The sequence below is a fragment of the Hoplias malabaricus genome, chromosome 10 (assembly GCF_029633855.1).
Source record: "Hoplias malabaricus isolate fHopMal1 chromosome 10, fHopMal1.hap1, whole genome shotgun sequence".
Lineage (NCBI taxonomy): Eukaryota > Metazoa > Chordata > Actinopteri > Characiformes > Erythrinidae > Hoplias > Hoplias malabaricus.
This window is the reverse complement of record NC_089809.1, coordinates 23,707,214-23,972,352: the sequence shown is the minus strand read 5'-3', so window position 1 is coordinate 23,972,352 and position 265,139 is coordinate 23,707,214. Positions and strand designations below refer to the sequence as shown.

At 37.5% G+C, this 265,139-nt stretch overlaps 14 protein-coding genes and 1 pseudogene across 29 annotated transcripts; 9 read left to right on the top strand and 6 right to left on the bottom strand.

The window, feature by feature from the left end:
- The first annotated feature begins 29,095 nt into the window (after nucleotides 1–29,095).
- Nucleotides 29,096–67,898, top strand: ncalda (neurocalcin delta a). Of its 3 annotated transcripts, XM_066682847.1 has the most exons (5): nucleotides 29,096–29,476; nucleotides 43,557–43,624; nucleotides 61,038–61,435; nucleotides 63,913–64,018; nucleotides 64,817–67,898. In XM_066682847.1, the coding sequence occupies exons 3-5, from the start codon at nucleotides 61,058–61,060 to the stop codon at nucleotides 64,912–64,914; spliced, it is 582 nt and encodes a 193-aa protein (XP_066538944.1). In that variant the 5' UTR covers nucleotides 29,096–29,476; nucleotides 43,557–43,624; nucleotides 61,038–61,057; the 3' UTR covers nucleotides 64,915–67,898. The 3 variants fall into 3 exon arrangements, with proteins under 3 accessions (XP_066538944.1, XP_066538947.1, XP_066538945.1); XM_066682850.1 differs by lacking the exon at nucleotides 43,557–43,624; XM_066682848.1 differs by lacking the exons at nucleotides 29,096–29,476; nucleotides 43,557–43,624 and adding an exon at nucleotides 49,009–49,163.
- A 6,451-nt stretch (nucleotides 67,899–74,349) lies between these two features.
- On the top strand, nucleotides 74,350–84,632 carry grhl2a (grainyhead-like transcription factor 2a). The gene is made up of 16 exons (XM_066682895.1): nucleotides 74,350–74,656; nucleotides 75,880–76,066; nucleotides 76,586–76,641; nucleotides 77,224–77,566; nucleotides 77,860–77,918; nucleotides 78,056–78,212; nucleotides 78,499–78,610; nucleotides 79,845–79,939; nucleotides 81,099–81,257; nucleotides 81,833–81,920; nucleotides 82,163–82,308; nucleotides 82,518–82,555; nucleotides 82,803–82,891; nucleotides 83,363–83,448; nucleotides 83,540–83,604; nucleotides 83,967–84,632. The coding sequence occupies exons 1-16, from the start codon at nucleotides 74,640–74,642 to the stop codon at nucleotides 84,079–84,081; spliced, it is 1,812 nt and encodes a 603-aa protein (XP_066538992.1). The 5' UTR covers nucleotides 74,350–74,639; the 3' UTR covers nucleotides 84,082–84,632.
- A 150-nt stretch (nucleotides 84,633–84,782) lies between these two features.
- Nucleotides 84,783–92,573, top strand: LOC136708382 (coagulation factor IX-like). 4 transcript variants are annotated; one of them, XM_066682899.1, is made up of 9 exons: nucleotides 84,826–85,667; nucleotides 86,516–86,667; nucleotides 86,890–87,070; nucleotides 87,633–87,755; nucleotides 88,007–88,141; nucleotides 88,224–88,295; nucleotides 88,400–88,605; nucleotides 89,441–89,652; nucleotides 91,979–92,573. In XM_066682899.1, the coding sequence occupies exons 2-9, from the start codon at nucleotides 86,566–86,568 to the stop codon at nucleotides 92,349–92,351; spliced, it is 1,404 nt and encodes a 467-aa protein (XP_066538996.1). In that variant the 5' UTR covers nucleotides 84,826–85,667; nucleotides 86,516–86,565; the 3' UTR covers nucleotides 92,352–92,573. The 4 variants fall into 4 exon arrangements, with proteins under 4 accessions (XP_066538997.1, XP_066538996.1, XP_066538994.1 ...); XM_066682897.1 differs by having other exon boundaries at nucleotides 86,509–86,667; XM_066682898.1 differs by having other exon boundaries at nucleotides 86,472–86,667.
- Nucleotides 92,574–92,923: 350 nt separating this feature from the next.
- Nucleotides 92,924–99,975, top strand: LOC136708381 (complement C1r-B subcomponent-like; annotated as a pseudogene).
- An 84-nt stretch (nucleotides 99,976–100,059) lies between these two features.
- tapbpl (TAP binding protein like) lies at nucleotides 100,060–107,949 on the top strand. Of its 2 annotated transcripts, none has more exons than XM_066683521.1 (9): nucleotides 100,060–100,863; nucleotides 101,187–101,390; nucleotides 101,937–102,215; nucleotides 102,391–102,591; nucleotides 103,600–103,770; nucleotides 105,991–106,097; nucleotides 106,265–106,493; nucleotides 107,137–107,210; nucleotides 107,810–107,949. In XM_066683521.1, exons 1-8 carry the CDS (start codon nucleotides 100,818–100,820, stop codon nucleotides 107,208–107,210), a joined length of 1,311 nt encoding a protein of 436 aa, XP_066539618.1. In that variant the 5' UTR covers nucleotides 100,060–100,817; the 3' UTR covers nucleotides 107,810–107,949. The 2 variants fall into 2 exon arrangements, with proteins under 2 accessions (XP_066539618.1, XP_066539619.1); XM_066683522.1 differs by having other exon boundaries at nucleotides 100,061–100,863; nucleotides 103,603–103,770.
- An 84-nt stretch (nucleotides 107,950–108,033) lies between these two features.
- vamp1b (vesicle associated membrane protein 1b) lies at nucleotides 108,034–115,041 on the bottom strand. Of its 2 annotated transcripts, XM_066683523.1 has the most exons (5): nucleotides 114,537–115,041; nucleotides 113,519–113,666; nucleotides 112,556–112,714; nucleotides 110,377–110,428; nucleotides 108,034–109,681 (listed from the first exon to the last, which is right to left on the bottom strand). In XM_066683523.1, coding segments are annotated over exons 1-5 (378 nt in total). In that variant the 5' UTR covers nucleotides 114,539–115,041; the 3' UTR covers nucleotides 108,034–109,664. The 2 variants fall into 2 exon arrangements, with proteins under 2 accessions (XP_066539620.1, XP_066539621.1); XM_066683524.1 differs by lacking the exons at nucleotides 108,034–109,681; nucleotides 110,377–110,428 and adding an exon at nucleotides 111,241–112,188.
- A 2,329-nt stretch (nucleotides 115,042–117,370) lies between these two features.
- pip5k1ab (phosphatidylinositol-4-phosphate 5-kinase, type I, alpha, b) lies at nucleotides 117,371–141,110 on the bottom strand. 2 transcript variants are annotated; one of them, XM_066682804.1, is made up of 16 exons: nucleotides 141,035–141,110; nucleotides 133,403–133,437; nucleotides 132,328–132,408; nucleotides 131,307–131,437; nucleotides 130,791–130,908; nucleotides 130,482–130,634; nucleotides 129,236–129,535; nucleotides 124,267–124,493; nucleotides 123,867–123,950; nucleotides 123,502–123,550; nucleotides 123,265–123,346; nucleotides 122,988–123,155; nucleotides 122,790–122,898; nucleotides 122,616–122,678; nucleotides 121,933–122,020; nucleotides 117,371–121,838 (listed from the first exon to the last, which is right to left on the bottom strand). In XM_066682804.1, the coding sequence occupies exons 1-16, from the start codon at nucleotides 141,081–141,083 to the stop codon at nucleotides 121,836–121,838; spliced, it is 1,740 nt and encodes a 579-aa protein (XP_066538901.1). In that variant the 5' UTR covers nucleotides 141,084–141,110; the 3' UTR covers nucleotides 117,371–121,835. The 2 variants fall into 2 exon arrangements, with proteins under 2 accessions (XP_066538901.1, XP_066538902.1); XM_066682805.1 differs by lacking the exons at nucleotides 132,328–132,408; nucleotides 133,403–133,437; nucleotides 141,035–141,110 and adding an exon at nucleotides 132,167–132,299.
- A 1,485-nt stretch (nucleotides 141,111–142,595) lies between these two features.
- Nucleotides 142,596–149,494, bottom strand: ecm1b (extracellular matrix protein 1b). Of its 2 annotated transcripts, XM_066683215.1 has the most exons (9): nucleotides 149,362–149,494; nucleotides 148,952–149,008; nucleotides 148,268–148,345; nucleotides 147,588–147,865; nucleotides 147,051–147,262; nucleotides 146,358–146,616; nucleotides 145,648–145,871; nucleotides 143,640–143,730; nucleotides 142,598–143,103 (listed from the first exon to the last, which is right to left on the bottom strand). In XM_066683215.1, the coding sequence occupies exons 1-9, from the start codon at nucleotides 149,483–149,485 to the stop codon at nucleotides 142,981–142,983; spliced, it is 1,446 nt and encodes a 481-aa protein (XP_066539312.1). In that variant the 5' UTR covers nucleotides 149,486–149,494; the 3' UTR covers nucleotides 142,598–142,980. The 2 variants fall into 2 exon arrangements, with proteins under 2 accessions (XP_066539314.1, XP_066539312.1); XM_066683217.1 differs by lacking the exon at nucleotides 148,268–148,345 and having other exon boundaries at nucleotides 142,596–143,103.
- Nucleotides 149,495–157,699: 8,205 nt separating this feature from the next.
- rorc (RAR-related orphan receptor C) lies at nucleotides 157,700–191,136 on the bottom strand. 2 transcript variants are annotated; one of them, XM_066682824.1, is made up of 12 exons: nucleotides 190,716–191,136; nucleotides 182,110–182,139; nucleotides 164,929–165,014; nucleotides 164,594–164,735; nucleotides 163,124–163,459; nucleotides 161,880–161,999; nucleotides 161,602–161,723; nucleotides 161,292–161,424; nucleotides 160,951–161,058; nucleotides 160,305–160,415; nucleotides 160,087–160,196; nucleotides 157,700–159,799 (listed from the first exon to the last, which is right to left on the bottom strand). In XM_066682824.1, exons 1-12 carry the CDS (start codon nucleotides 190,774–190,776, stop codon nucleotides 159,635–159,637), a joined length of 1,524 nt encoding a protein of 507 aa, XP_066538921.1. In that variant the 5' UTR covers nucleotides 190,777–191,136; the 3' UTR covers nucleotides 157,700–159,634. The 2 variants fall into 2 exon arrangements, with proteins under 2 accessions (XP_066538921.1, XP_066538922.1); XM_066682825.1 differs by lacking the exons at nucleotides 182,110–182,139; nucleotides 190,716–191,136 and adding an exon at nucleotides 179,111–179,232.
- Nucleotides 191,137–199,053: 7,917 nt separating this feature from the next.
- On the bottom strand, nucleotides 199,054–205,358 carry them4 (thioesterase superfamily member 4). 3 transcript variants are annotated; one of them, XM_066682827.1, is made up of 6 exons: nucleotides 204,933–205,358; nucleotides 204,004–204,193; nucleotides 203,145–203,307; nucleotides 202,818–202,928; nucleotides 202,442–202,566; nucleotides 199,054–200,586 (listed from the first exon to the last, which is right to left on the bottom strand). In XM_066682827.1, the coding sequence occupies exons 1-6, from the start codon at nucleotides 205,071–205,073 to the stop codon at nucleotides 200,543–200,545; spliced, it is 774 nt and encodes a 257-aa protein (XP_066538924.1). In that variant the 5' UTR covers nucleotides 205,074–205,358; the 3' UTR covers nucleotides 199,054–200,542. The 3 variants fall into 3 exon arrangements, with proteins under 3 accessions (XP_066538924.1, XP_066538925.1, XP_066538923.1); XM_066682828.1 differs by having other exon boundaries at nucleotides 204,004–204,190; XM_066682826.1 differs by lacking the exon at nucleotides 199,054–200,586 and adding an exon at nucleotides 201,586–202,194.
- Nucleotides 205,359–206,256: 898 nt separating this feature from the next.
- Nucleotides 206,257–208,249, top strand: LOC136708069 (cilia- and flagella-associated protein 141-like). The gene is made up of 4 exons (XM_066682327.1): nucleotides 206,257–206,407; nucleotides 206,567–206,607; nucleotides 207,432–207,549; nucleotides 207,720–208,249. The coding sequence occupies exons 1-4, from the start codon at nucleotides 206,342–206,344 to the stop codon at nucleotides 207,819–207,821; spliced, it is 327 nt and encodes a 108-aa protein (XP_066538424.1). The 5' UTR covers nucleotides 206,257–206,341; the 3' UTR covers nucleotides 207,822–208,249.
- Nucleotides 208,250–214,907: 6,658 nt separating this feature from the next.
- On the bottom strand, nucleotides 214,908–224,031 carry si:dkey-87o1.2 (uncharacterized protein LOC796684 homolog). Of its 3 annotated transcripts, none has more exons than XM_066682923.1 (5): nucleotides 223,898–224,031; nucleotides 222,321–222,852; nucleotides 219,301–219,355; nucleotides 215,432–215,549; nucleotides 214,908–215,114 (listed from the first exon to the last, which is right to left on the bottom strand). In XM_066682923.1, the coding sequence occupies exons 2-5, from the start codon at nucleotides 222,615–222,617 to the stop codon at nucleotides 215,081–215,083; spliced, it is 504 nt and encodes a 167-aa protein (XP_066539020.1). In that variant the 5' UTR covers nucleotides 222,618–222,852; nucleotides 223,898–224,031; the 3' UTR covers nucleotides 214,908–215,080. The 3 variants fall into 3 exon arrangements, with proteins under 3 accessions (XP_066539020.1, XP_066539019.1, XP_066539018.1); XM_066682922.1 differs by lacking the exon at nucleotides 223,898–224,031 and adding an exon at nucleotides 223,597–223,704; XM_066682921.1 differs by lacking the exon at nucleotides 223,898–224,031 and having other exon boundaries at nucleotides 222,321–223,571.
- A 208-nt stretch (nucleotides 224,032–224,239) lies between these two features.
- Nucleotides 224,240–230,807, top strand: zgc:174935 (uncharacterized protein LOC796019 homolog). The gene is made up of 4 exons (XM_066682920.1): nucleotides 224,240–224,536; nucleotides 225,410–225,464; nucleotides 225,962–226,076; nucleotides 226,959–230,807. The coding sequence occupies exons 1-4, from the start codon at nucleotides 224,240–224,242 to the stop codon at nucleotides 227,053–227,055; spliced, it is 564 nt and encodes a 187-aa protein (XP_066539017.1). The 3' UTR covers nucleotides 227,056–230,807.
- Nucleotides 230,808–239,297: 8,490 nt separating this feature from the next.
- On the top strand, nucleotides 239,298–241,660 carry LOC136707992 (prostate-associated microseminoprotein-like). The gene is made up of 4 exons (XM_066682239.1): nucleotides 239,298–239,380; nucleotides 239,589–239,706; nucleotides 240,686–240,794; nucleotides 241,303–241,660. Exons 2-4 carry the CDS (start codon nucleotides 239,589–239,591, stop codon nucleotides 241,469–241,471), a joined length of 396 nt encoding a protein of 131 aa, XP_066538336.1. The 5' UTR covers nucleotides 239,298–239,380; the 3' UTR covers nucleotides 241,472–241,660.
- A 1,621-nt stretch (nucleotides 241,661–243,281) lies between these two features.
- si:dkey-17m8.1 (C-Jun-amino-terminal kinase-interacting protein 4) lies at nucleotides 243,282–263,533 on the top strand. 2 transcript variants are annotated; one of them, XM_066683509.1, is made up of 28 exons: nucleotides 243,282–243,407; nucleotides 244,493–244,924; nucleotides 245,322–245,516; nucleotides 249,600–249,720; nucleotides 249,979–250,049; nucleotides 250,154–250,221; nucleotides 250,669–250,741; nucleotides 250,884–251,050; nucleotides 252,221–252,489; nucleotides 252,873–252,930; nucleotides 253,251–253,403; nucleotides 253,896–253,938; nucleotides 255,207–255,331; nucleotides 255,494–255,547; nucleotides 255,628–255,768; nucleotides 256,800–256,926; nucleotides 257,022–257,105; nucleotides 257,688–257,735; nucleotides 258,214–258,355; nucleotides 258,780–258,822; nucleotides 258,948–259,028; nucleotides 259,119–259,186; nucleotides 259,301–259,449; nucleotides 259,565–259,736; nucleotides 260,540–260,653; nucleotides 260,767–260,862; nucleotides 260,971–261,063; nucleotides 262,084–263,533. In XM_066683509.1, exons 2-28 carry the CDS (start codon nucleotides 244,826–244,828, stop codon nucleotides 262,191–262,193), a joined length of 2,964 nt encoding a protein of 987 aa, XP_066539606.1. In that variant the 5' UTR covers nucleotides 243,282–243,407; nucleotides 244,493–244,825; the 3' UTR covers nucleotides 262,194–263,533. The 2 variants fall into 2 exon arrangements, with proteins under 2 accessions (XP_066539606.1, XP_066539607.1); XM_066683510.1 differs by lacking the exons at nucleotides 260,540–260,653; nucleotides 260,767–260,862; nucleotides 260,971–261,063; nucleotides 262,084–263,533 and having other exon boundaries at nucleotides 259,301–259,463; nucleotides 259,565–259,719.
- Nucleotides 263,534–265,139: the final 1,606 nt, after the last annotated feature.

The following is a 265,139-nucleotide window of genomic DNA, read 5'->3' as shown; positions in this document are numbered from 1 at the left end:
GCCTGGTGGACAGCTTTCCTCCAGACTGCAGCTCCTCCTCCTCTTGCACACAGCAGTGCACCTCCCAATAACCCCTCCCACCCCACCCTATTTCAGAGCCTTTTTTAAAAGTTGAACCAGAGGTGGATTTAGCTGAACCTAGGTGTAGTAGTATCCCTTTCAAAACATAGTTACAAATACGAAGCAAGCAAAATAATAAAACCTACAGAAAAATGAGGTTTGAAAATGTGAAATGTGAAAATTAACACAGGACACAACAGTGGTGAAAAGGCACCTCTTCTCCTCAGTTTGCCTAGCAGCCTCCTGCCCACTCAAGCATAGACCCATCAGCCCAACAATCCAGATTATTTATTTATTTCAATGTGCAGATAGTTATTAATTTATTTTCATATGCACTCTAGTTAGATTAAGTCTAATGTGGCTCCTTCAGTAACCCAGTGCTTTATTTGCACCATGTAAATCTCATCAGCCATTCAGGGCCATTCCTAATATGCTTAGACAGCTGAGAGTCATGTATTATTCATGAACTATGAAAATTTCTTCATATAACTGAATCCCTATTCTGGATGAGGTAATATGTGTTGTGGCAACAAGCAGGGTTCATCTGTATTCCAAAAAATAATGAGATTGCTTGTATGTGTTATGAAATGTAATCCATTATGATTAGAGAAACATCAAATCTCCCCAATTCGATGTATTATTCAATAGATTGGGGAGGGGTGCTTTGTAGCTTGTATAAAATCACTATTGTAGGCTGTGTGGTAAAATTTCATCTTTCAGAGTCACTGATTATTCAGCTATTGTTTATATTCCAGCAAGTGTAATGAGACTTTTAAAAAGGGTCTGAATGCCTTTGATGATATACAATTTAAAATGGTCACAATTTGGTTGGTGTGTTATAATATATATTAAAAAAATGTATTAAAAAAAAACAAACAAAAAAAAACAGGTAGAGCCGCAGTCACACAGCTTCAGGGACCTGGAGGTTGTGGGTTCAAGACGGTCTGTAAGGAGTTTGGTGTGTTCTCCCCATGTCCGCATGGGTATCCACTCACGGTCCAAAAACACAGGTTTGTAGGTCGATTGGCAACTCAAAAGTGTCCATATGTGTGAGTGTATCGCCCTGTGAAGGACTGGCACCCCAGGGTGTGTTTCTGCCTTGCGCCCAGTGATTCCGGGTAGGCTCTGGAACCACCGTGACCCTGAACTGGATAAGCGGTTTCAGATAATGAATGAATGAACTTCATTTTTCTTATATACGGTGACTAATTCTACACTATGACTTAAACTCACCTCAAATGTTTCTGATGCTCCGGTTTCTGTGACTTACACAAATTTTGATATCCTGATAATTTCGATAATTTTGATCATTTTGATTGTTTTCACATCTATATACTCCTAAGTATGAGATTCAGTGGGGAAGATTTGGCCTAATGCCACTTACAGAAATCAAACTTAGCCCGTGCACACACTCGTACTGTTCTGAGTGCTGTTATACAGTGTCATGCTGTGTGAATCAGAAGAGGAATGATTATACAAGACAACAGGAAGAGGACCTCAGAAAGAGGATTGAGGACGAGGAATAGGAGGATGAAAGAAAAGAAAAAAGTAAAAGAGAATGAAGAGAAGAGAAAAAACATAGGGATGATGACTGGATGCTGCAGTAATTGTTTGATTATACAGGTCTCTGCTCATTAATGAAGCTGTTTCTGCATTTGGGAACACGGCACGCCACTGAATTACCACCAGCACTCTCACGCTGAGACAACTGATCACTCATTAACACTGACTGAGCCCCACAAACAAGCTCAGAGTACAGTACTCCTAAAAAAATCTTCTTAAAAAGTCATTCTTGAGCGTTTCTATTGGTCCATGCATCATGGAATTTTCACACAATGAAGGATAGCTGCTTTGTTGAAAATGAGATTGAGAGTGAAAGAAACTACAAGAGTACAGCATGAAATCGGGAGAGAGGAGTAAGAAGAGTGAGACAGAAAGAAAGGAGAGGAGAAAGAGGAGAGAATAAGATAAGGAGGGCTATAGCAAGAGAAGGACGAGGGAGTGACAGAGACAGATGGATAATAAGAGGGCATGACTGTTGCAATGAGACAAAAGTTAATTAGAGTTGAAGACTGCGGCAGCGCCAGCCTGTTCTTTGTGTGACGTGCACCACTCCCTTTGAGCTCCTGTCCCTTTATTTACACCATAATACAGTGAGGGACATGAAGTGTGCAGCTGTATGGAGACAGAGAGAGAGAGATACATGTAGACCTAATCACCAGTAATCTTGCAAAATAAGTCTGTTTTATTCACTTATTTATATATGTTTTCTGTTCTTAGTTTTGTTTGCTATTTATAGTTAATTGCTTTGGCAACAGTATATCTCATTACATTCATGCCAATAACGCACCACTGAACTGAACTGAGAGACAGAATTGGAAGAGAGAGAGGGAGAAATGAGAGAGAAAGACATTGAAAGACAAAAGTGACATCAGCAGCACATTGCTGTATAAGGTATACTTTCTTATAGAGCGCATTTCAGTCAAAACCACATACCTCGACACACACACCGCTTTCATGTCCACTGTACAAGTGTACAACAGTGATCAGCATATTGTTTTAAAAGGCTTCAACACAGAGAGCACTCCTGAATTTTCCTTCAGAGATTATGAACCCTGTACTCCAGTGTAAAATCAGTCCAGGGTAACTGTAGAAAACGTACCCACACTCCATGGATGTGTTAGTACTTTCACTGTATTTGCCCAGAACTGCAGTCCGTTCTATAGAAAAGTCCAGATCAATGTTCATTTTCACAGTGCAAACACAATAGAGGAAAGCTACATTTAATCAATAAAATACACCACAATCCCCAGGGTCATTTTCTAAGGGCTTTTCTGTCCACTATAAACCCTTCCACACTGAAAGTGTCAGATATCGATTCCATCAATCAAACACATCATCTCCACACTAATAAAATAAGAGATACCAACACAATTATTATCTAAAAAATATCAACCGAAAGAGAGAACTGTAATATGTTTCATTTATATGCAATACATTTTTTTTATCAGCATAGACTTCTAGAGTTAAAGAAGTGATGAGTTATTCAAGGCTGAGAATTAGAATATGAAATGTTGGAGATCCTGTCTTTAGTTTTCACTAGACCTTGACTAGTTTAGTCTCAGGCATCTGTAGTTCTGTGGGAATCTGAAACAGTATTTATCCATCCATCCCCACCCCCACTATTTTTTCCATCCCTTCACTGAAAGCTTCTTTAGGAAATTAGTTTTTTAATTATGACGTCACTCTAAAGCATTTATATGTCTTTATTTGAAGAAAAGCAGTGTAATGCAGCGTTTAAGCTGTGTGTTTCTTGCAGGTGCAGTGGCCTGGTTGTGAAGCTGTTGTTGTGCAGTAAGTGCAGTGTTTAGCTCTGCTGATGTCTGAATTACCCCTCATGCAGCACACAGGTCTCAGGTGTGAGGTCCCGCTGTGCCAGTCTGGGACAGGTGTCCAAGAGGGCGCATTCGCGATAATTAAAAGGCCATATTCACAATTACCCCCCTCACCTGCTCTTTTCTAAGGGTCTATCATGTTGTGTGTGTGTGTGTGTGTGTGTGTGTGTGTGTGTGTGTGTGTGTGTGTGCGTGTGTGTGCGTGTGTGTGTGTGTGTGTCTGTGCGCATGTGTGTGTATGTGTCATCTGTCATTTGGTCATTACACACACACACACATACACACACACACAGACCAGCTTGAAAATAACAGAGAGATCCTGCAGATGCATGCTGGGAGCTTCATTACCCCTTAAAGAGAAGACAGGCGAAAGCTGAATGTGTTCTGTAGAGGACAATAACCACGATGCATTCAGGGGCTTGGGGGTCTGGACAGGGGCAAAACGAGAATTACAAGGTTGATGGGGAAATTTTTGTTCCGAAGTCAGCACATAATGCTGATTTTTTTTAATCAAATACACTTCTTGTTCGATTGGCTAAAGGAATGTCAGGCATTTTTTCTACATTCACATTTACATACACTGGCACATTATGCCTGATTCCCCAAGATCTGGGCACATTTTTAATTTATAATTATTGTTACACAAACTCTTAATAAAACACAAACTTTTTAAAAAAAATTAATAATCATCATGTCTATGTCTCTAACATCTCTATAAATTAAGCATGTTCTGTCACTGTCCACAAAAACATTAATTCTTTCATTCTTTTACCACTTATCCAGTTCAGGGTCGCAGTGGGTTTGGAGCCTACACAGAATCACTGGGTGCATGGCGAGACAGTAACACTTTATATTTTTACATTTTTTTTGAATGATTGAATGTTTAATAACTCTTGCACAATGATTAATGACATCTATGAATTCCTGTTAAATGTAAAAGTGCTGAAAGTAGCCGTCAATAAAACCTCTGCATGATATATACATTTCATTTACGGATTTTTGAGAATCAGTATTTCACCTGGTTCAAGGCATTACAACCCTCATCTAAATGATGGGATCACCACTCTTGGAGGATATTCTTTAATTGTTTTAGTTTTTGATTTTGTGGCATTAAGACACAATAAAAAGAGAAAGAAATATAATTGTTTTAGTCAGTCACAAGTAGAGGAATATGGAATCACTCAATTCGGAGGAAAATATTATGGACTCTCTCTGTAATTTTCAGTTCTAAAACAAACACCTGCATTAGATTAAATCTGCTAGTTAGGCTTTAGTTAAAAAAGAGTCCACTCACCTTGGAGAGCTGTGGCACACAGCAGACTGACAGGAATGTTGTAAAAGATGCTGGTGGTCCCCGGTCAGCTTTGACTAAAATCTGGACGAAGTACATACTAAATGGGAAGGTTGTAAAAGGGACGCATACTGGTACTTAACTTAAACTTAAAGCAATATAGTTTGAAGGCGGCACGGTGGCGCAGCAGGTAATGTCGCAGTCACACAGCTTCAGTAGCCTGGAGGTTGTGGGTTCGATTCCCGCTCCGGGTGACTGTCTGTGAGGAGTTGGTGTGTTCTCCCCGTGTCCGCGTGGGTTTCCTCCGGGTGCTCTGGTTTCCTCCCACAGTTCAAAAACACGATTGGCGACTCAAAAGTGTCCGTAGGTGTGTGTGAGTGAATGTGTGTGTTGCCCTGTGAAGGACTGACGCCCCCTCCAGGGTGTATTCCCGCCCTGCGCCGAATGATTCCAGGTAGGCTCTGGACCCACCGCGACCCTGAACTGATTAAGCGGTTACAGATAATGAATTAATATGGCTTGAAAACAGAAAATGCACAATAAAATAAATGAGAAACAGGAAACTGGAGTCCATGTCTGTGAATTGATCGAACTGTAAAATCCTGGCTAAAATAAATAGAATTTAAATGAAATGAAGGCCATCATTAACCCCTAAACAGAAAAGAACAAGGTTAAAGTGGGCTAACGAAGAGCAATCATGGACTGTGGGTGACTGGATGAAAGTGATCTTCAGTAATGAATTACAAATCTGCACTGGACAAGGTAATGATGCTGGAACTTTTGTATTATGCAATTTATGAAGATGACTGCCTGAAGATTGAGGATAAGGGCCTGCATGTCGCATGGGGATATGGCAGTCATTACATCTTCAATAAATGCCAATGTCTACATTGAAAAATGTAACACTTTCTATCAGTTGAAATGATGTTTGGTGATGATGACTTTTTTTTCAGGATGAAAATGCATCTTGCCATAAAGCAAAGGATGTGAAAGCTTTCCTTTATGAAAGACATATAATGTCAGTGGCATGACCTGAAAATTGTCCAGATCTAATCCAGTTGAAAATCTCTGGAGTAAACTGAAGAAAATGATCATCGACAAGGCTCCAACCTGCAAAACTGATCTGGCAACAGCAATAAGAGACAGATGGAGCTGGATTGATGAAGAATACTGTTTGTCATTAGTTAAGTCCATGCCTCAGAGAATTCAAGCTGTTAAAGCCAGAGGTGGTGCAACAAAGTACTAATGGTGCAGGGTTTGTCTCATAAGTCCATAACATTTTCCTCAGAATTGAGTGTCTACTTAATCTAAATATATATATATATATATATATATATATATATTGTGGCTGACTGCAACAATTATATTTATTTCTCTTCGTTTATATATATATATATATATATATATATATATATATATATATATATATATATATATATATATATATATATATATATATATATATATATATATATATATATATATATATATATATATATATATATATATATAGTTTATATATTATATATAGATTTTTAACAATTGAAAGAACATCCTCCAAGAGTGGTGATTCCATAATTTTTGCCAGGGGTTTTATATTGCAGTGTAGTTGTGGTGTTCTTTCTGTACTGTGGGCCTATTGAGGAGAGAGTTGTTCAAAGAGGTTCCTGTGGTCCAGCTGCAGCATTGTCTTCAGCTGTTTGCATAATAGAGATATTTTTATATGTGGGACTGATTGCATGAATTCATTTTCCAAGGACCACTTTCCATTAAGTGATCTGAAACTCTTTAGCCCACAAAGAGAATGCACTCCTGTGTGGATTAGTTTGTTATACACTATGTGCTTTGATTGTTGCAATTCCCTGTGTGTGTGTGTGTGTGTGTGTGTGTGTGTGTGTGTGTGTGTGTGTGTGTTTGCCTGTGAGTTATTCAGCAGCCTCTTCGCTAGTCCGCCACAGCGCTTGGCTAAAGCACCCCAGCATTAGCATAGCGTTTGATGTGAAGTTAGAAGACATTTAGGCGCTCCATGTTTAACAACTGTGTCAAGTGTTTGCCTTGTCTATTTACTTCAGTAACGACATCAAACACTACACAGCCACCGCAGCGCTTAGCGTTCGGGGCTCAGGAGCCCAGACAACACTGCTCAACAACAGAACTGAATTAGTGTGCACTACAGTTCACCATTACACCCTTTTAGACTGGGTTCAAATCAAGAGTACATCAGTTACTTCAGCCATAGCGTGTTTTTTTATGTTTTGTTTTGTTTTGTTTTAAATTTTCTCCCCAATTCATTCATTATATTCATTGCCAGTTCCACTTGTTAAAAAGGGCCTCACGCAGACATGCAAAGCTAACTACCACTTTTTCTCAAACTGTTGCTAACACAATGACACTGGACAGCTGAACTCACTTGGAGAATGCTAACTGCCAGTGCTAACTGTTATGTTAGCTAAGAAATTTAACTATCTTTGTGAGTGCACATGCATATAACATAAACTGAACAAGCAAGATAACATCACAGACTATTTACAGTTAATAGCACAAGAAAAATAAATAATAATATTAAAAAATAAACACCAGGGCTGATATCAGAGATCCACGTGTAAGGAGCCAATGAATAGTGAATGTGTACATATGTGAAAGACCTGAACAGCTTTAAATAAACTAATATTTCCTGTAAGTAAGAGAAGTGTGGTTCATATAGGCTTAAAACAAAAGAGCTTTGCAACTGATTAACAAATTTGTTCCACCTTTAATTCCTTATTTTATACCAAGTAATAGAAATCGGTTTGGAGATTTGTGTTAAAAGTAGTTGCTGGAGAGGCCTGTCTGATGTTGGTAAACAAGGCCATAGTCGATACAGCCACAGCAAAGTCAGAGCTGTATTTGTGTAACAATCAATGGTAATTCAGAAGCTAATTTTACAGGATTAGAAATGCATACTGACTGATTATCTCTCCTGTGATTGTAGGTGCAAAGCCATGTGTAAAAACAATCTTAAACTGGGCACTACACTGAACAGGGGGTGGAATAATGTCAACTCTTGTCTTTGTATCAGTTTATAAAAGGCCTGTAGCATTTTTAACTTAAATGGGGATTCCCTGCTCAGGTAAGCACATTACATTTTAGTCCTTGGCCAGATGCCTAATACCACACAGCCTAGAGCATAGACACAGAGCAAAATAACAGTCATGAGATACATACATTCTCACACTTTGTTTATCAGTTTTTAGCTTCTTCCCTCACTCCCTCCTTCCCTCTTGGGGGCAGATAAAAGAGTCATCGCATTTGTGGACAAGGCAAGCCTGATGAATTCAGGAGCAAAGGAGAAGGCGGAGGAGAGCAGAGGAGGAGCGAGGGAGATGGAAAGAAAAGAGAGAGAGTGAGATTAGAGAGGTGAAGAGGGAGAAAGAGCTCTCTGTGAGTGGAGAGATAAGAAAGAACTGAAGGAAAGAGGTGAACAGGAGCACTTGTCACAGCAGATGCAGGACCTGATTTGCTAGAAAAGGGAAAGAGAGAGAGAGAGAGAGAGAGAGAGAGAGAGAGAGAGAGAGAGAGAGAGAGAGAGAGAGAGAGAGAGAGAGAGGAATGGAATGGAATGGAATGGTCTGGAACATAATGTCCAAACTTACTGTACTCAGGGCTTAGGATATTTAGAAAAAATACAAAGAATGAAAGAGTGTGAATGTTTAGAACATTTTAGAGTAGAGAACAACAGTATGGATGGAGGAAAACATTCTAAAACGAGGTGAAAGGAGAACATTCTAGGTGAGTTTGGATGGAGAGCACATTGTAGAACTGCCTGAAGGGTGTTTTAGGGCAGTGTGAAATGCTGATAACCCTAAAAAACATTTTAGAGCAGTATAAAAGAGAACATTCTATACAGCAATGTGACAGAGGAGAGAACAGAAAGTCTAGAACAGAGAAAATTGTAGGTTATTGTGAATGGAGAGAACAATATAGTACAGTATAAATGGAGATGATGATCAAAAAATGAACTGTCAATAACATTCTAGAGCAAAAAGTATTCTGGAACAATGACAATAGCGTAGACCAGAGTGTGGAAGGAGAGCACATTGTAGAACTGTATGAATGGAGAGAATGTTTTAAAAAAGCGTGAAAGTTGAAAACATTGTGGAAGAGTTGAAATGTGGGAGAACACTTTAAATCACTGAAACTAAACTGAATGAGGGAATGAGGGAATCTATTCTAGAAAAGGTTCTCGAATAGGGAGTGCTAATTGTTGCTGGTGTTTATTTTGTATTTGTGATTTTTTGGTGTTTGTTCCTGTTATATAGTATTTGTTGATTTGTAAGGATTTGTTGATGTTTTTATGTTTGTCTGTGGTTGTTGATGTTTGCTGGTGTGTGTTGATGTTTGTTGATTGATATTTGTGTGTGTTGATATTTATTGCTGTTTGTTTGTTGATGGTAATTGGAGTATGGTGTTAACTGATACTTGTGTTTTTGTTAGTTGATGTTTGTGTTGTTTATAGTTTTTGATATTTGTTGATGCTAGTTAGTAGTTTTTAATCTTGTTTGTGATTTGTTTTGGTACTTGTAATAAATTGTGTTTAGTTTTTGTTAGTATTTGTTGATGTTGGTCAGGATTGATTTTGTTGTTGTTGATCTTGTTGGTGTTTGTTGGGATTTGTTGCTGTTGGTCAGGGTTGTTTTCATGGTATTGATCTTGTTAATGTTTACTGGTTGTTTGGTTTTAAAAAGTTGTTTCTCATTGGTTTTTATTAGGTGTTGAAGATTGTTGTGTTTGATATTTGTTGATTGTCTTGGTGATTGTTGATGTTTGTTGATATTTGTTAGTATTTATGAATGTTTCATACATTATGGGGCAACTGCTAACGTGTAATGTGGTTTTAATTGTGATGACACAAATCAAATCACAGTGACAATGAACCATGGCATACACTTAGAGAACAGATCTTATATAAAATATATAGATCTTATATAAGGGCACACATAAATGGCAACCAGTTAACAATTACACTCAGAGGCTCATAGTTTTGGGGCAGGTCTAATCTAGACCTGGTTTTCTGGTGTTGATTCTGACTCTCTAATGAAACCATGTTTACTACTAGACCTTTACTTTAAATCGTTATCATGTCCTGGGTCTATCCTGGGACTTCCTCCCTATCTGGTTTACCTCCCATGAGAGGCATCCATGCCTGAACCACCCAGACTGGCTCCTCTCAGCATGAGTTTTATTCTAATCTCCTCCTAGATCACTGAGCTCCTCCCCTGATCACAAAGAATATTACCAGCTACTTGCCAGAGAAAGCTCATTTAGGCCACTTCTATCTGTGATAATTTCCAGTAAAATGAGAGATTAGCTTTATGGCTCAGCTCCCTTTTACTGCTATGTCCAGTACAGAGACCACATTGCTGCAGATGCTGCATATAACCTATAGTACCTCTCACAGTTCCACTTCCCATAACTTGTGGACAACACCCTAAGTACTTGAACTCCACTTGCTGCAGGTTCTATCCCCGTACCCGGAGGGTGCATGCCATATTTTTTTCTGAGAACTAACCTGAGCTGGCCTGAGATTGGAGGAGTTAATGCAATATATGCAAAAGTCATAACATGTTCACACTAAATATGACAGCAAATCCTTAGATCTGACTGTAAAGCACTGTGAAGGTTCAAAGAGTTTTAACCTCTCAATGATTCACCCACAGCTTTCACTGAACACAGTGGAGTCCAGAGATGATAGTGTTCAAAATGGCATGATCTCAAATGCAGCTCCTGTCATGTCTGTTTAATGTACATGTCTACATATATACGTGTGTGTGTGTGTGTGTGTGTGTGTGTGTGTGTGCATGCGCACATGCTCACATTTAGTCTGACAAGCCATCAATGTGCTGAGGCAAGACAGCCGTGGCCTTTTGATACAAGCAGCAACAGAAAGGTCTTCCACTGGCAGTTGATATGTGTCAATCACTTCCAGGAGAGCTGCACTCTCTGTGCTCTGGACCACACACACACACACACACACACACACATACACACACTTACATACAAATACACACCCATGCATGCACACACACACACACACACACACACACACATGCACACACACACACACACACGTAGATAATGCTCCAAATATCAGGTGAGAGGAGAGAGTGCTGGCAGAAAGGAGATTGCCTGACCTTATTGTTTGCCTTCGTCTCTTCTTTGTTCTTCACAAATAAAGGTTTTTTAATAAACTGAAAGGTCCTGTGCAGTGGCTCGGGAGCTGGAGAAAGGAGGCAGTGAGGTATGGCACAATGTGGCAGCGCAGAAAGGAGCAGCTCATCAGAAAATAACAAAGGTGCAAGTTAAAGATAAGGCGGCTGTCAGAGATTAATCCTGACGCCTTGATTGTTTTCTTTAATACCAGTCTTGCCACGGCAAGCGATAAGTTTGCTGAGTAATTTAGTTTTTCTCTTTTTTGGGGGTGGGGGGTGGTTGAGGACTGGTGTGGAGAATAATATTCAGGTGGGCCTGGTAATTGATTTTCTCTTTTTCCTCCCTCTCGCTCACGCTTTTTGCGAAATAAAAAGAAAGGCAAAAGTGCTTTCGTTCCACTTTCTTTTTTCTGCTCCTCACTTTTTCCCCCTGCAGATTAATAAACTTGCTTTATTCAAGACTTTAAAGCAGGGTCTGTAAAAGCTTCTTTCTGTAGGCCTGTTAAGGTTTTATGTACCAATCCTAAATCAGGGGATGGCGGAACAGCTTGAGTTGAATTTGGGTGATGTACAATAGATTAATATGTTTAAGTTCAGTAATGAAAAGGCTGGGAAGAGTAGGAATTTTAGCTGCAGGAATGAAGCATGTAAATAAAGCCTTAAGTAACGTTGTATATGAAGGGGTTCCTATGCAGAGACTGTGTTGCTGCCTCTCTAGTACACTGAAAATCCCCTTCATATAAATCTCTACTTTAACATGATAATTAATTGCTGATTAATGATAGACATGAACGTAATTATCAAAATGCAAATACAGGGGTGTCCCAAGAGGGTCCTAAGCCAATGAGTAGACCAATGACCAATGTCATAGACTAATGAACCTCCTGGACACCATGAAATCCACAACATTTTTGTGGACTCTCTAAAAGAAACTTGTAGAACATGTTGTAGTGTTTTGGTATCTTTTAACCCTACTGAGTTTGGGGGGGTGGTCTAGTCTGACATATCCTACGGCATGTTCATTGACGATGACCAATAGGAGGACAGAGTGCTGTCTGGCATGCATATGTAGACACAGAGAAGAGAAAGAGGTTACCTGCAGCTGTCAGGTGGAAAAATGAAACTGAGGGAATGCTCTTGACATGTTAACACATCACCTCAAGTTCTCTTTACAGGAGTCTATTTTCTCCTCCTCAAACACACAGGAACGGGTCCACAATTGTGTTTTCACCTTCTTCTTTTTGGGACACACAGTGCTTTTATAGCCATGATTGACAGTTTCTTGTCCCGCCTCCCTGAGAAACTCTGAATTCACGCAATGATATGAATGATGGTCCGTGTCAAATGTGTAGTGTTGCCAGTGTAACGAACAATATGCGGCACGAATTTATAGCGCTAATTTGATATAATGAATGTTGTGAAAGACAAAAATATCATGTAGTCTGATACAGGCATAACTAGCAAAGCAACTCTGGTCTGTCAAAGGGTGACACTGTAGTGAATTGGTCAGTTATCTCGCTTCTGTTTGCTTTGCTGGAGAAAACAGCAACAGTGATTCTCATCCTTAGCTGCTTTAGCTTCCTAGCAAAATGTGGGATGGCACATTTTTAAAACTGTTTAACTTTTAATGCAAATAATCCCACATGCTGTACCTGTCACGCCTTCGTCCTGTCAGTCTGTTGTCCTCGCCATGTGCTTTATTCTTCTCGTTATCTGTCTCAGGTGCGTCTCGTCAGTGTCTTGTATTTAAGTCCCCTTCCTACACTTCCTGTTTGTTGGTCATTGTTCTATTGTTCTCTGTATCGTGTTTAGTCAGTTGTGTTATCCATCAGTCCGTCCCTCGTCCCTGACAGTACCGAAGCGGTGCTTTTTCGTATAAAGTTTGAATAGCATACATGTGTATGATGCACTTTATCTAGTTAGAGTATGCAGTAATGATCTAAATTGTTCATTTATATGCTGTAATATTGCAAGTGTATATTTCACACACTGGTAAGAATAACAGCCAGTCTGTAAGTGCATTAAGCAGATGACAGTAAGTGTGTTCGCCCTGCCTTTAAAGGAATTCTCCCATGCTCTGCAATAGTTCTAATCTCAAATTTTATATCCATAACATGGTTCTCTGATCTTTTACTAAGTACATCGGAATAATGGGAACATTGATGCAGGAATGCAATAACAACAGCAGCAGCACACTTTTTCATCATTGCTATGCCTAATAATTCAGACTAAACTTGCAGTCAGCTGTGTACCCACTGCAGTTTTGTATTAAGGAGCTCTTTTTTTTTTAACTGAATAGCAGTTATAGATGGCTGTGATTCGTAGAGAGCCTGTCAATCATAATGTTTCATTCTGCGAATTATTTCATTCAGATCTCCTACAGTGATCACTACTTTTGACTAAATATCTTTTCTGGCTGAATAATAAAGTGCATGGGTTTGGAAATTCTTAAAATTACTTACTTTTCATACAACAGAAACTACATGTATTTACATATATAATACAAAAAAGAAGCTTGTGTAAGTCTGGAATACTGTGTCCTTCACTGAGAAAGCTCTCTCTGCTGCGCTCTTAAACTCCACCTTTTCCTTCAGTATTTCAGCCTCTTCTACAATATGTACCTCTCTCTCACTCTCATTCTGGCTCTCTCTCGCTCTCTCGATCTATCTCTCATCCATTCTCCAATCTAACACAGAGACACTTCTGAAGATGGACACACTCCAGGGTTGTTTTACAATTACCGGGTAGCCTTAGCAACGAAGGTCATTACAATTAGCCCTCTGTTTAGCTTTTCCCAGTGAAAAGGACAGAATGTTGGTTTGGAGATTGTGTTGTGTAGCGTAATGCAATTGTGCTGCACTCGAGTGCCAGTGCTATAAGTGGGCCACATGCCCTATATAAAGACATTAAGATTAGCCGTGGGCAAATGGAAAAGACATCTTGGAGAGGGGGAAAATGTTCTCAAAATCAATATCAGACAGCATCTACTGGGCACTCATCAGCATCCTGTAGCTCAGTGTAGCTATCAGTGATGATGCAGTCCACTAAATGATACTTTCACATTTCTCCATAATGCACAGATAAATGAGTGTAGAATGTTTCTGTGTAAATATTTTCACAGCAATAATATAGGTGTTACCTGAAATATTGCCCCATGTTTGTAGACACAGGGTTTCTGTTATCCAGGGTGTTACTAGAGAGTCATTAGAAATATCATTGCAAAGCCACTCCAACCACTCCAGTATGCCAAAGGCACTGAACAGTAGTCCATCACTCCATAGAATGCAGTTCCACTACTCCTCAGTCCAGTGTCTGAGGGATAAACTACTCAACTCAAACAAAGACATGCAGTTTGAAATTCAAAATAAACATGTAAATATGTGTGAGAAAAGGCATAACAGAGGAATAATATTCACAAATAAAGCAAAACCCCTTTTAAAAAACTCTGTTAATTATACATGCCAACATTCATTTGACAAGAAATCCAACAAAAATCACATTTTACAGCAATTTGTATTTAAGGAATGCCACAGACTACTGCAGTGTTTCTGCTGTAACATCAGCATGTGTGTGTGTGTGTGTGTGTGTGTGTGTGTGTGAGTGTGTGTGTGTGTGTGTGTGTGTGTGTGTGAGAGAGAGAGAGAGAGAGAGAGTGAGAGAGAGAGAGAGAGAGAGAGAGAGAGAGAGGGTGAGCATGCATGCACATACCAGGTTTTACTCCCTTAAAAATATTTACTTCAGGAAAGGAAATCTGTATACACACATTGTGGGGATTTGGTTTCCTTGTAAATCATTCATTTTAGAGACAAATAGGTGAAGTTAGAAAGTTAGTTATGGTGAAGGTCAGAGTAAATCTCCATAAAAAGAATGTAAATCTATGTATTTCCTCACAATTCATGAAAACAGATGTGTATGTGCTTTTGCCTATGTAAGTGTTCTACAGATGTTCTAGGCAGTTTTGTTCTCCACTATTTATTTCCTGATTTCCGGGTTTCCAGTTCTTTACTCCTCGCTGTAGTGTGCTTGTGCACAGAGCAGATGGCAGGGGACTGAGGCTCTATTGCGGTAGAAAGGCGTTAAATTGCTTTAAGTAAATCGATATGGGGCAGAAACCAACAATTCCTCACACTGTATCAGTCCCTCACTGCAATTACCACATTGATTGGCCTGTTCTAATTGAAGGCCTCATTATTACAAGTTTATGCAATCACAGTAGCACAGTTCACCAAAAAACAATGAATTTTACAGAACTCTAATTTTACTCAGTCAAATCGGATCAGTCATTTATCACACACAGCTGAAATCACACAAGCAGAATAATTACTCTTTTGTATTTTTACCACTGCAACTTTCTGTGGCTGAAACTTTGTGAAATGAAAAATGGGAGAAAGAAAACGAGCAAAAGATGTAATTACTAAGAAGCACATTAGGCATTCTAAGGTATTCACAAACTAATGAAAGGCTTAAGTATTAGATTTAGATTAGGGTTTTAGAATATTAATAATATGTTGGTAAAATTGGTAAAAGCCAACTTAAATGCTAGACTAATAAAAATGAGTTTTTATACAGTGACGTACGACAATTCATTTGAAAAGTGTCTATCTACACAATATCCACATCAAAGTCTGTGCACTGGAGTTATAATCCTTTTTATTTATTCATTCGTACATTCTAACAGCTTGTTCAGAGTTTAGGTCCTGTAGATATATACACCTGTGATGCATTTGGCATGTGCTTGTATTCAAAGTGACTTGGAATTTTAATCATATTAAAAAGGAAAATAAATGTATGATTAAATTTGCCCTTGGACCCTTGTTGGTAAAGCATGGTGTTCCTGCCCAAGCTGGAACTCAAAATGTAGTCTGCTGTAATGGCAACAGTGTTGTCCATTACTCTATACCAGCCACTATATGTGGTCGTAAATACCAGTTTTCTGAAACAAATAAATCGCCATCTATAATAACATTGAATATATAACTGAACTGAACTAGGCATTGTATGGATGTTTTAGACTGATTATTAGGAAATTTGAGCATAGATTTGACTTCTAGCTATTTCCCTCCCACTTGCTCACTTTTCTTGGTTAAAAAAAAACAACATAATGTTGGATGGCCTTATATAATAAACATATTTTGATTAGCAGACCTTAAATTCAGCCATCATTTCTTTCAGTATTTGACAGTTGTAGTGTAGACTACTTATAATTTATAAATGAATACTATTTTAATTAGAAATATATAAATGTGTGTTCAAGGTCATGTTTGCTTCAGAGTCTATTTGGGATTGGCAAAATGTTTCATGACATTAAATATTTTTCAAAATAAACGTTTTTGAAGGATTTGTATTTTGCACTTTTTTGCACTATTTTGCACTTTTATGTTTCTATTTTCTACTCTATGTTATTTTTAAATGTTATTTATAAAATTTGATTTTGCCAGACACTTCATTATACAGTCTATATATTGCTGAAAAAAGGTGATTCATCTTAACATTTAACCTTATGCAGTTAAATGTTTATTTGTCTGGCACTTTACTATATGGACAGAAAATTACTCAACAATATACAGTAAGCAATCTTTCAGTCTGAAACAGCATCCTGAGGGAATTTTACAGCAATGTTTCTCAACTCTGGTCCTGAAGGCACTCTGCTCTGCACATTTATTGGTTTCCCTCTTACTAACACACCTTATTCAACTAATCGGTTAATGAACAAGTCTTTTCAGAGTTGCAGTGGGTGTGTTAAAGCAGGAAAACCACTAAAATATACAGGGAAGAGTTTCTTCAGGAACAGGGTTTTATAAACACTCTTGTACAGGGCCATAATTCTCATCCGTTACATGTAGATGCTGGATAACCACATAACCCTAGGTAAACTAACACAAGATGTGCATAACATGCATTTATGTCTGGTTATGGCTTCCATCTGTATTTCTTTTAAATAAGATATAGGGTAAAAATTAGAACAAATAACAACAATGAAATACAAATGCTTAAGAAACATAGTTAAAATAAGCTGAAATCTAGGCACAGAATGCCAGGTAAATTTAATTTTTTGTGTCCAGAATTAGGAATTTTGCTGAAAATGTGGAACTTTATTTTGAAAAAAAATATCTCCATAAATGACAGTAGTTCATATTAATCTCAAATAAAACATGCATATTTTATGAATGATCATTTAAACATTTATGAACATGCTATGAACTGTTTATGTAAGATGTTTCATGTAAAGATTGTGAGACTTCATCCTTCAAAAGAAGTGTTACTGGTTGATTTTTCTTTTTTTTACTTGGGGAGAACACCCAGATGACTCCTCAGACACAAAGACCCAAAATGGATATTAGTATTATTAATTTTTTTTATAATATGATTTCTTTAATGATTGAAACTATCCACACAATAATTATTTTGTTTCAGTGAAAAAAAAAAGGCTTTTTATGTGTGTGCTAGTATTAAGAGAGTTCCAAGGAACAGAGACACGATTATAGATTAAAATAAAAGTACTGAAATCTTGTGGACGCATTATTGCTTTTTGGCTTTTTAACGCCTTTGGCATTAGCCAGGACTACAGCCTACTCCCCACTTCCATGCACTAATATTCAGCACCTTCTACTCATTAGTACTCACAAACTCCTTCTAACCACTATGGACTGCCCATTTGCTTTCTGCTCACCCACAGTCCTCACTAAACACTGCCTATAGTGCTGTGTCCACTAAACATTAGAGTTGAAAAAATTATTGTTTTTTATGGGAATCAAATGAAAGGGATATGTCTGCAGATGAGTTACATACATACACTGCCATTTTTTTCTCCATCCATTTGACTTCAAATTGGCCCATCCCCACTATGGCATACCCCCACCAATAATAAGGGCACCAGACACATTAATTAGGCCCTCTATTTAGATAAATGTCTGCAAGCGAATGTGAGGCTCTTATTAATATTTCATACAAAAATAATTAAATTCAATTTATCATTTGGGGAAAATGGCACATCTACATTATTGTGTGGTGCTTCCTCTTCCTTTTTTTCCTTTTGTTTTTTCTGTCCCATCTACCATTTCACTCTTTCTTTCCATCCCTTTCTTTCATTTTTCCTGTGCTCCAGGTCTCTTGTTTAGTTCTAACACCACTCCCCTCTACCACTGCTTGCCTCAATCTGGCATCCAGAGAGAAAGCTCTGGAAATGACTGATAATTAAAGAGCTGACAGCTTTTGTGCTGCTTGTGTGCACGTACGTGTGTGTGTGTGTGTGTGTGTGTTGCATGGCCTGGCCCAGCTCGTATGGTAGCTGCTGTCAGCAGACACAACCCAATGTGACATTTTACTTGTCACTATCAGAGCAGATAACCTGAACCAGCTTGTACACACACCAGCATCACTACATGCTCTGTCTCCTAAATCCTACTTCAAAATAAAACTACATTCCCAACAGAAAAAAAATCCATATCTAATTAAATCAAAACATATTTTATTTAGGCAATACATGTCATAATTCACCTTCTCGTGAGTTTAAATTATATTAGATTCTATATTATTATTTAAAGTTTTACTTGTAAGTGAATGTGCCTGGAGAAAGTGCCTTATTGCACTGGCAGGTCATTTAGTCTGTTTCAAGTATCGTTTCTTGAATCACTAGATCGCTGTCTGTCTATTATATCAGTAGAGATAATGAAAACTGAGAAATTTCACAATGATAAATATATATCAATTTAAGATTTTTTTTTTGCAGTGCTTTCATTTTGAAATACAATCCAACAGTTCTTTGTGTCTGAATTCACATTATAAATTCAGCTTCATAATGATGATGAAGCATATGTCTTCCCCTACAGATTTGTCAGTTTGATAACTACATGTGTGTATTTTGCCTGCTTCTATTATAGTTTTATCAGCCTATTTATGCTGATGCACATTTAAAATAATGCAAGTACAACAAAACTGGATAATATTTAAATAATTAATATCAGACATTACTGATCCTGGAGTAAATCACAGATTTTCTAGGAAACCGAAGTTAATGAACGTTACAGTATACTGCATTTAATCCAACAGTTTATTACAGAAATCCAGATATATTTTATCTGCAAATCAGCCTCCATTACAGACCCAAGTTCAGAAGCTAAAGCTATCATATGCCAATTTGATATCCGAGTTTGCATGCATACAGGGCACAGCTTCCTCCAACTCTGTCAGACACATCATTAAAGAATTAGTCTTTTCTTCCATCAGAATAATTATTCCATTGTCAGGGAAGCATGTGTGATTTAACTCAACTGATCAGTTCTTATCTAGAATTAGTGTTTCATCAGGTCTCCCTGCAGGTCTCCCTAGTGCGGTCCCAGGACCGGATCGGGAGACTTGTGGATTACACTATGCACATAGAGTCTACAGTGAACTGTTTAGAGTGGAAAATAAGGACTAATCTTGAATTTAGAGCAGAGCTTCAGCAGTAAAGCAACTATATTATATTATGCCAAAAAAGTAGAAGTACATTTGAATGTTTAAAGAACCATACAAAATTATGTTTATTTAAAAATATATATGCAATGAGATAATCATTTTACAAAAACGTAAACTTTAAAAGACCATAATATAAATATTCTAGAAAAAAACTTTAAATTGTTTGAGAATATGTCAGGGATCAATGTCAGGGCTTTTTAAACTTCTAAAACGTAAATCAGACTTATGTGTTCAGACAAGGTTCTTTAGGAGCCCCAATGTGGTTTCTCTATAGATTTTTTTTAATTATTATTACGGAATATAGTTTTTTTTAAAAAGTGAATGAGAGATGTGTAGAATTAATCCTATGTAAAGTGTATGATGCTGAATGTAGTGTGTATATTTGTTATTTGTGAATGGGGTTGCTGTGTCCTGATGTGAAACGCCTGGCTGCTGCAGTGCTTGGCTACGGTATTCAGCATCTCTCTCTCTCTCCCTCCGCCTGTTTGGACCTTTCTTTGGCTCTGTGCCTAGTGAGTGTAATTTGGATGAGTGCTGCTCGCTTGCCTTTGGGCTCATTAACAACAATATAAACAGTAATTACAGTGATCGCCTAATTAATTCATTAAAAAAGGAGGGAAAAGGAAAAAAATGCTGTCTGCTTAAGAAGTGCCAGCAAATCTTTTTCCAAGATAACAATTGTAACCCTGTTGATGAAATTAGCAATTACATGCACCAAAAATACAATTCTAATAATTAAAACACTATTTCATTTCTGCATAATTCCGTTTTCTCCCCCATATTCTCCCCTTCTATTGTTGAGGGACCTTCCTTTTTTGGAACCTCCCCCATGTGAGTAATTATTCATTTTCTGATCTACTTTTATCAACTGCAAAATGAAAATCTTTTTTTTCTATATAAGTGCTTTTGTTTGGGGGCTGTTTGTGCAAGTTCCAGTTTAGGGGTGAGGACTACACTGCTCTGGTTTAAATGCCCATGTCATTCTCATCTCTTCATTATTAGTCTTAATTAGTTTAACCAGCTTAATTAGTCAGTGGTGGCACATTAAAAATGATTAACATCCAATGTTAAAGGCTCAATTCAGTATAGACAGGAGTGAGGATCGACCAACTGAATTTCCTCGATTAATCTTATTCATATATGATGCCTTCAAACAAAACTGATGAACAAAGGAAGAGTGAAGAACAGAGAAATAAGAATAAAACAGAAGAATTTGGACATTATACATTAGAAACAGAATGAGGCTCAGTTTCCCTTTAAATGTTTAAAGTAGCTTTATTTAACAGGATCGTAGGTTCATTGGTATTTTGCATATTAAATTTACAGGTCAAGGAATCTATGCAAAGCCAGCTCATACAAATCAAAAATATTTTTTTTTTCTAATAAAATTTAAAAATATATTGTTTTATTGAAAAACTATAAAATAACTGGCAGTTTAAAATCCACTATCCATATATCTGCAGTATAACAAATAACACCGTACAAACTGTAAACACTCCCTGACTCACTCACAGTTTGCAATGTCTTGATTGAAAATCAAAGCATCAATGTTCTTTTCTATTTAATGAATAACCTCAGAACAGTTTTTTCCTCTGTGTTAAAGTAGTGTTTTGTGGGAGTTGGGAATTCTTTCTCTTTATCAGTGTATATTTATCCGTAACATCCTCTAATCACAGCAGTATTTTCAGTTACTTACTTCCTCCTGCTGCTCTTTCACTGAGGATAATGGGGGCTGATCCTGGATCAGTTTTAAAGACAAACAGCTGAGTGTGTTCTAAGCACACTTTCCAGGGAGAAGTTCAAGTGAGCTGCTGGGTCACACACACACACACAGAGAGAGAGAGAGAGAGAGAGAGAGAGAGAGAGAGAGAGAGAGAGAGAGAGAGAGAGAGAGAGAGAGAGAGAGAGAGAGAGAGAGAGAGAGAGAGAGAGAGAGAGAGAGAGAGAGAACCATGCCAGCTGACTGAGCGCCAGCCATGGAAACTTCCCACAATTAACACAAATTACTGACAGTCTGCCAGCTATCAGTGGCTGGCATCAGCCTCAAGACTGGCAGCCAGGCAGAGTGTGTGTGTGTGTGGGTGGGTGTGTGTATGTGTGTGTGTGTGTGTGTGTGTGTGGGTGGGTGTGGGTGTGTTTGTGTGTGTGTGTGTGTACATCAATAACACATTAACACTAGTTAATGCATGTGCCTGTGCATGCACCTGTGAGTAACTATGTAAATATTTATCAATTGATTGGATCATTTGTCATTCATTGATTAACTGGTACACTGCAGTTTGGGAAATAACACGTCATAATTAAAGCCTTTTTCACAAAGAAACACCAGCCCCAGTTCAAACTCAGCTTTCTCAAACTCTCTCACAGCTTATCAAAATGTCCTTTGATTGTGGTAATAGTTTAACCTCAGGTTCTTTAAATATTAAGTGTACAACTAAGTTTTAAAGCATTTTTTGTGTGTGTGAAATATGTAATAGTAATTAAACATACAAACATTCTCTTGCTCTTTTGTCATTTTATTGTAGTTGTTGCATAATTTTGTAAAGTGAACATTTTCATTTTAGTTTTTTTAAAACGTAAACAAATGTTAAAATATAAATATGCTGTGTTCACAATCACTAACATCAAAATCACCATCTTTAAATTGTCTAAACCAAAACACGTACCAAAATGCATACAGTAGTATTTCCAAGAACAGGACAAATAAATTCACATTTTGAAGCACATTTTGTCCTTGTTGGAACAAATGTACTGACGAATAAATTATTCTCGCTTGCCATTTTCAAACTACTTAACTTTTATGTTATATTTTTCCCACTACACAATAGTTAGCATGATTTTTTTATTTAAATGAATTTTACATTGCAATTACAAAACAGTAGTATTTTATTTGTACATCTAATAACTACAAACAACACTTTCTCTCATATGGGAAAGCCTTAACAACATTCACGTGGTTCCTGTCTCAGTTTTATAACATTGACTTTACTAAAGAAATTTATCAGGCCCTTTTATAGAAGCATAATTATCAAGAATCAACACTCAGAATCTAAGCTGTTAAAACTATCACTAATTAACTACTGTGTTGATTGGTTTAGATATCAAATTTTATTCTTATTAAAAGACTTCATTAAGGGATGTCCTTGTGCAAAGTAACTTTCTAATAAACGGTTCAGCTGAACTATAAACAATATAAAAAGCTTAGATACATCATACAAAGCTTTTTTTTTCATTCATTCGTTGTCTGTAACTGTCTTATCCAGTTCATAGGGCAATACACACACATCGCCAATCCACCTACTAACATGTGTTTTTTGGACCGTGGGAGGAAACCGGAGCACATTCAAACAGACACAGGGAGATCACACCGAAATCCTTATAGAAAATCACCTGGAGTGGGACTCAAACCCACAATCTCCAGGTCCCTGGAGGTGTGTGACTGCAACACACCTCCGCCTTAATACAAAGCTTAATATAATTACCTTTTTTTTTTATAAAGAGCTTTATGCGCTGCCAGAAAACTGTCACTGTGGTGGTACATTTTACTGTCTCTGTTGTGGTACTCTCAAGGGTACATATTCTGTACCTTAAATTAGGGAAAATATTTGTACCTTTATTTGTTACCTCTATTATTATATTATATATAATTGTAGATTACTGCATGGGTTTCCTCTGGGTGCTCTGGTATCCACTCAGAGTCCAAAAACACACATTGGTTGGTGGATTGGCGACTCAAAAGTTTCCATAGATGTGTGTGAGTGAAGGTGTCACCCTGTGAAGGACTTGTGTCCCCTGCAGGGTGTGTTCCCGCCTTGCGCCCAGTGATTCCGGGTAGGCTCCGGACCCACCGTGACCCTGAACTGGATAAGTGGTTAAAGACAATGAATTAATGAATGAATAATTGTAGATTATTAAGTTTTGTTGATTTCTTAAGCCTCATTTCATCGCCAGGACTTATATTATGCTATTTTATTTTACAGCTCTCTAATGAAATCTTATAAATACTCACCTCTCCTTCTGGAGAAGAGAATGTAATGTACTTTTAAAGGACACAAATGGACTCTAAGCCACTGTTGTACTTTTAAATGCACATTGACACTCTTTCTGCCTTTAGTAACCAATAATGTATACATACCTCTACATACCTTTACTGTACCATTTCTGAGAGTGTACATCTGGTGTTGTCACAAACATAGACCAGTACAAACGAAGAATTCTAAATTTATACTGAGTGTACAATGGTCTATAACACTGATTGTATATGGGCCTTTAAATAACGGTCTAAAGCAGGTGAAGAGTGAACAGTTTTAGTCAAAGCTCGCTCTTAGTGGTCAGTTGCTGACGTGAAGTTTAGAAGAGGCACAGGAAGAGGGCTTCATGAGGGATGAACAGAAATTCAAAAATCCTGAAGGATGTCCTGGGGATGTGTTGCTGCGGTCTCATAGTCAAAGCTGGCTGGATGTCAGGCAAGTGAGGACTTCCCTCTCAGACAATCTTTCCCCAGCATCAGGTCAGACTGAATGGGCTGTTGTTCTGCACAGCAGGAAAACATACAAGTAGTTATGTCTGATATTTAGCTTACTACATCATTTGAGCACAGCAGCTTTCCTTCACAGTGTGTGAAAAATGAAGAATGGACCAATAGAAATGCTTCAAAATTAAATGGAATACAATCTTTTTATATTCACTTAAGCTGTACATTAAGGTTTTTTTCTTCTCTTGTAAAGTTACTAATTTGGAAACACATGTTTTTCATTGGACAACAACAAAATAATGTGTGGGTTGTAGCTCCACCAGACCTCACTTGAAGAGCACAAATAAAAAAAGAGCGCTAGAATGGTAGCACAGACATGAGGGCGGGCATGTGCACAAACATTTTTCGGGGCAGGTGGTCAAGCCAAAAAAACTTATTCATAAAATTCATTCATTCATTATCTGTAACCGCTTATCCAATTCAGGGTCGCGGTGGGTCCAGAGCCTACCTGGAATCATTGGGCGCAAGGCGGGAATACACCGTGGAGGGGGCGCCAGTCCTTCACAGGGCAACACACACACACTCACTAACACACACACACCTACGGACACTTTTGAGTTGCCAATCCACCTACCAACATGTGTTTTTGGACTGTGGGAGAAAACCGGAGCACCCGGAGGAAACCCACACGGACACGGGGAGAACACACCAACTCCTCACAGACAGTCACCCGGAGCGGGAATTGAACCAACAACTTCCAGGTCCCTGGAGCTGTGTGACTGCGACATTACCTGCTGCGCCACTGTGCCGCCCTATTCATAAATGCAAAAATAATATAATAAAAATAAAAAACACTACACAGAAGGATATTTTTAACTTATATATTTATTTTTGTTAACACAATCAATAAAGGTTATGCATGGATGCTCCACGTAATGTTTTTAGTCGTGCTATAATCTTAATGTTATAATGTTATAATGCTAATTGTTGTGGTTAAATTTGCACCAAACAATGTCAGGGATTGCATAAACACTGTCATTACTTGTCTGTCTGATGTGTGTAGCATCGATTTTGGCCTCTGTATGAGTGCTAACCAGAGGAGGAGGAGGAGGTTAGAGGGGCAAGGCGGATCAGATCGGGGCAGAATTTTCACAAGAACTAAAATAAATGCCCGTCAGATATCAAAACACCTTTGGTGGGAGGGGATGACTGATGACAGAGAGGGTCATTTTTATTTTTAAACATTCATGAATGAAGAAAACAATTGGGCTCCAACAGAAAGGGCCTTTTTCTCATCCAGGGCAAAAGGGCAAATGCTTGAGAACCACTAGGGGTTTGTCTGTGCACGTGCCTGCATGAGGGCCCTGTGAGCTCCCGTCTGCTCTGAGAGCAGTGGGATGACAACACTGACATCTCAGATTACCGCAGTATGTCCAAGAATCCCTAGATCTGTACATTTTATCTAAAGCGAACCTAAATTACCAAACAGTCATATGAGTCCTAACATGGACCAGAAGGTTATTCCAAAGCTTGAAGGCTCTATATGAAAAGACTCTTTTCCTGTAGTAGATGTAGTAATTCTATGTAGTGTATCATTATTTTGTACTGAAATATCAGAAAAAAAATATTATAGTGAATTACATTAAGCAATAATTATAGGTTACAGTTTACATTTAACAATTTTTATTTGCTAATTCTGTTAGCAAAAGAGTGCTCCTGCCTTGTGTCCAGTGATTGCAGGTAGGTTCCAAACACACCACGACCCTGAATTGGATTAAGCAGTTACAGAAATTATTATTTTTTTTTAATTACTGCACCTATGGCCTATGTAAGATCACTGAATACACATACATTTTTTAAACATTTTATTTAGAAGAAAATGTGTGGAAATAAAGGCATATGCAGGGATCCCCAGATAAAAGTTAATTTAAAAACAATTATCATTCAATACATGTGCAAAGAACCTTTGTGACATAATGTCAGATGCTTTAAAATAAATAAATATATAAATATGTTGCCAGATGCTTTAAAATTCTTTAGGAGTTAAAGATAAGATCATTTTGTTATTAAATCGGGCTCTTAAAATGTAGTCAACATCGGAGAGTGTAACGGTGGGTAACAGGGAGTGTCAGATCAGCACAACTGAATATATACAAAAATAATGCAGGACAAGAGCGCCATCTGCTGGTCTGAAGCCTGCATCACAAGAGTCAATGTTATATAAGGCCTGTTTCAAAAACACTAAGCTATTTGAACCAGTTTTAAAAAGGTACTGTACAACAACGACTGTAATATATTTCAATGTACATGTATTAAATATTTAAAGGAGTAATCAAACTGGTTGCCCAAAAATGTGTGTCTCTGATCAACTCCATTATGTGTTAGTATAATAGCTGTTTTAAAAGGTGAATAAGAATTATTGGAGACAATTACTGACTTCTCCTTTAAAAATGTGATTCATCAGAGCAGACCACCTTTATCCATTTCTGATGTACATGAGCCTGATGAACATACCTTCAGGCTTTCAGCATGGGCACCGGAACTGTGCCAGTACTTGAGCTACAGTAGCTCTTCTGTGGGATCAGACCAGATTATCCTTTTCTTCACACACGCTGCAAACAGCTTTAGAAACTGGTCGTCCATCCTTAGACCACTTTTAGTAGGTTTTCACCAATGCATACTGAAAAAAACTCCATAAAATCTGCCTTTTCAGAGATCATTTGACCCAGTCTAGCCATCACAGTTGGTCACTTGTAAAAAATACCTTAAGCCCTTAAGCCCATTTCACATGCTTCCAAAACAACAATTTCAAGAACTGACTGATCTCTCATTAACCTTGACAACGTTATTCACTTCACCTCTCTGTGGTTTTGATCTTGCTGCTGATTGGTGTATGTGGTTGGTGTAGCCTAGTGGGTACCATTCTGTGTAGAGGACATAGTAGCACATTAGTAACAGACCTTAGTCTAGACACTGCCTCTGCCTGCATCTGTAACATGAATAGAACTGCCTTGCAATCCTGTTGTCACTTGAAGACAATAGTTGGCATATAAGATGATTTTACTGAAGTGGATTTGTCAATGTAAAGAATACAGGTTAGTCTCATATACAGCGTTAATGTGCACAAGCCAACTGTGTTTATAATGGTTAAAGGTGCTGTTTACAATTCTGGAGAGCATTCTCTTCATATTTGAAATGAAGACCAAAACAATCACACCCCTCTCTTCAGTGTTCCTTCGGAAGCTCCACACCCCAAATTCATGCATGTGCATTGCCAGTGTAACTATGCTGAATTTTCCGACCAGAAGAATACAACCCTATTGCTGATTGGCTGGAATAGTCTTTCTGTCCTAGGCACCTATTTGTTTCCCAATAGAGAGTCATGGCTAAGTATAAAAACCATTACAGTACAAAAACGTCCCAGAGTGCTTGCAGACTGTGAGGATATTTTCAGTGAATTGGATTGAAATCAAATATAGAGCCTATGAGTATTTTAAATACAATTCCAGAAGGTGGTATTAAGCAGCTAAGGAAAATGTGAGCCCTTTATCAATGGTAGACATGTGTTGATATTCTGTAGCAAGATATCATATAGTATTTATATTGTGGACAGTTGAACCACTGTCACAAAGTTGTATACTCACCAAAATTCATATGTAGAGCAGCTGTGGATTCTTATGATCACACTACGCTACCATAACATGATAACATGTTGCAAGGCGAATCTCAGTCACACATTTGCAGTCACAACTTTTTCACTGTGCATAGCATGGAAAATATCTAAATCTACAGAAAACAAACTCTACATATATAGATGGTTTTTTTGAGCAATTTAAACAAGACGTGCTCTTTCATAAATTTTCATTCAATTTAACTCTAAAACTCCAACATCCATCCATCCATTATCTGTAACTGCTTATCCAATTTAGGGTCGCGGGGGGTCCAGAGCCTACCTGGAATCATTGGGCACAAGGCGGGAATACACCCTGGAGGGGACGCCAGTCCTTCACAGGGAAACACAGACACACACACATTCACTCACACCTACGGACACTTTCGAGTCGCCAATCCACCTGCAACGTGTGTTTTTGGACTGTGGGAGGAAACCGGAGCACCCGGAGGAAACCCACGCGGACACAGGGAGAACACACCAACTCCTCACAGACAGTCACCCGGAGCGGGAATCGAACCCACAACCTCCAGGCCCCTGGAGCTGTGTGACTGCAACACTACCTGCTGCGCCACCATGCCGCCTAAAACTCCAACAAAGTAAAATAATACAAATATTAATAAAATTTAATGTGTTACAAGTTTTAAATTCCCAACGTCCACTGTTGTAAAGTGAAAGTACACTTTTGTTAGCTTAGCTCATGCACCAGCAAATAAATAGCATTGTCACAGTAGTGATATTCTTTCATTCACTGTCTGTAACCACTTATCCAATTCAGGGTTGTGGCTCGACAGCGACACTACCTGTTGCGCCTACTGCTCCACAGAAGTGATAAATACATTTTTAAATAAGCTGTTGTTTTAAGCTAACAGTCTAAAAGTTAAACAGTTATGTGATGATGATAAACATAGCTGGTTCATGTACATTTTTAAAAGATTCATGAATGATCAGTGAAATAGAAATCAGGAGGTGGTCAAAATAACAGATGTAACGTATGTAGTGGTACTGTGTTAGTGTACAAACTGAAGAACTGCACTGGCATGATTGTATCAGACACAGTAGTGCTGTGGAGTTGTTAAAGCCCTCACTTTCACTGCTGGACTGAGAATAGTTCAGAAACTAATAAACACACAGCCGAAAGCTTTCTATTACCACTAATGATAGACTCTAGGATGACTTCCACAAACTGTGCAGCAACAAATAAGCTGCTGTCCCTGACTTTTCATCTATAAGGTACAGGTGAAATATTTTATATTTTTAGTCCTTTGCAAATATTGTAAAACAAAATAAAGGGGTTAACTCTGGATATCACCTAAAGTCATTTTCAAACTGAGTAGCTGTGAAGGTAACCTTTTTCTGAAGATAATTTTACGTGGATTTCCTTTTGTATTCATCTTAATAGGCCTTCAATCTTCCTACATAGCGCATCAGCTTGGATCAATTATGATTGTTTTCTTACTCAAACACACCCCCTTAACACCTGGTAGTTATCAGATGAGTTAGATGCAAGCATGTTTAAGGAGGGTAACCACTAAACAGCCCTTTGCTGTTGGAATTCATTACCTCGTTTACACCCACATATATTAATTTGTGCTATATGTCCAGCAGGGAGTAGATTTTATTTCGCTTGTTTCTTTCCTACTAAACCTAAAACACTACAACTATCATTAAAGCTACAGAAAAGAGATAGTTGATCGTAAAAATCAGACAAAGTGCAAAATAAGCCCCACTTTGTGAGACTAGGCCACACTGAGCTCCACTGAGGGCGTATATGGTTGAGCGAGTGACGTCATCGGGCCATTCTGGAGCAGAGACAGAGAGCGAGGTTTCGCTTTTATTTCGCATTTTTGCTGTCTCAAGTCCTTCCTTTAGTGTTGTGTCTGCTTTTTGAAGAGGGTCCTACGTGTGCAGGCCCGCGGTCCCTCTGCGAGGCTTTAGGCGGTGAGTTTCTTTCTAAACTTCCTCCGAGTGTTTTCAGTCGGACTCTAAAGTTTTGTTGTTGCTGTACATCACACCTCCACAGCGGGAGGAGCGTTAGCTGGAGGCTAATGTAGATAACATGTCCGTGTCTGTGTAGCAGCATTTCACTTACAGTGGGTTTATAGAGCTCTCTAAAACAAAGGTCAGAAACACAGGTCTGCATTTTAATACGGTTCTTGTTGCTGTTTTCTGAATAATTTTGAATTAGCTCGCTGGCTTATCTGCGTCTGCACGTCTTCCTCAGTCAGCGGAGCTAAACTACTCTTACAAAATTTAACGAACTTTTTCAGACTGTAAAGGCCCCTGACGCGGAAAACATTTTTTGGAATAAGAGTTTGGCGTGGCCACTTATATAACCCGACTGAATTTCACTATTTTTGTGATGTTACAAAAAAACTGAAAAGTCTTTTAATCTCTTCGGCCTACAGCAGTTAACTCTGTTCATTCATACTGAAGTTATATGTAGTGTTTCCGCACGGACAGATTTTTGAATGATAATTGATTCAGAACAGCCAATCAGAACAGAGGTAATTTGCATTTCACACTAACAAAGAAATGTGCGTTCGGCATTAAACCCATTCGTGGCATGGAAAACACACACACACACACACAAACAAACACAAGTGCTCTAAGGGAGCAGTGGGTTTACACCCACACCCCTGGAGCAGTGGGCAGCCACCCTAGCAGCTGAGGGGGTGGTAAGGTGCCTTTCTCAAGGGCAATTCAGCCATGGATGCTGAGGAGACAGCACTTTTCCTTCACTTCTTTACCCTCATTTTTCCTGCCAGTCATGGCGATTGAACTGGTGACCTTCCAAAGTCCTCTTCTCCAACTGTTAGGCCATATCTACCCCTTTTGCAGTTACTTTCTCTGCACCTTCCCCCACCTTCACCACTGTGCTAACAGGCTCCTAAATGCACAGTAAAAATACAGCCTATGATTATTTTTGGTACAGAAACCTGTACAAATGTAAGTGGGCAAAATTGTAATGAAAGATGTTTAACCTGAAATATTAATCCGTTTCTTTCAAACATCATGAGATACTTTAGCTGTAAATAAGCACTAACACTGGTCTTGTTGCGGAAGAACCTTGTGGAGCCATTATTGTTCCTCATTAAAATTGTGTGATTTGAGCTGATGTGCCAACTCCTGTTAAATCTGTTTCTCTGCAGATCTGCAGTTCCCAGTGCAGCTGTATCATGTGAAGATGTTTTTATTTTAATGTGCCTGAGGGACATTTTTAATATTCATGCGGACATGAAATAAGCCTTTATGGGTACTGATGTCTATATACAAATGTGTAAGAGAAATTGGCTTTTTTATGTTGATGAACGTGGCCCCAAATCATTTTAAGAACAAATTTAAAAAGACCTGTCACTGGTGTCCTGCTTTCTATCAGCGAGCTCTTCCTGCTGTGCATTTTGAGGTATTAAACCGCTTAGAAGGGTTTAATTGAGCGAGCCATTGTTGGGGGATTGTGTAAGAGTTTTATTCCCCAAATCCTTTTTGTCAGTCATTTGCCAAATTATGCACATCTCTCTAGGCACATGTCCTGGACACCATTTACATTCCTCACTCTCAGCTGTCTTTGCCATATTCTAATGTAGAGTTCCAGTTGTGGCAGAGGTCTTGAGGGGTCACCTCCTGGGGGAGGTTAGACCAGAGCAAAATATTTTGTATGTTACCAAAAAAAAAAAAGAACCAGGCATAGAACAAAATTTGCTAAGTATTTTTAAATTATATAATGGTGAAGGCTGATTTAATGATGTCCGCGTGGATTTAGTCTGGGTGCTCCGTTTCCTCCCACGGTTCAAAAACACACGTTGATAGGTGGATTGGTGACTCAAACGTGTGTGAGTGTGTCACCTTGTGAAGGACTGGCGCCCCCACCAGGGTGTGTTCCTGCCTTGAGCTTGGTGATTCCGGGTAGGCTCCTGACCCACCGCAATCCTGAACTAGATAAGCGGTTACAGACAATGAATGCTGGTTTAAATAAGTTTATTGTGGCCAGTCTGCCTTGCTTCTAGGTTTGGTTATGTTATGTATTTAGCTGTGTTTTCTTGTTTTTTCTGGGGGAAATGAATGTTAAAACCCAAGGCAAACATTTCCTTTACGTGAGGAAATCAATGTCGTTGGAATTGCAATATATTGCAAATGTATTAAATTCCCAATTGAATGAGTAGCTGAATTAGTCTTTAGAAATGAGTAAAACGTGATATAATAAATATTATAGATTGATTTTATTTATTTGTATATTTCTGCTGCCAATATTAAAGTGAGAACACTAAACCTACAATTAGTTTTTGGCAAATCATAGAAACAGCAGTGTGTTTGATTACTTTTGCTCAGTAGTTCTGTGACATTATGCTTATTAATGAAAGTATAAAACAGTGGATGACTAGGTTCTGTTGCAGATGGCAGGATTAAATTGCAGACTTTGGATAGCTGTGTTAATGCATTTCTTGTTCATTTCAATGCGAGCATGAGTCAGAAGAGGTGGCAGATGAACCAGGCTGAAGTTGGCTTTTTATTTTGCATTTATTCCCATTCCACCTTAAATTATTCTGTGTTTTGACAGTAATCCTCATTATTCAGAAATGGTGAAAATTAACTGTAGAAATACATTTTGCTGCTTTCAAAATGATGTTTTTCAAGTGGTACTAAATTCATGAATTTTGTCAAATACATGATACAGGTTGGAAAGCAAATAACCTAGAATTTTACTAAACTTTTAATCGTCTCGTTATAATGTACTATAAACTAGACTTTTATTTACAAAAAATGCATAAGTACAACATTTATTCATATTTGACTAAATTTGGAATGGTAATGGGTTTTTTTTTTAACCTCAGGACTCCTAGATTATTTTTCTCCAAATTAACAGTTAATTCTGTTTTTATTTCTGCTACATATTTTGCCATTTCGTTTCACAACAGCTAAAATCCTGAAGGCTCTTAGTGATGAAGTCCCTCAAATAAGCGTTAAAGTGTGCAGCACTTTTCAACATGCAATTTGTACTTTTGTACTGAGGACTGTTGAGAGTACAGGTAGTCCAGTCCTGCACCCACATCCTTTTCTTCCACATGCCTGTGGTTTTGCAATGCCTAGGTAAAATATGTACGTGAGCCATTGTAAAATATTTTATTATGAAGAAAGCATGTGCTGTTGGATGTACGTTTGTACAATAACGGTGCTCTCGCATAAATGTAAGTTTTTATCAAAGTCCCATTCATGGACATACCTTGACTTTTATGCCCCTTTCACACACGGTAATCCAGAAATGTTCTGATGTTTACCCAGAGGAGCTATGTGTGAACGTGAACACCCGCAACATTCATCCTGGACCGACTTTATCCTCCTCGAGTCCTGGTAAATATTCCTGGTAAAGTCAGCGCATTTAAGAACAGCATGGTAAATGTTCGATTTTCTCCTGCTTATCCTGTACAAGCGCCGTGTGCCATGCTTAAATCATGTGTTTCATCTCCTGCTGCTAGTGTGCGCCTGAGGCAGAAAGTCTCCAGCTGGGGGCTGCATGTGTAAATGACCACTCTGGGACATCTCCGGACCGATACTCTGGAGTTTCTCTAGAAATTCTGTGGAGTGCATGCGTGAAAGGGGTTTTGGACATGTAGCTAGTAGGGTTGTGTAAGGATACTCGACTACTCAGTTAACTGTTTAGGTGTCAATGTTAGCTTGATGAATTTACTATTATCCTTTTACCAGTTATTCAGAAAACATAGCATTGAAAAATTAAATCAGGTCTGGCAGCATTTTGACTTGGTCCCTGTACACACAGATAATAAAATGCTGTTTTAAGTCACTGAAAATGCTCCCCAAGGTGGAGATTTTTGAAAATGCTTTTGTCACTGTTTTCGTGTGGACGAAGGTAAATATTTTCATAAATGCTGACATCACAAAGCACACCTGTCTCTGGCTGAAACATAAATAACTCTTTACTCCTTCTAAAATAAGTCATTAAACAACAATGTGCAATTATGAATAAATGCTGAATTATACATATAATGCACTATTAAGATCTAGATCCAGTAATTTTATATCTTGTATAGTGCACTACATGGGGAGTATGGATTGATTTAGGTTTAAACCTCTCTCCCTGATTTAGGTTTCTCTCGTGTTGTGGTGTTTTGAAGTCTCTCTTTAAGAGGTACTTTTGCCCCCTACAGGATTGGCATGATAATTCAGCTGTTTTTGTATTTTCTCCGACAGCGAAATTTAAAAAAATGGAGAGAGGAAAATCTTGGTATTTAAATAAAAATGAATCTGTGTGGACAGGGCCTAAGAAAACAACAGAATGGTGTGCACACTGTGCAGCATCAAACAGGCATACAACGTTTGATTTCTATGTTCAGTCTCAGAAAACTAATGCAACAGAAGAGGAAACTAGCCCTAAGCATATGGAAATAATGGAGTTTACTTCCAGATCACAAAAATGCATTTCCCTTGCTCTGAAATAATCACAAAAATGTCAGCAACAGATACACTGCCCCTCAATTTTGTACAAGCTCTAAATGTTAATTGTAAAGTGTCCTTGGGTATCTAGAAAGGCGCTATATAAATGTAACGATAAATAATTTAAAAAAATAACAGCGCATAAAAGGCTATAAAAAGAGAGCAAATGCTAGAGTCCTACATGAAAACTTGTCATTACATGAGTGGCAAAATTTTTTTTTTCAGTCACACTATTTGGAAAAATGACAGCACAGAGGACGAATACAGCTCCACAGTGAACATAACAGCCTATGTGGGGCTTGCCAAATGCAGTTTAATAAAGAACTCACTTGAGGAACGTGGATTTGCAGTGTTTTTTGGACTTTAGGGTCTACTATCTGTTAACCACTCATTAACTGTTAAGGTTACTCGAGTATAAAAATAATTTGGAAAGCACATCCCCACTAGTAACAGCCAGGAGTCCTGCTCTTGTTTTAGAGCACACAGCAGTTGAAATATTGATTTGTTTGACCATAACACAGGTCACCAGTGTGTGGTAATCCATCCCAGAAGCTCCTTAGCCCAAAGAATTCAATGACACTTTTGGACAGAGTAGACATGAAACAGTATAAAAACTTAATATCATTATAATAGTGGCCAAAATGATAATGCTTATCAGTATTTTAAATAATAAATTATTGTTAAAATATAATTAGCAGACCTATGCACATTTTGTTTACATAAAGATTTTAAAAATGCTCTCGCTTGCTACTTTTGTGTTCATGTTAATGACTTTTAAAGACTTTAGAACTGTTAATGGTAACTTTCAATCTATGTACTTTTAAACAGAATTTCATTGGTAAACAGTTGAGTTGAGTCTGCAGAAAGTGTGGGGGGGGGAAAGCCTCACTTCACTCCAATCAATTCTGTTTTCTCTCCTAGGTTAAAAGCTGCATGTTTGAATATCAGCCTATAGAATTTTACAACTACTGATAATGACTTTTGAGTTTTTGATGTTGTCCCATAGAGCTGTCAGTATTTTAATAATCAAGTCGCCTGCATCTTGTTTTTACAGTTGGCCTTATTTACAGTAGTGATGGTTGTGAGATTAATATATTGAATTGTTACTCTAATTAAACATTACTAATCAATAAACAATCAAAAAGTTATATTAGATTTTGTTTAACAAGTAATCCTAACTTCATAAACCTCTTATTTATTTATCTTGTTGAAAAACTCGAGGTCTGTTTTTAAGAGGCATTTTTATTTATTTTTTTATTTTTTCAAATAGCTCCTACAGCACCCAAAAAAAAAATTAATGTGGAATTAACAAGTGGCAAAATGTTACAGAGCACCATTTAAGGTGGAAAGAGCCTCAGAACCTCTTTACAATGTAGGCTGAAGCAAAACAGAACTATATAATTATAGCACAGTTTAATGTGGAACAAGGCAAATTTGTGATGCTAGCTAGAATGCTTTATTTTTGGATGAGATGTCTGTCATTTGAAAATTAAACAGGACAACTAAACAAGCACTTTTCTACAGCCACCCTAAACAGCATATGTTTAGAAGAGCATCAGCTACATTAGCGCAGTCATCAGGAACTTGGCACAGGACAAACCTATGTTACATACTGCGTGGTTGTGACTGAGAGACTTATGCGAATTTTGATTGACTAAGAACAGACATTTATTCTTCATTTTTCGAAATATTAATAATGTCAGAAATTTTACTGTGTTTTACATTCAAAACCGGTAATTGTTTCGTGTCTAGGACAGAGTTGATATGTTTTACTGTTGGGACAGTAAAGTTTTACCTCTCTTTAAAGTATGTTCATATATTTATTGTAGAGCTTGACAATGGTTTCCTAAAGTAATTCTGAGCTTATGCAGCTATAAATGAAGCACTACTGATTAGTGATTGACCGATATGGGTTTTTTGATAGCTGATGCCGATTTTTAGACAGCAGTAGTGGCCAATATTCCCATTCCTCAGGCAGTGAATAAACTAGAGGCAATATCATGATTTATTTTTTACAGAAAATCCTTCAAATTTGTAAAAGAAACCATTCAGATAATAACTTAAATAAAAGACAGTGATGATAAACCGAAGAGTTCATGAGTCCCATTTACTTTCATTTTTAAACTTGTGTCTCCAGGGGTCTACTTTCATCAGGTAAAATTTGGAGTTGATACCTCATACTCATTTGAAGTTATTCAAGCTGGAGCAGACAGTGGACAGATGGCCTCTCCAAGTGTCTCTTTAGACCCCAAGCTCTCTATAAGGAAAATGATTACTTTTACTGCAAAAATGCAGTGTATATATCTTGTCTAGACCTAATGTCAACATCTTAGTGTTTTTCTTTACTTTCTATGAGAAACTGGTCTCCTGTCCCTCACGAAGTGGCCACTTGCCCCTCACCAATCAGTAAAAACCCTTAGTTATGGTGTGTTTTAGTCTGATGTACTGAGTTTATTTCTGATGTTTACACTTGTTCCTCATGGAGTACAGTGTTCCTTTAAATGACTGACGTGTTAAAAGGTGAGAGCTGCAGTCTGATTGGCTGTAGAGCAAGGCAAACTCCCCCACATCCACTGCTGTATTTAAATGTCCTCAGTCAGGGGAAATGTAACTAGTAAAATACATCTAAGCTTTGAAAAATGTTTATTGACTTGATTATTGTTTGTGGAGCATGTGGCTGCCAAATAGAACCGTTTGAGTCTCTCTCGCAGTGTCTGGGTCTCCCGGTGTCTGCGCTGAAAACATATGCGCTCTGCTGCTTGTTTGTCCCTCCTCCTTGGGGGCACATTGCCATAACTCTGCCCGGATTGGTCTACAGACTTGATTGACATGTCGTTGGAAAGCTGAGGGCCTAAGCTACGTAGCAGTAGGTGTGACATGGGTTCATGGGGATCATATTTTAATTATTTTTTTGAAAATGTGTACTTTATCTGGATTTTTTTCGGCGAGTACTCTTGACACAAACATGAGGATTACTCACAAACGGTTTGAAGGAGAGACTCAGATTTAGTATCGTTTTGAAGGGGACTATCTAAGGTAAGTGCTGCTTTGCTAACTTTGTGTGTGAGCCGCTTGTGGGCTCTTCAGGCTTCGAGAAGCAGCGGTTTTGGCATTGATGAGGAAGAAACCTGAAGTTTGGAATATCTTATTCTTTCGGCTTTAATTCCTTAGTCCTACATTTTAGCGTATACTGGTTTATATCCTCGTGATCCCGAGAGTCTGCCCCGAGAGTTCGATTGGTGTATGAGATGTACACACTGACTCAAATATGGCGCCGTGAAAATTCTGAAAATCTGTAATGCCACTAATATTTTTTTCATAACAATTTCCAATAATATAGCAAAAATACTTATTTATCAGTGGGATTATATATAAAATGATTAAATCAATGAAAATCAGTGACATTAAGCTTTAATTTGGTACAGTAACTGTCGTTTTGGACCTGTAGTACTCAAGATATATACATTTTATAGGCGAAATAAGAGGCTAAATAACACTGGGTTTCTAGGTTACAACTATCAACTCAGTCGTTTATGATGCAGATTACTGAGTGTAGGTTACAAGGAGCAGCCAGTAACAAATGGTGAGAGCTGAAGAAGAGAAAATAATTCATACCGTTTTCTCTGAGACGGTATGCAGCTACAGGTTGGAGACTTGTACTTGTGCTCAGTGATGTCTGCCTGTAAGATGACAAAATGGATGCAAGGGTCACTCTAACAGCCAGAATGACAGAGCTGCCCACACCATTGCCTGTGTGCAATGTGTAAATATCGGCCTCTTGCGCTAATATAAAAAATCAGCCCGATTAATCGGCCGGCCGATATATAGGTCAACCACTACTACTGATGTAGTACTGTTTGATGGATTGGAGATCAAAGTTATTCAGCTTAGACTTGCATCCTTTCCTTTAAGCACTGAAATTCTTCCAGATTCCTTGAATAATTTTTTATTGACTTAATTATTATGCACTGTGAAAGTGGTGAAATATTGAAATTCATTTTTAGCCAACTTTGAGGAAAATAGTTTTTTAATATTTTAATACCTTTTCTCACCCATTTATTTTACATTTTCCACATTTTGATTGTCAGGTTTTTTCCATTCAAATGAGAAGTTAAAATGAAAGAAAATGAATCACTACACAAAGTTTTGGAGAAAAATCCAGAATTTTTTTTTTTTTAACCCAGTCTCAAAATCTCTAGTAATCTAGAGCAGATGGAAATTGGTGACACTGATGCAAACCTAGCAGTAGCATAAACCACTTGTGTGTTCCTGTGCCAGACCTGCCTGTTTTCTTTCTCTTTATTTTTATTGTATTTTGGTTCTTTTATTTGGCAGTGAATATGTGCTAACATATTATCTGCCATGAGGGAGTTGGCACATTAACGTATCTTGCTTTTCTTTGTCAAGTTCTATCACTGCTGAAGCTGTGCCAGTGAGAGCAAAGCAAGTGAGGATAAAACATAACATTCGAAGTCAGATTTCTATGGTTAGTTTCTCTTTTCGGCAGACCATAAAGCTCAATCTAATATTTTTTCATAATTTCCAATAACATAGCAAAAAGGATTATATATAAAATGATTAAATCAATGAAAATTGATTGCAAGAAAATTCAAGGTGTACAAGAAGGGGAGAAGATGGCTTAACTATGTTTGACAAAATGTAAAAATGACAAAAATGTACTTGCGTAATATGTGGGGATTTTTTTTTTTATGTTTTTCCCCTCCCCTCATATGGCATAATGCCTCTAATGTGACTTACTGTTGATTGTGTGGGTGATTGGCTCTACACATAATTTAAATAGCTTGAAAAAAAGAGTTGTAAAATTTGGGCTCTCCTTGAAAAATTGCATACTTTATTGATTTTAAAACACAACATCTTCAACAAGCTTCACTTTCACAAACATATGCATAAATTCTTACCTTTTGAATGTTGAATGCAGAATGTTGAAAAAAAATGTAACATAGTGATTGGGTCAGAGGCTAAATGTATATTCCCATAGGTTTCAAGTCTATTTTTACTAACTCATTTGGTTTATCTAGCTTTTTAGAATTGGTTTGTCAGGTAAAGATTTGTTGTTAGGAATTGTCATTTGATAAGGGTTTACAATAATGGGTTTAATATAATACAATGAGGGTTTAGTATAATAAATTCTGACTGTTCAAGCCTTGTGGTAACACCCAATAACCCTGAGCTCCTTTAAGCAGCTCATTAGATTTGAAAATTAAGCTAATTTGGGTCTAAAAAGAAAGCGGAGGCATATGCAGATACCGCATTTAGGGATTTGTACAATATAAAACAAAAAATGTTGAAATGAGGGAAAATAAGTGAAAATCTTATAGAATATTTCAGATATATTCTAAATATTATAGAAAGTTTCCAAAATGCTTATGCCACATCAGTCTAGAATGTAATCAATCTTAAAAATAAATAATATTTTAAATGTATATTTTTCCATATCTGATACGGTTGGTTGTAGATGGTCTTCAAAAGAAGACTAGCTTTCTTTACATTTGCTCAGGTTTCAGTTGTTATACACACTTGGCATCTCGTCCCTCTTCTCAGCAAGATGTGTATCACTCAGTAGGTGGGCAGATTTTTCACTGGTGTGATGGTGAGTGACTTCTAGACAGGCAGTTCCTATACAGTTAAGGCCATCATCAATAGTCTGAACTGTGAGCTTAAACATGACTTTTTTTTTTTTTTAGCAAATCAACATGTTAATTGTATGCACCACATTTTTCAATTTTGCCCTAGCTGTATGTTCTGGCTTAATTTATTCTGTAAGTTTGTTATTTCCTAAATAAAATCAAGTAAAAATACACTGGCTAGTGTGTATTTTGAGTTTTAGTATATATTTAGATAATAATTAGGTATATGGGAAACAAATAAGTAGCATGAATAGCAAAATATACCTGGAATAGAGAATGCTATTTGCTGGGGTGTTTTTGATAAGATATTTCTTGGTATGCACTTAAATCTGTGTGCAAGCTTAAATTTTAGCACCAGCATATGTATCTTTAAAAGATGTTTGAAGTTCTATGAAGTTTTAGGCCACACACCACTGTTTAAGAGACATAATCTGCAGTAGGGCTTTACATTCAATTAAGTTACATGGAATAAATTACATGAATTGAAGGCCTTTGACAGTAACTTGTAATTGGATCAGTTGTCATGAAACAGAGGTTTGAAATATTGGCTAAATCTAATCTTGTTAGTACTTTTTATAATTTTTCCTGACAATAATGGTAGCATTAAAATTAGGGCTGGAAATGGATTGTTTATACATGGAAATCAGAGTGCTATCTTAAAATCACAAGCTCTGCACATTTATGTATAGCCTGCATTATAAATAGCAGCATAAGCTAATACTGCAGTGTGCATGACAGCATCCAAATTACAATCTTGTACTCTACATTCAGCGTTAAAATTTAACGCCAGATATTTCATCTAAAAAAAAAAAAAAGTTGTGAGACATTATGTATAACATTGCAACATTGTTCCACATGGTTGACATTTCTGTTAAGCGGCCGTTCTGAAATCCACACATGTAGTACCACAAATGGTGGCTTCTACAGAAAATAGTTATCATATACAACATCTGTACGTAACTTTTATCAGTGAAAATGAAGAAAAAACTATTGAACTTTAAAGAGCATGTTGCATGCATCCTTTTATTTTATTGAAAAATATGTATAAAATATGCAATAAATACCTGTGCTCCACTTGCATTGTAACATAACTCAGAGGTGTATTTTTCCAAGGACCAAACCATGTTTCAAATATCTGCTTGGAATAGATTTTCTTTTCCTTTGGTTGCTGTTAGTTCAAAGAGATTCTGAGGAATTCTGTCATTATAAACCTATTCTTTGTGAGTGGGTTTCAAGTGCATTTGGAATATGGACTTTGAACAAACAAGATGGTCCAGAACTAAAGCAGAAGTTAACAAGTAGTACTTAAAATATGTCTCTCTGTAATCGCCTAGAGTTGTAACAGATAGCACCCACTCAGTTCTGCTGGCAGAAAGTAACCACTGTTCCAAGATTAATCATCCAGCCGTTCATTGTTAGATTCATGATCGGCCAGTCTTCATGGTGAGGTGTGAATGCTGCATGCAGTTAACCTCCACAGAGAGAACAGTGCAGCTACAGCAAACACATTAAGCTCTCCATCTGAAATGAGACAGGAAGTTTTTCTCTGAGTGGGCTGAAAATCGTGACTGCTGGCTCTGCCACGAGGAAGAGAGCTGAAAAACTAAGTACTTGTAGGCGTGCAGCTCCAACCCCCAACCCCTGCCCCACACACATACACACCTGCTAGCATCTTCTCTACTACATGTTGTACTCTGCATTTCAGCAGACACCCACATTGCCATGACAGATATTCAATAAGGAAAGAACTTTCTGCTATCTTTATTTTATGTGTTGCTGGTGTTGAGTGCATTAACCTGGGTGTTTGCGCATTTAATGGCATTTTAAGTGCCACTTACATGCTGATGTTGGCCTCAGCTTGGTTAAATAAACAGATCATTTGAACATTTTTATTTTATTTTTATCCCCCCCCCCCCTCAAATTGTCTTAAAGTATTGTCTAAAAGATGATTTTGTAGCTGCATGGTAAGAAATTGTACATGTTTGGAATGCACAAACCGAATGTGGTCAGCAACAGTTTTATTTTTTATTTTTTTCCCCCCATCCCCTCTCTATCCCCTAATGTTATTGAACAGAAATAGTAATTAAACTCTCCAGTCATTTAGTAAAGAGCATCACTCACTCTAATCTTTGCTTTAAGCAAATAGGAATAAATGACAAAATTACAGAATCATAAAATATTGTCCAAATCAGAGTTAAAACAAACAGTAACGCTACTCTGCCATGACTGCACATACAAATAGCATTCCCCAAATGTCTTGCTTTTCATTCTGCCACACAAGTTAAAGCATTTACATAGCGTTTTTTTTTTAAATGAGTACATTCTGCTGCCTTCATAACATTTTCCTGCACAAATTCTCTACAGAGGAATGCTTAACACATGTAAGCTGTAGGAGTTGTGCTTCCACATTGCTCATGTGACAAACAGTATACATGAAAGGCTTGGGACCCTTATTTTGCATGTGAGGGAAAAGGGTTCTGTTTCCATTCAGGCAAGCACAACATTGCTCTGTTTGACACAGTTGCTTTTACTACTGTCCCAGTATACTCATACATTCATGTGGTGCACAGTGATTGTAATGTAATATTACTGTGAAGTGTTTATCGCAGTATCTCAATGTAGTGACTATACAACATAACTGGTCATACAGCCCCAAGTGTAATTTTAATGAAGAAGTAAGCTGTAAAGGAACAAGGTTCAAAATCATTGTGATGCTTCACTGACCTGTAATATGGAGAATAAACTGTCTGTTACTACTCTGGGTATACACACTCCTCCACTGTTTGCCTGCAGCTCAAAAGCCCCACCCCACAAGTTGATGGGATTTGACCCGTAGTTTAGTGACATATGAAACCCTGGTGGTGTCAGGGTTGCTCAGCAATGTCAATGTCACGTCTTCTAGTATATATATAAAAAAAACACCACAGCATGTAAAAAGATAGAAAACTCGACTCTTACTGGAGAGGTCTTTAAGTTATGAGATTGTTCGGACAGAATTTACTTTTGCTTCCATCACTTTATGCCCTGCAGTTCAGTACATTTTTAATGTGATCTAATGAGAGTCTCTATTCATAAGTTTGTAATGCTTTGATTACCTCATTTAGTAATGTGCAATCTAAAACTTCAGGAATGTATTATTTATTTTTATTCCATTTCATCACTAAACACTGCAGCATTGTATGAATACAAAATATAAAGCTAAAACTGATTTGATAATGTAAAAGTAGTATTTATGTTGATGAAGTCATTGAAGTATTTTCAGAATGTGTAACAATGCACATGGATATTTTTAAACACTGCTTAGAAGGTAAAGTTTATCTTTCTGTAACTGAAGTATTTTTACAGCAACCAGTAAACCTCTGCCATGGTGGTACCTTTTTGAACTGAAGGGTTATGGTCACACTGTTAATAGCATGTAACTGTGTGCTCATCTCTCAAATTCTCTCTCAATTCTGTCTGGCTGTTTATTACATGATGAGGTTAGAGAGTTCACATGGACAGCAAAAAATTGGTTATTGGGTAATACTTTGATCTACTGCTAGTTCCAAAGTTTATATTAAAGTGTTATGACCTTTAATGGTTAAATGTTTTAGTGGTGACTAACAGTATTCTTCTGATCAAATGACTAAATCTTAAACACATGGGGGCAGCTGAAGTGAATAGCTAAGGCTCATAACATTTTATTAATTATTTGTACATACTTTTCAGAAAAGTGCTAAAAGTTGTGATTTGTTTATTGTGATGTAGGCCCATTTTGTTTTTGAAAAGCATAAACCTCTATTTAGTAGACAAATCTTCTTTCTAGCCTACATTTGAATTGATTGTATTAGCTGCTGGTCTTGTGGTATTCCAGTAAGTCCAAAGGTTTAAAATATGCCTGAGTGTTAGACTCAGACTAACAGGCTGATGGTTTTTCACTGCAGATTGGCTGGCTCGGGGCATTTCTCACCGAACAGTGGGGAAGATTGAGGAAGTCCTGCCAGCTCTCTTTGTGAGTACTGAGTGTGTGTATATTTGTTTGTGTTTGTTTGTTTAGATTTTAGCTCCCCTTCAACACAAATATTTCTGCTAGCTTCTTCCCACACTGGTATTTATGTAATGACCTGCCTTTTCATTAAAATTGTCCATCATAACCTTTTACAGTGCCTGACAGTGTGATAACTAGCTAAGTATATAACTTGTAGTCAAAGTGTACTGGAAGTGGATAATGTGTGTTGCTCCATTAGTCCAATTTATTTTCAATTTTGTGGTGCTGTGTGACCTGCCCTGTGACTCTTGAGCAAAGCTCTAGCTGTAGTGCCTGCTCTTTTTCCCATGACTCACTGGTTCTTGCCGGGCTGAGGGAGGGCGAGATTCCCATGCTCTGAGATACACTCAGACCTTGACCACTCACACAATCCTCACTTGAACAATTGTATGTGAATGATCCACATTTCCTCTAGAATGCCCTTGTTCTTTGCCTATCTTGTACAGCCTGATGCTATCAGTGGAGTGGTAATGATATTGTTTTTTAGCTATGAATAAATTGCTGTGCTGCACTCTATCTGCCATTATTCCATATAGGGACTGGGAATCCGTGGTGCTCACACAATATTCAGGGCTGGATTAAAATAGCCCTAAATAACCACCTAATGGAGGCTCCGGGGTGTAGGCATCACTTGTGCTGATGACATCTTTGTCAGGATTCCAGCCAATAACACTCCTTAACCTACTTAGCTGAGCATTACTATACTTAGAATAACTTCACTAACTAAAGTGGAATAGTGTCTTCACTTTTGCCTTTGTTTGTGCAATTGTGGAAGAGATTCACCTGTTTTGTACCCTAAAGTTCCAGGAGAAATGTAGAAATATTCAAGTCCTCCATTGTTTGGCAATGAACAATCTTTCAAGCAGACATTTTCCTAGTTATAAATAAGTCTGTTCAACAGTTTGCTCAATCTACCAGTCATTCAGGAGTAAAGCTGTGGCTCAGTTGTGGGAGGGGCGTGGGTTACAGAGGTATTTTTAGGGAACTTGAATTGAGTAGGCCTGTCACAATGAAGACATTTTACCTCACAATTAATTGGCTTAAAATACTGTTTCTTGCTAGTCTGTACATAGTAGCCCTCAAGTAATTATAAACTAAGCTTAAGTTGAAATGTTTCTTCCCACAACATTTTCAAGGTGTTAAAGCACCTAGTCAGAAAATAAATAAATTCTCGTCTCTCTCAATTGCTGCTGTACTTTATTTTGTTTTACATGTATTCACCACAATCCAACTGATGAAAAAGCACCAAATTCACATTCTGTTAGCTGTGATTCTTATACGTGAATATGATTTATGGTAATGTCAAGAATCCTACAAGTAAACTCCAAACACCAATTCATTTGCACATTACTATTGCAGTGTACCTACTCAGCTTGACACATCCTATTTCTTTTGCAATAGGAGAATGTAGTACCTGGTAAGTGGCACCTATCACATTTGTTTTTAGGAAACTTACATTTGTTGTTAATGGCAGCTTGTAAAATTATGCTGTGGCATAATTTTCAAATGCTCCTTTGAATTGGTGGCTGATGAAAAACCCCAGTGAGAGGCACATGTGCAACAAGGAATGAAAAAACTCTGATCTGTGAGAACTGGGGAACAGACATTCAGTCCTAAATAAATAAAGAAATACATCTGAATGCATGATGATTAAACAGTGCTTATCATTTCTGATGCTGTTGTGGTTTTCAAAATCCACGATTCCCATTAGAGACAGCTTTTTGTGACATCACCAGCTACATTTCATGGGGGAGCTCTGCTAATGGAAAAATGACCAGGGACTGAAATATGTGCAGAGCTTAGTAGGTACCAAGCAATGAAAAGCGCCATTTGTAATGAGGTTTTAATCAGAAAAAGGTTAACTGGGTCATGGTAAGACATGACAGAAAGTTATACTGGCTCTGTTTACTGTAGACATGAGAAATCTGGACATAACCCTCTCTACAGATTTTACTATAAACTACCCTTAAAAACCATTTTGTGATGAATATTCAAGCCACCCTGTTGGTGCTGAGACATTAGTGATATCTGAGGGGAGCTTAGTCATTCCTGGTATAAACTTGCTCTGTTTACTAAATGCTGTATGTCAGCTGATTAAACAGATGCTGGTTTCCTGGTAGTCACCTCAGCAGGTAGCAGCATGCCTGTAGTGCGACATGCATGACTCGCCCTACCCTGTTGGCACAACAACAGTTGTTAAGCCATGTCACAGTTGATGTTTTCAAAGGCCATGTGTGCAGCGCTCTCATAACCAAACACTATCTTGACACTCCAGTGTGCGTGACCTTTTTAGTGCCTGTGCATTTGCCATTGTAAATATAGCCAAAAAGAGCCCCATGCAAGTCTCATTGCATTTCCAGGATTCCTAATGATGTCTGTTGAGGGGAGAAAATATGGGGACAAATGCCTATTTTATTCCTATTTATTAAGAAAAAAAAACCTTAGAGTGCCAACAACAGTTATGTAGACTTTTTGACCTGAAATTTCAGTCATATTTTTCTATAAGGGTTCATTGCAAATACAGCTGTCCTTGATGCCTCTCTCTCTTTCACTGAAGTATTACAGAATGAGAGACTTGCAGTAACTCAGGTGACTTTTCATTTCACTGCGAGCTATTCTAGAATGAATGTGGAATGACCTTTTGTCAGTATGTAACTCGGTCAACTCTTTAACATGAAGCTAACTCAAAGGGGCCGCATCTGCAGCACCTACGAGGCCAGTCTGTTTTGTGGTCTACATAAGTTTGCAAAAAAGGCTTCTCACTCCTGAGCTCTTGCGTTGAAACAGGCACTGAAACCAGCCATTTTTCACTGAACTGTTGGAAAGAATGGTTGTGTGTGTGGGTTTTATTTATTTTATTTTTTTTTTTTAAATCCTTTTTTTTGATAGAAGACCTTTTTTATTAAGGTACAGTTATGTCCCTTTTTATTATTTTTATTCTGAATTTTCACAGCACAATGAAATTTAGCTGAAATTTTGATGACTGAAGTTAAATATGTAACACATGCACGATGAATATTATAAATTTTGTCTTAAATGCGTATTAGGAAATGAGTTCCATACAGTTGGTTTGAATTTTTGCCTTGTGTTTGCATATAAATGTGTAGACCCCTATTTAGGTGAATTATGATTAAGGTCATTTATCAGTATGCCTGTGGAAGATTATGGACTACATTCACTTTTGATATGGAGGTTAAGCTAAGCCACAGCACAGCTGCTCTCTGATCACGTGGATGCATGTAGCACACTTTGGTGATTAAATTTCTGCCTGTAGAGCTCTGTTTTAATGAAAGTAAAATGTCTTCACAGATAGTACAGTTGTGTAATATCAACTTTGATACTTTTTAAAATGTTGAAATATGTAGTTTTGTTGATGGTCCAAAATGCTATTCATAGTTAAATGTAGCTTTTTACTATGCAAGGCAGTCACTAAGGTGTGAATGTTTGGGACCGTTTCTGTAGCTTGCTATGGAATTTATTTATTTAAATAGATGTATTCTACTCACAGATTCACCCACACAAGTTTAACATAAAGCCAAAAGGGGAGCATTTAATTGCTTTGAGTAAATGACTGTCATTGTTACATTTGTAATAGGCTTTGGACAATTCCTTACCAATAGCCACAAAACTCTTTTTGAGTGATGATCAAGTGTGAGTAGTATTTTTTATTTATTTTTTATTTTTTATTTGTGTGTGTAAGTGTGGATTGTTGGAAGGAGGATATAAAATTATTAGGCTTGTGTGGCCCAAGCCTCTATTGGCTGGAATGTGTGTTGCTAAAGCCTGACCGCTGGCTGGAAGAGAGACAGAAATATCTTCTAATAATTTGCTGATTTTTTTATTTTTATTTTTTGTTTAAATGATTGTGATGTAAGTATAATGAAAGAGCTAATCCGCTCTTATTTCCATCATCCAACTTCCTGGGGTGACATGGTCTCTGTCACAGTTTGTTTATCGGTCTGCCTGTTCTAAATGTTGTCGGATTTTGAATTATTAGTGTGCTTAGTGTTTGTATTTATTAATCTCTCCTTTCTTGTGCTAAGATAATAATCCTGAGAGACAAGATTTCTTCAAACCTTTGCTTATTAATCTAATATAGGCTAAAGTTAATATTTGTGCCAGTTGAGGAATCTCTGATCTCTCTGGCAAATCACTTTCAATCCTTAGATAATGTTCTCAGTGTAAATAATTCACAATCACCTTACAAATCTTACACTCATCTTACAATACTCATCTTACGCCCTCCCTCTACATTTTCTTAAAGTACTGTATCCACCTGCTCCTTTTTAAAACAAACATCTGCCATTATTTGTCAGCCTTCACTCCCAATTGCACTTCTTAGAGGCTCTTTCTTTGACGTTTACTGTGCCTCCATCTGTGCCACTCTTCTGCCCAGTAGAATTTCTTCCTATTAGCACCCCTCCTTTCTCAGATTCTCTTGTCCCTTCTATTCAAGAAGCCACCAGATGGTATTCAAATCAGGCCCTTTATATAGAAGAGACGTTTTCCGTGCTCTGAGGACCACAAGGGTAGTTAACCCTGAAACTGTGACCCTCAGAGCCTAAAGGGCCTCCAGCCTATCTATTGTCATGGAGTCCCGAGAACATAGCCGAGCTCTCTTAGGACTGCTGTGCTTTAGCAGCAGTTACCACAGCATTTGCCTTGATTAGGACACAGCATTTTTCTGCAAGGGACAAAAAACAAAATCACATTGCAAGTAATAAGGAAATATGTGAGAACTAAAGCATTTCTTCTGAAATGGGGGTGGGGCTTTTTATTATTATTATTTTTAAGTATAATGTGTTCAAGTACTGTTTAATGTAGTCTCATCATATTGTCCAGTTTTTTTTATTATTAATTTTTTTTTGAAGTGCCATCCAATATAATACATTTATTTCAACGAAATCACAATAAGCATTGACTCTGAGTCTAACATTTTGTTGTTTTTCTTTCTTCTTTTGTTCAGTTTCAATCACTGTAATCTGTCCTTTTCTAAAGACTACTCTTTTTGAACGAAGAATTCTGATGGTCATAATTTATGATAAATTTTTTTATTAATGTAAGTGGTCTAGTTGTTGCATTCATTGTTCTAATGCACAATTAAGGGTGCTGCATTGGCTAATCATGTCCTTCACTCTTTCTCATTTTCTTGCTGTCTTTTTCTGAGTCTTTTTCAACACAGCCTCTGATAGATGACCTATTGAAATCTCTGCACAGCCGTGTGCCTGTTGCCAGAGCAACGAAAGCTCGCTTCTGCTTTTCATGTGACCATGTGACTTGGCGCTGACGTCAAATGGGGAGGTACTCTGAGTTTTTCGTTTGGCTGCTTTGGGCTTTGAAAGATCTTGGACTTATTGAGTTGACAAGGCTGGTCACAGACGCATAGTGCCTGCTCTGTGTTGCTAGTTTCATTTTACTGCCTGTTGCTCCCAGTGTTTGTGACTCGGTGGGGAAACTACCAGGTTATGGGCTGTTAAGGACTTGTTTTGACAAAAAAGAAGAGGTATGTCTCTTCCTCTTCTGTGGTAATGCCTGAGGTTTTCATGATTAACTGTTGCAACAGGTGCTTTTGAACCCAGTAATTTACTTTTGTTTTTCAAATTTTTTATTGCATGCTGATTCGGAGCTCACAGATAACAATAGAATGGTAATGAATCAACTTGCTTTATTATCTTTTAGTCTTTCTTTCATGCTCTCTCTCACTCACACACACATGCATGCACACTGACTATTCATTCAGTCTAGTGATTGCCTTTCAAGCCCTCCACACAGCTTCTCTGTTGTACCCGCACTTTCTCTTTTCTTCTTCTCAGTCTTTTTCTTTTTTTCTCACACTCAACCCATCCATTTTTTTTGTGGTCCATCTTTCTCACTTCCGCCACCCCCACACTAATCTGTTTGAAGTAGAGACAGGATATGAGGGCATTGCGTTCCCTAGAGGACTGTGCTGGTATGTTTGCTAATGTTGATACTGAGACTAGAAGAACTTGCATTTTATTTGTGTTATTGTATGTGCCTGGGAATGAGGGACATGAAAGAGATTGAGTGCTGGGTGTTTTGTATTTCTTTTTATGTGTTGAGTGTGCTGATGTTTGATGCAGTTTCTGTTTATCTCAACCCAATAGGCCGCTGCATATAGTCAACTATTAGGTGTTATGAAGAAAGCATATTGCAGGAAAGAAGGATGGAGACAGAAAATGAAGCTGGCTTGAACTCTGTTTAGATATTCCAGTTATTCTCTTTTCCTTTAGCCCTTCCAATTTCATATCTCCTCCCACTCCTTCACCTCTTTCCTCTCTCCCACTCTTCATCTGTTTAAGCTATGTTCTTGTGGAAGTGGAGTGTTCACATCATATTGGCTGCCTCTTTGAATAGAACCGTCTGCACTGATATCCAGATTGACTTCTCTGTTTTTATAGAAATGTAAAATTATTTAAAACCAAATTACTATTAGATGAAAATAAACAACCAATTCAGCACTCATTGCAATAATTAAGTAATATTAAAAAGGTTTCATCTAATTTTTAATAAACATATTTTAATCAGAAGATTTCTAATGCAAGTTGAGCAGTTGTACTAATGATGGCCCAGAGCTAGTGCTGGTGTTTGAGACAACTTTCAGAGAGGACAACCCTATCTAAACCAAGTATATTGTAGTGCAATGTGTGGAAATCACATAAGGATATGCAGAACTATAGAGAAGGATCTGATGATCTGTCTTTCAAAAGCTACAGCCATCACTAGCACCAGTCATGGAATTTGTACTTACTCTATATTGCAAAGCTATATTTAACTATATTTAGTTTATTTATTGATGTGTTCATATATATTCAAGGTATTTCATCAACATTTTAGTATTTTATCATAAAATAAAGTGCACATTATAAGTGTCCACTCCTCAGTTTCAACAAAAATTGAATATGTAAGGTATGTTTTAATAAGTTTACTGTGTTATTGTCTCAATGCCATAATGCTGATTTTGTTTCATTCATTATATGTACTAACATGTCCTCTTGCATATTTTGCTGTGTTTCACACATCTCATCCAGTCCCATTTTAGAACAGAATCATCCATTTTGTAAAATATGTTAATAATAGGTGGCACAATCTTACAGAAGTTCTTGGTGATTGTACACTCTCAGCTGGTTCTTGTGCTAGCAGCCTGTGTAGGTAGTAGAAGTGAGGAGGTCTCTGCAGTGCCATGGATGTAGCCAGTGTTAATACATGCACATGTGCACAAACACACACACATACTGAAGGCCTGTTGACAGTGCCCACACAAACACACACACACTCATTGGAGGCCTGTTGGCAATGAGGATAAGAGACAGTGCTGGCAGCTCCATCAACACAGCCCACACGTGTGGGAGGAGATTAGCCTCACAGCAACCACTGCTATTGTGTGTTATCAGCCTCGTCTGTTATTACAGCCTTAGAGTGTTTGTGTGTGTACTTGAGCTAAAGCATTGACACTTAGATGCAAAATCAATCAAACAAAAAGTGAAAGTGACCCTCATGTGAAACCATTTATCTGCCATTACATTTTTGTATTTTGTTTTCTGTGTTTGGAATGTGAATGAGTCTGAAATTGAACCTGATCTGATATTTAAAACATTAAGGAGCAGGTACAATCCAGTCATTCAGTCAATTATTACATGTACTTTTTTGACATTATAAAACATTAAATAAAACAAAATGCTTTGAGCGGAGAAAAAGTTTAAGAATATAACATTTTCATGTAACAAAGACAATTTTGTGAATTGGAGGCTTTGTCATGGTTGTTTTATTAAGTGTTCAACATTGTTAGGCTAGGTGTCAGCTCAATCTCCTTGCTTCTATGAGCCCTGAAATAATTGGAAAAGCGAGTGGAATTCAGTTTATATAATCAAATATAAGACCTGGCTCTGGGGCTGGTTTCCCTTTTCCAGGGCGTGCTAACAGAAGTCTTGCTGAAATAATAGCTGGTCTTTTTATTTTTATTTATGTATTTTTTTTTTGCCTCTGTTATTCAGCCATTTTGGAATTAATTTTGGATATAGCATCATTGCGTTATAGACTTGCATAGTTTTATAGACGGTCATTCTTCTCCACCTTTTAAAAGTGGCTGTATATGTGCAGTCCTTAATCCACAGTAAAGAATTATCACACCTATCATGTCGTATGGTCCATCTTATGGCTTAGAGAAAAAGCTTGGAAGTGAATTTAATGCATGACGCTAATACATGACATTTGTTAGTTCTAGACTTTAATTTACAGTGTTGTTAGTACATCATTGGCGCAAGATGTGGAAACAAGTCCTTGAAGTTTGGAGTTTGAAATGGAAGGTATAAGAACTTTGGACACTTCGTTGAACTAGATATGTTAGAGAAGCTGGGAATTCAGCTAGTGACTTGGCGTCAAGGGAAATTTCAGCTCTTGGCTTAATTTGTCAGTGCTGTTAACAGTGACAGATTTATTCTACAGTAAATGGTTATTGCATTTCTAGGATTGGAAGTTTGTTGCACTGTTCATACTCTCTAATTTACTCACCAATAAATGGATTTGAATTGCATAGCTATTGAGACAAGATTAAATTATAGGCTTAAATTATTTCTTCAGCGTCAATACCTTCTGCATCAGGCTTATATCTGGAACAGCGAGGCAATAATGAACTGTCAGTGATGGTTTGCAGTGACAGCTGTGTGGGCGTCCCCATTGTTACACTCTCAATGGCCCACTTAGATAAGGTCAAAGGCCGTTGAAGCCTGTCTCAACATGGGGTCTCAAGCCTGTGCATTGAGAGTCTTTGGTGGAGTTTGCCAGCTGTGTAGGATTGACTACGGTTTTTAGAACAGTATTGCTTCTTATAGATTTGTATAATCGTCTTCAGAAGGAAGAGATTGACTGTGATAAGTGTACCTGTGAGTTTTTGTGGCCAACTGTTCAATTTATTGGAATATGTCTAAATTTTTTATTTTATTATTTATTTTATTTAAAATTAATAAGGGATTATGAGATACCTAACATCTTCCTATTGTAGGTTTTGAATTAAAATGTGTTAGATGTGAGATCAGGGTTTTTTATTTATTTATTTATTTTTTAAATATACTATTTTTGTTCATGCTTCACACTCTACCTCAGGGCTGTGTGTCAGTGTCCACCAGATAGCAAACTGGACACAGCTGCTTCTCTTTTGTAATGCCTTAGTAAAGCAGGGCAGGAGGCAGTGTGGGAGAGAGAAGAACCAACAGGGAGAGATATGGCTGTTTATTTTATTCATTTCGAAAGGCTGTTTACAAAAAGGTATTTTTGTCAGGAGACCTTTTTTGTTGAAGATAATTCAATTTAAGGAAAACTCAGTAAGTGAAGTAATTAATTTACAGAAAAGAAGAGACCAGCAAAAACTACCAGATTAAAAAAAGTGCTTTTATTTTGAGACTGGAATATCTAGATTTTGCTTCAAATCTGAACGAAGATCACACATCTTCCCACTGCGAGAAGTCAACTGAGCCTTGAATGGGTGTGTAACTTTAAGAAGTTGTTACTGAGCAATGGGAATTGGACAATTAAAAAAAAAAAAAAAAAAGGCAACTGATAAGACTTATTAGAATATTTAACATGTAGAGGATCTAGATGTTTTGAAAATTATTGCATATTTCTTTGAAAAAAGAATTCTCCTGAAAAGACTGGAAGTGGAAAACTGCAGAGGGAAGTAATGGACTTATTTCTTTCTGTCCTAGTGTTGAAGAATGAGATCTTGGTGGTGGTTTTGGACTGGAAAATAATCTAATTAATATTATCTGTAACTTTAGCACAGTTTCAGAGTAATATGGTAGCTTATTTTGTTTTTTTCAGGCCATCTCTCTTAGATTTCGTGATGTGAAGTGTATGCATGAATGTTTATGTATGAGTTTTCTTCCTGCACTCCTAATAGCATACTAGATGCTAATAAAGTATTTCAAATGCAGTTCCTTCAGTGAATCTTTCATTTTGAAGAAGTTTGCACGAAAATAAGAGATTTCCCCCTCCACTTACTGAATAGTTAGCCTAGGTGTTGTAGTTGGCTGATAATATTATACACATTTTTCTTTAGACATCTAGGACTACATTTACTTATCTATTCAATCTGTGAATGTCAGCACTTTCCAGTCACTACTGAATTTGAATAAAATTGTGAAAAGCCACTGTAAAACTTTGCGCACAACTTTTTAAAGCCACTCTCCACTCATGATCTGTATGTTTAATGACGAATGTGCTCTGAAATGGCATGGAAAATGAACACTTTTGAGAGTTTTCTGCAATTCTCGTGTTTTAGATTTTAGTGTTGGGGGTCGCTAATCTTGTTCAGCCTGTGAAGTCCTATTGGGATTGCAGTAGTATATCAAGGGTGGTTGTGATTTGTACTGAGGTAGCATTAAACATGGGACCTCAGTGCAATGTCGTTCCACATACTGTAGGCTACAGTTTCTGCCTGTGTGTGCATGCGCAACTGATTCCAGGTTAGCCTCTGATTTTTCATGGAGGTTCTGGGTAGCAACACTGGCATTGTGTATGTTTTCATGGCGATTCCACTGTCAATCTTTCTGTGATTAGACCCACCCACATATCAAAGAGCAGGTGGGAGACCAAAACTAATTTTAATTACTAAACTGCAATACTATAAATATTAGCGCTGGACCTGAATATTCATCTATTCTTTCATAGGATAGATATTCAGTTTTAAATTAGAGATTTGGATATTCACTTTTTATCTGATTTGGATAAATGTAGACTCTCTCTCTAAAGGCAGCAGTTCACACCATGCATGTTCAGGCTCTCCAGTAGTTGGAAGAAGAAAGGGGGGGGGGGGGGCAAAGGGTCTGTTCTCTGAAACCCCCACTACACCTGTATTCAGGCTCATCACCCCATTACAAAAAAGAATGGCGATGCCACAGTTCATTTTGTTGGCTTAGTACCTGGAATTAGATCATCTCCAAAAAGCTCTGGTTAACTTTTACATGCACTGTAATTCAAAAATTAGAACATTTGTTGAATTTCAAAGCTGAAGCTCGAGCTATTCAGGGTGTTACTTATAAATATACATTAAATTTAGCATGGTTAAATTTCACTAGATTCACACTAAACAGTAAGAAAGACAGCTTTTTCTTATTTGGTGGTGTATTAGAAAATGTTGGCTAGTAATGTTAAAGACACTGTCCTATTTAAACTATATTAAAATGTATTTTGCTATTAAATTTAACAAGGTTAAACATTTAAATTTAATAGCAAAGTAAATTTTAATATAGTTAAATACAAGTGGACAGTGGCTTTAACATTACTGACCAACATTTTCTCATTAACCACCAATTAAGCAAAAGCAGTCTAGCTTTCTTTCTGTTTTAATGTGAAGTGTGTGAAACAAATAAATGCTCTCAGCCAAAAAAACAAGACTAGGCAAGCCTAGTTTAGCCACACTGCCATTTGCCATATAGCCATTGTCACAGAGGTGTTTCTGGCATTTGAAAAACAGGAAATACCCAAAATACATACCCTTGTCATTGGAAGGTCTGGAGAAGCTTTGGTGCTTCATATCAATGTCCTTGTTGTTTAACATGTGCTTTAATTTTGTGATTGTGTTTTACAGAAAATATGTAGGGCAAGAATAATAAATGCAGAAATGGAAAAATATATATCTTAGCTCAGCCAGTACAGGTGTTACTTCAGTTGGAGGAAGGAATTCCGGGGCAGAAATTGTTAGGACTGGTACCACAGTCATGGCGATGCTCAAAGTTTGCGCTAACAACAGGCATAATGAATATGCAAGTACAAAGTACTTGTTTTTTTTTCTGAAACCCAAGCAAAGAATAGACAGTCCAATAAAATTAGCCCAATATTCAACTACAACAGTTTGCTCAACTTTAACAGCAAGTAAAATAAGGAGGAATGTGCAGAACGTTCATTATTTCTGTAAATTTATCAGCAATAAGACTTCAATATATATTTATGATCACAGTGCTAGACCAGTTATTTGTTGCAATGCAGCTACATAAATGAACACACAAAATTAATGTTTCTATTCTAAACTGTTAGAACAAATAACCATTGTAAGCACCTGATGGCTCACCTCACTTATTATGCAGGTACAGTTGTACTTGATCTGTCTGATACAGCCAAAATACATTCTCTGAATAGGAAGATTACGTTTTAAGGTGTCCGTGCACAGTTACAGTAAAGATTGTGAAGTTAAGGTGCCTGGTAAAGGGGAAAAAAACCTTTAGTATAACGTCCTCAGATATCAAATGTCATGGCATTGAAGCAGCTGCAGACCTTTCTGATTTCCCCAGTGCCAGCGATGTGACACTATCCTTTGTCAAGCACCATCCGTTCTTGTATGTAGAAAAAGAATGAAAAGAATGTCTGTACAGTCTGAAAGGCTGAAAAATAGTGTCTGAAGCATTTTGTCCTGGGTCATCTCACCTCTAATACTGGAACACTGAGGAAACAGCTCTGTATTATGAATAAATAAACTAGTGTGTGAAAGCAAGTGTTGAGTCAATTCAGGATGTAGACTTAAAAAAGACAGTGATTTATAGTTAGGAAAAAATACTTCAGGAAATCCTTTGAGTATTTTCAATTAAAGACTGTGTTTGTTTATTTATATATTTATTATTTTTGTCTTTCACAAGACCTTTTAATCCTTTGTTAAAATGTCCATGGTTGAGAAGCAAATAGGCAGTGATTTTGCAATCACTTGCATGACAATGTTATATAGAGGTTAGATTTGTTGCCATACTCTGTTCTTTGATGGTGAAGGTCCAATATTGCCTAGTACTTTTTTCCCCAGAAGGAAAAAATGAAGCTGTTGAGTGTGATCAGCTTTCGTCCTCTTTGATAGAACCTATAGGCTAAAGGCTTAATCTCTTTAATCTTTTTCAGCATTAACAAATTATCACTCAGATCAGTGGCCTGTTTTTGAAGCTCTGCGGTCATACTGCTGTCATAAATCACTGAAGCAGCAAGAGATGAGGGAGAAAAGGGCCAGGAGTTTCTAATGGTGTTCCTTTTCAACAACACATGCCTCATTATGTGGTTTATTATAGATCTAATCATGACCATCGTTGACATTGAACTGATGGTTCTGTGCATTTTCCCCTTATTTATTTTATTTTTATTTTTACTTAAATCACAGCTTCCACTTATACTGTGAGCCTCATACATTTTTATATTTTACCATACATACTTCACAAACAAGCACATTAGCCCACCCAATAATAATGCTTAGCATAAAGCTTTTTAATAATACATTGTTAGCAGTGTTAACGGAATGAAGGGATAAATCTGAAAGAATTGATGAAATAAAAATCCATTGTTCACAATGTGTGACATCTCCATGATGTACATTGGCAGGTTTTGCATTAAGATATTATGACGTTACATGAATAAAATCTTTTGAAGCCTAATGTGGGCCAAACGTCCTGCCCCTCTGGGAGTTATCAGGTATCAGGATGATTCTGAAGGCCATTTCTATCACTTGTCCCCTGTATTATTCATACTTTTTATATATAATTCTGACTGATATGCTACAAAGTAGTCTTGCGCACAATTTTATGTAAACATTGGAGAGCAGTTGACCAAATTTGATCTGTTGGATATCTAAATGAAAATAAGTACACAATGTAAAACGTGAAAAATTAATTTGACATACCCAGCATAAATATTTCACCTATTCAGCATTCACTGTAAACAAATAGGCTGCCTTTGGCAAGGAAAAAGTTGAGAAGCAGGATGTCAAACTGGCTATTCTTGAGAAAGCACTGTGCTGACGTTGACTTTTAATGATGTCAGTGAATGCATGATACATTAAAAGAAGGATATGTACACTCCTACTCAAGTAGAGTAATGGAAAATATCAGTTGACAGTAATTACCTTATATATGCCTGAATGCTTTGGACTGCAGTTTGAGTTGTAAACACCTGTCGTCGTCTGTAAATTAATTTACCTATGATAAGACCTGTGCATTTATGTGCCAAACTAAGCAGAAATTGTTTCCAGTGCATATTGGTATAAGTTATTTTCACTTTTGGATATGACAGGATTTTTTTTTTTTTTTTAATAGACTGAAGTCTTTTCATCGTAGGTAGTTAACAGGCTTTGACCAGTGTGAACTCCCTGCTATGAACCACAGCCATAAATATATCATGAAGTCCAAAGAGTTGCTAGGAAAATTGAATAAAAACTCCCTTCATAAAACATGGAGCATCATACTTAGAACTGATGGTTCATAAAGACATGGATAAAACAAATCTATTAGGCTGTAATTTGACTAATGAGCCATATGATGCCACAACCAGGGTCGGGTGTCTTTGGGGAAAACAGGTTAGTTAATCTCAAATTCCCCACAGCTCTGTAAGAACACAAGTAGCTGCTGGAAGAGCAGAGCTAATGAAGGGAACTGCCCCAGAGCTCGTCTTCCACTGTTAGTGACCCATTTACATTCATAGTTAGTGTGACCAAGTTCTAATAACTTTAATTTGGGAATGAGGCTTACAAAATGCCGTACTTCTACAGTGTTATATTGAGGTGAGTAATGTCTAGAGTATTGCAAAATGTAAACAGTTTAAACATATCCTATATATTGTGAAGACAATAACAGTTAGATATTTACCAATCAGCTAAACGGTAAATCATTTTACAGTCCTTGGCAATTTTATCAGCTCTAATTACTTTAGTTTCAATGTGTAGTTCTACAGTTACAGACTGTAGAGGATAACTAACACAAACTGTACTGTAACAAATGAACCGATTTCTCTGGCTTTGCAGCTACAATATGAGCCATTGACTAAGGGTTGTTTAATGCAGTGGCCAGTATGCAGGCACAAATAGTGAAACATGCAGGTCTTCATGCCTATCAAATTCTGCATCTGCAAGATTGTTAGAAACTGATTGTTCACTTGAAATGTAAAACCCAGTCTTGGGTATGTTTCAGTTTTATGGGAATTTTTGTAGACTGCGAAAAAGAATGAACCAGATTCTGATAATCAAATTTGAGAAATATATTAGCTTCATGTGTCATAAGCTGGAAATACAGAAGGAGTTGGGAGGGGCACAACTTCACCTGATGAACATTAGCTGTCAGCAGATTGATAGGCTGCCATGGGCATGGAAAATGTTGAAGACGAGGATGTCAAACTGTCTATTCTGGAGAATGCACTGTGCTGCCACTGAGTTTTATTTCTGGATTGTTGAATGCATTAGAAGCTTTAGTGCAGGAGGGGGAAAAAAACACTCAAACTCAGGGAAGGTGGTGTGAAATGGATTAATGCTAGATGCATAGGTACGTGTATGTTTGTGTGTGTGTATGCGTGCATATATTTAAGTGTTAAGACCACCAAGGCACCAGGCTCTCTCATTGATTGGTTGTTTTCTCGGTAACGAATGAAGAACGAGTGTCTGTTTCCATAGCAACATGGCGAAAGGTCAGAGAGATTCATTTTTGTAGACAATGACAGCATTGCTGACTTTGAGCTAATTACACACCAGTCTCTCACTGGTTTAACTGGGGATAAAAATAAAGGTTAATTCTTTATTTTTAACATACATATGTCCGCATTAGATCTTGATGCTTTAAGCATCTGTAATAATATTTGTAATTAGAACAATCATTCTTTTATATCATAATTCATATTTTGTATGTTGAGATGATTCGGCTGAAGCTTAAATTACATCTAGCAAAACATCTTGACTTTACCAAATGTATTAGAACACAGTACTCTGATGCTTTCAGTCAATTGTAGCTTTGGTTCAGAATCTGCAGATGGAAGTCTTTGTACTGGTGCCAAAAGATTGCGTGAGCCACTGTTTGCCGTTCCTCAGCCGTTGATGCTAACACTGAAACTAAATGTGCAACCAATGTTAACATGTGGTAAATGCATGCACAAGGATGACCCGTGATGTGTTACACCCCTTTAGCCTTTTTTTTTTTTTTTTTTGGTCTGTCCATGAGTCACACACTTTAGTTTTCTCTCTCCCTCTCCGTCTTGTTCAGAAAGACTCCGGAAGAGCCATGAAATCTTCAGAATAGATTTCCATGGCAACTGCATGATGGCCCTAACTGGCTCTGGTTACCTTTCCTTATGAAGAGAGTTGTAGTGCTGGGGGGAGGAGTGCACAGCAGAGCCTATTCATACTCTGAAGCTTCCCAGAGACAGGAGGCCAATGTTCTCATTCATATTTCTGTGTTGTGTGCCCCATCTGAATAATGTATTTGCTTAACATTAGCATCACTATGGTATGAAGACAAGTGCCTTGTGAGAGAGGGGCTTCCAAATATAGTGCACTAAACAAAAATAGGCCAGACAAAATTGTTAATATGTAGGTGACATGTTTGTCTTAAAATTTGTATGATTTTTATTTTAAATATTTATTTAAATCATGCAAACTAATGTTAACTTATGAACTTTTTTCTTTTTTCATTTGTCTTATGAATAATTCTTTAGTTGAATATTGTGGAATATTTAGACACTATGTAAGAGATCTTGGTGATTTTTCAAATGACAGCAAAGGGAAGTGAGGAAAAAATAGAGTTGGGCAATATTGTCAAATTATATCACTTTATATTTCTTAATTTCTGTCAGTACCACATAATTCTGATATGGATATGAACAAAAAAAGCCACAGAAAAACTGCCAAGAACTGAAAGCAGTTTTTTCAGTTTCTAGTCATTTGTTTAGTCAAGAACTACTATTTTTGAAATTTGGTCAAAAAAAGTTATTTTTAATGTAAACATTTTAAGATTACATAAACAAAAAAACAAGCAGACATATATCTCAAACAAGAGTCATGACCCACCCGAGAAGGGAAAGTCACTTCCTGATTGTAGATGCATAAGATGTCACGTAACAACTGATCTTCTGCAGAACATCCGGCCCAAGATAAACAGCAGAGAGTCGCCAGTTCCCTAACTATTGTAGAATGTTGCCCCTTACCAAAATTTTCTGCAAAGACACAGGGAGAATGTGCCTGCTATTTTGTTGCAGATGTTTTATAGATAATATAAAAATGTATATAAAATGTGTATAAGGCATCTGCGTTTTATGCTCTTTTGTGTTTGTGCTGAGCTCTACAAAAGATCATTTGTGATAGTGAACTGTATTCAGTAGTGTTACTCGGATCTTTCTGGTCTGTGTTAAATGTGCTGTATCTGTATACACAATTCTGAAAATAAATGTAGTACTTGCCTTTTTTTGAACATTTATTTTCAGAATAATTTAAGATGTAGCCAAAATATTATTGTAGCAACACACAATTGCATGCAATTTGTAATATTTGTAGTAAATCCTCCATTTTTGTGTTGTGTTAATGCAGCCAGTTCTCCTAGAATACCCAAACTAACTTGTTGTTTCTCTTTGCTTCTCAAAGCTGAAACGTGAAACTCGAGCATGGGGAAGCAGAACAGCAAGCTGCGACCTGAGGTGATGCAGGACCTGCTGGAGAGCACAGACTTCACCGAGCATGAAATCCAGGAGTGGTACAAGGGCTTCTTGCGGGACTGCCCCAGCGGGCACCTCTCTATGGAGGAATTTAAGAAGATCTATGGGAACTTCTTCCCTTACGGAGATGCCTCCAAGTTTGCTGAGCATGTATTCCGCACCTTTGATGCTAATGGTGATGGCACAATAGACTTTCGGGAGTTTATAATCGCTCTCAGCGTCACATCAAGAGGGAAGTTGGAGCAGAAACTGAAATGGGCTTTTAGCATGTATGACTTGGATGGGAATGGGTACATCAGCAAAGCAGAGATGCTGGAAATTGTACAGGTAAAAAAATCTATAAAGCCTATTATGCAAAATACTTTTTCAATTATCCAAGGGTGCACACAATCTGCAGTAAAACATAGTATCAGAAAATAGTAGAACACAGCCATACATGTATGTACAGCTAAAGATATAAATGTGCGCACACACACAGAGGCATATAATCAAGTGAACTTTTCCCAAGATTTTATTTAATTATTTATTTATTTTTTGAGCTAGAGAAATCCCTGCAAATGTGGTGTCTTCAGACAAAAGGTGGAAAATGCTTAGCTGCTAGACTATTGAGATATTTGATGGGAAAAATCTTTCAAGGATCGGCTCACTGGTCTGTTTTTATCTGATAGTGATGTGCAGCCTGGTTTTGCTCTTCTTGGTTCTTCATGTTGGAGTACTTCTAGCAATTAGGCAGCTCAGATTTTAAGATTCTACTCAACCCAAGCAGGGTCTGTCAGACTCTCTCTGTCACTTTGTCACTTTTTTTTACAATTGGATCTCACTTTGTGGTTCCAATTGTATATCACTAACAAAATTGCATTCAGTGTGTGCCTTAACAGTAAACTATAGTTAACTTTTTAGACCAAATTTAAAAAGTCATTGATTGACAGTAACTGCACAGTCATAAGTATTGTTTAACTATACAGTGCTCAAGTTATTCTATGTATTGCGTCTTTCTGTACATCAGTTTCTCTCCAATGCTTTGGTGATTAATGGAGCATTTTACAGAGATGTTTATTTTTAATCAAGTAATACGAGCTCTAAAAATGCACCTGAATCTGCTTGGTTGGTGTAGTGTGATGGGTAACATTGTTGCCCTCCCTTCAGTGGCCTCAGGTTCAGTTTTCTGCTTGGGCAAGCACACTTTGTACCAATAGCAGTTTTTGGACAAGACCCCTAACACTACATCCTCCTACATCTGTAAAATGATTAGATGGTAAGTCACTCTGGATAAGATATAACGTGTAAATGTAAAGTGAACTGATTTCCAAAAGAAATATATACGCACACTAATATTCTACATTCATTGCCTATTTTATTACATAAACTTACCATATATTTGTATTTTTTATTTTAGTTCTAAATTTACCAATGTAGTACCCATGTTCTGACTATTGAAGAACAGGGTGAATAGGTTTAATCAAAGATTTCAGAACAAAGGACAGATTAGTCTGTAATTGTAGGCCAACAGAATGCTCCTATATTGTAAGTACAGCTTATAAAATGCACAGTGAATGTAGAATAATCAAGGAAGCCAATAAAGGCAACAGTACAAACATCACAACACAGTAGTAAAAAAAAAAAACACAAGGGTCTGCTTATTAACATTGTAGAGCCGCTTTCACATATGGACTTCAGAGAAACTATCCAGAAAAGTACCAGGTCTGGAAATGTCCCAGAGTGGTCTTTTCACACATGCAGTGGACTGCTTGAGATTTTGTGTCAGACAAATTCTTGCAGCTGAAAGTGTGATGTGAGCTTTAGGCATGAAGCGACACTCTGGAACATTAGTGGGCTCCATTCTCACATGTACTGACTCAGATATTACCCAGAGCTTTTACTGGGACGACAGCAGGATAAAGTCAGTGTAAAATCTGTGACGAACGTTGCAGGTGTTCACATATACTGATTCTCCACTTTAAAATGTGGAGGGTTACTATAAATGTGTGAAAGGGGATGGAAAAAAATGATCATCATGAAAATTGTTAACCAAACGTTGTTGTCTTTAACTTCACTGAGGGCGGTTTAAGTGATCTGTGTGTATCACTTGTTGATGGCAAGAAATAAATGTAAGAAAATTCTTCAGCCACAGGGAGAAATTCGTTCCATTTTGTGTCTCTGAAGGAATGATTCTCTGAACCGCTCACTCAGCACTATCACAGCTCTGACTGTGTGTGCGTGTGTTAATGTTTCTTCCCATCCTCCTATATTAGTGTTCTTTGCAACTCTGCTGTCCATCCTGTGCATAGCTGTGTCTCGGCACTGTGACGCCAGCTGCATTTGCGCTGCCCACCAGCCAGGCTCATCACATATGCCCAGTGCCAAGAGTCTTTTTCACACATTTACTATTATTTTAGCTATTTGGAACTATCCAAATTGTGGTTGTTGTATGCATAGAGGCAATTGAATTATTGTGCATTTCACTCATAAATTTAGTGTTTTCTTTGCTTCACCTTTTATAAAATCTGGGGATAAAAGAAGGAAGGTGGAAATATAAGTCTGCTATTTTCATCTTGCAGAGCATTTACATATAGGTGTATTTGCATGTGTGTATGTCTGTTATATATAGGTGTTAAACTTGTGCTATGCAAGGTCGTCATATCTTTTAGATATCATTACTTTCTGTAATAGTTCCGTGATAAGCCAAACCAAAATTAAGCCTGGCCATGTTGAAGGTTCATCGATTTATTTATTTATTTATTTTCTTTAATGAGATATTGACAAATGAATGGGAATTCCTGACCTTTAGTTCAATCTATTTACAGGCTATTTATAAAATGGTGTCCTCAGTAATGAAGATGCCAGAGGATGAATCTACACCAGAGAAAAGAACAGAGAAAATCTTTAGACAGATGGATACCAACCGAGATGGTAAGAGCTACATCTACCTTCGTAACCTAGACTATTGTAAAAATGTTCTTTCAGTGGTTATTTTCTAATTGCTATAGATATACAGTGTATATAATCGTGACAACACAGAGTGCGCCCAGCACAATGCATGCGTACATGGCTCTTTTCATTCAGTTGCTGTGTAGGGTTCTTTGGAGAAAGTTTTAGCAGCTGTTGCAAATTATAGAACATTTATTGATACTCATTGGAGACCTATACTGTTCCTTCACTGTTTCAACACAAAGTTTTTAGACAATTTTGTTCTCTTTCTTGAATTTTTTAAAAGCAGGATGAAACAAAGTCATGAAATGTGTGAGTGGGCTGAGGACTCCATTAACATATCTAATCATTGTTAGCTTATGCACTTCAGAAAGAACTAGTTGAGATGGATGGTGGAAACACTAGAGTAGAGATGGTGACTGAGCTCTGTTGCCTGAGCCGCTGGAGAGTGTGTGCGTGTTTCAGAGTACTTCTGTCTCTGTGTACCTGTGGGAGTATGTGAATGAGAAAATATAAATTGTTTATATGACTGATCTGTTTTATCATGCATATACAGTGTCCACATTTAGAAGAATATAGAGCTTACATTTTTAGGTGTCTAAAACTGTTACTTGGTGCCATCTGCTGGACATTGCAGGACAATGCTCTGTGCAAAATGCATCATTTGAGCTTTAGGATTTTTAGGAATTTCTTCCCTTTCTGTTTCTGTGAATCCAAGCCAGTGAAGAATGAGAATGTGCTGTTAATATTCATTTATTTATTTATTTTTTTGTTATTTAGGTAAATTGTCCCTGGAGGAATTTATTAAGGGAGCGAAGAGTGACCCGTCCATTGTGCGTCTGCTGCAGTGTGACCCAAGCAGTGCAGGACAGTTCTGAGACCAGGCTCCACCTCTCCCTCTCCTCTCCTGCACCCCCATTTTATTTATTAATGGGTTTTTTCATTTACATTTTTAAATGCACACCAACTCCCTTTTGTCTTGAACACAGGGAAATGTTGGAGGACCCATCAGACCTACCTTTGACCAGACATAGGATCCCCATACCAAACCCACACTATTCCCCTGCTTTTTTCTCTCTCTCTCTCTCTCTCTCTCTCTCTCCCCTTTCGCACGATATGTGGATTTATGTGGGGCTTTCCTTTTGTTCTGGATTGAGGTTCAGTGAGAGACGAGAGGCAGTGTGATGATAATGAGAGCTGTCAATAGCAACTGCCTGATAGAAGCTCATAATGTGCTTCTTATTATGTTATACTCATGGAGGGGATAACCTTTTTGAGGGTTGGAAATATTTTGGTCAGATCAAATCTAAAGAATTAAATGTATCGTATAGTTGACACATACCATAGAGTTTCGCGAAGCACTGTGGTAGAAGATGCCTACTTTTCTGGCTTTATCTGTGGGAAATGTGTTGCTGGTTGTTGTCCAACTGTATTTTTAGAACTGGTTAGTAATTACAATATTGGTATGACCCTAAAATGTTTATGACCCTTCGTTTTTGACCAGCAGTGACTAAAATCATTACTGCACTTGCCTCTGCAGACTCCTCGTTCCAGGTAAATGTTTCTACCATTGCAAATGCAAGAGCACCACACTGACGTTGTTGAATGTGTGGTTTTTGTTGATCAAATTGTATTTGTGAAATCCCACCACATTATTGTCTCCACACTAGTCAAACTAATAAACAATATCCTACTGAATGGCAGAGGTCTTAGGTCTACATGAATCATACATGAGCCCTTCATGATGAGTGACTTAAACCTTTTTTTTTTAACCCATTATAATGGGTATGTAGGTTTATGTCAGTTGTGATGTAGCCTTAAATACTGTCCTTTAGTAAAGTGTTGGAGACTTGTCTGATACAACACAGTAGGTTTTTCAATTTGTGGGTTTTTTCCTATTTTTTTTTAATGTATGTTTTTCATTTATTTATTTTATTTTATTTTTTTGTGAGTGAGGGGGTTTTAAATTTTCAATTTAGCATAGATTGGCTTGTTATAAAACTCAGGAGAAATGGACCATAGATTTTTAATGAATTTATAGCTAACGCTTAGAAATGTATGGATTAGCGTATCAGTGTTATTAATCCTGGCTTAACCAGTTAATCAGCATTTAAATGTACATTATGTACGACACTACACATTTTAGAATGATCCCAAAAGCCTTACGGCCAAGCCATGGAATCATAATATTTCCCCACAGATATTCTGTTGTCTGAAGGAATAGAAATGAAGAATTGAGGGACTTTTCTGTGGTTTGCTTAGGCCTGTATAGTTTATTTCCCAAATCTTGCAACACCAGACATGCATGCAAAACTATTTCAAATGCTATTTTAAGATGCAATTTCTGTTCTGTTTTGGTGGCTTTAGTGGAGCATGTTAAAATTTGAACTGGGTATGAAAGAGAGAAAATGTGTTTAATGTACGCATGCATGTTTGTGTGTGTGGGTGTGCGTGCGCGTGTGTGTGGGTGGGTGGCTATAGTGCCCTGGTACTGTTTGCTCACACTGCTTTTAGTGGGCTGTTACGTTTTTGAAGAAGGCATGTAAATTCCAAAATGATAATGTGTCAAATAGAAGAGGTGGAACATCACTGCTCTGGCTTTTTTTTTTAATTTACTGACCTGCCACATGCAAATGCACATACGCCTAATTAAGTGTTTCTATGGATGACTGGGTCTAGCATAGGCATATTGTCTTTTTTTTTTTTTTTCTTCTTTTACTTTTTCGACAAATAGTGCTATATTTGCAGTACTAGCTGCCTGCAATGCTAAAGTGTGATCTAGAATTATCCCTGTAGTTAGTTTATCTTTAAAGAGCATCTAGAACAACTCATCATAGCACAATTCCTGAAAGCTTTATAGTGTTAAGATCATCATTTCAAGAGAGGGCGCAAAAAGCGAGGTGCTCGCTACCATCTGACGATGTTCTTTGTGTTAATGTTGTGTTATGCAAAACTCAACCAGGTTTGAACTGAATGGATGTTATACATATTTTTGCCTGGTTTAATATCACCAGGAACATTATTCACATATCCAACATGTATCAGATGTTTTCTTCCATGTCTGACCACAGTAGTTCACCATTAAGGAAATGAGCACAAGAGGCTAGCTTTTCTAAACTGAAAACTTGGTTTTAAAAAATGAACAGGAAAAATAAGCACAGTTTTAACATTAGAGCTCGCTGTCTGAAAGCTTGCATAGGTTGGCAGTTCAAGACCTTCTAGTCTATACTCTGTACTTGAATACTCCAATCGCACTTGATGCTATTGATTAATGGCTGGAAAAGTCCACTTGTAGTCGAGTATGAAAAATTCTCCCCAACAATAGTCATAGCGTTTGCTTTTACACAGTATCACTCCATCACCCCCTGCTCTGCTTTCAGTGTGCATGCTAAGCACATAGAGCTCCAGAATACTTCTGTTGCTGCTGTTGTTTATTGTACGTTTTGAATGCCACTGCAAATTGCTGAATGCCTCAATGCAGTGTATTCAAAACTGCGATACTTTTAATTGGACAAATTTGAATGTTTCCTTTCTACTAAACTGCTGTTTGTAAAGTTGGAAAAAAGAAATGTTTAAATAAGATCACAACTACTGCAATGGTTATTCCATGTTTTATGCATATATATTTTTCTTTATTTTAAGCATCAGACATAACATTTCTGCATCACAATTATATCATGTGGTCAGGTGCCAAATATACAGAAACAGTATTGTATAAATTTATACTGTACAATTGTTATTTGTCGAACAAAAGTTTGTAATTGTTGCATTTTTGTAGATTTTGTATGGTAACCTGTATTTTGTGACTATGTCAATTTGAGGTATAGAAATCTGTTTTGATTATCCCATAAAGCAAAAATTAAACCAGAAAATTTCTTGTGTCTTGTATTTTTAATGTGTATTTCAGTGTCCACTGTACCCAAAATAACAGTACCAGGGAAAACAAAAACAAACAAAAAAACCCAGATTTTGTGCATTGGTAGTAGTACTAACGTGGGCCACAAGATGACACTCTGTCAGAACACAGATCAGTGTGAGTGATCTCAGTGACTACTTGGTCACTGTTCATCATATCTAACATAAATACTATAAAATACTACAAAATTAAATGTTGTCTATGTGAATACCCCGATTAGCCACCACCTTGTTTCTCACTGTCAATTCTCTCAGCTCCACTGACCATAAATGAGCATTGTGTAGTTCTACAATTAAAAGTTGTAGTGCATCGGTTGCTTTGCTTTTTAGCCCTCTTTCACACTGTTCTTACATGGTCAGGACCCCCACAGAGCAGGTATGATTTGGATGGTGGCTCATTCTCAGCGCTGCAGTGACACTGACATGGTGGGGGATGTGCTAATGTGTGCTGTGCTGGTATAAGTGGATCAGACACAGCAATGCTTTTGGAGATTTTAAACAACTCAGTGTCACTGTTGGACTGAGAATAGTCCATCAGCCAAAGGTTTCCAACAGACAGCATCCAGTGACCTCTGATGAAGGACTAGAGAACAACCGACACAACTGTCTCTGACTTTACAGCTATAAGGTGAACCAAAATGGTAGGTGTGAGTGGAAAGAGTTTAAAAACTCCAGCAACCCTGCTGTGTCTGATCCAATTGTACCAGTGCAATACACAATAACACACCAACACTAGCATGTTGGTGTCACTTCAGGGCTCAGAATGATCCACCACCCAAAAATATACCCATACCATACAATGGTCCTGTGGGCTTCCTGACCATTAAAGAATATGGTTAAAGGGGGGCAAACAAATTATGCAGAGCAGCAGATGATTTAGTCTGTATTTGCAGAATGAAAAAAACGTTACTGTGTGGTTTGTGAAGCCAAGAGAACAGACAGTCAGTGTAGAAACAAAGAGATTTTATTGTTATTGCTGAACGGTGTACATTTCCCAATTTAAGCCTATTTAATACTCTCCAGTGTGACTGTATCCTCCCAGCAGTTTAGCAGGTTTGTCTGCTGTTCTGCTAAGCGATGTTATCAGCGTGAATCCTCTTGAGTGCTGAAGCCAGGATGCGCCACCCTGCAGTTAGCAATCAGTAAAACTAAATGTTCCGATTACATCAATAAAAAGATGCTTTTTCTGTATAGCTAACATGACTGTTAAAAAAAATCTGAAATGCACTGTGGCAAATAGTGCCCTAATCCCTATTCACTGTATAGTGCACTATTTTGGGGCTTCGCCATCTTGTAATAGTATCCAAAAACAGTGGACATATTTCAGTGCACTCAAACAATCCCACAATGCACCACAGAAGACAGTGTACAAACCATAGCTGACACTAGTGGATAGCAGATACCCATAATGCATTGCGCTGTTTGCTAAAAACCTGCATGGTATAGTGCCCTATAATAATGCACTGTACAGTGAGTAATGTAGGAGTCAGTGAATAGGGAGCCATTTCAGACACAGGGATTATCTTTATCAAGTGCATGCCTGAAGTTAATGGCTGTAGTCATACAACATATAACACCCCAATTCTCTGAAACTATGAAACCGAGACGTTCATTCATTAATTTATATTCTGAACCACTTCATCCGGATGCCTTGCTCAAGGCAACTTCAGCCATGGATATTGAGGGAGGAAGCACAGTTTCTTCTATGCTGTGTTCCACACCCATTTTCAACTACTCTTCTGATAAATGATTTCCAGAAAAACACTTTTTAAAAAAGATGTTGGAACAGTACTGTGAGGTTTGGATTGCATTTTGCTAAAAAAAAAGTGAGGATAAGAGTAAAGTGAAAAGATTCATTTTGGGAGGTAAAAGTCACTCCAACTCATTTCAAAGTCATTGGATGATCCACAGACTAATCAAGCAAGAAGCTTGTTACTTCTCTGACTGATGTTTGGCTTTGAGCATGATGACTTTAGGTTCATGTGCAGTTGCTCCGGTGTCTCCCAGTCTATTGCCAGTAGAGATTTGTTCACCTCCTGTGTCAGTAAAGGGTGCACCATAAAGTAGCTCAGAACATTCATAGAAGAGATGGCTACAAACTTTTTAACTTTTTTTTTATATTGTCGCAGTCCAAGAAAAAACATGAACTCGTCTGTAACGTTACCCAGTTCAGGGTCACGGTGGGTCCAGACCCTACCCTGCACCACTGGGTGCAAAACAGGATCTCGAAGGTCTATCACAGGGCCAAGGGAAAACACGTATCTCCAAAATAGTAACTTTATAGGAGAAAAAAAACATTGTTCAGTGGAAGTCAATATAAAAATATATAATTCCAAGTTATTTGGAGCATAACTGCTGTGTTCAAGTGATGTTGTGAATATGGATAACTATGTAGATACTTGTGTTTTTGTTTGTTTGTTTTTTGGATGAAGTTATTTCACAAGTAAAGGTTTTAAGATTCTGTAGTCTTCAAAAGAAAATGTCCACTCCTCATGACTACATTAAACATTAATGCTGTGGCATACTGCAGATATTTCAGTTTAAACACCCAGTCACAGCCCTGGCTTGGTCTCAGTCTCTCGGCACCAGCAAGACCAAGGTATGAGTTCATACACACCTCCACACATTATACAGCTAGAAAGTGTCTGAACGTACAGACGATAAACAAGCCGGACTGGTTCTGACGCTGTGAAACATCATGACATCATTTGATTCATCATCATTCAATGGGTTAAATGTACAATGCCTGGATTCCCTTCCCAGCAAAATAAGCAAAGTGTATTCATCAAACCGAGAGTATAAGTAGCCTAACCTGTTCAATGGAACTGTTTGCATGAAATTTAACAGGTGCATTTTAATTGCTGTTTTTACAAATCATATAGGTTGCTCATATGTGATGTAATAACATTTAATTGCCTGTGAAATCAGATTTGTGCCCAAAAGAAAAACAAATAAAACAATAAAAAAAATGAGAAAGGCAAAAAAAATTGATTGTGATTACACTGCAGCTCTGTCATTTGCGTTGCCTGATGTTTGTTTGAACTTCTGACATAACTTTTTGACATGGGCGTGTTGTTTCATGGGTGTGTCCCCAGTGGCACTTGAACTTTTGATTGACAACTCCGTGCCCCAGACCTTGTTCAGTGCAACAAATGCATATTTTGTCTGTGGCACTGAGCTGTCACTCCAAATGTCATGATAAAACCCACTCATGCAAGAGAATTATGTCACAACTGCAAACAAAGTAACACAGTGCAAACAAAAGAAGCTGTGTGTTCAAAATCTGATCTGTGAGAAACACAATTATAAACAATTAGCTTGCAATTTATACGTTTTATGTTCAAGATTACTTTTTTTCTTTAGTGTGTTTTCATCTCTCTCAAATTTTTACTTTTATTTGATGTTTGAAATGCTTTGTTTGACTATTCCTTAGTTGCACATGTAAAACATACACATGACACAGCCACTGCAATATCAAATCTTTAGTGGGAATGTGAACTTCTAATTGACATGTGAAGTTATCAGAAAACAGCTGAAGTGTCTGTGCTACCCACGTGTGGGTTATTGTGTTCCCACAAACACAAACATACCACTCTCACATTCATCACACACTGTAGCCGTTACCTGTCGGACAGGTAGGAACAGAAGCAGTTTCCTCAGCTCTAAGCACAAGCAAGTTTCCCCTCGCAGCTTCTAAACTGCCACACCTCTTTTCAACTGTCCCATGAACGATAATGAACCAGGAGGGAAAAAGTGACTGCAGCTGACAGTTTGTGAAGAGCCTTAACCTGGAGGCACTGAGCCAATTCTCTTACTTCCAACCATGTCCAGTCCCACAAACCCCTTTCTGAATGTGGTTTGTTCAAGCTTGTTAACGGTTATTTGATTCCCAAGAAGAAATGGCTGTATGACTGCATTTGAAACATGCTCCCATTTCTTCAGAACAACAGCTCTGTGACGCTAGACATTCTTAGACAATAACAAAACACACACACACAAAAAAAACAACAACGAAACAACATTTGCTTCAAGAAACCCAGTTGCCATCACTGCCACACATTTACAGTAGAGATCAAAAAAAAGAAAAACTTAATTGTCTTCTTAAACTTAGTTTATTCAGACAAAGGGTGAAGGAATGACCCTTTCAGTCATTACAAAAGAAGGTGATTATTCCAAGTCTGTGATTTTTAGAATACTGTGCAATCACACATTCATTCGTGTCCTCAAAAATGGTGGTTATCTGTAAGAAACACACAGGAGATAATGAAGTACTGCAGAGACTCTTGAACACTGAACATTCAACAAAGTTATGGCTGAGAAACCTACTACTCAACATGGGGAAGAGGCTGGAAGAAGAGTGGAAGAAAATTATATTAGAGCAGTGTGAAAAGTCACTGACATCCTCCAGAGGGCCTCTACACTTTCTACTAATTTTCTAAAGCTATAACCATTAACGTTTTTTTAGGTTGTTCTCTAATTTTGATCTGCACTGTGCAGTCATATGATTAAAAATGACTCCTCCTGCAAAAATAAATAAAATACTTTTATCAATGATGCCGTTTCTCATAAGTAGGAACATAAAGCATTGCTTGTGTATTTTATAATAAGTTCAGTAAATGCTTAATGCAGAAATACATTCCTGATTATTGATAATGAACATCTGTGAAAGATCAGCTGTTGCAGGTCTCTGAATAAGTGAAATAATGTGAATAAATAGAAATAAATTAGTTGTAAGCACAGGGAATGCTCTTGAAAAAAACTGAACATGAGTTCAAAATCATTTATAAAAAATGTATCTTCAGTAAAACATCATGTTAGAAGAAACATTGATCCTTTAATTCTTAAACACTTTTCAAGTGCGGCACATGAATTATTTTGGACAACAGAGATTTTTATCTGTTTAGTCTGTTTCACCACTATTCCCACAGCTGTTGAATGCTGCTGATGAGTTTCATTTCATCACCCCACTCTTGTTGAGGCCTGAAAATTCATGATTAAGCTCATATGCCCCACAACTTCCCACTGATGGGTAAAATGCTCTTCTGTGGTGCTTTGGCTTCTTGACAAACTGAACAGTCTTCATAATGATCTGTGGCCAGTTTAACAGAAAAAACAAAAACACTGGTGTATGAACGTGTAGAGCTTACACCACTTAGAAGGCAATCTACTGAAATGTTCGTTCATTTAGGTTAACGATTATACTGTAACTTACAGTAGGTTCAGAGAGCCATGTGAAATCATGAATTCTAACATTCTTCTACCATTTTGTTCTATGAGTCAGCAGTGTTTGTAAATAGAACATCAAATTTTTAACAATAAATAATACACAATTAAATACAATCTGAATATGTGAATGGAAAAATCACATTAATCTGCATTTAAATTTGGGACCAAATTATGTTCTTTCTCCCTCTGTATGTCTGTTTAATCCATCATCATACTTTCTGTATTTAATCTTTTATATTGGTACAAAGTGAACTGATTCGTTTAAATAAACACACAATCAAACTAATCAGTTTTCAACTTTGCTGTCCTAAACTCCTAAAAGTCTTTCCACAGGTCATTCCACCGGTATGAAAAGAAACTCAGATATTAAATAAAAGTTAATCAAGTAAAATATTGTTCATTTAACTTTGTTATCAAGTCAAGGACATTGTTGCCTCTCTGTGTCATATGTTATAGCCCTGTTTAAAACAGTTAGTGAGCAATGAATGAAAATAGGATGAGAACCCCAGCCTATGAAAACAATTCATACGTTTACACAAAAAGATACAAGCTGAGATAAAATGGAAAACACTATGACTACACAATAAAGATTCATTATATAACACACACACACACACACACACATGCTATTTATGTAAGACATATTTTTCACATTTTTTTATTAATGAATTGCTGTAGAAAAGCCATTGTTATTTCAGCTGAATAATCTCTGAACAACTGGTTCTGAAAAGGTATGAAGCCTTGAACAGTCCCCTCCCCCAAACAAACAAACAAACAAAAACACCTTCTCTAATTAAAGATTCAAGAGTTTGTTTTCATACATTATACAATGAAATTCTTCCTGTACGCTTCTTTTGGTTCCTAAGAAGCGCTATATAAGTACAATATATTATTATTATTATTATTATTATTATTATTATTATAAAGTATTAAAGTATTTGCCCAGTGTAAACCAGTCTTTATAAAGTGGTTGTATCAGAAGAGCCAGTTTTAAACACTAATAGCTACAGTAGGTTACAAAACCAGAAACACAGCTGTATCAAAAAGGTGATCAAAATGTAAATTGGAGTTTGTACAGAAAAGGAAGGCGGGTCTTACTCTGAATTAGGACCTGCCTTCATCGTTGAATCACAACGTGACAAATACGTTACTCCCACACCTCTGCATTCATACACAACCTTCACACATACCCCAGTCAGACACAGTATGTGTTGTGGTAAACTGCTATTTTATCTCCATCGCCCTTCACCGTTTGACGAAGGTAAAAACTGAACTCGTTTTGTTTTGTTTATGACGGCCGCGTGCTCTGACGTCACACCGAAGTGAGATTTGAACTAGCATTTAGCCAAAAGTTTGCACTCACCTTCTCACCCCTCCTATAGAGTTTTTTTTAACTGAAAACAGTGTTCCTGAGAAGTGTGTGAGCAGAAAAAACACAGGGCAACACAGAAAAGCAGCATCCATGGCTCAGGAGGAAAGGTGAGTCAGAAACCTGTAAACTTTTAACAGAACTGCATTACTGCTTCACTGCTAGATTCTCTCAGCTGATTCACACTTTACATAGAGCTTTGTCTTGTTGTTAAACAGCCTTCAAATGTATTATAATGATTTCTATAATCTGCATGCATGATTCAATTAGATGACAGTGGTATTAAGATAAGTGTTAATGACAGTTGACTGGAATGACTCAGATTTTTCATGGCATTTTAAGCTGCATTAATGTGTATGTGTGTGTGTGTTAGTTACATATACGGTAAAATGTGTTTTCTGTCTCTTTTGGTTCTTGTGTTCTAAACCCATTCTGAGGGTTCTATTAACATATGATTCTAAAATGCACCAGAACATCATTCTGATCAGTTTAATTGTCTTAACGTTTTGGATTCTAACCCCCTGTATTGTGTGTGGTGGAATGGCAGTTCTGCGCAGATGCCCCGTGATGCACTGATACAGGTTTCTTCCCCCAGTATTAGCTCAGGTGAATTAGTCTAAAGATTTCAGCCTAGATCCACTAATGTCCTTTTGACTTCCACATGCCAGTATCCATATCCAATAGGATAATATGTGTCTGGGAACAGGACATTGTTGGCAATGTAAAGGGAGAGCTATGGGAATAGCAGGTAGTTGGTGCAGCTCTTTGTTGACTCTGTACGCCCTCAGGCATTGAGAGAGGTGTCGGTTTTGTTAGGCATAAATGTCTGGTGTGCAGAAGAGGGTCACCTCTGTAGGAACATTGTGTCTTGTCTTATTTCTGATCAAAGTATAAAGAGGAGCTTTGTTAAAAAATAAAATAAAATAAAAATAAGAGTAGAAAAATTTTTTTATACAGATATACTGTAACATCCTATGCTTTGCTTTGTCAGTAATGATTCAACATAAAGGACACACTCATAAAAACCCACATTTATGCAAGCCGTGAGAAAGCTAGTTTGAAATTTCTCTGTCCTACATTCACAGATAAATTTCAATATCAAGTTGCAAAAACTTAACCACACTTGACTTTTATGATGTGGATATATACCAACAGTCAATGCATTTATTCATTCAAACATGCAGAGAATATTTTTGATTCCTATAAATATTCACAGTATATTGTTAGTGACTTGTTTGTGGATGTTTTTGCATAATGCATTTTTCTATTGGATGATATTATCAGGAGAAGAGAAAGCCATGGATGTTCTAACTGTGTTGATTGTTTGCTGCAGTAAGCGGCTGGTGGTGGTGGTCCCCAATGAGACGACTTTTCCCACACGACGCGTCTTCACCAGTGAGGACGAAGCCTGGAGGGCTTACCTGGAGAACCCTCTGACTGCAGTCACCAAGGCTATGATGAGCATCAATGGAGATGAGGACAGTGTGGCAGCCCTTGGCCTTCTCTATGACTATTACAAGGTATGTGGCAAAGGATATGTTGGGGAGTTACCCAAGGTTGTAAAAAACATCTCTGCTGCCTTTATTTTGTGAAGGTCTTGTATTGAATAGAATAAGATTCATTTATCATTTCTCCACTAAAAGAATATCTTTGCTGTCAGGACAAAACCCTGTATCTCCATCATGTTAACTGTACCGAGTAGGAAAAACAGTTTTAAAAAGTAAGTTTCTAGTGGGCATCAGTTTTATGCAGTGTATGTCAGTGTATAGAGCAGCTGATGTAGATCAAGTTATGTAGAAAAATGAAAATTGGATAAAAATATTTCATGTGCTTAGTGATGTGCCTTAAAATAACTCCTTGGTAAATGCCTGTATTCTGCTGTTGAGTCAAATATACAGTGGTTGAATAACACTGGCATGTTTGTGAAATATATTTTTTAATAGGTAAAAGTCTTTCTCTTTGAAATATATTGTCAAATTTATGCAGTGCTTTTTTTAGATTTATTCAGCCCTGTGATGTTACTCATTTCTGCTTCCCAGGTTCCAAAAGAGAAGAGACTCTTGCCTACAGTTAAAGCTCCAGAAGAAGAAAAAAGGTACGTTTTTTGTTATCATCCATACGATTCTCCCAGATAAATAAATGTAGAAAGACGTCTCTGCATCTTGAGGTTGCGACATTTGTTCAAACGCCTTACTCAACACATAACCTGACATGGTAAGGTAAACCTGTAATAGTTTCCAAATAATTTATATGTTTTGGATCATCTGATTGTCTTGATTAAAATACAGACAGAAAAGAGACTCATGAAGTCCTCAGAAGTCCAAAAATACGTTTTTTTATTTATTTTATTTTTTAAACAATAAGTTCAGAGCACTGATTTGATTTATAAGAAGCTTGTTTAACCCAGATTCCTGTGATTTATATTGCAAAGGCCACTAGTAAGATAGTGATAAATACAACTAGGAATATAATGTGCAGTTGTTGTGGTGATTATTTAGTTGAGAATTTTCTGTGTTCCTATCTATTTATATATTTTTTTAAATATAGAAATATAATAAAACCTTTATTTTATACTTGTATTATTTTGTATAAGAACATGTGATTCTTATTTTATCACTAATTCTTGCTGATGCTTAAATTTATTCATAAACCAGTACTCTTGGTTTCTGCTTTACAGGATATGGCATGGTGGTTTGGAATCTGTTGAGGAGCGTGTTCAAGCTGCCAAATCTCTCCCAGTGAATCTATCCCTCAATCCAGACTCTCACTACCCAGAGATTAAGCGAGATTTGTACGGCACATTGACATCAGAGGGGGGAGTTGTGGCCACTGTAAAAGCAGAGTATACTCCAAGATCGTCCAGTTCCAGCCTCGAGCATGGAGGACAGCCATACCAGCGCTTGCCCTTTCAGCAGACCACTCATGAGACAAGAGCACTTCCCCACAACCATTACATGAAGGATGAGCAGAAGAGTGTACCAGATAGCACCTTTGAAGACTCCTACACTGGAGAGAATGTGGTAAGAGCTAAGGGGAATATCTATTGGGGAGCTGCATGTTCCTAAAAAAATGTTGGAATGCATTGTGATTGACTAAGTCTCTACTTCCTGTACTTTATTGTAAAATGTGTAAACAACAAACCCTTTACCAAGGGTACGTCATGTCACCGATATGAAACATCGGAATATATTTAAGGGAGGGAGGGAGTAAAGGTTTACATCATCTAAATATATAAAAGCAGTATGAAAAAATGAATTTACTCAATAAAAATGTTACATGACACCTCTGATATAGTTTTCTGTGCTGTTAACAGAAATTTAGGGTGCCCACCAACATAGGGTCACAAGACTCCCTCTACAAGCAGCCTGCGGTGTAAGTACTATGTTCTCCAGAGTTGTTTTGTTTTGAATTAACTGTTCAAGAAGGAAACAGAAAGAGAACATCATGTCCTTGTTGTCAGGAATGATTGCTGATGTCTTTTTTTTTTTGTTTTGTTTGCTCTGGTGTAGAGACACATTTCAGTACTGTATAGAAGCCAGCCGCTCAGTGCGACACAAGCAGAGTGAGGGTCCGATGATCTATCTCAACAGGGGCCAATTCTATGGCATCACTCTGAGTGAGACGGGGGGCAGCAAGGGCCCGCACCTACCCATCAGCAAAGTGAGGGTGAGTTCTGCTTCCGCTGACGTCCAACCATCGACCATTCAAAACTTTTCCAACCTGCCTTTGGAGCTGTAGGAACATGAGACAAAGAGCTGCAGCAGCTGCCACTCTGATTCTGGAATGTGATGAGGAGGAGTTGGATGGGATGATACAGAGGGAACACATTTAGTTTTGCTATTTGTGCATGCATTTTTCTTTTTTCATGAAAGGTGTGACATAAGCATTATTATATGTAGATTATGCTGCTTTTGGTGTTTCATGCAGCCTTGATCCTCTCTCTGGTTCACAGAGTGTGGTGATGGTAGTGTTTGGAGAGGACAAATGTCGTGACGAACAGCTGAAGCACTGGAACTACTGGCACACTCGTCAGCACACTGCTAAACAGAGAGTACTAGACATTGGTAAGTGCCTACAGATATCGCCACTGTTGTATTAAGACCTAGTAACTCCTGTTCCCCAAGGGCAGACAAGCAATTACTACAATTCATTGTAATTGATGGCAATATATTGTATAGACAACTGTGATTAATCACACAACAAATTTTTACTTGCTCAGTTATGTTCAGGGCATTTTGTTATTGCTATGTATGTAGGAAAATGAAGCTTGATCAGGATATATTTCTACTTTAAGTGATTCATTAATTTTGTATTTATTACATGAATATGGGTTATATGTAAACCTGACCTGGAAAATCATGTTAAGAAGCAAGTTGAACAAAATTTCCATGTGCCAGTGATTGGAATTTCATCTCAAGCTAAGAACTTCAGAGGAAACAGAAGAAACTTGTCTTCTGTGTGTATTTTGAAACTCAGTCCTCTCTTTAAGGGTGTCATTCAAGGGGAATCCCCCGTTTATGTCCTCAACCAGTGTGTTTATGTGTGTATTATTATTTAAACCCAGGCCCCTCCATATAGCCAGGCTTCTGTCTTCCTCTCCTATGGTATCCTGTTAAATGCAACACTAGTAGAAGGCTTAAGGCAGTGAAATCTGTCACCGTTACTTGCAGATGGGATATGTGTAGACAATTGGAAGGGGGTCAGGTCGGAGATAGGCGTGTAGCTGATGCCTTAAGACCACTATAGTGGTCTCATCAACAGCAGGTGGCAGGCCTGTAAGATGTAGTGGAGGGCATTTTTGAAAAGCTTGAAATGTGATATGCCTTAAATGTTTAATTTGAATAACAGTTTCCAGGGATTTTTTTTATAGTGCCCTAGGACACAGATCAGGATTTGAATAGATGTGTTAACGGTTGCAGGTAGAAGGGTACTTAAATAGAATAGATTTCAGAGTAATTAGGTTCTTGTTGTTAGGATCAGGAAAAAACCCTCTAACATATGTTTGTAACATGTTTCCAGCAATTTTAATATGATAATACCAATATTCATTAAACTCTTAAACAAATGTTTAGTCTTTGTTACATCTGCTGATCATTTTCTGACCATTTGGTAAATAGATATAACAAGAACCTGAATGTGTGAATTACTCAAAATATTGATCATTACCCTGTTGGACATGCTTCTTTCTATTCAGTAACATGTAATCCAACTCATTCCAGTGAATAAAAGGTAAATATCTAACAAGTAGATGTGTATCTTATTTCTGACCCTGCATCTGATTCAATCCTCTCTATTCAGCTGATTACAAAGAAAGCTTCAACACTATTGGGAATCTTGAGGAGATTGCCTACAATGCCGTCTCTTTCACCTGGGATATTAACGAGGAGGCTAAGGTGAAAATGCTGTATTTTATTGATGTTGGGTTTCAAATAAATAAATAAATGCATAACTATTTGTTTTTACATTATTCCTGGCATGATTATGTCACTTGACAGATGCATTTATTTGTCATGACACAGAGTTTAAAGATAATTTTAGAAGTCAGCACCATCTTGAGTTTGGATTCAAGGAAATAAGCATTAAGTATGGAGTATTAAGAATGATGCTGTATAGCTTAGTGTTTTCTCCATTAAAATCTTCTTGATTTCTGTCTTCATCAAACGCATTCCATTTAATTCAAGTACATTTAGTATCTATTTTTACTGAATGTATGTTTTGCATTGAATGTCTTAATATGATGTCATATTAACTTTGTGAAATGCCCTTTCACACACTCTCAGACACGCATTAAGACAGAAAAAAACAATATTGGTTCCATTGGCTGTTGTTTTAAGTGTGTTTGTCTTTTTTACTAACTGTTGCCTGTTAAAAGTGATCATGTGACCATGAGAAAAGAAGTGGTTCTCACAATATTGCACCATAAGCCTTCTTGTTAAACAAAAGCTACAGGCACAGACACGAAGGTAGAGTAGCCTGTCAGTGGGAAAGTATTTTCACTCCAGGCAAAAAGATTTCCCACATTTCATCTCTCTGAAGCTGTTTTTCCAGTGTCTCCTGAAAGATTGGCATAAGCCAATTTACAGTTGGGAGAGTTTCAAACCAATGTCGTTTAGCTCATTTGAATAAACCACAAGCTGTAGCAGAAATGTAAACCATTTAACAGAAGCCATGTGCTCTGAATTTAGCCATTCATAACTCATATAGGTTCTAGAATCTAGAACAAAGTTATTAACATGGAGGGGAAATTTTCTTAGCTAATTAAGATGTGTGGAGGATTTGTCCTTACTCTTTTTAGAACCAATTGGTCAATATACTGCCACACCTGCAGATGGAGATATAGCTGAGGAAATCAGATAAAATGTTCTTAATTTCTTAACTGATATTTAATGGGGAAAAAAAACCTACATTACATTACCAGTTGGTCAGGAGTTTACTGATGTGATATGGTACATCTTCTTAATAGATCACTGAGAAAATACTAACAGTTTAATAGTATTGTTTGTTTATGCTTTATGCTTTAATAGGTTTCCTTATGCTACTTGTTTTTTGTAGGTGTTTATCACAGTGAACTGTTTGAGCACAGATTTCTCCTCTCAGAAAGGAGTGAAAGGGCTTCCACTGATGCTTCAGATTGACACATATAGCTACAACAACAGGAGCAACCGGCCCATTCACAGAGCCTACTGCCAAATCAAGGTCTTCTGTGACAAGGTTGGCAAAAATGTTTCTGTTACAGTGCTTTTTATCAGTAACAACTAACACTGTCCAGTAGACAGTATACTGTACAGTATATATTTGCAAGGCAGGAACACACCCTGGAGGGGGCGCCAGTCCTTCACAGGGCAACACATACACTCACTCACATACACACACCTACTGACACTTTTGAGTCATCAATCCACCTACCAACGTGTGTTTTTTGGATGGTAGGAAGAAACCCACCCAGACACAGGGAGAACACACCAAACTCCTTACAGACAGTCACCCGGAGCAGGACTAGAACCCATAACCTTAAGGTCCCTGGAGCTGTGTGACACTACTTGCTGCGCCACCGTGCCACCCCGTGTCTTATAACAGTTCTGCAAATACATTGAAAAAAATATATAATGTGCCATAAGGTTTGGCAGGCAACATTGTTTTTAGTATTTTTCCTTAGAAGTATATTTTTTGTAAGAGAATGCATTAAATAATTTACTTAGAAAATGAGTACATTCATGGTGCTCAAACATATTGCAAATGACGGTAGCTTGTGAATAGTAACTCCTGCATGTCTCATTACTCCACAGGGAGCCGAGCGGAAGATCCGGGATGAGGAGAGAAAGCAGATCCGGAAGAAGACCAAAGGTCATCCACCTGGGGGGCAGGGTCATAATGGTAAGTCATTAGTGTCGATTTATGATGTATGGATCAAGTTTGAATACTTTATTGACACTAAGCATCATAATGAGCAGCATGTATTCACACTTCCTCAGTCAATAGTACAAAACAGTAACAAATGAGATTGATTCTCTGCTTTCGGTGAGAGTCCCAATTTTTCACTGATAGCTTGGTCACATTTTACTGCCTTAGTGTTACTCAGAGTGGTCCTGACCTTAAAGCTCTTTGTGTTCTTTTAGACTTGGCAGGTAAAGCAGGAGGCAATGCTGCATCAGGGCAGAAGAAGTCTGACGTTACATCTTTCAAATATGTGACAGATCTGGAGTCACAGCCTGTGCTTTTCATTCCTGATGTCCACTTTAGTAACCTGCAGAGAGCTGCACAGGTGAGAACTGAGTAGTTTCACTGCCATAATTGCAGAATTGCTGAACTTTCAGAGTAGTCAGGCTGCTGTTTGTCACTGCTGTTATTCATAATCATTTAGGTAGTTACATAGTTTTCTAAGGCATGTGCAGAATAATCATAAAGCAGAAAGATATTTATTGTCTGCGATGTTATAATAAGTGCTTTTTTTCATCCATTGACTGTTCACAGATGTTTGGCTTTGGTACAGAAGAAGCGGAGTGTGATGGGTAAGAAGGGTTGTATTTTGGTGAGGATGACGGAGTACTGTTTCAGTTATTTGCAATAAGACAACTTTATTTATATAGCACATTTAAAAGACAACAAGTGTCAGCCAAAGTGCTGTACAGTAAGACAGCCAACTTAAGAATAAATTATTCTAAAATATTTTGTTTGCATTTTAAAAGATATTTTCAACATAAATTGCATGATGACTGTTTTATAATCCTTTGCAAACACTTTGACTGTAACATACAGTGTGATGATGAAGAGACCTTTCAGACAGAGTGAAGATGACATCTGCCCTTTACCAGCCAAACAGAGCAAAGGAGATTCATCTAGGAAAGGTGTGTGAGTGTTTGTGTCAAGGAGAGAGTCGGATTTTTTTAACTGAATGTAAAAGCACTACAAAAATGATTATCTTGACTAGTGAATGCATCTTAAATCTAATCAGTATATGTAATATGTCTCAGTATAAGATTATTAATATGTTGTATGATGAAACATTTTTACTTTCTTTTTCATTTTAACTAGAGATTTTTCTTTTATTCCATTGATTCACTTTTGATTCTCAGAGTGCTGTGTCCTGAAACAAGCCAAAAATAATAGATTAAATAAACACAAAAATGTCTGGACATACATTAACTAGCCTTTTATTCACTCACATCCATCTTACAATGCCAAATGCAGTGAGACTACCTGTACTCGAGACATGGAATGTGTTTGTGTGTGTGTGAGACATTTGTTCTCACTGCATTTTAGGGATATTCACTCTAATTCTTACACTATAACTAATGACTATGTCTGTTTCTTAACAGTTCTGCTGTATGTAAGGAAAGAAGCTGATGATGTTTTTGATGCTTTAATGCTGAGGTCTCCAACAGTGAAGAGCTTGCTTGAGGCTGTAAGTACAAAGCGGGTTTTTTTGTTTTTTGTTTATTTCCTCCAGCATCATGTTTTAGTATGTCACAGATGTACACTTTTCCCTCTTATAGATATCAGACAAATATTCTCTTCCAGCTGAGAAGTTCAATAAAGTCTACAAGAAAAGTAAGAAAGGGTGAGTAAATATCCATCATATCAACATTAAGATTTATTATTCAATATCATTACATCTTTTGTTTAGTAAAAACATGGGCTACATTTTCAGACCCAGTGGATTATCTCTAATTTTCTGTTTAAAGATTAGTTACTTCTGTCTTAGTCTTCTGCTTTTTGTAGGAAATAACATCATATTTAACAATTCATATAATGAGAAATCATATATAAAATCTTTGTGTCTTAATGGGGCTCCATAAACACACATAATGGAGTTTATAAACACAAACATAAAAACACATTTTAACTGTGCTTACTTTTGAAAGTTGATTTGGTTTTTATGTGTGGTCTCTTTCTCTTTGCTCTGTTTCATTGGTCCAACAGGATTCTTGTAAACATGGATGATAACATTATTGAGCACTACTCCAATGAAGATGCCTTTATACTAAACATCGATACTCAGACAGAAGGTTTCCATGTCACGCTCACTGAGATATAATGAGACTGTGTTCTGAGAACAATTAAATCAAGCTTGTGGTTGTGAAGTCCTCTTTGACTGTCTGAATGCAAGAACTACATGGATCTTCTCTAAAATGATAAGGATCCTCAACACATTTGGTCATGTAGCATATTCTCCAGATTCTTCGAGAATACTTAAAGGAATGAGGATTGTAGGAGCTACAGACTAGCACCTGTATACACCAATGTAAGATGACAATGTTGAAATTTCACTGTTCTTGTGGTGTTAAAGCTCCCCCCTCTGGCCATTTCAGTAAATATATAGTATTCTATTAAGTGTTATTAAGTTTTTTTAACTGGTTCCTTTCATTACTTCACTCTGCTTTTAACTGCTCACCAAAACACCCAAAAAGGAAATGTGTCAAACTCCTAAAATGTATGACCATCGCATATGAGCTCTTTCATTTACTGTTTTCTTTACAATACATTTCATATGTGTATAGATTGTGTTTTACATGTACATAGGTTTCACAATATTTTTTTAACATAATGTATATATCTCCTTTAATGATTTTAATAAACATATAAGCTCTTTTCTGAAATGTAATTTAATTTTTAATGTCCAGGATTCTGCTATTGCTGTCTTCAGCTGTTCCCCGTCCCAATTCTTGCCCTAAATCCTTCCTTAAGGTTGCACTTTGATGATGATGTTGTATTCAAGGGGTCAGTCAGAGAGTTGAGAGCAGAACTGCCTCACGCTTCGCCTCGCGCCCCTTCAGCTGTGTCTGAGCTCCACAGTACAGTCTTTTATTAAAGACTCGAGCAGAAATTCGTTGAGATAATTAAACATAATCTGAGGTAATTTATCATAATCCTTATTCATGTGTGGACGTGTTGCTGTGGCCCACACGCCTTTCATTAACTGCTCTAAATTTTCCAAAACAAAGATTATTTTGTCTGTTCATATGACCACACCGACACACCGGACCTATCCGACTTTCTGAGGAGTTGACTTAAGCTCCTAAAGCTCCGAAAACGCCTACCTACATTAAACAAGACTGAGTGGACGTGTCTACAGCACGTACTTACGGCACCGTTTTATTAATCAGACGTTTATATAAAGATGTAAGTGTTTCTACATTATTGGCTGGTTATCAGCGATGCCCCGTTCCTTCAACAAATATTACTTCTGGTTGATGAAATGTTAAGGTGCTTGCTTTTAGTAATGTTAAAAATGGCAATGATGAAATCTTGCCTGTTCCTGTCATGATCACGAGCTTTCCGTTAACACAGTGATGCAGTTTGTGGGGTGGTATTAATAGAGAATTATAAACCTTCGTTCTTTGGTGTCTGTTTATTTTTAGGGATAGCATTTCCACATGTTTCTTGGACAAAATAATAGTTCATAAAATATCTATATTTAACACAACGCATTACTTTTATTATTTAAAGATGACTTTTATATTGGCTTTTTTTTGTTCCAGTGTTTGGTGGGTACACAACCGCAGTGTAAACATGAACCAATCAATTTTAGTGACACATTCAGTCTGTGGTAGATTCAATTTGTGGCAAAGTGAAAGTTTACTTGGGTGTTTCAGTAGCAAAAGTTGTAATGTTCACTCTGAGGTAGGTGCAATCTCCTTTATTCTTCTTCATTAAACATGATCGTTGTTTTCGTTATCATGAATTTATTGCTGTAATATTTCTTCTGTTAAGCTGTTTATATAGTGTATATAGTATTTTTAACATTAAAAGTAATTTTAAAATAAAGGAGACTGATTATTTCTGTGCCTGGATAAATAAAGGTTTGATTTTCAGGCCCAGAGTGTGGTCAGTTACATTTCCTAATTTGTTACTAATACACCCATAATATTATGATCTCCGTGATGATTTTACACTCACTATCTGGAGTCCAACTGATGCTCTGCATGCTTTGTAGCCCCGCCCACCCCCTTTACCCTCTCATACAAATGGTCAGGACTTCCACAGGACCACCACAGACGTCACGTGGTGGTGGAGTGTGTGATCAGACAAAGCAGTCCACTCACTGTCCACTCCATTAGACACACCTACCTCGTTAAACATAAAGTGAGATACAGTAGCTCATCTGGTGCTGCAGTGTGTGTCTGACATCTTCTAGTTGTTCATCAGTGGACACTGACGGACCATTCTCAGTCCACCGGTGACACAGAGTGGTTTAAACGTTACAGTAGCACTGCTGTATCTGATCCACTTGTACCAGTGCAACACACACTGACATATCAGAATGATAGAGAACGGAGAGAGAATGTAGAAATAAGGAGGTAGAGATAATGTTATGGTCTATTTATTTGCTGTGTATATTTGCTTTTAATGAACTGTTATGAGCTTTGTCTATATTAGCAACTTTTGTTAGTCCTTTTTTTCTTTTTAACCAATGAATTACCACAGTGTTTGTCTGCTGCTGCTGCCTGGGGTCTTTTCTCAGCTAATAGGCTGGGTCAGCTCCCCTGAATATCCACTCAATTACCCCAACCACATTAGCATGAACTGGACTGAGTGTGCTCCTGCTGGACTCTCTGTGTCTTTGACCCTTATTCATCTGGACCTGGAGAACAGTACACTGTGTGAACATGATGCTCTCATGGTCAGTGTCTGTGTGTGTGTGTGTGTGTGTGTGTGTGTGTGTGTGTGTGTGTGGGAGGGGGGGGGGGGGTGTTTGTGTGTCTGTGGCATGTGCCATAATAGCTCAATGTTAGTTCGTGTTGATATTTTCCCTTTAGTAGTTCATTATTGTTTCTTAGAAGCACTTGTTAATAAGGTGTTTATTTCTAGGTTACTAAATTTCAGCATTGGTCTCTTTTCACAGATCTTCACTGACCAGCATTTAAAGATGTCCCTTTGTGGCAGTATGTCATTTGCGGAGCTGCAGTTATCTGTCAATCCCCACCTTCTTTCCTCATCTGGAGGCTGTTTGTCCATTTATTTTCATTCCGACGACTCTCTCCCACAGTCCCACACTGGTTTCAGTGCCCTCTACCAAACACAAGGTAAAACACAAAAGACACCAGTGAGGATTCAGGTGTTTAATTGTGTAGACTGATCTGGGAATAGAGAAAAAAGACATAGTTCAAGAAATCTTTTTTTTATTAAACTGAGGTTTTTTTATATTAAAAAAACTTGCAGGGGTATTGTTCTGTGTTTCTGTAAACTCTAAAGTTCAGTCTTAGAAGCTGGTTGCATTGTCTACTTTCCACATAGCAGAGGCCTGAGCTCTGGGTTTGTTCGTCCATTCTGAAGATATCAGCACTTTTTTCTTTGATAATTATGTCTTGATGTTGGGAGTAAACTTGCTGTTATTTTGCCGAAGAATTTAATTTAATTATGCGGCCTTCTAACTGGTTTAGAAACGTAAGCAGCATGTGGGGCGATGGGTAGTGTCGCTGTCACAGGCTTCAGTTTCCTCCCACAATTCAAAAACACATGCTTGTGAGTGGACTAGTTATTCACTTGTCCTGCTTATTCACATTACCTCCTGCTGTAATCTGGCAGATGTAGTTTTTCTGCCCCCTGCTATTCTTCCTGTAAAAATGTCCATATCTCTTTAAATAGATGTTGATGAATGCACAGGTGAGAATAATCCATGCAGTCATTTGTGCTACAACTTCATTGGAGGGTTCTGCTGTAACTGTCCACATGGATATGTCCTAAACCACAACAACCACTCCTGTGAAGGTAAAAGAAACCCCTCACTTTGCCTACATTGATAATCAATCCGTGAACAAATGAATGTATTACTTTTTTAAAGAACTGTCTTATTACCCAATAGACTCAGATGCTCAGACTAGCCTTAAAATTAATTAAAGATGTTTCAGTACATGAAGAAGCTTCATTACCAAATGCTCAAAACTTTTCTGGAGCTAACAATGGTTAAATATTATAGAAAACACAGACTTCTGTTATTCTTTCATTTTTGTTTGTTCTAGCTATTAACTGTGGTGATCCTAAACCCTTGCTAAATGGACATGTGCAATTTATTAAGGGCTCTAATAATGAATACCTCTCAGTCATTCAGTACCACTGCAATGAACCTTTCTACACTTCCCTTGAAATTCAAAATGGTAAGTTACACTGTTTAATAATCTTAGTCAGTGGGCTAAAATATAATTTAACATTTCAAAGCTCAAATCATCCTTGATTTAGTGACTCGTTCATGTGGGGCTGACCAAAAATGGAGGAAAGAAAACACCAGTATGATTCCATCATGCCTTCCAGGTGATTATCAAAACACTGGTTTTATTTGAACTGTGATAGAGAATATATGTCATTTATATCACAAACCTTTGTGTGTGTGTGTGTATGTGTGTGTGTGTGTTTAGTGTGTGGTCACCACGATCTAGTACCTGCTTATGGTCGAATATTTGGAGGGCTGAATGCCCAGCTAGGTTCTTTCCCCTGGCAGGTTTTTCTCCAGCTACAAAAATCTTATAGGGCAGGAGCATTTATCATTGGGGAAAAATGGATAATGACTGCAGCCCACAATCTGAATTCTTATTCAACCACTCTCTCTATAGAAGATATAATGGTAAATGTTCAACCATTATGCTAAATATGAAACACTAACAATGCAGTGGCTGTGTTACGTGTCTTATGTGTTAGTTCACATGGAACTTGCTGCACTGAGCATGCATTAACGGTGCCAGTGGGGCATTATACAGCCTTAGTCACCAGGAAGGCCAATGTGTATTTACTGTTCGCATGAGTGCAGGTAGCGGATAGAGCATAACATTCACGTGGGACATGTGGCATTGAGCATGCATTAACTGTGCCAGTGGGGCTAGGTAATTTTGACAGTGTATAAATGGCAATTAGCAGGTACAAATTCTCTCAAAACATAAAAAAAACTAAGACATAAAGTATTGTTCCAACAGGGACAGCATCGTGGGGCAACAAATGGAAGTAGGTCATCACTTTGTTTAATGAGATGATTCTGGTTTAGTGCTTATGCTTCAAGACTGACATGATTCAAAGCCATAAACAAAATAAATGACTACAAGTCCTCAGCAGGAGGTGGCACGGTGTCACAGCAGGTAGTGTCAGTCACACAGCTCCAGGGATCTGGAGTTGGGGGTTCGAGTCCCGCTCCGGGTGACTGTCTGTGAGGACTTTGGTGTGTTCTTCCCGTGTCTGTGTGGGTTTTCTCCAGGTGCTACAGTTTCCTCCCATGGTACAAAAACACGTTAGTAGGTGGATTGGTGAGTGAATGTGTGCGCTCAAATCCACCTCTCTTTATTGGATTTAATGAAATCTGTCTAAGGCTTTAATTTGTTTATATACATGATGGTTAACTGCCAATTTCTAATAATGGTTGTAATATAATCACAGTCAAAGATAAATAAATGATATTGTTTTCTTTGCAGGCTTATGTTGGACATAATAATTATAAAGAGAAAGATAAATTTATTGCTCTCAACATATCTTCAGTATATATTCACCCTCAATACAACAACAGTGATGGTCTTAACTTTGACAATGACATTGCACTAATTAAACTCAATACACCAATCACATTCAGTGAGAAGGTAAGGCCACTGTGCCTGCCTCCAGAAGCGGCCGAAAAGGTGTATTCAGGGTAAGTATTTAAAAAATTATGTTGTTATCATACATACCCTGATAAGTCTAGCTATAGCTGCATGTGTGGTATAGAGCATGAGAAAATTACAAATCTGAGTGCTTAAAAAATTTTCTGTGCCTGTTATGTGTCGGGTAACTGTTCACACAGTTCTGACTTCATACTAGCCGTGCATGTTTTAGACAGTTTGGCCTGCCTCTAAAATATCATAGTTCATTCCGTGCCCACTATTGTTCTGTGCATTGCTGCCTCTTCTGGGATTGAAAGTTGCCTAAATTGCCCTGATAGACTTTCATATTTTGGCTTTTTTACAAATTGTACGTGTTGCAGGACAACCTTAATGTAAGGAAGCTGAGACATGTCCAAAATGGCCCCCTACACACTATTCCCTGCATTACTCATTATATAGTTCAGTTTTACAGGGGACTTAATTCATAAGGTTGGTGAATGATTTTGGACACTGTCTCTTCTGGGTTTGCTCATTAATGTGTAATGGCAGTTTCTGTTGCATAAACTGAATATATGTCATATGCTTATGGAAATGGCTTCTGACTGAATCAAATTTTACATCAAAGTGAAGACTAAATAATGCTAGATATTGTCACTGTACTCCAAAAATAGTAATTTTACAAACCTTCTTAATTTTCAATGGTAGTCAGTGTAAATATTTTATTCTGAGTAATTTTGGAGTATTTCTTTGGTCCAGTCATCATGTGAGGGACAGTTGCTGTGATCAGATGATGTAGTAAATTAAAAATCAACAAAAAAGTGTTGATTGACTCAGGAGTATTAGGAATGTACAGAAAGCTATCATTGCGATTGGCTCAGTTCACCACTAGTCAATGTTGTATGCTTGTGAATCATCTCATTATGTATGTTTTCTGAAAATAAAAATCACATTTTATGAACAGTTTTCTAATTATCCAAAGAAGCACTATTTTAATGATAAATTCACTTTTTTGGGACATTGTATGGTGGGCAGATCTTCAGACAAATAATCGACAAGAGTGATGTCATATTCACTAGTTACCCATCTGAAAACTAGACTAACTTAGTTTTCTAGTCAGTTAATTTAAACAGACATTTATGCAAGACATTTGAGAGTAAGGGGAGTGAAGGGACAGTGCCATCTCCTCACTCAATCCATGGGTGGATTGCCCTTGAGCAAGGGGCCTAACCCCCAACCTCTCTCTCTGGGCACTGGGGATGGCTGCCCACCTCTTTGTGTGTGTGCCCCCAATATGTGTGTGTGTGTGTGTGTGTTTGGCAACACGTTATCGTTGTCCAATCCACCACAATTATATGAGTTAAAATAAGAAGTTAATATCCAGAATATCACTGAAATATTTTTCATTTGTTCCAAATGCAATGTGTCCATAGAGAAATAAATATTAAAGAGAAATGATAAAATTGAGTGTATGTGTCTTACACCACAGCAATAGGGAGAGAAACAAGGAAGAAGAGGTGGGTGGGAAATAAACAAGGGCTGTTTCTCAATACCAATAACAAAAAAAGAAATCACCTCGCCACAGTGAATGATGGAATTTTAAGGTTGTTCTCATTGGCAAGTCATGAACTTATGCATCTTCATTATTTTGAGCAGAGCAAGAACAATTTTGGATACTTTAGCAGTTGTTGGATGCATAGTAAGAAACAGTCCATACAGTTACCATAGCAATACTCTTAAACCAATATAGTCCTCACAGTACCATGCAAATCCAGTGGCTTAATCCAACTTAAGGCTTTGAGTTGAAACATACCTTTGTGAAATTACCATATTTACCCTAATAGCCTAAGAATCACATGGTGAATACTGTGTAATCTTTCTGTGAATGTCTGCACCGAACAGTGACCCCTGATGTGACCTCAGTCTGTCTACAAACAATGTGGGAGCATTTTAGAGGCACATTTTAGGTCATCTTGTACCTCACAACAAATCAGTATAATGTTGCTGTGACTGGTGGCTATATCCTATTGTGACAGATATATTTCCTCTAGAGGGTGATCTCCTGCAGGAAGGCAATACCATGTGATAAATATGAAAACTTGTAAATGGCTATGGGCTGTGCCATTGCATCATTTCAAACCAGTAAAACTCCATCCCTGAGTGCAGATCAAGACATTTGTAGACTCTGTGCCAAGATGCAGCAAACGAATTCAGGGGACATTTTATTTTTTCATCTTAATATATATTTTAATGTAAGTCTGAACAGCTAACATAGCTGATTTAGGCATGTCCATTCAGGTTTCATACAAAGAGAACATGGTCTTAATCATTCAGTACTGATGCACCTATAATCAAAAATTTATTTTGTGTAACCTTTAGGTGGGTTTCCGGATTTGGCCTGTCCAGTAGGGATTTCTCAAAGCCTGAAACTATACTACAGTATGTCCAGCTTCCTGTTGTGGATGAAGAAATATGTAAAAAGTCCATTGAATATGAGAAGAAAGGAAAGAGGATTTTGAAGAATATTCCTCCTATTACAGACAACATGTTCTGTGCTGGTTTTGAGGAGGGTGAGAAGGACGCCTGCCATGGAGATAGTGGGTCTGCTTTTGTAGCAGAAAAAGATGGTGTTCACTGGGCAATGGGGATTGTTAGTTGGGGTCTAGATTGTGGCAAGAAAGGCCTGTATGGAATATACACACGGATACCACGTTATCTTGACTGGATAAATATGATCATGAGAGAAAACTAGTTTGGCAAGTCTTACATAGGAAAAATGTAATTCTTTAAACATATCAGTAGTTTGAAATTTCCACTGCAGTAACACCATAATTGTAGTTTTTTAGTATTGATGCAAAATTTCACCTAGTTTTAGACAAATACACAATATACAAAATATACTGTTAAGCATAATAAATGATAATATGGGGTCATTTTATCATTTGTTTCTTTTTAAACATGATGTATTATTAAACATGGCAAAATAAATTAAAATATACTCCCAAACCAAGAGATAAACTGTCTTAATTAATAGTTTTCAGTTTGCATGAAGCCAATTTTGTACTGAGCCATATTTTATCCCAAAAGTGTTATATTCCATTTAAGATTTTCAAAATATGACAGCAGAAACTGAAAGTATATTTCTGACACTATATATGTAATATATCAAAATCAAGATTGTTTATCTACTGTTAAGGGTTTTAGTTTTTAAAATAATTATTGTTTGCTTGGACTTCTCAATGTGTGTGTTGATTCAGGTTACTGGAGTTTGCCCTTTAATCGGTCTGCTGTTTATTTATCTGAAGCATTTTTTCTTACCTCATACTCAAATGCACCCAGCCTTTTCTTCCCCTCTTTTATCTTCTTTTTCAAACCTGCACCAATGGACTGGAATTTGACTCTAATATGGTAAGTCTTTCTACATTTCATATATATATATATATATATATATATATATATATATATTCTTTCAGTCTGTCATTTTATTTCCACCATTCAAAAATGTCCCTTGATATATAGGTCCCACCCTTTTAGTCATTAGTGAGAAATGTCTTAATTCTGTTAATCCTATTAATCTTATGATTCGCTAATCTATTTGACTGTTATAATGAATTCAGCTGTTCTTTACTACATACTACTGTAATTGTTAATGAACAGATTCTATGACACCTAACGTTCATCTCTTTGTCAGATAGTAATGTTTTTTGAAACAACATCATCTAATGTCTACTAGTTAATAAGTAATACAAATAACCTTATTTCTCACATTACGATGATAAAAGAAATATAAATAGATCCATATTAATATATTGCATTGTTTTCACTGAATATTGAGCTGCTGAGGGCTAGGGCATGAGATGAGTGTGACAGGTGTGTCATATTAGACAACTTTATAGCAGATATGAAACTAATAAAATGTTGGATATACAAACCAATTTTAAGCTATTGTTTTATCAATATGTCCTCCCACAGTAGCAGCTGCTTTCTTCAATATTTGTTTGGATATAAATAACTAAAAGCCGGAATAAATGTTATGTAATAGGAAATGTGATACAACATAGAGCCAGCCTGTTCATATTTTCTAATACTATCGCTACATAAATGACTTTTTAGGAAAAATGTGTCAGATTTCCAGATTCAGGAAAAACACTCCAAACTCAGGACTCTTTTGTGTTTTTTATGTAATCTAATCACCGTCCTGTGGGCAATGAAGTCATGTTATTTTGACCTTACTTTGTTACATGAACTTAGCTCTTTTCTCTGGAAAAAACAATTGCATGTGTGATTATGTTGATATTGGGCATGCATATAAACAAACACATTCTAATGTTACCTCCTAACCCCTTCCCTCACAGGCTACTTGTAATATATACAAACACGCAGAGAAAAAGTTCTGCCTCCCAGTCAGTCTTGTACTTCAGTCGCCTCACTATCCTGAAAATTATCCATCACCTCTGCATCAGCACTGGGATCTGAAGGTGCCAAATGGATACCGTATTCAGCTCAACTTCAATTACTTCAATATCAAGCCATCACACAACTGCTTGAACGATTCTCTTATGGTATGGTTGATATTAACTTCCTGTTATGTTGCAGATCTAACGGTCCACTCCACATTCTGGAGTCATTAATTTATTGTTTGTGAAATAAGTAGCTAATTTAAAGTGAACAGTTGATTATATTTAAGCATGTTCACTTCCTATTTGAAGTGCCTGAAAATAAATAACAATAGAATTAATATTCAAAATCTTGTTTATGATAACAGTCATATTGTGTATGTCATGTGTGTTGTGTCAAAGAAGAGGCATTGTAGTATAATAAGGCTACAAAAACTAAGTGGCTTATTTCTGAATAATTGCGGAATTTCCTGAAATACCACAGATATCACACAGTGGAAAAGAAATGGAGAAATATTGTGGTGAGGGAAATTCAGGGAATGGCAACTACCCAGGAAACAGCTCCATTATTATTCCTACCAATAGTATTCGGCTCACTCTTCTGACCAATGAAGTTAATAAAGGGCCATACCCACCTTTGGGCTTCTCTGCTTTCTACCAGGCAAAAGGTGAACACTAAACACAATCTTTATTTATGCATGACATTTAGTGTTTATATATTAAAAAATAATATTACTTTATTAATAATAATAATGATAATAATAAATAATTATGATAAAAATAATGTAAACTTTTCATCACTATCCTGGTGTAGCAAATTTATTCCTATTAGCTGTTTAATAATGATTACACTGTAAATGTTAGACTTAAATATAATGCTTTAAGGTTCCTTTATCAAATTTTGCAACACAAATTGTATCAGAAACCTAAACATACTCATATTTGCCCATTTCTCCTCCATATCAGTACATGCTTGAAACACATAAGCAAGGACTCACAATTAGAGCAGATTAAGGACAAGCAACATTTTCAAAAAAGGTTGAAACTAGATTGTTTGTTGACAACTTATATGTTCTGGATCTCAAGTGATGGTGCTAGGTCTACACGTATTCAATCATTACTTAAATTCATTACCAGTATTTCCTTTTATTTAACTCTCTGTTAAGGCTTTTTAGGTCCAGTAGAATCTAACATTATCTGTGTTCTATGCTTGTGTCCATGGCTTAAATTCACTGTGTTTGTGGCATCTATTGTGTGTCATACCTGGGAACCCAGACTGTGGAAACATTACTGTGATTGGACAGAGGCCGAAACACTAATAGGGTTCCACTCTGGATGGGACACTCCTTAAAGAAAAGCATGTTTTCTGCGGCACTTCAATTAACATGTTTCCTTAATATCTGATGGCACATACTTGATTTAGTACTGTAAATATAATAAGAATTGCTCTTTTAATTCCTAACTTGTTTACATTTTTAATGTACTACTATGTGATTTTACTTAACTGTAGTCCTGCTGTGTTTTTTAAACCATAGGTCTATGTTTTTTGATATTTGTCTTACATTAAAAATGTGAAAGTAAATAGTGGCTTTTTTTATTGACTCAGATGTAGATGAGTGTTTTTCTCTGGCATCAGATGAAAAAGCTGAAGCTCCCTGTTCTCAGATCTGCCTCAACACCATGGGTTCATACCTCTGTGCCTGTCATCACGGTTTCAGACTCGAGTCAGATCAGCGTACTTGTGTTCGTGAGTTTTACACAAACTGTCAAAAATAACTTAATAATAATAATAGCTTAAAGTTTTGATGAGGTATTAAAGGTACAGAGCAAAATAGCAGAGTGAATAATAATAAAAAAAAAACATTGCTCCATTCCTATAGACTTAGAATAGAGCATCAGAGGCACAATACAGGGCAATCAATCAAACCAGACCTTTGCATATTTTCACTGTCCCAAAAAAAACCCTGTGTCTCCATTTTTTACTGATTCTTAGTTCATTACATTGTTTGAACACAACAGCTCTTTTTCACACTGTGTGAAAATGTCATGAGTGGAACAATTAAAATGTTCCAGAATTACTTGGAATAAGATTTTTTTCTTTCTCCTGTAAAGTATTGTGAGATACTTGTTTTTCTTTGGACAACAATGATGCGTCAGTATTAAATGTCCAGTAATAAATATCACAGCTTCTTTAAAAAAATATTAAAGGCCTAAAAAGCGATTATAAATAGCTCATAAAAAATATAATGCAACAGATTTTGGTACAATTATAACAGTAATATAATAGGTGGACCTAAAGGCATTACATTTTACATGTGAGTACTTTAAAAAAAAAGCAAGAGTACATTTATTTATTATAACAAATAAATCAATAAACAAAACAATTTTTGATTTATAAATAGAACATTTTTGAAAATGTATTTATTTAACAAAAGTAAGATTAAAAGTGCAATTACGTTTTTTAATTACCCATACTGTGGCCATTGATGCCCCACCCTATAACGTGATAGACATTGGCTTTTGCAGCCTTCTCTGATAACAATCTAATCAGTTCCATTTATTTTTAGCACTTTTTTTTAGCATTTTTATTTTTAGGCTTGATCCTAGAGAATCTGGAGGCATTTTGCCTTAGAAATGATGCATCTTAGAATTTCAGCAAATTTCTAAAGTTCTCTTAAGGCCAGATGACTATATTTTTACAGCAGACAATGACAATATTACAGGTACAGGCTTGAAACCTCGAGCTGTGCTTTAGATGCTCATTATTTTTACACCAAATAATGATATCGTCACCTGTTACAAATTTACCTGCGTATTGTGCAATGTTTCAAACTGATGTAACTTAAATATTCTATTTACTTTTTGTCAACTATTTTTGAATGTGTTGTAAAAAAAACATCAAATCAGTACTTTTGTCAGCCTCAGAATCTTGTTTTTATTGCATTTTACAAATTCCAAAAAGTCCCAAATTCTATGGAAATGTTGCTAGTATAATTTCAATTATATGTCATTTTCTGTGGTTATTTCCTTTAGCACTGTTGTTTATCTTTGTCAAAAATTATTCTAGTCTTGAAATATACATACTTAATGGGGTTATAATACATCTTGTGGCTTTTATTCCAGGGGTACAGTGTGAGTCTCCAAACAACCTAAATGGCAATTACCTCAACAATCCTTCCCGCATACTACTACAAAGATCAGATCACTGTTCACTGTGACAAGGGCTACAGAGTTCTTAAAGTAAGATCACACTTCGGAGACTTTTAAATTAAAAAGAAAACAGTAATACATTTTAGTGTGCTCTTTTTCAGGATGGAAAAGAGGTCAGTATTTTTACAGTTACCTGTCAGAGTAATGGTCAGTGGAGTTTACCTCTTCCTCTGTGCCAAAGTAAGTCTATCTAATTATTTAATTAATATGTCTAATCCACATTTTTCAAGAAAAACTAACAAGTAAAAACAAAACAACACACACATTATTTTTCAGGTCTCTTGGTAAGGAAATGGGTCAAAACAATGTTGATGATTAAACACACAATGCTATGGAGCAAACTTAAAAGCTATATAATTGCACTTTATAAATAAATAACCTCTGCTTCTGTTCTTTCTCTTAATTCCAGTTATAAACTGTGGGGACCCACCACCTTTGCTGAATGGAAAAGTGTTATTCATCTCTGGTGTTCATAATCAGTATGGCTCTGTTATTAAACCACATTGTAATGAGCCATATGCATTACCTACCTCCCAGAACTGTGAGTTCGGCCTGGTTTGCCCATAAGTTCAGTTCTAATCTTTGCTTTTTCTGGTCAGCTTAGTCAGTCAATTCTCCTTTTGCATTCATCAAACTTGTGGTTCTCCAGCAACTTACACCTGTGGTGCAGATAAGAAGTGGAAAGATGACCACAACAAAGATATCTCTCTAGTTCCCAAATGTCTCCCAGGTAAAACAAACAAAGCAAAAACAAACAAACAAATAAAAAAAACACCATCCAGTGTACATGTCTTCCAGTGTCCAGTGTACAAAATCTTGTTTCTCCAAAATGGAATTTTATTTTCCCAAAAATTTTGTTCTGACATTAACAGACACACACATTTGTGCTCTATATGTTGTTACTCTTGTAGTGTGTAGACGTCCGTCCACTGGTCTGACCCGTCGTAAGAGAGTGTTAGGAGGTCAGAAGGCTCCACAGAGGACCTTCCCCTGGCAGGCCTTCATTCAACATCCAGTTAGAGGAGGAGGGGCTATTATAGCAGAGCAGTGGATCCTAACAGCAGCAAACAATCTGATCTTCAATAACAAACCCATCACTCCAGACAAAGTGAAGGTATTTTATAAAATTAACCAGACTTTTCTTTATGGAAATATTTCAGTTTTTTCTCACATTTGTGATTATTTCTAAAGAATATGTTTTTTTTAGAATGTAATTGTGTTTAGCATTGCTCATTACTGCATCAAATGTACGATTACATTTTTTAAAAATGTTAGGAAACATTTTATATTGTGAGATTCCTTGAAGCCTAGAATTTTTTTTATTCCTCCATAGAACTTCTGTCCATTGAACATGGAAATTATTGATTAATTATAGATTTTCTGATTTATATACTGGATTTTGTCTCCTTATCAAGTACAAATGTTACAGAGTAGATACAGATGGACTTGATGATGGCAGTGTTTACCGTTACTTTTTTCAACGTGGAGGAATTCACTTCTCTTTATTTTTTTAAACAATTCATACTTCTGACAGTTTCAGGAAGTAAAGCTGTAATGATAAAGGCTGTAAATCTGTACAGAAATAAACCTGAAACTACCAAACAACCTCTTTGGTCACATGCAATACACAGAGATTGAAATATAAAAATTACTTCAACGCTGCTTCTCCAAACTAATATATAATTTGATGTATAATGTATTGTGGATAAAGCTCATTAGAACCATTAGGAAGCCCTTGACTGGGATCTGAGATCATTCAAAGTGATCTTCAAATAGACCCGGTTTCATTGGTGTTATAATAGCAGATGTAAATATTAGTTCATTTCTGCTGACTACTGTTTTGTACTTAAATGTTTTTAGATACACATTGGGGGAAATGATGCACAACAACTATCTGCTACGCCATCTCTTCAGATCCAGTCTTTACACATTCATCCTTTGTACAGTAATCCCAATTACATAAACTTTGAACATGATATTGCACTGTTAAAGCTGGCCAATCCCATTCAGTACAATACTGATGTTATGCCACTCTGTCTGCCTTCACCTGAAGCTGAATATTCCACTGGTCTTACTGGGTGGGTCTTACTTTCTAGAAACACCCCACACAAACCTATATGTTTTTTGTCCAAAATATTTTAGGATATATTATTCTCTAGTCCATTCATCATCAACTTTCTGCTCTGCGCTTTAAGTTAACTATCCTATCACACCTCCATTTTCAGGTGGATCTCTGGCTTTGGACAGACAGCAAGATCAAAAATCTCCAGATATCTCAGGTATACTTCAGTGCCTATTGTGGATAAAGGGAGATGCCAAAAATGTATTGATGACTTGAAGATCCCAGTGCCTCTCACAGACCGTATGTTTTGTGCTGGGTTGTCAATAGGTGGGAAAGATGCATGTAGTGGTGATGCTGGAGGGGCATTTGTTTTGAAAGATAACAATGTGTATTGGGCGGCTGGGATTATTAGCTGGGGTTATGAGTGTGGTAAATCTGGCAGATATGGAGTATATACCCAGGTAGCACCATATATAGACTGGATAAACAAGACAATGAGTGAAAACTAAAGTTAATATCCAGTAGAGTTTTATTGTCACCAGATGCCAAATTAAAGCATTTCAGGCTCAGCAATATAATAATTTATTTTACTTCAATTTTTTATTTGAGTGATGTGATGTATGTGTAACAATATGAGCTTGAGCTCTGGTGTCAGTGTCAAAAGATTTAACATCTTTCCTAATCATACAAGTATATAAGTTCTGTTTGTAGTGACATTTTAAAGTGTTTTTTTTTTTTTTTTTTGGGGGGGGGGGTGTAAGGGTTTTTGGCCTCTCTAGAGTCTTGTGTAAGTTTTCTCTCTTTTCTGAGACGCCCATAATTTTAATAAAGTCAAAAATCATATGCACTGCTTTTGAAGAATAATTACAAAACTTCACAATAAAAAACTAAAGATCAGATCACATCAAATTTTCACAAACGTCTTCACAAGTGTCATCTGATCCTTTAAACAGATTCATCCAAAGTGTGGTGTTGATGATATGTTGTATTTTGGTCATAAGTGCAATATGCATAACAATAAAACTGGCTTCACTGAGAGTATATTCCACAAAATGTCATTTTATAAAAGGTATTTGACTGATTGATGCATTGTAACATAATAAATACACTATTACTCTCTTTAGCTTCACCACAAATAGTTTAATGTTTCAGTGGTCCCTATCTAAATCAACACACAACCAACGTGACGTCCTTCCGCCCCAGCCTCCTCCACACTGCAGGCTTTCAGTTAGTGACAGAGCTGCTTCACAGTTAAAGAGAATAAACACAGCAGAACGAGACATTTTACACAAACATTATTTAGCCAGCTGACTGTCTTTGAATAATCCCAGGCTTCCGGAAATTCACCTCAAGGCAGAATACTTTCATTTCAAATCAAAAGTGAAAGTAACACTACTGAGGATATGTACATAGCTCACTCGTCTCTGGGATCGAGTTCTCAGTTTAAACCCTCTTTATTTGAATGAACGGCTAATGCGAGCCTGTTAAGGGGTTAAATCCCGGCAGAATCAGCGCTGAGTTGTGTAGACTGAGACTGAGGTGGTGGAATATGCTGGATTTCCTGGTTTTCGTGTCTCTGCTTCCTGTAGCGCAGAGTGAGTATTAAATCCCACTTGAACTCTTTCACATTTTATATACACCGCTAAAAACAGACACACATGAGGATGTTCAGGGAAATGTCTTTTAACGATTTATGAGATGATAATGAATACTGCAGAAATCCAGATCACTGCCCCCTTCTGTCCAGAAACTAATATCTCTCTTCATCTTCATGTCCGAGGCTCTCTCTTCCTGCCACTCTTCTTTCACACGGTGCCCGTTCACTCTGATTATTTAAAGATGCGCACGAATTGTAAATAGTTCATTTGAATTAATATGTATTTTTATCCACTGCCCTTCCCCACTCACTCTCTCTCAGATCTACAGGGAGCTGATGTGGTGCTGTCCTGCTCCTTTATTGAGGAAGGTGGAGGTATGATGGGGGGGTCTCTTTTCACTCGCACTCCGGCTACTCTAGTCTTGAGGGACATTGTCTTGCCTTCTGACCCCTCACCAGAAACTATAACTCCATACAACCCACCAGAGGACCCTAAAGCTGATGACCTCATTTTTGAGGTCACAGGTAAGTGGAAATAGGTCATCAGTTTGTTTAATGAGATGAGTCTGGTTTAGTGTTTATGCTTCAAGATTGACATGCTTCAAAGCCATAAACAATATTAAAGACTACAAATCCTCAGCAGGGGGTGGCATGGTGGCGCAGCAGGTAGTGTCAGTCACACAGCTCCAGGGAACTGGAGTTTGGTGTGTTCTCCCCATTTCCACATGGGTTTCCTCCCATGGTCCAAAAAACACGCTGGTAGGTGGATTGGCTACTCAAAAGTGTCCATAGGTGTGAGTGAGTGTTTGTCACCCTGCAAAGGACTGGCTCTCCCTCCAGGGTGTGTTCCCGCATTGTGCCCAGTGATTCTGGGTAGACTCCGGACCCACAGTGACCCTGAACTGGATAAGCAGTTATAGACAATGAATGAATGAAATCCTCAGCAATTCTACATAGTTTGAAACCTAATTCTTCAATTTAGCTTTTCTCTGTATTTTATTATTTGCGATTTAACTTTGTTTCATTTCAGCAAACTATAGTTTCTCTGTGTTCATCTCTGTCTGTGGTCAGTGTCATCAGTGGAGATTCCAGAGGCAGAGTCTCTTCTCCATGCTGACTGTAATGATCAGGAGGTGACTTGTGAACTGAGTCAATATGTTCCTCGAGGCACAGATCCTGACGCCTTACCTGCTCATTTCATCGGCTCAGTTCAGATTGAAGGGGGCGGAGTTGGCCTCACTTTAGTGCTGCAGACCATCTCCAGTGAAAAAGCAGAATCCAGCAGTCCACCACTAACACAGAGCAAGCTTCAACTTCCTCTCAGCCAGTGGGGCACGCTGCTGACAGATGGTAACATTCATATACATTAAGCCTTAGTTTAATCTATCCATCTCTGTATTCTTATGCAGGACTAGGTACTGATATTGATGAAATGTACTTCATCCTGACAGTTTGTTATTCAGCATGTTCTCTGTGACTTCTCCATCCAGCTTTTTGTCTGTGTTCTTTTTTCTCTTCCCCATAGTTGTGTTTGTGGTATTCTCTCAATCACCATCCCTTGCAGTTCCTATAGGAAGTGACACACGTTTAGACTGTGGTTACAGGCGAAAGGATACTTCTGAAGAGCAGAACCTGGGACTTGAGTGGCGATGGCAGCACAGGGGAAATGGACGGAGAGTTTTGGAAATGAAATCCCCCATATTAGATACTGAGGGAGGGACCCAAGGTGAGGGACAGATTGTACTGAATTAGTTCTACAACAAAAAGAGACCATGTGAAGGGGTACACCAATCTGTCCAAAATATTTTTTTTACTTGCTACTAATGATTTCAAACCAAATTATGGGATAATATTTAAAGGCAATATGTTGTGGCTTATTTTTCCAACCAGTACTTTTATGTTGTTCCAGAATTCTCTTTATCTCTATCTGCAGAGCAGGAACTTACTGCAGATGTTGGACTGGCTGACAAAATGTAGTATGGATGTGTGTATATCAGGAAAATATATGCCATTAGTATTATCAGTCATTCTTTAGTCAGAACTAGCATTTTATGTATTTCTTCTTTTAGCTGTTGTAGCATATACAAACCCAAACATTTTCAAAAAGTGGGGACGTTGTGCAAAATATCAATAAAAACAAAATCAAATATATTGCTTTTTGAAAAACATTTGGGAAAAACCCATTTGACTTTGATGCCAGTAACATTTCCCAAATAATCTGGGACCCGTTTACCACTGTGTTGCATCACCTCTACTTTTAACACCACTCTGTAAGCGATTGGGAACTGAAGAGACCAGTTGCTGTAGCTGTGAAAATGAATTGTTGAATTGGGTGACAGGTCTGGATTAGGTTAACTCTCTAACTCTTTTACTAAGGAGCCATGCTGTTGTGAACCATGCAGAATGTGAATTTGTCTTGTCTTACTGACAATAGCAGCATATTGTCATCAAAATTTGCTGTTCATTATTTACAGTGCCTTCACAGATATGTAAGTCACCCATGCCTTGTGCACAAATGCAATCAACACTGAATTGTGCATTTCAACATTTGTAATAAGATCTTTAAATAATAATTCTGTATTTATTTGCATTTTGCCCAGCACCTGACTTTTTTTGGAAATGGGGAGTGTATCTTGCTGGTTGTGAATAGCAGTGCTTAGCAAATGAGCACTTTCCTTGATCACAGATACCTTACCAGTTTGTTTTCATAAAAATGGATGTGTATTTCTGTCAGCAGTGCATGTGGAGAGAGAAGAAGTGAGTGTAGACTCAAACCTTCTGATTATGGAGGGCAATGCATCTTTGACCATGAAGAAGTTAAACGTTTCGGATGAAGGCACATACATCTGCACTATTACCTCTGGAGTCTTTCAGACGCAGCAAATCATTCAGCTGCACATCATACGTGAGTCTTGTATCAGTCAAAATCTGTGTCAACTTGAGTTTAATGGAGCAATCTGTACTGACAATCATATTGACAATCATACTGACACCAAGCATTTAAAATCAGAACTATAATACAGTTTCAAAACAGTAGAGAGAGCTCGCTGCCTCCTCCTCCTCCTCCTCGTCCTCCCCAGACGTGAAGCTCGACCAGGTTGCCAGTTTGAGGAAAACTGAATGAACAAGCAGGAGACGAGTTTAAGAACTTTGGACTGTAATCGAATGTAAAGAAACGTAAAGAAGAATGTGCCATAATCAACATATTTTCATACAAAAGTCTTCATCATTTCACTAAAACATCTACTTATGCAAGAAAAAGACAAAAAAGTGAACAAGCGGCTGCCATTTCCCTGCATTTACAAGCCTATATTGTCCAAATCCACGTTAAATATTTAGAGTAGACAAAGTTAGTGTTACTTATCGATTTTCCTTCTCACCATAAATGATGTTTAGGAGGCAGAACTTTGCTTCTTATTCACAATTTTTGTAGTCAAACTGTTCATTCCAACTTGCGAGTCCTATTGGTGTTAATCAGCAGCTTCTTGAATTCACTGTTCCACCTGAAGAGCTGAAGCTAGTGCTATAGCTTTTGAAACTTTTTGAAGCAAATGTTATTCCACTTTATCCGTTTAAAATCACACAAACCAATTGTATGTGATGTCACTAAACATTTTACCTCCTTAAGTGAAAGGCAAAAATGAAAAGAGCTGCCATCATGTTCCCTGTATTTATAAGAATGTACTGTCTAAACCACATTAAAATTTTAGACAAGACAGGGCTGGTGTTATTTTCCCTTCAAACCTAAATGTGATTTTTTGAGGCCATTCTCCAGCTTCTTATTGAATACTCATTTCCACCTTAAACAGCTATGCAAAGCTAAAGCTAACATTAGGATTTATTAACAAAACTCGTTTTGACACACTTTTATTTCCCATTTTATCCATTTAAAACACAAAATCAAGTCACTAAAGATCAAGTCACTCAAGATACATCATGTCACTAAAACATATACCTAGTAGAGAAATGCTTATATTTGCTGTGTACTACTAAGCTTGATTTCTCTGTTCCACCTTAAATAGGTGAATAAGCAAGGCTTTTGAAACATAGTTCTTATTCCTTAATTTGTTTAACACACACACACACACACACACACCACGCCTCAATCTGCCTCAGTTTCTTTAAAACAAGCAATGGTATGTACACCTTTCAGTCGTTATTCACCTTCTTCAAATAAAACACACAAAACACAGTCCTAACACCTTTCAAACTTCACTATGCCTCACTTTCTTTATATAAAACACACAACCTATGGTGTTTACTCCTTTTACACAGGCGTCTGTACTTCTATATTTTTTCAGAAATAATTAGCTGTTACCTTTTCAGGAGTAAATTAGCCAGCTCTGGCTCTGTTCTGTAGCGTTGCTGCTTGGTATACTGCCTCCATTTTTTAAACACAGGGCCAATATTTCTTCTCATTTTACCCCATCTCTGGTCATGGAGATTTTTAAGGCAGTGGGGTTTTTTGCATCTGGTAAAATATAACATTAACTCTGTTCTCTTGGTCATTTCATGGCTGCAATACACTAGGTTTGAAGACCTGGCAGCGGTGGGTTTGGACTTTAAAATGATTGGACAGAGTAGGGGATCACAAGCAGGACCTTGGAGGGTGGGATCACAGGAGCTCCGCTCTGGACTGGGCACATCTCAAAGAGAATATACTGCTTCAGCAATGATATGAGTGGCAGCAATATTTTAGCTTTGACTATAAGCTGTTAAGGAAACAGATTAAGGAAACTTTAATTTGTTTAGACTTTAAGCTGTTTCCTTAATCTATGATCACACATCACACACCCTGGACATTTTATGCCTAAGTACAGTAAATATCTTACAGATTGCTCCTTTAAGTCTTGTGGTGAGGTGTGGGCATTGTTGTAGTAAGGCAAATGAACAAGATGCATAATGCATATTACTTGTAATAATTCCATTGTAAATGTGATTTATTATATAATTTGTTGGTTCAATAAAATGTTTTACAATAAAAAGAATTACAATGTTTAGAATATTGTCATTTTCAAAATGGGCCACTGCAGAAAATGTCTGGGAACCACTGGTTTACTGGTTGTTGTGTTTTGATCTATTATCACCTCTCTCACTCCTTCTCTGTCTCTTTTATTCCTCTCAGAGCCTCCTAGGGTTTTTGTCTCTGAAGAGAAAATAATATTTCAGGATTCTGAGTCACCCCAAAAATTGAGCTGTCATTCTGAGCGTTATTACCCCCTGGATGTGCACGTATGTGATTCAGGTCTTTTTTCAACCCAAGCAAAAATCAGATTAACTGGTCAGATAAACTCCTACACCCACACTGAAGTGTATATCTATCTCTGTGCCACAGAACGTATGACTAATTTGTAGTTGTGTACTTCAGAAATATGATTTTTGTATCTATGTTCCTGCAGGTGGAATGGACATCTCAGACTCCATCTGAGTCTGAGAGCATTTCTCTGACTGAGAAAGCCTCTTTGTCCAGCCACCGACAGCACAGTGACGGAACCTTCTCGCTCTCATCCTTCCTCTTCATCCATCCATCTGAACACCCCCCTGGGACCATTATCACCTGCAGGGTCTCACACTTTGCCCTGAAAACTCCGAGTGATGTCAGTGTGACAATAGAAGCACCTAAGCCAGGTTAGTGAAGGATGATGAACAAAGTGAATTATACATTTAGTTGCTGATTAGCATTTAAGCACTTTTCAAAGATCAAAGCTAAATGATCAATAAGACATTTTCTCCAGTGATTCATCTTAATGATATATAACAGAGATTTTACCACAGTGGCCTGGGTTTATCAGAGATTCTGGTACTGAACATATGTTAAATATGGCCGGCCCCATGAGGTTGCACTGATCTTGGGAGTAAATACTAGTTCACTCATGGACTACAAAACTAATTCATCTAATATGATTATTAGTATTAAAGAATCATTTTCATGAACACACTTTAGTACTGTTTCATAGAAAAAAAACATTGATCCTTTAAGGAATAGACTGTAAAATGAAGTGCCATATGAGCATGAGTCCCTGAAGCAGTATCATGTATGAGACATAACTTTGCCTCTATAGAATACTACAGAACACTTGAGAATATTACAGCCAAATATATATATATATATACTGCTGAAATAACACAAACATAATACAATGACAATCTAATTATTGTAGCTCACAATGACAGTGTATGTATATTTACCATAGTTTTTTTGGTAGATGTGACATATATGTGTTCAGGTTAGAATTAATACTGACTTGGTATTTTTATTTTATTTTATCAGCAAGTAACTACTACTGGGTAGTCGGGACAACACTGGTTTTATCCCTAGTGTTTTTGTACCAGGCTTTAAGATAAGTAAGTATACCATTTACAACGGATTTTGAAAAGTAAAAATGATTTGAAATGCATATTCATGAAAATTCACAAACAGTTGCTATGAGAAGTCCAGCCCTTTTTCCCCGTGCCTTGCTTAATCCACACATTTAACTCTTATAAGGTTGTTGAAGCTGGAATATGGAGGTGTTTTATTTTCTGAGCTGCTTCTGCAGCTACACACTGCATCTTTCTCAATTAAACTTCTTTTTATTTGATGTTAACCCTCTCTCTGAAACATTTACTCAACAAATTGAGAGATTCTAATTCAAATATCATAAAAACTACTCAGAAATATTATAATAGGGTAAAAACAACAGTTTCCTTTAACCAGTTTGTTGTGCATACCACTATACACATTTATTTGTTTTATCTCCCTTCTAAGAAAACTAACATGAAAGAAAACTAGCATTTAAACTTGATTAATCATGATTAATCACAGAACGTCAATAAAATTATTACATTTTACATCAGTTTACAATGCTAAAATAAACTTGAACATGATAACTTCAATAAATTTAATTTGATCAGGTTAATGATGCATTTCTCTAATTAGTTTTTGGTATGTGGTATATCAACAGGTACTGAAGACCATGACTGGAAAAACTGAAAACAAAAGATGTATATATTTATTAGTTTTGGGTTTTTTGTTTGTGGCAATATGTGTAGATTTACTTCATGAGCTGAGCTGAGCTAAACTAAATCTATGTTTAATTGCTGTAAATATACTACTTTTTCATTGATTTATTTTTTTACATATTTTTCCACTGTCATCTTTTCATTTTCACATAAAAACAGTAGAATGTAGAGTTTGTAGATTTCTTTATTGGCATCAGCAAAAGTGTTAGGGCAAATGAGCATGCATCTGAATTCCCCTCTGCTTTCATTAAATGGCTTTAAGTAAGTTGTTTACCAAATGGTCTCTGTAACATCATTCACTAATGGCATTTACATTTAGCATTGTGTCAATCATCCTCTTGGAATTAATCAATGCAATGGAAAATGGGAGTCCTTGCAAAATCCAGCAGCTTTACTGAATAGAAAAATAATAAAGTTTGTGTCTATGAAGAAATTGGATTTAAAATAGCATATTACATGGCATTTCAAATATATATTATTTCTTTTCATTGATACATTTGATCATCATTAAGCAGGTACATGTATATTTTGACAGGTTCACACATGTCACAGACGAGTATTCATAGAGGCTGTGTCATTTCTCTATCAGAGCTGTACATTAGGCAGTAGTTTAGTAAATGAACATTACAGAATAAGACTCTAGTGTTTCTTTCATGCAAATCATTAGACACAAAGGAATTTCTAATGCCTAAGTCTGTGTGTGTGTGTGTGTGTGTGTGTGTGTGTATGTGTGTGTGTACACGCCTCTCTGTACATAATTTCACTATCTAACAATATTTAATTTAACAATCTTAAGAGTGACATACAATATGAGCAGTCTCTGTATCCATGTGTGTGTGTGTATGCTCATTGGGCTGTATGAATGTAACTGCATGCACATTGGTGCATGAAAATGTCTGCATATATATTAATTCTTTTTCCTTTTTTCTGAACCAATAATTTTAAAAAATTCCTTGACTTTCCATTCCACAACACTGTGCCACTGTCTCAGTCTCTTTCAATGTATTTTTATTTTCTTTTAATGAAGGCATGACTTCATGCTGAAGCTCAACACGTAATCAGGGATGGCTGTAAAAGACTAATATCTAAATATGAACAGAAGTTTCTATCTGCAAAGACTGAGGTCACAATCACACACAGAATAAATGAAGGTTAATGTTCGTCCAGATGATATTTTTACAGCAGAAAACAGAAGCTTACGGCTGTGGCATGCTGATGGTAGGAATGAGCAGGTTCTGGTGTTGGTATCAGTTTAAAAACTGATTGCTGAAGGCTTTGGAAGGTCACATGAGGATGTTGCGGCACTGTAGAAAGTGAAAGGATCTTATTGTCCCTGCTTTCAGTTTTCTAATGTCAGGGTTTTTTTTTTCTTTTTTTAATACAATTGTACCCATTATTCTGTCACTTTATTCAAACATCATTTTCTCCACCCTTTTCAAGCCTCCTTTACCCCCTCCCTCTCTGTCTCACTCTATATCTCCTTATCCCATATATGCTTTACAATATGTGGGGCGTGTGTGTGTGTGTGCGCGCGCAAAGTGCTGCAGGAAGGAGTAAGAGAGAGTCAGTGTGAAAGAACCAGTAAAAAGCTTGGCTAGCGAGACAGAATGTTTAGCTTATATGAATCTGCTGATCTTCTGACTACGGTCACACTGGAGATCCAGATGGCCCGAGAGTGACGAGAGAAGGAAGAAGGGGGACAGGAAAAGGCATGGAATTATATATGAGTTGTCTTTTTTGTTTCAGTTTCTTCCGCCTCATTTGATTTTTTTTCTCCTCCCTGTAAGCTGGCTCAGCTCACGAGAAGAAATACACTGTACAGGAAAGAGGGACATACCAAGAAAGAAAGAAAGAAGGGGTGCATTTTTAAAGAGATTAAAGAGAAAGGGACATAAAGGTAAAAAGAGGTAGTCACATCACAGATCTTTACAGTAAATGCTAATATCCTATACTCCTGTTACAGTTAATGTGTTAGAGTGTGGATTTCTCTCAGAGTAGCTTTGGGCAGCGTATATCTGCAAAAGATGAATAATTTACAGTAATCAAAGTGATGAATTATTGAGCTTGTGTTGAGGTGGTCCAGTCTGGGCTTTAACCATGCACACTCTAAAGCCACAACAAGGGGACTGCTCCACAACGTCAAAGCAAGTTCCTGAGAATTCCACACAATTCACTAACAATTACAAAGACACAGTTCTCTTAGTCCACTCCAGGTTCATAGTACTACTCTCTTGCTATGTTGGGTAAAGTCTACAGTGTTAAAAACTGAACAGGAACAAGTTTGGGAACAGTTACCTGTGCCTGCTAGTAATATCACTGCAGTAGATGTGAAGTTGTATAAAATAAGAATGGGTTTCCTGTTTTGCCCATATACTGAATTAGTAGTGATATTATTAGTGGTGTTTTACTAATATTTGTTAAACCTGAATCAATCACTTTGTGCATGCATAACCACACAAATGAAGGCAATTACACATAGGAAAGTTTGGGAAATTAGAATGAAACTCACAGAAGATTATTCCGACCACAATAACTCCAATAATTCCCATCATAATCATCATCTAGGGAGAAATAAAGAAATATGAAACATTGATAACACCAGTATTGATTAATAAAAATAATACTGAGCTTCCTCACTGTGTGAATATAGGCTTGAAGTTACACAGCATCTTTAAACAGAGGACAAACTCTGTTCAAGCACAGCATCTAATAAAGCTATTCTGTATTTTTGTGTGTGTTTCTCTTTGAGACTTTTTTCTACACTGTTTTCTACATTCATAGGCACTACAGGCAGGTAGAGAGAGGTTACATTAAGCAAACTCACTGCAGAGTCTACAGCTTATTAAACACGGAGCTGGATTTTTGGATTGCGGATCGGCTCTCTGGAAAATAATCCTGTTTTGCATTCAATCTACACAACACCTTACGTATATTCATCACAAAAGCAAGGCTTGAGCCAGAAAATTCATACTCAAAATGTTCAATCAAGAGAAATGTCCTGGAAGTGCACAGCTAGTGGCAGAGGAGGACAGCTAGAGAGATTAATAGAGAGATGGGATGAAGGGAAACGGAAAGCTTCTGATTCATGTAGATACAGTTTCAGAGAGCATGGGGTAGTGCCTTAAAGCTCAATGATATATGTACACCTTTAGAAAACAGTTAAACCACTCCACTACTAATACATTGAAAATTCTAAGATGTTGTATTGAAGCTTTTTCATTATTCAGATAAAACAGGCTCTTTCTTGGAACAGTAGGCCTTCACACTTAATTTTACGTCTTAAAAAGAAATGTAGCTATGGCCCAATAAAATAAGGCAGTGTTATTTCTCCTGACCCATAAAATATCAACAATACATTTATCCCTGCCCACAGTGATGTAAGCTTCTATGGAAGCCCTAAAAGGCCATGATTTCCCTGAGATTACTTGTTCATTATCAACTCATAACAAACATTGTTTTACTGAGATAATGAATTAATGTCATATTATTACTGATATTATTGTTACATTAATTGTGGCACATCTTCTTTGCAAATGGCTTTATCTAACTGCCTTGCGGGATCAAGGATGTGCACAGTATCATTCCATTTACCCTATTTGGCTGAGCTGCTGAGATGCCCCTCTGTCCCTGTGTGAATTTGTAAATACAAGCAACCCATAGTTGTTTACTTTAGACCAAATTATCATCAGCCATATCATCCAAATTTTTATTACAGGTAGTTCACCACAAGACAGATGTGGAGTAACATAAAAGACGTATAATGGTGATGCACTGTAGCATCCAAACTTGTTTGGGTCGTATTGTAGTGTGGCCACTTTGCAAATAGCACATTGCATATATGAATACGTCTTGATGTGATACTGAAATAATTTGTTATCTCTGTACTGCAACAATTATTCTTGTTACAAAGTTATCATGTTTAAACCTGTGGAAAGAACCTGTGGGACTTTTGCTGGAAAATGTAATAATTGGTAGTTTATTTATTTAGGGGTATAAGCCCTGTCTGCAAGGTCTCTGTTACTGGATAGGCAGGGGAAAACATGAACTGGATTATCTGTGTAGGAGCAGTTATTTAGCCCTGCATGTCCAGGAGCATAGCTTAGTGAGGAACTTATAATCTGTCTAATTCAGTAGACAGTATCTGTTAGAACATTAGATGAACATTTGATCTAGTAAATTGTGAGTATAAATATAACGAATCATTCTCTGTAAAGATTTCCATGACTGGATCTGCTCTCTTTCACATCGTGCCCCACGTCCTCCTCCCTGTAAGAGATTTTCAGTTTGTCACTGCATCGTGTTCGTTGCTGCATCCTGAGCTCTGAGAACACAGCAGTATAGAGTTGCACTTTTCATTTCCCAATACATCACAAATCATCCTCATCGCAGCAAAAACTTTTCCTACTTGAAAATATCAACCTCCTTTTAAAATGTGAGAATGTTTCTTATGAATGGACAAACAATATCAAAAACTACTTCAGAAAATAAACATTTTACAACAACTTACGCTGAAAATTGATTCTTAATTCATTTATTTAATTGCTCCCAATTTCTTTCCATCTCACTCTTGAACACTTCACCTCCCCACATTCTTCACTTAAACCAAATTGTTTGCAACTCATGACTGAGAGTGTGAATATAATGAATGGGCTTCTGTAAAAGCTGATTGTCTGGTGAGCGTCTCTCACCTTGCAGTTTTTCCACCAGTATTTGTTCTTCAGTTTGGCAGCACAGCTTTCAAACTGTGAGGCTCCAGCCTGCAGTGCATCAGCCCTGTCGTCCAGCTCCGAGAGTTTCTGGTCTCTCTCCAAGACTTTATCCACATTCACGCGCATGATATCCACAACCTGCACAGGACGGCAGAAATGAGAGTCACATATCTGAGGAGTGCAGCACTTATTATATACAGAGTACAATAAATTTGTGTTCTGTTGTAATGCACTGTAAAACAAAAACATGACAAATATTGCAGTGCTCAGCTGAGCTTCATTGAATTTTGTGCTATAGAAATGTTGGATAATAATCTTTTTTATTATTATGTCTCTGCACTTCAGCACATTAAAATAAAAAATTACTTGACTGGTGACTGTTTTAATTCAAATGTATATAATAGCTATATTGGCTTAAACATCACTATTGGATTTGCATACTGTTAGTGACTATATAGTTGTTCCAGATTGAAAACATTTACTGCTCTAGATTGCCAAGTCAGCAATCTGAAATGGATCCAATTAAGCAATTTCACTTAGTCCTGACTGTATCAAGCCAGCTTTTAAACAAGCAGAGACTGAAATTGCTGCATTCCCAAGATCTGGTTATCTTTATTGGGCACAGACTTCATCCAGTGTACTGATGTTTTCAACCAACCTTGCCAATTTTATTTGGGTAAGACAATACTTATTTGTCTTCTAAATTTGACGGATGCTTGCCCACAAAACTAAAACAACAACAACAAAAAAGGCAATGTACTGAAGGTCTATAAATTACAGACATAAAAGTAGCTCATTTTGGACAGAAGGCCTAACTGTAGCTCTACTGCAGATGTTCTGGATCAAACTGGATGGCACAACAGCAACTTACAGTAATTTTTTGCTCCAGTTGAGTCTCTATTTATATTCTCATATTAATACTTATTGATTATACACGCTCACCTCTTCCACTTGTGCCTGTGTCTGCTGTAGTCTGCGGTTGCTGCTGGTGTTTGGGGGAGCTGCTGGAGGTCCTCCAGCCGGGCCCCCCTCACCTCCAGGAGCCCCTGGGGCCCCTGCAGGAGCTGCTGCATCTGGAGCTGGAGCAGACCTGAATAGGGACAGAGGAGAATGGTGGGTTGTACCACAGAGCAAAGGTTTGTGAAGTTTCTGTTAGGTAGACACACTGCTTGGATCATAGACGGCTATGACTAATGAGAACTCTAAAACATAGCCACCAGTGACGCCGAGTCCACTACTGCATTACATTCTCACTGGAGTGCGTAAGGTTCTGATGTAATACTGCCACAAAAAAAGCCTTTATTTCCATCCATTGCAGTGCATCAGATCCTTACCCTGTTTAAAGAACATGAATGGCTTCATTCCAAAATGACATTACAGGCCTCTTTGAAGAGTTTTCTATTTTTTCCCCTTTATCTTGATTGCACCACACTTTTCCCCCATTATGGCAGCTGTTACTATTTTCTCCTCTCTTTATATAAAAGATGGTTACAAATGGATATAGAGTACAGCATTTTGAGTAAAACTCTTCAAATACTTAAGGTATAGAAAAACTCTTCATATACTGAAATGAAGGTTACTATTTTCTCTTGGTCATATATATATATAGAACACAACATTCATGACTAAGAGGATAAATCAGCTCTGGTAACAGCAGCTCTGGTAACATATATATGTTACCAGAGCTGCTTTATTCTCTTAGTCATGAATGTTTTGTTTAGCGTCTCGCAGAAATACGACACTCTCAGTGGACCAGGGTCTGCCCACAAGTCAATAAATGCGTAACACATACTTCACACACACACACACACAAAAAATCAGCTCTAATAAAAACTAGTCTGAAACTTACTAAAACACACACACGCGCGAGGGTGAGGATGAGTCAATTGTGAGAAGCAAAACAACAAGGACCCAGCTTCTTTCTTAGGGCTGGGACGAAAAAATCCGCATTGGTACTCACATGGTGTGCGCAGCAGTTTCCGAGGGGCTGCCTCAGTGGAGAAATGGAGAGAGAGAGAGAGAGAGAGAGAGAGAGAGAGAGAGAGAGAGAGAGAGAGAGAGAGAGAGTACCAAAGTGAAGAAGAGAAGAGGTGAAGTGGTAGTAGACGAGGAGAAAGGCTGTGTAGAGTTGTGAGAAGCAGGACACTCAGTGGTGCTGGAGACTGCAGCAGTGGCGCATTAGGAAGGCGAGAATAGCCTCCTCAAAAAAACGCACACACGGGCGCGTGCGGTGTCGGGCCACAGTTCTGTCCGGTTCAGTCCACCCACCTCGGCTTCTTTAAGAAGGAAAAAAGCAACAGCACAGCAGATACGAGTCCAGTAATATACAAACACAACTTCTCTCTGTAACCTGTCAGTGTCCCGACTAAACGGTTACTGCCAACACTCTCCTCTGTGCGCATGCGTAACAGTGGAGGGGGCGTGGGGGTTCTGGAGCAGCGCAGCAGTTTAGTGTGTGTGTTCGTTCTATAGGCTACTGCAATAATGCGTCGCAGCAGTTGACGGTGCGCTGCTGGCAGACCCCCACCCCACCGACCCAAGCACGCTCTCTCTCTCTCTCTCTCTCTCTCTCTCTCTCTCTCTCTCTCTGCGGTACCCGGCTGAGCAGGACCCGAAGATTGTTGACTTTGCTGTTTTTCTGTCTGGCACACACAGTCATACTCACACACTCAAGTTGATTTAAATGTACTGGGGGCTTACACTGCATGTATTTTATGTAGATCTAACCTTACATTATCCGAGTTTAAATACTATACAATCTTATCCTACTACAAGCTTAACATGTCTCTTAATAGGTAAAGATTTACGTTTGGAGACTAGCGTATGGTCCCCGCAAGGAAGCTAAGTCCCCACAGTGCATGTAAACAGGTTTTGAACCCCATAACGGTATTCCAAGCATCTGTTCTATGCACCCTTTTCGAGCCGGAGCCGGGTTCTCCTGCTACTTGTTTAGCTTTAAAAGGTTTTCTCACATGGTTAGTCTGTAGAGCCTCAGCTCATTACACTCAATCACAGATTTGCCTTTACTGCATCTTAAAGCTGTAGTAGATTACTCTAGCCTGTACAGGTAAAAGAACGGTAAACACTCCATTCAACCAATTCATTCAGCCCAAATGAAATCACTGGATGGGTTACCTGTCTTTTCCACAACCACCCCCAACCCCTCCACCCACCCACCGCTCCCACCCCCCGCACGCGTGCACACATCGTCAAATGTCAACGGGGTAATGGTTGCGATCACGTCTTTTCGTTGGGAAAATTAAGAACTAGCCGTCTAGAACATTTCATTGTACAAATGAATCAGGAACCTAATTCGACACTCTCATCTTACATTGAAGAGTTTTTTTCCTCATCACCTCATGTAGAAATCACCAGTAACCAGTTATTTTGTCTCTATAGTGACTGAACAATTGACTGTGTTCATAAACAAATAAATTTAGTCGCCCCCACAAATATTTTCAATAGATACCAGCTTTAGACATATATACATTTATATACACATTTTTCACTATTCAGATAATATACAGTTGCAGGAGATCCAGAATAAAGAGTATTGTGGAGTTTATGATAGCCATAGCTGCTCTCTCTACACAGCTGAAATGAATCAGTGCAGTTTTCATTTTACACTTCACCACATAGTGAGCAATGTAGGAAAAATGTAGGGGGGCATTTAGAATACACCTCACATTGTGTGTTAGAGAATATTTGTATGTGCCCTCCCGGAACCCATGAACTGAAGGCTCTGCAGCTCGGGAAAAAAGGCCTTGGGAGTCTGGGAGGTGTCATGGGAATTATTCCACAATCTTGAAATTGCCCCCGAATAAATTATATAAATAAATACAGACATGTACAGGACACAACCTAACGCTGATTGGACTGTGATACTCAGAGGTGGGACATACTGTCTGATGAAGCTTGGTAAATAGAGAACTGTGGTTTAATTCTGTGGTAGAATTCTCTTTCCCCTCTGGCATTGCGCTGCCCAATTGCCCCAATGAACAAACTGCCCATGACACACACAGACACTTGTAGACTAAGGGCAGTGAACACACACCTGGAGCAGTTGAGAGCAGGTACCTTGGGTTAGAAGCCTTGCTCAAGGACACCTCAGACGTGGACTGAGGGAGGACGAGAGAGCTCTCTACCACCCAGCCCAGTTTTCCTGAATGAAACAGCAAACTTCCAGTCTCAAGTCTGTTTCTATAACCATTAGGCCACAGCTGCTTACATATGCAGAGTCTCACACCTGGAGGTACAGTGGGCTGCAGGTGCTACGGCTAAACAAAAAAGGATGGAGATCAAGCTTCCAATGAAAAGGACAAGTATCGGTGTAAATCTAGGCATATAATTACTTGTGAATGAGAATGTAAGATGTAGGATGGTCTTTAAATGGCAAGATATTGCAGACCTCAAGGAGAAGGTATGATGACAAGATTGCTACTGGTTGCCTCACATGTAAAAATGTGCTAAGATTTTGAGGACTAGATGACAGCAATTTCTAATAAAAATCTAACAGACCATTGAAACCAACATGGAGGGAGGGGTGCTTTCCTACCCTGCTCCAAAAAAAAGTAACATGGTACAATTTCTGCAGTGCGGAGTCCATTGCATCAATGGCTGTCTTTTCCCTTTTAGAGGTAAGTGAAGCATCACAAGCTTTCATTTTAAAGCTAGAATAGTGTTTCTTTAAGCATGTATGTCAGTCAATAAAGGTGTCTCAACGTATTCACTCCAAAAACATAAAATCAATCAGCCAAGATTTAGAAAATATTTATTTAAATATTTTAATGCATTTAACATATTTAAAATCAGAGATACAATGTGAAAAAAACAGCACCACCACATCACAAAAATGGCTGAAAAGACAGGCGGCGGCCACAGAGAGGAAACAAGGCATTTGTGTGACTGCTTATATACATATACACATATTACACAGGCCAAGTAAAAATATAACCATCCAAGCATTTTTGGCAGTCAGTCTTCCTGAAACTGCCAGACATTCATGTTTAAAAAAAAAAAAAGAAAACAGGAAGAGCCTTTAAAAACTGTAATGTATAATACCTTAAACACAACTGAAAAAGTGTACAGTGTCAGACTCCACCCTTTGTCAGAAAAGTAGATTCAAATTTTTTTTTCCTGTTTATATGATGACTACAATCATCTAGGATACATAGATTAGTTCTTAAAAGGTAAAAAAAAAAGAAAACATTCTCAATAAATACCATTACTAAAACCAAAACATTTCCAAAATGTTGGCAGAAATGTTCATATTGCAATAATTTATATGCTTAAATGTAGTGTCTTTGTTGCCAGCATACAATCCAATGTGAATTGTGCAAGACTGATGTGTCTGTTGTGTATTTGCTGTATTACTAGAATTTTTTCAACAAAATCTAAACACTAAAGACTCACACAGATCAAAGTGCTGTATCAAAAGAACTGTGGGAGAGGGGGGTTGTGTCTTGGTTTGATTAGAGAAGTATAGTCCCATGTTTTATAAATAATATTATTAATAATAATAATAATAGACACTCAAGCAAGGCTTCACACAGGCTGCGTATAAGACAGGAGGTGCCATATTGCAATATGAAATAACAAGGAGGTCAAGTACGAAGTGTTAGTAGGCCAGATGTACCACCACAGCAGAAGTTTTTGATTAAAAATAGGAACAAGATGAAAGACACCAGGAATGCACAATATGCTTAAAGAAGAAAAATCATCTGCTGCACAAAATCACAATAGTATTAACAACCATATATTTAACCTTTACCGAGAAAAGGCCTATGGTTTCTTGTAACTTTGTTGTTATTGATCACATTGCCAATACATGTAAATACAGTTTCTGCCAGTTCACAAAAAATCTTACATTTACAACTGATTTTTTTTTTGTTATTTCAAAACTAACAAAAATGTAAATTAATACTGAGATATAAGCAGGCTTAAACACGAAGCGGGAACACTAGATGTGAAATAATGACATCCATAAACCTGGCTTTCACATCTAAAATGAGCTATGTATAATAATACTTAACATGATACACACTTTAATTAGAAGCAGGTAACAACTGAGTTCAGTTCATGGACAATAACAAATGTTAAGGTTTGGTGAGCTAAGAAGTGACATTTTTTTTGTGCTCCAAGCTTGGTCAGGCCTCAATAGTCTTTGCACAAGGCTTTAGCCTGTGGAAGCTTTGTCATGTTGTAAAACACCAAATGATGGCTACTGGTGGCCCAGACATGAACCAGGACCGGACAATAAAACTGTGCAAGGCATTTAGTCACCCATGAACACAAAAAATACATTAAAAAAACAGCATAACAGAGAACAAAGAATAAACATTGTTTTTCTCTGGGCCTTATTAGCCAAGCCTCAGGTCCACTTCATCAATACCTGAAAAAATACCCCCCCACAAGTCTGTGTTGTCCTCAGTCTATTTAGAAAATCCAAACCTTCTCAGATTTTAGTTTGTGTAGTTTAATCCATGTTTTGCATCCAGTGAAGTTCAATAGTATGTTCAGTCATGTTAGTGTGCCACACACATATCAGTCGTAATTTAAAACCTTTAAAATGACTCCATAGTTCAATATATCATAAGTTGCTTATGTGTTGTAAATGTAAAATAGCTCACAGAAAGCACATAACATTGCTAGACTACTTTCAAAAAAGACACAGAAGTAAGGCTTTTGTTTTGAACAGCTGTAGCACATTAACATTCTCTTTTAAACAAGTACTTATCCGGAGTCATTCTGAAAAGAGTGAAGGACAAGAGATTGACTATTAACTGCTAAGTGGGTAAAGATGTCTTTGGTTTCCTTTCCAGCTACTCCTCTGTTAACTCCAGTGCCCATATCTCCTTCATGTATAAAGGTAATCTGTCTGTCTCATTTTACAACTGTTTTAGGTAGACTATATCCAAGGCAACAGTAAACATATCTGTCAACCTGAATAAATGAATAGTACTGCAACTAGATATAAATTAACTCAAATATAAAAACCTATGAACAAAATCTTGCACTACATACTGTTTAGTTACATGTAAGCATAGGATGAATCCTGATGCAATCCATCTTTCTGCACCACTGGCTTAGAAGATAACACTGTCTACAAAACCAAGCATACTGGCTTTGTCCTCCAGCGAATCGAGTGTAACCTGCCATTCACTCTGCACCACATTCACAGGTAACTGTACTCTTACAGGTTCAGCTACCTGGATCCCAGTGGAGTAGCTCAGTTTTGTGCTGCAAAAGCATTTAGCTAGTTGCAGGTTAAGCTCAGCAGCCAACTGGAAATGAATGTTTGTTGTTACCACAGTGCACAGTTAGGGATATATATATAAAAAAAAAAAGATCATTTCTTAATTAGTTAAAGTAACAGCACATATAAAATGACAATGACACTATAAAACACTGTTACTATACGTAACAAACTGAACAGGAATTTTGTCCATAATGCTAAACTTTAACTCTAAAAGAAAAGGTGGATATATAAAAGTTGTCTAAAACAAAGCCTTTTAAACTTCATTAGGCAAAGAAGCACTGTAAAGCACTCTATATAGAGTTAAGCAGTTTTAAACAAGGTAAATTTATGCAAATACACAAATGACAACCCTTCAGCATAAAACCAAAAGGAATATTTGCATAAGTAATGCCCATTGGTCCATGTATAGAGTCACGGTAATTTCTGTATCCAGCAGAAATCTGTTTCCAAAAATGTATAAGTAAATATAGCTGTATTCAAGGCATGCTAAAAATATATATAATAACATAGAAATAAATCATTTATTTGTTACTGCCTTAACTGAGACAAATCCTCCTGCATCCTAAGAGCCTATTAGTCTTTTAGCCTACAGAAAAGTTAACAACTATTTACAAACATACAGTACATCAATGGATTAAAGGCCATGGGCATTACTGTGGATGCTTTAAAAACTACTGATTGGTCAATTTTAGACATATTTGCCAATAAGGGGGGGGGGCATAGATTAAAAGACATTCAGAACATAAAATGACAAAAATAAATGCATTTGTTTCATATAAAATCCTCTTTCAGAGGACAAACTGGTACTTTTTATGAAAGGCATATGAAATTGTGAAAATGTAAATATCAAGTATGTCAGGTTTCCATGTTCATTACTGGAAACATATAAGCTTTTAGGATTTGTCTTTTTTTTTTTTTTTTTTTTTTAAATCATCATTGTCAGCATTTCAAAGACACCTTCATCCTCACAGGGCACAGATCTCAACAAAGGGGAAGCTGGAAATGCAAAAACCAGAATTTCTCTAAACATACTCTCACATAAAACAGTTAGAATATACCATCAACATTTGCCTGCCTTAAACATGAAATGGTACTTAAAACTAATTAGTAACATTATCATCTACTCATGCAGAAATAAAAAGTAATTCTGCACTCTTAGGCTGTTCTGTCTATGATTACAGAACACTACAATATGAACAGTCAGCAGTCCAGGCCACAGCAGTGTAGTTTAGAAAATATTTCAAAAGAACTACACAGTTCATGAAACTAATTACTGATCACAGGCACTTCCATCACCCTCCATCTTGTGAATAATGATTCTCAACTACAGAATCCTTGCAGCTAAACTAAGCAGCAAATCAATCCAAAATACATGTTTAGTTTAACTCCAACATAGTCATTCTGGCTCTTCATATCCTCAAGTAACATGGATCAAGTAACAAATTAATCAGAGAATTGAATTAATACAGTCTCTGTTTTGAAAGAAATACAAGACCCAGAATCAGAATTGAGTCTAATTTAGCAAAAACTGTTTCTGCTAATTAAAAACTCCACTTAAGTTACAGATGCAAAATTGTCTGAAAAACCTCATGCACCTCATATTTTAGTATTAAAGAAATACCTCAAAGATGCTTTCAGGTATGTGTGTGCGCATGTGTGTATGTGCTTCTCTGGACTATGTATTTGTGTGTGTGTGTGTGTATAAATAGTATGAATATTTGTTTAAGAGCAAGGTGAAATGTTTAACTGGGAAAGGTGAGTCTGATGCTCCAGGAAGGAATTTTGTAGTTAACAGCTGGAGTTATAGCAGCATACCCTGTGTCGGAGAGAGAAGACAGACTCTCTCATACACTGTCTACTCCTCTACTTCACTTAACCACTGTGGAGTCACTTCAAAGGTCTGTGCTTCCTTCCAGTGCTCTCCCATAGGAAGAAAAGTCTTGTTGCTCAAATTCCCTATTTCCATATTTTCCCCTCCATGTCCTCAGGCTTCTTCTTCTTTTACTGTAAAAAAAAAAAATAGGATATAAGTTTCCTTGTTTTTTTAGCCTAATTCACCAGCAATGTCCAGCAGTGTAGAAATTGATATGAGACTTACAAAACAAATGTTGGTCTCTGGAATGATGTCTTTGAGAGAAACAGCATCTTCATTATCAAACTGCTCATCTAAAGCTTCAGCTTCCAAGCTGAAAGAGGGAAAGTTAAAGTAAACCTAATGTATTCAGTTAGATAGCAAAGTTGCTTCTGAGTGCATTAGCACTTACGTCAAGAAAACTATGCCTAAGTCTGAAAACACAAGAAAAAAAAGTTGATCTGATATTGTTATGCATCTTATATAGAATGCAGGCACTTTAGAGTTGTCTTGCCTTTTCGTCTAAATCTACACAGAGCCAGTATTTGGGTGACAGCACAAAGACCAGGTTAAATTGAGTAAAACAATGAATGAAGATAAATGTGTGTATTGATTAATTATTGCACAAACAATAAGAAGAAAGTGAAAATGGTTAAAAATCAGGTCGTCAGTTCCTTGCACTTCTTTCCTGGGCACTCGTATTGAAATGAGCTGAAGCTTATTGTCATTAAAAGGTGCTGAAACCGGTCATTCCAAACACTGCTTTGACAGGGTAAGAACGGCACTATGTTGTTTTATCCTTGTTGTATTTTGAACAAAGTATGCCACAGAGGGTTTTAGTAAGATCCCAGGGAACTGTGATACTTGTGGGGGGAAAAGGGGTATCTTACGTGCCATTTCAACTCATAAATGCACGTGTAAACGTTCACCTGCAGGGGGTGCTGTTGTTAGGCTCTATGCTTGCAGATGTGTGCACCTCTACCCCAACTGACCTGTGCAAATAATACAATGAAGCAAACGGTAAATAAAAAAATACTCTCTAAAACAGCCAATAATAATTTGCCAGTACAGTGGTAAACTGTGTAAATTTGCTGGCAAGTCACCTGAGTGGAGGCACTGAAGAGTTAGAAAGGTTAGTGGTTACAAATTCACCAGAGGGTCCAGCCAAGGGAGGGTTCCTAGGGAGCAAATCAGGTCTTCCTAACTGCATGCCTGTTTAAATAATAAAAAAAAACATTAATTTCTTAATAATTTCAGCCATTACTTGATTCTCTTATTTTATCTGCTTTCTTGTCTCTCACCACTCTCTGTGTCTGTGTCTTGCTGAATAATGTGGGGCCGGTAGACAAGGTGGGCATCGACTGTATGGCTGCTCGATTGTGCTGGGGGTGGAGCACTGCCCATGGCAAGTCTCCTGACCACACTCTGACCACAACCTCCCCGACTCTTCTTTGATGGGGATGACTTCACTAGGGACACAAAGGAGAATTACATTACTGACAGGCACAACAATAACAGTTACAGCAGAGTATTGTCAGAAAAGTAGATAATATGGGGAACTGGAAAACAAAGCCCTACATGCTTTCCTGAACACTGTGTTGCACATGAAGCGTTGAAATCTCTCAGCATAGAAGCCTGGTCTATGCACAGAAACTGTGTCCTGCAAGACAGAGAAAATGCTAAATATTTTGCAGCAAATTTTATTCACAAAAGTTGTTAATCCAATAAGCATCCAAATCCCCATGAGGCCTGTAACTATTTTAATGTCATGTTAGTATAATTCTGAAAACTGACACAGAGTGATTAAAATCTCACCCCATCATGAACTAGTGCCTTCCAGGAATGCTCCAACTTCTTTATAAATCTTCAAAACAAAATATTAAGAAAAAAAGTATAATGAGTAATAAAAGATCTAAGCAAAACATATAGGTATCAGGAATATGGCTGTCGCCATCCATGTAAAAATGTATTTATTTACAGCTGAAAATGGCTTAGTCTATGAACACAACTATAAAAGAATCAGACACAAATTCCACATATAAAAAAATACTGGCATTGTTTGTCAAGGTATTTATTAATAATCTACATTCTAACAAGTCTTAGATTGTTATTCTGGTGTGTTAAAAAAAAATAATAAATAATAATAATAATAATAATAAAAAAGTCAGAACCTGGATTACCTGTATGACTGTAGAATATCAATTATTCCAATGTAAACGAGCAGTCTCTCTCCTTTACTGTTCCGGGCTGGGATTCCACCCCATCTAAAAATAGACATTAAAGAAATGCTCAGTTTTAATGAGACTAAACCCAGTCCTGTGTATCTCTTGTATGGGAGAAAAGCAGTATAAATAAGAGAAAATTTGACAAAAGTAGTAAAAGACATAACAGAGTTTAGAAGAGATTTCAAGCACACAATCGTGTGAAAAAGAGCCCAGTAATAAATTTAGAATAATTATAAATAAAGCATGGTAAAACACAAGAATAAACAGAAAAAAATGCTATATATAAAAGTCAAAAGACTGGTGGAAGTGATGAGGAAGAAATAGAAAAGCAGTAGTGACATTCTAGGTAACTGACTGGTCTTCACTGTCCAATGTGCCCTTCCCACGTGCTTCTCCCTGAATGGACTCCATGGCAGTGCTGTAGAGTGCTTTTTGGGCCTGTGGTCTCCGCTGGTCGGGTGTCACTGCCCCTTCCGCTCCTGCTTTGTTTTCCCCTGCCCCAATACGCTCACGACATGCCTGATCCACATTATGGATTCCAACCAGCAAACTGTAGTCCATGATCTTGAAACTCTGCAAGAGCTGATACACAAGAACACCTTACTTTAATGCATATGCACGTTTCAGTCATAACATTAAAATTACAACCTTGTTTCCATTCTCACTGTTCAGTTTCACAACTCCACTGACCATAGAGGTGTATTTTGTTATTCTACAATTACCAAGTGAAGTCCATTTGTGATTTGTTGGCTCTCCTTCACTGGACCCTCACATGATTTGGGTGATCATTCTCAGTACTGCAGTGGAAGTGGTGGTTGTGTGGTGGTGTGTTGCACTGGTATGACTATTTGACAAGGTAGTTCTGCAGGAGTTTTAAAACACTCAGTGTTGCTGTTGAACTGAAAATAATTCACCAACCACAAATTACTAGCCAACAGCATCTTCTGGGCAGTGTTCACTTACCACTGAAAGGACTAGAGGATTACTGCCGTAAGAGACTACGGTCTCTAATACTACATCTACACAGGAGGCCAAATATGGAATGAAAAACAGGTTGAATAAAAGACAATGAATTAAACTTTGTGTTTTGTAAATATAAGCAAATTAAAAGCTGATGCCTGAAACACTAAAAATTTGGAACTTCAGCAAAATAAGAATTGGAGATTCATGTCACACTCTTTTGAAGCATTACACTATTGACAGGTAAATAAAAAAGGTTATAAAATCAGCATTCTCCAAAAGCCTCAGCCCATGCAAGAAAAAAATAAATAACTGCATACTTTGGCCACTTTAGGCCAAACCTCATGACAGAACTGTCAGACAGTCCACACTGCTAATATTATTTTCTATGCAAAACTGCAAAGAACTTAGTTCTTTCACCATCAACCGCCACAATAGGCTTGAGAGTACTTTAGACCAGAGTCATTTAACAGAGTGTGCAACTGAATCAAGAAATTTAACCTGAAGCTGTATTATGTGTAAAAGTTCAGAAAGGTAGGCTGATGCAAGACTGTGCAGAGGTTGGTGTGCGAGAACTGAACACTCTGAAGGGAGTGTATGGTTTTAAAAGGAAGGCCAATAAAGAGAATTACAATTGTCTAGACAGGAGGAGATGAATGTATGGACCAGACTTTCAGCATCCAGCGTTCAGAAACAGGGGAAGAAGACTAGCAATATTATGAAAAATGATGTTTTGGATAGGGCCTTAATGTAATTTTTGAAGGAAAGAGAGAAGTCAAGAAGTACACCTAAATTGCAAACAAGTGGAGAAGTTTTTATAGCCACACCAAAGTGCAGTATTACACATTTTTGATAGAGAGGAATTGGGGCCAATGAGCAAGACTTCAGCTTTGTCTGTGTTGAGTTTCAAAACGTTGGTGTGTATCCAGTGTCTTGGGTCTTGAACACAGGAAATAAGGGCACAAGGAGGCAGAGTGGAGGTATGTGATGATGTACAGTACCTGTGACACATCACCAAGAGAAACCATTATGTATACTTACCTGTACTTACTCACCTGCATACGGGTCATGTGAGAGGGAAAAGAGTACTATCTCTTGATGCTGAGTTTTACTTACCTGGTTGAATCCATTCTCCACAGAGGGAAGGGGGAACTAGCATCTAGAAGAGGGAAAATATATTATCTAATAAATATTGATATTATGAATGAACGTTAAACATGCCATGGCCGTAATTGAATCTTGGTACAGCTGTTAGTTCATTGTTATTTTTATTGTTTATGAAACTTGTGTATCCAAGATACTATAACTTATACCTCTTCAGGGAATGGTATATTCTAAGGGGCGGGGCTACCTATATATATACCACACAAGGGTAAAAGAGGGAGACTCTGCTAAACCGTAGCGAGAGGAGCATAACCTAAGGGCATAATAAGACTCAATTGATTTAGTTGTCTTTATCCTTTTTGTCTCTGCTTATAGAGAATTTTGTTTTGTTAATTTTTTTGTTCACAAGGAGCGCGCGTGTATATGTATTGTAAATAGTAATACAAAGTTTGGTGTGTAAATAAAGGTGGAAGGGAACCAAAAATTGAACCTCTCGGTGTTATTTCGAGTCGACCTTATCATCTCAGGCCTCTCGCCCGACTCTACCCATAGAGAACACCTCCCACCATTTCACTTTGCGATGGTGAAGGGGTGATCTTTATCACAAGGTATTTTTGGTGCTCACATATATTTTAGTGTCGTCCATGTGTAACAGTACTAGGGGAAGATTTGTGTTTACCAAGAGCAACAAAGTGAGATCTACAGGTAAACTATGAAACAAACCTGGAAAGTGCAGTGTTAGTAAAGCCAATAGCTGAGACACTGGAGATAAATATGCTACGATTAACAGTGTCAAATGCTGCACTCAAATCTAAGAAGGATACTGAGTGCACCAGAGACAGTAGAGAGTAGGAGATTGTTTAAAACCTGCAGAAGGGCTGTCTCAGTACTGTGTTTTGTGCGGAAGCACGACTGAAAATGCTCAAAAAGGTCATTGTCCATCAGGAATGACTGTAGCTGAGTGGCCAGCACCCTTCCTAACAGCTTAGATAAAAAGGGAAGTTTAGAAATAGGTCAGAAAATCTGTGTTCAGACCAGATTTTTAAGAATGGGTGTGATGGCAGATGTTTTAAGGCCTCTGGGGACATGGCCTGAGGGAAGATACATTTTAATGAGTTGGGAAATGGGGCTGGATAGGACTGCAGAGCATTTTTTAAGAAGTGGGTTTGGAGCAGCATTGAGGAGACAGGTAAAAGTTTTGGGTTTAGCTCAGATATAAAATGCTGGATCAATGGGAGAGAAATAAGCCAGGGGTTTACGAGCTGGATTCAAATGAAAACTATGCTCAGGTGAGGAAGACCATGAGAGGAGCTTATGGTAGATTTTATTAATCTTGTCATTAAAAAAAATCTAAAATCTCCTCATGAAATGTCAGAGACATACGTAAGTGAATCATCAATAATAACAGTGAGACCACCACCCTTCCCCTGTGGCCTAGGCTTAGCTGAATATCTAAAATCACTAGGTGATAACAAATTAAGGTGGAGATGATCGCCAGGTTTTTGCCATGTCTCTGTGAGGAAAAACATACTGATGTGGTTGACAACCATGAGATCATTAGGAAAAAGAGCTTTAACTGTGACAGAGCAACAGTTAAGTAGTCAAAGTTTGAGTTCGTATGACATGTTGGAGCAGTTCATCAAATGGCAGTGGGGTGCTTGAGCAAGAGACTGAACAACATCAAAGGTAAATGTAAGGGGTTGCGAAGCACTGGTTCTGCACACTAGAGCATATGACAGGAAAAGCAGAGTCCGAAGAATGATACACAGTAAGTCGAGGTCTGGAGGAACAGTGAATGTAGCGTGGGTGTCGGGTTTTGACAAGTGACTGACATAACTTATATGTAGAACTGTCCAACTAAGAGTGAAAACAAAAAGCGGGGAGTGCTTTTTGCACTGGCGTTTACTAGAACACCATGCTTGAGCAGTGATAGACAGATAAACCAACCACAGCAAGCCCAATGTAAAGAAAAAAAAGAAAAATAGCAGCAATCAGGTAGCCACCATATTAGATCATTTGTAAGGGAGGCAGGCAGCCAAAAATGTGTCAAAAAAAACTTACGTGAGAATTCCCATGTGAGTCACTCAAAAGCTTGCTACGTTAGCCACCCCGCTAACCTAAGTGCCAGGCAGCCACTAAAACAGAATGGACAATGACAACAACCATACAGATCTATAACTGGCAGCGAGAATCAAAATGAGCGGAGAAAAGAGTTCGCACCAGAGGCAAGGGATTGCGTGCATACAGAGCAGCTATGTGCATCAATGTATACAAAATCTGCAAAACAGAGGATTCACTGGAGAAGCAAGCAGCAAGTAAATCAATAAGCGGAGGTGGGGGGAGGGAAAAGAAAAAAGGAAAATGTTCCAGCGAGAAGCAGCTGCAACAAGCGTGCAGACTACTCTCCCCGGAAACAGAAAATGTAATTGGTTATTTTGAGAGATAGTTGCAGCCATCAAGACAACGTCTTTTTCTAGGATTGCCATGTGCCAATCCTCATTCTGCACAGCATGGCTTCACAAACAGTGTGACTGGTCTGCCTTCTTCCAAATCTGTCACCTATTGAAAATGTATCATGCATCATGAAGAGGAGAACAAGACAACGGCGAATCCTGAGCAGTTGAAGTCTTGAATAGAAAACAAATGGGAATATATTCCACTTACAAAAACTGCAACAATTAGTAGCTTCAATTCCAAAACAATTAAAAAGGGTAATTAAAAGACAAGAGTATGTGACACATGCCTCTGTTCCAGATTTTCCAGTTTTTTTTTTTTGTTTTTTTTTTTGCAGGCATCATTTTTTTTAGATATGCTTATACTTAACAGATAGTATTAAATTTGTCTTTAAAAACACTGAATATGTTTTCTGTGTGTCTTTGTCTATTAAATAAACTGGTTCAAGTAAATTAACAAGTTACAGATTTCAGGTTTTTATTGTATTTTTAGAAAGTGTCTTAACCTTTCTAGTAATGGGGTTTGTTTATATATAAAACTGAAGCTATAATAATACTAGAGCTGCCACATAAATAAAAGTTATTAATAAGAGTTGGGCAAAATATTTCATGTATATTGTAATAAAATTTGATTAGCAATAGCAACTAAATTATTTTCAAGCATATATTAAAGTGTATGAGTATCATTACCTTTTTCAAACATAATGTATTTTACTACACTCCCAACCTTATACTATTACATCAAAGAACTTTTGACTACAAACTATTCTTCCTAATGATCAGTGTAGGTTGCACATAAAAACTCACCAGGCAGTCACGTTGGATTGTCTTGCTAAGGGCATTGTAGTTGTCAGGCTCTAGTTGGATGCCCTCGGGCATGTCCTGCATGAAATCTAGATCTTTGTATGTGGGCACACCTTTCTCTCGCTCTTTTGGTGAAGCTCTGCGCTTATATGTGGAGCCCTTCAAGTCAAATTTGAGATGCATCGGAACTGAGCAGGGCAGCAGGTTGTTCATTACCACAATGCGGATATTCTTACCCCCTGCCTGCACACAGTACAGTCCATAGAACTTAGGCAGCAGGGTTCGTTTGTTCTGGTTCAAGTTCTAGAGTGACAGGGAAAATGTAGGTAGGGAAAAACAAAACAGTCAGGAAACAGCAGCTAATAATGTACACCTCTCAATGTGGTTACCCACGCAGCATTACGGCAATTATCTTTTTTTACAGCACTACAGTAATCATTGTAATCACTAAAGTAATCATTCCCGCATCCCATAACATACATGGATAATTAAATATTCATTCATTTATTCGTCTATAACCGCTTATCCAGTTCAGGGTTGCAGTGGGTCCGGTGCCTACCCGGAATCACTGGGTGCAAGGCAGAAATGCACCCTGGAGGGGGTGCGAGTCCTTCACAAGGCAACACATACACTCACACCTATGGACATTTTTGAGTCACCAATCCACCTACTAACGTGTTTTTGGACTGTGGGAGGAAACTGCCGCACCCGGAGAAAACCGGAGATTATGAGATTTAAAAAGCTATTTATCTGAGCAAACAAACAACTAAAACAAACAAACAACAAATAACAGCAAATATTAGAATGAAACCAAACAAAATTATTCCAGTAAATATGATATTCTGTGTGTGAATGTGTTGGTTTAACTTTTTCCAAATCTCTCCTCGTGGCACTCCATATTATTTGAGGTTATCATGCAATACCTAGTTTTATTGGTTAATAAATAATGATTTTAAATACTGTCTGCTGTTGTTTTAACAAATTTGTGCAATAAAGGAGAATATGAACAAAACATTGTTTTTCAAACTCACTCACACCTACTACTTTATAGAAAAATATTCTTATATTTCTTTATCTGTTTTATATTATTATTCTTTTGTATTTACTGTGATTATATATAAAACTTTATACAAGAACCACACTTACTGACAAGGCATTAGTTTAAATATATAAAATTAACTTAGGTGCCTAAGACTTCTGCACAGTACTGTATTTTCTCACACAAATATAATCGTAAATAAACACATACCATGAAGTATCCAGGCAGCAGTTTCTGCAAGAACTCAGCCTCTTTGTGCTGGACAGTTTTGATGATGAACTCATCATCACTGGAAACATAGAAGATAGAGCCACTTGCTCCAGGGTTTGATAGTTCTATCAGGGGATCATTGCACAGAGAGTACTGCAGAGGTAAAACACAAACACAGACACACACACTTAAATAAACAAAATAAAATCACAATTAATTTGGAGGAGAGAAATTATCAACAATAAGCAGGCAATCACAATAATCTACAAAAGGGTCTATGACTATAAGAATCTATGGCTATAAACTGACCAGATAGTCATCAGGTCGGATGCCGAATAGTTCTCTGAAGTAGCGAAAGGCAATGGGGGCGTAGGTTTTAAACCTGAAATCACCATGGTGATGTGCAGGAGTCAAATTACTGCCTTCACTGCGAGAGACAAAGAGACAGAAAAATATTCACTCAATGATGACATAAAAAAACTTCAAGAACTACATATCTATAATCCTGGAAGGCCAAAGCACTCACACAATTTTAGTTACATAGCAGCATATTTCTACTACACCAAATTAAACTAAGCCTATTTTCAGGCTGCACTTAAGAGTAACAGAGCTAGCTCAAATCTAAATGTCATAAAGCATTAATGTAGATCATGACCATTTTTAATATACAGTTCATATTCCACACAATAACAATAAATATATATTTAAACCACAAACAATGTGACCTGGCTGCAGTGCAGAACTACAGGAACAAGAAACAAATACTGCAATTCAGCACAAAATACAATTCCAGAACAAGTCAATAACTAGCTTATTAGCTTATACCTGGGGAAGAAGATGCTCTCAACGACATAGAAGTCCTGCATGAGGACATCTCTCTCAGCTTTCTGGCTCAGGCTCCCCACCGTGTGTGTGATACCTAGTTGAATAGCTCCTTTCAGTGCAGAAGAGGTTGTCTATATCGGAATAAATTGTGTGCAAATCAAAGAATAATCATTTGTAAACAGATTTTCTTCTTATATCATTTTTAAAAAGAGAATCAAAGTGTTGAGCACAATTTTTTTTTCTTTCAATCAAACCACACAATGATGTAAAATCAAGTATTCTTTTCCAGATAACAAAATTTGACTCACCATTTGGTCACTCAAGATAAGCCATGTTCTTACATCAACACGCCTAAGTAACAATTTGTTTTGATACAATGCTTTATGAAATGTTTGTTCAAGACAGATACTGACACAGCAGAGTGAAATAGTAGGCACAAAGAAGGAAAACTGCAGACAACCACAGTCTAATGCTTCTAATAGATATAAGCAATGGTGTACAGGAACAGCTGCTATTTTCCATCACAGAGAACCAAATTTGAAACCCTACAGTGCCAGTCCCAGACGATCCACCAGCCTAAAGGTTCCCACCTTGGTAGCTATGGAGCTATATAACCAATACTAAGCTCTGTGCCAACACAACATCTTATATTTAGCTTTCCTCAAAACAACAACAAGGCAATACAGCTAACAGTTTGTTTCACAACGAAACTGGCAGACATTGGTTTAGAGTGAAGCAGGAATTCATGACATTTTCCTAGAGAAGATGAAAGTTCAGTGACGTTTTCAACAAAATGAGAAAATAATAGTACAGGAGTTTCTGAATATTGCATCTTATGATATAAAGTAGCAAAACCGTACTTTAGATTCCCTTAGATGATGAGAAGCTGTAGTGTGTTTAGAGCATTTGTAACAACTTCAGAATAATGACATCTTTCATTCGGTATTGAAGTCACCCTTCTCCTAGCCCGACTCTTTGCAGGGGGAAAACTTTGACATTTAATGCACAGGTGCATGCCGACCTTTTTGTAAGTGGTCTCTCCTGTAGGATCAACCCCTCGGTGGCCAATAGTCTTCTTCATACTCTGAGATGACCCAGGACCCTAGAGAGACATACAAAACTGATTGTGACAGAGAGAAGAAAAATATCAATACAGAAGAGAACCAGGGATATGGTGTCCCATTTCTTCGTCTACTGGAAGAGAAGATTTCATCACATTCTATTTCCTGCGTTTCGATGACATAAAACTTACCATGGGTACTTATATTCTTATTTATATGTAGCATTTTAAATGTTTATGTGAGCATGGAAACTTTATCTGTCCTCAATGTTTTAACAGAGGAAAAATAGGAAACATGACCTTAATTTAATGTTAAGCCAATGAACATATAACTTGTGTCTGTCAAAGTCAATGATCTCCTGACTCTTAAAAGCTTGGACTGGGATAAAGCTGTGAATCATCAAATAACTCAGAAAGAATGACGCTCAGCAGGCATAAAAGCTGGCCAAAACTGTTCAAAGAAATTTTGTTTAACAGGAACTGAAAGGGTTTGCATATTCTTTCTCAGTATATTCTTCTCTGCCAGCGATTATAGCACTCTTCCGAAGCTCAGATCAGATGGTACTCTCTCCAGCATACATTTCACAATTCCTACTGTGTTTATTTAAAGTTTTGAAACACAATGTAACTTCATGCCTTCATGGTTAAATCATACCGGCAATGAAAGTGTTCCTTTTTTTGTAATATGCATTTACATTGTGAAAAATATGCTGGAATGAGTTTCAAAATCACTGCAGTATTGCTGAGGCTGAGGAATTCGAACCAATGTTGGGTGAATAGGCACTTATCATATTAAAAGCTGAAAAAAAAGGGGGAAAAACCTTAAATGCTACAACCATGAAAGTCTTAGATAACAGGAAAACCAAAAATATTGAAAACAACTGAAGGCAACAAATGTCTGAATACAAATCTTCCAACATTCTTTCATCAACTGGGGCAAAGAAAAAAAACCCACCATATAATATTGGTGGTGCATAGCGTATACCAGTGGGCAATTCAGTACAGCTAGTGCTCAAAAAATAGATCAAAAACTCACCTCTGGTGAAGCCATTTTTCGATTTCCACTAGACCCTTCAGTGCCAGAAAAAAAAGAGAACAGAAAAGTGTTATAATAAAAGAAACAGGGGACATCACTGAAAAACCTTCAACACTCAAGCCAAATCCCATTTTTGGCTAAGATATTTCATTTCGGTTTATGGCACAAAAGTGAACGAAACTGAGTGTCTCTATCCGTAAAATGTATGGCTGCAACAACTAATCGATTAAAATCGATTGTTAAAATAGTTGCCAACTAATTTGATAATCGATTAGTTGGGTCTAAGTTATTATACACATAGGTACAGTTGCTACACGTGACGAACTCTGGAAAAAGGGTTTGAAAAATGGCGGAGGCGGTCACAGCAGAGGATAATGTTAGCACAATCAGAGAGAAAAATGTACGACCCAAGTCATCAAAAGTATGGGAACACTTTACATTAACGCCTTCAAGGAACGTTTGCGTTAGGTGCAAAATGTGCACAGCTGATCTCTCATGGCACAGCAGCACATCATCACTGCATGAGCGTCTGAAAATGAAGCCTGTTGGAGCTATGTGTGAAAGAGATGAAGTATAGTAAGTTAATTCTACTTTTTCTCTCACTAAAATGTTACTAGAGCCTGCTAGAGTAGTTAAACAACATTTGTTTTTCTTAGTACATTGATATTGCACTCGCGTTTAGCGAACGAGCCTTAGCTTCCCCCCGAGTTTTCTCTTCCACCTTAAATGTGTCAGCTCGACCAGCAGTTCCAAAACAAGCCGTAGTTTTAGTCAAGCTAACGTTAGCGACTTTAGTTTTTCTCTCACTCAATGTCACTAGAGCCTGCTAGAGCAGTTAAACAAGATGTCTCATTTTTAGTCAATTTATATCACTCTTGTATTTAGCAAGTTTTCCGTTCCACCTTAAATGTGGCGGCAGTTACATTCAGAGTTTTAAAAAATCCTAACATTTTTTAAAATAATATATTTAAAGCCTTTTTCAAGGTCTTTTCTGACTGGCATTGCGTGTTAGTGTTTGAGTATCACAGCCAAGTGTATATTACATTATAAGTGTATATTACATTACATACACTGTTAAATATTGATAAAAATACAATTAATGTAACGGTTGGGTTAATTCTTCATGTAAACGCTAATTTTTAATAATGGCAGGTTGTGTGTTCCTTATACAATTACAACATTAGTTCTGTAAAATCTTAAATATCTTAACAATATCTGATCATGTGTTAGTTGAATTTCCCTTTTATTCTCAGCACATGGCAGCATCACCCAATATCCATTTATGTAATTTCAATTTGCCTGCATTGTTGTCTGCATTTTAGATCAGTAGTTATTAACTTAAAAAAGGTGCATGTCCATATCTACACTTTCTCTCTCACCTCAGATAAAAACAGCCCAGCATTGCTGACTATGTTTTGAAGAAGATCTGCACACTACAGCAAGCAGCTGTTCTCACTGATGGTATCCTGAATATGCTAGTAACAGACAGGAAACCAAATTTGGCTTGTCTTCCTTTTTATCCGATTAATAATCGATTAATCGAAAAAATAATCGACAGATTAATCGATTATCAAAATAATCATTAGTTGCAGCCCTAGTAAAATGTTAAAAATAAATAAATAAATAAATGTCAGACATCACCTATCATTTTGAATTATATAGCTAGACAACATGTCTAATGAGCTACACATCACTGGCTGAGCAACCTACATATCCTGTTAGATCAAAGAATTGAACTTTGAAAAGTCTTTAAAACATGTGATTTCATGCTTTAGAAAAACAAGACTTTCTTCAAGAACTACTTTTGGCTCAATCTTAATTTGCAGCCTTTAAAAACAGAAGATGCAGTGTTCAATTCCCCTTCAAGGTATCATTGTATAATTTGAGCAAAGGTAATGCTTATGTTAAACAAACAAACAATAAACACTATTGAAAATACATAAAAGAATGCAAGGCAGGTATTACAAAATTCAAAAGAAGCCGAGTACTCTTCAAGGAAAAGTGTTAACCATACATTTTTTAATACATATATTCATTAAATGTACTGATACAAAAAGGCATATCAGCTGAAGTTGCAAAAGAAATGAAGTCTAAACATTCATTCATTCATTATCTGTAACCGCTTTTCCAATTCAGGGTCGCGGAGGGTCCAGAGCCTACCTGGAATCATTGGGCGCAAGGCGGGAATACACCCTGGAGGGGGCGCCAGTCCTTCACAGGGCAACACACACACTCACACCTACGGACACTTTTGAGCCGCCAATCCACCTACTAACGTGTGTTTTTGGACTGTGGGAGGAAACCGGAGCACCCGGTGGAAACCCACGCAGACACGGGGAGAACACACCAACTCCTCACAGACAGTCACCTGGAGCGGATATCGAAACCACAGCCTCCAGGTCCCTGGAGCTGTGTGACTGCGACACTACCTGCTGGGCCACAGTGCCGCCCTGAAGTCTAAACAGCAGCAGGAAAATCACTGTGATATAATCAATAATTAATAGCCTTAAATGACATTAGACATCAAGCTAACGTTAGCGACTTTAGTTTTTCTCTCACTCAATGTCACTAGAGCCTGCTAGAGCAGTTAAACAAGATGTCTCATTTTTAGTCAATTTATATCACTCTTGTATTTAGCAAGTTTTCCGTTCCACCTTAAATGTGGCGGCAGTTACATTCAGAGCTTTAAAAAATCCTAACATTTTTTAAAATAATATATTTAAAGCCTTTTTCAAGGTCTTTTCTGACTGGCATTGCGTGTTAGTGTTTGAGTATCACAGCCAAGTGTATATTACATTATAAGTGTATATTACATTACATACACTGTTAAATATTGATAAAAATACAATTAATGTAACGGTTGGGTTAATTCTTCATGTAAACGCTAATTTTTAATAATGGCAGGTTGTGTGTTCCTTATACAATTACAACATTAGTTCTGTAAAATCTTAAATATCTTAACAATATCTGATCATGTGTTAGTTGAATTTCCCTTTTATTCTCAGCACATGGCAGCATCACCCAATATCCATTTATGTAATTTCAATTTGCCTGCATTGTTGTCTGCATTTTAGATCAGTAGTTATTAACTTAAAAAAGGTGCATGTCCATATCTACACTTTCTCTCTCACCTCAGATAAAAACAGCCCAGCATTGCTGACTATGTTTTGAAGAAGATCTGCACACTACAGCAAGCAGCTGTTCTCACTGATGGTATCCTGAATATGCTAGTAACAGACAGGAAACCAAATTTGGCTTGTCTTCCTTTTTATCCGATTAATAATCGATTAATCGAAAAAATAATCGACAGATTAATCGATTATCAAAATAATCATTAGTTGCAGCCCTAGTAAAATGTTAAAAATAAATAAATAAATAAATGTCAGACATCACCTATCATTTTGAATTATATAGCTAGACAACATGTCTAATGAGCTACACATCACTGGCTGAGCAACCTACATATCCTGTTAGATCAAAGAATTGAACTTTGAAAAGTCTTTAAAACATGTGATTTCATGCTTTAGAAAAACAAGACTTTCTTCAAGAACTACTTTTGGCTCAATCTTAATTTGCAGCCTTTAAAAACAGAAGATGCAGTGTTCAATTCCCCTTCAAGGTATCATTGTATAATTTGAGCAAAGGTAATGCTTATGTTAAACAAACAAACAATAAACACTATTGAAAATACATAAAAGAATGCAAGGCAGGTATTACAAAATTCAAAAGAAGCCGAGTACTCTTCAAGGAAAAGTGTTAACCATACATTTTTTAATACATATATTCATTAAATGTACTGATACAAAAAGGCATATCAGCTGAAGTTGCAAAAGAAATGAAGTCTAAACATTCATTCATTCATTATCTGTAACCGCTTTTCCAATTCAGGGTCGCGGAGGGTCCAGAGCCTACCTGGAATCATTGGGCGCAAGGCGGGAATACACCCTGGAGGGGGCGCCAGTCCTTCACAGGGCAACACACACACTCACACCTACGGACACTTTTGAGCCGCCAATCCACCTACTAACGTGTGTTTTTGGACTGTGGGAGGAAACCGGAGCACCCGGTGGAAACCCACGCAGACACGGGGAGAACACACCAACTCCTCACAGACAGTCACCTGGAGCGGATATCGAAACCACAGCCTCCAGGTCCCTGGAGCTGTGTGACTGCGACACTACCTGCTGGGCCACAGTGCCGCCCTGAAGTCTAAACAGCAGCAGGAAAATCACTGTGATATAATCAATAATTAATAGCCTTAAATGACATTAGAAAACATTATGACAATTATTTTAGTCCAGGCCTTCTGCAAACTGAACACCAAAATTAACACCATACCAATATCTAAGTTTACAGAGGAAAATTCCTTTTCACTATGAGATGCCAACAAATTAAACTTTCACATTACACCTCCACACCGTAACAAAAACAATTGTACCAAATTACACCACATTACCACAACTTGCTAAATAGCAGACACATGTAAAACTCTGTCAGTAGCCAAATTTGTATAAATTACTGTAGGTAGAAATACTCATGAGGGAAATAGATTATCTTTGCATAATTGCAGGCTAATGGTGCAGGTAAAAAGAGACTGGTAAACAGAGCCTGTTCAGGGTTTTTTTTTTCTAACCCATGCCTATGTTATTCTACATTCCACACACAGCTGTAAAACAACTAGATATCTTCCCCTTCCTTCAGATATCACTGCATATCAGAAAAGTGGCAGAGAACATGTATATTGTACTTATGACTCACAAGAGAATACCAAATGCAAATCTTGATCTTCAATAACTAACTCACACTCCATGCTCAAGTATCAAGTTAGGCTTAGTTTCTCAACTTCATGACAACAGAGGAAGACGTGCAGCATATTTCTTTTCTATTCATTTTGTAGCACACATGAACAACTGTCACCACAGCAAAACCATGCAAGTACTTCTCTGAGAGGCCAGCATCCTCCAGAAGGGAGTTCTCAAATCTGTGGGGATAAAACAGTTCTTCTGAAGGGGAAAGGTTCAGTTCCAAAACCTGGGCCTATTACAATTCATCCCTGCAATAATTTAAGGGAACTGTAATACCTGACATTATCTGTGTGCCTTTTTATGACTATGATCATAAAATGTAATCTATGATGAAGTTTAACAGCAAGATGTGAGCAGCATGATTATATTTACAATTGTTGTTAGGAATGTGCCGTTATGAAAAGTCTGGGTTGATTTCAAAATCTAGACCTGCAGACAGCCAAAATAAATACTTTCATAAAATGGAGAAATCTGGATTATATATACACCTCAATCAGAATTACAGAAAAATGCAATAAAATGTGATTCTGTTTAGTCATAAAGTTAATAAAAATAATAAAGTGTAAGGTTTTGTGCAGCATCCAAGCAATTTCTAAACATTCCCATTTTTAAAAGTCCAATATATACATACCAAAATGTTTGGTGTTGCATATAAACTAGGTCTTTTTTGTTTGGGACCAAAAAGCAATGTTTTTACTGAGCCAAGGGCCAAAAGGACAAAACATGCAAAAAATGAAGGAAGGTGGGTCAGTTTTAAACAAAATAATAAATTCTACTTCTTTGGCACTAAAATGAAGTTATAGTTAAGGTATAAATAGTAAAAAAACATTAGTTTTCTCTTTGGGTGAGAGAATAGGGTTGGGCAGCACAAGTTAATGCTAACATACTTCTGCAATCCTAGACTTCTACAGAATTCACAAGGAATCTGATACACTGTATGCTCTCCTTGTTCAGGAGATGGAGACTGAAAGAGCTGGGGAGGAACACTGTCTACAACACCACTCTTTATGCATCTTGCACAATTTTACAGATCAACGTTGAGTTCTTCGAGCACAACATTTCATATAGTTGTTGCAATAGTTGTTGCACAATTGGCTAATTCAGGCATTCATGAAGAAATGTATCATTTACAAAATGTTCTTAAGATTACTGGAAATAATTTTTTGTATAATTTTTGTAAATATAGGGAGGTAAGTATTGCAGACCTTCAAAGATTCACATGGAAACAAAGAGGGGTCATGTAGTTCCAATCATCTGGATAAAACTTTATGCTCAGCACTAACATATTACTCTCATTAGATGGACCCAAAGGTTAATATCCTGATACCATATCAATTACAAGACTTGATCAGATAGAATCTGTGAAAATCAAACAGATAAGATGGAGTGAAAATATTATACTGAAAACAATGTGCAAAGCTACTCCAGTGTAAATAATGTGTCAATTTCCACTGTTCAAATTAATTTTTCAGGCAAAGAAGTCCATGAAAAGAGAGGCCATGCATACTAGGTGCATAAAACTAATATTATACACCTGATATATCAACCTCATAGATCTCTTTGTGAATCTAACATCACAAAAACATGATGTCTGTAAAACCAGAAGATTAAGTAAAGATTATTAAATCTTTCTGAAGTATTTGAGTAAATCGATAACCAGTAAGTTGCTCAGCATTGGTCAATTGTCTTGTGTTTGTATCCCTTTCTTTCCAGCTGTAGCTGAAATTAGTAAGCCGCATACAAAGTTTCCAAACCCATTACACATACATCATACACACACAAATACATGAGATTTCCTTGCAATTTAAAGTGCATTACAAATAAAATGGATTATTATTGTTACATCAGGGTTTATTTCAGAGTATACACTATTTTAGAGATGGCCAGTGGGATTATATTGCATCGTTACTGTTATAATTAATGTATGAACTGCGTTAAATAGCGGGAAAATATATAAAATCTTTGCGATATAACCAGTATATCACAAATTAAAAAAAAAACTTTTACCAAGTAATACGAACTTAATTAACTAAAAGGGAAAACAACGAATCCGGAGACCACAAAAGGAGACCGGTTCGCTAACCCAGCGTTAATGATCAATTATACTGTTGGGTCTACTGTATAACTTTTGTCCGCATTACTTCAGTTTAATAATAACCACTATATTTTTTACAGACAATCTCACTCCTGCAATGCGCTAATGATAATTTACAGAACGGCTACCAAATCAAACGGGGAACTGCCAGCCAATCAGTGGATTTTCTTTAGATATTAAAAAATTTCGTTTGATTTCATGTAAATCATTACACAAACCCAGATTTGTGGAAGGATTAGCGCATATGCGGTTATTTAATGACGAATCTAAGGTCTGCTCTTATTCGAATTTTCCGTTCCACCTTAAACAAAGCAGTAGTGCCACTGTGCCGCGTCAGGCGACAGAAACAACTGCTGGCACTATTTAAGGTGGAACGGAAAATTTAAATAGGATGCCAACTTCAGCCTCGAAAACAATTCCTAAAGCCCCACCACCAACAGTATACCTCAGACTGGTGTATGAATGACATATCTCTCTACACAAGTTAGAAATGTTTCTTTGTGAAGGTTAAGCTTGGTGTTTTCTGAACTTAAACACAAACAAGTATTTATGCTGAGCGGTTGTCTTGCTAATCAGGCTAACGGTAACTAATGTAAGACCGCGAGCGAGGAAACCTGACAATATGTAGAAAGAGAACTCAGTTCAAAGCCGGTAAATTTGAATGAAACAATTTCCCTCTTACGTGTAACTTCCTGTGAATATGTCATTGTGCGTGTTTGTTTGTTTGTTTACCTGGCGGGGCGGCGGAGCCCGAGTCCGCGAGGCCGGCTGCGGTCGCCATTTCAGCAGTCTCTCTCTCTCACTCTCTCTCTCTCTCTTTCTCTCTCTCCCTCTCTCCCTCTTTTTTTTTTTTAGAAAAAAATGTCCACAGCATACTTTCAGAGTTTGACTTTTCTTGTTTTCTTTAATGCCAATATGAATCACTTTTTCCTGATTACCAACACATTATGGCATGAGAAAATATTGGCTTTTTATATTATTTATTCATTTTTCTAGATTTACCATCTCTTCAAAGGGGGACCACTAATGAAGGACTAGATTATTACCAAAATAAATTTACGTCTACTAGGTGGACAGCAAGATATGGACTGCAGTCTAATTGAAAATCTTGAAAGTGCTCCTGTATGGTCAGTGGAGCTGGGAGAATGGACATTGAATGTAGAAACAATGAGGTGGACATCATTTTATGGCTGATCAGTGTATAGAAACGTTTCTTTGGAAAGTAGTGGGAAGGATATTCCATAAAATGTTTTTGGTTTGAAACAAAAGCTATGCAGACGATATTTACACTGGGCCTTAACTAGACTGTGAAGCATTGAGTCATAGAAAATGGATGTTAATACCAGCTGTCACCAGGGAAACTGTGGTCATATGCAGCCTAACATTCTGAATGCCTTTCCAGTGTCTCAGAGAAGTTTAAAGCAGCCAACTCTGATGCCATGACTGTTTGTGTCGGGCAACAAAAAAACATAGTTGACAAATCAGTGGGGTGATATACAAAGCAAAGGATTTCTGAGTTAGCTACATAAGTTAAGCCCAGAGCTGATGACTTTCAATAAGATTCTCCCTCAGCTCTATTTTCTTATAGGACAGTTTTAGCTTGAGGCTTATATTCCCAGCCATACAAAAAAATCCTGGGGGAGTGGGTTTTAACAAAGCAGACTTCTCAATTTACCTAGATGAGCCCAAAGTCCAGCCTGCTGAACTGGAAAAGAAGAGTGGGACAGTCCTCAAGATATTCATAATTTATTTGCCTAACTTGGAAATCCTGTTCTGTGGAAAACCCACCAAGTCAAGAGATTGTATTAAGTTTAATTAAATCTAATCTAATGAATTCTAATCCACACAAAAATTAACAGAAGATGCTAGGTCAATTTCTTTAGCCCTATACGTTTTATAACACTGCTAATCTAGAAATCTAATTTTTTCATCTTTAGACTGACCCATTGTTTCAATAATTTATACCCCACCAAATCTCAATTTGTATTGAGAATATTAGGTGTTTAAAAAAATGGTGTAATTTATATTTGTAATTCAAAATTCAAATTCTTTCAATATTTTGTGTGGTAACTGCTACATAGTATGAAATATGAACATTTAATTTCATAAAATAATAATAAAAATGTAAAAGCAACATTGAAATCACCACCTTTAAATCATCTAAACCAAAACTCACATGCTTAATACAGTACTATGAACATGAAATGCATATGCATTTGCAGCAGTTTTTCTTTAATGAAACTAATAAATACAGTGAAGAATAAATAATTTCTCACTTGCCATTTTGAATGATTGAAATTTGAATTACATTTATACATTTGTACAAAACCTATTTGTAAGTCTAATTAATATATCAAACATGTAAATAACAAACTGTGTATGAAATGTATTACCAAATAACCTGAAACAACAACAAACAGGTATGTAGGTAAAAAAAAAAACTAATACAATACTTCTATTGTTTAACTGTTTTTATTTACCATGCTTACTTAGTGTATTTATTCTGTAGGAAAATATAATGTTTACACATGAACCGTCCATGCAGTTCTCATCTATTCAAAATAATAATTATTTAAAATAATCCACGAATAACACCATTTGAAAATTAAGTGGTATTGATACAAAAACATTCTGGCTCAACTTGAAATATAAACCATCTGAATGTGTCCAGTCAAATATCACTGAAAATAATATTGCAGCACGTTCTTGGCGGCACAACTGTTGCGTTTCTTGGGATTCACCTTACAACATTTCCAAAAGCTGTTCTCAACACGACACTTCTTATCCACAATGACATCCAGCTAAAAAATAAAAACAAACAAATAAAAAAAACATGGCCATAAGCGATTAGTAAGTGAAGGCTAGATGCTCAAATATAAAACTCTCTTATGCTCACCAGCCATGCACAAAGAGACACACACACACACACACACACATTTATATTTATATTTCCCTAAGTAAACTTCCTTTAATTGTATACATTTTTGTTTGATCTAGCAATTAGGTTTTCAGTTCCCTGAGAAAAACATACTCTCTCCAAAAATATAAATAAATAATACAAAAAGGATCATGTATGGCTATCATCACTGAGATCTTCCTTCAAATTTGGGCTAAATCCAGGCTGGAGTGTGGATGAATAATTTTTACTCAGAAAGTGTCATTTCTTAAAGTCATTAGTAGTTTATGCCGATAAAGAGAATTTACTGAACACCCATTCTGTGTGTTTATTTTACATAAGTAAAACATAGCTGTCCACAAATATACAGCTTATATTAGCAACTTTAAAAATGAAGGAAAAGAGATCTGGATCCAGCAACATTTTTCCTCCAATACACACCTGTCTCTGTATGCAGGCAGGAAGGTTCTCTTCCACTCTGGGGCAGCACTGACCCATTTTGTTTATAATATCTGTAAAAACGAAATGTACCCTAGAAGGATAAAAGATTTATAATTTATTATGTATTAAAATATTATGTAAACATACATATTACATTTCTAAGTACATAAGTATATCTAAGAAATGTATCTGTTTACATAAATCTGGGCATATCTCAGCGATGGTTACCTCACAGGGATAATCTCATAAACTTAATAAATCTTGAAAAAAAAATGCATTTCTGTTCAAAAACAGAATCTCAAAGGGTTTTTTTTACAGGATAAGATACAGCACTGTGCAGAAGAGATTATGAGATTTAAAAAGCTATTTATGTGCTAAAAACAAACAATAAATAAGTGTCAAATTCTGTGTATATATATATATATATATATATATATATATATATATATATATATATATATATATATATACAGGACTGGCGCCCCCTCCAGGGTGTATTCCTGCCTTGCGCCCAATGATTCCAGGTAGGCTCTGGACCCACCGCGACCCTGAATTGGATAAGCGCTTACAGATAATGAATGAATGAATATACTTTAAAAGCCATGGATTAATGTGATAATACATTGATTAAATATACTTGAACAAAAGTTTGAAAAGTAACATTTACTGAAAAATCACTAATAAATCTAACAATCTAATTTATGAGCAACCTTTACTTGAATATGGTGTCTATATTTCATTTACCAGTTATTTTACCTATTATCTCACAATGTGACCATGGACTGTCTTTGCACAAATATCTTGGGTGTTGTTGCACATTGCATAATTTGCACATTACCTCCTGTACCCTATTACTGTTCTGTGGCTGCTATCATGAAGACTGCTGTGCAAATCTTCTACAGATAATATTGAACATTTTGTCTGCATTTTATTTTTCTGTCTGTGTGCACTTGTACTGTGATGCACTTGTGTTTCTGTCTGCACGCATGTTTTGTCCTGGTCCATGGACAAAACATGGTCCTGGAGGAATGTTTTTTCGTCTCACTGTGTGCTCTGTATATATTTAAAATGACAATAAAGCCTCAAATCTTAAAACCTTGACACCTTGAATCTTATGTGGAAAATCGTACACCCATTTGTTTAAGTAAATACTACTCCACATTTTTGTAGTCAAACAAGGCAACAATTCACACTCACAATATTTGGGGTAAATACTAACTAAAGACTTTCTAAATGTTACAGTCATAACACACTAAAAGGAGATCGATCTAAACTAGCCAGGAATTATTTCAGTAATTTATGGGTAATTTTGTGAAAAGTCATGAAAGTCTCTGGAATTCTATACAATGAAATGCTATATTCTGGGTGGCTTCTGTGCTCAGCGCTGCTTGGATAAGTGGTACTGTTCATTACACAGCCCACAAAAAAAGAGAAAAACCAAGAAACGGAAACATGAATAGCAAAAGGCTATTCTAAAAAGCTTTAAAAAAAAGTTTTCCCATTTTTCTTTTTTTTATAGGGTAATCAAACTTCAAGCAAGATTCTAGCTCAATTTTCTGCTTTTCGATTAGAGAAATTCAACACAAATTTCAAATTGATAAGTATTACACAGACCTTACATGTAACACTTCATTATTATTAATCTATAAATATTAGTTTTGCTAAAAGCAATATTGTTCCTGAGCAGTGGAGCAAAGATATAGTACAGCTAGAATACTCACAGGTATGCATATCTAGAATTTGTCTTAATATATAAGCCTACTAAAACAATTGAAAGCTGTAATAGTAGTAAAGACTGGATGAATAATTTATTTAAATTAAATAAATGAATGGTGGTCTCTGACATTTGCAAAATACTGTAAACCCCATGACACAATTCCTGCACATTTTTACTTAATAAGCATTTGGCGCAAAAATAAAAGCCTACCAATATATTTTAAAAACTATAAATATCACACTTTTCATCCAAGTAAAGAAGGAGCAATATGAAGAAAAAAGGCAATCTTACTCTTTCTGTAGCATGGAATCAATTTTGTACTTTTCACAGAATTTTTCCAGAGCTGGACATGATTGTAACATGGACACGCTGTTATTGTTGAAGATGTAGTTTGGATTTGGCGAAGTATCAGCGAAGCATTCGTACTTCTCTTCTGCTTCTTGCTTTCTACAACAACTGAACTGCTTCAGGTCAGTTTTTTTATTTAAACAGAACTTATCCAGCATCATCTTCCACTACAAGAGACAGAAAGAGAGGACATGCAAATGTTAGATGGATCTCACCCTTGTATGTTAATTTACGCAGAAAAATCATAGCCTATCTTTCGTTAATAAGAAAACATCATTATGCCTTTCATATGTCTGTTCAGACTCCTACAGGAGTCACCTAATACATGAACTTCAGAGAATTTCTAGATAAACTCCAGAGTACCGGGTCCGGAGATATTCTAGAGTGGTACAATGGGAGATTTTCTGCATTAGGTGCACTTTTGCAGCAGGAAATTAAACATGTGGTTTAGGCGTGGGTGCAGGAGAGACTTTCCCACACTGTTCTCACATGCCCTGACTCTGACTTTACCCGGAGTCTTTACCAAGGCACAAGGGGGATTAGGTCTGGGATGAATGTTGCAGGTGTTTGCGTACAAACATACAGCTCCTCTGCATAAACTCCGGAACATTTCTGATTACTGTGTATGTGTAAAAGGAGCTTTAAACACACACCTTTTTCTCAGCACAGGTCTGTCTTGCTTTCTTTTCCTTACAGCACTGACTGAAGTTCTTTTCCAGGTCACTGACAGCTTTAGCTTGATGCTTCCACCAGCTGTTGTCTTTATGAATCAGACATGTGGAGATATATGTGCGTCGCTGGTTTTGATTTGCACAAATCGATCCAATGTTGTCAGAATTAGGGCGGCCAGGGGGAAAGATGTTGCTCTGTGTTCTAGTCTCTTTTCTCGGTTTTCTGGGAGCAAGCATTGATCTGTGTGTGAACAAACATAGAAAATTATTTTACTCTCATGTCTTATCAAAAAGGAAGATTAAAAAAATCTGGATTTCTGTGGGAAAGTACAGTGAAACTATTTAAATCTTTCAAAGAATGTGGGCTTCTTAGCCATATGGTGCACCACTGGGTATGGTGCTGGACTCTTTGAAGCAGTGGGTCAGTCTAGGCTCAGATAAGCTATACCAACACTATACCAAGTCCATGAGGAACTCTCCTAATGTTAAAAAACTACAAGCGTACTCTCAATGAAATTGGGTTTTCATTTTTAAAAGTTAGTTAGTTACAAAGGAAGCCTGTTGCTTCTGTTTACAGCAATTTGCTTCTCACAATTCACTCCATTCTGGTAGACTCCATTGCTTCTTGGCAACCTAGTTAAGTGCAAACTTCTTATTAAAAGGAGTCAAATATACCCTGTATTCTGGCATGTTTTGGGGTTAAAGTTGAAGTCAGTCAAGGATGGAATGTCAGCCCATGTCCCATTGCCAGAAGGTTGATATAACTGGTCTGGAGCAGCCTTCTGAAAACATTGCCATCTCGCTGGCCCTCTCTTTTTACAACAGTAATAATGAGAGGTCTTAATACTGAACTCCACATCACAGAAAGCTGAAAGTGATTTCTTCCACTGGAATACAACAAGAAATATGTTGAGAATTATACATTTGTACATATGTACACACGATAACACTCAAGGCTGCCTAATGTTTTATCTAATTAGAGTACACATTTCAGGCATCTGAGAAAATGAGATTAAAAAGAGTCAGTAAGTTTATTTGCTCAAAAACCCAAACAATTAATTTCCAAATCTCTCCTTTGTGGTAGTCCAGTATTATATGGGTTTTTCATAACACATTCATTTTTAGAAAATAAATGCTTTTTTACTGTATTCATGTTTCTGTATTTACTGTAAGTATATATAGTGTATTGAGAAGATTCTCACACATTCTCACCGCTTGCTCAGTGCAGCACAGAAGCAGTCCCTCATCCTCATTGCCCTTACTACAACACACAGAAAACCAGGACTCCAGCTGGTTGACAGCATTAGCCTGACGAGCCAGATAATCAAAGTAAGTCTTACGTAGGTCCTCAGGATACCGAGGGCGCTGGTGCCTATAGCGACAGATAGCTTGGACATTGATGGCCGTTGGCTGGGCAAGAGGGAAAGGAATGTTTTTAGGTGGTATGGAGCGAGGGCCAAACAGAGGAGGGCCTGGCAGACCAGGAGAGACTGAGAAGAAGAAAAACTGTGAAAGGAGTGTAATTGTTTTATAAAGCACATTTAAAAACAACAAATGCAGACCAAAGTGCTGTCCCAAGAACACAGCAAAGCAAAAAGACAAAACAGTTAAAACATAAAAATTATATTTAACATAAATATTTGTCCACCCTCACACAGAATTAAAATGAAAGCTTTAAAATTAGATTATAGGGCAGAAACTCAGTGCTTCAATTGACATTCTGTGAAGTGTGAAATTGAGGATATACACCTTGAAGACAAAGCAAAGCCCAAAAGGCTAACTAAAATTATGCCAGTAATTATAATGCACAATCAGAAGACCCTAACAAGGTCTTACATGGATATTTCTATGCCATTGAAGGAGCCAGATGCTACTGGTCCTCTGTGAATTACCTATTGGCATAAAGTGTCCCATTCCTTCAGAAATATCAGGGATCACTTCTTTTTGCAAGTACCTGTCTGCTTCCATATCTGAAACAATAATTTAAAAAATTATCACAGACACATGCCATCACACATACTGTAAATACTTCAATCATTCATTGTCTGTTTATCCAGTTCAGGGTCACATTGTGTCTGGAGCCTCCCCGGAATCACTGGGTGCAATCTGCTTCTTCATCACTGCAATGTATATGCCGATTGCTAATATTCTAATAATTATTATTAAACCTAAACTAAAGGCATACATTTTATTTAAGTCATGGTATACATTAAAATTCTGTAGTGTTCTGTTATGTTTGTGACTTTGAGTTAGAAGAAAACTTACAGCCCAACCATGTAACTTACACTTTTAAATACACATTCAGCTATATTGGAATAAACAGGAAAGACCCACATTATCTCTGAGGAACCAAATGTCTTACAGATGAATAGACCACAAAGCCAAATTTCTCAGTTTTCCAGACAACTGAATCCAAAATTAAGTATTATCCAGTAGAAATGCACTTCAGCACTTTCCCCACTGGACAGGCTTGATTTTGGGCTTTAGATTACTAAACTGAGTAAACCTGTTTTGTGGTATACCATTCCAATATTCCATAGAGTTAAAGGGGACTAAATGCATTAAGGCAAACAAACCTTCATCCAAAATGTCTGCGATGTCAAATGTGACTTCTGTTTGGCCCAGAAAAGGCTCTGGAAACAAGGCAGGTCACATAATTAGAGAGTAACGCACAACCAGAGATAATCTGCCAGTGTTTATATCATTCTGATGCCGACTCAGTCGAAATGTTCCCAAGCAAAGCCCTGTAGTCGGCGTCAAGCCAAGGAGCTCAATTGCCAGGAGATAAAGTAGATGCATTCCAATGGTTATAGTCACGTCTCTGATTGTTACAAGCAGTTTTACACGACTGCGCTAAAGCGAGCAGGAGAGGCGCAGATTTAAACTCTCATACAGTCATATACAAGCCTTAACCTTAGCTCTTAAAATCTGCAACTTCTGTCAAGACCACACAAACCACACAGACACATTAAACACGGCCGCTCACCTTCCTCTGCCTTCACCACAAACACCAGCAACAAGAAGAGCACACTGCGAGTGTCCATCTCTGAAACTGACCCCTTTCCCAGTGAAACGCCACAGCTCTGCCTTTTTGTATACAGTCCGGACATTCCTGCCCACTATCGCGCATGCGCGGTAACTATGACCAGTCCCGTGTGTTTATAGGTTTACTTTGTTGTTTGTTTCTAGAAAATGAGTATCGTTGACGTCAAAGTATCCACGCACAAAATGAGTTATATGAAAAGTGCTCCTCTGTTTCACACCATTTTAGAACAAATTACAAACATTATTGCTTAAAATCCACACGATTGTTTTAAAAAATTGTTATCATTTATTTCACACCTAATAGAGCACAGCTCGCCCAACCACTGTGGGCTGTTTTTAATGTAAGCATTTTATCCCTACACCTTTTTTATTGTAATCCTTGTAGGACTGTGGAGCTTTATTCTGGAGCATCACCAGTGGAACTAAAGTTTGAAGGGTGCTTTTTGGTCTTAAATGCCAAGAACCTAGATGTCTTAGAAAACTTTTTGCCCCAGGATCTTTCTAAAAACAGCTTTTTTACTTGCTCCCTTCCTGTACTGTGTCCTTTTGAGGGCTCATTCAATATTGTTTATTTGTTGCATGGCACACCAATACAGGACCAAATCCGGCAGTTGGATACCAGCAAGTTTTTCCACATGTAAAATGTTAACCCCACAATTGGATGCTCCCGTGGTCAGTAAAAAAAGACCAGGATGAGCTCAACCTTAGGCCTATCAGGACAACATTGGCAATATTGAGCAAAACAATTATATGATGGTACAGAAACATTATCAAGTGTTTCATCATTATGAAAAAAAACTCTTCAATGTGTCCCTGCAAATATTCTCTCACATCTGTAATAGCCCTGAGATGAGTTAAAGTGGTGTTGGTGATCCAGAACTAATCATCCATCATCTCTACCTTACTGACTAATATTTCTATATTAGCAATAGCAATATCCTGGCATCCAGAGTAAAGCCTTCGGTAGAAAATGAGGCACACACTTCCCATTAATTCCCTTCAGAAGAAAGTTTCTATATTAATACATGAGCTTTGGAAATTATGCTTTTCCATAACTTTTACCAGAAGACCAAAATCTGACCTTGGCAGGGAGCAGGAAAACAAACATGCTTCCGGGACGAGTTGTTGGGAAACACTCTCAGAGGGAGAAATGCTGGGAGCTCTACTATGGGTTTTGGCCAACAGCAGTGATCCAGAAAACATCTAAATGTTTATATTTGATCTGTTATCGAAAAAACACTGAGCAGAAATGATTATATTTCCATTGGGGTCCATTCACACTGAAATTAGGAAAACCTCTGGCCCATTTTTTTAGGTAATTTTTTTATGTGTGAATTATTCAGTAATATATTAATCATAATGGTGATGTAAGTTTTATGCTAAAACTTGCCAAATACAGAGGCACACCCAAACAGTTATAATTAAGTGTGGACCAGCTGGACTGCTTATAAGCATTTCTTGAGGATATGACAAGCTTTCCTGCAAGGACTGGTCACTGTAGTTACAGCAAGCCTTGACTAAGATTTATTCGAAACACTTTATAACACAGCCAGAGTTTTATTAAAGTGTTATTACATGGTACAGAAAATGTATCTTCCCACATTATATATATATATATATTTTTTTTTTTTTCTTGGTGTTTTTCTTGGTGAATTGAACTCATTTGTTTAACTTATTTTCTCATTAAAATTATAAAGGAGCCAAGTTGCCAGAATGCCATTGTCAGTAAGAATATACAACAATATTAGAATATTAGAATATCAAAATGTTTATTTATTTCAATAATGCAATTCAAAAGTAAAACATAAATATTTTATAGATTCATTACAAACAGTGATCTATTTCAAGCGTTTACTTCTTTTAATATTAATGATTATGGCTTACAACCAATGAAAACCCCAAAGTCATTATCTCAGAAAATTAGAATATTCAACCCAAAACACCTGCAAAAGCTTCCTAAGCCTTTAAAATGTTCACTTATTCTGGTTCAGTACACTGATCCAGTCACTGACACCTTACTGCTGTATCCAAGCACATTAATGGAAAGTTGAGTGGAAGGAAACATTTTGATAGAGAAAGGTGCACAAGCAGCGGGGATAACCGCAGCCTTCAAAGAATTGTCAAGAAAAGGCCATTCAAAAAATTGGGGAAGATTGACAAGTGCTTCAAGAGCCACTACACACAGACATATCCAGGACTGTCTACTCATGACCCAGAGACAACGTCAGAAGCGTCTTACCTGAGCCAAGTAGAAAAAGAACTGGAATGTTGCTCGTCCAAACTCTTATTTGCAGATGAAAGTAAATTTTGCATTTCATTTGGAAATCAAGGTCCCAGAGTCTGGAGGAAGAGTGGAGAAGGGCACAATCCAAGCTGCTTGAGTCTAGTGTGAAGTTCCCACAATCAGTGATGTTTTGCTGAGACCATGTCGCCTACTGGTGTCGGTCCACTGTGTTATATCAAGTCCAAAGTCAGCGCAGCTGTCTACCAGGAAAAGCACTTAAATTCCCTCTGCTGGCAAGCTTTATGGAGATGCGGATTCCATTTACCAGCAGGACTTGGCATCTGTCAGCACTTCCAAAAGTACCAATACTTGGTTTAATAACCACAGTATCACTGTGTCCGCGTGGGTTTCCTGGACTGGCGCCCCCTACAGGGTGTATTCCTGCCTTGCGATTCCAGGTAGGCTCTGATCCTGAACTGAATAAGCAGTTACAGATAATGAATGAATGCAAGTATCACTGTGCTTGATTGGCCAGCAAACTCGTCTGACCTTAACCCCATAGAGAATCTATGGGGTATCGTTAAGAGGAAGATAAGACACCAGACCCAACAATGCAGACAAGCTGAAGGCCACTATCAAAGCAACCTGGGCTTCAATAACACCTAAGCAGTGCCGCAGGTTGATCTCCTCCATGCCACACCGCAGTGATGCAGTAAGCTGAATATTATAAGCTGTATTTTTCTGTAACTGACAAGACCCTGTAGCTTATTCTCAGCTGTGATGTGAAGAAGATGAATGAAGAAAATTATACACAGACACATCTTTAGTTGTAAATACATTTTTATTCACAAAAACAGTGTCTCGAAAGCTCCTATTGAGCTGGAGAGAGAGTTTGCCAATACTTGTCCCTTGTCCCTCCCCTCACCTCTCATATCTCCATTTTATATATGGGTTTTCCAGTCCAATTAAGGTAAGGCAAATGGCTCTTAATTCCATTATCTTTTATTATTATATTAGTATTATATTAGTCCCCTAACTTAATAAATTCATCCCCCATGAAGACAGAATCTATATGGAATCTCAGATATTCAGAATCATATGCATATATGAACAATACAATATACTTCAACACAACAGCTGAAGTTGCGTGAAGTTCACGTTATTTTTCAAATATGTGTCAGGCAGGTGTTGGGCCCAGTTTAGTGATGGAATTCTTGTAGCCCATCTCCTACTTCAAAACATTTTCATTTGCATTTCCCCCTGCTTTTTTTTACTTTAGATTTTTCTCTAATGTTTATTACCTAAAACATTTCCAGTGTCCTGTTAAAGCTGAAATTCACACTGAATTTCACTCTGTGCCATGTGGCAGGATCTGGCAGCTAGGGTTTCTTATGGGATTAACTTAAGGAACCATTTCCATCAGCTTGCATTGCTAAGCTTTTGGGCTGCCTGAAGGTTGGTGGAGGGGTAAGTGAAGAAAGTGGCAGGGGTTACTTGTATATTTTCTGATATGCACATATTAATTGAATATGAAAGTGAAAGCAAAGGAGAATTTTCCTTGGAAATTAGTTTAGATTTATACAGAAAAGGTCTTCAGATTTTAATAGATGACTGGTGAACGTAAGCCTTGATTATGGTAAAAAAAAAATTGGGATCTCCAAAAATCCTTTGAAATTATCTAAAAATCTGAACTTGTATTGTGAAGCATATATCAGAAATCAGTGAATGCATGTCAATCAATGTCTTATATAAATAACTACTATCACATCTTGTAGGTCTTGGAAATCAGACTCTTGCAGAATTATCCTAACAGATTGGAAAGTATTGTTAATATAAATATATAAACATAGCACAAAAAGTAAGTGTGTTTGGTAGATTATTTCTTTGTTGTAACAACACTTCTTGGCAATAAATCTTATACCTTTGGAAAGCCTTTTAATTTCCCTTTTAAATGGTGCAACATTTGTAAGCAACATGCATTTGTGGTATAAGCAGCTATTGGTTGCGCCCATGAAAAATGTGCCAAATCCTTTCTGCCATTGCCAAACAGCTTATTCAGCCATTGACTCATTGGGTGTTTGGTGGACTGGATCATTGAAGTTTGAAGAAACAACATATTGAAAATTTAGCAATTTATTTATTTAACAAACAAGAGCCTCATTAGCATGGAGGAACCATACACAGCCACAACAGCCTGACACCTCCTCCTCATGCTGGTCACCAGCCTGGTTACACACTGCTGTGGGATGGCATCCCATTCTTCAGCCAGCATTTGTCACAAGTCAGCCAACATGGTTGTGTTGGTCACTCTGGCACGAACAGCACACCCAAGCTGAGCCCACAAGTGTTCAATGAGGTTGAGGTCAGGAGCTGGCAGATCATTCCATCCTCTCCACTCTCAAATTCTGGAAGTAGTCTCTGAGGCGGGCGCTCTGTGGGGGCGAGCTTTGTCATCTTGGAGGATAGAGTTTGGTTCCAGACTGTGGAGATACGGGATTGCCACTGGTTGCAGAATTTCTTCTCGATATCTCTCTGCATTGAGATTGCCTCCAATGATGACAAGCCTCAGTTTTCCAGTGAGGGAGATGCCACCCCACACCATCACACAAAATAAGCTGTTTGGCATTGGCAGAGAGGATTTAGCAAATTTTTCATGTGTGCAACCTACATACTCAGCTCTACAGCTCATTTCACATATGCATGTTCCTTGCAAATGTGGCATGATTTAAAAGGGAAATCAACAGGCTTTGCAACAGTATAGAATTTATTGCCAAGAAGCATTGTTACAACAATGAAAATACCTACCAAACACAAATTTCCTTACTTTTTGTGAGGTGCTCTTCGTAAATTTTGAATATCATGAAAAAGTGGATTTATTATTTCAGTAATTCCATTCAAAAAGTGAAACACACAGACTCATATATTTCAAGTGTTTATTTCTTTTAATTTGATGATTATAACTGAAAACTAATGAAAACCCCAAATTCAGTATCTGAGAAAATTAGAAAATTACTTAAGACCAATACAAAACAAGGGTTTTTAGAAGTGCTGGCCAACTGAAAAGTATGAACAAGAAAAGTATAAGCATGTACAGCACCTAATTTTTAGTTTGGGCTCCTTTTGCCTGAATTACTGCAGCAATGCGGAGTAGCATGAAGTCGATCAGTGCCACTGCTCAGGTGTTATGAGAGCCCAGGTTGTTCTGATAGTGGCCTTCAGTTTTTCCTGCATTGTTGGGCCTGGCGTATTGCATCTTACTCTTCACAATACCCCATAGATATTCTATGGGGTTAAGGCCAGACAGGTTTGCTGGCCAATTAAGAACAGAGATACCATGGTCTTAAACCAGGTACTGGTAGCTTTTTCAATGTGTGCAGGTGCCAAGTCCTGTTGGAAAATGAAGTCTGCATCTCCATAAAGTTGGTCATCAGCAGGAAGCATAAAGTGCTCTAAAACTCCCTGGTAGATGGAATTGAGTCCCAAAATTTAGTTTCATCAGAGAACATAACAGTGGACCACTCAGCAGCAGTCCAGTCCTTTTTGGAAGCAAGGCGCTTCTGACTCTGTCTCTTGTTCAAGAGTGGCTTGACACAAGGAATGCAACGCTGAAACCTATGTCTTATATACGTCTGTGTGTGGTGGCTCCAGGTTGTGGTTATCCCTTTCGCTTGTACACTTTTTTTCTACCACGTCTTTTCCTTCCCTTTGCCACTCTATTACTGTGTTTGGACACAGAGCTTTGTGAACAGCCAGCCTCTTTAGCAATTACTTTTTGTGTCTTGCCCTCCTTGTGTAACAACTGTCAAGTCAGCAGTCTTCCCCATGATTGTGTAGCCTACAGAACCAGACTGAGAGACATTTAAAGCCTTTGGAGGTGTTTTGAGTTAATTAACTGATTAGAGTGTGGCACCATGTGTCTTCAATATTGAACCTTTTCACAATACTCTAATTTTCTGAGATACTGAATTTGTGGTTTTCATTAGTTGTCAGTTATAATCATCAAATTAAAAGAAATAAACACTTGAAATATATCAGTCTGTGTGTAATGAATGAGTATAATATACAAGTTTCACTTTTTGAATGGAATTACTGAAATAAATAAACTTTTTCATAATATTCTAATTTTATGACCAGCATCTATGTATATATAATTTAAAAAACATTGTAAAATGTGGGAAATTGCAATACAAATTTAAAATCTTTCTAATAAGTACTTGTTGGTGTGCTTTATTTATCAATTTTTATGTAGGAAATGCTTCATATAAACTATACTGCCTTAACACTAAAAAACTTCTGGTCAATTGTGTGTGTTTATTTGTGTGTGTGTGTGTGTGTTTGGGTGGGGGTGTCTGTTAGAGAGATTAGTATCATAACACAAAGGTTCTGTTTTTGAGATGAGTCAGTGTCTCGGTTGAGAAGAGATATAACCCCACAGTCTTCTACGCTGGCAGTATTTACCCAGCTGTAAGTGTTGTGTCATGACCACATTCGATTATCAGCTCTCATAAGACCTCAACTGAGTGATGACATTTATTTGGTCATCACAAAAACCAGAAAAGACCTACAACACATTTTATACTCATCTCCTAGAGCTAGGTATCTACAAATAAAACAGTCTGCGAAATATGCAAACATGTGGACAAGATATTTCTGAATCACCAATTAAATGGTAAAAGCTTTCTTACTGCATCACTGCGGCTGTGTTCAATTGGTGTTTACAAGAAAAACTAAGTGTCTGTTTCAGTGTTTCACTTCCTCTAACTTCTACAACACACAATTACACACACACACACACACACACATCCACAGTGAGAAAACAAGTGAACCCCACGAGTCTGAAGTATATGCTCTTACTGAGAAAAAAAATAAAGCAATTAGCTTCTGATGAGACTGATTCCCAGGACCCTGACCTTAACATCAGTCAGTTTGTTTGGGATTACTTGGATCGTGGGAAGCAACAACTATCATTTTCAGTCTGTGAGTTTCCAAAGAATTGGGAGCTGTGATAAAGGTAGACACTAAGCACTGAATTATTAGATCTAGATGTGGGACAGATTTGTAATATTAATATGTAAAAAAAAACAGCACACCCAAGCGCACACACACACACACACACACACACACACACACACACAGTTTGAAACTGTCTCATCAAATTAGTGGTCAAATGCTGCTGTTTGTCCTGTTGAGCCTCTCATGTTGGACCCATACTTACACACCCAAAGATGCTGTTATAAACAGACATGACAAACAGCTTTTATTCTGAGTTCAAATTAACAAATGGACACTGAGTCTGAGCTGAGTGTGAGAGTCATCATTCATTACACAACTTTAATGTATCGCTATTAACCTATATTAACTCACATATTTATGAGGTTATTGTTTCATTTATGCGGCACGGTGGTGCAGCAGTTAGTGTCGCAGTCATACAGCTCCAGGGGCCTGGAGGTTGTGGGTTTGATTCCCGCTCCGGGTGACTGACTGTGAGGAGTTGGTGTGTTCTCCCCATGTCCGTGTGGGTTTCCTCCCACGGTCCAAATAACACATGTTGGTAGGTGGATTGGTGTGAGTGTGTGTCTGTGTTTCCCTGTGAAGGAGTGGAGCCCCCTCCAGGGTGTATTCCCGCCTTGCGCCCAATGATTCCAGGTAGGCTCTGGACCCACCTCGGCCCTGAGTTGGATAAGCGGTTACAGATAAAGAATGAATGTTTCCTTTATTTATGAGTGAAAACTGTTTTGAAATATTACATTATAAATATGTGAATATAAAACTAGCCTTTACCAAAGGCTCAGTTTTTGCAACCAAAAATAGGTCATTGTTCAAGGCATTATGCCCACCTTCATGGCAGAATAATCAATAATCAAAGGGACCATCCAGACTACAACCATCTGTCATGGTATGTGGTTGCATGGCCTGGGTGACTTGCATATGTGAGGTTTCCATTGATGTAATGCATTTAATTTGCAAGAGTGTTCAGTGAAAAGAGATGTTATCAACTCCAGACAAAAGAGATTGGTATCTTTCATTTTTCACATATTTATTTCATGCCTTTTTACTCAGCATAACACATGACTATGGTTAGAGAAGGGGAATCTGAAGCTGAAAACAAACAAAAAGCATAAATGTTTCAGCATCAAACAAACTCACAAACAAAAAACTGTCAATCAACAACAGCTAGGAAAATAAGAGGAAAAAGAATCCACAGCAATACATAATTTAACTGACAAGGGAGCAGGACTTCTAGACAGAATCAACAGACAAATCACACTTATTAATGATACATAAACATTCATACATGCTAATATTGGCAAAAGCTAGTACAGGTTGTATTATGTCCTCATATCTCATACGCACCAATGCTATCATTAGAACTACACACTGACTATTAAACCTGGGACATGGTGTTTATACTCAGCTTTTGTGACCAAAAAATCATAACATATGTTTAATGACTTCAGCTAGTGACTTTCTTCTGACCTGTGGAACTGCCTGTTAAACAGAACCACAGGGAGCACAAAATTACTCAGAGCCCTACAGATTAAACAGGGCTGCAATGTACACCTAGAACAATGGACAAGTAAAATACAGCTGATTTATTTTTTATAAGAAGATATATCCAAAAGTGCAAAAGCTTGTTGCACTAAATTTTGGAACAATACTGTGAGGATCTGATTGCACTGAGTGACAAGAGCATCAATGCTGGATTAATTTTGGTCACAAACAACTCATTTCAGAGGTACTGGATGGTGATCCACAGCTACACAGCCATGGGCTGAGGGAGATATACCCCTCTGTCCCACCCAGACACACAAAGAAGTATTCAAATCAGGGGAAAATGTATCTGACAAAATTATGGAATATGTCAAATATGCTATCAAACATTAATTAATGCAGTTTGTGCAGTTGTTCATAATTAAAATTCAAGTGTAAATTACTTAAATCATAATGGCTTTCAATAGCTTTTTACATAGACTGAGAAATGCCCTCCTTCAGTCGCTCTGTGTAAGATTCAAATAACCCAAAATATATATGTGTGCCAAGACAGACTTGATACTATAATTATTGATTATACAAAAATTCTATAAGCAGAGGGTGGGCTACAAAATTAATTAATTAAAATGCTGTTAAAAGATGATGTATGGAACCAAAATACTATTTTATTGGAAATACAAATATCTTCATTTAAAGGTATTCAAGTATATTACGAATTAACATTACATTTGTTTGGTTATGTGTGTTTTTTTTTGTGCGTGTGTGTGTGTGTGTGTGTGTGTGTGTGGTGACAATGACTAGTACTGGTCCTCATACAAAGACTAACAAGCTGTTCTAAGCAGGTTCATTTTACACTGCTATGAATTGTGTTGGATGGTGTAATAAAAAAAACAATTCAGACAAATCAAAACTCAGAGGATGCTTTGAGATTTGCAGTAGATTACTTTGAAATTCAAAACAAAAAATTTAAAATTTCTCTTGAAAATACAGAGCAAAAGTACAAATATTAAATTCCAACAGTTCATTTCACATTTGAGTATAAATTATCCAAAATCATACAAAGTATTTTCACCCTGTCTGTATCCTGCTGTGGGTGTTTCAAGTCATTTGCAGTGCATTCACAGATCACATCCACAAACCAGGGTGTCACTTTCTGATCACATGTCAACACAGATGTATTACCAGTTGTGAACAACCTATAAAACACTGCCTAAATTCAGCTCAAAGGCATAGTCTATCAAAAATTTTATTCAGTAGCTTAATATTTGTAGCAATATGTTTTTTTCTGTATCTAACACTACAAAATATTCTCTGCACAAAAATACAGACCAGATATATTTATATTTCTAGGGATATTGTCTTCTGTTCCTGTCAGAATTACAAAAATATATTCATCTTTTTCATATGGTAAATAGTACATTTAAGATTATATGGTGTATTAGCAAATGTACTGTGGCAACGTGTGTATATGTGTGCGTATATGCTTGTGTTTGAGTATTTAGAGAGTAGCCATTGCTTGTATATCAGTGTCTGAGCCAAAAAGCTCCTTGTAGAGCGGAGGGAACAGTGAGTTCACTGTGAGTGGATACTGCTGTCGGAACCAGCGCAGCTTTTCAATATGCAGCACACACAGACTCTTCAACTGTGATACCTTCTGATAAAGCTGCAAACAAACAAAACAACAACAAAATCAGCAATTCAGCAAAATAAAAACTGTCATAGCAGTTAAGCTGTGCCTATTGCCACTGAAATTACACGGAATCTTTCAGCTCAGACTGGCTTTGAACAAGCATGATGCAGGACAGCCAATCAGAACCATGGGAATTTGCATATATATCCATTTTAATAGCACAGTATTAAAAATTCTAAGAAACAGAGGTAATGGTAAAATATTTTTTTGGTAAAATACACACACACACACACCACACACACACACACACACACACATACCTTGTGAAGAAGACTCTCCTGGTTGTCTCTGTGTAGGATGTGACTGAGGGCCATTTCTACTTCTTTTCTCACTCTCAGTACCCTGTCCCTGTCCTCCAGACATGGACGATCTACACACACACACACACCTAAATATATGTGTGGAGCCACTTAAACGGTGTCTGTATTGTTTTCATAAAAATGTGTGTAGTAAAAGCGTGTCAGCCAACGTCCCATACCTGAATTTATGAGCACCAGCGCACTAAACAGCGCCACCTGCTGCTCAGTCAGCCTCAGAGCACAAAGACTGTGAGCGAAATCAAAGACGGCTGCAATAAAGTCGCCACACGCTGCAACAAATTTGTACAAACAAACAGAAATGATCATTTCGAAAACACCGTAATCCACCAACAATTACAGTAAATATAAAAAACACAAATAAAAAAGAAGAATAAACATCACTAGGATTTACAATAAGAATAGCGGTATTTTATGTTTTAAATAGTTTCAATCCCTAGACAACCTCGGCTGTGCAACATTTGTTTAAAGAAATCTATTTTCAATTTTTGGTAAATCTATTATTTTAAATGTTATCCCACATTCTGAACTCTTGTATTCTTCTATCCATTTTGCTGGAAAATTAAACCTTTATTTCATAGTATGATATTCCCTACATTTTATACTACACAAAAATCACTTAGAATTATAAACACAAATATGTGGAAGCTTTGCAGCATCTCCCCCAAATCCCCTGAATGTGTAAACATCATACAATATAATGTATAGTGGCGTCCTAAAATACAATAAAAGGGAAACATCACCTTTACTTGAATCTCTGAGGGTTAAATTAGTTTTTCCTGATTAAATTTTGGATGTTCCACTTACCGAGAGATCTGAAAAGCTCAGTTCCAGCAAACTTTCCATCAAAGAAGACTGTGCTGTTTTCAGTGTTAAACATTCGACTCATGCGGACCAGAACCACCTCCATCGAACCTGAGCAAGAAAAACACACGCAGAGGAAAAGGAAAACATGCACAGAGTGACAGCAGGAAGCATGAATATGCAGGTAGAAGCAGAGGAGAAAAAAATAAAGAGAGAAAGGACAGCCAGACATCAAGAGAGAGAGAGAGTAAGGAGAAAACAAAGACAAATATGAAGGAATGAGTACAGACCCTGGCACGCCCAACAGGCATAACTGTAGAATGAATGATTGACAGGCATCTCACCACTCTTGAGCAAGGCGATTTGATCGTTCTGACCGAGCTGCCGAAACCCAGGGATGCGTTTGGCGAACTCCACCACGTACTGCACGGCATCTGTCAATCTCACTGCACAGTGCTGCCACATCCCATCCACAGACTGCAGAGAAAAATGATTCAACTGTATTAAACTTCTGAATGTCACACGTGGTTGAAGTGTTGCCCCTGAGTGCTGATGAGGGAAGTTGTAGTTGTGATAATTATGATAATGGGTTCTTCCCCTTAGAGTCTTCATTGGTACTGTAGTAATAGTAATGCTGTGATAAAGGTTTTGTACCTTGCTCTGGTAAACATGGATCTCCTCCCTGCTGAAAATCTTCCATCTGAGAGCCTGAATCTCCTCCAGACGATACTGACTCGTCTCCCGATGAGAGCGTACAATACTTGTGCACAGCTCCTCTTTACACACACACACACACAGTCAGGAATACTTAAACTTGAAATGATCCACCATATCTGCTGACTTCAATGGCTCTACTAATTTTACTTTACTATGAGGAACATCCAGCCAGTGCATATTGATAAAGTCACTGACTCTCTCTTTCTCTGACTCACCTATGTGCATTGAGGTAGGGTAGGGACAAAATGAGCCTTCTGGGTCAAAAGGTCGTAATCCCATCTCACTTATGGGAATGCTCAGAATCGCCTCGGGAGTGGATCTTCTGGAGTCGAAGCCTTAAACAATGTAAGATGGAAAGAAATAAAGGGAAAACATCCCTGGTCAAATGAAATATTTTGTTGAAATTTTATTTTCATTATCACAATACATTACACATCTCATGTAAACACATACACTGATTTGTTTTCCTGCACATTTACACAGTCCAGTCATAATATTTTTCACCACCTCTTTGTTTCTACACTCATTCTCCATTCTCTCAGCTCCACTAACAATACAAGAGCACTTTGTAGCTCTACATTTACACTTTGGAGTCTGTCTGTTGCTCTGAATTCTTTGTTGCCTTTCAACCTGTTCTTCAGTGCTCAGGACCCCCCACAGAACCACCACAGAGCAGGTATGACTTGGGTGCTGGATCATTCTCAGCGTTGCAGTGACACTGACATGGTGGTGGTGGTGTGTTACTGTGAGTTGTGCTGCAATGGATAGATCAGGCACAGCAGTACTTCTGGAGTTTTTAAATCCCTCAGTGTCACTGCTGGACTGAGAATAGTCCACCAGCCCAGAAAAGGACTATAGGACGACAGCAAAAAAGGACTAGAGGATAACAACACAAACTGAGCTACCACAAGAGCTAATGTCTCTGAAGGAGGTGGGACAATGAGTGGACAGTGTTTTAAAATTCCAGCAGCACTGTTGTGTCTGATCCACTTGTACCAGTACAACACATATTAACATATCACAAACACGTCAGTGTCACTGCAGCGCTGAGAATGATCCACACCCAAATCATATCTGCTCTGTGGTGGTCCTGTGGGGGTCCTGACCTCTGAAGAACAGGGTGAAACGGGGATAAGAAAATAAGCAGAGAAACAGGTGGACTACAGTCTGTAATTGTAGAACTAAAAAGTGCTCCTTTATGGTCAGTGGAGCTGATAAAATGCACAATGAGTGTAGAAACAAGGAGGTGGCCATAATGTCATGATAATATAATATAATAGGCCATAAATTGTTCACATTAATATATTTAACACAGCCAAAATATTGTAATTGTATTTTAAAATGAGCAGTAAATAGGCATTACAAGCCACCTGACACTGGGTAGGCTCTGGACCCACCAAGAAACACAAATATAGAATGCGTGTTAAAATAATATTGTAGTGATCCTGTTTAACCTCACCTCGGCCTGTGGCTGAGAAGCTGCTGTTTTCTACGCTCCTCTGTGAACTCCTGTAGCCCAGTGCTGCATTCTGTGCCTCTCCTGCAACACAGCCGAGGTACGAGTGGACTTCTGGTGGGCAGTTGGGGAGCTCCTGGTCCAGGCTGTAGGAGTAGGTTGGGGCCAGTGGCTGAATAAGGTGAGGCGAGTGACCCCTTGACTCTTTGCTGGGCCGGTAAGCTGGCAGAGGCTGAGGGTCCACTTGATTGGCCTGGAGACGCTGCTGCTGCCGGTGCCTCTCCACCTCCGCAAACAGAGAGTCTCTCTGACGCTTGGACATGCGGCCAAACTTGACAGCTGGACAAGAGAGGACACAGTTACTCACACAGCCCTAGACAAATGTTTGTGCCAGTCAAAAATTGGTATTAATACAATTAAGTGTACGGCCAGGACCCCGCATGAAAATACAATGGTGCAAAGGGGAAATAAAATCCCCACAAAAATGCACAGCATTAAAGTAGCACTGAAATTATGTTCTCTGGGGTGATGAAGCACTGCTCAATTCCTTGTTGATGAGTTCAAGCAGTGTTTGTGATCCAACATGAATCACCCATCAGCTGTGACTGGCCTCGTTAATGTTCTCAAGGCTAAATGAAATAAATACTCTAAAAATGTTACAAAATCTAATGCAAAACTTTCCAGATGAGTACTGAAATAAAGGAGTGCAATCATCCTTCAAGGACAGGTGTCCATAAACATTGGTATGTTGTGTATATCATTGCACACACCACTGCACATTTTGGTTTCACCAACTGTTTAAGATGAAACAGGCCAGTTACAGAGCATGCAATTTAATTCCAATGCAAACTTTCAGTCTTCAGTTAAGTAATAGTTTTAATATTTCACACAAACTTCTTTGATCTAAACTCACATCATAGCACCCCCTTTTATTTTGGCTTTCTATCAAGGTTTTCTCTTTGCCATCACTGGGAGGTTTGTGGTCCTCTTATCACAGATTGTCATGCTGTACATTGGTGTTTGTGTCTTGTTTTTTGTCTTGCTTTTGAAGACCATGGACCTTGGAGGGTGATTGTTGCATAAACAAGAACTTGCTTGTGTACAAACTACTTAAAGAATCATGACACTGCCTGGTACTGTGAAAATAGTATATAGAAATAACATACAGCTGATTGTTTTTTTCAGGATACTGTAGCCTAATACACCCTTATTTTTCATCATTTTAATTATGTCGCAGTGCCTAAGTAATTATATTAAATAGTCATAATGTTATTCTTTGTATACTGTACAGTTACCTGTTTTATATTTTACAATTAGTTTTATAATAAGTGTATATTCATATCAGAAGAAATAAACGGGATGATATTTTAAATGAACTACTAGAATACTAATTTGTTTTCAATTTGTGGGTTTCCATTTTCATACTGAATGGTTATTTTCACATCTCTCTCTCTCTCTCTCTCTCTCTCTCACCATCTCGACTCATTCCCTGGGCGACACATTTCTTGAGGCGACAGCTCTGACAGCGATTTCTGCTGGCACGGTCAATTGGGCAATTACTCTGCCTAGAGCAAGAATACTGCACACTGGAGGACTGACTCCTACGGAAAAAACCCTAAGGAGAAGAAGGTATGGAGGAAGAGAGAAACAGAGAGAGAGAGAGTGAGAGAGTGTGTGTGTGAGAAAGAGAAATAGAGAGAGAGAGAGAGAGAGAGAGCAAAACACAAACCATCAGATTTGTTCATAATAAAGTTGGTGTTATAAACTGAATTCTCATTCTCAGTGATTAGCAGAAGTTCTGTTCTCACCTTGCAGCCCTCACAGGTGATGACCCCATAGTGAACACCTGATGATTTGTCTCCACATATCTTACAGGGTATCACCTCAATCTGAGCTGTAGGCATACACACACACACACACACACACACACACACACAACAACAACAACAAATTCATTGATGGTTGCTCTTTATGACAAGTTTTCTAGAGACATTTTAGTTGCATGTAGATAACACAACATTGATCCCAAAAACTCTCCCTCTTTAAAATTAAGGGCTACACCATTTCCCAAATGCTGAAACTAGCCTTTTACTGGTCTTAGCAGTGTTAGCTACGTACCATTGAACACAACTTTGATTCGCTGTAATCCATTGCTGTAGAGGTGCCTAAATGTTTCAGATAATTTGTGCTGCATAACTTTTGATACAATTAAAATGATGAATTATCCCTAATTGCAAAGCAGAAGAAATGATCAATCTCCTGTTTGACTATCTCTGTAATAACATTTTGATCTCCTGTGGGCTCTCATGTAAACACACAGTTGTTTTGTAACTATTTTAAACCTGTTTTGTAAGCCTAGTTTTAGGGAAAATATAGGAACTGAGCAGCAGTATGACCTTACTCAAAAGTCAAATTATATCAGATATCAGCCACAAAACCAGACAGAAAAGTTCATCTAAATTGTGTGTGTGTGTATGTGCATGTGTGCATTTTGTGGTGCTGAGCGGCTGTGGATGAGAATGTGTGTGCGTGTGTGTGTGGTTGTTTCACATACATTTCAGTAAACCTAACCTGCTGATTTCATGGAACTCAAAGGTGCTTATGAGGCTATCTGGTGCGCAAACACTGTCCTGTAGCCAAAGAACCAAAACCCACAGTTGTCACTTATGCCCTCTAACACACACACATACACACACACACTTCATAAAAAGAAAAAAGCGAATGTAGTGCCAGCTATAGCTCATTACCAGAACAGGTAATTCTGGTAATTGCTTGAAAAACTAAGCACTTGAATAGGGACATTGTTAGGAAATAGGAAAATCCACCATATATTCATTCATTATCTGTAACCACTTATCCAGTTCAGGGTCGCGGTGGGTCCAGAGCCTGCCTGGCCGCAAGGCAGGAATACACCCTGGAGGGGGCGCCAGTCCTTCAAAGGGCAACACACACATTCACACCTACGGACACTTATGAGTCGCCAATCCACCTACCAACGTGTGTTTTTGGACTGTGGGAGGAAACCAGAGCACCCGGAGGAAACCCATGCGGACACGGGGAGAACACACCAACTCCTCACAGACAGTCACCCGGAGCGGGAATCGAACCCACAACCTCCAGGCCCCTGGAGCTGTGTGACTGCGACACTACCTGCTGCGCCATATAAATCCACCATATAAGTGAATACAAGCAAAGCAATATTACAAAAGTTAGCAACAGCCAAATGTCAGCATTAAATGATTCATCGTGCAGCTGAGGTCTCCTCCAATGGTTCGCTCTTTGAAAGTCATGAAACAAGCTATTTCTTGCATTTCTGGCCGGACACTACTCCTAGCCGAATTCTAACATTTCAGCATTTTTAGCTGGATACCACTTTCTTCTCCTAGAAACTGATCGGCATTTTCTGAAGATAAATATTTCAAGCCAGTTTTGATACACATCACACATCAAAATCTATAGTAAAGAAATTAGAATATTGCTAAAAATATCCTAAAATTGGGGGTGGCACAGTGGTGTGACAGGTAGTGTTGCTGTCTCACATCTCGAGGGTCCTGGAGTTGTGGGTTTGAGCCCCTTTCCAGGTGACTGTCTGAGTTTAAAGAGTTTAGTGTGTTCTCCTCGTGCCCCATGGGTTTTCTCTGGGTGGTCCAGTTTTCTCCCATGGTCTAAAACCACATGGTGGACACACACAAAAAGTGTCCATAGGTGTGAGTGAATATGTGGAAGTGTGTATTGCCCTCCAGGACTGGTGCCCCCTCCAGAAATGTTCCTGCCTCGTGCACAGTAATTCTGGGTAGGCCCCGGACCCACCAAAACCCTGATCGGGATAAGCGGTTACAGTCAATGAATGAATTAATTAATATTATAAAAGGCTGGTTTAATATAATTAAGTGTTGATTTGAAGTAAGTATTGTACGCCAGTGTGCCATAGCCAGCAATGCACCTGAACATCACTGCAAGATGCTGGAGCTGTGTGTCACAGACACTACTTGTTGCACCACCATGCTTCCCTCTTTACAAAAAAATCAATGCATGAATGAATGAATGAATAAATTAATAAATAAATGAATCAATAAACATGTTACTAAAAATAATAAGTATTAAGAAATAATCATTTCTATTTTTAATGTGGATGTAGACTCTTTTGGCAGAAATAATTTACAAACCTATCAAGATATTTATTAATTCATGTAGTAGATCATTCAAACTGAAATGAATTGAAAAGAAACAATGAAATGTATCAAGTGTTGATATGTATTCTATATATTTATCATTTTCTGAAACATTTGAAAGTAATTAATTCAATAGTGACATACAAAGCATAAATCGTTAGTATGTCATTTGAAAGGTCTACTTCGTTCTGATTGCACATCTACCTCATTGATGTTTGTTTTACATGATTTCATGGTTTACTTGAAATTTAAAAAGAAATTAACAAACAGAGAAACTAAAAAATAATAATAATTGATGAGATAATATCTGAACAGAGATAAATAAAAAAATCTTACAGTTTAAGTTAAAACAAATTATATTCATTTTCAAAAAAAATTATGATCAAATATAAACCCGTTTTAATAAAATAATCTGAAGACAAAACAACAAATCAACATATAAGGAGTTGTAGTGTTTGCCACTAGAGGGAGAAGTCCATGACACACACACGCACGTGCACGCGCGCACACACACAAACACACAGACAAACACAAAATGTGCACTCATCTTTTGTAAAACATACAAACATACAAACACATTCCTTCGTAAATCCTGAAAAGCTAGAAACACTCAGTAAAAGGTGGGTATTATGCCATTAGGCTTTATGTTAGGGCTTTATTGCTGGTGGAATATGAAACAAATCTACTGAACCCAAACTGTTACAACAGAAAATTAAAGTTTCCTACTGCCACGTTTCCCACTGTGGCCATCAAAGCCTTGCTGTGCTGAGGGGGCTCAATATGCAGGGGCATTTCTCACTCAAAGATCAAAACATCAAAAACTACAGAACATCTTATGAAAAATAAAGATACAAAAAATGATAGAGAGAGAGAGAGAGAGAGAGAGAGAGAGAGAGAGAGAGAGAGAGAGAGAGAGAGTGTGGGGGAATATTTGACAGAGAGAGGAGGTGGACTTGAAGGTGTCAACCTCAGAATCTTTTTAAGTGGTTTACTGGCTTTTCTTTCACTCTGACTATCCCTCTTTCATGCGTGCTCTTACTTTTTCCTTTCCTTTCTCTGTCTCTCTCAGAAAGGATGTGCCTGCCAGTAAGAAAGTCTTTTATCTGTGTTTTTGCTGCCAGGAATGTCCATCCCCCTCTCCTTTTCTCCCCCACAGCCCTCTCTCCTTAATCACGTCAGAACTGCTTTGTCCATTTTTCTCACTTCCTTATGTTTCTCTGATCACTCCTGTGTCCAAGCCATGAGTAAGTGTGTATGTAAGTTCAGCTAACTAATGTGCCTCCTGTTCTTGGGAGTAGTGCTATTGTGTCAGATAATCTGCGTGTGTTTCTGTGTCAGTGTGTTTATGTCAGTGTGTCAGCTGTTGTGTGTGCCCTGATTCTGGGCAAATAAAGGAACTCCAGAAAGCTCATTGTATCCGCAGTGTGTACAGTATGCTTACACGAGTGTGGGGGTGTGTATGTTAAAGAAAGTGTGAAAAGTGGATGCATGATCGAGCCCTTTATATGGTTGTAGTATATGTTTATATGTAATGCAGTTACTTGCTAAAGGATGAGGAAAATTTTAAGGGCATGGGATGTAGTATATCATAAGCTGTAATGCAGTGTGTGTGTGTTTGTACATGCACATGTTGGGGGCACAGTGAGCACAGTTGCGGGCCAGGTGAATTTCCTGTTTTTTGATGATGACAATAACAACTAAGCGAACCACAGAGAGCTGATCAGCTCTTTCTCGATTTGCTTTTTTTCCTTCTCTGACTGTCCATGATTTCTCCTAGCATGAGAAAAGGAAATACCTCATGCTCGCGTGCACACACACACACACACACACGCGCACACACACACACACACACACACACACACACTTGTATGTCTATGATGTTTTTCTTTGACAGGATGTAGACACTTTCAATGGGTTTTACTTTATTGAAATCATCTGCCCTGTTCTTTTGGTTCATGAGTAATATGAATATCTATTTAATCCTGCAAACCCACAGGTTCACGCTGTGTTTCTGTTCATATTCTGGAGAATAAACTGACTATCATGTATACTCAGAAAATAGGAACTAAGAGGGTTTGCGGTTGACCATTGAATGCTCTGCTCAAACATGCATTATTTTGTATTTGCAAGGTTGAGTAAACATGAGTAAAATCATCCTACTTTTTTTTTTAATCAAAATCTGAAATATCAGAAATATACATTATAAAATGATTACATCTATTTTTTAAATGTCACACTTGTGAAAGATCAGATGTCATTATTTGTTGTGTAACATCATAAGGTTTTAATCTCGAAACTCAGTATTATGAAATATAAATATAGGAAAAGATATACTATAGACTTGCAGTAAAACCTGCAGTGGATGCGACAAATTGAGCATTTTTTGTGATTTGTCATTTAAATCAGATAATGGACAAACTGGCATTTCAAACCCTGAAACACAGATTTATTTATTTCAGACCCTTTGTGTAGCCAGAGGAACACAGACACAAAAGAAGATATTATCCTTAGATGAACCCAATTTTTAGATTAATGGTCATTTACGTACACTGTAAAAATGACTTTTCGTGTTCGAGAACAACAAAAAGAAAAATCTTGCTTTTATAAAAACATATCTTTCACTGTAGCAGACACTGTTTAATTAATTGCACTTGCTGTTTGATGTTAATAAGGATCAGCATTTCCCAGCAGAAATTGCACAGTTGCCATTTCTGTTTAAAACATTAACAATGCCATGTTTAAAATGTACATTTAAGTAATATATAAAGCATATTTTTGTTGTTTGGAAATCCAAAGCAACATGTAGACCTAGTACCGCTGTGAGAGTTGTTTTGTGTATGCACAAAATGCAATTGCAGCACCATGTACATTTACTAAACATGGCCTACAAACCTCTTAAACTCTGACCTCAGCCATCATTTGGTTGAAAAACATTTGGCAAAAGTGCACAGCATGTTCAAATTTACACCACCTTCTCAGAAAAACTGTCACACTGGTGGTACATTTCACTGCCACCGTGGCAGTTTCCTCCATGGTACGTCTTGATTTGATTACAGTACCATATCTTACTTACATTTACGCGACCTTGGGTATTAGAAAGGCACTTTATAAATGTAATGTATTATTGAATTATAGATATCTGATTTGATGTGATTTCTTAAATCCCATTGCAAATCAAGACTTTTATTTTGTCTATTCAAAAGTTATTATTATTATCATTAACTTTCCTTTTGGAGAAGGAAATGTAATGTACCTTTAAGGTACACAACAAGCTGTTAAGACCACAGCTGTACCTTTGAAGGGATATTCACACTGTCCTTACCTTTAGAGAACAACGACATACCTGGACAGGACATTTGTGAAGCATGGGTAGGCCAACTGCAGTTAATGTCCGTGTGACTTCTAAAAGCAGCAATTTGAGTAATAATGCAAATGAATTTAATATTGAAGCAAAAAAAGTTAATATGCTACAACTCCACTTCATGATTAAAGGAATGGTAAAATAAATGACAAGCAATTGCACACACACTCATTAACAAGCACAAATGCAGACACAGCAACATCCCCTCTGTGAAACAAAGCGTTTACCTAGCATTCTAATTCTGCCTCGACACCCCACTAAAACCACAAGCTGATAAAGGGTAAATATTCTCTCTCGGCTTTCCATCTCTTCTCCATCTCTCTATCCATCTCAACCACATGCTGATATGCAAAGAAACGTTGTCACGTTTCTCTTTTTCTGCCCTCATTCCTTATCTCACCCCTTTTCTGTGTCTATGATCTCTCCATGCTAACCACTCACAAAGATGGAAGCACATAGACGGTGCAGTTACAGAACACACAAATGAAACTAATGCTGGCCAAGCTTAATCAGATATGGTGAGATAATGCCCTAGTACACATAACACATGAGCACTAAAAACACATTTGAGAGAAATATGACACCCTGGAGCATTTAACAATTTATTGTGATTATATATAAATGTTGGTCTTTTTTGTTTTTTTTATTCTGTAAAACATTTTAACCTGTAAAGTATCTGAAAATGTCCATTTTCATTCATTGGGTGTACTGGGTCATGCCTTAAGCAGTGAACTAAGACTACTACCTACTACCTACTCTACCTACTTAGTGTATCACTACTGTTGTGCATTATATACTGTACTGATTTATCTCCTGTAAAGCTTTACAATCTTATACAACATTCTCAGAAACATTTTAATAAACCACATTCAAGATAATACCATTAAAACCATAAAAATATCTTACCTCAATATGATTTGATTATATCTCTGAAGTTATGCACATTTACAGAAACAAAGATATGATCAACTTTTGGCCTATAACCGTAAGTCTGATGGAAGTAAAGATGTTATCTAGTATACATGGCTGAACAAACTAACCTACACTGAAGTTTCATACAATGGAAAAAACAAGTACAAAACTACTGTAACTGTAAAACAGTAAAGAAAATCCTCATAATCATCTGTAATTTACTTCTGAATGTAGGGATGGAAGGAGACATCACTGATTTCTAACACTTTACTAAACATCACTGGCTCTCTCTCACTCCTTGTGTATATAAACATGCCGTACTGTGCAAAAGTCAGAGAAAACCTTTTGTTTCTTAAGCAGCTACAAGGTCGCACATCCTTGCTGTTCAAACAGAAATTAAGTATATTTATTTAATTTCATTTTATTGTTTGATTTTCTTTTGTAAATACTGTAAAACAAAAAATGTAACATCAAATTACACTAAAGCCTCAACATCTAAACAGCTAATATCAAAAGGCTTAGCATTTCGTGCTTTAGATTTTATCACAGCTTCCATTTTTCTTCAGGGATATTCTTTAAAGTTTTGAAATTTGTTGCATTTTCTGCTTCACATGATCCAATTAATTCACACATTAAGGGCTGAGGTCTGGGCTCTGGGGCGGTGAGTTCATTGTTTGGGGAACAATAGCAGCTTCAATGTTTGTATTTCACATTTTCTGTTGTGTATCTCTTTCCTTTTTCAGTGAGGACTTCTGGACAGCTCCATGTTCTTTCAGACCCATACTACTGAGTTAAATTTTCCTGAAAGTATTAGCAAAACCACTTTTTTTTCCGATCTGAAGCAAGAGTGGAAATCACATGTGGAGGGAGTGGTTTTCTTTTTTTGAACGATAAACACTTTAAGTTTACTTTTTTTCTTTAATTTTAATTCTCATTCCTTATACAAGTGGCTGATGTTATATCTAATCTCCCCAAATGTATCTTGTAAATAATTGAACAATTCTGTTTGGAATTTGTACACAGTACAACAACAACAATAATAATGATAATGTGAAAAGTAGCTGTAGTGCACCGTTTGTGTAGTGGATAAAGCAACTGCCTTTATTGAAGAAGACTATAGGGTTAAAATCCCTTTTCAAATAAGCACAAATAAGTAAGAACTGATGATTGGTATTTAATTCCCTGATCAGGTAAAGGATGGATTTGTAAAAGCTGATCATTATGGCTCAAGTCTCTGCTTAGTTAAAGCACAGACCTTCAAGAACTGATGGTCAGCTGATGTGAAACACAGTAATATCACAGTTCAAAAACATACAGAAACAACAAAAACAGAAACAAGTGTAAGAACATTTCACAGGACTCACACCACATCATGTCAGCAGTTTTGGGGTAGTAATCCTAATATTACAAAACTAGTTACAAGTGCAAGTGCTAAATAATTATTTACTAACCACTAGGAAAGTACAATATATCAGTAAATACAACATATATAATGTGATATTAATACCTTACTGCCCACTTATTAACAACCTGTAAAGTGCAACTTAAAAGTGTCAGTAATATATGCCGTATTCGATCAATATTAGAAAAATAACATATCTTCACTGCCAATGAAAAACACATATCTTTATTTTTTTGGTCAAGTTTCAGTTTACCTACATCATATGAACACAGCAGCTGTCCATCACACTGTGTGAAAGTTTCATGATGAATGGACCAAGAGAAATGCTCCAAAAGTACTTTGGACAGAGATGGTAATATTTAATAACTTACTGTAACATAAAAACCTGTGATTTTAAAATTTATATCCTTGAGCTGGACAAAATGTAATTCATGCAGAATAAGTGAAAGACGGCAACATACGGTTGGTCTGGCTGGTCATATATATCAGAGATTGTTACTGTTACCATCAGCCATCTTTGAATGTCAAGAAAACTTGTTAACATTTGATAATCTTGGAAATGGTATTAAATCAATATATGAATATATATCAATAATACAAAGCCTTGAAATACTAGCACAAAGGCATATGCATATCACATATTATACAAAATAAATACATTTATGTTTGAACAACAGTCTATGTCTCAAATATCTCAGGACTCTAGTACCAAAAACCACGACAGCCTGGTGTTTACAGACCAATAACACAGTGGAAGAATTATTCATCTTATTCAGGGAATGTGTTTTTTTCAATGTTGTTATTGTTACAGGGTTATGTTGAGATCACAATACAATTTTATTAACTATGCGTAACCGTGCCAAAGCATAATACACAGTCTTATACACAAATTATAATATATCATCAAATAAATCTGTACAAAATATTATCTGTGCATGTTTCTGTGCTAACATTTTGCTGTGACGGTCAGTGTGAAGTATGATTAAACACCTCCAATTCTTCATATTTTCATAATTTTATCAGTTGTTTTTGTGGATTTTCAAAACATAGACCCTAGAAGCAGTGATGTACAACTTTTAGTTATTCAGAAACATAAATTTCACTATAAATATTTATATATATATATATATATATATATATTATTGATGTGGTTAGATACCAAAGTGGAAAATCATACACTTGTTGCTACAGGGTGAACTCTTCTCTCTGTAACCTTTCCTTCTTTTTTTCCCTGAAACCCCCGTCAGCAGTTTACTTAGTAAACACTTGCAGACTTCAAGGTTCCACTGACGGAAATCCTCAAGAAGAATGCAATATCTCATCAAGACAAAATACAGAGAAAACAATCCAAAAGTTGCATATCATTAAATGGCACAATGTAAATTAAAATGCATCCAAGTCATACATTAATGAAGTTCACCAGCACTGACATGAAGTGTTTACTTTTGCTACACAATTATAATAAATGTGAAATGCACTCCACATTGTAAATAATTCTTCTGATGAACTGTTTTTTTTTCTTCCCGCTAACAAATTCAAATTCTTATTTTAAAGCTATAATTTTTGTTTAATTCCCTCCCCCCTTTGAGCTCCTTATATATAATTGTAAGCATTAGTGTTAATTAATTATGCATTTGCATAATTATTCATGGACATGAACAAATCTATATAAGAAATTAGTAAATATCTTATTTTTAGTTTATTAATTTATTAAATAATTTAATATCCATTAAGTGTGAAGTTTTGATCAAAAGGCTTGTTGTAGTAAGAACAATTACTCCACATTTTTGCCACTTTTTTCACACACACATGAAATTCTGGGTATCTGAGAGTGAAAAGTTCTGTTCTTACAAGTAAAAGAGGGGAAGACGGTTAAGGTTTCTTGAGGTTTCACAAATGATGTTTAAACATGCATTAAACATATATTAAACAGCACATGCTAAAAAACAAACGAATCCTCACATTTTTCTGTGAGACATTGATGGTTTTATTAACTGATGTTTGAGGAAATCAGAGGTTGATGTCAGTCTAAAACTTGGTTTAATGCAGCGCTATTCTCTAAAAACTGCAGTTTACATGTTTAACTTGAGTAGTTCATTTGCTGGGTGGTAGATAAAAACATACAAAAATATGTTGGGGTGAAAATAGCATCCAACAAAACTATCCATGCACACCTGTGCACACATCCATCATTAAACACACGCACACACACACACATAGAGAAAAGGTGGTCACTGTAACAACGTACAGCTGGTTCCCTGTGGCAGTGTTCATGATGTGAACGGTGTATACTTTTAAAGTGAGAATCTAGTGCAGCAGTGCACACGACTTCTCCTGCAAATTTTGAAGACATCTGACTATAGGTTCAATACTGAGCCATCTAAAACACCTCTCTTACTATTTCTTGTTTTCTCCTAAACTCTGGGAGAGCCATTCACAAATGGCCCCTTCTTTCTTTCAGAAATGTAGTAATAGTGCCCCTTTTTCTTTCAAGTTTAATTCTATGGAATAGTTCTTCTCAAGTTTTCTTTGTTTTACACATTCAGTTGACAAGACTGCAGGAATAAATTTAAAAAACTATGTAGATCTTCAATAGACACATGTGCACAATGGCTGAAAGAACACAGCTGACTGGCAAATATTAATTCCTATTTAAAATTTCAATCAGTCTTCCTGATAGCCCGTATAGTAAGATAATACAATTGTCTTATTATGTAATAAACCAGCGAATTTAAGGGGCTGACCAGAATAAGTACACATAGTATTAATGCATGTTTAATTACAACATTCATTTGTGCTCACATATCAGTTTTAGCAGTTGAACACTGAAAAAGCACATTAGCACGACACAATTTAAATGATTTTTGACCAATCTAAAATGCTGCAGAACAACCAATATGTGATTTGATTTAATGTTAAAGTTTTTCTTAAGCCTTTTGAAATATCACTGTTATCTTTTTGGCTTCAAAAAGTATAGACTGAAATAAGGGCCTGCTTCAGCTGGGTTGTGTAGATAGAATCATTACATTTGGAAAAATCAATTTATCTTTGGAAAAATATCCTGATTGGACTTGATGTACTTCATGTAAAATTAACAATAAAAGAATCAAAGCAAACACATGTTAAAAAATATGGGATCTGAGGTGATATGAGATCACAGATGATTATAAACCTGAAGCTGCTGATAAAACAGACTAACTCTTACTGCATATACATAATATATAACTGGCATTTTATTAACATTTTGCCAAAAGGATATTCAACTGTGGGAAGGGTGTGGGCAGGAATTGAGGACACAGGTATTTTTGCGGGTATATGGAACCAAATGACAGGAGTCATCTCTGAACCATGTCCACAGACATGGCAAACATCATCGCAGCACAAACAAGGGACTTTTATCTGTTTTTTCTACAGGCTAATTAATTAAGTCCAAACCCAACCTGAATAGATCATTTAAAATTAAAAGTAAATTTAGGCGTAAGCTAAGAAAATGACTTCTATATCTCTACAGCGTGTACATATAGTCGCTGTTCAATTAAAAAATGTATCTCTTAGATTTTTAGTTTACTAAAAACATTTAAACACAACAGCAATCCATCACACCGTGTGAACATTTCATGGTGAATGAACCAATGGTAATGTTCCAAAACTACTTGGAATACAATCTTTTTGCATTCACTTATATTTAAAGCTAAGAAAGTGTTTTCCTTCTCCTTGGGAGATGCATTTTTGTAATTGACCAGGGACAATGTGTGGCAATTGTGATACAGTGACATCCACAGATATGTCAGTGATTTTCAAAATAATTGTCAAATATTATTATTATTATTATTATTATTATTACTATTATTGTTGCTATATTTGTTAATGTTGTTGATTTAACATAGAGTTTTAGAGTAATTAGAGTTTTATTGATTTTATAACAAGTTTAACTGTTTTTATAAAAGGTTTACCAATAAAAATACCTATAGATCTAACATGTATTGTTGGTATTAACTTCAGGAATATTCCACTGATTTCCATATTTTATTTTTAAAAGATTTGCTTAATTAAACCAATGAGGGTTAAACAGTTGTTCTTTGTTTTGATATAATATATTTTATTGTGGAGAAATCTCCACAATCTCCAGTTGTTTAAAAGTGGTGCTCACAGGAACTTGAAGCTATAACGTCTTTTTAATGCACATATAGCTAATAAATTGGCTAGTGTAAATTTATTTATTTATTGATCGTTACACTTATATAGCGCATTTCTAGAAAACCAAAGACACTTTAAAATCAACACTGCACAGAACACCACAGAACATTCTATCCACACACACACACATTGTCGGGGGAAGAGGCAGCCAAATGCGCGCATCCTACTCTCGACCAAGAACGACTGTCCACCTGGAGGACAGCACTAGGGGTTCACCCAGGATGGAACGCGTATCTGGGCATGCACACATTCACAACCTCACATACAGACATTCATTCACATACACACTCATTAACTCACACAATTAATCTACACTTCTACAATTAAATATGTATAATTGACATGGTGCTAAAGTATTATTTTGCTTTATATATGTCATATATTTGCTTTATGTAATCTTTTGGAAGCATTACAAGCTTAAATGTCTGGTTACTATCATCCCCCCAATCCCTCGCCCCTGTAAATGACTTTGATATTTTCACTAGAACAGAGCAAGTCACATCAACTCTGAATGACTTTGATTTCAAAATTTTCATCATACTCTTCTAATCTCAGAACATTCATAGGCCTGTGATAGTCAAAAAAATGTCCAGAGCACAGAAGCCGAGCATTCTACAATGAACACTATGCATTGCAGATATTAATGATTATCTGCAGGATGTTCTGAATCTAATTCGACAGGCCAAATGTATGAAAGTGAATGTAGCGAGAACATTCTAGTCTCACAACAATCAAACACAGATACGGAACACAATGACAATCATTCCTAGGCTCTAGGCTAAAAATGAAAAAAAAAAAAAAGTGTAAAAAAGTAATATTTTGCATTCACAACTGATCTACCTGCTGCACATAACATATTCAAGATTGGCAAGGGTACTTTCCATTAGTGTCACCTTTGTGATTTTAGCATTTATTTCAAAGAGATTGTGCAGAATGACTCCTGGGTTTCTAAAGTCAGGATGAAGGTAGCCATCAACTATGTTGTGGCATTTTTAAGGTTCAGGTATGTGTCAGAACAGATTTGAAAACCCCCTGTCATTCACTTTGCTTATAGAGGCTTCTATCCCACACCCACAGAACCACTCAAAACACTAAAGTCTTAGGGCTGTATGTGCCCCAATGTAGAAAGTTGTACACAATGAACACACTAAAGGAAAATATAGAAAACGGAACCTTTCACGATGATAAATTCTGGTGAATTCCAAAACATTAAAGTCTTCTGTGTGACAGCGTCTTGTACTGTTCACACAAGATTTTCATTGCTTTGATCCCCCCCCACACACACTCTCTGCTTACGTACTTTAAGACTCCCAAATGTCTCATAAAAATATTTAGTAGATATTTGATTGTCTTTGTCATGCTAGCTTCCCACGTGACCAGCGTGTACCAATGTAGGCTTTTACCAATTCGGTTCAAGAATATGATGACCAGAAGCACAAGATATTTAAAATAGCAGTATTACAATTAAAGTAAGTGTAGGTCTTTGCTTAAATGTTCTACACTGCCACACAGACACAAACTTTCAAAGACTTTGACTAAAGTGGTTTGACTCTTATTTTTCATGTTTCGCTCGATCAGAGGTAACATGGCGACATTAGTGGCACACAGCCAAAAAAGTTTTCTGTAAGCCGGTGGATAAGAGGTTGATACTGGGTGGAAATTGCTATGGATGCCATTAATATTTTGCATGACTTGTCTCTACCAAAAGTAAAATGCAAAAAAGTTGCACTGTTGGAAACTGTCCATGCTACATCAGCTGTCTTCCTTTCGGCTATTACACCAATAGGTATGATCAGACAGTGTCAACACTGAGGCATTTAGATATTTACTCTGATGTAAACGGCATCTTTCATACACCCACACAAACATACAGCATCATTTGAACACAAACATGTGTGCATACATGTGCATAACTTTTCATATGTACAAAACACAGTAGTTCCTACCTCGCATCATCTTCACAGTATGCCTGAGGTCTCCCTCGCGCAGCTTTTTTCTAAAATTCTGAATATCTCTCCCTGTCTGTTTCACTATCTGCCTCCTTGATGATACTGTTTAAGTGTGGGAGATCAGACAGAGATTAGGTGGTTTACTGCCGGAGTGTGTATGCGTCTGCGTATGTGTGCAACTGCGGGTGTGCATTTGAGAGTGACACAGCAAGAGAGGGCCTGTCCCTTTCGCACAACCTAACTCTACTGAGTCTGTCAGTCTCTCTGTCTTTATCTGTCACTGTCTGTCTTCAGCTCTCTCATGTCTCTCACTCTCTCTGTCTCTCTCTCTCTCTCTCTCTCTCTATCTCTCTCTCTCTCTCTCTCTCACTCTTACTCACTTTACCTCTCTGCACCATGTTTCTCACTCTTTTATTTTCTGAGTTGTTAACAATTATACTACAAGAAATCCTGAAGTTCCCCAGTCAGCAATGGTCTGATTTTCTTTGCCGTGATGTAGTAGAAGATAGCTCTGGAGTGCAGAAAGACAAGTCAAGTACATGCACATCAGGTCTGAGATCCCACACTGCTGATCATTTGCAGAATGAGGTCTGGCTGAAATAACCATGGGCTTCCTAGGAAAAGGCACTGTATCAATGCCAGTATATGTCTTTCTAAAATTACAATATATACCTCTGTGTCAATGATACTTCACACAAATGCCAGTTATGAAATATCTGCTGAGTCTTTTGTGAATGCTGCATTTACATTTACCCTACTTAATGTGGGTTGTTTCGAACCATGTAACTGATGTATTCTATACTTTTCATTCTCATATTATCCCTGGGTATGTTGCAAATAATTTTTTATATTTGTTTATATTTAAAATGTACAGTCAATTGGGTCAGTGAAAACATTAACAGTCATTACTTTGTACTTTTAAATCACTTGTTAATATTGTTTCTTACAAAATGTCCTAACAGTTCTGGAAATGGGGTTTGGATTCACAGTTTTAAATGTTAATACATTTACATGATTAAAGAAATCTATTTTCAGCACAGTTCTGCTTCAATAATTCCCATTAGGTTATAAAATTTCTTTTTATGTTTATTATAATTCATTTAGATTAGAGAGAATATTTGCAGTGCTTTTCTATCGCTCCCATCTCTTATTTTTGCCCCTATGTTGATCAGTTCCTTTTTGATCTTTCAGAATTTAAAAATAAATTTAAGTAAAACACTTTTTTACACTTTTTTTAAAGTATGAGTTTAGGCTCCTCTTCTCAACACTGTTCTTCACTTAGTCCTCTATCCTATAACATCAAACTCTTTCTCCTTATCATGACTTTCAGAGTGGCAAGTGGTGCTGATTATCAAATGATTACAATGTATCACACCAAGCTTGTTGTGTCACAATGTAGCAGAAAGAACCACAAGCCACTGAAAACAGTAAGATCAAACACATTAGGCCCTTTTAATAAAATGATTCTGTGCAGCGTTAGCTAGCAATCCCATCACATGAAACGTAACATTAATGGCTATTGTTCTCAATTTTTTTCTGTGAGGTTGGTAAAAGCAGCAGAAATATATTTTTCATGATGTCAATAACTAATTACTGAATGGGGCAAAGAGGAGTTTTGCCATACTGTAAAAGAGGCTGTGAATGTGAAATAAATGACACAACATTGTGTGTGTGTGTGTGTGTGTGTGTGTGTGTGTGTGTGTGTTTGTGAGTGTGTGTGTGTGTGTTTGTGTGTGTGAGTGTGTGTGTGAGAGAGAGAGAGAGAGAGAGAGAGAGAGAGAGAGAGAGAGAGAGAGAGAGAGAGAGTGAGAGAGAGAGTGAGAAAGACTTACACAATGTGCAGGTGTAATAAAGACCCGCATGAATTCTGAACGGCAGCTTCACAAAAATACACTCAGATGTTATCTAGACTCAGGTGGCACACACACACAAACACACACTCTCTCTCTCTCACACACACACACACACACACACCTAGAAAGTGAGACATAGTATGTGTGCGTGCGTGTGTGTTTGTGAGTCTGTGCGTGTGTAGGTGCGTGTTTGTGTGTGTGGTAAACAATACCATCTCTGCATTCACTAAAAACACATAGCTCCTTTGCCAAAAGTAAAAATATATATGGAGGCAGGTGCAGAACGCAATGGATGTTTGGCAGGTGTAGTTGTGCACTGCTACACTGCTACAAGACCACCTCCCTAACCACGACAGCATGGCTGCCCGACATGCACACATCACTCACACGCTCTCCATGGGCATGCATGCACATGTATGTTCCACACTCCTACACTTCATAGAAGGGACATAACAATACACTGTGACATTGTGATACTGTAATAAAAATTAATAACAAAATGAATCAAAAAGAAGTAGCAAACGTAATTGTGCAATTACATTTGCATTATTTGATTATCAACATTTGCAAACACAAAAGCATTCATCTATAACTCACACCACCATGTCCACCGCAATTAGCAGCACATCAGCAAGCATGGACAATAATTTCACCATATTTCTCTGTGTTTAGTGAATAAACAAAAAAAACCTGTTGACTTAAAAACAATATATAACGAAGGTCTGTGAGTTGACTGAAATGCTTTACTGACATTTTACTATGTCCAGGAAAATGTATAAAAATATTCTGTATAGGTGTCTGTACATATAACTGTGTAATACATAAGGGACAGTTACAGATTGGATGGGAAAGTATTACTTGATTCCAGGTGTTAAAGGTTTTTGCCACTGGGGGAAACATAAAAGCTGCAGCCTAGTGGCTCCCACAGCAGTTCTAAGGCCAATGTGAAACAAAGACACTATGACATCATAGATCTAATTGAGAGTGGCATTCAAAAAGAAACTAAACTCTGACACATAAATATTCTTTGATTTCATGTCCAGCTATTACCAAGAAAAAGATAGCAGACTTTCACATTTCAAGTACACATTAGAAATTACATTAGTAGAAAAAGTGTAAATAATGACATGAGTTAATACTTACTCAAATGTGTCTTCTTATGTAGTGGATTTCCTATGATAAATAAATAAATATAATTACATTTTCATTACATTTAGCCTTAGACACATGCACACACACATACACAAAAGGGCACAAGGCAATTTTTACAGTGTGTGGTGGTCACAGAAACGGAACAGGATGTACATACATCTGCCCCAAGCATTGAACTGTTTTTCAATATTTAATTTTTAAACATTTAAACAATTAACTATCACATTACAAATTACATTCCACTGCAATTCTTCTGTGCCCAGCAGTGAATAACTATAAAAAGTTACTAAGTGACGTCTTTATTTCCCTGAGAACAAAAACTCAAGTTAGAAACAAAGACTGATTCTGTGTTGTTTTTCGCACACAGAAACACAAAGGCAAACAAACACACACACACACAGACACACACACACACACACACACACACACACTTACACACGCACATTTGTTCTCAGGTTGAGCAGTGATCGAAAAAAGCCCCTCACTGCCCCCACACACAGACATACACAGACACACATACACACGCACACACCAGCTCTGATCTCCACTGTCTGACGTTTGACCACACTTTGAGTAAGTTGAGATTTGATGCTTGGCTGGCCGTTTCCAAAGTGTATTTTTAGATGTGTGTTTGCGTGTCTGAACATACAGGGCAGGTAAGATAACAATCACTGGGCAGTGGGCTGCATAACTCACTATGTCTCTGTCCCTGCCTCCCTCCCTCCCTTCCTCCCTCCCTCCCTCCCTCCCTCTCTCTCTCTCTCTCTCTCTCTCTCTTTTCTCTGTCTGTCTCTGTATGTCTGTCTCTCATTGTGTCTTTGAAGGGATGTGTGGCTTTTTGAAAAAAAAAAAAAGAAAGAAAGAAATCATTTTGCCTATGTAGCGGAATATGCACAAATACGTGAGTGGCAACTTGCAGATGCATTCGGAAACAAATCAGAAAACAGAGTGTTTCACAATCATTTATATATTTGTTAAACCTTTTTACTAAAACTAATAGCTCCGTGGTTGTACCTGGTAGATCTGCGCTGCAAAATAAGCTCTATTCAGATTGAATCAGTTATTAAGAGACAAAATGTGTTTTGCAGGTCAGCTCGATGGCAAAATCCATGGATTCAGACAGCAATACATTTGCTGTGGACATGTGATGATCCAGTGTTTTTAAAGAACTGTCAGTGACAGCAATTATCCTCATTTCTAGACAGGTTTTGTTTTATATTTTATGATTTTGCACATAATTATCTGATTGCTATTTTAATGAGCCTGTGGGATCTCGCTCCTTTTGTTGATTTTATGTATTTTCTCGTCCTGAAAATATTTCCCCAGGTACTATATGAAGTTGAAGAGACAAACTGAATGTTTTACGAATTTACAAACTGAGGATTTTGTACATTTATTTATTTATGTTTCCATTTTTTTCTTTTGAGTGGGCGGGGGCAGTTAATGTTGGATAGAGAGCATTGTTGTTTCAAGAGTCTGATATAAATATGGACAGACAAAGTTCTTTCTACCTATAAAATAAAACATCCACCTGGAAAAACAGAAATGGGTGTATACAGACAGGACTCCCAAGTTTGGTGAAAATAGTTAGTCATTTAGCCCTAAATGTCTTCAGGGGAGGAGGGAGAAAAACACTAACCATATTACAACAGTAAAATCATGATGAGCAACTGTCTAAAGACTTCATGTAAAAACAGTCTGAATAAAGCTAATTAATTATTTATATTTCTATTCTATTTAAATAATAGAGGGACAGTGTGTGTGAGTATGTTTTGGTCACTGAATAAAAGCTTCGCTGGATCTGGACTGCCAAGGTGACATGAGGCCTAGCGGAAACAGATCTAAATGCTGCTTGGATTACATAACCCTTAGTATTAACTTGGGGGAGAGAGAGAGAGAGAGGGAGAGAGAGAGAGAGAGAGAGAGAGAGAGAGAGAGAGAGAGAGAGAGAGAGAGAGAGAGAGAGAGAGAGAGAAGAAAGAAAGAGAGGGAGAAGTGCCAGAGGAGTATAAAGTCCTCAGTATTAGGATATAGAGCAGTGGAACTGTGTTCTCCATTTAATATTTTGGGATGTGTTAAAACAACTGCTGAATTTGAAATAGCTCCCTATTCAATATTCTCTATATGGCTCATTGTACAGTGTACAATTATAGGGAACTGAATTCAGGTATGTAGACACTAACTCATGCAAGTTTTTACCAAACAGCACAGTGCATTATGGGTATCCGCTATCTACTAGTGTCAGCTAGTGTACATGGGTTGTACACTAACTTTTGCGGTGCACTGTGGGATTATTTGAGTGCACAATTCTGCACTAGGTTTTCGGACGCTCATACAAAATGGCAGAAGCCAAAAATAGTGCACTATATAGTGAATAGGGCGCAGTTTCGGACACGTAGAATGTTTGTGCACTGGAACTAATCATCCAACACCAATGCCAGACTTCATTCATAATCCCCTGCCTAAATATAATCAAGTTATCACTGCAACGTTCCAGTATCTAGTCAATGCCTTCCCAAAATTGTAGAATAATTTAAAGTAGCTAATGAAGGACAAACTACCTAATAATAATAACAACAATTTGTTGTTCCAAGTGTTGGATAAATTTTTAGTCATATATTGTATTCATTTAGGTATTCAAATGTAGTGTGGCAATTGCCTCCCACTATTACATAACAATACTGTGAAGGACACCCAGGTGTGCACACAGAATGCCTATTGACTAATGTTCAGGCTCACATTTAGCAAATTCTCCTAGAGTTATGCTTTGATCTATTGTAGCTCATATACTATCTATCTACCTATCTTTGTTTCATCAAATTGTTTTCATCTGGTATATTCAAATGATACTTAAATAAACACATATCCATTTATACCAGTTCAATCAGAATAATGACTGTTCTGCTTTGTTTAGTGAGTAAATGTGTGAAAATCAGTGCATACTATCTGTGTGTTTATGTCTAATGAGGTAATACGTGCAGTGGGGTAGTGAAGGTAAGTTTGCTAATCTAAATTGGCCAATCAGCTCCTGGAAATAGATCAGGAGCCCAAACAGACTCACTGATCATTAATCCTAATCCAGATTATCTACACTCTTACAACACAAAGCAGTATTTTTACACAGAGAAGGGTGGGGGTGGAGAAACAGAGAGAGAGAGAGCCAGCCTATGTAGGAGTTATGAAATAACTAAGATGTTATAAAGAGTAAAAGAACAAAAGAAATACAGAAGCTAAACCACATGGAAACACCAAGAAGAAAGACCTATGGAAAATAAATCAAGCATCAAAGATCTGTGTGAAAGTGTGACTTATAAGGGGGGGTAATATGAGGACATGATATGGAAGAAATTAACATAAAAAATGTATCCATTCAGCTTACTGAAAAGTATACAGTCTTATTGCTCTTAACACTCTTATTTGTTTGATTCTGCACCCTCTTCAACTTGTATTGTTATCTGGGAAGTTAACTCTGCAGGGGAAACAGGTGTTTGCACTCCAATCTTCTGTGTCGCTAGAAGCCTTCAGCTTGTGTATGCTGGAACTCATGAGACTAAGTTGTCATCAACCTGTTATTGTTCACACTGTTTTTGCTTTTCAAATATTTTATGCCCAATAGATTTGATAAAATTTCCTCCGAGATATTATTCACCACCAATTCCTCCCCATTAGGACTCCAGCAATCACACACAGTGCCACAAACGTTAGAAGGTGAAAACAAGCACATGCTTCCTCCAAGACAAGTTAAGTCGGTCACCACTTCTGTTTTTCGAACTGCCATGACTGAAAAGCTCAGTGTGCTGGAAAAGAGTGTCAACTGCCCAAATTTGTCACATCATCTGATAAAGAATGTGAGCTACCCTACACACCCAGAGAGAAAAGTCAATTGTGCTTTCTTGGACTCCTGGCACGACATGGCTGAGGCATCACTTCAGACTGAACCAACAATAGCTCAATGTTGGGTCAATGCTGTGCCTCTCGGGAGCCTTCATTTTGGTATTGTATAGATACAGAAAATAATTTTAATTTCTGTTGTCCACTTGTAGAAGTTTTATTCAGATATTTGGAAAACAAAATCAAACTAAAATATAAAAGTAAATTCATTCTGAAAAGACATTACTGGGGGGAGTGATGGTAAATACCATACAGGCACGGGAGTATTTCAGAAAGCCATTGTCACTTCATAAAGTCTGCCACTGCATCAAGAAATGCAACCTGAAACTTATGGAAGGACAAAGCCATACATTAAATCTATGCAGAAATGTCACTGAGTTCTCTGGGCCCAAACCTGTCTCAGATGGATTGAAAAGGAGCAGAAAGGGAGACGTTAACCATGCAAAACATGAAAGGGAAGATCCAGAATGTTTTCAGCAAAGCCAAATTCTGCCAAGGCATGGGGGCGTTCATCAGTTCCCATGGCATGGGTGACTTGTATGTATCTTAAGTTACATCTGTAACAGAGGAATATACTGAGGTGTCAGGTGATAGTTATTTCAGTAAGACAATGGCAGGCCTTATTCTGCCCAGCAGTGCTGCTGGGGGTTTTAAAGACCTCAGTATCACTGCTAGACTTAGAATAGTCCATAAACTAAAAATATTCAACCAACAGCATCCTGTGGGCAGCATTCAGTAATCATTAATGAAGGACTAGAGGACGACTAACACAAACTGTCCAGCAACAGCAGAACTACTCTCTCTGACTTTACATCTACAAGGTGGACCAACAAAGCAGTTGCTTCTAATCGAGCAGATAGGGAACTCAAGCAGCTCTTATACCAGCACAACACATACTAACACACCACCAGTCAGTGTCAGTGTTACTGCAGCAGTGAGAACATTGGGAATCTTTCTACATTAGGTCATTAAATAAATGATAAAAAAAAAAAAAAAAAAACTCACAAGTCAGAGAATCTGTAAATGGTGCTTGTATTTGACACCTTACAATATTTATAAAATTCAAGTTCTTATTTAATTTAATAGTTATAGAAACAAATTTATTTATATTAGTTTCGGAAAAGGTATTTTTTGAAAAGTATGGCATAACCATAAAGGCCATTGTGCTATGTGAAAAAATAAATATATTTACTTTGTATATATTTATATATATTTTTATTTTGCACATACATGTTCACTTTGCAGGACAAATCAAACTGTCTAGAAAAGGCTTTTATAGAACATGGGAAGGTCTGTAAGCCTGAATGAATTTAATGATTTTACTCGCTTGTTTGAACAGTGTATGGATGTGGGATGAATGTGATTGGTTTAAACGCACTGGGTGCAAATGTTCAAACAGTGCAAATAGTGAGAGAATGAAGGGTCATATGTCTGTGACAAGCTTGGTTCAAAATAACAGAAGGATCAAACAACACAGCACCGTTATTACCCTGTCTGAATCGCCCTGTCCTGTCCCTGTTCTTTGCAGCAACTTCATTTTAGTTCAAGATCAGGCCCCAGGAGTGAGGAACAAGGAGCAGAAGGACTGTTTTTTAGCCATTTTTACTTGGTTCTATTTCTTCTCCATTCTTGTTTCCACAGCAAACATTTCTCTGCAGTCATTGTGTTTGATTTGCTCAGTGTAACCTAATTTTTGTGCTCTCACATAAACATGGGTCTAGAGCAGTTATTGGAGACACCCAGAGTAGAAATTCAGACAATTTTAAAGTCTCTGCACTTGACGTAAGACTCCGCACACAATTTATTTATGACTTAGGAAGAAGTGGGGTTGTAGCAGCTCCAGATCCTCTAATGCACTGGATGCACTAATGCACTGAAAAGTAATTTTATTTTCACATGTTCCCTTTAAGTAATTTTTTTGAGTTTACCCAAATAGTGAACAAACTCTAATTTAGGTCACAAGATAACTAGTTCACTTGACCATATTTATGTCACCTGGTTCTTCTGAAAACTGTGGGTCATGGCAAACATTTTAGCACTGTCTGTTTTACAGTTTCGCTCACTTAGATAATTAATATTAAAGATTTCAGTTACATAACAAAAACTGTATGGCACAACAGCTGTGGAAAGTCTTTTATTGTTTTGAGATCAAGCAATCTGTTAAGCTCTTAATCATTTCAGATACATTTACTCAAATAAATATGTATCATAGGAAGTCACATTTCCTATATGCACAACTTGAAAAATATCACTACATGGAATAGATGAAATATGAAATTATTAACAGAGCACTGTCCTCTGTAATTAATGAACTTGCAAGCCTCATCCAGGTTCTGCATCCCTAGTTAAACTGTATGTGACATATAGCAGTCATCCACAAGATTAGAATCACTAACACGTGAAAGGAATATCATTTTTATATTGTTACAATGGCACCTATCAAGGTGTGGATATGTTTGAAGCAGAAGAAGTGGTCAAGTATAAGAATCTGTAGGACTGTGAGAAAGAGACAAATTGTGATGGTCATAATATTTTGGACAGAGCATCTCATTTACATTTACATTTACATTTACAGGATTAGCAGGCACTCTTATCCAGACCATGACTGTAGGCTAAAGGGGGCTATTTGGGATTACTGGTGGAGATGTCTCCAAACACGGGAGATGGCTAACTGCTTTACTGAAAATGCTACAAAACTAAACAACTGGAGTTACAAATGAGCTATGAACAAACAACAGTCGTTTTTTCCTCAAACTTACCATTACACCTTAAAAGACATAGAGCTTCTGAACATAAACAAACCAGAAAGAACTGCAGTTCCCCATAATCCTAGACATCCCTTTAAAATGTGACGAAGTTCTTTCTACTTTAAAATAAGCTCTGTAACAAAGGTTAATGTTTGTGCAGCAAACATTAACCTTAAAGTCTATCTTAAATGATTAAACATTATATTAAAAACGCATTTTCCTTTTTACACATGTTTTTTTTATATAAAGGACCTCAATTTTAAGCAGCAAATATTTCCACAAAAGCAGCTACACTTAGGGTTAAACGTTTTTAATTGCCTGTTAAACACAACCTAATACAATTGTTTACTATCTTCTCATGTGAGGAATTTTACAGCTTTACATAAGACAAACAGAAAACTGCAACATTTATTGATCGTGTATGTTTATTTTTGTTATAGCTTAATTTAAATGAGTTTACACAATGCTGCTAATGTTTTTTGGTCAATATATCTGAACTTGCTCAAATTATTGTGTACCAATTTTGAACTTTTCAGCACATATCTTTAAATCTTTGTGGTAATACTGATAACCTTGACAATTATGGCCACAATAATCGAGGTATTCAGTTTTCATACTGTTTAATGTCTAGTAACTACAAAAAGCAGTCGATGGAAGGACTACAGTCAACTGGAGACAGGTCATAGGTGCCTAAAAAAGCAATGATACATGTCTAGATTCTTATAGTTGCCCAGTTCATCTGCTTACAACACATCAGGTTCAGGAAGTGGCTGTTCATCTGCTGCCTAATATATCACACTTTTACAAGTGCCATAATAAAGTGTTGATCAATGTTATCCACTTCACCTGTTAGTGGTTTTAATCTTGTGGCTGATTTGTTTATGTGAAAAGGTTTCTCATAGTATCAGGCCCTGTAAAGGCATTCTGGTTGACTTTGCTCACAGTTATCAGTATACTACTCTTATCTCGCTCCCTCTTCAAGCAGTAGTATCACTTTCCTCTTCTTTTCTTTCTTCAGTGCTCAGAGACAGGTAATGCTCAGTGTGCCTACAGTACTTCTGAAAATACCTTAATGATCTTAAAACGTAAGAAGGGCTGACCGGCCAATACTGCTCACTGCGTGTGCTAGGTTTTTACTCAGCCATTAAAGGTTTAACCCTTTAAACCTTGAGGGCTTGTGTGTAGCCATACATTTCATCCTGTTGCAGCAACTAAAGGAATTAGCTTCACTGAATTTACTCTATCATTTACAGCAGTTACTGAACAGCCTCAGAGTTAATAACTGAAAAATAGTCAAACAACTATTTCAACAGGTTAGCGGTACTATGCTTTATATAAACTTCATGCAGTCATTGTGTGTCACACCTTTAAAGAACATATATCAAACCTCAGCACCAACTGCTGGTGTCCTTCAGCATCCAGTGAGAAATACTCAGTATTCAACGTTCAAAGATATTGCAGTGTTTTGTGGAAAGGAAGGCTGTAACTATTCATTTTTTTATTTTAGTTCCATTTTTCAACCTATTTCTTAAATCTCAAACTGATAAGACCAAAAACATTAGCAATATATTGAATTCCTTTGATTTCCCCTTTTAAACATGTTTTTATTTCTGCATGCAGTAGACAGACTACAGTAAAAAAAAAGTTGGCCAAACACCAGAGCGTGGGGGTATCCAAAACTTAGTAGATTCAATTATTAGAGGTTTGCGACTGCAGCGGACAGGGCTAGCTGTGTGTGAGTGATGTGGGCTCTTAGCCTACTCTGGGGGGTTATTTATAGTGTTTCACTGTGCCAGCCCACTCTTAGCGGCTACGTGTTCCGTGTGTGCGTGAGTCAGAGAGCGAGAGGAAGACGGAGAGAGAAGAAAAGCCCAGTTTTCTGTTGAAAATACACATCCTGAGCAGTGTGCACGCTATAATTAGTGCATGCAGCATTTCCACAGTCACATTAGTTCCTACCTCGCGTACTCTCCGCGTGGTTAAGGCTCTGCTCCGGAGACCCAGGGTCTTCATTTTCCATAACTTTTCAGGCAGTTCTCTGCAGCAGGTCCTCCACTTCACAGCGCGACCAACCCAAGCTTCTGGTAGCTGAGAGACCCACAGTGGTGAATAAAGTAGGAGGGTAAGCCGTGAGCTTGTGTCTAGCGCCCGGGTCGCCGCAAGCGTTTTAATAAGCACATCGCCATTGTGAGGTGATCCCCGTGAGTCGCAAAAAGTATGTGAAAAAGAAGTGTCCGGTCCTGTGGAAAGAGGGAGAGCAGGCCGTTAAATCGCGGTGGAGCCTCGCTGTGGAGAGAGTCGCGCGCCGGAGGGTTAGCACTGCTCCGTTATGTCACCGCCGTTATGTAATCCGCCGCGCGCGCTTTCCTGTAACGGAGCTGAGCAGCTTTAGTTCAACGCGCGCTGCGGGTATAAACACGCTCTCACCGCGCCCAGAGAAAAGAGAAACTCACCCTCATTCATAAGTAACCAGAATCCTATCAGGATCCTCCACTTTCCACAGCACACAACCTTAGCGGGGCCCACACGGGCTACGTGTTCACGAAGGGCATGGGCTTCGGTCAATTTGTATATGGCCTATTAGTGGGATCCAGGTGGTCTGCCTGTATGGTACAAGATATAAAACGGCTTTCTGCGGCCCTCGTGGGCTCAGGGCTATCTAAATTTAGAGATTTTGTGTTATCAGGTGCTTATCCCATCCTGGTCCCATCTCTGACCCTGGAGGTCATCCTTATGTAGGGCCAACATTTAACCTATAGACTAAATTCTTGGGTGTCCAGCAGTGCTTCCCACTTGGTGTGCTGGCTGTAGACCATTGTGTGCAAAAGTGTGGACAACCATGGACATATGACATGCTCTTGAGTTTGTAATTGAATATTTAGATTGAATGAAAGTGAACAAACTACATTAATGCATTTTCTGCAATCATCTGTTCCAATACTGCAGAACCTAGGAATTTTAAGTTTGCATACACTACATTCTCAGAAAAAAAAAAAAAAAAGATACCAGTTGTGTTCCCTGGACCCACCGCGACCCTGAATTGGATAAGCGATTACAGATAATGAATGAATGAATGAATGAATGAATGAATGGGGAATGCACTGCCTTTGAGGAAGAAGGAACGTAATTGGTTTACCAGCCAACTGGTGGGGATGAATGTGATTGGTTAAAAAGGGGACTAGGCAAATAGACTCTGGTATTTGCCTGTTCTGACTGTCAGAAATGTTTTTGGAAGAGCAATATAACGTTCTTTATTGTTTACTGTAGGCTTAATCTGTTTCATAATTTCTTGTAAATGCTGCAAAAATCTCTTGAATTGAGGATCATGTAACTCACTGCCTCTGAGGGAGATGCAGAATGTTCCCGTGCTCTGCTGCCTCTGAGGCAGATTCTGAAGAATTACATTCCTAAACACTTAAGGTATGATTGCCTCTGAGGAAGCTGAGCATTATTGTATGTCTTTATGCAGCTTCTTCAGAGACAGCAGTCATAAATCAAGCATGTGAAAAATCATTAGAGCATTAGAACCTGGCTCATAGGCAAACACATTTTATTGTATAATATTCTTCCTCTGAGGCAGCTGTTATAACTCAAATGTGCAGGTAAGGACTTCTTCAGAATCTGCCTCAGAAGCAGAGGAACATTCTTCCGCTTCCCCAAGAGCACAGAGTAACATTATCCTCCACTGAAGCAACATTTCTGACAGTCAGAGAGTCTAGGCTGAGATTTACTTATTTATGGCATATTATTTGAAAATCTCCACCCAATCCATTTTAAGCAGTCACATTCATCTCTGCCTCCTGGCTGGTCATCAATTACGTTCCTTTAGCCTCGCATGCAGCACGACCTTCAGTACCATTGTGAGTAAGGGTCTTGCACATGTGCCTAAAGCGCTGCATTTTTTATTTGATTAGCTAAAAAATAAATGCAGCCCAATATTTTGTGTTTCTTATATTCAGAATATTGCAGAGACATTCCATATCAATTTGAGTACTGTTAACTTTCACTGAAAATGAGGGATTTAAAAGTTATAAACTGCACAGGATTTTACACAATATGGGAAGGAAAAAGTGCAGTGACCTGCACAGAGTCAGAAGAGAAAGATTTTTAACATAGCCTAGAAAACTGTAGGAGTCGAAGCCTGAATTGATGAGAAGTGAAGGGGCACATGGTTAGATTGCTTTTCAGCATCTAAAAATATGCCGAAGATGGGTATTTTTTTCCACTTTAGATTGAAACATGAAAAAAAAAAAAAAAAAAAAAAAATATATATATATATATATATACACACACAAACACACATTATATATATATATATATATATATATATATATATATAGAGAGAGAGAGAGAGGCAAAGTTTAAAAGTTCTAAAGGATCTAAAGATTTAAAGGATCTGAACTCTTTTTTTAGATTTTAGAAGTTTGTCATTAAGGGGTTAAAACTAATTTACAACATACCTCTTAAAAGGTAAATGCTCGATCGGCATGTTCTACTGTGGGAGAGAATGGAGGGCTGTATCATCACTGCGAGGTTTTAACGTTCATACCGCGGATGGAAAAACACCCGACCGCAGATATTCGCTCTAGTCCCACACAAGCCATTAACTACAGTCACCTGGACCAGACCTGAGCTCAGCTAAATACCTCTCTCTGTCACACACACACACACACACACACACACACACACTCACCCTGACACAACCTGTTGCCCTACATACAGAGAGAGAGAGTGAGAGAGACAGACAGGAGGGAAAGACTGACTGATACAGTAACATACAGGTAAACAATGTGTGTGAGAGAGAAAGAGAGAAGGAGTGAGGGAAATGAGGGGCTCACTAGAAAAGAAAGGGAGGCTGAGGATGATGAGGTGCCATTAAAGTTTGAGAGAGTGATACTGAAAGATCGACAGATGACAGAAGAAAAAGGCAAATAGCGAGATAGCGCGAGAAAGGTGAGAGGTCCATTAGGACAGAGACGAAAGGGAGAGAGTGACAGAGAGACACAGACGGTGAGAAAGAGGGGGGTGAAGAGTTCATTAGGACAGAGAGAGAGATAGAAATAGTGCTGAACATGTCAGTGTCCCACTGTAATTCAAACACATCCAAACTGTAAAAGGTACAAAATTTAAACCCAAAGATGACTCTAAATTTCTCCACAGAAATGAACTGAGGATAAACTTCCTGACTTGGTCCACCCTCCATATTTTTCTGCATGGATTATAGTGAAATTTGTTTGACCAAGAATGGAGTTACGCATCTGAGAGGGAGAGTGGGGCTGAATACTATAGTGAAATTAAATCCTGAATTAGTTTCTTCATCAACATTCTCCTCTGTAATAAAGGTGTATACTGTGTAATCTGTTTATAGATTGATATAAGAAAAATAGTGACCATTGTCATGATGAAGTGTTAGTGTTGTAGTGGCATGTGGATAGCTGTGAAAGTGCTTTGAATCAGCAACATAACACATAAAAGTCTAAATGATTCATGTGAAGTCAAATATGAAATATGCTACTCATTTGTCTCAGTGGTTACCCTGAACTGAATAAGTGGTTACAGACAATGAATGAATGAATGAATGAATGAATTTGTCTCAGTTAAATGTAATGACTGTAGAGGAAATAACATTCCAAGTAAACAGGAACATGGACTACAGATGGATGAAGTGAATGCATATCTGTAGAATTATATCTACTAGTACTGTCTAAGAAATGTAAAAGTAATAACTATACATTATAAATCAAGAACTTCCTTGTATTTTTGGGAGGGAGATAAATCTGTAGAGTGATGTGTATGAGCAATTGGGGAGAGGAAACTTTTCTTATTTTTTTTCTCTGTAGTTTTGAAGAGTTTTACTTAGACTCTTAAATTGCTAGGTAGAAATTTCAAGGAGAGTTTTAGCATTGGGAGAAAATTAATCCTATAGCACAGCTCAGGCTCAAACAATAAGCACCTCCATGTTCCAGTTTCAACAAATTTTTAAGAAATGAGGGATTAAGCGAAGTAGAAGACAAATTAGGAGCTGTGGGTATGTTTTTGATGGAGAGCAAGTGTGGTTGCGGGGAGTAAATCACCCATATAAAAGATAGTGGTGCAGTTTTAGACGCAAGTTGTGGGGGAAGCCATGGCCTTACAGGTTTCACCCATCCCCAAAGTATTGGATCACTGTCTTTTATATGGGTGTTTCTTTATTCTGTTTCCTTACATCTGAGATACACTGCATTGTAAACCAGTGTATCAAGCAGCATACTGGCAGTTATTTTAAAGGCATTAAAGAGTTGAAGCATCTAGTTCCTATCCCTACCATTGTTACTGCTGCTGTCCACATCAGACATGTAGTCACAAAAGACTATGTTGTTGCTGCAATAGGCTTTAAATGTTTGGCATTGCTGGAAAATATATATTATGTGGACCTACTCTATGCCCTATTAATACATTAACTCTATCCTCTTAATAGTTTGGTTTTTTGTTCTGTAATATTACTGCAGTCTATTAGATATAGACTGAATGAGAATTAATTTAAGAGAAGGTATCTTTCCTTTCATAACACAAGGCGCTTATGTAAGACTGAGAATGTTACTAATTAACTAATTTTTCTTCTAATCCATGTGTTTACTCCTACTGATCAATACTACAAACCTCATCAATAATAAGGCTTCATAAAAGCACATATTTATTCATGTTTTATGTAGTGTTGTGAACGTGTTCTACTACTCCCCAAAGCAGGTGCAGATAAAAGTGGCTCACTGCCCAGCGAGAGCCGACAAAGGTCATACCACACTGAAGTACACACTAATTATGCTGCATTGAATCCTGGTATTTTCACGAAGGTGCAAACTTCAAAGACTTCTGATATGAATGTGTCCTCTTCAGATGTGGACAGTGTGTCATTCATTACTGTAACTCTGAGGTATTATTTAGATGTTTTTACTGGAATAATAGTTAAAAGGGGAGGAGGGTATTACAAATTATAGAAGAGCTGCAGGTTTGGAAGCTCTTTGTTGTGAAGTATGGAAGATAACATTACAGTATTGTGTGTTCATGTGTAATATCAGTTTATGCTTTGTGAACGAAAACCGAACCATCTCCAAACTTGAGATGAAGCGTTATCTCCATTTAAGCCATGCATATCCGAGAGTTTCAGTCTTCCAAACAAACAACTGTAATCATTAATTCTGTGGCAAGGCCTGTGTCAGTATACAGTAAAAGTGTAATATTAAACAACTACTTTGCTAGCATAGACCTTGCCCAGAAGTGAATGCCATCTCCAGAAGTGTCGGAGAGGGGGGCGAACTCAGAAGGTGTGGGCTGGTGTTCAGGGTGACTTAGAGGTGTGCACATAGAGCTGTGCCCCCACCCAGGACCGGCAGATATATACCTCAGGATTTAACTGTGGTAGGCTTGCAAGGACCAGCAACCGAGGACTTGGACAGTGTGGTTGGGAATTTCTTGGTGGGAAGCTGAGGAAGCAGTGCCAATCTTAAATGAGTGAGTGGATAAATAAGCGGGATTAAAATCACTGAGAGAAATTATGTGGCAGAGATGGAGATGGAACCAATGGTGAGTGATGACTAATCTGTGTTCAATTGTGAAAAGTGGGTCATGTCGAGATGAGGCTTGTGCGTGAGGAAGATGGCGGCGAAGGAGTGGTTCAAATGGACTGAGTAGTGAAGACCAATACGGTCGTGTCAAGGACTTGAAGGTCTGTTAGACTAGGGTGGTGTGAAGTATTGTACATTGAAGAAGCTGCTGTGAATTTGGAGCAGCAGAGAAAGCCAAAGAAGGCTAGGAGGAACATGACTTAGAGTGTAGAGGAGATAATTGGAAAATGGCGTACTGAGCCGTTACTGAGATACAGTAGCGTTGTAACGTTTACTGAGCACAGTGTAGAGAGGCAACATGCCAAGATGTATGAAGTAAGAGGCTGGTGCCGTGGGTGAAAACTAGGTTCATTCCATTTAATGCCTTGGAAGTGCAGGGTGACCTTCTTCATGGGAAGAAGGAAGTGGAGAAAGTTTGTGGAAAAAACTGATAGCTGCTAGGTCAACTGAGGGTTGATGACCGGATGGAGAAGTGTATGTTGGCTACAGTGAGAAATGAGGGGCTGGTTTGGAAGTCAAAGCATAGAAACGGGATGTTGTGAAGTTGGTCTAAATGTCTCAAGCCGGTCCAGTATGTTGAAAGGGTGTTGGGTGCTATGGCCTGGAGAATGAGGTTTTGCAAGATTATTAGAAAGATGGTGGAGCTGTGATGAAGCGGGAAGATGACTTATGAAAACGGAGGCGTGGGATGAAGGTCCAATGTAGTTGCTAATATTCTGAATCTTGGAAATTGAAAGTGAGAGAGAGAGTCAGCTATTGGATTGGAATAGCCAGGAGTGTGAGAAGCCTTTAAAATTAAGTGGCACATGACAGAATACCAAACGAGACAGTGGAGAAAGGGCATGAGTGACCGTGCTTAGAACATCCTGTGTTAATTATGTTAATGACTGATGTGTTATCTGAATGGATGATGATGGGGTGACAGGCCCATTCATGCCCCCAAAGAATGGCAGTGACCACGATGGGGTACAGAGTTGCCAGAATGAGTTGAGGAGGAGGAGACTTCAAGGGGCTACTGAGTTGCGAACCAGTGACCAGGTGAATGTGCTGGAACAGAGAGGAGACAGCGGTGGTGAGGTTAAGGATGTGTAAAATGAAAGTGTGGCCTTGGGGGATGATTTGCATAGCAAAGTTGAGGTGACCCAGGAGAGAGAGGAGCTGATGTTTAGTGCAACTAGCTTGAGTAAGGAATCCAGAGAGGAGCTGGATTATATGGTCTTGCTTTTCACATGGGAGGGATGCTTGGAATAGGGCAGAATCCAGGATGATGCCAAGAAACTTGAGTGTAACACCTAGGTGGTGGAAGGCGGAGTCGAGTTGGGTAATAGAGTGCACTGGCTGGGAGGAAAGGATATTGAGCAACAGGAAGTCGTTGAGAAGATGGATGACTTAGGGCAGGTGATAGATGTTGAGCAATATCTAAGATAGGGCCTCTGCGAAAGAGTCAAGCATCTTAAGACTGCTCTTACGGTGAAAAGTCAGGTGGACTGCAAAATCGACGTGGGGGGATTTTAAAGGCGGAGAAAATATCCGCAGATTGAGAGCGGAGAAGGAGGAGTCAGGAAGGACTACCAGGCCAGGAGTAAAACCAAGGAGAAGGCCATCAAGAAGAAAACAGATGAAAGTGGAGCCAGCATGACAGGAAAGGTAAGTGGCAAATTCCATCACGTTGATGGGAGTGGAAAGGAAATGAAGTCAGCTGCTGCCTAATTTAGGTGGTCTGAGGGCACAGCTGGGTCGGGCGTGAGCCAGTCCACAGTATGTGCAGACGTGCAGGAATCTGCATGAGGAGGTGAAACATCCACCTGAGTTGAAGTTGTGGCAGATTATCTGGCCATTAAAGTAGGACAGGTATCTTCCGCGACTATCATCAGAGCTGAACGTAGTAACGTGGCACTGTGGCGGCCGTGGATGAAGTGGGAGCAATGGTGGTGGCAGAAGCAAGAGTTGGCACGAGAAGTGAACATGATGCAGCAGGATGGGATGGATTGTGGCATGTCATAAGAAAGGGCGGTGCGGCCTGCAAAAACCCAGCAATAGAACTCTAAATCCAGAGTGCCCCAGTAGCTAGCGATGCTATTCGTAAAAGGCTGAATCCCTGAAGCAAAAAGTGAGGACACACACTCTCACATTCACACCTATGGACATTTTGCGTCACCAATCCAGCTACCAGAATGTTTTTTTGGACTGTGGAAGGAAAATGGAGCACCCGGAGGAAACACACAGACACAGGGAGAACACATCAAACTCCTCACAGACAGTCACCTGGAGCAGGACTAGAACCCACGACCTCAAGGTCCCTTGAGCTGTGTGACTGCGACACTACCTACTGCGCCACTGTGCTGCCACATTTCACACTGATATTTAATATATAATTTACAAAAGTGCAGAACATTAAATCTTCAGTCTTATTGTTTTCAGTATGCTACTTATATGTAGCATATTGAAAATGTATTCTTATATGTGCTACTGTCTTATTGTTCTCAAATCTAGTACTGCATTTGTAACCTTAGTCTAATAAATATTGTTGCTCTGTATTACTAATTCATTCAGATTGATGAAGATTTTTTAATCAATGTTGTATCAACAATTATGTACATTAAAATCAGATATGTGCATCAGCCCACAACTCCCATATTTATGCTTCCCCAATGAGAACCACTTCTGAGACAAGGTTAAATTTGTTGTAAGCCCATTAGGAGTTTATTGAAGAATGTAACAAACAATCCAAGAACACAATACTCAGCCCTGAAGAAGGAAACCTTCACAAAGACAAAGAGAATGGTTGGATGTTTTTCATGGTCTGCAGTTTGGTGTTACAGAGCCCTCCTGATAAGAATCCAGCCAGGCACAGGAAGGCAGACCAATGAGATGAGGATCGATACCCCAGTAATCAAAATTTATTTAAAAAATGTATTTAAAAAAAATCATTCATTTTTACATTTGCTTTCTGTAACCTTTATCCTCTTCAGAACTGTGTTGGGCATGGAGTCTAGTCTGAACAATTAGGTGCAAGGAAGAAACACCTTGGATAGGGCACCAGTCCATCACAGAGCATCACACTTACACATTCACTCTGTCACTTTTACACACCCAATCCACCACCCATAATGTGTTTTTGGACTATGAGAGTAAAACTGAGCACCTGGAAGAAACCCAAGCAGAACACAGTACACACACAGTACTGTGGAAAAAGTTTTAGGCCCCAGAGACTGAGATTTTAAAAGCTCTTTATCTGAGCAGTAAGTGTTTATTTGCTAAAAACAAAATATCACCCCACAACATTAGAATAAAACCAAATAACACTATTCCAGTTAGTGTGATATTCTGTGTGTGAATGTGTTGGTTTAACATTTCCATTTCCTATTTAATTTTTTTTGTTGATCACAAAGTAATATTACTACATACAATTCAAAGATGTTGCTTTCAGTTGCCGTGATGGCCATATTATACAAAAGTCATAAGAATACAAACTCAACATAGAACTAATTTTTACCATTAATTACCATGTTGTAGAACTAAACATGTCATCTGAGCTACTCAGAAACATTGACAAATTGTCATTATCACAGAGTCTGACTTCTGCTTACATAAGTTAATGTTGTAAATGGTAAACTTAAACTGCATGAATCCAGTCTGAATACTGTATTTGTACTGCCCCACTCCTTTGCTGCATGAATGTGTGAGCAGATTAAAGTATCTGTCTCAAAATGACAGCTTTACTGAAAAATCCTTAAGGCATTCACAAGACAATCTACACAGATTTAACACTGCATGAGAAAGAGAATTATTTTATAATTATTATATTGCCTCACATCATCAAAAAGTGATTGGGAATTTGTGGTATATTAACAATTAATTAATGATAATAATAGATATCTGGTGCAATATCAAACCTTATTCCAGCTAGAAGTTTGTGTGTATAATGTTAGCAAACAGTTAATTAAATAAAGAATTAAAGAAATGTAAAAAAATAATAATAATAAATACAGTTTTGTTCTATATTAGTTATTAGTGTAACCAACCTATTACTGCACACTTTAGGGGAAGTCTCATGTGGCTGTGACAGCTGGCAGGTGTTGAACATTTGAGCCGTGGCTGGTCATTTCACACACACACACACACACACACACACCCAATGCACGCACTCACGCACCACCAGCAGGTTCTGGCCTGGTTTAAGCTTTATGCCCCAAATAAAGTGCCCAATTTAATTGACAGAAATAACACTGTGGAGAGAGAGAGAGAGAGAGAGAGAGAGAGAGAGATGGTTACCATTTCTATAAATATACAAATTTAATTATATGATATTTTATTTATTACAGGCTCAGTGCAATATTCAGTTTTCTGCATATGCTGAAGTATTCGTTAATGTAATTCTGCACTTGAAGTTTTCTATACCTGGTTGATTGTTAATGCCTTCTGGAGACCGGGGTAATTTATTTTTTAAAAAGGGTTTATAACCTCATTTACTATTTAATATGGCATGATTTTTGACATTTTTAAAATAAGCACTGAAAGAAAGACAGATACAACTTTGTGGAAGGTATAAATGCAACAGAAATATTTAACCAAAACAATTTAACCACTGAAATTCATATTTACATTTACTTAAATGGGGGAAAGTGAAAAAATAACCACAAAACAAGAAAGCAGGTGCATTGAGGTCCACAGAAATACAAGCAACATCCTTTGGTTATTTTTTCTATTTTTATGACTTGAGTTTACAAGAAATATCTGACTTCACCTCATCCCAAAACTGAGATTTATTAAACTGGCTAAAGACTAACAACACTCACATATGTATCTGTGCAACAGGAAATTCATACATGCACACATATGCAAAACATTACACTAATACCAACATGTTGTTGATCAAAATTGCAAGAGAAACATAAACAGCTCAGAGCTACAGTGATGTGGGGAAAAAAAAAAAGATCAAAAGAGGGCTTTTCACAGAGCACGCGTCTAAGCTGTTCTGCTCCTCGACTGTAAGCAATTGTTCACAGAGATAAAAATGTAGGACATTTAGGGTAATTTCCTAAAGTCGGTTAAGCATTTTCTCTTATTTAAATAAAATACTAATTTATTTTTATAATTTGGAAATTGCCATTTTAAAGGAACACAGTGGCAGTTTTAATCTGTAGTGATTAAATAAGTCCCTTTAAATTAGGGCTGTCGCTGTGTAAGATTTTCCATTTCAGCAGTTCAGATTCAGTTATGGAAAAAATAAATTCTAACTTTTTTTTTTTTTTTTATCTTTTTATGTCATATTATATTTCTTATTTTTGGTCGACACAATATAATTCTGATATCAATATGAACAGTATAAAATCCACTGTAAACTTCCAAAAACAAACAAGAAACATGACATCATCAAACAGAAACCTATTGTCAATATTAATATTTTTAAACTAAATTTTAAATTGAGTGCGCTGAACTGATAACAGCACCCTGTAATGAACGCCAGTCAGTGACAGATGTAATTAATTTATATTGAAATATTGAACAGGGCGGCACGGTGGCGCAGCAGGTAGTGTCGCAGTCACACAGCTCCAGGAGCCTGGAGGTTGTGGGTTCGATTCCCGCTCCGGGTGACTGACTGTGAGGAGTTGGTGTGTTCTCCCCGTGTCCGCGTGGGTTTCCTCCGGGTGCTCCGGTTTCCTCCCACAGTCCAAAAACACACGTTGCAGGTGGATTGGCGACTCGAAAGTGTCCGTAGGTGTGAGTGAATGTGTGTGTGTCTGTGTTGCCCTGTGAAGGACTGGCGTCCCCTCCAGGGTGTATTCCCGCCTTGCGCCCGATGATTCCAGGTAGGCTCTGGACCCCCCGCGACCCTAAGTTGGATAAGCGGTTACAGATGATGGATGGATGAAATATTGAACATGTATTTTTAAAATCATATCATTGTTACTGAAACATTTTATGAAAATATGGGAATATGTATACATTGCCATCCTGACCACTGCTCTCTCCATTCCCTACAGTTGTCTGGTCAATAGCACGGTATTACCATAGTGCTGTCATTGTGACAGACCAACTTTAAATGTGCATTTTTGTTTGTGTGCATCTTTAATACTTTACCTGAAGCCTCCGTGTGTAGTTTAGACTCATCAGTGCTGGTGATTTTACAGGTTAAAAAGGTTTTCCTGCCCTCCACCTGGTCCAGATTACTGTGAATAAGGACTACACTACCCAGTGGTATGGGACTGTATGAGAACACAGCACAAGAAAAGTGGAGGCCCGTTAGGAAGATTACTGACTATAAATTCAAAGAGAAATTTCAAATTGCATTTGTGTAATCTGTCAGTGGAACACATGAAATAAATTCTTATTACGATTTCCTTAATATATTCTGTAATATGTGATATTTTGATATGAATAATGCACAATTACACAATAAATGCATGCCAAAACATGGAAGAACATCTTTACTATTGCATGAAGAACATTGGTTTACCTTCGATAGTCAATATTCATATTGGCAGTCACAACTGGCCCAGACAGGTAACCAGCGAGAGTTCCAGTCACAGAATCGACCATGGTGGCTATTGCTCCTCCATGTACATGCCTAAAGCATAAGGAAGCAGCCTTACATCACTTCCTAAGTTGTTACATACCAGGAGTTTCCACTTTTGTCACAAGTAGTGACACAATAAATGTATATAATTAGGATTATAACAACTGAAGATAAGACAGGATCTCAGCCAAATCACATTAAAACACACTCCAGACTGATTTTCAATTAGCTGCATACTTCTGTTTCTGTGAGTTGGTGCTTGCTTACCCAGGAGGTCCCTCCAGTAGATGCCCAGACTGAAACACGCACACACACCTCTTCTCCTGCTTGTTCATAAAAACTACATATTCAAACGCTGCTCCATGATCCTTTATGCTTCTAGTGAAGAGTCTAGCATTGGACTGGATGATTTTACTAAGGTATGCTCCCCCTGAAAAAGGGAGGTTTTAATTATTGGTTCCATGGACTATGCATAATCATATTTTCATGTCTGTTTAACCCTTGGGTATCCTACTGTCATACACATTCCAGTGCACTGGACAATTTTTGCCCTGAAATCTCCCACAATTCACAACAGTTAAATGGAAGTAGGATCAAGTCACCCGCTAAATTCAGATAATCTGAGACTACATGCAAGGTGATCTGTGAACAATATAGAGGGTATAAAGAGCAAATAGTGATGCCCACTGTTATTTTTACTATGAATTCATTCATATTGTGTAACCACTTCGTCCTGTTCAGGACTGCGGAGTGTCTGGAGCCTACCCAGGATCGTTAGGTGCAAAAAATAAACACAATTTGGACAAGCTGCCAGTGCTGCTTATGGACACTCGAATAGTCAATGTACCTACCAACGTGTGTTTTTTGGACAGTGGGAGGAACCTTGACCACCCAGAGGAAACCCACAGAGACACAGGGAAAACACACTAAACTCCACACAAACAGTGACTAGAGGTGGGGTATAATAACCCAATTATAACACAATCCCAGGACCCTGGACACTGTGTGAGAATAACAATATATTTTGCTCAAACTTTTTGCTGTTTTTACTGTGTTTTGGGGAATTTTAAGGTATAAAATGTCAGTCCACTGGAGTATGTTTAACAATTTTAAATATGGTGACCACCTGTGGCATATTTGAGAGTACGGTTGTAGCTGGGCAGCTTCTCCCATCCTCCCTTCTTCGCCTCCCCCTCCTCAGACTTCACCTCACATAGAGAATTATAGTGATCATAAGCTCTCCTCATTTCTGGCGACCAGGACGCGTTGGGCAGGCTATAATCCCGCCCAGCACTGAAGGGCCACAGCGACATCTTCTGGACAGAGAAAGGACACACACACATTATTAAGTACACAGAAGGTAATAGCATCATAGAGCAAATAGAGGGATTTTTTAAAATCATGTTAAAAAGTATAAACTACATATCCACCTATTTATAATCAGTAATTAGCAAAAACAGCCTCACAAACTAATATTCCAAGGTCATTTTATACTTCTATTATTACAGCCTGAAGTCCATCTGTTGCTCTGTATACATTGATGGGCACTTTCACACTGCTGTGCAATGGTCAGGGCCCACAGGCAGGTATGATTTGGGTGATGGATCATTCTCAGAACTGCAGTAACACAGAACTGCAGCTAGTGTGTGTTATAGTTATGAGTGGATCAGACACAACAGGGCTGCTAAATTTTTTTAAAGACTACACCAACCAGAAATATCCAGCCAAACGTGTCTTGGGCAGCGCCCAGTGATCACTGACGTACTAGAGGACGACCAACACAAACAGTGCAGCAACAGACGAGCTACTGCCTCCGCCTTAACGTCTACAATATGAACCTATAAAAAGCCGTATCCGGAGTGTCTAATCCATTCGTATCAGCCCAAGACACAGTACTATCCACACCACATCACTGTCTCTGCAGTGATGAAATTCACAACTCAAATAATCCCTGCTCTGTGGTGGTGCTCCGGGTCCTGATTATTTATTAAGTCATAGTGTGAAAGTGGCTAGATCAACAGATGACCTATCGTCTGTAAATTAAGTGAACCTTACCCTGTATGAGCCAGAGTTCTGGAACAGCGCGGGAGAACTCCACTGCGACTGAAGCAGCAGAACGCCCGATGCGTTCGGATTGAAGAACGAGCGGCTGACCGCAGTGAGCCCAGTAACGGCCCGTAAACCGGCTCGCATCATCTTCAGCAGACCCCAACTCTAATACCGATACAGAAACGCCGTAAATGTCATCTGCCGGTCATATCATCTGAACCAGACGATACACATTATTTCATAACCTCCTCAGCAACCGCTTTAGCTCACTTAGCGGTTTGGAACACCGCAGTTTAACGCTAAAGCAGGTGGTAGTTTAGATACGTTCAGAGCCCAGACTATACGTATTATGCACTGTACGTTCAATATAAAATGTCTTTTTATTTAAGACACAGCAAAACTGCATTTGTAACAAATGCCTTTCAAAGCCGGGCTAATGGCATCAGTGACTGGGACCTACTGCTTCCTGCAGCATGAACAGGCCGCGCTCAATTACACTTCAGAAACACACTACACCCTCCGCACTTCCCCTTCACACATTCACTCAGTAAATGTGATCCTCTCTTCTCAAGCAAGTGCTACCTTAATAGGCTTCGCAAAACGTCTAAGCGTCTTAACTCCGCATAAAGAAGTGATTAATAAATGTATCTGTACCAAGTAGGAGAAATGTGTCATTTGCCAACGATCAGCATCTGACTTTCATTTTTTTATAAATCATTTTGTTTACATGAAATTCCATTAAAACAGATTTACAACACGACTTACCACTGAAAAGAACAGGACTGCCCATCGCCGAATGAACTATTCCCCTCATTCCGAAAAACCTTTAATAATTCCTTTATTATCATCGTCACAAGGAACTTAAAAATGAACAAATAGATATCAGGCCTGGGTCGGAGAAACCGAAGTTTATTTGATTCCGTTTTCTCTTTTAAAACTAGTTCACCCTTATTTTTGAGCAAAGCCAAATGTTTTGAAAAGTTGCACCCAAAAACACCGCGTACTACAAAGGTGTACTATTTTATGTATATGAATATGTATGTATTTACTACATAAAGTATGCACATACATATTATATAAGCAGCTCTGGTACTGCCACCACTACATAAAACTAGTACATATCCAGTAGAAGGGCAGGAGAGCAGGTAGTAGTCTCTCACCGTGTGTGGATTAGGACACAGCCCTAAGGGGGGACAAGGGTGGAGAGGGTCTCTGGTGAAACACGTGGAAATGAACGCAGCTCAAACTGAAACGTCATTAAAAAAAATGTTACGTGACACACTGCACCCGCTGACCTAGCAACCAGAGGGCTTCCTTAGTTACCATTACGGCCATCGGTTATTTGGTTTCAGTGTAGTTTAGTTTTACTTCTGTATTTATTTATTTGTTTAATAATTGTATACCTTTTAAAGACAATGTTTGGTCAGACACGGCGTCACTGCACGAACACGTTTGAGCTGAGAGAGAGGGACAGAATAAAGGTGAATCTACATTAACTAATCCAGCTTGTCTTTATTGAAGGAGGATTTTATTTCTTTTTTCCTCATATACATTTATCATTAGACCTTGAAAGATTTGCTGATCAGGTTCTTAACATTTTGCCTTTACCTGCTTTTATCTTTACATTTTTTATTTCACAGAAAAAGAAGGAAAAGGTTGACAGACATGCTGAACTGGAAAGGTGTGTTCTGCTTGTTTTGAGTCAACATATTTTTGTGTCCAGGTTGAACCTACTATAATATTGTGTTTTGCCTGTTTGAAAAATGCTTTCTAAAACAGTAGATTTCTATAACAGGAAGTTAGTTTCAAAGTCAATAAAACAGGTCTACTCCTTTCAAAACATGTTTATGATTTCAAGCAATTTATCAGCCTTACATAATTCTCAAATGTAAGCACCAAAGATATCAGATTTAAAAAAAATGTGTATTTAATATAATGTACAATCCCGGTTTCTGATCATTATATTTATTTATTGTAAAAATAAAATCTTTTTAATTGCATCATGCAAAGGCTACTTGCAAAGCCAGGGCCTTTTTATTTTATTGTATAAACTTCTTGTTGTTTTGCAGCAGTTATATTCTATAATTTTATAATATCCAATAATTCTAAAAAGAACTGGTTTATATATTCTTAAAATATATTCAAGTTGTTCAGCCACAGCATTAGAAACATATGTACATTTGTCAGTTAAATAAAAGTTCAAGGGAACTTTTACCAAGTCAAGAGTTTTTTTTAATGCTTTCATTACACATAAAAAACGTTTCCAGAAATGGATGTTGTAGATTCAGTCTCAGTTTTTGTTGATCTGCCTTATATTTGTAGAACTTTTTACTACTTTATTCAAACGAATGAATGACTGAAAAAGCTACCTGCATTAAATTAAAGGTCAAATACATTGCTACTGTTGTTAACCTTTTCCATTGTTGGGCAAGGTCTACAATGCTGAATGAATGGATTTACAAGCCTGGAGTGACTGATCTGACTAACCTCTTTATCTGTTATCAGCATTAATAATTTTATGCAGAGGGCGGAATATCTAGAAGCCGAATCTGCCAGGGCTCTGATGCACCAGGGGCGTGTTCAAAGCAGGGAGACTCATCTCGCTCACACTGCACTCACTTTGGTAAATACATGAACTGTTCTATAAGAGTTGCCACAATGTCCACCTCTTTTGTTCTATTGTTAGACGTGTACAAATGCTATTAAAGCTCAAACGTATCAAAACCTTTGTCTTCCATCAAGGAATTGTTAGTAGTTAAACTGACCTCATTGTTTTTTCTCATGTTTCTCCAGGTGCGTAGAGAAGCATTGCGTAGATTACTGGAACAGGAGAGACAGCTGTATAACACAGAGCTGAGCCAGAGGGGCTTGGCTATATACAAGCAAAGGATATGAATTTCACACTTATTACACCCCTGTGATTATGTGGCTTATGTTTGTGAAGTCGAGTATTGGTCGTATGAGTATGATATGAACAAATATCTGGGAAATGATTCGAACAGCCATACTGATAATTCCTAAGAAGAATTTGAGGGATGATCATATGACATAATGGTTATAGCTTCCTTAGGGAGTGATTCTTAGTATGACAGCAATATCAGGAGTATTCATAAAAACGTGTTTATGAAACATACATATTTAACAATCAAATAATAAAAAGATATATTAGTTTGCCACTTTCCCCAAATGTAGTCAAATCATAGAGACATGTTTAGTGTCAACATTTTGCTTCTTCAGTTTAGCTATGGACCTACTGCTCTAACATCACTAACAGGGACTAGAAGTAAATATTCATTTAAATATTAGTTTTTGTGTTGAATTCTGCCAGCACATTACATAGAAGCATAGACCCTTAGGTTTATGAAATTATTTTTTAATGTTTAAAACAGCAACAACATTTCTCTGATGCAAAAGACTGCATTGCATCAATGAAGCATTGTATGTGGTTTGAGCAAGGGACATTTTCAGGGTGTGTTTATTTTATTTAACAATATTTGCCTTGAAACTCTTGTATTAAATCAACAAAGCAGCTTTAATAAACATATCTTGGCTGATCAGGTGCATTTGGGTTAAGATGAAACTTCATGAAATTTAAAATTCCAATCAATTCATTGTCTTAGTTTAACCAGGAGCATGAACTTGCTAAGGTCTTGTCCCACAAGGGTGTGATACATGCCTTTACACACCTGATCTAAACGAGTTCCTTAGAAATGAAAATGTAGCATTGCAAAAGACTACAAACTGCAACCAACCTGGGGTACGATATAAGGCCTCAGAAGTACACCAAGTTTATGTGTTTTAAGACAGATTCCAGCAGTATCAGTTTTTAGATCTAAAAGACATTTTCACTTAATCAGTAGGAATTTTATTCTTTGTGGAGGCAGAAAAGGCTGTTTGTCCAGTGCCTAATGTCACAGACAGAGGCTGCTAATGGAGGACTGACAGGTGTGTAATGAAACCGGTACTGATACAGATCTTTATGTCGTCTGTACGGCTATGTAACCGAAGTCTGTAAAATAGAATAATAAAGGCAAATAAATTATGGAATGTAGAGAGGGAAGCACAGATCCCAGAGGACATATAAAGTAATGGGAGAAAGGGATGGTATTTATTTTTTAAAACTGTATAATTTGAATTAGCCACATTTTATAATTTCACTTTTGATCCCCTGCTTAGAAGTTAAATCATTAATGGACTGAAAATATGTTAATTAAATTAGAAGAACGGGAAAGTCTAGTGTGTAAATCACCCCAGTAATGGTTAATGAAGGCAGGACTACATTTAAACTTTTAAATGACCTCAGAATGACAACAGCCATTGTTCTGCTGAATTATGCAATTTAATGTTTAAATCTTCCGATATTTAGTGGGTAAAATGCAGTATAAAATAAATGAGTATGCTGTGAAAACACTGATATGCTGTTATCATTTTTTCTCAGCCTCCTTTGATCAGAATGTCAAGGCCATTTTTCCAGGCCTACTTTCTTCAGACTGACACAGAAGCAAACCATCAGAGGCTAAACACACACTGCTGCTTAGTTTAAAGAGGTGAGATGTTAGTCTATCTCAAACAATGGAAAATGTTTGCAAATACAGCATAATTATTTCATTTAAATATAGAACTCAATGTCAACAAAATACAGATATAAATAGGTGTGTGTTCCTGTCTTGCGCCCAATGATTCCGGGTAGGCTCCAGATCAACCGCAACCCTGGGCTGGATAAGTAGTTACAGACAATGAATGAAATTTTTCCACCACTTATTTCTTAAGCCATATTTGAATTAGTTGGACTTACTGAAGTGTTGTAATTTATTAATTTATTGACATTTTATCAAGAAGTTTAAGATTAATGTGCAGTGAGTCAGAAAGCAAACTCCTTGAAAAACATCCTTCTGCTGTCCTTTCCAATCTACTGTGTGGCAACAATGTACATATTTAAACAATGGTTTGCTATTAATCTGTTCTGAGTTAGGTGTGAGGGTGTGCACTGTTTAGAAGGTCAATGGTTTTAAATAACATTTTTACATTTTCATCATTCTTCTCCAAGTCATCCACAACCTCAATATTCAACTTTAAATTGATTTACTTTGATTCAATACTTTGATTAAAAAAAAAAATACACCAATAAAACACAAGGCTAGTTAGGTTAGTTTGTTACGAAGTTGGAAATTGCTGGTGGACGTAGGGAAAAAACTGCAGGTCCCAGATTGCATTGCGTTATCTACACTGAGGCTAGATATGGTGTGGTACTCTGAAACAGATAGTTCCATTTGCGAATGCAGTAGATGATACATTCAAAAGAAAGAAGCTGAAGTGTGTACTTGGTGGCTGAGGTATGGGAATATGGGTGGCAGGCACATGTAAAACCAGTGGAGATAGGTGTTAAGGGATTTATAGCAAGTCTGCCACATCCCTGCTTGTGCAGTTCGGCATCAGGGGTTGGAAACTAAGGGCAGCTGTGAAGGAGTTATCAGAAATACTTGAAAGGTCTAGTCAGTGTTTCTGGATAAGGAGAACACAGACTAGTTGCAGAAATCCACTATAGAGGTGCTGTTGTGGTGGTTGGTGATGTAGCACATAAAGATCACATGGAACTGATGGCACTGATATTTTTTTATATTTTTAATAGGATATTTTACATCTTATCTTGTGTATGATTATAAAAAGTAAAAATTTCATTATAAAATTTTCATTGATGGGGTAGAGGAAGAACAATCCTGTCAGAAAAACTCACTTTACCTTTTGCTGTAACTGTGGTGGTATCCTCAATGTTACATATTCTGTACCTTTATTTATGGAACATAATTGTACCTTATTCTATTATGAATGTAGGTTTTAAAGTTGTGTTGAATACATATGCCACATTTAATTTCCAGGAATATTATTTTCTTTATTTACTCAGTTCTATAATGAAATATAACAAATATTTACCTCTCCTTCTAGAGAAGAGAATGTAGTGTATTTTAGGGAACACAACTAGCCACTAAAGCCACTGTTGCACCTGTAAAGGTACATTTACACTGTGTTTACCTTTAGTGACAATATTGTACAGCTACCATAAGTTTTTTTTATGAGACTGAGAGCACAAGGCCATTTATGCACTCTTGTCCTGGCCAAAGATAAATGTGGCCTCACCAGTGTCGTTCTGCTTAGAGGACAAACACTTCAGATGGTTGCATCACCCTGTGTGCACCACACAGCTGCTGTTTTACTTTGTGTGTAACTTGATGAATGGAGCAGTAGAAAAGGTGGAGTTGAAATAAAACCTCTTTTCATAAAGCAGTTGTATGCTCTAACAGGTTTCAGTGTGGACATGTGTTTACTTGTGCAAAACAATGAGGGCTTTAAATAGCTGTTTCAGGCTTCCTCCTCTGTTTACCTGGCATCTGACATCATCCGTGTAGAAACATGCCAAAGTCATTTTACATGGTAATTAATTTTCCTGACAACTGCAGTAACATAAACTTCTAAAGGACAACATGAATTCAGTAATATATTTCAAACACGTTTTACTGCACAAAAATATAATACCATTGTCATAATATCAAAGGTCATATTTACCATCAGTGGACCTTGTTTTATTGCTTGATTTCTTCATCTTCAGACATCTCCTGGCAACACGTTTTATTTTGAGGTCTTAAAAATGTTTAAAGTTGAGATGTTTTATAGCATTATTTGATTTTTTTAAACAAACATACACACACATACACACACACACAAACACAGAAATATTTTTTATTTTAGAACTGAAAAGCTGACACTCAAAAAAAGTATATAAAAAAAGGAAAGAAAAAAGAAAAAATAATTGTACATTAGAGTAAAATTTCATACAAACTAGGGAAGAATGGCAACTATGTTTGTCTTATACCTCTGTAGTCTTTAACTGCAAAACAGGAAAGACAAGAACCCAATGGACATCATAAGCAAATGAGGTACTGGTAGTCATAGAAACCTCCCTCCCACATGGTCAATATTAGTGACAATTTCTAGGCCACGCTGCATTAAACTGAATAATCACCCCTAGTTTAGTGAAACGATAGGGTATCAAAATAACAGAAGAAACAGCTTCATATTCAAATGCACTGACTTGTAAAATGTGTAAACACACAAGCTAAAGCCATTTTCTCACTGTCCATTGTCTCCTGGGAGCCTGAGGTGATAAACCTGATTTGTTTGCACACTGTAAAGACAGCAGGATAGAGCCTAACCAAATCCTGCTACATGAAGAGCTGCAAGAGAAGACATCATACCTGCCTGCCTGTTACACTTTTCTTTCAAATAATATTAAATAATATTATATACTACATTATTTTATTATTTTATGTAAATATATTTTACGTTCTAAATTGTCTCCAAATTGTCAGGTTGTTGTGCATTATGAAGTTGTTGCTGTAATAGAGACTTAGGTAGAGGTAATTTGACACAATGTTCAATAGACAATCACAAAGGAATGTCACTTTCTTGATCAGAGAGTTTTCACCAAAAAGAGAGGATATTTAAATTGGCTGTTCAATAATAAAATCTAAAGTCGGGCAGACTAAAACCACCTGATTTTAGTTTACATAAATGCTTCTGTGAGATTCTGGCAGTTTTATAATTCCATATAAATGACGTAATGACACTATTCAGTTGTTTGAAATAACTTAGCACCTACAGATTTTCATAAATATAGGGCCAAAACTAAATTTGTGTAATGCTTGCACCGTAGATTACAATATATATATCGCCCTGGTATAAAACCAGTCTGGTCCGGATGAGTAATGGTAGAATTTCTTTAGACTATCGGCTAGAATTTTACTAATGAGCTTAATTTCTGAGCAATAAACTGGAAGTAAAGAGATCGGTCAGTATGATGACACCTCATTTTCATCACAAACTTTTTTTAGGATTAAGGTGATATAGGTATTGTACAGAGATGAGGGGAGTTTATCATTTGACAGTGAATAATTAATCATACGTAAAAGAAGAGGACTAAGTTTTGATCGATATTTTTTATAAAATTCTATGGTAAATCCATCCGGACCAAGAGCTTTTTTATTTGGAAACTTCTTTATAGTTTCATTAAGTTCCTCTAATGTAATTTATGCCTCAAGACTTTCTATCGTCTCGTTACTAAGTTTAGGGAGACACAGGTGATCCATAAAACTATCACTTACTTGAGGTTCATCTCTACATTTCGAAGAATAGAGGTCAGCATAGTAATCTGCTTACCATTGTTTAATTTTCACTGGATTTATAATAACATTGCCATTGCTTGACTTAATTTTATGTATAGATCTTGATGCTTGCGTGTGATGTAACTACCTTGCCAGCAAAGTATGAGATTTGTCACTGTTTAATTGAGAAATATTTCTGTTTAATTGGATGTTTTGAGCTAATTGTGTTGAACTCATGTTTAAGTGAAGGTATTTTATTTAATATTTCTGTCTTTTTTATACTATTCCTCTAAATCCATAATTGCCTTTTCTGCATTTTTTTTAATTGTACGGCATCTCCTCTTCTGGCAATTTGTGTTATTTTCAACATAACCCTTGTTATGGGTTAATAGTATGTAACGCCAGCAACAAATTTAGCATTATTATTGTGTTGTCCCTCTGTATGCTGTGTGGTTTTGGCCTGGAAAAATGGGTTAATTGTGCTAATATAAAGCGTATTGTTAATTGTTTTATGTTACGGTGTGGAATATAATTCAGGCACCACTTTAGAATAAGACTACACTTATTAAAGTTTATAAATGGTTTAAAATCAATGTATTAATAGCTATTAATTACATAGTTTATACATTAATAGTCATTAATATTCAGTTATAACTTATAGATAGAAAGGTATATGGTGACCTGCTGTTTGCCAAATAATGAATCCACATCCATCTACAGTTAAACCTCAGAACTTACCAGATACTGACCTTTCATTGACTTCTCCATCAGTCAGAATGAAGCCTATTGGCTTCAACACATATTTCAGGTTTAACCATTTGATGAATTAACCACCAACGGAGTGACTTTTTAAACATTATTGATAATGTGGTGTGTACCTTAACATGACTAAATTATTTAAATTTTCTAAATTCACATTCTCATGTCTGAGCTTATTCTTCACTTTGATTATTATCAGTAAGTTCTCTGACACCTTCTGTTTTACACAAAAAAAGAGGTCACTGTCAGACTTCCTTCCTCTGTTATTTATGACTTGTAAAGTTTAAAACTAGTTAATTACCATATAATAAACATGCAATAACCTAATTAATAAACTATTAATAAATTAATAAAGGCATTTAAACATAATAAATTAATAAATTAATAAAGGCATTGAAGAAGGGTTTTTTTTTTCAGACTTTCCTTTCATTTATCGTCATAAGTCACTTTTATAAGTTTACTTTACCCTTGTCAATAGTAGCCTAGATCCTTATACTTGTTCATTTTTCCTGATCATGAACGGACTGCTTATTTGCTGCCTAATGTATCCCACCTCTTGCAGGGTGCCATTGTAACAAGATAATTAATTATTTTTATTTCTCTCTTCAATTTGTTTGTTATTGAGGGAATAATAATGATGTATTTCACAAAGCAAGATTTCAGAGTTAGCAAGGTGAAAAAGCAGGCAAAATACGTTTAGCTCTCTATCCAAAACCTATCCTACAAAACACATGGGCATGCACTGCCTGATTGCAGTGAGAGGAGTTCATAAGTACAGTATTGAAGAGAGTGTTATTTATGACTTGTAAAGTTTAAAACTAGTTAATTACCATATAATAAACATGCAATAACCTAATTAATAAACTATTAATAAATTAATAAAGGCATTTAAACAATCCATAAGCCTTTATAAGTGTGGTTTAATTTTAAAGTGGTACCATAATCAATTTCTACAAACTTTTAGTGGCCTTTGTGCAAAAGTGTCACCAAATTATTTTATATTTCTGAGAGTTTCACTCGAGTTTACATCCTTAAAAAAGAATCATCAACAGGCAAACAAGCTTTGTTTTATTTTTATTTAATTATTTTATTTTTGCATTACAAAATGAATGCCATTAATTCAGTTTTCATGTGAACAGTATTAGAACAACACATGGAGAAGAATAGCTGTACAAAAATACAGTGTTGAAGAAGGGTTTTTTTTTCAGACTTTCCTTTCATTTATCGTCATAAGTCACTTTACTGAGCAGCCTTTCTTTCCTCACACAATTTCCTGCACAGACATAATAACAGAAAAAAATATTAATATGATTCAATATGAACCATATGGATTGTAATACATACTTAATAATATGTGCAACAAAGGCATGCTGTTAATATGTTAAATGGCCTGCTAGACAGCAACATAATGGTTAGCTGCATGACAATTATAACATTTTTCCTCCAATACCATTTCTTGCTGAAACCTATTTTTAAAGACATTTATAGAACTATGTTTAACTGACCACTTTTAATCCAGCAATTTCAATGCAACCTATGAATCTATCTGAACTCTGAACACCAGTAATACAATAAAAGCACATTTCTCACCTTCCTTCTGCTTCATCTGGATTTACAAACTCACAGACCTTTAAATCTCTGTCCATAATTTGCTTCTGCAAGCTCTGAATCTCTTTCTGAGCATTGTCTACTTCAGCTTTCTGGTCATCTAGAGAGCGAGAGAGAGCGCGAGAGAGAGAGAGAGAGAGAGAGAGAGAGAGAGAGAGAGAGAATATCATTGTGAATGCCATCTCACGACAGATTTGGCTTAATCTATCTTCTGTGAAAAATGGCCAACTGGCCCATGAACAGTTCAGTATTTTTTAACCTAATCTCTGTGTATATATAGCACACCAATCACTGATAACACTAACTCCACAAAACTTTCAAAGATATCCTGTAGTATCAGGCACTAAGGCATTAGCAGCAGAGTCCTGTAATTTGCAAGGTGTTGCCTCCATGGATCAGGGATCAGACTCTGTCTTCCTGCACATCCCACAGACTCTTGATCAGACCGAGAATTCAGAGGCCCAGTCAACACTTTGAACTCTTTGCTATGCTCTTCATTCCATTCCTGAACCATATTTGCTGTGTGGCAGGGCCCATTTTTCTACTGAATGAGGTCACTTCAGTAAGTGAATACTGCTACTAAGAAGTGTACTTGGTCTGTAACAATGTATAAGTAGGTGGTAAAATCAAAGTCAAAGTAACATCCATATGAATGCACGGTTTCCCACAGTGCTTTACAATGAAGGGCGGCCGCCTTGACGCCGTCCACCCCCCTACCCCCGCCCCAACAATTAAATGTGTACAACTCGTTAAATTTATTTTCAAGGCTTTAGATGTGTTTGCGTGTGGCTTTCTGCTATGTCCAGCAAGAAACACACGTTCTAAAGTATAATCCAGTTTTTAAGGCGAGCTGTGTATCCTCTCTGAGTGTCCCCAAGGCTGTGCGTCCACAAGGTCAGAGCATGTGCAGCCTATACTTCTAAGCAATGTTTTGAATCATTGATTTGAATTTGCCCCCGATTTGTGAACCGATTCACTCAACCCTGTGAATGTCAGGACCCAAGGTTTTCAAGGAAAATATTTCCCAGAGCACCATCCACCAGTTTGCCTTCTTCCCATAATGCATCCTGGGGCCATCTCAAAACAAAACATGATTCATCAGACCAGGCCACTTCTGTTGCTCAGCAGCGGTGCTGACTTGCGCAATGTAATTGCTTTTGCTGTTGGACAAAGGTCAGCATGGGCACTTTTACCTGTCTGCTGCTAGCAGCCCCATGTGCATCAAGCTGTGACGAACTGTGTATTCAGACATGTTTCTATCATTAAATATTTGTGCTAAAGTAGCTTATCAGTGGGATCAGACCTGACAGGCTAGCCTTGTCTTCAGGCTTGAGCCCTTGTCAATAGTAGCCTAGATCCTTATACTTGTTCATTTTTCCTGATCATGAACGGACTGCTTATTTGCTGCCTAATGTATCCCACCTCTTGCAGGGTGCCATTGTAACAAGATAATTCATTTTTTTTATTTCTCTCTTCAATTTGTTTGTTATTGAGGGAATAATAATGATGTATTTCACAAAGCAAGATTTCAGAGTTAGCAAGGTGAAAAAGCAGGCAAAATACATTTAGCTCTCTATCCAAAACCTATCCTACAAAACACATGGGCATGCACTGCCTGATTGCAGTGAGAGGAGTTCATAAGTACAGTACTGAAGAGAGTGGCACAACAAATTCTTTTCTGTATCTTTTTTTTCTGATTTTTAGCTAGGCAAAATGAATTTACTAGAGGTGGGTGATACCGGGAGTATCGATCCAATACCAAGTACATACAGGGCCAGTATCGCCGATATTGATACCGATACCACTAGTCTTCACCACGTGCGTGCAGGGGCCGAAGCAAAAGACAGGAGCTGGGGGGTGCCACAATTCTGCACACGTGTGCGGATATTTCGAGCGGGCAAGAAGGTTCCTGCATGCGATGTCTCTGACCTGTGTTTTTTTTTGTGTGTGTGTGTGTGTGTGTATGTGTGTGTAAAACTCAGGAGAGTTGCTCAGGAGGGTTGATTTAAACCTGCCTTCCTCTCTCTACATGAACAGTTTTTGAACTGCAGTATTAAGCTTCCTTTAGAAAGTTATTTACTGGTCTCCGGCCTGTATGTCCTTCCCACTTGGCGGGGATACCTTTGTCATTTGACGTTTCTAATTGGCTGAAAACGAGGCACTTTGTAATGGTTGTAAGTGTGGCGCAAGCGCGCGGGTCAGAAACATCACGCAGGACAGGAGAGCAAGATGTGTAGGTTGTAGTGTGCGTTCAAGAAATGTCCTTGCTCGCTTAGAATATCCACGCTCGCTCGCAAAAACCTTCTTGCTTGCTCGAAATATCCACGCGGTAATATCCCCGCGCGTGCCCAGAAACCTTCTTGCTCGCTTAAAAATATCCGTGCGCTCAGAAACCTTTTTGCTCGCTCGAAATATTCGCGCACGCGTGCAGAATGGTGGCACAAAAATAACGACATACCCACAGACTTTAGCGGGAGAGCAGCGGGAGAGAAAAAAGCTTGAGTATCAATCTTTTTCCACGAGTATTGAACAATACCAATACCAGCGTTGGTATCGATATTCTCAATATTTGGATCGATCCGCCCACCTCTAGTATTTACTGGCATAACTTCTCCTCCATGTTGCAGAGAGTGCACATGTGGACAGGTCGTATGGATGTTTTGAATGTATGTAGGTAACAGAAGCGATTGCTCTAAGACTGCCTAAAATGTCAAAAAAAAGTGATCAAATATATACTGTTGTGTGTACATGTCATTGAATAAATATGCACTACAACGCGCTCAAATTTTGTTCAGATTCAGTTTCTTATCACTGGTAAAGACGCAGCTTTCCTCTCAATCATTCCCTTCACGGTGCTTTAAATGCGTCCACAGAGTTCAATAGTGAAGCAGCGAAGTGCATCAGCATCCTGTATGATGATTGGATGATCTGTCTGAGGCTGAATCTCTTTTTGATTGACAGCGAAATGAGCGAATCAGCGATCCTCTGGTGTAAAGATCCGTGGGAGCATTACATTTTCATTCTATTTTGAGTTGAACCGGAGATTTTCTTAAACCTCTTAGCGGCATTTTCTTTGTTAAAAACGACTAGTGACACATTGAGCTTCTATTTCTGGTGGGTTTTTTGTAGCTGCTTGTGTTTGGAGACTGACTTCTATCACTCTTTCTGACTTCTATCACAGTTTCTGTCCAGCGGGTGCTGCTGAGCCCCTCCACCGTCACAAAGCACTCACAGGCGGACACACTTCACATGGGCCAAGGCCGTTTAAGCAGCCTAGCTCTGCTGGCCATTGAGAGGACACTAGTCAAGTCCCTGGAAAAGACGCCTTGTTGGTACGACAGGGTCACAGATCATTTTCTTGAAAAGGAATGGAGGGTAGAATTTACGTATAAATAAACCGACACAATTTATGAAGTAGGCCGAAATTGAGCTTCCCCTCCTTGAAAGACTAGCATCCGCCACTGGTAGGTAAGCATGTGGGCCATCCAACCATTGGTTCAATCTGAATTAAATGACTGAATGGAATTTTTGGCCCACTTTTGTTTTTCTTAACAGATCATTTCATTTATTAACTGATATAGTGATGTAAAAAGTATTTTAAAAAATGTAACATAAAATGTTTCTAAAATAAATGACCTATTTCAAACTTAGGCCAAAAGTTGAAAGGCTGAGTCGTCAAAAAAATGTCCTGCTCCTCTGCTTCTCTTGGCTATGACTGACTTAAGGCTTACGATATCTGGTTAAGCAAGAAATTTTGCTTTGTGCAATACACCCTGGAGGTTAGATTTAAGAACAATGCAGTTTTTTTAATGAAGCAGAGAATCAGAGTTGAATGATTGATGATAGCTTACTTTTTAGCTTCTCAAGTGCTTCACTAGCATCTGTTTTCTTCTTCTCAGATTCTGCCTACAAAGAGACAAGAGGAATGAAGGGATGAAAATACAAGCACAGAAAAGATGTTAATATGTAAACAAATGTAAATTGTCTAAGAATATAATCATGTGTTCAGTGTTGCCGAGGTTTTTGCATATCATTCTCTAGCAGATCATATGGATATTCAAACTCTGAACATTTGCAGTAAAAAATGTGGGGCCTTCAACTTTCCGTGAAACAAACAACCACAGAAAGGCAGTTTAGTTCTATTAGTCTACTACTTTTCACAACAGATCATGTAAGGCTTAACAGATCCTGTAAAGCTAATAGTGATAAAGAAGAAACACTTTCTGAGTAACCACGAGAATGGGAATGGAATAATTCACCACAGAAAGAAATTATAACAGCTTGGAAAGGAGTCAGAATTAAAATTGATCTACATACATTAGGGTACACTGTTAAGACGCAACTCTCAGAATGAAAAGTGTTCTCTAGTTGAAAATCCCATTTTTTTGCATGTTTTAGAAAATCAGTTTAAAGTTGAAGAATTTCCACACATTTCCACTTGTTGCCCTCTGACGGACTGGTGCCCAATGTTTTTTTAGCCTCTTTATTAATATCTATGGCATCAAATAATGCTGGAAGTAACACATTTATGAGAGGAACACACATCTTCCACTACACTACTGCTTGTGAAACAAAAAAAACAGTATTTGAGGGTTATCAATGAAGAAAGCAACAGTAGTCACCCATGTTTGTTCTGCAAACTGTGTGTGTGTGTGTGTCAGTTATTCAGGAGCAAACCTTTTGTAATATCTTTCTCTTATTCAAATAAAAAATAAACATTATTAAAGTTAATGGTCAAAGGTTTGTGGACGCCTGCTCATCCATCCTTCCAAAAAATCCATTCCAACTAATCCCAAATTTAATTTCACCTCCTTAAACACCCCCACCATCAGGGGCCAGCTACTTTTGACTCATGTTTCAGCCTCAGTACTTATTTCACTTTGCAGTAAGTTTAATTTTAATAGGAGTGACTAGAGCCCACCACCCTCAGCACTTTATTATTGATTCTTTTGAGTTGGTTTCCCAGATGGGGATGGGGAAGTCCTGGACTATATCCACCTTTCATGGGAAAATCACAATTCAAAAGTCTCTGTGTTTTATTCTGGTGTCACCCCATAGACACAGGGGTCCATCTTTTGAGCCTAGATACTCTCAAGGTTTCTCTTTATAAACATCTGAGGAGTTTTTCCTTGCCACAGTTGCCTTTGGCTTACTTTTATTTTGTTTTATTTATGGGGCTTGGACATCACATTTTTCTGTTGTTTTTCCTTTGTCATGATGACCATTTGTTCAGGCCTTGGAAATGTTTCTGTAGGTCTGTGTTTGTATTTCTTAGGACTGAAATGAAGTCTTTTATCAGGATGTTGTTGCTGTGTTAAAAGGACCCCAGTATGGCTGTTGTGAGGGAAGGAATGGTTTGTGCACGCATCAAACTATCAGTGGGATTTGCTAGTGCCCCCTCCTCACTAAGGCCTAGACATGCCTGTTCACTGCAGTGTAAAGTAGCATACAGGCTGGAAGACTTTATTAATTTCCATGCAACCATTCCTCCTTCACCCTTTATTAGAGACTTTAAGAGACTTAAGGATCCTTGACAGATTTTTTTTTCCAGAGGACACAATGACATGAGATAAGAACTTGTTTAGGCTAATTTTGAAGCTGATAGAGCTGCCAGAGCATAGCTCTTCATGGTCATCTGAGTTAAACAAAAAAGTGCAAGGCACTGCGTATGTCCCCATATTGATAGATGCCATCACTGGGTGCAGAGAGAGAGAGAGAGAGGAAAATTCAGAAGCTGCTAAGGGATTTTAATGGTCTGCACCACATATGATTTCATTTAGCATTTTCGTAGCTGTGAGATGTCATTTCTCCTTTTCCTTCTTACATTTTTTCTCTTAGCGTTGTAAGACTGATATGAGTTTTCAAGTAAATTTTACAATCATTCAAAATGTAAAACATCTGACTGCTGTTCATTTTTTCTTGTTTTGCAGATTTTTTACTCATTTATTATGATAGGGCACTTTTCATACAAACTAAAAAATATATATTTTCATTCTTAGTTTTGCTTCACAGACTATAACACATTCATCCTGACCCTGGGGAAAATGAAATGTGGTTTTGGATGTCTAACTAAAGATCTTGTTAACCTCAGCTGTGATGCAAACTCTAAACACCAAAGTAAACTCAGAAGTTGAAAAAACTCCTTTCTTACACTCAACATTGTCAAATATGAGCACACATGCAAATCCAGAGCAACCTGCTCTATGGAAATTAGACAAGAACCAGAAGGAAAGAGTGGCTCTTGTGCTTGGTGGTTAATGATATCAAATCACACCTTATTTTATAGCAGGCGTGGAGCTGTAAATAATTGACTGGAGTCTTCTGCTCATTGCTGTGTACAGCTGGAAATGGTGCCTTAACAAACAGAGGCTAAATTTATTTAAAGGAAGTGAATCAAATATCTGAGAAAATGCAGTATTTTTATTTGTTTGGGTTTGTTCCTTTTATTATTATAATTTTATTTATTTATTTTTTGGTGGAGTCAACATTATAGCAGTTCATAAAAATCTTAACCAGGAGAGTGTTTAAGCATGTGACAGTGCTGACATCACAGCTCTGCAGTATGTAGTTGATACTTGTTTGCTGTGCACTTATAATAATAATAATAATAATACATTATAATCTGAATAATAATGCTTGATAATCTGCAAAAGGCCCTTGATTATCACGTGACTATAAACGGTAGCAATTATATATACATGAAAATGTTATGCCTATTTTATTCATATCAGCAATACATGTATTAATCTGCAGTAGTGTAATTAGACCAATATAGCACTTTTAGACCAATAAGAGCAAAGGCCACCAATATACATGGAATGCCTTGGTTACTTACTTAGAAGTGTAAAACAAACAGTGTACAATTTAGTACCTTTTGTTTTTGGCAGGTGCCCAGGCTGGTCTCAGAGTTCCCTTTGGCTTTATTCAGTTCTTCCTTCTTCTTCACCAGATCATCCCTCTCTTTGTTCAAAGGCATCAACTCATCGTTCAGCTGCTGAATCTTCAGCTTGGCTTTCACTATTTCATCCTCCTTGGACTTCACTTGTTCTGTGGTAATATCTATTTGCTTCCTCAGGTTGCGTATGCCTAACTCTTGCTGAAAGGCTTGGTAGGCCACAGCAATCAGGACACACACAGCCACAAAGAACATAGCTAATAGTGCCCTCATCCTGCACCAGAGATTGGGGACACACACCGAGGGTCCACAGAGGAAATATTACAGTAGAGAAGGTGGAATTGTAGATAAATGGAATGCCTTTCCCTCGTTCCCTGTGTTTCTCAGGTTCTCTCCTTCGTTGGGACAGTTAGTGTACTCTCATTACAGAAGCTCTATGTCACAGCTTCACTTCCCTCCCTCTCCTCCTCCTCCCTCTCTCTACTGAGATCCGGCTTTACCTGTACAACTGGGTTTTTAGGTATGATGAGAAAGCCACAAGAGTAGAAGGAGGAAAAAATGAAAACAATGTAAAACCCCTTTAACTGCTTTTTGAAAAAAAAAAACTCTCATTCCATGGCTCCTTCTTCCATTGTATTTTCCCCACCTCTAACCTCACTGAACACTGGGAGAAGGTTAGAAGCTCATGGCTCAAAAACATGAATTAGTGAAGAACTGAAAGAGAGGCAGCAAAGGCTTAACTTTGGGCAAATTACTTGAGAGGTTAAATAGGACCGTACATGTAAACCACCATCTCCACCATCCATTCCAGGATTCTCATTGAACTGTTAATTCAACCAACCACTTAATTTTCCTTACATTTTTTTCTGTCTGACCCCACACATACATATTTATATACTAATTAAAGTTTATCATATTTTCCCCTTAATTTTTTTATTTTAAAAATATTTTACAGTTGAAAAATTATATTTATATCAGACTAGATGTATGTGCTGTTTATATTGTACGAATATGGTTTTATTTTTTGGCATTTGACCCTTGGTAACGTTAATTTACTGCTATTTCAAAACCTACTGCAGTACAAGTCCACATCAGGGTTTACTCCTGTCCTGTTGACATATCATTCACCTGATGAGCTCCACTTTACGCTGCCTCTCTCAGCTGACAACTAAACTGGTAAACATTTCCTATTGCTGTTATTAATCACTTTACTAACAATATAATACTCTATTACTTGTTCATGTTTACTCACCCAGCGAGTCCAGAAAAGAATAAACTCATTTCCTGTAACATCTAGACCGCCTTCCTGGGGCTCAAACCAGAGCTCGATTTCATTTCCCATCCACTTTCCGGCAGGCCCCGCCCTTCTAGTATCCAAATGGCTGCGCCTTTACATTGATACGAGACCGCTGACAAACAGCCAATCCTAGTTTAGGGTACTGGACATTATCCAATAACAGCGTGAAGGGGCGGGGTTTTCGGAAAAGAGGTGAGAAATGAAATATCACGTAAAGGGCGGGGACTGAAACAGGTGGGAACAGCACTCTTCTTACCTTCGGCTTTCTTTCCTTCTCTTTCTTCCTGCCGTCGTCTCCCTCTCTGCACGGACTCTGACAGTTCTCAGACACTGGAATTATCCGTTTGTGTAGGAAGAAAAACCTTGTCGCGTATAAGCGGTTATCAGCAGTAGTTAATAAACTCCGACGAAAGACAGAGGGAGTTTGACGATGAATTGAAAACAGCGGTGAACAGAAGAAGGTTGTTTTTAAACAAGTCAGTCGACAGAATGCAGCGAAGTTGAGTCTGTGAATTACAGCTGATTGAGGGGATTTTGCATAGACTTTTACATCCTGCTGTGACTTCCTGACTGAGTGAGAGATTTGGCCACGGGAATCATGAGGTGTCAGGTTCTGCTGCTGGCTGTGTTGTTGTTGGGCAGCCTTGGCCTCGCAGGCTACATCCACAACAACAGGAAAGAGGAACTCAAACTGGCCAAACACGCCTCCTTCCAAAACGTCAAGCACAGGGTCACCAGGGATGTGCTAAAAGAGTACCTGACCCACGTGGTGGAATCCAGCTCTTTGCTGGACAAGACCAAAAAACAGATTGAGGAGCTCAAGGTAGATGTGGCAGGAGTGGAACAGGTCGCAAAAGCCAAGAAAGCTGAAGAGGATGCATGCTCTGGTGACCTGGTGAGGGTGGACATTACTCTAGGTTGCTTTACATTGCTGGTTCACAGCAAAATGGGTTGTTAATTCTAGTTCTGATGGGTTGGCAAACTTTGGGTATTTCCAGAGTCATTTAAAGTTTGAAAGGTGGTTTGAACTCCTGGAACAGAGTTGAATAATCTTGATTTAAAATCCAATTCCATTGAAAAACTATTGTTTTCCCTTTGTTAGCATGCTATGGCATGCTTTATATACACCAGAAAGAGGAGATAAAATTGTATTAATCCCCACAGGAGAATTAGCAGAGACTTGTTATACATATCATTAGTAAAGTAAGCAGCACAATAACTGAGGTTTTTCATTTTCAAACTGCTATGTTCCAAAGCCTTTATCAGAGGGGGATTCAGACCTTCAGATTTCAGTCTTTATAACATCACAAATGTTAGGAACCAATCCCATTAACTCAGGTCTTTTGAAGTGTTGGTGAGCATTGGAGGGTGGGTGGAGAGAAGTAAGGACTAATTGCATATTCATAGATCCACTGAATGTAGGTGAAGAGTTACATCTAACAACTTTACAGCATTAAGGGCTTTTATTTTAAGAATAAGTTCTAAATATTCATTTTGATGAACAGAGATTTGTTTTTAGGGGTTTAATCAATGAGTTGAGGGGAGTTGATGGGGCAGACGTTAAACTCTGCAGGCCAGTGTCACTTCAGGACATAATGTACTTTTGACAGTTAGGAGAGTATCCAAGTGATATTCTTTAGACTGTCGTATGAGGGCAGCAGGTACAGGAATAGTGGGATTCCTTTAGGGAATTTCATGTTCAGGATTTTTTGGCCTTTTGTTTGTAAATTGTATAGTGTCTTACTCCATTGTCATTTATTCTTGTCAGAAACGCATCACAGATGAAGGTGCTGCTATAGACACAGACAAGACCAACACAGATGGTGAGTGCTGGTCAAAACTCTCACACTCAGTGATGCTACATGGCTGCCCCTGGATCTGTTAGATTTAATAATGAAGGCATGTGAATAAAACTGATCGAACATCAGAATGCAAGCTCTCAACCGGGGAACCATATTCTCAGGGACACTTTATAAAGTGTTGGTTACAGGCCACAATAGCTTTTATAGTGTACTCTATCACTACAACTGCAAGTACCCATTTTTTATGTACACATTTTAAATGAAGTGAACAAATGATAATTGGAGAGTATTGCTTTTTGTGCAGTGCATTTCCTGATCAGTGTTGTTAAATACTGTACAGGTCAATACTGACTCCCAGTGGCTGTGTTGGGTTAAAGCAGCTTAATAATTTGTTGTCTGATAATACTGTCAGCATATAAAGCCTATTGGAATACATACTTTATGTTATTCTGTTTTATTGTTAAATGTTATACATCTTTGATAATTTCCCCTAAATTTACTTTCTCTGGTATCCTCAGGTGAGTTTCAGAAGAAGAAGGCCGACTTGCAAGAACAAATAGCCACCCTCAAAAAAGAAGCAGAACAGCAGAGCAAAGTGTGCAACTACATCAAAAAGGATTCCATAGACGGCCAGTAAGTACAGTGCTAGAATATCATTATATTAGAGCGTGGTTTATGTTTAAGGTTTTGTTGGTTCAGTATGTTAAAACCATGAGTTTAAGGAGATGGGTGTGTACTGATATTCATGGACATTTATTCACACACTTCCTTTAAAACCTAACACTTTTAGATCTAAATGACAGAACCAAGATGTTCAACCAAACATTTCTCTTCATCATCGAACAGGTCTTTAGGGGTGTTATGTGCCAGGATGAATATAAAAAATATTTATAAAATCTTTGTGTGTTGGATGTAATTGCTTTTTGAACAAACACACAGAGGGAATAGAGGCCTTGTGCATATGATTCCAGACAATTGATTTGTAGCAGTTATATCAGACATGAAGGATCTCATAGACAGATTTTGTCATTCAGTTAGCAAGCTGTTTTCCTGGGGGTGCATCTCATAAATATTTGATGTTGAATGGGTTTGGCTGTTTTTAAGAATGGAGCTTTGACTCAATGATACTGTGCATTTGTTTTGTGGACTTAAAAGGTTAAACATGCTTTTTATTTATTTATTTATTTATTTATTTTTATGATTCAGTCATGAAAGGTGCAAAATTCTATGGCTTTGTTAATATAACTGCTGCACCATTCCTTTTACCCCACCATAAATTTTGCAATAAAGCAAAGGCCCCTAAACTCTGAATGTGATCATGGAAGCAGTCCAAAAATATTTGGCATAAAATCTTTAAAAGTTAATGTATTTTACTCCTCCTTTAAGGACAGAGGGGCATGGTTTATTTCTGTACAGCTGTGAAATAAACAAATATGTGATATTTTTTTAGGAAAAAAAGGAAACACACAATTGTTTGAAGTTTTTAACCTTGTGAACATTCTGCTTCGCTAACAGAAAACTGTGTGGAACTGAGAATAAAGGAGAGATGAAAAAAGCCGAGCCTGAAGAGGGAGTAAACAAAGAAAACACTTATGTGGAGAGAAGTGCCTAAGGAAGAAGTGCCTAAGGAAGAAGCACCTAAAGCAGCCTAAAACATGGAGCTACAAAGGTGCAGGACACAGGAAAGCTGTGAAAGGTGTTAAGCACTATCGAAAGGGGAAAAAAATCAGGGCATTATCATTTACATCTCACACACACACACACACACACACACATGCACACTGCCGTACATATCCTTCCTAGATTCTGGTCATTTGCTTAATGTGTTAGCAAGACAAGATTTTTGCATACTGGAGAGCTTCTCTTTGTTTCCATTGAAGCTAATAGAGATGATGGTAATATTTCTAATATTTGCGGTGAAACGGCTGCTTTACCACCCCCTAGTTACTACTTCTCATCAATGCAGATTATCAGGTTTGGTAAGACTTTCACTAGTATATGCGGTTCATCCAGTTCAGTCACATGACCTGACACCAGGTACTTACATTTACTACAGGTCTTCCAATTATCTAATTCATCCAAACGGCCAGAATCTGGCAACATTGTACTAGATGTCATAGATTGTTTCTCTAACTTCTAAAAGAAATCGCTGTGTGTTTTAAGTTGTATTTGTGTGATTGCAAGTAATTTGTAAATTATTAAATTCTTACCTTCATTTTAGTTCAGTGTTTGGTTTCCAGGTTCATTCTTAAGGCCACTGAAGGAAACCAAAAATAACCAACATTCAGAGAGTGGGTAGGGCTTGTAATTCTAGAACATTATAAATATCAAGGAGCCAAGGAGCATTTTAGAAGAGTTTAAATTGGTGAAAAGTTTCTGCAGTGGTCCCAGCACACACAGTTGGAATAAAGTGTACTGCCTGAATGTTTGGTGTGTTGTTGTTCGGTGTTGAGCCAGTGTGCTCTAGGTTTGCTCTGGCCCAAATACTTCATGATGGATTCAGCACCTTACACCAGAGTTCATATTCTGCCCTCTGAGACACAAACTACTGAACTATCACATTGTGGAGAGCATACCCCACCAGCAATGCTCATATATCCTGGCTGAATGTTTTTTCAGAAAATAATTTCTCCCAGGAAATTATTGCAATTACACATTTTGTAATGTTTATTTCCTTTGTGTGACTGGAACGAAACAAAAAAACTGAGGAAAAGAAATATCATGCAAAACTCCATAAATAGGCCAGACAGAATTATTGGCACCCTCAACCTAATATTTGGTTGCACACACTTTGGGGGGGGGAAATAACTGAAAACAATTGTTTCCTATAACCATATTTACTTTGGTTAATTTACAATTACTTCCTTACACCACTCAACTGGAATTTTGGATCACTCTTCTTTTGCAAACTGCTCCAGGTCTCTCATATTTGAAGGGTGCCTTCTCCCAACAACAATTTTAAGGTCTCTCCACAGGTGTTCAAAGGGATTTCGATCTGGACTCACTGCTGGCCACTTCAGAAATCTTCAGTGCTTTGTTTCCATCCATTTCTGGGTGCTTTTTGAAGTATGTTTGGGATCATTGTCCAGCTGGAAGACCCATGGCCTAGGACACAAACCCAGCTTTCTGACACTGGGCCCTACATTGCAACCCAAAATCCTTTGGTAATCCTTTGGCACCAAGACAACCCCAAAAACCATATTTGAACCTCCCCATATTTGACTGTAGGTACTGTGTTATATTCTTTGTAGATCATTCTATTTTTGGTAAACAGTAGAATGATGTGCTTTACCAAATATCTTTATCTTGTTCTCATCTGTCCACAAGTCATTTTCCCAGAAGGATTTTGGCTTACTCACATACATTTTGTCAAACTGCAGTCTAGCTTTTTTATGTCTCTGTGTCAGCAGTGGGGTCCTCCCTTGAGACTGCTGATATTTTTTCACAATTTGGGTTTCAAGTCCTCAGACAGTTCTCTTCTCCTCTTTCCTCCATACTTAGTGTGGCACACACAGACACAATGTAAAGATTGAGTCAATTTTTCCTGTTTATCTGGTTTCAGATGTGATTTTTATATTGCCCCTATTTGTTACTTGCCACAGGCATCACAAGTGTTTAAAAAAAAGTTATTTACCCACAATTTTGAAAATGTGCCAATACTTCTGTCCAGCCCATTTTTGGATTTTTGCATGAAATTATATCATTTTTGTCCTTTTCCCTCTGTTTTGTTATTGTTCCAATACACACAAATGAAATAAACGTGTATAACAAAACATGTGTAACTGCATTCATTTTCTGGGAGAATTACATTTCAGGAGTGCCAGCACGTTTGGCCATGGCTGTATTATGAGAAAATGTGTCAAGTTACCATGTGATACTTAGATCTATGTATTGAATGAACTGAAGCAAAATGACATGCCTTATTTTAAGGTAAACTTAGGAAGGAAAAAATGAAGTGTAGCTTTCATGGCTGAAAAGAGTCTCTCGTATTTTTATACCTTTATTCAATGCATACATGTTCTGTTTGTTTGACCAAAAAAATGAACTAATGAACAAACATTCTCTCTCTCCTATTCTTTCATTTGTCATGTTGTTATGGTTTTGTTTTAATAAAGCGCTTGTCTGCTTTAGTAGGTAAGACCATTGAATTTGAAGTAATGTGGAGGTGGACAGAGGTGATGTGATCACTTCTGTCCTGTGTGTGTGATTTTGTGTTGGTTTCTGTCTTTCTCAGGTTCTCTGGAGTTACCTCACCTCCATATGTTTGTGTGTGTGTGTGTGTGTGTGTGTGTGTATATGTATATGTGTGGTCTGACCCTCCCTCAGGCTCTGTTGCTCTGTGGTACACTCTCATGCATATATGCTTGTTTGTATCGACCAATCGAAATCCTCTGACCCTCTCACTGTCAGCCCTCATCATCCTCAGCCCATTAGCTCAGTGCAGTCATGACCACACTGCTTCAAGCCAATCAGAAACCTAGCTGAAAACACAGCAAGACAGTTAGAAAGTTCTTGTTAACTGTGTAAACTCCTCTCACCTCTATAAAATGCCACTAGAAATGTTATTTAATTTTACTGATGTATTAAATGTTGGAAAATATTTTTGTGTATTATATACTTTCTGTCTGATATGTGTATATGTGGAAGCTGCAGTTCATCTGTTTAAAAAATAACGCAAATTGTGGTTGAAAATTGCCCATTGCAATGGTGAAATTACTGAATTACTCTTACTGTGCAGTTTGTATTAGTTGTGCATTTATGGAAGGATATTTAAGTATTTTTCTATTCATGTGTTCTCTTTTTAATAGTAAATAATATATCCTCTAATATATTTTATATATTATCTGAGAATACTGTTCATTGTCTGCAGTTAAAGCACAGTTATTTAAAGGACAACGGGACCAGGTTAGAATTGTGAACTGAAACGTTTCCAAAGTCACTACTTAAATTTAAAATTTTTAGTTTTGCTTCACCTATATATTTTGTGCAGATGAATAATAAAAAAAACTTTACAAATGTATGAAGCCTATATAAAAACTCAAGTCTTTCTTTAATAAATATGGCATTGATTACATCCATATTAATCTGATGCTCGTATGTGAACTCATCAGTGTTGAGTGTGAATGTGTTTGGTACTCCTCTCTCCCGCCTCCATTCTCTCCTCTCTTACCCTCTGTTCTATGTCCCACTCTACCAATGACACTGCTGCCCGCAGGCTCACAATTAGGGGACGCAATTAGTGGCTCTCTCTTCCGCCCCAGCTCACTCAGAAGGTCACTGCGTCCAACAGGATTCTGAAAACTGAACAAAGCGCAGAGGAAGCAGAAAAAGGATGGAGAGTGGGGTAGGTGGAGTGAGAAAAAATGCAGCTTCTTGTTAACACCTGGATCTTTCCCTTATATTCTGTGATGACTAAAACCAATCCTCAATATAGCTGTCATTAAGAGCCTAGTTCATGATTGTAAAAATAAAATAAAATAAAAACACTTATTAAAAATAAGATTTTTCTTCACTATTTGCTAGCTCTCTGGTCTGTTTGCATGCTTGAAACAGGTCTAATGTGTTTACAAAGCCCAGTTTCTGTAAAGGGATAGAAAAATAAACTGGCTCAGTATGGTATGCTAGTCTCTCTCTCTCTCTCTCTCTCTCCTCATGACAGAGGCACCTGTAGTTTTTTAGACAATGGAGAGAACTCCAAAGATTGAAAAGCACAAACCAAAATGTGGATTGCTCTATTCCTGCTCCGTAGGTGGGTAATATTGACTTATTTTTGCTGTTTTGGATCACTTACATGGAAATGTATCTGTAGTGATTCAAACATTAAATAAAAAACAGAGAAGTTAAACTGAAAACAGCGTGGGAAAGATTCCGGTATGGGAGGCCGTCTAGGGCAAATACACTGAAACACTTGCGCACACTACATTGAAACACTTGCACACTACACACTGAAACACTTGCGCACACTACATTGAAACACTTGCACACTACACACTGAAACACTTGCGCACACTACATTGAAACACTTGCACACTACACACTGAAACACTTGCGCACACTACATTGAAACACTTGCACACTACACACTGAAACACTTGCGCACACTACATTGAAACACTTGCACACTACACACTGAAACACTTGCGCACACTACATTGAAACACTTGCACATTACACACTGAAACACTTGCGCACACTACATTGAAACACTTGCACACTACACACTGAAACACTTGCGCACACTACATTGAAACACTTGCACACTACACACTGAAACACTTGCGCACACTACATTGAAACACTTGCACACTACACACTGAAACACTTGCGCACACTACATTGAAACACTTGCGCACACTACATTGAAACACTTGCGCACACTACATTGAAACACTTGTGCACACTACATTGAAACACTTGCGCATACTACACTGAGACACTTGCACACTTGTCGATCAATTCCAAAAATGGAAGCGATTCTTTGCCAATTAAATCCCAGATTTAGGCAGTGGATAATCTGGTCTGCTGTTAAATCATACCATGGGCGACCGGACGTGCCACTGGAAGTTGTTGGAGGAATTATGAGAATATTGTTGCCTTGATGTCTTTGGCCCAGAGATTGTTGTAAAATGAGAATTAGACACTGATATAAAGACTCCAAAAGAGTCGTGCATTCTCTCACCACAGGCCCTTCTCTGCGCCCAACTACACGTATGATGGACTGAATGGTTCTTGTGTGGTGCTCCAGTTCAGTGTAGAGTCTGTGTAGCGGGTCATCTTGTATGGATTCCACACAACGCAAAATCATGCAAAAAATTACGGATATCCTCACTGTTACCAGAAATACGCAATGGCTGATCAAATATGAAAAGACTAATAAAAAATAATAAGAACAAATGTTTGTTCATCTCTGAAAAGACACAGAGCACAGGAATTAGTCATAAAAGATTGTACCCTGTGCTACACAGCTGAGTGCATCTTCTCTCTCTCTCTCTCTCTCTCTCTCTCTCTCACACACACACACACGTCATGTTTAATATATAGACGAGTGTATGTGAAGTGTAGTGCAAATGTTTCAGTGTGTACTGTGCACGTGTTTCAGTGTAGTGTGTGCAAGTGTTTCAGTGTAGTGTGCGCAAGTGTTTCAATGTAGTGCGTGCAAGTGTTTCAATGTAGTGCGCGCGAGTGTTTCAATGTAGTGCGCGCAAGTGTTTCAGTGTAGTGTGCGCAAGTGTTTCAATGTAGTGCGCGCAAGTGTTTCAATGTAGTGCGTGCAAGTGTTTCAATGTAGTGCGCAAGTGTTTCAATGTAGTGAGCAAATGTTTCAATGTAGTGCGCAAGTGTTTCGGTGTGTTGTGCAAGTGTTTCAGTGTAGTGTACAAATGTTTCAATGTAGTGCGCAAGTGTTTCAGTGTATTTGCCCTAGACGGCCTCCCATAGTATTTTGCTCTATACGGCCTCTCATATTCCAGAGTTCCTCATGCACAAGCTGTACATGCGCAAGTGTTTCAGTGTGTTGTGCAAGTGTTTCAATGTCGTGTACACTTAAAGATTTTTCAGTGTGTAGTGTGCTAGTGTTTCAGTGTGTTGTGCGCAAGTGTTTCAGTGTAGTGCGCAAGTGTATCAGTGTGTTGTGCAAGTGTTTCAATGTCGTGTCCACTTAAAGATTTTTCAGTGTGTAGCGTGCAAGTGTTTCATAGTATTTTGCTCTATACGGCCTCTCATATTCCGGAGTTCCTCATGCACGAGCTGTACATGCGCAAGTGTTTCAGTGTGTTGTGCAAGTGTTTCAATGTCGTGTGCACATAAAGATTTTTCAGTGTGTTGTGGGCAAGAGTTTCAGTGTAGTGTGTGCAAGTGTTTTAGTGTGTTGTGCACAAGTGTATCAGTGTGTTGTGCAAGTGTTTTAATGTCGGGTGCACATAAAGATTTTTCAGTGTGTAGTGTGCTAGTGTTTCAGTGTGTTGTGCGAAAATGTTTCAGTGTAGTGCGCAAGTCTATCAGTGTGTTGTGCAAGTGTTTCAATGTCGTGTACACTTAAAGATTTTTCTTTACAAGTGTTTCATTGTATTTTGGCCTATACGGCCTCTCATATTCGGGAGTTCCTCATGCACGAGCTGTACATGCGCTGCGCCATGTCTAAAGCACGTGTTTCATTTCCTGCTTTCAGCTGCCCTGCAGAAAACCTCCTGTGAACTGCATTTGTAAAAGACCACTATGGAACATCTCCAGACTCGATACTCAGGACATTCTCTAGAAATTCTCCAGGGTGCATGCGTCAAAGATATATTCATACAATAGTTATCACAGTGTTGTCAGCATACATGAACAGAAGTTGGAGTTATTACTGATTTAAACTAAAACTAAACTAAAACCAACAAGAACAATTAATACAGCAAAAATGTTCTTCCATTCTCCTTTTTGTAACACATAGTGAATATCTGTGGATATACATAGATTATAGATATAAAAGTATAAAAGAACTTTTTCCCCCAATATGTAACACTGCTGTACGAAGCTAAAGACACAGTACACACTGTTTTGGTAAGTAATTAGTATTAATTAGTACTTTCAAAACTCTTTTAGGATGGCAGCAGGTTTGTGAAAGATAGTAAAGCTTTATTCTGTAATATAATAATTCACTTTTTTAATTTTATATTTTAAATATCTCCCACTGTTAATGAAAACATCACAAAGTGAAAACGTCATGTAGTTTGTAGAAGTCAAAATCAAGATTCACTTTTTCTGCAAATCTAAAGAGATTTGTTTGCAATTCAAACAAAGAAGCTGATGGAACCCAAAGCCCAGACCTCACTGAATGTGTTTCGGATTACCTGAAACACAAAAGCAACACACCCATAAGGAGATAGAACCATTTGGAGATAGAACTTTGGAAAGTATACCCCTGATTAGATGAATAACACAAAGTCTTAAATGGATGGAAGCTGTTATAAAGGCAAAAGATGGACAAATGAAACTGAATAATATGATAAGCTTTAATTATTGGGATAATATTGTGTAACTGAGGCAAAGGTTTGTGCTTTTCCCCCGATACTGTAAATGAATAACGTGCTTAATTGCTGTTTTGCCAGAAAATTAAATAAAGGAAGATTAAGTAGTACTTTTACTGAATAAGTCAGACCACAACAACTTATGTAAGCATGTATTACTAACACTTCACCTGCATTGAGGGTGGGTATGACTTCACTAAATAGTGACTGACAGTCTGTCCTCAGGAGTTGTGCAGAGATAGTAGTAGGCTTATTGAGGCCTGTATTAGAGCAGATATGTGAACAAGATCTGATGATTATGATATTGATAAGGAGGATTTGGGCCTGGAGTTGTGACCCTGTTGTTGCCCTCTGTGTGTGTGTTTGAGTGTGAAATCATAGCTATTGATCAGCCTAATGCAAGAGGAAAAGCCGCAGGCACCCTGATCAATAGGCTTCTAATTAACCCCTCGGTGTATGCGGTGCAAAACTTCTGCCAGGGACATATATATACATGCCCCTACGACTGACACTTTTCACACACTCACACAGGAGCATGCACTACACTGCACTGCATACTGAGTGTGGAGCACACTCTGCTACATGTGTTAATATCACTTTTTAAAGCATTTGTTACACCATCAGGCATGTGTTTACTCCAGTAATGATTCTGGCAAGGACTCATCACCACATGGTAAGTTTGTGAACTGGTTGTTTTTCCTCACTGTGATTTATCATGGTTTCAGCTATAAATTGCATGTTTGTTATGTTTATTGTCCTTTGGGCTATTTTTCTGTCTGCACTTGATATGGTCTGCAGCTGTTTCACTATTGTATTGCACTGGAGATATTGTTCTCTGTTTCTGTATACTTCCATTACCCACTGCTTTGCTGATAGTATCTCTTTCTTAGTCTATTGTATTGCCCTCTACCCTGTTTAACCCATGACCCCATGACAATAATTTAACCTCCAGTCTTTTCTTACAGGTACAGCGTGTGGGGTCAGCCGGCCAGGGGCTGTATGATATGTTTGATATTCGGTTGTTTTCCACATATCACATCAACTAAATATCAGACATATTCCTATAGACCCTGGCACACCTCTACCCATGTGAAGACATTTAAGGGCTTCCACCTGGCACCTTCTTTTTTCAAGGATTGATGGAAGCTGAATAAAAAGATATCAAGCAACCATGAATGATATTAACTCTAAGAAGGGATCCTGAGCATCATAACAGTAATTCTGATTATTAAATGTGCTGCACAGATTTATATGTCAGTTACATATATCTGCACTTTTGTTAATGAGTCTGGATTATTTATTCTATTATAAATGTTTACTATATGCAACAGTTTATGATCAAATTTTTCAGTCCTATAAAGCTTGTTAAACTCATATGGATGTAAACATTATGTTTATCATGTAAAGTTTCATAGCATTGAAACATTTTTAAAGGTTTTAAAAAATGTAGACATTTTTCAAAAAATTACAAACACACACTTTAGAATACTGTCTCTACATTTTAGCCAAACAGTTTGCAGTTGTATTTTAAATTATGCAAATTAATGAGTGTTTCACAAGATACTACTACGCTGTCACATTCTGATTCTAAATTATTATTAGGTGTTTTTACAGTATATTTAATGTGCGCCATGTCACATCTTATAAGTGTTTGTTTTCATCTGCCCTGAAAACAGGGAAAATATAAATCTATATGGAAACCAATGGCAGGATGTCGATTAAGAGCATATCTATTGTCTTTTACATGTTTCTTGATTTAACAGTACTGTAAACCATGACAAAAGATGATATAGCATTGTTATAGTTATCAGTAAAGTAATAGTCCAGAATAATGAAGAGACATTTTTTTCATATTTGTCATTTATGATTCATGTACACCAAACTTGTGCCTAGATTAAAACAGACCAAAATATTATGTTCCTTTTAACTACATTAGACAGACTATGGTTTAGCAGTTCTGGCCTGTTCACACAGCACCACACAAGCGCTTATACTTTCTAATCACCTTGCTCATCATTAGCGAGGAAAGGTCCAAGTACTAGTATAATGAATGAGAATGCCTATATGACAGATCAGAACTTTATTAAAATATAGTAAATATATTAGATATTCTAATACATTTTAAAGCATTTTTAACATATAATTGTAATTCAAAACGTAAACAATAAACATTCTCTTTCTCTTTTGTAATTTTTTGTTAACTATTTCATAGTATTAAAAAAGACAGTTGTCTATTAAAAAAAAAATAATAATATTAACTAGTATTAATAACCCTAGACTCACAATCACTCACATCGAATTCACCATCTGTAAATTGTCTAAAACAATACTCACACATACTTTTGGATACAATATTATGGCCAAGAACAAAACTAAGCAATGCACATGCTTTTGCAGTGCTTTTCCCTTGATGCAATACATTCATTCATTCATTCATTCTTCTGTAACCTCTTATCCAGTTCCAGGTTGTGGTGGGTCCAGAGCCTACCTGGAATCATTGGGCGCAAGGCTTATTTGAACACATGCAGTGGTTAAAGCTTTTAGGTTGCATTTGTTGAATAACCATATTAAAATGTATGCAACAATTGCCATAAAATGACTAAAGCACAGGAGAACATTTGAAATTGAATTACAAAAACAACTAATTTGTATATATGATAGTTTTGTGGGTGGCACAGAGCCTTTCATTGCACACAGCTCCAGGGTCTCCAGGGTCCTGGGGTTTTGTGTTCAAACGCCACCCCGTGGCACTGAAATGTGTCAGTGCCTGAGTGCCTGAGTGAATTTATTTAGAATTCAAACTGTGTTCCTGCCTTGCACCCATTGATTCCAGATAGGCTCAGGACCCACAATGAATGATTGAATTTTAGATTCATGAGACATAATGCTGTCTTGTATGGTTCTTTACATTTAAAAACAACAATTACACTGAAATCTAGTGACGTGTGCTTATCAGTAATTTGTTTACTTAAATTCTAGTGCTAAAATGATGTGTTGCATTAGTATGCTTATCTCATAAACTGGGTAATTTCAATATCCTATTCTATTAATGTAATGTTCTTTCTTCTTTTAAGTTTCTTTAGTGTGTGTCTGTGTGTGTAAGAGGTATTTATATCACGACTCAGGTAGACAAAGCTCATGAGTTTATGCCCCAAAGCTGTACTACCCACGTAAATTATATAATAATATTTTATTTTCTTATGACAGAAGGCTATTATTTTCATCCTGAAACACAGAGCTCTGAGAGTATTGCCCTAATGCACTCCTGTATTTTCAGAAGTGCATTAACACAATGACATTGGCACAGTTCATTATAGCGATGTCATGCTTTTGCAGAAGTGTTCTGTTTTACATTACACAATATATATTATCAAGGTAATAGAGGCATTGAGTGCAATGGGAAGGAAGAGTGTGTAATAAAAAAGTGCTTCATTTAATCTTTTAATTTAAACGCTAAATGCATAGAGGAAGTCCTGAGCATGTCTTGCCCAGTCATCATTTCACACACACACACACACACACACACACACAGAGAGAGAGAGAGAGAGAGAGAGAGAGAGAGAGAGAGAGATTAAAAGATAAAGAACAGGGCAATAAACGTCATGTTTGTGCACACACACTGTGGACAGTGATAAGCATAGTAAACTCATTAAATTCAGTAATTGCTCTTTCTCTCTTTCTCTCTCTCTCTCTCTCTCTCTCTCTCTCTTACTTTCATTGGTTAATGCTTATTAGATTTTTTATCCAAATTGCACATTCTTAGACAATTGCATTTTCACAAAAGTGTACCCAATAAAATGATGAATACATTGTTATGTGGCAAATATGATATTACACTAGGATTAGGAGTAAGCCTTGAGGCATTTATGAATATTTCTAGATCATTTCATGAAAAATCATGAAGTCGTACCCAGTTAAATCTCCAGTCAGTTCTTCCATGCACTATGATGAGGTCACAGGGGAACAAGTTCATTTCTGAACATACAGGGGCCCACGTATATCCTCCTTCTCAATCAATTGATATTTTGTTCATTCTAATCAGGACAAAAGTTAAATAAATGCTAAGGTACAGACATTTAAACAATATACATGTAGGCAATTTAAAATAATAATAAATAATACACAGAATAAAAATACAAGCTGCTTTTCAGGAAAAGGTGGAAATGTAGTTTAAAATGCAATAAAAACAAGAATCTGTGATTTGTTCATTCTTTTTAACTGACAAATGTATCAAGAAAACATTTCCAGTGTTTTTATTATTTGTATTCTGTAAAAAAAATTACATTTAGACTCACATGCCTGCCACATGCTCAAACAAACTATTGGGACAGAGGCATTTTTTAAAATGTGTTCTAACACCCTTCCTTTCAATTGCACCTTTTATTTGTTTGAGAATGGAGGATATTAACTGTTAATTCCATTTTTTATTATTATTAGACTTTTTGTCCCCATGTTGCCGCAGCCATCATGAGATTAAAATCTTTACAACCGCAGTCTGTGGAAGAAAAAAGGAGAGGAGAGAGAGAACTGAACATAAAAGCCAAAGATCGAGCAACTAATGTGAGATTTAATAAATGATCTTCTCATCTCTCATAGTATAACCAGGTTCTCACACACACACACAAACACACACACATGGGGCAGGAGGAACAAAACTATGCATATGCACATTGTGTGATGGAGACAGTGTAGTATACAAAACTAATAAACAAATAAATAAGTATACCTTTTGTGTGTGAGACAAAGGAAGGAGCCTTTTGTGTGTGCACAAAGAAGGAGGGTCAGAGACAAACATATAAATATGGGCGAGGACTGAGCACCAACACTGCTCAGCCAGAAGCCCCTGGAGAGTACAGAGAGAAGAGCGACAGAATAAAGAAGACTTCAAAAGAACGCTGCAGGCCCAGAGGTGCTCAAAGAGGCAAAGAGGTTTGCATTCACTTTAAAAGAGGATTCTGTTTATATTCCTAAATGACTGCATGATTTATTCAATTAAATAAATTAATTCATAGTGATTTGATTCAATATGATTCATTGTAAAAATGAATGAAAACATGCTCTGATGTTTATCGGCAGACACATAAGTGAGAAAAGCTGCGAATTAATGTAAAAAATGAATACATTCTCTGTTTTCTAGATGGGTGCTGTCCACTTTATAGCCCAGAATGCATTGATTGTGGCTCTGTTTCTGATGAGTGCCATCACAAACTCTTTAGCAGTCTACAGCAGTGGAGAATGTACCTTCAATACTAAAGGTAAGACTGTGTTTGTGTGTTTAAGAGGGAAAACACCTAGTCACATATTAGTGTAACAGACTGACTGTGTTTGTGACTGTGTTTAACTTACCTACTCTCAGTCTGTATGAAGCCAGGTGGACAACTATTTTCACCATAAAAGTTATTGTAAATTCAATTTACATTAGTTGGTTGGTATTATAACATACAGTGATTTAGTACAATGCTATGGCATTTTCCAACCTAACAACTGTTTGCCACATCCATATCGTACCACTGAGGACCACAGTCCGCAGACCATTCATGGGATTTCCTGTACTTCAACAGAAAAACTCGTTACTGCAATAAATGTTACAAGAGCATCAGCAATAATTTAAAGCATAAATGCAATCAACGCTTTGGCCTGTAACAATCAATCGCCCATGAGATATGCAAAAACCATGAATCCAGAACTTTTCAAAATAATGTCTTAAATTTTAATGTTAATGTCACAATTATTAATTGCCAGTAGATTTGGAGCACTACTATTGGTCCATCCATCATGAAATTTTCACAGAGTGTGAAGATCAGTCGATATCTTCAGACCAAGTCAGGGAAAAAAAAAAAAGGAGATTCTATGAATCAAGAGTACTCTTTAAGTTATAAGCTTTCTCATTAGTTCACTGTCTCAAAATCTACTCTCTATCCTATCTTCCCAAAATATTCTGAAAAACATTTCGTTCTCAGGACTGCACATGATGGCTACGTGAACTCTAAGTGTAGTTAAATGTAATGATAATTTTCATGACATTAGTTGTCAGTTTTATATGTTATATTTTAATGGATTATAACAGATTAAACCTAATCAAATCAAAGTTTATACATCAAATACGTAGTCATACACAGTACAACTAGCAGTGAAATATATATTTGTTAAAAAAGCTATTTTCTCAAAAAGGAAGGCAGTTTTTAACAAGCAAAATGTTGCTGATATTTCTTTGCCCAACTTAATACACTGCAGGTACTTGTGAGTATCAGGGTCAGGTCTATGGTGTTGGTGACAGCTGGATCACTAAAGACTGCTACCACTGTGTGTGTATGGAACCATTTGGGGTCGGCTGCTGTGATCAGTAAGTAATTTAATTTGGCCTTTGTGTTTTGTCACTTTATGTGAAGAGAAATTAAAATTTTCTCATCAACCAAAATCAGGTTTTTGTTTTATAATACCCTAATATGGGTAAAATAGCGCAGAGATATAAATGTATAAAAATAAAATATATCTATATAATTTATTAATCAGAACAGTATCAATATACAATTATTTAAGGATAAATCCACATTTTCAGCCTAACAAATGAACAGTACACATTTGTAATGATCTATTTTTCTTTAAACTCACCCTAAATTAATGCAGTATGTGCATGTTTTGGAAGTGTAAATAGTGCTTGTAGTTTGAATGTTTTTTGCTTATTGCAAATGCTTCTTAAGCATATGTTAGAAAATTATAGGTCTACTGGGAGACAACCGTACAATCATATTTAACAAATATGATTTATTGCAAAATATTAGTAGCCATTTAGCGACTCGTATCACCCATTTTCTAATGTCTGATCGTACATATTCCTGCAATCTCCATAGCAGTCCACAACCAGTAGATTACCCAGACTGGTGTGAGATCATACGGAAGCCAGATTCCTGCATCACCGTGACAGTGATGAGGGCAAATCACAAGATTCCCTGTCTGTATGGAAAGTGGGGGAGACTGCGGGCAGACACCTGGAAAACTGACAATGACCCAATATTCTGATTATTCAGTGATTTCCCTTTCAACTAATTCAGACACATAACCATGTCCTAATGAAATTCCAGGTTTTAAATGTACATCTACAGCAAATATCTGAGCAAATAATATTTTAAATCATTAGTTCTTCACTCATATCAAGAAGAATGTTCCTATATAAAATATTACATATGTTTTGTTTCCTTAACTGTGTATCTTCAGGTAATAAATGTTATCGATACTTATATGTGTGGTGTAGTTGTTTATTTATTTCTTCAACATCAAATTACTTGCGTGCTGTAATGTTGAACAATAAGATAGCTTGCAATATCAATAACATAGCAAATCTGTTTCATTACATTTAAAGGGGAATTTGAGCCTAAAATATGTGTAGAGTTAAATAAGTTATCTGCAGTCTTTTTTTGTGTGTGTATTTTAACCATCATATAACGATTGGGTGGCACCCTGTCCAGTATGTATTCCTGCCTTGCACCCAGTGATTCAGGATAGGACCCAGACCCTCCAGGAACCCAAAGAAAATGAAGCAGTTACTAACAATTTATAAACGATTATTTTAAAGAGAAAATATATAAGAGGAGAAATATATTCAAACATTGGAAAAATTACTGATGTGGACAGAGATATACTTTCTTGCCTCACATAAACATAAAAAAAATAAAAAATAAAAAGCGGCATTAGTACCATCAATACTTACCCAGCTAACAAAATTACATACTCAGAACATTCCCTTAACATTCCATTTTGGTTGTGGATATGCTGCAATGGAATGTTCCCTCAATGTGAATTTGTCCAGTTTTTTTAATGTTCCCAGAACCTTTTTCTTAAGTTACAAAAACATTCTGGGAAAGTTACCTCAACCTTATTTACACCTGTAATTTAATATTCTAGGAACATTGCTATGGAATGTTCTTAGAAAGTTGCAAAATTATGTTCTTAGAATGTTCCCATAACGTTCTATTTTGGTTGTTGGGAACATTGCACTGGAATGTTCCTGCAACATGAATTTGTCCAGGTTTTTTTTTTTTCTTAAAACGTTTTTCTTAAGTTACGAAAACATTCTGGGAATGTTACCTCAACCTTATTTACATCAACAATTTAATATTCTGGGAACGTTGTGGTTGTTGGAACACTGCAAAATTCTGTTTAATGTAACATATGAACTTAAAGATACAAACTAGCAATTCCTAGTGGTCATGGTACATTTGGCTATTTGTACAAATATGTAATTTTTTAGTTTGATTTATTTGCAACTCTTTCATATAAAACAATCAACAAATATTGATACAACTATATGTTGTATTAGTGAATTGTCATCATGTGTCTATTTTTAAATGAACCTTAACCTTGATTTAGGTGTACGGTTTCCTCTTCTGAAGATAACAATAATGCAGCACCTTATAGATATGGCCAATATGTTTCGGCTGTGGCAACCAGCTTCAGTGATAAGTGAACGGTGCTCCCCGGTCGCAGGTGAAATTAGCGACTGTTTGCAAACTACAATTATCTTAAAAACATTTTAGTGTCAGAGAGCACAGCCTGCGAGTGCACATTTGCCCTCTGACTGTCTGTTAATCCGCTACACCCTTAGGAACGCTAACAGCGAAACAAAGTATTGAGTTTTTCGCGTTTAATCACATGACACGACTCCTTCTCTCGTCACGTGTTGATGTTCAAGTTTCAGCAAAGTTTTTTTTACTCTTCGTCAGAATGATAACTCGCTCAGTACAGGGCTTTCTTTATTCTGATTGGATGGAGTTCTCAATCTTCTGCTCTGATTGGTCAACCTTGGCATCAATCACGCGTCATTCTGCAGGGACCCCGCCCCTCTTCTTTAACCTGGTTTAGAGTAATTGATATGCCTATCTGAGTCTAACTGGAAATTTACCGCAGGGCAGAAGCAAAGCCGATACGGACACGCAAACCGAGAGAGAGAGAAGTAGAGGTGAGTAGACATTATAGTTGTTTTGTTTTAATGTTCACCTCGACCCAGCGGTTGTCTGAGTTTTTTAAAAGCGGTTGAGTAAGACGGTTCAAGGTGTCTTCGTCTTCAGCGAAACCGAAGTTTAGTTTCTTATTCCACTATTCTGTTCCACCTACAATTCAGCAATTGTAACTGTAAGTTGTATCTTCATTTGAGGTGGAGCGGAAAATATGAATAAGTGACCTCCCGCTTCGTCCGTCTCAGTCGTTCCCTTCTCTCATCGTGTGTGTGTGTGTGTGTGTGTGTGTGTTAATGTTAGCGTATTAAGGCCTTAATGTCTGTTTTCGTGCAGTTATAATGAACCACTCCTTTCTATTGCTTTGTGTCAGTGTCCGGGCTCTTTATTGTTTTAGCAGTCGCCCTTTTCGCTTCGTGTTTACCCCGACAGTACGCCCAGGTAGTCGTTCACCAGGTAAACAAACCAGCAGTCGGACTGGTTTGGATCAGAGGGAGGTTGTAGTGCTACTACTGTCGTGCAACATATCAATTATAAGTTGTCATTATAGCGTTTTTGGTGTCGCAAAACAAAACTGAAATCTCAGTTACCAATTTGTTGATTTAGCTACAAAGCCTTTTGTAATTTCACTGCATGTAATTGGGTGGATGTTTGACATATACAAGTAATATTACTGTTTAAAAAAAACACATGCTATAGTACACTCTCCGAAAAAATGTTACAGACGGATACATTATTGTTACTAAAGCCTATATTTGTAGGCCTATAGAACTGTGGAAATATGAGAACATAATGTATACTGGAAATGAAATGTGGTGCATGAATTCAACACAACTTTGAAATCAAACATTATAGTAGAATATGGTACAGTTATGTACCCATGGGTGTACAGTTGACAGGGTGGCAGCTCTTCTGACAGTGTACAGTAAGACATAAATGGTCATTCTGAAAATATGGATTGTGTCTAATTTTACCAATAATTTTGTAAAGTTCTGTAAGGTTCTATTTTAAAAGAAGCAGAGCACAACAAAGCATGTGTCTATTGAGTTAATTAAAATATATAAAATATTTTATTTTTTCTGTTTTGCAGGATGGACATCAAAACTCCACCAGATATTAGCTAGGCGGTTAGATGGAGCATGGTCTAAAATGTGTTTAAGAAAAAATATGAAATTGATTAGGGAGAAATAGTTTGACATGTGCTGCAGAATTATTAGGCAGCTGTAGATTCTGTGTATTAATACAGGCAGGTGTTAAAACTGAAAACAACTGAAGGTGAGAATGACCATGGGAGGCCAAGATATGAAACCTAGTGAGAGAAAGTAAAGGGGAATCTTAAAAAAGGGGCAGACACTACAGACAGGGTATAAATCAGAAGTGTTAAACAAGCTCTTGAAAAAGAAACTGAAAAGAAGAAATAAAAATGGAGTGTGGTGAAAGTTTTCTGAGTGGAACCGGGGAACTGGAACTGGATCCAGACATAGTAAGCGAGGAAGCAGGAAAGCTGTACTCAGAACTCCAGGTAACCCATCAAAATCCATGCATTTACTATTACATCTAGATTTATTCTGTTGTTATAAGCCACAGTGTATAAACAGTTCAGCCTGCCCTGAGACCAGTGTGAATGCTTTATATAGATGAATGCTTCACTACACATGAAATGTTACTCATAAGCATGTCCACTGTTTTTAGAGACTGTTACTCTGCAGATTTTTTGTAAAGGAAGTAAACGGCAGCTTTGTGCCCTTAGAGTGTCATCAGTAGTTAAACACTCTTCCTGACAAAGCAGCTGAATGGAGAGATAAGACTTTGAAATGAAACACAAGCAAAAAACAAATGAAACATATTATAGCATTTTGTGCAGTGAAACTCTCTCTCTCTATCTTTTTTTCTGTTTCTCTTTCTACCACTTTCTGTAGTTAGTTGTTGAAACTCATGGGGCAGATGTGGTGGAGTCACTTCTGCCCATTCTGGTGTGGGTTCTGGAAGGACTGGCCAGCTCTCGGGCACAACTCAGAGAGAGAGAGGAAGTGGCAGAGAAGGAGAAAGGAGAGAGGGAAGAACTGCTGGAGAGATATGAGAAGGAGAGGACACTAAGGAGAGAGAGTCAAGAGGTAAGCTCTGTTTTTGTGCTGGATTAAAGATGGCAAACAACATTCATTTGTCTTCTGCAACTGTGCAAATCTGGCAAAAGAAATGTATAAAGAATGAAAATAATTATTTTAAAATTTATTATTATTATTTTGTAGTGTTTTCAATCAAATTTATAATTATAATCAAATTTATTTGTATAGCGGCTTTTTTACAACTAAAGCGGCTTCACAGAATTCTGGAAAGGCAAAGTTTTGACATGAAATGTAAAGAATGTAAAAATGCCCAGGTGAACAAGCCAGGGCGACAGTGGCAAGGAAAAACTCTCTCAGAGCTGAGGAAGAAACCTTAAGTGAAACCCAGGCTCACAAGGGGGACCTATCCTCCTCTGGTCAATCTACTGGTAATAATAGTTTGGAGTCCATGAAATCTTCAGTAGGACGGGCAGCTAGTCCAAGGCAAGTGGTGGTGGCTGGAGCGTGGGCAGCTGATCTGAAGTGTGGAGCAGGAGCTAGACAGGATCTGACTCTAACAGCTTAACTAAAAAGAGTGATTCCCAAGGACACACAAACGCGGGAGCATCCTGAAACACTGGCATCCCTACGCTCCACCAGCAACAAACCTGAGTGATGCAGTGGGATGACAGCACCAGTGTCTGTTTACTATAATTCCTGTATCTGCTGCCTTTTATCTATGAGGGAGCATTAACTACCAAAAGCTAAACTTAACAAATGAGCCTAAATTTGAAGATTGTGATTGTGTCAGAGTCCCGAACATTTTCTGGAAGATCATTCCAGAGTTGGGGGACTTTATAAGAAAAAGCTCTTCCCCCAGCGGAGGTGTTCTGAACTCTGGGAACTATTAAAAGTCCAGTACTCTGTGATCTGAGTAATTGTGGAGGCTCATAATAGGAAATAATTTCTTGAAGGTATTTCTGGGCTGATATGTTCAAATGTTCTAGACTAGTTTTAGTGCTTTTGAGAGCTGTGTGGGGGCCTTTTATCACTTAAAGGAACGGGTGCAATATTAATCTATTTTGAATATAGGTGTTTAGAAAACAGTGCTGTGGTGTATTATCCAATCCATGTTCTAGACATTTTATTGTCACCCCTGTGGATAGTGTTAACTAGTGGAAAAGGGGTATAGGATAAGAATGACGAAGATAGCTGTCAACACTTCAGTTACATTGATTGGGTTTAAATAGTAATTCTGAAATTAAAATGTGGAGGGGTTTGTCATTCCGTGGGCCAATAGGATAGATTCTGGGCATTACTTTGTCTACAGTGCATAATATCAGCGATTTAGAGAATCAAGAGAAATCCCCATGTTCAAGTAACAAAGCCAAAAAACAATATCGACTGGCTGTGAACTTTGGCCCTTAGGTGACACTGAAGTAAAAACAGAAAGGATTGTGCAGTGCAAATAACTGCATGCTCTCAAATTCTTCATAAATGATTGTCTGTGTACAATCACTGCAGAATAACTTGCAAATGCAAAGGCCAATGAACATTGTTCATGGATTAAAACATTATTGTTCTGTAGTATGAGAGGTGCTACACTAATGCAAACCCATTGAAAACATCTGCATTATGAAATGAAAAGTACAGGAGCTCTACCTGCTGAGCATCTGACATCCTGTATTAAGCAAAAATGTGAAAACATTTCATTTTCCAAACTACAGCGACTACTGTCCTCAGTTCCCAAATATTCCACACAGAATGTTGTAAAAAGAAGAGTAGGTGTAACACTGTGGTAAACATGCCCCATCCGAAGATTTCTGAAACAATTGGCTTATAGTTTAGCAGACTGAAGAATCAGAATCACTTTATTTCATACAAGGAATTTGTCTTGGTGAGTGCATACATGTATAACATGTAACATACAAAACAAGCCAGATAGGCCCAAAGACTACTAACAAGTATCCAACTAAGTGAATCCAGAGTATAGTGTAAATAAAGTGACCAAAATTTTCATATGCAAAAGGCTAAAGTGGATGAGTGATATTAGTACATATACAGATGACAATATGTCGTATAAATGCTGGTCATTGCAAACATACCATAAATGTGCTATACTATTATGTACAGGATATTACTGAATTATATAACAGGAATAAAGTTTTTAAATACTTTACAATTGTGCAAATATGCATATTATACAGAGCAGATATAACACTAGTAAGATGCAGGTTCTCAGGCTCAAGTTTAAACCAAGCAAGTCTAGAAGTCTGTCGATTGTCAAAGGAAAACTTGTGCCAGAAAATATTTTGATGATCCCTAAAGTACTGGAGAGACCAGTGAAGAATTTAGGTAGATGATATAATGCAGCACTAAACAATACAGAACAAGTTGTGGGACTGAACTGGTGAAGGCTGCTAACAGCATTGATAGATTGTGTTTGCCAGGGAAGTTGAAATTGTGGTGTCTGCAGTTTGGCTTACTGCCTTCTATTAGGTGGCCATTGACAGTTTATGATGTTTATTAACAAGGCTATAGGGAAGTGGCTGGGGATGCCACAGTGTTTAAGTAGCATGGCATGGTATGGGAGAGGGGTACTGGAGCAACACTCAAGTTTAGTTGAGGAATTTAAGTGTGCGTTCGTGAGATGATTTTGTCAGGATAGAAAGATGCAGTGATAAAAGCAGCAGCGCCAATCACAAAAACAGGAAGGAAGTGGAATCCGAAAGTGACCATGCAGGTTGCCAGTAGCTCATTAGATCTAAGGGATGTGATTGGCCAAGTAAAATGCGGAAGAGCACGCATTGGGTCAGGTGATTCGTGGAAAGCTTTTAGTAAGGCCACATCACCAGATAGAAGGCAAATGATGACTAGTTTTGTTCGCAAGCAGGAGGAGGAGGCACGTTGTGCATCAGCAACTTCACAGGCAAAACAAGGCCAGTGGCTTCAATGGGAGAATCTAGTAATGTGGAAGATTTCTTGGCATGAGTTATGGGTGTTGGAGCCAAGTCGTATTAAGTTTTTGCTTGGTGCAACTTATGATGTCCTTCCAACACTGCAAAATCTTGGATAGTGGGTAGGTGAATCCTAGTTGTGGGTTATGTGTAGGCGTTGGCACATTGTGACAAATTAAGTTTACAAGCTGATAGAATATGTTTCAGAGTTGGTATACATGGAGACATAATCAGGTGCTAAGGGTTTTAGCATGTTTGTTGGACAAACAGCTACAGGTTAATTCATTGACGAGTAGCTGTAGTAAGAAAATTGTTAGCTTTGTGAGTGAGGGGGAATATTTTCAAGAAAGTGCACAATGTACAAATATGTAGATGGTGTGAAAGGTCTTGTCAGGGGTGGTGGATAAGGAGAGCACAGATTACTTGGAGAAATGCACAGTAGAGGTGTTATTGGGATTGTTGGTGATTTAGCATGTAATGTTCACATGGAACTGGTGGCACTGAGCATGCATTAACAGTGCCAGTGGGGCTAGGTACAGCCTTAGTCACCAAGGAGGCCAGTGTGGATTTACTGGGCTCTATGAGTAACCGTAGTTGTTAAGGATAACCAGATGCTGATCGGATCATAAACGACCACAGCAACCTAAGTGTTGAGGTGTAGGATACAACAGGAATTTAGCTGGCTGCAGGTCTAATGGCTGCAGCTCTAATGGAGTGGCATAGGCTATTTTTTTTCTCATTTTGTTGCCAGCACAATTCACTCTACTTTTGTAGATGCCCCCGAAGGGATTGCAGACTACAACCAATGATCCTCTCTGCTGTCCTGATTATTCGCTGAAGTTTGGCTCATTCCTAAGAGGTGGAGGAACCAAACCAGTGCACCTTAAATGTTTACTATTAGTTCTCAAGCTTTTTGTGTTTCAAAAAGAGTGTTTCTATGAATCAGTGACGCTGTGAAAAACAGCTGATCAGTGATCATTATTCTGCACCATGTTTGGAATATTTTCCATACAGAATGCTGACTGTCTCAACGGCCTGATTCTGAATAAACGTGCACTTTGAAATTAGAGATAGGCATATCTGTGATATTTCTTTTCATATAGGAATGAATATTCTATTAGCTTATTTGTGGTTTGTGTGTTAACTACTGTTTAAATTCATTAACTAATTTTTATTAATCGCTCGCCTTTTGCAGCGCTATCTGGAGCTAGATGACCAGTTTGAGCAGGAGAGGCGAGCAATCCGTGGAAGAGAAAAAGAGAGGGAGAGGAGAGAGAGAGAACTGGAGAAGAAGGCAAGAGAGCAAGCTGACCAATGTGAGACATGAGCACTGAGCCAATCTGTTTCTGCTATTTTTATCTATCTGTCTGTCTAATAAATAGAACAGAGGTGTCAGTGTACACATTCAGTACTGGAGGGATGGATGACCAACGACTGACTGGTCAGCTTGGTGGTTAAAATAGTGCAAGTTTACTCAACTTCAGTCAAAAGCCTGTAAAAGACTCTTTATATGCATGTCTTTTTCAAAAGGCTCTTGTACAGTGGTTGATATTTTACTGATTTTATTTTGTTAGTGGTTGCTTTGGAAGAGCAGAAAAGCAGCCTGGCCAGAGAACTGAACACTTTAAAACATACACATAATAAGGTCAGTGTCTCGCTTCTCTTATATGACATTTGCTGTTGAAGATGTATCAGTTCTCACTTTATTTTCTCTCCTTTTTCCTCTCCCCTCTCCCTTGCATTTTGCAGTTAGTGCTGACATATCGAGATCTGCTAGAGAAGAAAAAAGAGCTAGAGAGAGAAGAATCACCTCTAAGGTTAACTCACTTTACCTTTTTTGTTTAGCGGTGCCAACACTTTCTTCCCTCGTTCTGTGGACAGAGCTGTGGAGTGGACAGGATTAATTTCCTCTTCTTTATTTTAAGTTCCTCACAAGGTTTCTTTGTTTTTAAGAGTAAAAATACTTGGCTGAGTCATAGATTAATCAATTTAAAACATTTGATTCAGAGTTACTTGTCAGCTAATTTGGAAAATTAAATGTTAGCTATAAGTTGATAATGTACTATGTGGAATCCTACGATGCAAAGTGTTTTCGTCTGAAATCTTTGTATGTGGTGGGGATGATGATAAAGCTGACTTCAATTAAGCAAGTAGTTGAGTATTAGCATTAAGTAGGGACTAGTTTCTTTACATATCAGCGTACACATGATTATTGTTACTATAAAAACATTGCTTGTCAACTGATATAAGTGGTTTTCTTGTAGGAATCGCAGTCATTCCAAAAGCACAGAGGTTTCATTTAGCCATGAGCGACATGAAATTACAGAGACTCATGAGGTAAACACTTTTATTTAGAATTTGCAAACCCCCATAAGTGTAACCAAAAAAACATTAATCTAATTATTTTGTGGTATTGGTAATTAAATTCACAAACAACATATCTAATTGCTTTCTATTTCTTTCCTTTACTATGTTGCAGCCTGAGCTAACACCGAAAGTTGTTTCTGAACCCATCCCATCAGAAATGGTAGCTTCCAAGGTGATCGAATTGATCGAAGCTAAACCTACTCATGATCCATCCTTTATCAATGATATCATAAGGTCCACTCCAGAACTGGCCCATTTGCAGGGACTGGTTGAAGCAAGGTATGACAATGTGCAAGCATTTACTGTGGTTATATTTAACTTGTTAATTCAATTTGATTGTTTGATACATTAATTCATTCATTCATTATCTGAAACCACTTGCCCAATTCATGGTCGCAGTGGGTTTGGAACCTACCCAGAATCACTGGGCGCATGGTATTAGCTTACCCTGGAGGGGGTGCCACAGGGTGACACACACTCATAGCTATGGACACTTTTGACTCGCTAATCCACCTACCAACGTGTGTTTTTGGACCGTGGGTGGAAACCAGAGCACCCAGAGGAAACTCGCGAACACGGGGAGAATACACCTCACAGACAGTGAGGAGTGGGAGTTGAACCCACAACCTCCATGTCCCTGGAGCTGTGTGACTATGACACAACCTGCTACGCCACCATGCCTAGATGAGAATGTAGATAATTTAGCTTATTTTAGCTTCATTTTGATAAATATTACAGAGAAAGGTTGAAGAGGGTTAAAACAAAACATCATCAAATATCATTGTGATATATCCATCAATCAAAACATTTGTCTAATACAGGCATTAATATTTGACCTAATATCTGCCTTTAACAAATTTGTTAGTGTGTGTCGCCCTGCGTGTTCTCCCAGTGTCCCATTTCTTCCGAGTACTTCAGTGTCCTCCCATGGTCCAAAAACACACATTGGTAATGGATTTGCAGCTCAAAAGTGTCCATAGGTGCAAGTGTGTGAGTGTGTCGCCCTGTGAAGGACTTTTTCCTCCTCCAGGGCGTGTTCTCACCTTGTGCCCAGTGATTCCGGGTTGGCTCCGGACCCACTGTGACCCTAAACTGGATAAGCACTTGCAGACAATGAATGAATAAATAAACCTTTAACAATACAGTAGCTCCTGTCCCTCCAGACTGACAAATGTACATTGTGTAAGAGTAGGTGTGTTATAAACTATTTTAGTTTTTGCTGAAGAGTGTAAACTTTTCAGATCTTTTTCTGTATGGACAGCACTATTTTTGTTAGTGCTCTCTATAAAGGCATGATCACAAGGTGCATGCTTTGCTTAACTTGAAGCCAGTGTTTGGTTACCTAGAGTAACTGGTCAGTTAAATTCAACACAGAATATGCTTATGGTTACATGTGTAAACACACACACACACACTTTTTGTTTTAATAGTGTCTTTTTCTTTCTTCAGCACCCCTGTTCGAGAAGGAGAAGGGGAGCCCAAACAAAATCTTGAGGAGGAGATGAGACATAATGAGGAGAATGAGGGGGGAGGAGATGATGAAGAGGAGCGAGAGCAAGAAAATGAGGGAGAGGAACATGAGGAGGACAAGGAGGAAGAAAAGAACTTAGACAGGCTAGAGTGGGAGATGATAAGAAACACAGATTCTGTCTTCTCTGAGCTTTGTGAACTTAGCCGGGATTATGCAGAGAGTGTGGATCATGGAGTCAGTGTGAGAGGTGGGTGTGTGTGTTTGTCAGGGATTTGAAAATCAAAGTGCATCATGATGCATCAGTCTGAAAGTGGAAATTTGTGTTCATTAATTTAAAAATGTTACATTTGTATATTATAATTATACAAATATTATATATCATATTCTTATATTTATCATAGAATTAATAAAATCTAATTGACATGATGTGAGGTCACAGCTTTACATTCCTATTTCATTTGTGTTTAAGCATTTGCGACTCTCAGTCACTCATATATTCAGATTATAATGATTGTCTTTGACTATTTTACACATAAACTTTATTTATAACTGAGGATTTGAATTGTTGACCCATGTTTGTCAAACCTAGGTGTGTTTCTCTAAACTCTTGTCTCTGTGGTTCCTGTACAGGCAGCACAGACCAGTTTGAAGAGATTCTTTCTCAGTATGAGGAACTGAAACACACCCAGTAAGATCCTATTTACTTTCATTATTTTAAGCAGCATTTTGGTTCTTTTTCTTGTACTTCAATATTCAGAGACACATTAGTATACTTTTCATTACGTAGCAGCAGCTACTGAGTAAAAATCAGTAGCAAAAACCTCCTGTTTATTTACAGTATATGTGTTGTTGGTGTTTTAGGTCATATTAATAGACCTATGCATTAAAAGTACTTTGCTCCTGAGACTAATAGCTTCTTACTCTTGTTGTGTGACATTGTATTAAAAATAAATAACATGATGGACTAATATAATAGTGTTTCTGCTTCCCTTTTTAACTCTCTCTCAGTGAGATGGTGGATGCTGCACGAAAGGCTCTTATTTCACGTGTAGAGGAACTGACCAATGAGAGATCTGCTTTGAAACTGGAGCTCACTTCCTGTCAAGAAACAATTGCTCGACTAGAGGGAAAAACCAAAGAGATGGAAGAGGAGACCAAGCGGTAACATTATTAATGAACGTTATTAATCCTAGCAAGAAGTAAATTTAAAAATATTGCAACTGACATGAATTTTATTTCTGCATTCATATTACAAAAACATACAAGATAGATCCTTTGTGTTGGTTTATCAATGTTAGATGTTTTAATTAGAGGTCAGTATATTGTTCATAGAGATATTCATTAGGGAAAATATGTTTTACAGTTTGGATCAATTCTCATGTGATTCCAAGAACAAATACTTTATGTGAACATTTATCTTTGTATGTTGTATTGTTTGGAAGCAGTGGAAGTATATCTCATGGGTTTTAAATGTATGAGTGCAAATCATAAATTAAATAATGAAATCCACCTCACTCAGACACTTTCCCTTCAGCTCTAATTTTTAAGATAGCATTCACCGGTTTAGCTTTCGAACAATACTGTACTGTACAAAATACTGTGTGTTTTGCTGTATTTTATTTATGTAAATATTTGCCTCTTTTTTTTTTTTAGGCTGCGAAAAGAATTGGAGACGTTCCAAGCTGAAGACCCTGATGTAAGTGTTTATCTTTCTGTCAGTGTGTGTGGTTTTTGTTGTATGTTTCCATTTCACTGCATTGCTGTCAGTTGCCAGTGTATCCGAAGATAGTGTACAATTGGATGTACTTACGAATTTGTTTGTATTTGGGCTATTAATTAACACTACACAGAAACAGTTTTCCTTGAGTTGGCACCCTATTTACGACTTTGCTTCCTTAGTCATTAAACCATTTTCTCTATACTCCCTCTTTCTTTCTCCATATAAAACCACAAAGACATACAGTTGCAGTCAAAATTGTTGAAAACCCTTTGTAAATTAGGTTTATTAACACAGTTTATTATACTTCCACATTTTTAGCAATAAACCATTAAAACAAGAAAACCTTAAATAGCTCAACAAAACTAATATTTTATTGACTACTTTAGCCTCAGAATCATTCAACACACCTAAGAGAATCCCTCAAGAACACACATTTGCAAATCAGGTGTTGTCTCAAACAAGGGCTTCATAAGTTGCATCAGATGTGCCTGAGATAAACACAATTCACAAATGCAGATTCATCACATTATAAATACATTTTAAATTTGAGATTGCGACTTTAAAAATATGTGCAATGTAAATTGAATCAAATGCATGAGTTTTCACATAAAATTGTGATATATCAATGAAAGCCAAAAACATGTATTCATGAATTTAACTGTATTTGAACAAATTGCAACCACAAAACACAGACTGGGATGTATATATTTGTGGATAGTGAAATATATTTGCATTATTGTTGGAATATGGAATACTTATGCATTCAATGCAGGAGCTCAGGCTTCACCTAGGAGCACAGACTCAGCTCGCAAATTTCAGAATTCCATATTTTCATTGGCTTATTACCAGAATATCTGCATGAATAAGGGCATGCATCATGTAAATTGCATGTAAATTACTTTATTTCTGCACTGCTTCTGATTTAAAATCAGCTCACAAATCTTTGCTTGGTTCCACGTTGTACATTCATTTCATCTGGTGATGGGTCGATTGTACAAATCTACATTGATAAAACACAACTTGAATGAATAGGGGCTATTGCACTTAACTATTTGACACAGATTTTTTAAATGTCGCTGCCCTAAGTTATGAAGGACACGTATAAGCTGCTAAAATTTGGGCTCTGGCTTTTGAATAAATGAGTTAATCAAATATCCATTCCTAGTGGTTAACAACATATTATGTGTGATTTTCATTTCTCAATGTTTCACTGTTCTTTTTCTGCTCTTTTTTTTTCTTTTTAGTCTTCTTTACCTAGCTCCCGCCCTTTCTCTCGTTCAGAGATGGCTCGTGTGGTCATGGAGAAAAACCAGTACAAAGAACGGCTGTTTGAATTACAGGAAGCTGTACGACGCTCTCAGGCTCTTCGGTTTGTCAAACTCCTTTAAAGTTCTTTATTGATAATTCAGAACCATGCATAATGAGATTTATAGCAGGAACAGCTTAGCTTTTTCTATAATCTTACTCAGAAGGATATATACATAATCTACGCCTGGTTAGTTTCATTAATGTGTTCTCCTTCCTCCTAAAGTGTTGCTAAGGAAGGGAAGATTCCAGAAGACAAGAGGAGCAGTGTGTGGAAGAGGTGTGAGACAATTTTTCCTGTTTTTATATAGACCAATATTATTTTATTTTTGATCCATGAATGTCATCTTTTTCTTACAGGTTTAACCGTTTCCTTGGTTTGACGAAGGATCAGCTAGCTCCAGCTGCAGCTTTGGCTCTAACTGTTCCACCTGTGCCATCCCCAACACTTTCACCAGTGGGGTCTTCGCATCGTCTCTCTGTTGATCGCACACAGACAGAGTAAGGTGTTGTGTTTTTTTTTTTTTTTTTTTTTGTTTTGTTTTTTTTTTCCATTAGTTAATTTTGTTTAAAACTGTGTTGCTGTGTACTAAAAGTGTCTGCCTATTTTAAGCATTAACAAATTAATGCAGAATGTCCCTTTTTTTTATTTTAAATTAAGCCTTTACTTTTTCTAATTTAAATGTATCAACGAGGGTCCAAATTAATTGATTACTTATAAATGCTAAGATTTTATTCCAGTACCCGTTAGAATATGTGATGTGCACTGATCACAATCTCGCTTTTTTTTTTTTTATTTTATTTTATTTTATTTTATTTATTTATTTTATTTATTTTTTTTTTTATATAAAAGCTTCCCTCATGCACCAACCTCTTTTCCCTTAGCCTCTTTCTGCGCTCAAGAGAATTTAAATTTTTGGCAGTTTGGGTGTGGGGAATGCTTTTTGGCTGACATCTCCTGTCCCAGCCCATTCATAGACTCTATATAGTCTGCCTAGTAAAAGAAGCCTTCTACACAAAAACAAACTTATAGGACCTGTACCATGGTCATTTGAGTTTCATTTTGAAATGGGGGGGAGGAGGCGACTCAATGTCCAAACTTATTTTCCGTGTATGATGGAGGCTGTCCAGCAGCATCGTGGAAAATCCTCTCAAGTGCTGATTATGAAAAATTTTATAAATAAGAGAGCGTGATTATGATCCGTGCACATGCAGTTCCTCTCTCTTTGAAATGTTAAAACTAGCAGGTTTATATTTTTTACCTTGTGTTCCTATGCCCTCTAATTTTGACATTGATGTGAAACCATATGTTTGCCTTTTCTTTTCTCTCACACATGTTCTGTTACCTGCTGTGTTTTGTAGTTTTTGTTTGATAGCAATAAATTCCAATGTGAATTACATATTGGAAGTCAAAAATATTAGTTCAATTCAAATCAATTTAATAATGCTCAGCTCATTATGGGCTTGGCTTTTATTATATCACCAAATCTCACTGGACTGCATACAGCAGTAATATCTGCTCCCCTCTTTAGGGTTTCCCTTTCTCCCAGGCTGAGGAGGAAGGGGCTGTACCTGGAGATCCGTTCTCATGTGTGGGGAAATCTGGGTAAACGACAGTTAAATGGCTGGAGTGTGCCACTTTCGCAAACAAATTCACTGGTATGGACATATTTGTATCAACACATCATTTCACTCATTTGCCTAAATCACAAGGTTATATTAGTTTACTGTGTGTGCTTCTCTGTGCATACCAGAACTGTGATGCACTTTTGGAGCCTAAAGATGTGCCTGTCTTCACCCAGTTAAGAATGCTTGACCAAAGAGATGCTTCTGCTAAGGTTGGATTTAACACTTATTAATTTAGATTTGTTCTGTCCATGTGTATGTAGCTTTGATTTTATATATATATTATATATATTATTATTTTTATTTCTTTTTTTTTTCCTTTTTTTTTTGAGTGAAGGCCATGAATAAATCACATAATCTTGCTCCTTTCTGTCATTTACTCTGAGATTTCACATCTTGTACCAATCTATCATAAAAATGAGACATCCTGTAGTAAAATGACAGAACAGCAAAGTGTTGATGAAAATACCATGATAATATTGTTTTTTACTGGGTCAAGTAGCCTTAGCTTCATGTAATTGGTCTGAAAACAATCTATACTAAACACAGTAAATGTAAATGCAAACAAAACAAACCAGTTCTGGGTCAATAAAAAGACAATTTTATCTGGATTCAGACTGCCTCTTTTGGTCAGACTAGATTTTTGTCTGTTGTCTGAAACATTTATTTTGTTTCAGACCAAACTGAAAATGCATTGACTGTAATCTTGATAATGAGGAGGACAAAAGTTAAATGCCCAGGCCCTCGATGGATGACTGTTTACTGAATTGCCCCTGCTTGTTTCTTTTCTGTAGCTGACCTGTGCTGTGGCGGTGCCACCAGAGGTTTCAGGAGAACAGAATGTAAGAATCCATTTAAAAATAAATAAATGACTCAGAATCAGCTGGCTGTGTCTCAGATCATTATAAATGAGCACAGAAACAGACAATTACAGTACTGTGTAGAAGTCTTAGGCATCTGATGTATTATATGTTAAGATATTTTAGCAGTGATGTGAACAAAATATGTTTAAATGGATCAAAATACATTTTAACTGGCAAATACATTTTTATTGGTAAGAAAACAAATTTTAAACAGTGGTCCTGGCTCTTTAATTGTTTTGCACAGTACGGTATGCCTGCATCTAAATTACATATCAGATTTCAAATCTGTTTATCACTGTCATAATAAGGACTTTTGTTTGTTGTACGTCTTAACTTTAGGTCAGTTACTCTAAAACACTCCTTGATTTAGTCACTACCTTCAGCAGAATGCATTTTTCTACATGCCTTGACATGTCCAATCATTCTCATGCACATTCCATGCCACACCCAAACCCAGTGTTCTGTCTGGACCATCACTGGACCTGCCTCCAGTAGTGACGTCACTGTGATTGACCCAGCACGGTCCAATACTGTCCTGGATCAGTTCAGCCTTCCACCCACCTCTCCAGCTCTTTGTATTTGTGCTGTCCCTCCCACTGGTCAGTTCAGACATTCCCACATGCTTCAAAGTAACTATAATAGATATGCAACATTTGAATAATTAATAAGATCTGTGTGGGTTTTATCATCTCATGTATGTTGTTGTCATAAGAAAAGGTTACAACAGTATTTGGTTTGTTTTTTCTGAGCATAATTTTGTTGTGTGAACATTGTTGTGACAATGGAGTAGAAATGGTTCAAAATCAATTACAAGTGTTTTCTTTGAATTTTTTTTCTTAGGACAGCAACAGTTTTCCATTAGTGTCATTCCCCCGATTCACTTTCATAATGATGTTTTTATGTTTGTGGACAGATATCAAGACCATAAACAATGATTATGGATTAAGTTACTCTGTTTCTTACTGTTTATCTAAAACCATCCTTCGTCTACTTAACTGACTCCATATTCATCCTGTACCTCAGGGGGAACTTTTGGCACTGTATGGATTGGAACACAGGATGGATGGTATAAAAGTTTTATTGCTGATTTACGTATACATTTTTTGTTTGTTTTTACCAAATACAAATGACTTCATTGCCGTCTAGTGTGTTTTGTAACAAGAAAAAAAAAAACTTTCTCTTTGTTACCAGTGTGCTTGTTCATTCAGCCTCTGCCTCCAGGACACGTTGTTTACAGTCTGCCAATCTGTCAGAGGGAGTGCATTCTCTAACGTGAGTTTTAATACCAACTCTTGATTTATTTTTCATTTATTTATTTCTATGTAAAGGTCATACAATGGTCATACAAATTTTCTCTGACAGGTTTTCACCAGGTCATGTGATTGCTGGATTGAGCAATGGTACACTTGCATTTTTCAAACTCAGCTCAGGTGTGTCCTGTTTTTGTCCAATTTAACTGAATTTATTGTGTGACATGTTTGCCCCTTGTCTCGGGTGCAGAGAATATATTAAAATGTAGGTTTAAGTATTAATTGCTGTTGTAGGTGGATGGGATCTTCAGGCCCACGAAACAGTTTCAATGGGAACATCACCTGTGCAGCCCATTCGCTGTTGCCTGGCAAAGCAAGGCAGACTCTGGGTTGGATACTGGAACAAAGTGTATATGATTGACATCCAGAATCAGAAAGTGGAGGTATTGGCGGAAAGGTTTGAAAATGCAATACGTTTGTGTAAAACTTTTCTTGCTTGTTTGTTTCTCCAACATACCACTCATTTCCCTCTCCATCTGTTGTTCTCTGATGTTGTAGAAATCATTTATAGTTTCCCAGCGGAGTGAGCAGCAGGTTCGCTTTCTATGTTCAGCAGGAAGTGGAGTTTGGGTGTCCTGTCGTCTTGATCCTGCACTCAGGCTTTTTGATTGGACTACTGGACGTCCACTGCAGGAGGTTGACATGTCCTCCATGGTCACTAAAGCGCTAGGTGACCTGAACTTTATGAATTTATCAGACATCATTCATATATCTGCAAACATCTGTCTAAAATAAAATGTAAAACACTGTAACTTAGTGCTGTACATAAATTTGACAGATTCATCAGAGTACATGGTGCTGAATATCTGAGTTTCTTTCTTTCTTTCTTTCTGGATATTATGGACTCAATGAGCCTTTGTTTTCAAACCCTATTCTGCTTCAGCCGATCTACCAGTTTGGCAAGGTTAGCACAGCCCTCTCTAGGGCCTGAGTCACATGTTTTAGACATCGGATTGATCTAAGGGCAGGAAAGTGGCAAACAGCTGATTTTCAACAAATTGGGTCTAGATTAGAAAGTACCTTTTTAAAGCTTCTTTGACCCTGAGCCTTTTGCAAACCGTGCTCTAATTGGTGGTTTGACTCAAGTTCCCTTTCCAGAAGTATGTGAGAGCCTATGTGTCCCTGTGAATGTGAACAGTGGTGTGCAGCTTCTCTCCATGGGAGACTTACAGAGGATGCTATTCTCAAAAGCTGGTAAAACTGTACTGTACCAGAACTGTGTAAAGACTGCTCATATCCAGGAGCTGGAGGGACACCCGCTTTCTGAGGCTTTGAAGCCCTCACTATGCACTGTGCTGTATCCACTAAAGACATTGTGTCTGTGTTTAACCCTTCAGTTCTTCCACACTGTATTTTCACACTTTCTCCGACTGCTCTCGGCTGCTTCTGGTGTTTGAGCAAATTGAGAAATTTTTTATGTAGTAATTGCTCTTCAAGTCATGATAAAAATCAAGCTTTCTTTCTATCTTTCAGGTGCAGCGTTCCTATCCCTCTCTTCTCTCCAGATCTCTGCCATGTCTGTGGTCAGTGGCCGCCTCTGGGTAGGCACAGGAAGTGGTGCAATTTTCTCCATCCCCTTGTCACTCAGTGAGTGCAATATGTTTAGTAATTCTTTGTTGTGGTTCTTAGTCATGTTAAAAATTTCTGATGTCTCGCTTTTTTTTTTTTTTGTGTGTGTGTTTGTTTGTTCTTTGTGACAGGTTCGGAGTCCTCCATCCCCTACTGCTCTCTGGTTTCAGCACAGCTGTCTTTCCATGGACACCGCCAAGCTGTTAAATTCATCATCTCTGCTCCAGGTCAGTGAGCTGAAACATTTTCATCAGAAAATCACTAGTTTCTGTAATATTTTAAAAACATTATTATTTTCATATATTCACAGCATTTAATTAATCATTTATTTTTAGGTTGCAGAGGTTCCTCTGTTACAGCAGATGGTGCTGCTCACACATCTCACCTCATCCTCAGTGGTGGAGAGGGTTATATAAATTTTCGCATAGGTGAGAAACACAAAATGGACAGATTATTTAGCTATGTGTTCTTTCCAATCAGAGCTGTGATAGAAACAACTACAGATCAGGCTGTGATTAGTTTCTTACAAATTTTCCCTCTTTTAATGATGTAGAAGTTACATTCCATTTGAGAAACATTTAAATTTACACAGAGGTGAAATATAAAGTAATTCGCTTTTATTCAAACACTGGTCTGATATGTACTTCTCTGGCTCCATGTGTCAGTCTATGTGAGTGTCACATGACAGAAGGCAGTACGGCTCTGTGCTGAGAACAGTGCTGTCTGCTCATGACCCATTCATAGTTCTGATGTTATATGATGTAACGTGCTTGCGCTCATGTTCAATTGTTAAATGAATCATGTAATAAAATCTAAAACATAATTTGATTATATATAAGCATTTATTAATTAGTTTTCAAACCTAGTCAAAACCTTGGCTCTTGCTATGAAACTAAATAAGATATTATAATAAATATATAAATAATAAAGTTATTTATATTTAGAAAACTGTTTTTTATAGATTTCAATTCTGTACTGAAACTTTCTAGATTTCAAGTTTACAAGAATTAAAAATACAGCTTGTATTCAAATTGGCAGGGCAGAATGTAACATGCATAACAGATGCACCGTTGATATAATGTGTAATAATTGCCAGCAGATCTGATCTAGTTAATAATTCTAATGATCCTTACTTCATCCACCTTCTGTCCATCCATGTTTTGCAGTATTAAGCTTTATCTCTAAAGTGGTAATTTATTGGAAATGTGTAACATGTTTTACCCTTAAACTAGTGTAATTACTTTTTGAAATATTTTTATTGGTTCATTTTTCATTATAAGCGTCATACAATTTTCTAACAGTTCCTAGAGACAAGGATAGCTAAGATTTTGAAGATGTGTAACAATCTAAAAGGCATGTTTGTTTCTTGTTCTTATTTTCTTTGTCTGAAACAGCCACACTATTTTAGTATAAGAATATCTAACCTGAAAAAACATACATTTCCACAGGAGATGACTGTAGTGATGGAGGGGGTGAGACTGTTCTACAGCGCTCTGAACGCAGTCACATGATCATCTGGCAGAGCCCCACTCGGCCTGTTCCTAGCTCCTCTCTTTGATAACTCTTTCATTTTGTCGTTTTGGTATGAGACTTATTTTTATGTACTTTAAAGGCAGTTACACTTTTCCCATCCACTGCACCCTTCTGCTCTTTCTGAGTAACACCTATCAGCAAAGCAATAGGTTAGTGAACTCTGCAATTGTGCATGACACATGCATTATATATACTGGATATCTGTAGTGCTCAGGATAGATGTGATCAGACTTTTTTTGCAGAGAATTTTACTGAGCCACAAAAAGGTTCACCATCTCATTTGTGACTAGGCATTCATTTGTCAGCTTTATATGTGTTTTATTGTCTGCTGATGAATGCTGTGGTGCACTTTTGTTCTTTTTTTTTTTTTTGTATGTTTGTTTTATTTTTGTGTTTGACAGTCTCACTACTGGAACATTTTCTGTTGTGTACCTATGTTCTATCCAGAGCCTGTATTTATGAAGTAGATGTGCTACTAGGATCGGTTCCTCGTGGTAAAGTCGCAATGCTTAAGAGAGGAATCTGATTCTAGATCAGCACTCATAGTTTTAGATGTTTTATAACACATGCCCTGGGTGCTATGCCACAAATCAGGACTTTAGAAAAAACAAGCTGAGTAATGTAAGCACAAGGTGTGAATTATCTTGTTTTACTTTGAATTATCAAAGTCCTTGACTTTGGGCTCAAGTTATCAGGTTAAAGGAAAAATCTTGCTTTGTGGAAACCCTCAGGGTTTTTTTCTTTACATTAATTTCTTCTCCCCCACAATGTTTTGGCATCAGACTATGTGGTTAAAAGCTGTATTTATTAATACTTTGTCATTTCAACATTATGTTCCTCTACTTTTCTTGAAAGGCAAACTTGCATGCTTGTTTATTGTTGTCTTTCAAAAGGGACCTTTTTTGACAGTTTCTGGGCAAAATCTCACATTTTCAAGTTATGTAAATATGATTTTGGAGATGTTAAAATTTTCTCTCCACACTGAAGCTGCTATTTTACACTGATTACTGCAGCGTTTCTAATGAATCTATGCAAATTGAAGTCATTTTAGACTTAGCTGCCTTACCAGCTGATAGCATTGATACACTAAATAAAAGACTTAAAATTAAATTAGGATATATTTGCTGGAGATATTGAAAATACGTTTAAAGTGGATAAATATATTTTGGTTCATTTCCATAACCATCAGCATACTGTATTTCTTTGGTATCTTTGTAATTTAAAGTGTTTATTCTTGAGAGGTTGGTCCATTATGATATTTTGCAGTATTTGAGCATGTATGTGAGAAGTGTGTCTGAAAAGAACAGAAAGAATGAATGTGAGATAAGAGAATTTTTCTCAAAATATTTTTATTAAAAAAATACAAAAATTGCCAAAGTCTGAAAATAATGTTCCTTTATATTGGTTAAAATGCATATTGCATAAAACAGAATAAAAAAACATATTTACCATGTGAGACCTTTAAAGAAGGCTTACACAATAGATGTTTTAATCTATACACTACATAGACTTCTTCCTAAAATATTTAAAGAAATGCAGCAAGGGCAGTGTCAATATTATAAGTGATCTTAGAGTCTTTACAAATTTATTAAACAGAAGAGCAGCATTATAGTACAACATCCAGAGAATGACAAGTAGATTTCAAGCCGTTTTCAGGAAAGCTCTTGGGTTTTAATGTGAAAAGCAATTTTAGAATCTGTTATTTATTAATTCAGTTTAACCATTGTTTAAATTTAAAGTGCATCAGAAAAATATCCATTATTTTTGTAGAACAAATTGATTACCTTTCATAAAACTTAATAAATTTAGAATTTGATGTCTGCAACACTGAGTTAAACGTTTACAGAATATTAAAATTACATTTTTTTAACTGCATGTAATTAAAACGGTTTAAAAAAAAAGCATCAGTCTATCAAATTAAAGCCAAGTATTCAGTGCACATGACATGGGTGCCTTGAAGATACATCATGTGAAAAAGCTAGGACACCCCATGAAAACCTTTGTCTTTTTGAACACTTTTTAAACATAGACATTGAGCAGTACTGACAACTGAAGAAATTACTTATAAACACAAGTTGTAAAATTTAATGAATAAAATTGTAAATTTCTTGTGAGGAAAAAGTTAGGACATCCATACATTTATTACTGTTAAAAATGTCTATATTTAGAATCAGATGCACTACATCAGCTGCAAATGATTAAAGCATCATTAAAGAGGACATTGAAGGATGCTCTTATTTAAACCTCAGACCTCAGTTTGATTTGCCCTTGGTTGCAGAAGTGAATGGTATCACCATGCCGAGATCTAAAGAGATCTCTGATGCTTTCAGAAAAAAAGGTTATAGATAAATGAGTCTGGGAATGGATGTAAAAAAAATATCTCAAAATAATTGTAAATTATGTTCAGGAAACTCTTGCTGTCAAAAAGACATCAGGGCAAGACTAAAGTTTGCTAGAAAACACATAGACACAGACCAGGACTTTTGGAACAATGTGCTTTGGACATTTGAATCCAAAGCTAAATCATTTGGGCACAGTAACAGAAGACGACCAGCACAGTATTTGTGCACAAGTACCCCTTACCAACCATGAAGCAGGGAAGTGGAAATGTCATGGTTTGGGGCTGCTTTGCTGCAGCACGGCCTGGCAAGCTCTCCATCATAGAATCTACTAAGAATTCTTCACTGTATCAGAGGGTTCTTGCGGAAAATAAGAGACTATCTTTCCAAAAACTGAAGCTGACCATGCAACAGGACCATGAGCCAAAACATTCCAGTAAATTCACAAGGAATGGCTCAAAGGTAAGAAATGGAGAGTTCTGGAATGGCCAAATCATAGCCCGGATCTTAATCCTACTGAGATGCTGTGGGGTGATCTGTGCATTCAAGAAACCCCTCAAAAATCACATGGCTGAAAGAATTCTGCATGGAAGAATTAGGAAAACCATCTTCCAGTCGATGTCAGAGACTGG

Excerpts from the sequence above, each read along its gene's own strand:
- si:dkey-87o1.2 (XM_066682923.1), bottom strand. The coding sequence starts at position 222,617 with ATGAGGGCACTATTAGCTATGTTCTTTGTGGCTGTGTGTGTCCTGATT. Across the intron at positions 219,356-222,320 it reads GCACCTGCCAAAAACAAAAG|GCAGAATCTGAGAAGAAGAA; the intron begins GTACTAAATTGT and ends GTCTCTTTGTAG. Across the intron at positions 215,115-215,431 it reads CCAGATGAAGCAGAAGGAAG|GAAATTGTGTGAGGAAAGAA; the intron begins GTGAGAAATGTG and ends ATGTCTGTGCAG.
- them4 (XM_066682826.1), bottom strand. The coding sequence starts at position 205,073 with ATGATGCGAGCCGGTTTACGGGCCGTTACTGGGCTCACTGCGGTCAGC. Across the intron at positions 202,929-203,144 it reads CTACTGGAGGGACCTCCTGG|GCATGTACATGGAGGAGCAA; the intron begins GTAAGCAAGCAC and ends CTTATGCTTTAG. Across the intron at positions 202,567-202,817 it reads ATGAATATTGACTATCGAAG|TCCCATACCACTGGGTAGTG; the intron begins GTAAACCAATGT and ends GTTCTCATACAG.
- LOC136708069 (XM_066682327.1), top strand. The coding sequence starts at position 206,342 with ATGTTTGGTCAGACACGGCGTCACTGCACGAACACGTTTGAGCTGAGA. Across the intron at positions 206,408-206,566 it reads GAGAGAGGGACAGAATAAAG|AAAAAGAAGGAAAAGGTTGA; the intron begins GTGAATCTACAT and ends TTTATTTCACAG. Across the intron at positions 206,608-207,431 it reads AGACATGCTGAACTGGAAAG|CATTAATAATTTTATGCAGA; the intron begins GTGTGTTCTGCT and ends ATCTGTTATCAG.
- ncalda (XM_066682850.1), top strand. The coding sequence starts at position 61,058 with ATGGGGAAGCAGAACAGCAAGCTGCGACCTGAGGTGATGCAGGACCTG. Across the intron at positions 61,436-63,912 it reads AGATGCTGGAAATTGTACAG|GCTATTTATAAAATGGTGTC; the intron begins GTAAAAAAATCT and ends ATCTATTTACAG. Across the intron at positions 64,019-64,816 it reads GATGGATACCAACCGAGATG|GTAAATTGTCCCTGGAGGAA; the intron begins GTAAGAGCTACA and ends TTTGTTATTTAG.
- LOC136708382 (XM_066682897.1), top strand. The coding sequence starts at position 85,494 with ATGACTTTTATATTGGCTTTTTTTTGTTCCAGTGTTTGGTGGGTACAC. Across the intron at positions 85,668-86,508 it reads GTTGTAATGTTCACTCTGAG|CTAATAGGCTGGGTCAGCTC; the intron begins GTAGGTGCAATC and ends GTCTTTTCTCAG. Across the intron at positions 86,668-86,889 it reads GTGAACATGATGCTCTCATG|ATCTTCACTGACCAGCATTT; the intron begins GTCAGTGTCTGT and ends CTCTTTTCACAG.
- si:dkey-17m8.1 (XM_066683509.1), top strand. The coding sequence starts at position 244,826 with ATGGAGTGTGGTGAAAGTTTTCTGAGTGGAACCGGGGAACTGGAACTG. Across the intron at positions 250,222-250,668 it reads AGAGAAGAATCACCTCTAAG|GAATCGCAGTCATTCCAAAA; the intron begins GTTAACTCACTT and ends GTTTTCTTGTAG. Across the intron at positions 255,548-255,627 it reads AGGAGCAGTGTGTGGAAGAG|GTTTAACCGTTTCCTTGGTT; the intron begins GTGTGAGACAAT and ends TTTTTCTTACAG.
- rorc (XM_066682824.1), bottom strand. The coding sequence starts at position 190,776 with ATGGAAAATGAAGACCCTGGGTCTCCGGAGCAGAGCCTTAACCACGCG. Across the intron at positions 164,736-164,928 it reads TCACCTGTGAGGGCTGCAAG|GGTTTTTTCCGTAGGAGTCA; the intron begins GTGAGAACAGAA and ends TCTTCTCCTTAG. Across the intron at positions 161,059-161,291 it reads AATCGCCTTGCTCAAGAGTG|GTTCGATGGAGGTGGTTCTG; the intron begins GTGAGATGCCTG and ends TTTCTTGCTCAG.
- zgc:174935 (XM_066682920.1), top strand. The coding sequence starts at position 224,240 with ATGAGGTGTCAGGTTCTGCTGCTGGCTGTGTTGTTGTTGGGCAGCCTT. Across the intron at positions 224,537-225,409 it reads ATGCATGCTCTGGTGACCTG|AAACGCATCACAGATGAAGG; the intron begins GTGAGGGTGGAC and ends TATTCTTGTCAG. Across the intron at positions 226,077-226,958 it reads AAGGATTCCATAGACGGCCA|AAAACTGTGTGGAACTGAGA; the intron begins GTAAGTACAGTG and ends CTTCGCTAACAG.
- ecm1b (XM_066683215.1), bottom strand. The coding sequence starts at position 149,485 with ATGTCCGGACTGTATACAAAAAGGCAGAGCTGTGGCGTTTCACTGGGA. Across the intron at positions 147,866-148,267 it reads GGGACACTTTATGCCAATAG|TCTCTCCTGGTCTGCCAGGC; the intron begins GTAATTCACAGA and ends TCTTCTTCTCAG. Across the intron at positions 146,617-147,050 it reads AAAACATGCCAGAATACAGG|ATCAATGCTTGCTCCCAGAA; the intron begins GTATATTTGACT and ends GTTCACACACAG.
- vamp1b (XM_066683523.1), bottom strand. Across the intron at positions 112,715-113,518 it reads CACAGGCACAAGTGGAAGAG|GTTGTGGATATCATGCGCGT; the intron begins GTGAGCGTGTAT and ends CGTCCTGTGCAG. Across the intron at positions 110,429-112,555 it reads ACTGGTGGAAAAACTGCAAG|ATGATGATTATGATGGGAAT; the intron begins GTGAGAGACGCT and ends ATTTCTCCCTAG.
- tapbpl (XM_066683521.1), top strand. The coding sequence starts at position 100,818 with ATGCTGGATTTCCTGGTTTTCGTGTCTCTGCTTCCTGTAGCGCAGA. Across the intron at positions 101,391-101,936 it reads CCTCATTTTTGAGGTCACAG|TGTCATCAGTGGAGATTCCA; the intron begins GTAAGTGGAAAT and ends GTCTGTGGTCAG. Across the intron at positions 102,216-102,390 it reads GGGCACGCTGCTGACAGATG|TTGTGTTTGTGGTATTCTCT; the intron begins GTAACATTCATA and ends TCTTCCCCATAG.
- LOC136707992 (XM_066682239.1), top strand. The coding sequence starts at position 239,589 with ATGGGTGCTGTCCACTTTATAGCCCAGAATGCATTGATTGTGGCTCTG. Across the intron at positions 239,707-240,685 it reads ATGTACCTTCAATACTAAAG|GTACTTGTGAGTATCAGGGT; the intron begins GTAAGACTGTGT and ends AATACACTGCAG. Across the intron at positions 240,795-241,302 it reads GGGGTCGGCTGCTGTGATCA|CAGTCCACAACCAGTAGATT; the intron begins GTAAGTAATTTA and ends CAATCTCCATAG.
- pip5k1ab (XM_066682804.1), bottom strand. The coding sequence starts at position 141,083 with ATGGCGACCGCAGCCGGCCTCGCGGACTCGGGCTCCGCCGCCCCGCCA. Across the intron at positions 130,909-131,306 it reads GAGAGCATCTTCTTCCCCAG|TGAAGGCAGTAATTTGACTC; the intron begins GTATAAGCTAAT and ends TGTCTCTCGCAG. Across the intron at positions 123,156-123,264 it reads CACAGTGTTCAGGAAAGCAT|TGAAGTCATCCCCATCAAAG; the intron begins GTAGGGCTTTGT and ends TTGTGTCCCTAG.
- grhl2a (XM_066682895.1), top strand. Across the intron at positions 82,309-82,517 it reads ACCTGCAGAGAGCTGCACAG|ATGTTTGGCTTTGGTACAGA; the intron begins GTGAGAACTGAG and ends GACTGTTCACAG. Across the intron at positions 83,449-83,539 it reads TGAAGAGCTTGCTTGAGGCT|ATATCAGACAAATATTCTCT; the intron begins GTAAGTACAAAG and ends TCCCTCTTATAG.